Below are 233004 nucleotides of genomic sequence, written 5' to 3' on the forward strand. Positions count from 1 at the left end.
TATATGAACTGAGTTTCACAGATTTATCAAACTTCAACTATGTATATTTTGGAAACGACAAGAGCTTGTCGAAAAAAAAGTTCAACAGAGTTTGAATGAGATTATCACACACAACAAACGTACTGAATATGCATGAGGCAAATTGACTAGGTGTCCGTAATACTTTAACAGTGATGAAAATACAAAGGGACTATAAAAAAGAACCCTGGGATAATCTTGCATTCATCTTCTCAATAAAACAATAGACGGTAGTTTAAGAGTCCCCTGTCTACAAATGCGAGTAATTCTAGCCGAACGATGTCATATCCCCCTCATCAAACTGTCTGATCTTAAGTATAGTTATAGTTTACAGGGAAGTACATTTCTTTTTCTTCTTATACGTCTGGGGCCTGGCGCCACCATTTTCCATGTATACATATTTTTTAATTCTTTTTGTCAACGTTGTTATCATATGAACTTTGTAAGCATATTTGTACTCTACATACCTCACACGAGTGAGGTGCACAGAGATTGAATAAACTTGTAAACTTGTAAAACTCGTTTTTGACATGTTTATGAGCATTATGAAGAAACGGTAACAAACATATCACGTGCTGCCAAATTGCCCCTCGGCTGTTCCGCAATTTATTATGTCAACTGATTTAAAGCGAAACAATATTATCTCAAAATTTAAGTTATATAAAAAGAAGAAGGAACATTTCATCTCCGAGGAAATTTTTGTCAGTCAAGTCTTTGCTTCGATTTTCAGAGCTTTGTTCCCAAACGAAGTCATCTTTATGTAACGGCAGTGGCGTAGCTACGGGGGGGGGGGGGGCGTGGGGGCGACAGCCCCCATGAAAGCTTGTCGCCCCAGTCGCTCCCCCCCCCCCCACTGGGATTTTGGGTGTCGAACAAAAAAAAAATTACATGGGCGAAAAATATATCATTGGTCTGAATGGTCTCGAATCTCCATGATGACCACTCATGAACGACCCTTCGACCGCGGACCGGCAGTAGGCTATAGTTGCTGAAAAACCAGATGTGACATAGCGCATAGGCCGAGAAGTCTACAGTTGTCGCACTGTACTGAAAACGCATGTTAACGACCGTCGAATAATATAATTCCTGCTCTACAAGACTACAACACACATAATTTTTACTACTGAATCTGTGTGTTCGACTGTTCGGGCAAACTTTGCCTTTGTCACTCTTTTTTAAAATATCCATAATCCCTAACATACAAATAAATACTAATACAAACAGCCAATCAGTATCTTGTAACCAGTGCGCATTAACTGAACAAACAAGCTAGTGAGCAATACTATACCCTAATAGAAAGATGGTTTCCAAGTACTTGAATGCCAAAGAAGATGCTAAAAGGTAAAAAATGCTAACATCATACACATGTTTCTCACATCATTGCTCGCGTCATTGCCTCGATACCCTGTTACATTTTCAATCGGGTTTTCACTTCTGGGACGTACCCTGTTTCAATCGGGTTTTCACTTCTGGGACGTACCCTGATGCTCTTAAAACCGCTAAAAATACAAATATTCAAGAAAGGAGACAACACTATCGCTGAGTACTACCGGCCAACAGTGGCGGAGCGTCCAAACAGTCAGGGTATCGGATGCCCCCCCCCCACCCCTGACGGACTCAAATGGACTGCTGGTGCCCTTTTCAGCTTTTTACTTATTCGCGATTATTGACTTTTTTTATTGCACTCTCATCTACCTATCGACATTTGTCACATTTTGTTGGTGTAGTTTACTGACAAAATGCTCTAACGTACAGCGGTATTTAATTTATCGGCACTTAATTCTGTTGTACGAAACTCTTTCCAAGAACTGTACGGGGTTTTCGATCTATTTTTTCGAAAACATGAGCACTCACAAAGATACCACAGGGATTGTGATGAAGCGCATGTACTATCAACACCCATATAAATTCCGACTTGTCACACATATTTATTCTTCGTTTATCTGCAAATTAGCAAGGCCCGGTGTCACGAACGACTTTATTCATTGTACGTGTATTCAGTATATGTTGGTCAGGGTGATAAGTAGGTCACTCGTCGTGACTGACAACTTGTGCGTTTTTTTCTGGAAGCTACGAGAAATGATGGCGCTATTCGGTATTAGCGAGTGCAAATTTCCAGAACATACGGGAAGTAATTTTTAGCAGGTGACCGGATATCGTCGACCAATGAACGATGCACTATCAGTCGTATCTTCGAGACATGGATGATTCTCGATGTTTTTCCGTCAGGATTCCTGGAAAAGAACTTTCGGGAGATTAAACCCGGCTATATATAAGAAGAGATATTTTCGGTGAGGAGGAGTTTAGTTCAGAGTTTTCCGATCTATTGTATAAAGAAATTCATCTGAGATAAAAGATTAATCGAGGGGACGGACGGAGGAACCGGTGGACTGTTTGTTTATTAGATTGGTGCGTCGTTTAACCGGGACAGGCGTGACTTCGGCAGAGTTTTTCGGAGTTCACCCAGGAGGAAGCCATCCTTGGGATACAAACGTTGAGTCGAATTGGACCAGCGGGGAACGGTTTTGCTCCTGACCAAGTCACGGGATACCAGCCTACGAGGGAGCCTAATCCCGACATCGTTGTTGGTGACGCAAGGAGGTCAGAACAGCTACGAAAGGAACCGAGAGCCGGCACGCACCGCGTAAGATAAGTTAAGTAATCTTTTAAAAATTTAACGGCCGTATAATATTGTAAAATCTGTCTGTAATATTCCAAATTTCTAGTACCAATAATCCTTGTACAAATCAGTAGAGATCGTATCATTGTAAATATATCGTTTTGTTAACTTTCAGAAACATCTCAGTAGTCTTTTGGTCCTTTGAGTTTACTTCCCTGAATCTATCTAAAATTTTATTTTTATCGGCTTTGAAGGCCAAAGGAAAAAACCCGGGGTCGCAACAGAGGGGCGCTAGAGGGTGCCATTTTGTATTATCCCACGGAAGTTGTGACAATTAATGGGGGCTTATCCGGGAATTGTTTAAAAGAGAGAAACAAAACGGGAAATTGTTTAAAAGATAGAAACAAACCGGGGAATTGTTAAAAAAAAAATAGAAACAAAACGGGAAAAGTGTAAAACACCAGAAAGGAGTATATCCCGAAGTGACTTACAAACTGAGAAGTTTCTGAACCCATATATATTTGATATATTGTTATTGGTACATGTGTTTGCCTGATTGAATGATGGATATTAGAGAATTAACTGAGTTGGGGGCTAAAATGGGTCTTACGGGTGGCGAACTCTTAAACTTCGTCAAAGAACAGCAGCAGATCGCTCGTGACGAAAGGCAACAAGAAAGGGCTGAGGCGGAAAAGCAAAGGGCTGAGGCGGAAAAGCAAAGGGCTGAGGCGGAAAAACAAAGAATGTTTGAATTGGCTAAGCTTGAAAAGCAAGCTGAGTTGCAGCAAAATAGCAATGGCAATGCCGATTTGAATTCCTCCCGTAGCTCCACTTCAAGCCGTGAGCCAAGTAGAATCCCCACGCCCAAAATGCCTCACTTTGATGAGAAGGAAGACCTCGACGCATACTTGCTGCGCTTCGAGCGATTCGCAACAGCGCAAGAGTGGCCAGAGGAACAATGGGCATTAAATTTGAGTCTGTGTCTAAAGGGAGAAAGTCTCCGTGTTTACTCTAGGCTATCACCCGATGACTCACAAGATTATCAGAAGCTAAAGAAAGCCCTGTTGAAACGATTTCAATTCACAGAGGAAGGCTTCCGTCAGAAATTCAGACGAGAAAGGCCCAAAAAAGGAGAAACATCAATTCAATACATGGCAAGGTTGGAAAATTATATGGCCAGATGGTTGGAAATGGGCGGAATTAACAAAACGTTCGAGGAATTTTCAGATCTCATGTTGCGGGAGCAGTTCCTAAATGTATGCAGCAAGGAATTGGCATTATTCCTGAGAGAACATGACTGCAAGACCTCTAAAGCGCTGTCAGAGCTGGCTGACAAATACTTAGAAGCGCATCACAGGGATCTTGAAAAATGTGTGAAATCTTTCCAAACAAATCAGGGAAATGGGAAAAAACCTGACGGTAACCCCAACAGTCAGGAATACAAAACCAAAATTGTGGACGCTGGTGAAAACAGAAGCACGCGTTCAGCCATAAAATGCTTTGTTTGCGGGAAATTGGGGCATAAGGCAAACGATTGCAGGCAGAGGTTTAAAGCGCAATCGGCGGTTGCGACTGAAAATACCAAACCCGACAAACTAGGATCGAGCGATGGGTCGCAAAAAGATCATCGTAGCGGACAAACCGCGAATCTGTGTTTGATGAAACAAATCAAGGAAAGTGACAGCTATTCAATTAATTTAGCGTGTGGTCACGAGATCCCAATAGTCAGTGCGGCGTGTGAGGAGCCTACCGACATTACTGAGAAAATTTTGTCAGATGTTAAGGAGCGCATGCCGGTGGTTGAGGGCTATCTTAAAGGGAGGAAGGTGTCAGTGTTACGCGATAGCGGGTGTTCTGGTGTCATCGTTAGGAGAGATTTGATCTCCAATGATCAGTTGACCGGTGTAGATCAACTGTGTGTACTGATTGACGGTAGAGTGAGGAAGATTCCAGAAGCTATCGTGGCGGTGGACACGCCCTTTTTCACAGGATCCCTCAAGGCTCTCTGTATGAAGAGGCCAGTGTATGACTTAATAATTGGGAATGTTCCTGGTGTTCGAGGTCCTGAGAATCCCGACCCAGATTGGAGTGTAAAAGAAGTTCCAAGTGAGCAGTGTGAACCTCACAATGTGGAAGAAACAGCTAGTGTTGAAATAGAAACCAGTGTTGAGTCACGTGATGAACCGGAAATCGCTGCGGATCGAATGATTCCAAGTGATGACGTAGGCGATGACTCAGATATTGGAGGTGCCGTAGAGACACGTGCACAAAAGCAAAAACGAAATGAAAATCTGAAACCCCTAAAAACGGCTAATGTTCCTATGGATGACGTAACACCTGAGCAATTGAGACAAGCTCAGAAGGAGGATTCAACCCTCAAAAATTGCTTCAAGCATGTTGGGAATCCCAGACCACTGAAAGGTAAAGAGGGGATCTCCGAATTCATTTTAAGGAATGATATTCTATATCGCAAAGTTTCGGGGAATGACAAGCCTAGTGACCAATTGGTTGTACCCGAAAAGTTCAGAAATCAAGTGATGAAACTGGCTCATGACAGTATTATGGCGGGTCACCTAGGGATAGCCAAGACAACTGAGAAAGTTCAGTCTCAATTCTACTGGCCAGGTGTAGGATCCGACGTAATGCGTTATTGCAAGTCATGCGATATTTGCCAGAGAACATGTGATAAGGGTAGGGTCACTAAGGTCCCATTGGGTCACATGCCCTTGATTGACACACCATTCAAGAGGGTGGCGGTAGACATTGTCGGACCGATCAGTCCTACTTCCAAGCATGGGAATCGGTATATCCTAACACTTGTCGATTATGCAACGAGGTTTCCTGAGGCAGTTCCATTGCGTAACATATACTGAGAGAGTGGCAGAAGCTTTGGTGGACATATTTTCAAGAGTGGGAGTCCCATCTGAGATCCTGACTGACAGGGGGTCACAGTTTACCTGAGATGTGATGAAGGAGGTGAGTCGATTACTGTCACTGCGACAACTCACCACTACCCCCTACCACCCGATCTGCAACGGTCTAGTTGAGAAATTCAATGGTACCTTGAAGAGGATGCTAAAGCGCATGTGTGAGGAGAGACCGTCAGACTGGGACCGCTATATAGGACCACTACTATTTGCGTATAGGGAGGCTCCGCAAGCCAGCACAGGTTTCGCACCGTTCGAGTTACTCTATGGTAGGACAGTGAGAGGTCCTATGGCCATTTTGAAAGAGATGTGGACATCTGAAGTGACTAACCCTGAAACTAGGTCAACATATCAGTATGTCCTAGATTTAAGAGAACGGCTAGAGGAGACTTGCGCTCTGGCTAGATCAGAGTTACAGGAATCGTCAGAGAGGTACAAGAAGTACTATAACCGGAAGGCTAAAAGTCGCAAGTTCAAACCAGGTGATTTGGTGTTGATACTCTTGCCTACTGATCAAAACAAGCTGTTGATGCAGTGGAAGGGGCCATTCACCGTATTGAGTGAAATTGGCGAATCGAGCTATTCAATCGATGTCAATGGGAAGTCGAAAAGTTTTCATGCAAACCTGCTGAAAGAGTACATAAGTAGGGACAAGTCAAATGTGGTTGGGACTACAGTCATTTCAATGTCTGAGGATGAGGAGCAGGAAAGTTGTTTCGAACTGCCTGCGCTGCAGACTAATCAGAGTGAATCGGCATCGGATGTTGTCGTAAATGACGAATTAGGTGTAGGCCAATCACACGAGGTTAAACGAGTGTTATCCAAGTTCACTGATGTCCTGACTGATGTACCTGGCAAAACTGATGTTCTTAAATGTGACATCAAGTTAACTACTGATAAGCCAATCAAAGCAAAGCCTTACCCAGTACCACTCTCGATGCGAGATTCGTTACAAGAGGAAGTTAGGAAAATGATTGACATGGGAGTCATTGAACCTTCAAACTCACCTTATAGTTCACCTGTGGTGTTGGTACCTAAACCTGATGGTACAAAGAGATTCTGCGTGGATTATAGGAAGCTCAATAAAGTAACCACGTATGAAGCTGAACCTATGCAAACCATGACAGAGATATTCTCGGAATTGTCGAATGACAAGTACTTCAGTCGAATCGATCTAACGAAGGGATATTGGCAGGTTGAAATGACACAGTCAGCGAAAGAGAAGACTGCCTTTGTGACTCCAGATGGGTTATGGCAATTTAAAACGATGCCCTTTGGATTGGTTGGGGCACCGGCAGTTTTCACTAGGTTAATGAGAACCATTTTGAGGGATGTGCCAAATGTTGTCAATTATCTGGATGATATTTTGATTCATACCGAGACATGGGATGAGCATGTAGAGTGTTTGGAGTTGTTGTTTCAGACGTTGAGAGAGAGCGGACTGACAGCTCGTCCGAGTAAGTGTGAAATAGGGTTCACTAAATTAGAGTTCTTGGGCCACACAGTTGGAAACGGGAAGTTGGGCCCGAAGCAGAGTACCCTTGATAAAATCAAAAACGCTCCAAAACCCGAGACGAAAACCCAAGTCAGGTCGTTTCTTGGTCTCACGGGGTATTACAGAGACTATATACCAAACTACTCTGCACTAGTTGCCCCACTGTCGGACCTGACGAGGAAGGGTTCACCCAATAGAGTGATTTGGGGAAGCGCCCAGGACAAGGCGTTCAATGATCTGAAGCAAGCGCTTATTAGTCCACCCCTTCTCAGGCTTCCTGATGTAAATAAGCAATTTGTTCTGAGGACCGATGCATCCGATGTAGGGATTGGTGCAGTCCTACTACAGGAACATGAAGGAGAATTATTTCCTGTAGCGTATGCTAGTAGAAAGTTATTGGAGAGGGAAAGAAATTATTCAGTGATTGAGAGAGAATGCCTAGGATTAGTTTGGGCAGTACAGAAATTCCATGTATATCTGTACGGAAGTGAGTTCGTCTTACAGACTGATCACGAACCACTCACTTATTTAAATAGAGCGAAGTTGCTGAACTCAAGAATTTTGAGATGGGCATTAGTACTACAAGAGTATAGATTCAGACTGGAATCAATCAAAGGAAAGTACAATGTTGGTGCAGATTATATGAGCCGAATGTAAGCGGGTTATTCATTCATTTAATCAGATGTAGATGTGTTGATTGTAACACTATTGATTGTTGTTATGCTATCATACATTTATCATTGACATAGTTTTGTCGGATTATAGAATTGTTTATAGTTTATAGAATTTGACATTTATGGAATTGTTAGTTTGAGTATTTTGAGATGGTTATCAATATTCATTAGTTATGTTTAATTTAAAGTTGCATACACGTCCATTTATAGATGAAATATTTAAAATATTTATCTTAAAGGGGGAGTAATTGTCACGAACGACTTTATTCATTGTACGTGTATTCAGTATATGCTGGTCAGGGTGATAAGTAGGTCACTCGTCGTGACTGACAACTTGTGCGTTTTTTTCTGGAAGCTACGAGAAATGATGGCGCTATTCGGTATTAGCGAGTGCAAATTTCCAGAACATACGGGAAGTAATTTTTAGCAGGTGACCGGATATCGTCGACCAATGAACGATGCACTATCAGTCGTATCTTCGAGACATGGATGATTCTCGATGTTTTTCCGTCAGGATTCCTGGAAAAGAACTTTCGGGAGATTAAACCCGGCTATATATAAGAAGAGATATTTTCGGTGAGGAGGAGTTTAGTTCAGAGTTTTCCGATCTATTGTATAAAGAAATTCATCTGAGATAAAAGATTAATCGAGGGGACGGACGGAGGAACCGGTGGACTGTTTGTTTATTAGATTGGTGCGTCGTTTAACCGGGACAGGCGTGACTTCGGCAGAGTTTTTCGGAGTTCACCCAGGAGGAAGCCATCCTTGGGATACAAACGTTGAGTCGAATTGGACCAGCGGGGAACGGTTTTGCTCCTGACCAAGTCACGGGATACCAGCCTACGAGGGAGCCTAATCCCGACATCGTTGTTGGTGACGCAAGGAGGTCAGAACAGCTACGAAAGGAACCGAGAGCCGGCACGCACCGCGTAAGATAAGTTAAGTAATCTTTTAAAAATTTAACGGCCGTATAATATTGTAAAATCTGTCTGTAATATTCCAAATTTCTAGTACCAATAATCCTTGTACAAATCAGTAGAGATCGTATCATTGTAAATATATCGTTTTGTTAACTTTCAGAAACATCTCAGTAGTCTTTTGGTCCTTTGAGTTTACTTCCCTGAATCTATCTAAAATTTTATTTTTATCGGCTTTGAAGGCCAAAGGAAAAAACCCGGGGTCGCAACAGAGGGGCGCTAGAGGGTGCCATTTTGTATTATCCCACGGAAGTTGTGACACCCGGAATTCCCGGAAAGGGTCATTTCCGGCGATCTAGGGAATATCTTTACTCAAAAAAAATTCTGTACGCTCCGCGCCAACCTGTGGTGGCGCTCCGCTTAGATAGTGTCGAAAGCGCCCCTACAGGCCATTCTCACCCCCTGACCAATACCCCTAGCTCCGCCACTGCCGGGCAATCAGTCTATCACCCTAATAATATTTCAGACGCAATCTTTGATGTCAGTTTGACATATAGTTCGGTCATTTCAGTATGTTACTTGGCTGAAAGCCCAGTCAATCTTTCTATACTTTCCACGCGCAATCTGCAGATTTGTCGAAAAATGTCAATGCCGGTGTCAAACTCACAAAAGATATGTCATGATATTTCAAAGTAACTTACCAGATTGTTTTATTTTTTTTTATTTCACTAAACTATTTGATGACCATATTAAAACATGGGATCTCAAAATAAAGGATGCTGAGAAAACTTTAGAGCAGCTTAGAAGGCCTGGGAAGTGTCATTTCCAACGATCTAGGAGGCCTATTTAGCTAAAAATTTCCGGTACGCTGCGCGCCAACTCATGGTGGCGCTCCGCTTAGATAGTAACAAGAAAATGGTCAAGCCCCCCAGGAAATGTTCAAGCCTCCCCAGCGCCCCCCCCCACTGAAAAAATCCTGGCTACGCCACCGTGTAACGGCATACACTGGTAATTTATTACAGAAAGCTCTCCTAATCTCCTTCATCTTGAACTTAAATGGTATCACAGTTATATAATAAATTACTCAAGATCAACACACCAGAAAAAAAATCCATTTCACGACCGGTTTCGTCCTTTTGAGACTCATCAGGCGAAGGTATAGGAATCGAACCCCGGACCTTCGTGTCACAGACCCAAGTCCTTATAACCACTAAGTCACAGTGATTCTAAACTCGTGTGTTGCGCATTAACATTTGATATTGTCACGTTTATAGTCAAACAAACAAGTGTGGTTTTCATAGATGTACATTCAAGAAACCTGTTTTATGTTTTTTCTTCAATTTCAATTGTCTACTCTTTCCCAATTGAGATGTAATTGTAACTTCACATCTCGAACGTAAAGTTGGAATTCACTTCCAATCCAATGTCAAAACAATCAAATAAAACATAGCCTTACTCGATAACATTCACATCTAGATGTTATGGTTTGAATCACGTGCATATCTTTTAAGATATTAACATGATATAACTTAAAAAAACATTAGTTCATTGTACTCCTTCATCTATAGTTCTTTCAATATTATAAGAAAGACAATGCCATCTTCAATTGTGTGAATGAATTTTAATTTTTCAAAGGATTTTAAGATGAAATTTGCAAAATTCATGAAAGTTCTATTTTTTTATTAAAATTAATCGAGTGTATCCAGTAATTAGCGAGCGTCCTTTTATCATCAAAGAGATTGTCTTGCATAATTGTTGTTCCACTTGGCAGTGGGAAAGACAAAACAAAAGAATTACAGAACACATTCCATCATGTAAATTAATTTGCTGCTAAAATCGCAGCAACGCCTTCATTATTAGCACAAACTTGACATTATTTGTAAAGTCAAGATGAAATAAAGAGAGTAAAGCACAAAGACACTGAAGTGAAAACTTGTGTATTTCTTTTCCTTTTTGAGGTCAGCAAAATGTCTCTGAGGTATAAGAAAACATGTTCAACACATCGTTATCTGTTCATGGCTGAAACACTTTTATCATCCATTACGAGTACTAATAAAGTATTATTTGCAAGTAAAAAGAGAAAACAATTTCTGTATCTATTCATATGTTCTGTACAAAACAGATCCAGTACAGTAGATTGATCGCTGGTTGTGGGTTGCAGCTTTCTTTCGCTTGTCATTATTTTATTGCGTTAATTTATCGTAATAGATTTGAGCAAACAGTTCAAAACACATGGATACTGTGCTTAGACCTACCACACTGACATAGCAAAGGTAGCTGGCCTCAGGGGCGTAGCGAGCGGGGGGGTGTGGGGGGGTGTCACACCCCCCCAATAATTTGGTCGCTGTCGGCAAATTTTGGGTCTGTCGGCAAAAGGAGAAAAGGTGAAGAGAGCGGAAGGGGAAGAAAGAAGGAAAGCTGAATAGAGAAAGGAGAACGGGAGCTTCTTCTGTGCCAAATTTGACTTAAAATATGCACCAGATTGCATCTAAGGACGTTTCAAAACTAAAAATTTTCAAAAGGGGAGGGGTAGACCCCCTACCCTTAGACCACTCCCCCATTTCAGTCACCACTTCCAGATCCGTCGGCAAATCAAATTTCACTTAAAATATGCACCAGATTGCATCTAAGGACGTTTCAAAACTAAAAATTTTCCAAAGGGGAGGGGGACACCCCCTCCCCTTAGACCCCTCCCCCATTTCAGTCACCACTTCCAGATCCGTCGGCAAATCAAATTCTCCACACCCCCCCAACAAAAACCCCTTCGCTACGCCCCTGGCTGGCCTAGCCTATCTTGCATAATATTTAGGGTTGAAATTGTATTATTATGAACTGTATAGGATTACTCCCCAACCGACGGTGTCAATTCTCATGCAAGCTAAACCTTCATTGATCTTGTAGAATAATGAAACTTGGCATTAATCTAGCGGGAAGTAGAAAACATTGGTGAACTGTAAACTTCGGAGTCCAGTATTCATTAAAAAATAACGACTCAAATGTCTAATTAAATCATGCCTGTATGGAGTTTGTTTCAAACCAAGGGGAAATGTCCTTTCTCGCCTACAATCGTGAGAAGAATGACAAAGAATTCTTGGCATGTCAACATGCCAACTATTCACAAAAGTATACATAGATTTCTCTCGAAACATTTTAAAACTTCAATTTTTATGGAAGACTTTTGCAAACACACCACTGGGCCAAAATGTTGTGCCTTCAAGACGATGTTTGCTTTACTCTTCCGAGTGAAACTGATGTTAGCATATACAAGTCCTGGCTGGTTGCATTCAGAAGGTCACCTGCCTCTTCTCTCCATAGTTATACAAAAGTTATTACATCTGACTCCCTCCCTGACTTTCCTTTTCTTAAAATCCTGTTTCCCTTTGGCTTCCTCCTTTTGGTACATCTTGAAGCTGAGCTTACGACTGTTGTGACCTTTGACCTTCTTGAACCCAAGACTCGCCATGATTTCATCCAGTAAGTCATCGGTCATGTACCTGGAATTATCAAGGCACGCCAACGGCAGGACAATCTGGAATTAATAAAACCGAAATATATATATATACAATTTGGGTGATTGTGTTTGCAATGTCTAAAGTGATCTACAAAGCATAAGGGAGACAACAGACACACTGTAAAGTCAAGCATCCAAATTTGACAATATACAATATATAAAAATACACAATTACACATTAAAATCCACTAGATAGGGCTCCAAGTCACAATCCTGCTCTAATGAAGGGTTAAGGTTAACAACGTTCCACAGCTCTCTCAAATTTTTGCAAGTTTAAAATGTATCCATGATTCCTGTAGGTAATGACCTCATCTGCTCCCTGATTATATGTAGATATTGACAGTGGGGATGAAAAAGAATAACAGTTTCAGTATGCAAGCAAAGAGGAGATACATATATATTGGTCATTGGTTATTAACTGTATACATTACAGGCATTAACAGCAATATATTATGCACAAAGCAGCAAACTCTTTAAAGAGTGATATTCCCAGGGGTAGACAATGTAACACTTATCCTTACAGAGAAGATAATACACACTGTAAGTTGAAACCCCCAAAACACAAAAGATCATAACATGTCTGGTGGATATCCAATGTACAGATTTCGCTTGCTTAGGGATATTTCACAATCTGGAAGACCACAGATTGTGGAAACCACCACCTTTGACACCATATCACTGGTTTTAAGAGTTAATGTTACCAGTACGGCAGCACTTACAAAGACATATCCGTTCTCTTACAAAGGCGACTTGCCCCTTTTTGAAACCATACCACTGCTTTTAAAGAGTTAATGTTGCCAGCACGGCAGCACTTACAAAGACATATCCGTTCTCTTTACAAAGGCGACTGCTACACTGCAACATTCTTCCCCTCTTCTCTGGTGTTCCGGCAAAGTTGAGGACCAAACTGAGGACAATGACATCAAATATCTCTGACTGTTTCATCTAAAACACAGAAGAGGAGATAAGAAGAAGGTGCATTATGTAATAACAATTAAGCAGGGCATAATTTATCCAGCAGGATATCGCAAAATGCTATACAAAAATTATCAAGTGTGCTATACAAGTTTAAAGATCTATAACAGTTTACAACCCAGGAACTATTTAGTATTCATTAATTTCATTTCAATGAAAGAAACCAATCAGAAGCTTAAAAAAGCTACACCAAATTTGAACGCAAAATTATTTCCTGTAAATGACGCATTACGACATCAGAGTTAGGTGAATAGTAAAGACCATTTTATATTTATATGAGAGGAGTAGATCCCTCTCAGTTACTTTTACAGTGTCAAGCAATGACATTTGTTTTAAAGAGCAGGGGCAGAACTAGGATGTTAAAAAGGAGGGGGTACACAATTCAACTGTTAGATGCGAAAGATGCATTCTGAAGCATATATAATAGGCCTGTGAGTGTTAGCTCAGTGGTTAACGCCGGTGCCTTCCAATCACAAGGTACCCGGTTCGAGTCACTCCAAGATTAATGTATGTCGCTCAGTTACAGAGTTGTTGACAATTGACAATTCATAATCATGGACGTTAAATATGAATCTAAGAGACTGACTTTGACAAGCCAATGAGGCTTCTTCGTGACTTCCTGCTTGCAGGAGGATCTAAAATACATACAATAAACATGCATACATACATAATAAAGACTTTTAATAAATTGTGTGGGGTTTAAAAGGAGAAGCGGGTGGATGATTTACTAGTGTTCAACCGATTATGCATAACAGAAAATACCGATTACCGATTATTTTTTTCATAATCGTACCGATTCCGATTCCGATTATTTGAAAATGAGAAAATATCCCGTTTATACGAAATCGGCAATAAAGTTTGACAGAAACAATTATTGTTGTGATTTTCCCCAGTTTCCTTTTGCTTCCTTGTTATACAAGGCTCTAAGGTATCATTTTGTATGTACCAAAAAAAATCTGGAGTTTCTCGGAAAGAAAAAAGAAAGTTTTTTTTTTTTTTTTTTTAATTTCCAAAATACGGAAATATGACATCCTACCTAGTCAGCACTGTGCTAAGCGAATGGCCTAACCACCTCGACGTGAATGTCACCTGTTAATGGCTTGAAATGGGCTGAGAATAGTTACTCAAAATATCCATCTCAAAAAGTATCTCAGACAAACCATCCATCTTCAATCTTTACCAAAGTGTAAATTTTAATGACATATTGCCTTCATTCCGACATTATTTTGTACTTATTTTCAGTATTATACCGTTTATGAACAAATAGAAATGTTACGAACTTGTAGTTAAACATACCTATTCGTTACATATATAACTCCATTCAGGTTCAATTAGAATGTGTTAGCTTAGGCCAATCAAACTGAAAAGCAAATTGTACCATCGTAACTTGTTTAAAATTACTCTAAAATGTAATACCAGATTGATGTAAAGAAATAATAACAACTAGAAACTACTCCAATATAAAATATAACATTCCCTCTATAAGACATATCACTTTCATTACCTTCCAAACAAATGCCGATTTCCAGCAAATTGAAAGTTGTAAACTAAGCTACGCATTTTTTTTTTTTTTTGCAAACCGATGGTTAGGCTACATTTCCCATTGACTTAGTGTGGTTGTTAGGCTAACATGTGGTCGAAGATTGCAGTTTCCGTGGATATTTTTAGTTTTTATTTGCGACACAACTAGAGCGAATAAACAGATGGCAAGTTTAGATTTCCATGCAGTTGATTTAGTGTGAAGTATGGCTACTATGTGGTCGGAGATTTGTGAGGATTTTAGGTTATTTTCGCTGGTACTGCAGGCCGTAATTTACCACGGGAAGTTCACGGTGATTGTGCGCGACCCTCTCGCACTGCTTCAAATTTGATGCGGGGATGTGAAAACTGTTTACGCGATTCGCGCTGCAACTGCAATTCCTAGCTAAAGCAAACGCATGTCACAATTAATTTTACACAGACACCTGATATAACGAGGGCGATTTTCTTATATTTCATTTTTCTTTTTCGCACTCGTAAATGTGCTTTAGGAGGGCCTTTTAGCACTTGCGAGGGCGAATCGCCCGTCGCCCCCGCTTATTTCCTACCCTGTCCAGCACATTCGTGAATTTGCGAAATTGCTATTGCTGCTATGCTTACTGTGCCAAGAAATATGAAGTCAATAACCTCGAGGGAAGCAAAATCGGCGACCCTGGCAGCCTAATTTGATGAAAGTATACACTGTGAAAGACGTATAGGGGTTGCCTTTTTTAATATTTCGTAGTAAAAGAACAAACCTAATACATCAGTTGATATTTTCAACTTCCATATGTTTTTGAATAATGATATTTTCACCTTCCATATGTTTTTGAATAATCGGTATGACATAACTGGTATTCCACGTAATTTTTACCGATTCCGATTATGTACCGATTATGCAATATTCGTACCGATTCCGATTAGGTTAATCGGTTGAACACTATGATTTACACCCCCAGGCCTTGAAATTCGGCTATTTAAATGGCTGAATACCAGTGGACTCTATCGTTTGCCGGTAGAAAAAAAGAACATTGCGTTTTTCTGCCAGTGAAAAACTAATGCTACTCTTGTATAAATTCAATGAAATTACAGTGGAAATTTGATTAAATTCAGAAGCTTTTGATGCACTGACATTTATTAACAAGTGGCTAGAAGTTGTTAAATTCACGGCAAGATCCATCCATCCATCCCCTCCCCCCCCCTCCTCTTCCCTGATCAATGCCTGGTTATTGGTAGTAAATGAATTCCAAGTACATACACATCCTCTCAAGGGCGGCGGAACCGGGGGGGCACAGGGGGCACGTGCCGCCCCACTTTTCCTCAGGTTAAAAATGTGCCCTTTTTTTACATAAAAATTGAGGTGTCTCAAGTTAGCAAGAGGCAAGGAAACCAGAATGAACACTCGGGAAGGGCCGTTTCCGTCCATCTGAGGGGTTTGTAAAACCAAAAATTTTCTTGTACGCTCCGCGCCAACCGATGGTGGCGCTCCGCTCAGATAGTCGTGCATACAACTTTGCAAATCCTGGCTACGCCCCTGACTTTTAGTGAATTTCTGTGGGTCAATCTCAAAGCTATTTCGAATGGAAGATTTGTTAAGATATTAACAAGAAATAAACTCTAATTCGGAAGGTTCCTACATTAGCAACTAGCATGATTTCACCTAAAACTTAATTGTTCCTTGTTTCCCAATTTGCAAATTGGATATTGCAGTGCTAGTATGCATATTTTCCTAGAAGGGGGGGGGGAGGGGTGCAAATAAGATAATACATGAGAGTAATAAAGGATACTAAAAATAAGGCTGCATCAGTCCAATCGAATTTCTGCAAAGTGCCCTTTGATGTCGGTGCCCCCCAGATTAAAAGTGTTTCCGCCGCCCTTGCATCCTGTCAAAATGGTCCAAAGAGCAATGACTTTTGAACAATTTTCAATAAGTTGGTCAGTTGATACTGCAATGTTTGCAATGCTGCTAGCTTCTAGAGACTGCAGTATGAAAGCAATGTAAAGGTAGTCATCCTCAGGTGGCAACATGGCAATACACAAAGCACAAACTTGCAGCTACCCAACACCCCATCAGCTTGCGATTGGAAAATATTTTGCCACGGTCATTCACATTTTTCGTTTTGACTGCAGTTGGTCATCATAAAATACATCTTCCATGTTTGGTTTGGATGACAACTGGGTTAGTCTCAATTTGGTGCTACTTCTAAGATTTCTGAAATATTTCACCAATTACCGTCAACATAAAAGAACTACAATTAGATTTTCAAATCATCTTACCTGAAACTTGATCAGGTCACACTCCAAAATATCAGCTTGTTGTGGATGTAGATCAATAGCAGTGCATGAAATCCATTTCTTCTGTTTTTCATAATTCAAGCTGACTGCACCAACGTCTAATAACTCCAACTGTGGTCTCTAAAAGAAATACGGAATGATATATATACATGCAGAAAGTTTCTTGATCAAACTAAGTAAGCATATATATGCTTCTCATTTACAAAAAAATTAACAATGTAACACTCACTGTTTTAAGCCTAATTAAATGCATTCAATCTCCCTGGTCTACATTTAAGCTTTCTTTGATACTATTGTGCAGTATTTACAATCACACAATCATCACAATGTTCTTTTCTTTGCCAGAATAATTATTACTTCAATAGTGCCAAAAAGAGGGTTAGGGTTACGATGGAATGGAATGCCTAATGATGCTTTCACTTCATACAGGGCAGGTTATAGCTGAAATAAGTTTAATCCTGTGATGGCAACACCAACTACCAACTGTACCAATTGCTTCAATACTGCATCAATATTGCATTCATATCAGAGTGGAGTGTTAGCTCAGTGGTTAACTCCGGTGCCTTCCAATCATAAGGTCCCCGGTTCGAGTCACTCCCAGATTAATGTATGTCGTCCAGTTACAGAGCTGTTGACAATTCATGATCATGGACTTTAATTATGAATGTAAGAGACTGACTTCGGTCAGCTTGCGGCTTTGATAAGCCAATGAGGCTTCTTTGCGAGTTCCTGCTTGCAGGAAGATCTAAAATACATACATACATTTAATATGCATGTACATATTTAAGGCCCTATTTTATGTAAACTGCAATGACACTACTGTAAGTCTATGCTATTTCTTTTATTATTTAGTGATGCAATTTTGCAATTCATATACATGTGCATTTATCAGAAATATATCCCACCGGACAAGACCTGTCGTTACCACTCCAACTGAGCTACCCAGACATCATCTCTTTTACAGTAACATTTTCTGATTCATATATACATTCTATAATCATTGAAATGTTGTAGTTTCAAAATTTCCCAAACTATTTACCTCTTGCCCTGCAGGAAAAACCTCTTGCAATGCTTTTATCACCCACTGGGCAGTGTTGAAGTTGCCATGGTGATGTTCTCCTTTCTTAGAGGCAGTCTGATAAGCTGTTAGGCCACCAAGCTGAGGAGGAAGAGTAGATCATAAAGTCAGTCAGTCAGACAGAAAAGTTTCAATGTATGTAGTTAATAGCGATTACCGTGGCACACTTATCAGGGAATAATTTATATGGTATCGCATTGCAAAATCTTCCAATCATAAGGTCCCCAGTTCGAGTCACTCCAAGATTAATGTATGTCGTCCAATTACAGAGTTGTTGACAATTGACAATTCATAATCATGGACGTTAAATATGAATCTAAGAGACTGACTTCGGTCAGCTTGCGGCTTTGATAAGCCAATGAGGCTTCTTTTGCGAGTTCCAGCTCACAGGAGGTTCTAAAATACATACATACATACACAAAATACTACACAAAATAGACAGACTACTACACCAGTGTATTAGCTGTATAGCAGTTTTTGTACACAGAAAACAGTTTATTTCATAAGAGACATAATTCAGAGCCTTCAAAACTTTCTGCTACACAAAATTGGAACGTCCACTAACGTATTCCCGGTTATGAAAGTGAACCGTCACTTAGTCTAGAGTGCTGTACATATTTTAATACTGTTAAAAAGAAGAAATTTATATAAAAATGTTCAGATATAAAAAGCATTTTATTTAAGCCAATGTCACTATACATTGGATATGATTACTGTAACTACACTGTACATAATGCATTTTTTTCATCTCACACCATCAGAAAAGTTGTTGAAATTTGAAACAATTGTGATTTGGACTTGCGTACATGTAGTTAATATGTCAGAAAAGGAAACAGGAACAAAATCCAAATATATTTGCAGTCAATTTTTTAAGAAAAGAATAAACAAATGAATGGCTTGATTAGTTCTTGTCTGACCCGCTATACTTCAGAGGTTAATTTATCTAGTAACATATCAGAAAATTGCAATGCAAAATGGGCAAAATTGCTTTGCAAACTGTGTAAAGTTGTGTATCAGCTTCTGTACACAGAAACCATCATATTTTATTAGGGTGGACAAATTTCAGAACTTTCAAAACTGTTCCACAAAATTTTGATACTAAATTATTCCCTGTAAATACTTTAAAATACTGGCATGATTGCAGACCAAACTGGATAGTAAATAGGCCTAATGTAAATGTGTGGCAGACAGGCGAGAGATGATTTAGCATTCTGAGAAACAGTTTTTGAGTTTCATTTCCCTCATTTACTGTTTTTTAATAACTACCGTTGCTATCTTCTCCTGTAGGTTCTCCTTCTTTGTTTCTTGCTCCTGAGTTGTCAGATCTGGATCAGCAGTGATCCTGTCTAACTCTTGATTCAGATGATGAATTTCCCATATAAGAGATTTACTTCTCTTAGACCGATTCCTGTAAAATAATTATATAATAGATCTGTATTGCTGCATGGTAGTAGTCACAGTGCTTACTGGCAATATTAAAGCAACAATGCAGTTGTTAATTGACTCTCAAATGCTTGTTTACAATCTATTGATGAACATCCAGGAAAAAGTTGTAAGGAATCAAAAGGTGCTTTCATTTAGTGATTATGACAAAAGTATGTTTACATATTACACAGTCATTAAAATAGTCTTTACTGTAGCCAAAGATTTGGCTCATTGAGTGACTTGTCTGTCTGGCTGACTCAGATTAGCGCCATGGTTACAAAGGCAAGTTAGGAGATGCTTTAGTTAACGTAAGCTACTGTACAGTACTATTAGAACTTTCTACTAGTACTATTAGGCATAGGCCTAGTCATGATTGTTTTTTTGATAAAACAGCAAAAAGAATCGGCAAGAAAGATATCTTCTTACCCAGTGGCGTAGGAAGTTACTTTTGAGTGGGGGGGGGGGGCTGAAGACTGATGGCCGGCCTGGGGGAGGGGTCTAAGGGGAGGGGGTGTCCCCCTCCCCTTTGGATTTTTTTTGCATTTCCAGGTGGCCTCAGATGCAATTTGGTGCAATATAGAACACTTCAACACCCACTCCATTTTGTAAACTTAATTTTGTATTTTCACCTGGCCTTAGATGCAATTTGGTGCTCCAAATGAGATTTTTTTCCTCATTTGGAAATGAAAAAGGGGTTTTTTGACTTGCGAAGTGGGGGGGCGGAATGATACTTCCGCCCCTCCACATTTTTCACTGGGGGGGCTGGCGCCCCCCAGCCCCCCCGGTTCCTACGCCCTTGTTCTTACCAATGAAACTGATGCCATAAAACAATAAATATAAATTTTGTGAATTGTTAGGCAAAGTACAAGACAAAATAGCAGTTTTTGCCATACTTTTAATTCCTTTAAAAATTAACTTTACCTATTAGGCCTACCTTAATGCATTTTTTACTGTGTCCGATTTTGATTGAAAATTCAGGAACTACTTTCAAATTAAAGGGCTATGCATATTTTTTATTGAAAATGAAAAGGATATGATCAATAACTACTCCTTATTGGATAGGCCAAGGTAGATTCCATCTGGCATCGCCTATGCACTGTAGCCTAAGTTAGTGTAGACTGTTGGCTCAGGCTAGGTGTAATGATTTCTGACTTTGTCCAATTCACAAACAGCATACATAGGGCCTGAATATGCCTAACTTGTGCCTAAGCAGTATATGACCTAGCGTTAAAACTTTGGGCCAAACTTAGCCTCATGATTAAGTTAGACTCTACTTGTATTTGTAATAAATATGTAGATTATTGAGTAAAGTTAGGCCCTTTAGCCTAGGCCTATACTAAGTACCAGTGCTGTTAATACTAGTATTGGGTAACGGGTGAATACGAATTAATTTAATACCCTTGTTCTTGTTCGGTGACAGGCTTTCTCCTCTTTCTTTTCCTTGTTTTCTTAGAACTTGGTGTCATCGTGCAGGACTTAGGTTTCGGTTAATGCCTGCAAATCTTCCAGCGCACAAATCGAATTTTTTGGCAACTCAGCCCAAGCTAAGAACTTTGGTTAATCTTTTACGTACAGTAGCCTAAGCTAGGGTCGAATATGTTACTTAGCTCACACATGTGGCGCAGTAAACATTGCGGAGATTAAATATAACTCTAGCGGACAATACGAACAGACGCCGATCAATCGCTTGAAGTTAGCGGACACAATATAGCATGTGCATCCGTTATGATCTTTGAATTCTGGCTGAAATACGGGAAATAAAGTTCGAAGGGCATAGAAGTGAGATACAATTGAGAGGGCGGGGGCACGGGGAGTAGAGGGAAGGTGAGAACATTTCAACCACCCACAAGTGTGCCAGAAATAAAGTTATTCGAGCTAAGAGAATCAAAACATAGAAAACTATACTCTCCGACTTAAATTTCTCAACAACAGATCACAAATTATACTGTATAAGACACTAATTATAATAATTAGTCGTCTCTGCACCGACTCTTAGCACATTAAAACACAGACTTGACGATCACTGACCCCATTTGACCCCAACTACATTGCCTACAGTCCCAAGCAAGGCTAACTGTACAAATTCTTTTAGGCCTTAATTGGTCTGGATGTTAGAAATATTTCTATGAGCTTATGAAAGAAGACTCAAGATTTATGCCTTAATTTGGCGAATATAAAACCGATTCGGATTACAGCTTTATGCAGTTTACTTTATGGTAAGTGAATAAAGTGCCATGTGTAGTAGTAATATGCCCGCCTATCGCTGTGCTATATGAGCTACATCCTACAGTACTAACAGAAACCTGTCAAAACGAACAAGCATCTATATATTCCTACACCTGAATCGTCCATTACCTCGTAATTCTATCAGTAAACTATCTCTCCCCCTAAATTACTTTTCGCGTAGTTCAGCACAGCCAGAGATTGTAATGCAGTGGGATTAAGTACAAGACATTCTCACCACGTGCACATGACCAGTTCGTTATTGACGTCAATTTTGATGACGGACGTTTTGCGCCCGCATCAAAAGTAACGCATGCATGAGCATACATAAAAGTCGTGGAATCAACACAACCAAGTAAACTGTATACAAACTTAGATGCAAAATCGTTGCTACACAAACGCATAGACCTATATAAGATACGCTCACATGAGGCAAAGTTCTCAGTTTTCTTTATTTCGGCGCACGTGAAACCATCAGTTGAGTTAATACGTAATGTTAGCGCTAGCACGTACTGTATAATCACTGAGTTCCCGAGTGTCGTCAATTTTGGTGACGGACTTTGTGCGCTACAAAGATGAAAAAGCGCGCACGCGGTATATGTAAACACGAACGCGTGACATGACGGTACGGGTTCAAAGCAGCGATAGGTTACAGCGCCTCAGCGATCTCTACTAGTAACCCGTGACAGCATAAGCAACGCATGGGTACACGCAATATAATTAATCTGCGTCGAAACAACCGGATTAAATTCATTGTGTATACCAAACCATATACAACATCTTTGCAATACAAACGCATATACTACTATGATACGCGCAATCACGCAAAGTTCTCAGTTCTCTTTATTTCGTCACACTTAAAACCTTTAGTTTTGTGTACAAATAAACTTACTGTACAAATCACTACATATTGATACATACAGCGATCTAGTTGTGTTTTATCTCGAAGAGTTTTAACCATGATACTGCTTATTGAACTATTAGCGATACTTCTTATCTTGTTTCTTGCTCTCGTTGAGGCATTTATCATCAGCATCCGAGAAAAATGGCGAGATGGAGTCGGTGAGTGGAATGATTTTCTTCTTATTTTAACGTGAGATTATAGGTAAAGTGGTTCAACCTTTGCCAGTGTTTTAAGTTAACCTCAGAGAATGTCCTCGTCGCGATGGTAGCTCTTGTTGTAATATTAAGAATGGGACATCGATATTGCACCAGAGTTACATGAATTGAAATATAATAAACACGAATTAAAGTAGACTAGGACAACAATCACTAAACACACATGGTGCACTCAAGAGTGGATGGCGGCTAGAGTAGGGGTGGTGGGAGTGGGGTGGTGGGAGTGGGGGTGGGTGGAGATGGAGGGAGAGGTGACATTGATGCTTCTAGACCATCTTGTAGGCAAACTTATACATACACCATCGAGAACTGAATGGTATAAATAAAGTATACCCTTTCCCTGCACAAATATTTTTTCCCCCAAATTTGTTATAGGCCTAGGTGATACTTAACTTTGATAAATGTAGTGCTCTCAGATTTTCATGAATCGTGCATACCTAAATTAATCGTAAAAATTCAAAATATAACAATGTGAGCCTGTTATCGAAGCATAAACACCTCTATTTTTTAATAATAGAAGGCAACGACTTCGTGAAGACTAAGAAGAGGTGTGCGAAGAGACTGATCAGAGAGATCCGAGGAAGTAAGTTTATATTGAATTATTTCATTCTCGTTTTATATATATTGTTTTATAAAAGTAATTGAAGATGTAGATTTTATAGTTGCCATTATATACTAGTACTATACTGGTGAAATAATTAAAGCAACCAAAGATAAATATCATGTCAGTAATTGACGGACACGTCTTAGTTTTGTATTATTACAATAGGTGAACGAGGGAGGCCAAAGCCCCTTCCAATTCTCACATTCTAACGTATTAATTATGTAAAATATAGTAGCAATTACTGATGTTATTTGCACATTATTTACAAGCTGAATATTTATCTTTCTGTTAAAAGTGGAGACTCATGCCCGACAAAGAAAACATATTCTTCGTTATCTGAAGAAGATCAGAATCAACAAGATGAACAGAACAACATCTCAAGTAGAAGATCTTCCTGAAATCTTGGTAAATTACAAAGGTCTTTAGTCCCGGTATATATATAGCAAACTAACACTAACAATTAACCAAGGAATGAAATAAATTAATGCTAGCGCCAGGCGCGGCGGAACGGAAAAATTATTGGGGGGGCTAATGTGTGGAGACTATCTAAGCGGAGCGCCACCATCGGTTGGCGCGGAGCGTACAAGAAAATTTTGGGTTATTTCAAACCCCCAGATGGCCGGAAACGGCACTTCCCGAGTGTTTTATGCTGCGAATACCTAGCCCTAAAATATGGGTCTCAAGTCTGCAATTTCTCAGATTGCACGCAAAAAGTCTGTAAAAACATTGTAATTTGTATATTCGATGGTGTTTTAAGAGAGTAGCTATTATACTCGTAGTGTACTCGCAAAGACGTTTTTGAGTGTAGTAAGGGCAGTGGCGGAGCTAGGGGTATTGGTCGGGGGGCAAGAATGGTCTGTAGGGGCGCTTTCGACACTATCTAAGCGGAGCGCCACCACAGGTTGGCGCGGAGCGTACAGAAAAATTTTGAGTAAAGATACTCCCTAGATTGCAGGAAATCACCCTTTCCGGGCCTTGCTAATTTGCAGATAAACGGAGAATAAATAGGTGTCGTCGCCATTTTGTCGGAAAATTACACCAACAGAATATGACAAATGTCAATAGGTATATGAGAGCGCAATAAAATAGTCAATAATAGCGAATAAGTAAAAAGTATAGTGAAAAGCTGAAAAGGGCGCCAGCAGTCCATTTGAGTCTGTCGGGGGGGGGGGGGCATCCGCCCCCTGACTGTATATATGGACGCTCCGCCACTAAGTAAGGGGATGTTGGAGAACTGGCTGAAATGAGGCAAGTCATTGGCCTAAGACGAAGTTGTGTTACGCTTACTGGTACTCACACTCACTGCTTCCACCTTTTACGGGGCGTGAAGACGCGGTTGGGGTGACAATGTGGTCTATAGCCAGGGGACGGGCCGAGGGTCCCCCAGCAATTACTAAAATTATTACACCTATATAGTATACGTGTGCATCGGACAGATCGACAAGTATGCATTGAAAAATGGGCAGATGCACGTTTCGGAGCCTTGGTAAATATTGGGGGGGGGGGGCTTATCATGCATTTGCCCCCTCAACTTTTTCATTGGGGGGGCTGAGCCCCCCCAAGCCCCCCCGGTTCCGCCGCCACTGGCTAGCGCCCTCACTTTGCAATCGATATGATCATTAACTTATCAATTCATCATTGGATTATAAATTAGATATATTGATTGGATTTTCTATGTATTCCACAGGACCAGTTTGCCGCAAGGAAAGTCCTCACCTGTATCTTTCCTCTCCCACCCATTGACCTTGGATTGACCTTGACCACGTGAGTTCCTTTCTAATTTTCAGTCTCTTTATTTCTGAAACTCACACTCTAGAACATTCATTTTGGAAAAATATATTGCTTGAAGGAAATGTAGTTAATCACATGCTTTTGTTTATATCTAGTGATATACTGACAACCGGAAAGGAACTCGTTTTTTACAGACCACCGGTCGGTTTACCACACCGTCGAGTTGATGTTACTGGTGAGTCTTTATACATATAAGTAATATTGTTCAACGAAACGTGCCTTCAATTAAGCTTTTGACAAGTTTTAAAGTTTATTTCAAATAATGAACATAAAATGTTTAAAATATCCCATAAGCTTTGTATAACCTATTAATACACTAAAAACACGACAGATTGATTCATTAATTAAAAAATTATCGACAGAAACTTTAACATCCAGATGTGGTTAATGACGTCACCATTTCTCTTCACAGCTGCTCTTGACCTTGCTCGGTTCTTGGATACCATCATGGCTGCCAGTAAAGTACTTCAAGATCTGAAGGAACCCAAGGCTATCCATCTTGATACAAGAGAAAACCTTCTCTTTAAGGTGAGGGCGGTGGCTGAGTTTACCTGCAGTTTACAATGGATATGATGTTGTGATGCCGAATAGTATACCTGAAACTAAAATATTGACGTAAAATGACAAATTATAATTTTTCCTGCTTTTACAGGTTGTCGCTGATGAAACAATTTTTGTGGACAGCGAAGAACAACTGGTAGAGAGAAGGGATGCAGCTGCTAACAGGTAAGAAGAAAATATTGTAATCAGCACTAAATGGTAAGGAGAAAATATTGTAATCAACAATCATATGTTAACATCCTAGTTCTAATGTGATGAAACTATTGAAACTTTGTCTAATACAGCGTTTAGATTATTTCTTTCTATAATTGCTGAATTTGTAAAAATTCCGTTCCTTTTCCAGGAATGAAATTACGTCAGTGATGCTATACCGCCCTCATTCCCTATTTGGCTTGACTCTTGACGTCTCAGGTGAGCTACTTAACCTAGACCAGTGTACTCTTTACAAGTAGATGAAATATCACCAAAACCTAGTCTATATTTAGGCCAGGAAAGCAGAGGCATATTAGGCCTGATTTATTGTGTTGAAGTTGGTCTTGTAATTAACAGATTAACTGCTGAAGCTATTTATTAGCAAAGAGTGGACACTGCCGACTTCATATCCGTATTAATTAATGCGTGCGAAACAATGCACGCCTCTTATGATATATCAGTAGAACGTATGTAGAACGTGCAGTTATGTATTTTTAGTTATGAAATACAACCATCAGCTGCATGCTAATGTTAATCACATTAATTATAATAAAGGATAGTTTTGAATAAATTAGGAGTAAACATTACGAAATTTGTGATGATTAATTGAATGCCATTAATGCAGAGAAGATTACATGAATTGTAGGAGTGTTTATATAATATGAGCAAGCGTACGTCACTTCACCATTATCCAGCCATGACGTCTTGCCTTTTCTTTTCAACAGCTGCTTGTGACGTTGCCCGGGCATTCGATATCATGATTGCTGCCCTCTATTGGTGTCTTCAATACCAGACACCCTCGGACCAGACCATCCCCCTAGTTCACTTTGAATACTTTGGTGATCTTAAACAGGTAAACCTTTTCTTCGATCTTAAACTATCGTTAAAAGATCTTGTTTGACGAAGATATTAACGACAGTTGTTCTCAATTTCATATCTTGTTATGTTGGACTATCAATTTTCATCCGTTTTAAAGTACTTAAATTTATGTCTGCTTCTTTTTAGGTTCTCGTTGACGAAACAATTTTTGTGGACAACGAAAAAGGACTTGTGGAGACTCCTATTCCATCCACAGCTAGGTAAGTACACGGATGGGCATAGAATTGAAACAACACTACTCATTAAATTGGAAAATATTCAAGTATTTTACTAATATTTCACTTGCACTTAATGCTTAATTTCGTGAACAGGAGTAATCGCTGGTAATGTTAAATTATAGGATCAAAAATTATCATAAAAAGATATGGAGAAAACTTTATTAATCATTGCATTATTATCTTAGTACTTTCTTTGCTGCTTCACTTTTTGGGAGTAATTTTTGTTTTAATCACAGGGATTGTTCTACAACAGGAAAAGAAGTTGTGCTTTATCGACCTCGATACTTCCATGGGTTGACCCTTGACCTCACAGGTGAGATAATGGGCAGTCTCGCAGTTTATCATATCAATACTTTCGTTCGCATCTCTCTTATTATTTTGTCATCATCAACGTTTAATAGAAGTGTAAGAAATGGAAGAAAGCAGACGGATTAGAATTTTACTTTTAATAAACATGTCAAATATTTTGGTAGTATTATTTAGTATTAATTTTAGTGTCACTTCTTCTCAACAGTTGCTTGTGACGTTGCCCGGATGTGCCAAGCCATCTCTGCTGCCCCGATTTACATCAGCAGAATTACTGAACTAAACATCCCTATTGGTGATCAAACACAGGTTAGGATGAAATAGCATTTTAAGAGATAAAAGTCGAATTTAATAGCTAACATTAATTTCTTAGTTATATACGATTTTTACATGTTGCAGTTGTAAGGTTACGTATAAAAAAATCGTGTGAGTTTAACTTTCACAATACATTTAAAGAATGTTTAAAGAAAATCGTTATTTTTAAATATTTTCTCTTTAACGACAGATTGTCGCTGATGAAACAGTTATTGTGGACAGCGAAGAACAATCTAGTGTAAACAACACCGCAGTCAGTGAGAGGTAAGTAAAATGAGTAATACAAACTAGAATGTGTAGGTAATGGTTCAGAGGTAGTATCGAAAACAGTTCAAGGAAGATAAACGAGGGATTCACCCCCCCGCCAGCCCCCACCCCACCGCCAACCCCACCCAACCCCACCCCTCTCTCCCTATTATCAAATATTTCATTGAAGGTTTATCGACACACGAATAATTTTGCCAGCGTACTAAATGGAACCCAATTTAATATTACTGCGTGACGTCAGTGACTGAATTATTTATGGCATATATAATTAAGTAAAAGGATGGGCATAGAATTGAAACAAACCCACTCATTAAATTGGAAAATATTCAAGTATTCTTTAAATATGACACTTTCTTAATTTCGTGAACAGGAATAATTGCTGATAATGTTAAATTATAGGATCAAATATTACCATAAAAATTATTTAGAAAGAAAAAACTTGTTTAATCATTGCATTATCATTGCATTTTCTTTGTTGCTTTAATTTTGTTATAATTTTTGTTTCAAACGCAGGGATTGGTTTACAACAGGAAAAGAAGTTGTGCTTTATCGACCTCGATTCTTCCATGGGTTGACCCTTGACCTCACAGGTGAGATAATATGAAGTCTCGCAGTTAATCATATCAATTATTTTGCTTCGCATCTCACTTAATGTTGAAATCATCAACGTTTAATAAAAGTATACAAAATCGAAGAAAGCAGACGGATTAGTTAAGAGATATTTTACTTTTAATTAACATGTCAAATATTTTGGGATTATTATTTAGCATTAATTTTGGTGTCACTTCTTTTCAACAGTTGCTTGTGACGTTGCCCGGATGTGCCAAACCATCTCTGCTGCCCCGATTTACATTGATTACCGCAGGATTACTGAACTAAGCATCCCTGTAGAGTTGTTTAAAGTTATTGGTGCTCAAACACAGGTTAGGATATAATAGTATTTTAAGAGATAAAAGTCAAATTTAATAGCTAACATGAAGCAAAACTTTTTTGTTATTTATATACGATTTTACACGTTGCAGTGGTCATGTTACTTAACTGTTTCTGTTAAATTTCACAATAAATCTAAAGTATGTTTTAAGCAAATCTTTTATTTTTAAATATTTTCTCATTTGATGACAGATTGTCGCTGATGAAACAGTTATTGTGGACAGCGAAGAACAATCTTGTTTAAACACCACCGCAGTCAGTGAGTGGTAAGTAAAATGATTAATGCAAAATACATTGTGTAGGCAGTGGTTCAAAGGTAGTAGCGTTAACAGTCAAAGGAAGATAAGCAAGGAATTCACCCCCAACCCCACCCATGCCCACCCCTCTCTCCCTATTATCAAATTTTTCATTAAAGGGTTATCGACACACGAATATTTTTTGCCAGCGTACTCAATGAGGACCCAATTATATATTATGCGTAACGTCAGTGGCTGGATTATTTATGGATTATATTATAATCATTTACAGCTGTAAACAACAACAGAATGACGTCATAAGTCTGAGCACATCCCAAGTAAACGATGATAAGAAAGGAGAAACTGAACATTCTCACGGTAAGGTGAAATATCTTTGCTTGGCTGGACTAAGATTGGTATTGTGTGTGGTATGGTATTATATGGTATGGTGTAATATTGTTCGGTATGGTAAGATATGATATGATATGATGTGGTATGGTATGGTGTAATATGGTACTATGTGTTGTGGTTTACTGTGGTGTGGTATGGTGTGGTATGGTTTAATGTGGTATGGTATGGTGTGGTATGGTATGATTTGGTGTGGGGTAATGCGTGGGTTGATGGGTGGGAGTCATGAGGTTTCCTTGTAAAACAAGTAAATTGCATGTAACTATCAGATTTACAGAATAAGTCATTAAACTTATTTTACTTTCTTACGATAGAAGTAAAACATGTTAAGAGTTTAATTTTCAAACATTTTCAAAGTTTAAGAGCCTCTCACTATATTAACAATTGACCTATTAACAAGTTACTAGGTGACATTAACAACTCATTATTTCATTATAATGGTGAGAGAAGGGTAGTTGGGGTAAATTTGCCCCAAATTTTCTAGTGTCACAGCATGCCGGGTATATGATGACGTCACATTCGAGTTCAGGGCCTCGAACATTTAACTGACTGACAGACCAAGATTTCCTTCCTTCTTTGAATGTTAACGATATGTTAATTTTTCACAACAGCTTTTCTCTTCGACGACGATTTTGTGGAACTGCAACTCCCCGTTCCAATCAGACCAAGAGAACTGGTCAAGTGGGTGGGGCCTAGTGACGTAACCGACAATGGCCTGGATTTAGATGAGGTACATAACATACAAATAACAAGTATAATTGTTTTGATTATGTTTCCATTATGTTAATATGTTGACCATGATATTTCCAATTCTACCAATTCATTTAGCATTACATAACATACTTGAGAATGTTATCAATGCAACAAACCGCTAGGAATACAACGTTTTTCATTATCATTTATAATATTCACAGGTTGAAAGCTGGGAAGTCAGCGATATGTTTGCTACTAACGAGGCTAACTTCGGCTACAAATCAACCTTTGACGAGACCATGTCTGAGTACACGTGAGTTATTCTAATCCTCTCATAAAACCATCAACGGGAGAACCACTTTGTAACGTTCGAATAGGAGAACAGGCCTTTGCCAAAGTATTTGCTACATTTGGCTACATGCCACGTTTAGTGCATTCAAAATAATATGATTATATTTTCAAATTCCTTAAACTGATTAATTTTAAAAAATGGTAAAAACAAAGATCAAATAGCGTGGAACAATCATATACCTCATCTACGATATGTGCATGCCATTCATGTTCTGTGTCCATATTATATTTTAATGTTTTGTGCCTTGTCTCTCTCAGGACATTACTGGTGGTAGAAGATACAACAGATTATGTACTCAGAAGGGAAAGAGCCTCTCGCCTAGCTGATGAAATCGAAGCTAAAAAGAGAGCTGATCAAGCCATCCAGGCAAAACAACCCAAAAAGCGCAAGAAGAAGACCCGACGTCGATCAAGAAAATCAGAATGTCCATATTAATAACAAAAAGAAAGAAATGAAAAAACTTAAAACAAAATAAACAAATATAGAAAACACTTTTACAAGGCTCCAGAAATGTTTTAAAACTTTGTCAGTTGTTTGTTTCCAAAATCAATTAAAATTATAAGTGTATTTCAGTTGTTCGTGTTTTTATTATATTTTATTGTTGTCTGTTTCATCAACCCCTGCAGGAAGGAAAGTCGTTCCAGCTAGTCATTGTTTGCCGTTGATTCATAATCGATTCACAATGCTTCAAGGCATTATTAGAAATGGGTGGGGGGGGGGTAGTTGTGAGGGTCGCGGAGGGGCCTGCTTCATGACCGGAGGGGGGATGGTAGCCCGGTAGAGAAGAAAGTCGACCAGTTCCATAGTTTGTGCTGATTTATACACACTTGTAACAATTTTCATGTAGTTCTTTCTATAGTAAACTAAGGCAACTTACATACTGTGTCATGATGTTTCCTTTTTACTTTAAATTACAATTTTATCATACTTTGCATTAACGATATGCTACTTATCATACTGTAATGATCAGTTTCTTCTATTGATTTAGGGCTGACAATATATTGAAAAGAAATCATATTTCTGAACATAACTGAGGGAGGGTGGTGGCATTTTGAAGTTTATTGTTTGTTTGGTGACTTCGAATTTCAGTAATATTGACGAAACGGTATACGCTGCTGATTAATTAGGTTGATTTCAAATTTGATCAAGCTGATTATATTTTAATCCATTTGCTTGCTTTAATGACTTCACTGGACTCTCTAACGGAAACTTTTAGTTTATAGGGGAGGAGCGATGGGGTGTAACACCTCCTTTACAACCCACACCAGAATTAAAAAACAAAGTTATTGCAGAACAATGCGTGTAGATCTAACTACAGGCCTAATTCATAGCCAAACTATGCCCCAGAATGAACCATTCCCCTATGATTTTATTCAGGCTGGGGAAGGACACCCATGTGTACCCATACATGTCGGCTTATATGACCCCACGGGCGCGACCCTTCCGTCCCAACTACAATTCTAAGTCAGGCTAAATGTGCAACGTGAAATTCTTGAGTATTTCTTTTAGGTTTCTTTGTCTGGTATTTACAACTTTTCTGTGATCTTGTGGATAAACATTCCATCTCCGCCAAATAAAGGAAGGTTCACGTTTGTCGCTTATTTTGGCTAATAATAAGTCGCTTCGGATAGAAGAGGTTTATCCACTTTTCGTTAAGGCCCTCTTGTGGAAAAAAAGGGGGAGGGGGTCTTAGTTTTAGTACCTTTGTAATAGGCCAATTAGCAGTGCCGTATGAGCTATAGACTACAGTACTTACACGAAACCTGTTGAAGCGACAAAATATATTCCTACACCTGGAGCACCTTTCATTCTCAGCCTTTCTCGATACGTCAATACCAACACCTCTTGATTATATCATTAAAATATCTCGATCGTCGTCAAAATTACATTCTAACAGCCGCATGCTTTTATAACCAACTGACACCGGACTTTCATAGAGAGATCACAAAAGGCTGGAATCATTTAGAAAACTGCAAAATATTCTCATTACGTGCAAATGACCAGTGTCGTTCCTGAATGACGTCAAGTTTGGTAAAGGACATTGTGCGCTACAAAGTTGAGAACGCGCGCACGCGGTATATGTAAACACGAATGCGTTAATGACATTACTGGTTCAAGGCAGCGATAGGCATGTTACAGCGCCTCAGCGATATCTACTAGTAACCCGTGACAGCAAAAGCAACGCATGGGCACACGCAATAATTAATCTGCGTAGAATCAACGCAACCAGTTTAAACTACATGTGTATACTAAACCAGATACAAAATCTTTGCAATACGAACGCATACTATGATACGCGCATATCACGCAAAGTTCTAAGTACTCTATTTCGTCACACATAAAACCTTTAGTTTTGTGTACAAATAAACTTACCACGTACTATACAATCAATTCATATTGATACATACAGCGATCTAGTTGTGTTTTATCTCGAAGAGTTTTAGCCATGATACTGCTTATTGAACTATTAGCTTTAGTTCTTATCTTGCTTCTTGCTCTCGTTGAGGCATTTGTGATCAGCATCCGAGAAAAATGGCGAGATGGAGTCGGTGAGTGGAATGATTTTCTTCTTATTTTAACGTGAGATTATAGGTAAAGTGGTTCAACCTTTGTCAGTGTTTTAAGTTAACTCCAGAGAATGTCCTCGTTGCGATGGTAGGTCTTATTGAAATATTAAGAATGGGACATCAATATTGCACCAGAGTTACATGAATTGAAATATAATAAACATGAATGAAGCTAGACTAGGACAACAATCACTAAAAAAACATGGTGCACTCAAGAGTGGATGGCGACTAGAGAAGAGGGTGGTGGGAGTGGGGATTGTGGGAGTGGGGGTGGGTGGAGATGGAGGGAGCGGTGGCATCGATGCTCCTAGACCATCTTGTAAGCAACCTTATACATGCACCATCGAGAACTGAATGGAATATACAAAGTACCCTTCCCCTGCACACATATTTTTTATATAGGCCTAGGTGATACTTTATTTGGATAAATTTATTGCTCTCAGATTTTCATGAATCGTGCATACCTAAATTAATCGTAAACAAATTCAAAATATAACTACATGAGCGTGTTATCGAAGCATAAATACCTCTATCTTTCATTAATAAAAGGCAACGACTTCGGGAAGACTAAAAAGAGGTGTGCGAAGAGACTGATCAGAGAGATCCGAGGAAGTAAGTTTATATTGAATTATTTCGTTCTCTTTTCATATATATTGTTTTACAAAAGTATATTGAAGATGTATAGGTTTTATGTATGGTGTTGGCATTATATACTAGTACTATACTGGCGATATAATTGCAGCAGCCAAAAATAAATATTATGTCAGTACTTGACGGACACGTCATAGTGTGTATTATTACAATAAGTGAATGAGGGATGTCAAACCCCTTCCAATTCTCACAATCTAACATATTAATTATGTAAAATATAGTACCAAACTGATGTTATTACACACTATTTACAAGCTCAATATTTATCTTTCTGTTAAAAGTGGAGACTCATGCCCGACAAAGAAAACATATTCTTCGTTATCTGAAGAAGATCAGAATCAACAAGATGAATAGCACAACATCTCAAGTAGAAGATCTTCCTGAAATCCTGGTAAATTATAAAAGTCTTTAGTCCCGGTGTATATAGCAAACTAACACTAACAATTAACCTAAGAATTAAATAAATTAATGCTAGCGCCCTCACTTTTCGATATGATCAATAACTTATCAATGATCACTGGATTAGTCGATTTTTAAAATTTTTTAATATGGATTTACTATGTATTCCACAGGACCAGTTTGCCGCAAGGAAAGTCCTCATCGGTCTCTTTCATCTCCCACCCATTGACCTTGGATTGACCTTGACCACGTGAGTTTCTTTCTAATTTTCAGTCTCTTTATTTCTAAAACTCACACTCTAGAACATTCATGTTGTAAAATAAATTGCTTATAGGATATGTTTAGTAAATCACATGTTTTATTTACATCTAGCGATATACTGCCAACCGGAAAGGAACTCGTTCTTTGCAGACCACCGGTCGGTTTACCACACCGTCGAGTTGATGTTACTGGTGAGTCTTTATACATATAAGTAATATTGTTCAACGAAACGTGCCTTCAATTAAGCTTTTGACAAGTTTTAAAGTTTATTTCAAATAATGAACATAAAATGTTTAAAATATCCCATAAGCTTTGTATAACCTATTAATACACTAAAAACACGACAGATTGATTCATTAATTAAAAAATTATCGACAGAAACTTTGACATCCAGATGTGGTTAATGACGTCACCATTTATCTTCACAGCTGCTCTTGACCTTGCTCGGTTCTTGGATACCATCATGGCTGCCAGTAAAGTACTTCAAGATCTGAAGGAACCCAAGGCTATCCATCTTGATACAAGAGAAAACCTTCTCTTTAAGGTGAGGGCGGTGGCTGAGTTTACCTGCAGTTTACAATGGATATGATGTTGTGATGCCGAATAGTTTACCTGAAACTAAAATATTGACGTAAAATGACAAATAATATATTTTTATCTGCTTTTGCAGGTTGTCGCTGATGAAACAATTTTTGTGGACAGCGAAGAACAACTGGTAGAGAGAAGGGATGCAGCTGGTAACAGGTAAGAAGAAAATATTGTAATCAGCACTAACAGGTAAGGAGAAAATATTGTCATCAACAATCATATGTTAACATCCTAGCTCAAATGTGATGAAACTATTGAAACTTTGTCTAATACAGCGTTTAGATTATTTCTTTCTATAATTGCTGAATTTGTTAAAATTCCGTTCCTTTTCCAGGAATGAAATTACGTCAGTGATGCTATACCGCCCTCATTCCCTATTTGGCTTGACTCTTGACGTCTCAGGTGAGCTACTTAACCTAGACCAGTGTACCCTTTACTAGTAGATGAAATATCATCATCACCTAGTCTATATTTAGGCCAGGAAAGCAGAGGCATATTAGGCCTGAATTATTGTGTTGAAGTTGATCTTGTAATTAACAGATTAACTGCTGAAGCTTTTTATTAGCAAAGAGTGGACAACCGACTTCATATCCGTATTAATTAATGCGTGCGAAACAATGCACGCCTCTTATGTAGAACTTATGTAGAACTAGAAGTTATGTATTTTTAGATATGAAATGCAGCCATCAGCTGCATGCTAATGTTAATCACATTACTTATAATAAAGAATAGTTTGAATAGATTAGGAGTAAAGAAAAGTGCAGAAAAGATTACATGAATTGTAGGAGTGTTTATATTATCTGAGCATGCGTACGTCACTTCACCATTATCCAGTCATGACGTCTTGCCTTCTCTTTTCAACAGCTGCTTGTGACGTTGCCCGGGCATTCGATATCATGATTGCTGCCCTCTATCGGTGTCTTCAATACCAGACACCCTCGGACCAGACCATCCCCCTAGTTCACCTTGGATACTTTGGTGATCTTAAACAGGTAAACCTTTTTTTTATCTTAAATAATCGTTAACAGATTTTGTTGGACGAAGATAATAACGTCAGTTGTGCACAATTTCATATATTGTTATGTTGGAATATCAATTTTCATCCGTTTTAAAGTACTTAAATTTATGTCTGCTTCTTAGGTTCTCGTTGATGAAACAATTTTTGTGGACAACGAAAAAGGACTTGTAGAGACTCCTATTACATCTACAGCAAGGTAAGTACACGGGTGGGCATAGAATTGAAACAACACCACTCATTTAATTGGAAAATATTCAAGAATTCTATAAATATTTTACTTGCACGTAATGCTTAATTTCGTGAATAGGAGTAATTGCTGGTAATGTTAAATTATAGGATCAAAAATTATTATAACGAGATTTGGAGAAAACTTCATTAATCATTGCATTATTATCTTCGTACTTTCTTTGCTGCTTAACGTTTTTGGTATAATTTTTGTTTTAAACACAGGGATTGTTCTACAACAGGAAAAGAAGTTGTGCCTTATCGACCTCGATTCTTCCATGGGTTGACCCTTGACCTCACAGGTGAGAAAATGGGCAGTCTCGCAGTTTATATATACTTTCTTTCGCATCTTTCTTATTATGTTGACATCATCAACGTTTAATAAAAGTGTAAGAAATCGAAGAAAGCAGACGGATTAGAATTTTACTTTCAATTAACATGTCAAATATTTTGGGAGTATTATTAAGTAATAATTTTGGTGTCACTTCTTTTCAACAGTTGCTTGTGACGTTGCCCGGATGTGCCAAGCCATCTCTGCTGCCCCGATTTACATGGATTATCGCAGGATTATTGAACTAAGCATCCCTGCAGAGTTGTTTAAAGTTATTGGTGCTCAAACACAGGTTAGGATGTAATAGCATTTTAAGAGATAAAAGTCAAATTTATCAGCTAGCATGAAGCAAAATTTAATTTGTTATTTATTTACGATTTTTACACGTTGCAGTTGTAATGTTACGTATGAAAAATCGTTACTTAACAGTTTGAGTTTAACTTTCAAATAATAAAGTATGTTTTAAGCAAATCGTTATTTTTAAATATTTTCTCAATTGATGACAGATTGTCGCTGATGAAACAGTTATTGTGGACAGCGAAGAACAATCTAGTTTAAACACCACCGCAGTCAGTGAGAGGTAAGTAAGATGATTAATACAAAATACATTGTAGTGGTTCAAAGGTAGTATCGAAAACAGTTAAAGGAAGATAAACGAGGGATTCACTCCCCCGCCACCCCCACCGCCAACCCCACCCAACCCCACCCCTTTCTCCCTATTATCATATATTTCATTAAAGGTTCATCGACACACGAATAATTTTGCCAGCGTACTAAATGGAACCCAATTTAATATTACTGCGTGACGTCAGTGACTGAATTATTTATGGCATATATAATTTAGTAAACGGATGGGCATAGAATTGAAACAAAACCACTCATTAAATTGAAAATTTTCAAGAATTCCATAAATATGACATTTGCTTAATTTCGTGAACAGGAGTAATTCCTGGTAATGTTAAATTATAAGATCAAAAATTATCACAAAAAGATTTGGAAAAAAACTTATTAATCATTGCATTATTATCTAAGTACTTTCTTTGCTGCTTCACTCTTTGGGTATAATTTTTGTTTTAATCACAGGGATTGTTCTACAAAAGGAAAAGAAGTTGTGCTTTATCGACCTCGATTCTTTAATGGGTTGACCCTTGACCTCACAGGTGAGATAATAGGCAGTCTCGCAGTTTATATATACTTTCTTTCGCATCTTTCTTATAATTTTGACATCATCAACGTTTAATAAAAGTGTAAGAAATCGAAGAAAGCAGACGGATTGGAATTTTACTTTTAATTAACATGTCAAATATTTTGGGAGTATTATTTTGGTGTCACTTCTTTTCAACAGTTGCTTGTGACGTTGCCCGGATGTGCCAAACCATCTCTGCCGCCCCGATTTACATGGATTACCGAAGGATTACTGAACTAAGCATCCCTATTGGTGATCAAACACAGGTTAGGATGAAATAGCATTTTAAGAGATAAAAGTCGAATTTAATAGCTAACATTAATTTCTTACTTATTTACGATTTTTACATGTTGCAGTTGTAAGGTTACGTATGTAAAAATCGTGTGAGTTTAACTTTCACAATACATCTAAAGAATGTTTAAAGAAAATCGTTATTTTAAATATTTTCTCATTTAACGACAGATTGTCGCTGATGAAACAGTTATTGTGGACAGCGAAGAACAATCTAGTTTAAACACCACCGCAGTCAGTGAGAGGTAAGTAAATGAGTAATACAAACTAGATTGTGTAGGTAGTGGTTCAAAGGTAGTATCGAAAACAGTTCAAGGAAGATAAACGAGGGATTTACTCCCCCGCCAGCCCCCACCCCACCGCCAACCCCACCCAACCCCACCCCTCTCTCCCTATTATCAAATATTTCATTAAAGGTTTATCGACTCACGAATAATTTTGCCAGCGTACTAAATGGAACCCAATTTAATATTACTGCGTGACGCCAGTGGCTGAATTATTTATGGCATATATAATTTAGTAAACGGATGGGCATAGAATTGAAACAAAACCACTCATTAAATTGGAAAATATTCAAGTATTCTTTAAATATGACACTTGCTTAATTTCGTGAACAGGAATAATTGCTGATAATGTTAACTTATAGGATCAAATATTACCATAAAAATTATTTAGAAAGAAAAAAACTTGTTTAATCATTGCATTATCATTGCATTTTCTTTGTTGCTTTAATTTTGTTATAATTTTTGTTTCAAACACAGGGATTGTTTTACAACAGGAAAAGAAGTTGTGCTTTATCGACCTCGATTCTTCCATGGGTTGACCCTTGACCTCACAGGTGAGATACTATGAAGTCTCGCAGTTTATCATATCAATTATTTTGCTTCGCATCTCACTTAACGTTGAAATCATCAACGTTTAATAAAAGTATACAAAATCGAAGAAAGCAGACGGATTAGTTAAGAGATATTTTACTTTTAATTAACATGTCAAATATTTTGGGATTATTATTTAGCATTAATTTTGGTGTCACTTCTTTTCAACAGTTGCTTGTGACGTTGCCCGGATGTGCCAAACCATCTCTGCTGCCCCGATTTACATGGATTACCGCAGGATTACTGAACTAAGCATCCCTGCAGAGTTCTTTAAAGTTATTGGTGCTCAAACACAGGTTAGGATATAATAGCATTTTAAGAGATAAAAGTCAAATTTAATAGCTAACATGAAGCAAAAGTTTTTTGTTATTTATATACGATTTTTACACGTTGCAGTGGTCATGTTACTTAACTGTTTCTGTTAAATTTCACAATAAATCTAAAGTATGTTTTAAGCAAATCGTTTATTTTTAAATATTTTCTCATTTGATGACAGATTGTCGCTGATGAAACAGTTATTGTGGACAGCGAAGAACAATCTAGTTTAAACACCACCGCAGTCAGTGAGAGGTAAGTAAGATGATTAATGCAAAATACATTGTGTAGGCAGTGGTTCAAAGGTAGTAGCGTTATCAGTCAAAGGAAGGTAAGCGAGGAATTCACCCCCCCACCCATGCCCACCCCCCTCTCCCTATTATCAAATTTGTTATTAAAGGGTTATCGACACACGAATATTTTTTGCCAGCGTACTCAATGAGGACCCAATTATATATTATGCGTAACGTCAGTGACTGGATTATTTATGGATTATATTATAATCATTTACAGCTGTAAACAACAACAGAATGACGTCATAAGTCTGAGCACATCCCAAGTAAACGATGATGAGAAAGGAGAAACTGAACATTCTCACGGTAAGATGAAAATATCTTTGTTTGGCTAGATTAAGATTGGTATTGTGTGTGGTATGGTATTATATGGTATGGTGTAATATTGTACGGTATGGTAAGATATGATATGATATGATGTGGTATGGTACGGTGTAATATGATACGATGTGGTGTGGTTTAGTGTAGTATGGTATTATATGGTATGGTATGTATCTATAGGCGGTACGGTATGGTAAGATATAATATGATATGATGTGGTATTGTATGGTGTGGTATGGTATGATGTGGTGTGGTTTAGTGTAGTATGGTATTATATGGTATGGTATGTATAGGCGGTACGGTACGGTATGGTAAGATATGATATGATATGATGTGGTATTGTATGGTGTGGTATGGTATGATGTGGTGTGGTTTAGTGTAGTATGGTATTATATGGTATGGTATGTATAGGCGGTACGGTATGGTAAGATATGGTATGATATGATGTGGTATGGAATGGTGTGGTATGGTATGATGTGGTGTGGTTTAGTGTAGTATGGTATTATATGGTATGGTATGTATAGGCGGTACGGTATGGTAAGATATGGTATGATTTGATGTGCTATGGTATGGTGTGGTATGGTGTGATTTGGTGTGGGGTAATGCGTCGGTTGATGGGTGGGAGTCATGAGGTTTCCTTGTAAAGCTAGCAAATTGCATGTAGATATCAGATTTACAGAATAGGTCATTAAACTTATTTTAATTTCTTAGGATAGAAGTAAAACGTAGTAAGAGTTTTATTTTCACACATTCTGAAAGTTTAAAAGCCCTTACTATACCTATTAACAAGTTACTATAGGCAAGCGCGGCGGAAGCACTTTTAATCTGGGGGGGGGGGGGGGCACCGACATCAAAGGGCACTTTGCAGAAATTCGATTGGAATGATACAGCCTTATATTTAGTACCCTTTATAACTCTTATTGTATTATCTTATTTGCGTATACACATCACTCCATCAACGCCCCCCCCCCCACCCTCAAGGAAAATATGCATACTAGCACTGCAATATCCAATGTGCAAATTTGGGAACAAGGAACAAGTTTTCTTTTGAGACAAAATGAGGTGAAATCATGCCTGGGGCGTAGCCAGGATTTGCAAAGTTGTATGCACGACTATCTGAGCGGAGCGCCACCATTGGTTGGCGCGGAGCGTACAAGAAAATTTTTGGTTTACAAACCCCTCAGATGGCCAGAAACGGCCCTTCCCGAGTGTTCATTCTGGTTCCCTGGCCTCTTGCTAACTTGAGACACCTCAATTTTTTATGTAGTAAAAGGGCACATTTTTAACCTGAGGAAAAGTGGGGGGGGGGGCACGTGCCCCCTGTGCCCCCCCGGTTCCGCCGCCCTTGACTATAGGTGACATTAATATCTCATCATTTCATTCTAATGGTGAGAGAAGGGGATTTGGGTTAAATTTAGCCCAAGCTTTCTAGTGACAGAGCATGCGGGGTATATGATGACGTCACATTCGAGTTCCGGGCCTCGAACATTTAACTGACCGACAGGCCAAGATTTTCTTGCTTCTTTGAATGTTAACAATATGTTAAATTTTCACAACAGCTTTTCTCTACGACGACGATTTTGTGGAACTGCAACCCCCTGTTCCAACCAGACCAAGAGAACTGGTCAAGTGGGTGGTGCCTAGTGACGTAACCGACAATGGCCTGGATTTAGATGAGGTACATAACATACAAATAACAAGTACAATTGTTTTGATTATGTTTTCCATTATGTTAATATGTTGACCATGATATTTCCAATTCTACCAATTCATTTAGCATTTCATAACATACTTGAGAATGTTATCAATACAACAAACCGCTGTGAATATATATACAACGTTTTTCATTATCATTTATAATATTCACAGGTTGAAAGCTGGGAAGTCAGCGATATGTTTGCTACTAACGAGGCTAACTTCGGCTTCAAATCAACCTTTGACGAGACTATGTCTGAGTACACGTGAGTTATTCTAATTCTTTCATAAAACCATCAACGGGAGAACCATTTTGTTACGTTCGAATAGGAAAACAGGCCTTTGCCAAAGTATTTGTTACATTTGGCTGCATGCCACGTTTAGTGCATTCAAAATAATATGATTATATTTTCAAATTCCTTAAACTGATTAATTTTATAAAATGGTAAAAACAAAGATCAAATAGCGTGGAACAATCATATACCTCATCTACGATATGTGCATTCCATTCATGTTCTGTGTCTATATCAGTGGCGTAGGAAGGTACTTTTGAGTGGGGGGGGGGGGGGGCTAAAGACTGAGGGCCGGCCTGGGGGAGGGGTCTAAGGGGAGGGGGTTCCCCCTCCCCTTTGGAATTTTTTGGCATTTCCAGGTGGCCTCAGATGCAATTTGGTGCAATATAGCACACTTCAACTCCCACTCCATTTTGTAAAGAATTTTGCATTTTCACCTGGCCTTAAATGCAATTTGGTGCTCCAAATGAGATTTTTTTCTCATTTGGAAATGAAAAAAAGGTTTTCTGACTTGCGGAGCGGGGGGGCGGAATGATACTTCCGCCCCCCATATTTTTCATTGGGGGGGCTGGCGCCCCCAGCCCCCCGGTTCCTACGCCCTTGGTCCATATTATATGTTAATGTTTTGTGCCTTGTCTCTCTCAGGACATTACTGGTGGTAGAAGATACAACAGATTATGTACTCAGAAGGGAAAGAGCCTGTCGTCTAGCTGATGAAATCGAAGCTAAAAAGAGAGCTGATCAAGCCATCCAGGCAAAACAACCCAAAAAGCGTAAGAAGAAGGCCCGACGTCGATCAAGAAAATCAGAATGTCCATATTAATAACAAAAAGAAAGAAATGAAAAAAATTAAAACAAAAATAAACAAATATAGAAAACACTTTTACAAGGCTCCAGAAATGTTTTGAAACTTTGTCAGTTATATGTGTCCAAAATAAATTAAAATTATAAGTGTATTTCAGTTGTTCGTGTTTTTATTATATTTTATTGTTGTCTGTTTCATCAACCACTACAGGAAGAAAAGTCGTTCCAGCTATTTATTGCTTGCCGTTGATCCTTAGTCAATTCACAATGCTTCAATGCATTATTAGGAGGGGGGGATAGTTGAGAGGGTCGCGGAGGGGCCTGCCTCATGGCCGGAGGGAGATGGCAACCCGGTGGAGAAGAAAGTCGACCAGTTCCATAGTTTTTGCTGATTTATACACACTTGTAACAACTTTCATGTAGTTCTTTCTATAGTAAACTAAGGCAACTTACATATTGTTTCATGATGTTTCCTTTTTACTTTAAATTACAATTTGATCATACTTTGCATTAACGATATTCTACTTATCATATTGTAATGATCAGTTTATTCTATTGATTTAGGGCTCACAATATATTGAAAATAAATCATATTTCTGAACATAACTGAGGGAGGGTGGTGGCATTTTGAAGTTTATTGTTTGTTTGGTGACTTCGAATTTCAGTAATATTAACGAAACGGTATACGCTGCTGATTAATTAGGTTGATTTCAAATTTGATCAATATTTTAATCCATTTGCTTGCTTTAATGACATCCCTGGACTCGCTGTTACTTTTAGTTTATAGGAGCGATGGGGTGTAACACATCCTTTACAACCCACACCAGAATTAAAAAAAAACAAAGTTATTAGCAGAACAGTGCGTGTAGACCTAACTACAGGCCTAATTTATAGCCAAACTATGCCTCAGAATTAACCATTCCCTTTCTGATTTTATTCAGGCTGGGGAAGGACACTCATGTGTACCCCATACATGTCGGCTTAAATGACCCCATGGGCGCGACCCTTTCTTTTAATAATTCTGGTCTCCGCCCCAGTTCCGGGTTAAGCCGAAAACACGCTCTTTTATGAAATTCATAACGAAAACTGATCCACATGATACAAATACTACTCTTGCTTATTTGAACTAATGCCATTTGAAGATAGCTTCATTCTATTGCCCACAAATCTGTATAGAGCTTCCAGAGACTTTTCCCACTGGTCCGCCCCCGGGGAGTTGCCCCTGGACCCAAACATGGGCCCTAAGGCTGTCCCCTGGGCCCCACGTCCTGAGAGAGCCCTTCGCCCATCCACTGCCATTTGAAAATGTTGAATGCTTCATTCTAATGCCCATAACTTTCCCATGGACCCCACCTTAAGGCGGGGCTGGGCCCCACGCCTTCAGAGGGAGCGCTTCGTCGATGTTGGGTCATTAGATCCTGAAGCACCCCCACCCCCTCCGAAGAATATACTGTCTAGCTACGCCCCTGGAATGTTACAACCCACAAATCGAATTCTGGCAACCTAGCCTAAGCCTAGTAGTACAGTGCAGCCTATCGTATAGCTTAGGCTAGTTTCGAACATGTTAGCTCCCATCTAGAAGAGATTGATTATAACCTAGCGGACAATACTAACAGACTCCAATCAGACTGAACCATCGAGGTTAGCCGAAACAAGATATCGACCGTTCCGATGCATCCGTAATGTTCTTTAAATTGTGGCTGAAATAACAAAGAAGGGTATAGAAGGGAGATGCAATTGAGAGGCAGGGGGAACGTGGAGATGAGGGATAGTGAGATTATTTCAACCATCCAAAATTATGCCAGAAATCAAAGTTATTCGTTCTAAGAAAGTAAAAATGTAGTAAATTATAGCGCCACTCAAGTTTCTCAATAATATAGATAACTAACTGAGCAGGTTTTAACGTCCCAACTACAAATCTAAGTCAAGCTAAATGTGCAACGTGAAATTCGTGAGTAATTTCTTTTAGGTTTATTTGTCTGGTATTTACAACTATTCTCTGATCTTATGGATAAACATTCCATCTCTGCCAAATAAAAGAAGGTACACGTTTGTTGCTTTATTTAATAAGTCACTTCGGATAGATGAGCTTCATCCACTTTTCGTTTAGGCCCTCTTTTGGAAAAAGGAGGGCCTTATTTTAAGTACCTTGTAATAGGCCAATTAGCAGTGCTGTGTGAGCTATAGACTACAGTACTTACACGAAACCTGTTGAAGCGACAAAACATATTCCTGCACCTGGAACGCTTGTCAGCCTTCTCAGCCTTTCTCGATACGTCAATACCAACACATCTTGATTATAACATAACAATATCTCGATCGTCGTCAAAATTACATTCTAACAGTCGCATGCTTTAATAACCAACTGACACCGGATTTTCATACAGAGATCACAATAGACTGGAACATGTAGAAAGCTGCAAAATATTCTCATCACGTGCAAATGACCAGTGTCGTTCCTGAATGACGTCAAGTTTGGTGACGGACATTGTGCGCTACAAATTTGAGAACGCGCGCACGCGGTATGTGTAAACACGAATGCGTGAATGACAGTACTGGTTCAAAGCAGCGATATGTTACAGCGCCTCAGCGATCACTACTAGTAACCCGTGACAGCACAAGCAACGCATTGGCACACGCAATATAATTAATCTGCGTCGAATCAACGCAACCAGTTTAGACTACATGACATTGTGTATACTAAACCAGATACAACATCTTTGCAATACGAACGCATACTGTGATACGCGCACATCACGCAAAGTTCTCAGTACTCTATTTCGTCACACATAAAACCTTTAGTTTTGTGTACAAATAAACTTACCACGTACTATACAATCAATTCATATTGATACATACAGCGATCTAGTTGTGTTTTATCTCGAAGAGTTTTAACCATGATACTGCTTATTGAACTATTAGCTTTAGTTCTTATCTTGCTTCTTGCTCTCGTTGAGGCATTTGTGATCAGCATCCGAGAAAAATGGCGAGATGGAGTCGGTGAGTGGAATGATTTTCTTCTTATTTTAACGTGAGATTATAGGTAACGTGGTTCAACCTTTGTCAGTGTTTTAAGTGTTTTAACTCCAGAGAATGTCCTCGTTGCGATGGTAGGTCTTATTGAAATATTAAGAATGGGACATCAATATTGCACCAGAGTTACATGAATTGAAATATAATAAACATGAATGAAGCTAGACTAGGACAACAATCACTAAACAAATATGAAGCACTCAAGAGTGGATGGCGGCTAGAGAAGAGGGTGGTGGGAGTGGGGGTGGTGGGAGTGGGGATGGGGTGGAGATGGAGGGAGCGGTGGCATTGATGCTCCTAGACCATCTTGTAAGCAACCTTATACATGCACCATCTAGCTGAATGGTATAAATAAAGTACCCTTCCCCTGCACACACATTATTTATATAGGTCTAGGTGATACTTAATTTGGATAAATTTATTGCTCTCAGATTTTCATGAATCGTGCATACCTAAATTAATCGTAAGCAAATTCAAAATATAACTACATGAGCGTGTTATCGAAGCATAAATACCTCTATCTTTCATTAATAAAAGGCAACGACTTCGGGAAGACTAAGAAGAGGTGTGCGAAGAGACTGATCAGAGAGATCCGAGGAAGTCAGTTTATATTGAATTATTTCGTTCTCTTTTCATATATATTGTTTTACAAAAGTATATTGACGATGTATAGGTTTTATGTATGGTGTTGGCATTATATACTAGTACTATATACTGTGGAAATAATTGCAGCAGCCAAAAATAAATATTATGTCAGTACTTGACGGACACGTCATAGTGTGTATTATTACAATAAGTGAATGAGGGATGTCAAACCCCCTTCCAATTCTCACAATCTAACATATTAATTATGTAAATTATAGTACCAAACTGATGTTATTGCACACTATTTACAAGCTCAATATTTATCTTTCTGTTAAAAGTGGAGACTCATGCCCGACAAAGAAAACATATTCTTCGTTATCTGAAGAAGATCAGAATCAACAAGATGAATAGCACAACATCTCAAGTAGAAGATCTTCCTGAAATCCTGGTAAATTATAAAAGTCTTTAGTCCCGATATATATATAGCAAACTAACACTAACAGTTAACCTAAGAATGAAATAAATTAATGCTAGCGCCCTCACTTTTCGATATGATCAATAACTTATCAATGATCATTGGATTATAAAGTCGATTTTTTACATTTTTTAATATGGATTTTCTATGTATTTTACAGGACCAGTTTGCCGCAAGGAAAGTCCTCATCGGTCTCTTTCATCTCCCACCCATTGACCTTGGATTGACCTTGACCACGTGAGTTCCTTTCTAATTTTCAGTCTCTTTATTTCTAAAACTCACACTCTAGAACATTCATGTTGTAAAATAAATTGCTTATAGGATATGTATGGTTAATCACATGTTTTATTTATATCTAGCGATATACTGACAACCGGAAAGGAACTCGTTCTTAACAGACCACCGGTCGGTTTACCACACCGTCGAGTTGATGTTACTGGTGAGTCTTTATACACATAAGTAATATTGTTCAACGAAACGTGCCTTCATTTAAGCTTTTGACAAGTATTAAAGTTTATTTCAAATAATGAACATAAAATGTTTAAAATATCACATAAGCTTTGTATAACCTATTAATACACTAAAAACACGACAGATTGATTCATTAATTAAAAAATTATCGACAGAAACTTTGACATCCAGATGTGGTTAATGACGTCACCATTTCTCTTCACAGCTGCTCTTGACCTTGCTCGGTTCTTGGATACTATGATGGCTGCCAGGAAAGTACTTCAAGATCTGAAAGAACCCAAGGCTATCCATCTTGACACAAGAGAAAACCTTCTCTTTAAGGTGAGGGCGGTGGCTGAGTTTACCTGCAGTTTACAATGGATATGATGTTGTGATGCCGAATATTATACCTGAAACTAAAATATTGACGTAAAATGACAAATTATAATTTTTTCTGCTTTTGCAGGTCGCTGATGAAACAATTTTTGTGGACAGCGAAGAACAACTGGTAGAGAGAAGGGATGCAGCTGCTAACAGGTAAGAAGAAAATATTGTAATCAGCACTAACAGGTAAGGAGAAAATATTGTAATCAACAATCATATGTTAACATCCTAGCTCAAATGTGATGAACTTATTGAAACTTTGTCTAATACAGCGTTTAGATTATTTCTTTCTATAATTGCTGAATTTGTTAAAATTCCGTTCCTTTTCCAGGAATGAAATTACGTCAGTGATGCTATACCGCCCTCATTCCCTATTTGGCTTGACTCTTGACGTCTCAGGTGAGCTACTTAACCTAGAACAGTGTACTCTTTACAAGTAGATGAAATATCACCATAACCTAGTCTATATTTAGGCCAGGAAAGCAGAGGCATATTAGCCCTGAATTATTGTGTTGAAGTTGGTCTTGTAATTAACAGATTAACTGCTGAAGCTATTTATTAGCAAAGAGTGGACAACCGACTTCATATCCGTATTAAATGCACGCCTCTTATGATATATCACTAGAACTTATGTAGAACTAGAAGTTATGTACTTTTAGTTATGAAATGCAGCCATCGGCTGAATGCTAATGTTAATCACATTAATTATAATAAAGAATAGTTTTGAATAAATTAGGAGTAAACATTACGAAATTTGTGATGATTAATTGGATGCCATTAATGCAAAGAAGATTACATGAATTGTAGGAGTGTTTATATAATAAGAGCATGCGTACGTCACTTCACCATTATCCAGTCATGACGTCTTGCCTTCTCTTTTCAACAGCTGCTTGTGACGTTGCCCGGGCATTCGATATCATGATTGCTGCCCTCTATTTCTGTCTTCAATACCAGACACCCTCGGACCAGACCATCCCCCTAGTTCACTTTGGATACTTTGGTGATCTTAAACAGGTAAACCTTTTCTTCGATCTTAAATTATCGTTAAAAGATTTTGTTTGACGAAGATAATAACGTCAGTTGTGCTCAATGTCATATCTTGTTACGTTGGACTTCAATTTTCATACGTTTTAAAGTACTTAAATTTATGTCTGCTTCTTAGGTTCTCGTTGATGAAACAATTTTTGTGGACAACGAAAAAGGACTTGTAGAGACTCCTATTCCATCTACAGCAAGGTAAGTACACGGATGGGCATAGAATTGAAACAACACCACTCATTAAATTGGAAAATATTCAAGTATTCTATTAATTTTTCACTTGCACGTAATGCTTAAGTTCGTGAACAGGAGTAATTGATGGTAATGTTAAAATTATAGGATCAAAATGATCATGATTTGGAGAAAACTTTAATCATTGCATTATTATCTAAGTACTTTCTTTGTCGCTTCACTCCTTGGGTATACTTTTTGCTTTAAACACAGGGATTGTTCTACATCAGGAAAAGAAGTTGTGCTTTATCGACCTCGATTCTTCGATGGGTTGACCCTTGACCTCACAGGTGAGATAATGGGCAGTCTCGCAGTTTATCATATACTTTCCTACGCATCTTTCTTATAATTTTGACATCATCAACGTTTAATAAAAGTGTAAGAAATCGAAGAAAGCAGACGGATTAGAATTTTACTTTTAATTAACAGGTCAAATATTTTGGGAGTATTATTTAGTTTATTAAATTATTTAATTTTGGCGTCACTTCTTTTTCAACAGTTGCTTGTGACGTTGCCCGGATTTGCCAAACCATCTCTGCTGTCCCGATTTACATGGATTACCGCAGGATTACTGAACTAAGCATCCCTGCAGAGTTCTTTAAAGTTATTGGTGCTCAAACACAGGTAGGGATGTCCAGGCGCGTAGGCAAGGGGGGGGGGGGGGCGAAGGGGGCAGCCGCCCCCCCCTTGAGCATATTTTTAATTTAAAAAAATTTTTTTTTATATGATATCGCTAGTATTTTCAAAAGAGAAAATGCTAAGATACAACTGACAAGGCCTGGAAAGTGCCATTTCCAGCGATCTGGGAGGCATTTACAGCCAAAATTTTCTTGTACGCTTCGCGCCAATCACGGTGGCGCTACGCTTAGATAGTTTGCAATGCCGAATCTACCGTTTCACCCCTCCCTTGGCAAATTCCTGGCTACGCGCCTGGGGATGTCATAGCATTTTAAGGGATAAAAGTCAAATTTAAAAGCTAACATTAATTTCTTATTTATTTACGATTTTTACATGTTGCAGTGGTAATGTTACGTATGAAAAAATCGTTATTTAACTGTTTGAGTTTAACTTTCACAATACATCTAAAGTAAGTTTTAAGCAAATCGTTATTTTTAAATATTTTCTCATTTGATGACAGATTGTCGCTGATGAAACAGTTATCGTGGACAGCGAAGAACAATCTAGTTTAAACACCACCGCAGTCAGTGAGAGGTAAGTAAAATGAGTAATACAAACTAACTTGTGTAGGTAGAGGTTCAAAGGTAGTATCGAAAACAGTTAAAGGAAGATAAACGAGGGATTCACTCCCAGCCCCCCCCCCACTCAACCCAACCCAACCCCACCACTCTCTTCCTATTATCATATATTTCATTAAAGGTTTATCGACACACGAATAATTTTGCCAGCGTACTAAATAGAACCCAATTTAATATTACTGCGTGACGTCAGTGACTGAATTATTTATGGCATTTATAAGTAAGTAAACGGATGGGCATAGAATGAAACAAAACCACTCATTAAATTGGAAAATATTCAAGTATTCTATATATATATATGACACTTGCTTAATTTCGTGAACAGGAGTAATTGCTGGTAATGTTAAATTATAAGATCAAAAATTATCACAAAAAGATTTGGAAAAAAAAACTTATTAATCATTGCATTATTATCTAAGTACTTTCTTTGCTGCTTCACTCTTTGGGTATAATTTTTGTTTTAATCACAGGGATTGTTCTACAAAAGGAAAAGAAGTTGTGCTTTATCGACCTCGATTCTTTAATGAGTTGACCCTTGACCTCACAGGTGAGATAATAGGCAGTCTCGCAGATTATATATACTTTCCTTCGCATCTTTCGTATAATTTTGACATCATCAACGTTTAATAAAAGTGTAAGAAATGGAAGAAAGCAGACGGATTAGAATTTTACTTTTAATTAAACATGTCAAATATTTTGGGAGTATTATTTTGATGTCACTTCTTTTCAACAGTTGCTTGTGACGTTGCCCGGATGTGCCAAACCATCTCTGCCGCCCCGATTTACATGGATTACCGAAGGATTACTGAACTAAGCATCCCTATTGGTGCTCAAACACAGGTTAGGATGAAATAGCATTTTAAGAGATAAAAGTCGAATTTAATAGCTAACATTAATTTCTTACTAATTTACGATTTTTACATGTTGCAGTTGTAATGTTACGTATGTAAAAATCGTGTGAGTTTAACTTTCACAATACATCTAAAGAATGTTTAAAGAAAATCGTTATTTTTAAATATTTTCTCATTTAACGACAGATTGTCGCTGATGAAACAGTTATCGTGGACAGCGAAGAACAATCTAGTTTAAACACCACCGCAGTCAGTGAGAGGTAAGTAAAATGAGTAATACAAACTAGATTGTGTAGGTAGTGGTTCAAAGGTAGTATCGAAAACAGTTCAAGGAAGATAAACGAGGGATTCACTCCCCCCGACCCCGCCCCCCACCAAACCACACTCAACCCCACCCCTCTCTCCCTATTATCATATATTTCATTAAAGGTTTATCGACACACGAATAATTTTGCCAGTGTACTAAATGGAACCCAATTTAATATTACTGCGTGACGTCATGAGTGACTGAATTATTTATGGCATATATATATAAGTAAGTAAACGGATGGGCATAGAATTGAAACAAAACCACTCATTAAATTGGAAAATATTCAAGTATTCTTTAAATATGACACTTTTTTAATTTCGTGAACAGGAATAATTGCTGATATAATTGCTGATAATGTTAAATTATAGGATCAAATATTACCATAAACATTATTTAGAAAGAAAAAACTTGTTTAATCATTGCATTATCATTGCATTTTCTTTGTTGCTTTAATTTTGTTATAATTTTTGTTTCAAACACAGGGATTGTTTTACAACAGGAAAAGAAGTTGTGCTTTATCGACCTCGATTCTTCCATGGGTTGACCCTTGACTTCACAGGTGAGATACTATGAAGTCTCGCAGTTTATCATATCAATTATTTTGCTTCGCATCTCACTTAATGTTGAAATCATCAACGTTTAATAAAAGTATACAAATCGAAGAAAGCAGACGGATTAGTTAAGAGATGTTTACTTTTAATTAACATGTCAAATATTTTGGGAGTATTATTTAGCATTAATTTTGGTGTCACTTCTTTTCAACAGTTGCTTGTGACGTTGCCCGGATGTGCCAAGCCATCTCTGCTGCCCCGATTTACATGGATTACCGCAGGATTACTGAACTAAGCATCCCTGCAGAGTTGTTTAAAGTTATTGGTGCTCAAACACAGGTTAGGATATAATAGCATTTTAAGAGATGAAAGTCAAATTTAATAGCTAACATGAAGCAAAAGTTTTTTTGTTATTTATATACGATTTTTACACGTTGCAGTGGTCATGTTACTTAACTGTTTCAGTTAAATTTCACAATAAATCTAAAGTATATTTTAAGCAAATCGTTTATTTTTAAATATTTTCTCATTTGATGACAGATTGTCGCTGATGAAACAGTTATTGTGGACAGCGAAGAACAATCTAGTTTAAACACCACCGCAGTCAGTGAGGGGTAAGTAAAATGATTAATTCAAAATACATTGTGTAGGCAGTGGTTCAAAGGTAGTAGCGTTAACAGTCAAAGGAAGATAAGCGAGGAATTCACCCCCAACCCCACCCATGCCCACCCCTCTCTCCCTATTATTAAATTTTTCATTAAAGGGTTATCGACACACGAATATTTTTTGCCAGCGTACTCAATGAGGACCCAATTATATATTATGCGTAACGTCAGTGACTGGATTATTTATGGATTATATTATAATCATTTACAGCTGTAAACAACAACAGAATGACGTCATAAGTCTGAGCACATCCCAAGTAAACGATGATGAGAAAGGAGAAACTGAACATTCTCACGGTAAGATGAAATATCTATGTTTGGCTAGATTAAGATTGGTATTGTGTGTGGTATGGTATTATATGGTATGGTGTAATATTGTACGGTATGGTAAGATATGATATGATATGAGGTGGTATGGTATGGTGTAATATGGTACTATGTGTTGTGGTTTACTGTGGTGTGGTATGGTATTATGTGGTATGGTATGTATAGATGGTACGGTTTGGTAAGATATGATATGATGTGATATGGTATGGTGTATTTTGGTATGGTGTCGTGTGGTTTAGTGTGGTGTAATTTAGTGTGGTGTGGTTTAGTGTGGTATATGGTATGGTATTATGTGGTATATGGTATGGCATGTTTAGATGGTACGGTATGGTAAGATATGATATGATATGATGTGGTATGGTATGGTATGGTGTAATATGGTACTATGTGTTGTGGTTTACTATGGTGTGGTATGGTGTGGTATGGTATGTATTAATGGTACGGTTTGGTAAGATATGATATGATATGATGTGGTATGGTACAGTGTAATATGATACGATGTGGTGTGGTATGGTGTGGTATGGTATTATGTGGTATGGTATGTATAGATGGTACGGTTTGGTAAGATATGATATGATGTGATATGGTATGGTAAGGTGTAATTTGGTATGGTGTGGTGTGGTTTAGTGTGGTGTAGTTTAGTGTGGTGTGGTTTAGTGTGGTATGGTATGGTATTATGTGGTATGGTATGGCATGTTTAGATGGTACGGTATGGTAAGATATGATATGATGTGGTATGGTACGGTGTAATATGATACGATGTGGTGTGGTTTAGTGTAGTATGGTATTATATGGTATGGTATGTATAGGCGGTACGGTATGGTAAGATATGGTATGATATGATGTGGTATGGTATGGTGTGGTGTAATTTGGTATGGTGTGGTGTGGTTTAGTGTGGTGTAGTTTAGTGTGGTGTGGTTTAGTGTGGTATGGTATGGTATTATGTGGTATGGTATGGCATGTTTAGATGATACGGTATGGTAAGATATGATATGAAGTGGTATGGTACGGTGTAATATGATACGATGTGGTGTGGTTTAGTGTAGTATGGTATTATATGGTATTGTATGTATAGGCGGTACGGTATGGTAAGATATGGTATGATATGATGTGATATGGTATGGTATGGTGTAATTTGGTATGGTGTGGTGTGGTTTAGTGTGGTGTAGTTTAGTGTGGTGTGGTTTAGTGTGGTATGGTATGGTATTATGGGGTATGGTTTGGCATGTTTAGATGGTACGGTATGGTAAGATATGATATGATGTGGTATGGTACGGTGTAATATGATACGATGTGGTGTGGTTTAGTGTAGTATGGTATTATATGGTATGGTATGTATAGGCGGTACGGTATGGTAAGATATGGTATGATATGATGTGGTATGGTATGGTGTGGTATGGTATGATTTGGTGTGGAGTGATGCGTGGGTTGATGGGTGGGAGTCATGAGGTTTCCTTGTAAAGCTAGCAAATTGCATGTAGATATCAGATTTACAGAATAGGTCATTAAAATTATTTTAATTTCTTAGGATAGAAGTAAAACATAGTTAGAGTTTTATTTTCACACATTCTGAAAGTTTAAAAGCCTCTTACAATACCTATTAACAAGTTACTATAGGTGACATTAATATCTTATCATTTCATTCTAATGGTGAGAGAAGGGGATTTGGGTCAAATTTAGCCCAAGCTTTCTAGTGACAGAGCATGCGGGGTATATGATGACATCACATTCGAGTTCAGGGCCTCGAACATTTAACTGACCGACAGGCCAAGATTTTCTTGCTTCTTTGAATGTTAACAATATGTTAAATTTTCACAACAGCTTTTCTCTACGACGACGATTTTGTGGAACTGCAACCCCCTGTTCCAACCAGACCAAGAGAACTGGTCAAGTGGGTGGTGCCAAGTGACGTAACCGACAATGGGCTGGATTTAGATGAGGTACAAAACATGCAAATAGCAAGTACAATTGTTTTGATGTTTTCCATTATGTTAATTTGTTGACCATGATATTTCTATTGCCAATTCCAAGCATGGGCGTCAACAGGTGGGGGACGGGGAGGACATGTCCCCCCCCACTTTCAAAAGTGGAGGGGATATCATATCATATGTCCCACCCACTTTTCAGAGCAGTTATTAAAAAAAATCACATGCATATGCGCGATTTTCTATCACAATTGCTGAGCTGATTCAAGTAGAATCTAACTTAAGAATCATTATCAATAAATTGCACTGGAAATTAGAACAGTGCTTGGCCCTTTATCCCCTTCCTCCGATATTCACACTCCCCGCTTCGTCCGAGACCTCTGATAAAAGTTTGTGCGATGTTTGAACGATGTTTTAGAGTGTTTTGTGGAAGCACCCCTTCTCGCCAGAAATGGAATTCCCCTTGCCCTACACTGTGAATCAGAGAAAACAACGACGCATTTCAACTTGAAAACAAGGCGAAGACCCCACCAGGAAGGTAATATCATATATTTTAGGCCCTACAGACAGTATTCTGCCTGTATGCAGGATATTATATGATACCAAACTACCGAAAATATTTCGTTTGAGATGGACGCTGTGTATTTCGTCTCCCTTGGTGTCAGAACGGCATCTTTCTACCAGTACTTTCTGTCGGAATTTAGTTTTGTGAGACAAAATTTCTCCTCACAGATCTGGTTCTGATGTAACTAAAAACGACTCGGGAAGGCCGTCTCCTGCGATCTAGGGGGTCTTATGTACCCACAATTTTCTGGTACGCTACGCGCCAACCAATGGTGGCGCTCCGCTTAGATAGTATAGTGTCCCCCTCACTTTCTGAAACCTGCTGACGCCCATGATTCCAAGTATAGCATAACATAACATACTTGAGAATGTTATCAATGCAACAAACCTCTGTGTTGTTTATGTTCACAGGTTGAAAGCTGGGAAGTCAGCGATATGTTTGCTACTAACGAGGCTAACTTCGGCTACAAATCAACCTTTGACGAGACCATGTCTGAGTACACGTGAGTTGTTCTAAAACTTTCATAAAACCATCAACGGGAGAACCATTTTGTTACGTTCGCAAAGGAAAACAGCCCTTTGCCAAAGTATTAGCTAAATTTGGCTGCCTGCTTCGTTTCATTGCATTCAAAATAATATGCAAATCATGATTTTATCAAATTCCTTAAAATGATGTTAAAAGTTAAAAACAAGATCAAATAGCGTGGAACAATCATATAGCTCATCTACGATATGTGTATTCCTCTCATGTTCTGTCTCCATATTATATTTTAATGTTTTGTGCCTTGTCTCTCTCAGGACATTACTGGTGGTAGAAGATACAACAGATTATGTACTCAGAAGGGAAAGAGCATGTCGTCTAGCTGATGAAATCGAAGCTAAAAAGAGGGCTGATCAAGCCATCCAGGCAAAACAACCCAAAAAGCGCAAAAAGAAGGCCCGACGTCGTTCAAGAAAATCAGAATGTCCATATTAAAAAAAAATATAAAATAAAAAATTAAAATAAAAAATTAAAATACAAAACAAAAACAAAATTATTTCAATGCTCCAGATATGTTTAAAAACTTTGTTAGTTTTGTCTTGTATTGTATTTGAGTTTTTTTCCAAAATAAATTAAAATTATATGTGTATTTCAGTTGTACGTGTTTTTTGGTGTTGTCTGCTTCATCAACCCCTGCAGCAAGAAAAGTCGTTGGTATACCTGCTATTAATTACATGCCGTTGATTCATAGTTGATTGACAATTATTTAGGCATTATTTGAAGGGGGGGGGGGATAGTTTAGACCCCATATATGTCGGCTTCAATGACCCATGGCCTTGTTCCTTCCTTTTAAACATTCTGGCCTCCGCTCCTGCTCCGGGTTAAGCCGAAACACTACCTTTAATGGAAGCCACAACGAAAACTGATTCGTATTATACAAACACTAAAATTTTCGCTTATTTGAACTAACAGATGTATATATGTCGAAAGGATTATTTGAAGCGAAATATCTTGAAACAAATAAACTGGAGTACAACGGATTTAAACATTACACAGCAACAATAATTGACCATAATATGCTAGAAAGTCTATGATAATGGTCACCGTACTCAAACATCAACAACAGTTTCCTCCACACTTGAAACCTTCTTCCATCACTTTTATTTTTATTTATTGTCAATTTAACACCATCCAAAGTCCCTTCATAGTTCGAGGAACAAAAACCATCAATGAAGTAGCTCACGAGCATGATTGTACGATATGCCTCACCTCAATACCCTGCAAGTTATTGGAACACATTATTTATCACCATATAATGAACAATATAAGGATGTCCATCAGCTCTTGGCCAATGTGCAACATGGTTTTAGGAAACATCATTCCTGTGAAACACAGCTGGCAATAACCATTAATGATCTAGCTAGAAACCTAATCTGTAAGGCTCAGACTGACGTGGTGATTACAGATATCAGTGAAGCTTTCGACAAGGTCTCACACAGACGCGACTAGCGTATAAGCTTCAACACTATATGGAATCTCCAGAAAGAATTCTCAATTGGATAAATGTTTTTTTGAGCACTCAGCCTGTTTTTATTGATGGTGCAAAATTCTCGCTTGGCACTGTCTCTTCAGGGGTTCCCAAGGGGTACAGTGCTCGGACCATGGCTCTTCTCCATATGTAAATGATCTGCCGATGATTACGCAATCCAATATAAGAATGTTTGCAGATGACTGTATTTTGTATCATACCATCAGTTCCATTGACGACAGTCCCATGCTCCAGCAAGACCTGGATAAGTTTTCATTATGGAGTAAGACTTGGCAGATGAATCTAAATGCAACTAAATGGTTGTTACAAATAAAAAGAAACTTGTACAGTTCCAGTATGTAATCGATGATACTCCCCTCAAAGCGGTAAAACAACACTCATATCTAGCTATAGTCACTTTAACTAGTAATCTTGCTTGGACTACTCAAATATATAACATAGCTTCTAAGGACTTCAAGATTCTTGGCCTGATTCGTAGACATCTTTATGATTGTGATACCAAAACTTAAATTACTGCTTATAACACCTTAGTTCGTCCTTATCTGGAATATGCCTCCTCTGTTTGGGATCAACACAAAACAGGTTACATTAAAAAACTAGAATTGGTCCAGCGTAAAGCTGCTAGATTTGTGTGCAAGGACTATCGTCGTACAACTAGTGTGACAACCCTTCTTCAACAACTTACAGAAGAGACGGCTTAATTCATGATTAAAGTTGTTTGAAAAGCAGTGGCGGAGCTAGGGGTATTGGTCAAGGGGGGGGGGGATGGTCTGTAGGGCGCTTTCGACACTATCTAAGCGGAGCGCCACACAGGTTGGCGCGGAGCGTACAGAACTTTTTTGAATAAAGATACTCCCTAGATCGCCGGAAATGACCCTTTACGGGCCTTGCTAATTTGCAGATAAACGAAGAATAAATAGGTGTCATCGCCATTTGTGACAACTCGGAAGTTTATATGGGTGTTAAAAGTACTGTACATGCCCTTCATCACAATCCCTGCGGTATCTTTGTGAGTACTCATGTTTTCGTAGCCCTGGTACAATGCCTGTTGTGCCTATTAGGTATTCTGGACCTGTAAATGCCAGCATTACAACATCTGGGGGACAACATTTTGCCAACACCTATATTGGCAGAAATAAATATAAATTAAAAACCGCCATTAGAGCATTTTGTCGGAAAATTACACCAACAAAATGTGCCGACAAATGTCAATAGGTAGATGAGAGCGCAATAAAAAAGTCAATAATCGCGAATAAGTAAAATGTGGTAAAAAGCTGAAAAGGGCGCCAGCAGTCCATTTGAGTCCGTCGGAGGGGGGGGGGGGATCCGCCCGACTGTATGGACGCTCCGCCACTGTTCATAAGGCTATTAACAACTAATTAGTGGCTCTACCAGTTCCTGATTTTGTTGACATTACCAACTATAGTTCGCACCAGATCGTCATTTGCTAACGGTTTTAGTTACAGACAAGTTAGTGTTAATGTAGATGCTTTTAAATGTTTTTTTTTTGGCCAAGAACAACTCAAGATTGGAATACTTTCTTCTGTCTGAAAACTGATCATCAGAGTGGACCCGAGGTGTTTTCTCTCTGTTAGGCTTATGCATGTTGCGTGCCTGTCCCATGTGCAGTAATAACCATCTAGTTGGTGTTTGCATAGAACAAGACAAGACATTTATGACCAGCAGTTTTCATCATCACACCGTACACAGAACGCCCAGATCTGTACACAACATTGATATCGCTCTAAACCTAGTTGTATCCCCAAAATGGAACAACGTTGTATCGTCATTTAGAGAGCAGACCGTTCTACAATGTCGACCAGACATTCGTGTTATGTCCGGCAGCATCTGCTTAGTATGTATGCGCTCCACTGCCCCCCCCCCCAACATACACATTCAAGAAGTATCAGTTTCATAACTGTTGTTGTTCATATAGTGGTACTATGACCAACACACGTAGGCCTACGGCAGGGTTGTCCAACCTTTTGCAGAGAAGGGCCACATGGAATGATTATGATGAAGGAGGGAGCCGCATGAACCCTACGCTCGATTTTCGATTTTTTGCGCGAAGCCTAAGGCAACAAAATGTGAGCACTGCGCGCGGAGCGCACTGATTTATTTTCCTTCCTGATAAAACAGATGAATAAAGTCCAACCGCCCCTCCCCTTCCCCTCCGCTGAGAGAGTGTCACACAAACTGACCTGTATGCAGTTTTTTGGACCCAGAAGGTTCGAATGATTGATTATAAAGCTTCAAATTGTTATCAATAAATCTGCTCACTAAATTTCACACCGTAGAGCATCTCTGGTGGGCCGGACGCAACCCTGCGGCGGGCCGGACTGTGGCCCGCAGGCGAATTTCTTTTTCCTGAACCTTTCGGGCAGTGTACGTGGAGTTTAACCAATCAGAGCGAGGCTGTGTTGATGACGTTCTACGTGCTTACCAAATGTTGAAGTGGGGAAATCACATTCGATAAGTCAACATCATTGTTGTACTACAACAGAAAGTATTAAGGTATGTAGGCCTTGCACTAATAACATTATACTGAATCATTGTGCACAACTTACGTGACGTTTGCATCGGTTTTTTTGTTGAAAAACGGCGATGTATGATCGCTGTGAATTTCAAGTTGTTGCTATAGTGCTAAGATTATTAAATTTTGACTCACTCGTCAAGTTGCTGTTTGCAAGTAAAAAAGTAATTTTAGTTGGCCGTTTAATCATATATTTTTTAAAAAGTCTTTGTCTGATCCTGTATTTAATTGTAATTTTGATTTTCTGCGCCTGGAACTGTGTTTAGGAATCGACTAACATCAGTTAGATAAAATATATTTGACTTTCTTTACTTGTAAATTATCATTGGTTTATTTATTAAAAATCCTGCTCTATGTGTTAATAATTGGAGACCTAACGGAGGTCCGATTGCAATGAAATAACTTTTCCTACAGCAACTCCTTGAGAGAGACGAGGTCCAGTAATTAACGGTTCATTGTGGAAACTGCCAAATATTTGTTGTAAACTGATGAGCGATTTATGTAAAAAAGAGTGCAAGCACTGCCCTTGTTTTATTATGCAATAAATCCTCTCTTTTAAATTGTTCCAGAATGAATATCTGTTTCCCTTGTCTATTATTCTAGCCAGTCATCTGCCTTTAAATTAGGATAAACTTTCCTAAAACGGATGTACCACATTTTGGGACTGAGACCGATTTCCCTCTAATAAGATCTAGAAGGAAAATAAACAAATGAAACTATATATATTTTCGCCACACTATCTTCGGAGTTTCATATATAAGATGACCATGCACTAAAACCATGACATAACTTATAATATCGATTTTCAATTCATGATATAATACTTGGACATAACTACTTGGACATGAGAAAAATGGGGGAAAAATCCACACGGGGGCCTGAACTCGCGGACTTTCGTTTTCCACCTTATGTTATTGAAGCAACGCATTTACCCGACTGACCATCTTTACTGAGTAGTACGTCATCAACGCAGCCTCGCTCTGATTGGCTAAACTCCTCGTACACTGCCCGAAAGGTTCAGGAAAAAAAAATTCGCGGCCCGCAGGCCGTAGGTTGGACAACCCTGGCCTACGGGAAGCAGATTAGTGAGTAGTCTTCATGACCTTTACTTTCCCTTCAGTAGGCAACTTTTGTATTCACCACATAATGAAGAATATAACCACTGATGGAAAGTTAAGAACAGTGAAGATAAACATTGCCGTAGTTATATAACGCACATATATTATCCTCTCTTTGTCCCCCACTGTTTATCTCCTACCTCTCCTCTTCCCCTGCTCCTTTCTTCTCACCATCCCTTGTCTACTTATAATCTCCTTTCATCTATCTCATTGTGTTCACCGTGCTCATTAACCTGTCTGTATTCTGTGCGTGTTTTTGTCCCCTCTGTTACTGTAACTTGTCATTTAGCCTCTGAAGAAGATCCTGCTAGGATCGAAACGTCAGGCCAACTTACTTTTACACATTCTATTACACAGGCTCTCTAGTGGATAAGCAGTTTGTTAACAGTTTTATTTTATTTTGATGCCCATATATTAGATTAGACAAAATAGAAAAGAAACTTATAAATAAGTCCCAAAAGGCGCGCCATACCGGTAAAGGCAGTCAATGCGCGTTGTTCAGAACCCAGTTGTTTGCTTGCTTCATTACTATGATAGTATGTTCGTTATCATCGACCAATATTGCACTCTAACTTCAAGGTGACCCAAACTGGAACTGAACTGACGAGAGGGCTAAGTTTCCTAGCCAAAATTTCGATTCCGATCCCGCTTCGAAAGCAGTCTCATCATGCCGCGTATACAGATAAAGGGAGGGGTGTGGCGAAATACTGAGGTAAAGTTTATCTACGTATCTGTTAATTTTAAGTTATGAAGCTCAAAGAGGCTGTCTGCGTCTCGGGCCAAGGACCAAAATGTTACCAATCCTAGCGTTTTAAGAATTAACGTTAGGCTACAGTGTAGTACAGTTCCAATTTGGGCTAGCCTAACTTACTGTATGGCATGTTGGCGACAGCCATACGAATTTCACGAATCGAAAATAATCATCGACAAAATAAAGAAGCAAAATTTGTTGCTAATCACTCCAATAAAGCTCGCGAGATCCAACCAATCCCAGGTCTCGAAATTCAGCCATATGAAGGCCAAATGGCAAAATGCAATTGGATTTCACATGGCAAAAGGGGACAGTTTTCTATAGATCTGTAGACCTACAGTAACTTGGACATATATCTGTATTAAAAATCTCCTTATGCGTTCAATCTCCATAGTCAATATAATCTTTTTTTGATACCATTGTGTAGTATTGGTAGCCTAAGTAAATACACAATCATGACAATGTACTTTCTGGCGAGAATTTTGGCCCATTCGCAGAGTGCGAGCGATGAAAAATTCAGACAGTAAGATGGCCATTGTTTATCCAAAAAGTTAAAGTTGGAATATGCACAGGTATAACTGTTCGTTATACTGCATGCTGGATCACACTACTGTATGCCTACTATTACCGATGGCATGTAATGTTGCACTCGCCTCTCTTGCAAGTAACAATGCTGTAGCAATTCAAGCAGTTCCAAGGACACATTTAACAATCATTAGTAATTTCTTTGCTGTGCAGAGTTCCGCTTTAAGTAGGCTAGCGTTCATTGCTTTTTTACAGTACAGTGACCAATTTTGAATTTTGCTGAATATGTTTTGATAAACAGGCTTTGCTACTGTTTGAAAAAGATCAATGAATACTTGTTTAACCTTACATGTGACTCTTTATACATTTAAAATTTTTTTTATGAACAGGATGAAATTCTCAAGGCAGCTGTTATGAAATATGGCAAGAACCAGTGGTCACGTATTGCCTCTTTACTGCATCGAAAATCAGCAAAACAGTGCAAAGCCAGATGGTAAGTGAAGTTACTTTAACAGCTCAGGGAAACTTGTTATTTACTAAGACTTTTAACATGGCAGAATTTTAGTGTAGTCATTTAGCCACTTTTGCAGAGCTTCTTATCACACTGAGTGACATGTTGATAAGAAAAATGTGATATCATTGGTTTGTTTCTAATACTCACCTATTACAGAAAATGCTTTGTGTTCACATCTGGCCTAGAAATTTTGAGATTTCTGATGTAAGTTTCATAAAGTTTGACAAAGACTGTACATGCCGTAGCAGCAAGTCTTTGTAATTTGTATGGCAATTTAGTCTTTTTGAGTACTATTTTCTGGAAGCAAATCCAGATAAATTACAACCTGCATTTCTAGACTCTTTGTTACCCTTCACTGATTTCAACTTGTTTATTGCACCTTCTATCACAATAAGGTTTGAGTGGTTGGATCCCAGCATCAAGAAGACAGAGTGGGGCAGAGAGGAAGATGAGAAACTCCTCCATCTGGCCAAACTGATGCCCACCCAGTGGAGGACCATCGCTCCCATCGTCGGAAGGACCGCTGCTCAGTGCTTGGAGAGATACGAGATCTTACTGTGAGTACCGTAAGAAGTGCAATGATCGACTCTGGGTTACAAAACCTTGGGAACCATCCAAGCATAAGTTTGTGGGAAATTGATGGGCCCCAGTACAAAAAAGAAATAAGGATAGGAAATAGAAACGCCATTTTTTTTTTTTTCATAATAACCAAGAGGTTAAAAAGAAATGTGAAAATAGAAAACAGCACTGTCTGACTTTTTGTTGTAAAATAACCTTACGTATCGGGATACTCGATTGATTGCTTTGCAAACTACAGTACTCAATTGATTGCTTTGCAAACTATTCGATTGATTGAGTTGCAAACAACAGCAGAAGATCGAACTTTACCTAAAAGTTCTTGGAGAGAAATTGAAGAGAAATCAAAGGAGAATCATTTGTTGGAACCTGGAGCAACAGGTGAAAAAAAGATTGATTTGGGAGTGAATAATTATTAAATATGCCACACTGATGGAAATTGTCCTTAAACTACCTAGAATTGAAATTTTAGCAGCCTTAAAGTGTATCTATTCTACCACAGAGGTACATGTTAGCAGAGAAATATGACAAGCTTTTGTGTGATGGTTTAAATGTGTTTGACCTTCAGTCACAGCACACTGTAAGCAAAAGTAGACTAACATTGTCCATTTGGGAATGACCATTGTATCATTGCTGTTTTAAACAGGGATTGCTTCATATATATATGTAGATCATATAGTTAGTCCTCAAAAATCCAATGGTGTAGTGACCTAACAGATTTGGGGGAACCTCTACTTAACGACTCTTAAGTGCTTTAATCAATTATTATCGGAACAAAATTAGGTTGTGTGGATCCAAATTTAATGGTTTATTATATATATACAAAGAAGAGACTACAATGCAATTTCAGATCAAACCATTCAGATCCAAGTTATAGCTATTGTACCATACATTTTTACACTGACTGTACCTGCCATTATTCTGGTGGGAGTGATACTGATCCCCCTGTGTTAAATGTTATTCTTTTTTGAAATAACCTTTTTGATGCCTTTCTTTTCTCTATCAGGGATCAAGCCCAAAAGAAAGAGGATGATCCCGATACTACGGATGATCCAAGGAAGCTGAAGCCAGGAGAGATCGATCCCAATCCAGAGAACAAACCGGCCAGACCGGATCCGATCGACATGGATGAAGATGGTAAGTGACTCTTGCAGGGGATAATCTGCCTTGGTATTGACAGGAATGATAAAAGAGAGGGTATACAGTTATAGCATTGATTTTACACAGAAGCTACTTAACCATTTTGAATATTGGACTAATTAAGTCAAACATGAAAAAAAAAACATTTATCTGTAAATTGTAGACACTTAGTTGGTTCTTGTTAATAACCAAGCTTAAGAGATTAATGAGACTATATTGCAACATTTTAATACTTTCGAAGTGTATGATGTACAGTACAGTTTTATCTGTTCCTCCATCAGTCAAAGACAATTTCTGTGAAAACGTCTTCTGTATATGATAGTTCTCTGCAGTTTAACAGTCAGTCCCTGCTGTTATTGATACTTTGATCAATTTTCTTTCATTGCTGCTATTGATACTTTGATCAAGTTTCTTTCATTTTTCAAACCTATTTCAACATTTCCCAGATTGTCTGTTGTTACATTAGCTGTAATGGTATGAACACATTCTCTCTGTCAAATGCTGACCTTTTACACTATCGTTCTGTGTATTGTGTTCTCTTTTTCACCTGGTACGCCGGTAACAACTCTCTCCATGCTGACATGGGCTTCATACAATTTACTGTAGTCTTACCCTACCAGATCTAGAACCATCAACTTGTACCACTGACTAGGAATGCACAGGCATTAAGAATTTCAAATCTGGTGCATCCCCACTGCTGTGTTAAGTCCTGAAATGGTAACAGACATGTTGCTGTCGGCAACTTAGTCTTGCTTTTCTTACACATCCCCAATTCTCTCCACACGTAGAACTGGAAATGTTGTCCGAGGCGAGGGCCCGCTTAGCCAACACGCAGGGAAAGAAAGCCAAGCGTAAAGCCAGAGAGAAACAGCTGGAAGAAGCAAGACGTCTGGCCGCCCTCCAGAAGAGGCGAGAGCTCCGAGCAGCCGGAATCGAGGTACGAAAGAGACGAAGGAAGAGACGAGGCGTCGACTACAACGAGGAGATTCCATTCGAAAAGAAACCAGCCCCGGGATTCTATGACACTTCGAACGAAGAATTGGATAAGGAAGAGTTGAACTTTAAGAGGTTACGGATGCAGGACCTGGACAGTACCAGACGAGATGAGCAAGAAGAGGTAAACTCTATGACATTTGTCGCTCAGGATACTTTAAAAACAATCTCAACTCTGTTACAATTGTGACGTCAAAGAGTGACAATTATATTTAGATACTTGTGATTTGCTGTGTTATAGTTACAAAAATTCAATTTTAATGTAACAGAAAGAGACCATTGAAATGAATGCTACCTTTTTAAATGTCTGTTGGTTAGGCATGCAACAGAGAATACCACATTGGCTAGGAACCAGTGATTGTAGGAATACAAGTAAGATACTCTAGCATCTGAGCTATTCTTCCCTCCAATGGGGAGGGGGGGGGGGTGTGGAGGGGGATCAAATCCATTTCCACCTTTTCTTTGCTAGAGGGTTTTTATCAGCAGCCATAATGAAATCATCCTTTTCAGGTCTGAATATATAACTGACTAACTCAACAATCCAATTATTTGTTCTTCTCAGAGAGAAAAGAAAAAGGACAGACAGAGGCAGAAGAAACGAAAGGAAAACGACATGCCAGGAGCAATCGCTGCGGTTAACAAGTAAGCAGATGAATGGGTAGTAAATCCTGAGAGGGCGTAAAACTTTGATAAGCGTGTAGGATAATGTGTACAAAGGCTGTTTGAAATGACTTTACCATTAATTTTATTTGGTGACCGAAGTTTGTGTTTGGGAGTGATTTGTCGTCCATAATCTGTTGGGATGTTGAACTCCAAACTTTAGAATGGATATTTTTTGGCTAATAGTGATATATGAGACATGATAATATTCAGCTTTTTTGTTATGTCCTGATTTATGTATCTATAGCTTTGAAATAAGGTACGATTTATGTGATTTGGCTCTCAGGCAACTCGAAGGGAGCTATTTTTTGGTCTTATAACAGGGTGGGGGAGGAGGGGGGAAGATGGTGCTATGTTCCTTTTCTGGTAAATTGTCAAGTTAAACTGTAAGTAGTGTACTAGGTAAGAATCCTCAATAATTATCTACCTTTCATTTCCTTGCTTTCTACAGATTATCAGAGCCACTTAAGAAGAGAAGCAAGTTGGTGCTCCCAGCACCACAGATATCAGATGCAGAGGTAGAAGAGGTAAGTCCTTCCTCCATCCACAGCTCTCAGTCTTTGATTATTCTAATTACAAATCCTGTGGCAGAGAGTTGAAAGACGCTGAGTAAAACAGGCTTGCCTTTTGTTTTGGTGACTCCATCATAATCTGTTTCATCGCTGATCCAGATACCTATTTCTTTGTACTCTTTGGTTCTGTTTCAAGTTATTCAAAATGCAGTGACTTTCTCTGCAATTATCCATATATCACCTGTGTAGTCATGGAAGTCAACAATTATGTGCAATTGGCACAAATTATGAACTAAGTGATAGTGAATTCTTACAGAGAGCATTGTACCAATAAAAAAGAGATATAAAGATAACAATGTTCAGAAAAAGGGTAATTGGTGAAGTGGGAGGCAAAACTGTTGGTGATTTTAGATTTTTTATGTCTATGGACAGAAGTAGAAGTAGAGTAAGCAAATGGACAAAAAATTGGTCTCAAATGATGTGTGTATTTTCAACATTCTTTATTTACTCATGTATTGTTTTGAAAGAATTTTAATTCTGAATTTAGATAATAAAAAGAAAAAAGATGAAGACCAATTTGTTACTATACTATCCCACTTTCGAATGCAAGGAATATATCTTTTTAATTGCAGGTGGTAAAAATGGGTCAAGCTAGTGAGAATGCAAGACAGATCGCTACAGAAGCCAGTGGTGAGGACAGCGCCTCCCAGGCTCTACTGAGTGACTATTCAGCGACACCTGGCCCTGCAGGCCTCAGGACTGCTCGAACACCAGCTACGCAGGACAATGTCCTTCAGGTAGATAAATTATGCATTACATTATCTAATTACTTACTCTTCTGAGCTCGGAGTCTTGAAAAGGCCTATTGAAGTGTATTCATTTTACTGGTTTGTTCTTTTGGGTTGTAAGCTTCGGTCAAATAGATTACAAGTTAACAAAGTCATTTTGCGCTTCAAGCCAGTTAGGTAAGTTGAGAATGTTCGCTTGGGATAGAACCTTAAATGTCATTTTAAAGCCTCAGAAATGTTCAAAGTTTGAATGACATACAGCTTAAATTTTTTATTGTTGTCTTTTCATCAGGAAGCTCAGAATATCATTGCTCTCCAGAATGTAGACACCCCTTTGAAAGGAGGTCTGAACACCCCCATCGCTGAGAGTGACTTTGATGGCATAACACCAAAACGTCAGGCTCTGGCCACCCCAAACACTGCATTTAGCACACCGTTTAGGACACCAAGTCATGGAGCTGATGGTATGTTTCCAAAGAAGAAGTACATAGAAGCACATATGTTGGACAGATTTTTAAGGATTGCTCTGGTTTTTCTCTTGGACAATCACATCTTACTGTTCGGTTGTCCGAACAGCAAATTTGGTTGTCTGAAAAAGTGAAGCAAAATAACAAAGAATAACCAATATGTATACTGTAGGAGAGGCATTATATGTGGATCATAGGCCTAAGGGTTTTGTTGTTTTTTGTTTCAATCTCTCCAAGTGATGCAGGTAGATACCAAATTGATCATTTTAGTTATTTTCAGGGTATTTAGTTATGATCCAATCTGAATTTCATGAAAACAACTAGTTGTCTGCCGGACGACCACCAAAGCTGATCTTTGTTTTCCGAACAGAAATTTGGTATTCTGGGACCATACAACCACCAATAAACTTTGCCACGATTTGCCTAAAGTGGTAGAAGAATATTTATCAGTACTGAAATGTTTAACGCAAGTCAGATTTTACTTCACAGTAGAATGCATATCCAGGCCTCGTCAGAGACAGTAAATGTTGGTAGATGAGAAGCCCTGTTCTCATAAAATAATGTTATCAAAAAGGTATTTAATTTGCCGCTCAAAACTTAAGGACTTTACAGTCTCATGGGACTTTCTGCTTGACAAACTCTGCTTTTATGATAAATGAATGTGAAACTATCATTTGTTTCCCTCTCAACTTTGTAGTACTACATTGGCTTTCATTTACTGTGTTTTTTTGTTTTTTGTCTTGAATAAATTCATTGTTTGTTTTGGTTTTTTCAATTGACAGGTATGACACCCAGATCGGGTATGACACCGAGAGGGACACCTCGTCCAGGGACCATGGGCTCAGCGACCCCTGGATCAACTCCTCTCAGAGATAATCTAAATATCAACACAGAGGATGCTCTAATGGAGTACGACAGCCAGAGAGAGGCTAAGAGGCAAATGGTAAGTTAGGTTTACTCCTTAGTATGATAAAGTAATGTTTATATGTCCCAAGCCTACTGCTTGCAGGGTATAATTTATCCAGTATCGAATCGCAAAATGCTGTACACATCGGTCAGCTTGTTGCTATACAAGTGTAAAGATGTTTAGCAGTTTTCAACACAGGAACTATGGTATTCATTGAGAGAAAAGAATTCAGAACCTTTGAAAATGTTACAGAAAATTTGAACACTAAATTATTCCTTGGTTTGGCCTGTAAGATTTCCAAAATGGTTTGGCTCACACATTGTCTAATTAGCATTAAACACTCTAGGTGAACTTTGAAAAGTTTTATGTATGTATGTATGTATTTTAGATCCTCCTGCAAGCAGGAACTCGCGAAGAAGCCTCATTGGCTTATCAAAGCTGCAAGCTGACCAAAGTCAGTCTCTTACATTCATATTTAATGTCCATTATTATAAATTGTCAATTGTCAACAACTCTGTAACCGGACAACATACATTAATCTGTGAGTGACTCGAACCGGGGACCTTATGGAAGGCACCGGCGTTTACCACTGAGCTAACACTCCATAAAGGGTTTTAGGGTTAATATTGCCACTGATTGCAGCATTGTGAGAGAGAAGGAATCCCTCATTGTATTTCATGAAACATTGGATTAAATTACAGGAGAGAGACTCACATATTTGGTGCTATTTCTGGTATCGTTGCTATTTGATTTGCTATTGGTGGCTATTTGATACTGCTGGTGGTGATTGTTGGCTATTTTGTGCTATGAGTGGTGACTGATGCTATTGATGGGAAATTCAATTGGCATCTATGATATAAGGGCAAAAAATAAACTGTAAAGCTGTTTGAAGAAAGAAGAGAAGTGTCCCCTCGGTTTAATGAATCGGTGGATTTGGCTTTAATAGACATTGCTGAATGGTGTTTCACACAGGTCTAACAACTGAAGGTAAGATAGTCCATTTCAATAAACTCCCCATGTGAAACCTCAAATTCATTCCCCCCCACCCGGCCCAGTGTTGCAGATTAACAGGGGCACATAAATTCTGCTAGATCCACAAGTTATTTAAAGGTCTTTGCTGATGATAAATATCAACAATTTTTTAGCAACAGCGAAAAATCCATTCATTTAATTCATTCTCATCCCCAGAGAGAACAAAAGATGGAGCTGAAGAAAAGTTTGGCCGGACTACCAGTGCCGCGGAACGATTTTGAAATAGTGATCCCAGAGAATGAGGATGGGTTACAAGAAGAGGTAGAAATCGACCCCCATTATGTGGAGGATGCGGCTGATATAGAGCTCAGGAGACTCCAGATCATAGAAGAGAAAAGTAAATCTTTTAAACCTATTTCTCTGTGATCATCCAGTTCACATTTTTCATTCATTTCTTTATTCCAATATAAATTTACAGAGAAATTTATAAATAGGATAAAAATATAACCGTATACAGAACATCAAAAATACAGGTTAAGTCATATAAAAGTTTATGAGATTAAGATAATAATGAACGATAACAAAAAGCGTTACAAAAGTTATCAAAATTATCAAAAAGCTACAACAAAGGATCTAAGAAGCTGTCTTTACCAGTTTGCATTAATATACCATATTTGTATATTTAATAATTGTGTAATAATACGAAACAATCAACTTTTCTTAAATTAATGTTGTTATATATTATTTCTACATTGTAATCTTAACTATCCTCTGTGTAAACAACATGTTTGGGTGAAGCAAGTTCCAAAATATGGTTACATTGCTACGGTTACATTGCTAAGAATTCTTGAATTTTGGACGATTTTTCGTCTAACTTTTGTCTCTTAGAAGGATGTATACCTCTTGCAAGGTTTGGTCTTCCTTTTAAGCTTTCACTTCTGTTTCAACTGTTTCTTTTTAGGGGTAGAGGAAATGAGAAGGAGATCTCAGGTGATGCAGAGAGCGTTGCCAAGGCCGACGGAAATCAACATGGCCATCTTGAGGCCCAAGGATCTGGACACTACCATGACTGATCAACAGAAGGTAGATAATGAATATTCATAAGCAGTTATTCAGAGTTATGCTGTCGGCAGTGGCTGAGCTAGGGATATTGGTCAGAGGGGGCGAGAATGGTCTGTAGGGGCTCTTTGGACACTATCTAAGCGGAGCGCCACCACAGGTTGGCACAGAGCGTACAGAAATTTTTTGAGTAAAGATACTCCCTAGATGGCTGGAAATGACCCTTTGCGGCCTTGCTAATTTGCAGATAAACAAAGAATAGGTGTCATCGCCAACAAAATGTGACAAATGTCAATAGGTAGATGAGAGCGCAATCAAAATGTGAATAATCGCAAATAAGTAAAAAATGATAAAAAGGTGAATAGGGCGCCAGCAGTCCATTTGAGTCCGTGAGGGGGGGCATCCGCCCCCCTGACTGTATGGCCGCTCCGCCACTGGCTGTCGGCCATGTATTCGAGGTGTTCTCTTGTTCAAGGCTTGTCTTATTAACTTGATGTCGACTATGTTCATAAGGTCATACGTGTAAATATTGCTTGGTAGAATTATGGTGTAATTCTGATGCAAACTTTGAAGTTTTGCAAACGAACACAAAGATGCATTGCATTTGAACGTTTGGGACACAAAATATATTATCTTACCGGATGAAACGGCTAGCAGTTACACCAGTGTAGTTAGTTCCAGTGTTTGTTTTTGAGGAGGCCCATAGTTTTGTGTATCCAGTGTATTGCTCGACTAGTTGTCGGCTGAAGCCTCGGTGTCTGTGAAAAGATCTGCTAATATGTGAACATGTGTTTGTATTTCGAGCTCCATGATCCATTCGGCGTGTTTTTTAACTTTTGCAATGTTGTTTTGTCTGGTCTGCCTCAATCCTTACAGGCAGAAGAGATCATAAAGGAGGAGATGATCACGATGCTCCACTTCGACGGCTTCAAGAACCCGGTCACGGATCAGAGCATCAACAAGAAGATGGAGAAGAGCGTGCAGGCAACGTACGCAGCTTACCTAGAGCAGCACCCTTACAAGGAAGTGACAGAGGAGGAAATCACAGAGGTGAGAGGATGGAGAGTAGGCTAGTTTGAAAGACTTTCCTGGGGATCATTTATAAAATGAAATACTTGTAACAAGTCTCTTGAGAAATCTCTAGAATGAGCCGATTAACCTCTTTCCTGGGGATCATTTATGAAGTGAAATACTTGTAACCAGTCTCTTGAGAAATCTCTGGAATGAGCCAGATGAACCTCTTGTGTTTGTTTTGTTTATAACTGTTTGTGCCTCAGTATTTTTAATTGTTCTGTTCAGAAGATAGAGGGTTTAGGATGCTTTCACCATGATCTTTTTTTAACTCACTATTCTTGATTCTTTGTGGATGAATATGGATAAGGCATGTATCAAGCCTGTTCATCACGAACAAAAGTTTTCACAATTCTGAGGCAATTCGTGAAGGAAGGGATGGCATTGATACCAGTGGGATCAATTTTATTTTTTTATGATTTCTCTCGAAAAGGCCAGGGAACTGCTCCAGCAGAAAATGGAATTAGTGAAGGAAGGGATGGGTCATTAGTAAACCAGAGGGATCAATTTTAATCCATGTTTTTCTTTGTTTCATTAAGGCCAGGTAACTGCTCCAGAAAATGGAATTGGAAGGGATGGGTCATTAGTAAACCAGAGGGATCAATTTTAATCCATGTTTTTCTTTTGTTTTATCAAGGCCAGGGAATTGCTGAGACAGGAGATGGAGGTGGTGAAGGAAGGCATGGGTCATGGTGACCTCTCGTTGGATGCATACTCTCAGGTCTGGGATGAATGTCAGAGTCAGGTGCTTTACCTTCCATCTCAGAAGCGTTACACCAGAGCTAACATGGTCAGTAAAAAGGAGAGGATAGAGTCTGCTGAAAAGAAACTGGAGGTGAGTTTTAAACCCTTTTATGGGCCTCTGGAAAGATTGAAAAGATATGGGGAAAAAAGCAGGAGAATTCCTTGTGTTTATATTTAATTAACACTTATTCAGCTTGGTTAATTTCCATGCTTTTGCAAAGGGTAATAGGATCCATTGTTACTCTTAAGTTATCATTGAGATACTTAAAGTGAACAAATGTATGTGATTTCTGCCAGTTTCAAGAATGGTGTTTTTGTATTGATTTCCTTTCTGGTGGGGGGGGGGGGTGGGGGAGTTGTGTGTGGAGAGCTGGCATTGCCAGATGGCAGAGAATGAATAGGTGTAGGTGAAGAGATGTCTCCATACGACTCGTGTGAAAAGGAAAAAAGAAAGGGAATTTGACCATTTGGTATTGGTAAAAGAGTCCAAGCATGATCTTGGTGATATGTTGTGATGTATGGTCTTTCACTGTCTGTATCAACTTATGTATAATAGCTTCAATAAAGTTCAGCTGATAGGAACAATTAATAGAGATTGTCTGTTACATCTGAGATAGAGAGAGACAGCAGTACCAGAAGGTATGGAATGAAACTAAGATGAAGAAAGGATTGGTTGACTGGTGTGTAAAGACTGGTGTGTAAAGACTGGTGTGTAAAGGACAAATGGAAGGACATGTGGCCATTGGGAAGCGTGTTAGGTCCAATCCATCAATCACCCTGCCAGATTCTGGCTTGCTAATTTCTCTGCATCGTATTACCTATGCAAGGAGCAATTTATCCAGTATTGCTTTGCAAAATGCTATATAGCTTGGGCAAATTGCTGTACAAATGCAAAGATATATAGCAGGTTTGTACACAGTGCTGATAGTACTTTATAAGAGACAAACATTTCAGAAACTTGAAACTGGTACACAAACTTTAAACACTAATGTATTCCCTGTCATGCATAGTCTTCTTGCTTCAGTGGACATGTAGGTCCTTGCTGCTCAGTTAATGAGCCTGCAAAGCAGTGGTCACATCACGATGCACACAATAGTACCCGCTAGCAACCAATTTCTGCATTGAAAGAAGATCCTGCTAGGAGCAAATAAAACACACCCTCAGAAATTCATTTGTATATATAGCAACTGAACTTGATTGACATTTGAAATGAATTTCGGAGAGGGATTGACTCAGTGGTATGAATGGGCCCGGAAAACAGACTAGCAAATCTCATTGTGATCAGCTGCAGTCTTACCATCTCAAAGGAACATTAGATATTTCATTTATCAAGTTTGATTTCCCAATGAATCCTTGTTGTTATTACAGTTTACTTACATGGTCCCTGAAGAGGCCAAGCATCACAGTGAAGTGTAGTGATTGCGGTTACCTTGTGACTTACAGTTCCTCTATCTGTATCAACAGATATATACAAAAAGGAATCATTGTAGTTAAACTTCTAATCGTTGTTTATTCATGTCATTTTGAGCCTCGTCCGTCACTCTGTCTGTCCCTCGTTACCGGGATTATGATTGTTTTTCATCCTTTGATATGTAGATGAACAGAGGCGTGATGACAAGAGAAGCCAAGAAAGCGGCCAAGATGGAGAAGAAGCTGAAGATTTTTCTGGGAGGCTATCAGTCCAGGGCCATGGGGCTGATCAAACAGTTGGAGGATAACTGTGAACAAGTGGAGCAGTCATTCGTAGAACTCGAGACATTCCAAAGCTTGAGAGATAACGAGCAGACAGCGATACCGAAACGACTTGAGGTATGGGATGTGTTATTAGTGTAGAGTATAATAGTGTTTATGTATACCAGGTGTAACTCAAAATGACACTTGAGGTACGTGATGGGTAAATAATGTGTAGAGTATAATAGTGTTTATGTATACCAGGTGTAACTCAAAATGACACTTGAGGTACGTGATGGGTAAATTATGTCTGGAGTATAATAGTGTTTATGTATACCAGGTGTTACTCAAAATTACGACTTGAGGTATGGGATGGGTAATTAGTGTGTAGAGTATAATAGTGTTTATGTATACCAGGTGTTACTCAAAATTACGACTTGAGGTATGAGATGGGTAAATAGTGTGTAGAGTATAATAGTGTTATGTATACCAGGTGTAACTCAAAATAACACTTGAGGTATGTGATGGGTAAATTATGTCTGGAGTATAATAGTGTTTATGTATACCAGGTGTAACTCAAAATGACACTTGAGGTATGTGATGGGTAAATAGTGTGTAGAGTATAATAGTGTTATGTACTACAGGTGTAACTCAAAATGACACTTGAGGTATGGGATGTGTTAATAGTGTAGAGTATAAAAGTGTTTATGTATGACAGGTGTAACTCAAAATGAAACTTGAGGTATGTGATGGGTAAATAGTGTGTAGAGTATAATAGTGTTTATGTATGACAGGTGTAAATCAAAATGACACTTGAGGTAGGTGATGGGTAAATAGTGTGTAGAGTATAATAGTGTTATGTACTACAGGTGTAACTCAAAATGACTCTTGAGGTATGGGATGTGTTATTAGTGTAGAGTATAATAGTGTTTATGTATGACAGGTGTAACTCAAAATGACACTTGAGGTATATGATGGGTAAATAGTGTGTAGAGTATAATAGTGTTATGTACTACAGGTGTAACTCAAAATGACACTTGAGGTATGTGATGGGTAAATAGTGTGTAGAGTATTATAGTGTTATGTATGACAGGTGTAACTCAAAATGACTCTTGAGGTATATGATGGGTAAAAAGTGTGTAGAGTATAATAGTGTTTATGTATACCAGTTGTAACTCAAAATGACACTTGAGGTATGTGATGGGTAAATAGTGTGTAGAGTATAATAGTGTTATGTATGACAGGTGAAACTCAAAATGACACTTGAGGTATATGATGGGTAAATAGTGTGTAGAGTATTATAGTGTTATGTATGACAGGTGAAACTCAAAATGACACTTGATGTATGTGATGGGTAAATAATGTGTAGAGTATAATAGTGTTATGTATGACAGGTGTAAGTCAAAATGACACTTGAGGTATGTGATGGGTAAAAAGTGTGTAGAGTATAATAGTGTTATGTATGACAGGTGAAACTCAAAATGACACTTGATGTATGTGATGGGTAAATAGTGTGTAGAGTATAATAGTGTTTATGTATGACAGGTGAAACTCAAAATGACACTTGAGGTACGTGATGGGTAAATAGTGTGTAGAGTATAATAGTGTTATGTATGACAGGTGAAACTCAAAATGACACTTGAGGTATATGATGGGTAAATAGTGTGTAGAGTATAATAGTGTTATGTATGACAGGTGAAACTCAAAATGACACTTGAGGTATATGATGGGTAAATAGTGAGTAGAGTATAATAGTGTTATGTATGACAGGTGAAACTCAAAATGACACTTGAGGTATGTGATGGGTAAAAAGTGTGTAGAGTACGACAGTGTTATGTATGACAGGTGAAACTCAAAATGACACTTGAGGTATATGATGGGTAAATAGTGTGTAGAGTATAATAGTGTTATGTATGACAGGTGAAACTCAAAATGACACTTGAGGTATATGATGGGTTAATAGTGTGTAGAGTATAATAGTGTTATGTATGACAGGTGAAACTCAAAATGACACTTGAGGTATGTGATGGGTAAATAGTGTGTAGAGTGTAATAGTGTTTATGTACACTAGGTGTAACTGAAAATAACACTTGAGGTATGTGATGGGTAAGTAGTGTGTAGAGTTTATTAGTGTTTGTATGACAGTTGTAACTCAAATAACACTTGAGGTATGGGATGGGTAAATAGTTTTTAGAGTGTAATAGTGTTTATGTATACCAGGTGTAACTCAAATAACACTTGAGGTATGGGATGGGTAAATAGTATTTAGAGTGTAATAGTGTTTATGTATACCAGGTGTAACTCAATTAACACTTGAGGTAAGGGATGGGTAAATCGTGTGTAGAGTATAATAGTGTTTATGTATACCAGGTGTAACTCAATATGACACTTGAGGTTTAAGGTAATTGATTACTTAACCACTGTCAGCATAGACTCTGTTGGTTCGCAAACATGCATTAACTCTGAGGTCACAATTCATCGACACGTAACTGAGTTACCTTTATTTACAATTGATATGGACCAGTGCTGGTATGTCACATGCAGGCAATGAAATGTGGTGTCAGGAAGATTGCGATTGTAAAGCCCGAAGTGAAGTGTGTATGTTATTCAGGAAATATTCCATGGTGCTTCCCAAATAATATAAATGTTGTGTTTTACATCAGTAACAGATTAGCCTGAAGTATTGATTGAACTGTTAGCTATCATCGAGCCAAGTTCTTTGCCCACCCCTGCAAAGAACTGCCTTTTGAGATATTATTATATATATTATTATATGAGCTATATTAGTGGGCTGAAATATTGCATGTCAATGCATTTTATGTTTAACCCATTACACCTTCTTAATGCGACGTCTAATACACTTGGAAATATGTGTATAGTTCATATTCTGGGAAGTAAAGTTCACTTGAGCTTTCCTTATCGATGTTAATGTTGTATGTCATCCCCTTTATTCAGTCTACTGGAAGTATCACCATTTACTGTCTCTTTATGTTGCAGACTCTACGGGAAGACGTCAATCGCCAAACCGAACGTGAGAAATTGCTACAGAAGAAATACTCTGATCTGATGTACGAGAGGGACATCCTTGCTAGCCAGATACAAAGTGCCGAGGCAGAAAGAAGGAAATAGAATCACTTTGGGAAGCTACAAGAGAACACATGATAAATGGAGCTTAAAGAGGAGTATTTGGGGAAACTGTCTTTACAAGATTAGGACGTCTAACTCACTGCTCACCCAGTCAGTATGCCGTCTGCTCTCGGACAGCAAGAACAGAAACCGTCAATTTTAAGGCATTGAAGACTCGCCCCAAACCGTGTGCGGCCATCTGCAAAAGTTAACTTTCTGTTGCTTGCAAGTGACGTTTTGTGTCGTTACAAAATGCAGACAGTAATGAAACGTGATACCTTGTTATCTTTAGCTGGACCTGAGATGTCCATCACTGTATCGTTTGTATACTGTGCTGTGGATATTGACCGCAGCTGTATGTACTGACTAGGGTTGGGCGATATTTGCTTTTTAATGTCACGATTAATAGTTCAAAAATTATCGCGATATTTCGATAATTACGATAATTTTTTCTTGTTGTTTTTAGTGTGTTCGCGAACACACTAAAAACAACTGCCGATTTCCACCGGTGTTTTCACGCAGCAAACACACCGAGCATAATGGCGTGGGGTTCAGGGCCCGCTTTAGAGCCCCGTTGGGGTCAAGGGGTGGAACCCCTTTTGGGGTCCAGGGGCGAAGTCCCCCGGAAAAGTTAAGTATTTTTGCGTGTCTGGCGATAAAATATTCGCAATTGAGGACTCAAAATACTGACTAACTTTATGAATTTAAATTGTCACAAAACTGATGAAAGTTTTAAAATGACAAGTTAGAGTAGCTATATTATGTGATAAAATGAAAAGAGAATTAATCTGTCTTACAATCTTTATAAAGTTTTACTTACAAAACTGTCGATATTATGAAGCAAACTACGTTCGGCAAAGCCCCGTTTCTAGACTGCCTAACAATCAGTTTACAACTGCAGTGTTAACCGTACTTAAATATCACGGTAGGCTAATGTGCTTCAAATTTTCGCAGGTACCTTGCAAAACAACCCCCCTGTCTAACACCTGTTTGTTAACATTTTTGGCACGGTTCCAAAAAACTTTTCATGGAGTAAACTTTTTTGGCTCCACCCTAGAATTAATTAGGTCAGTCAGTAAAGGATCCGTAAAGTTATGCGAAATATTATCTTGGACGTTCAAGGAAAGTAGGTAAATATCCCCGTAACATTAAGGTAAGTAAAACACACCTCAAGCCAACTGACTCCTCCGCCTGAACAAAACAAACTATTCCCCATGATACACGAGGCACAGTCTATACCATACAGACATACTGTAGCACGATATCAAGGCCCCAATAGCTACAGTATGGCCATCTTTATGAAAGTAAACCTTGTAATTCCATGTTTTAGGCCACCTTAACTTAATGCTACATATTGTTTCCATGTCCTTGTAGAAATCGTCAACTTCGCAAAATACAATTAGTTGTGTTTTTGTTGTTACGTGAGATCCGTAACCGACGAAGTGGTTAGGCTACTTACTATACACTTAACTATGGTAGGATATTATTATTATTTTTTGTTGGAAATTCTAGAAAATACTTTCTTTCCCCCGCTTTACACCATATGTGGTCTTCTGGTTTATTCATAAATGGGTGTACTAGAGCCTTGTTTACATGACACTTGTTGCATTTAGCACGATATGCCAGTTTCGCGTGAATTTTTCGAAAGTATTTTGCTCGATCTTTCGTAAAATTAGAAAGGTGTACCAACTTACTTTTCGTACACAATTGGTAATTTCTCTACTGATTTTCAGAGTTTTGTTCTCTTTACAGTCAATGTTGTAAAGAACGGGTTTTCACGAAGTTCAAAAGTCAGTAAATGAAGTTGATAAAATATTTCTTTTCAACTTTCTTAACCATGGAATGCTAGAATAACATTTGTACACATAAAACGGAGATTTTTTTTCTACATCTATTTCAAATTTCTTTCACAAGAAATTATCGTCATTTGTTCAATCCTCAAAAAATATCGTCTTGAAAAAAAATTATCGCGATAATAATATTTTTTGATATATCGCCCAACCCTAGTACTGACTGTACACTAGTGTCTAATTACCGACAGTAGCAAGCTGTGTATGTATATATGTTCTGAGATCGATGGTGGTGTTTAACACTTCTGTTACACCTCATTCGAAAGTTGGTCAAATTACCGGCATAAGACGTTTCTTTTTGCGCGAGTCTTCACACCCTTTAAAATGCCTATGCGATGACACAGAAACTGCTACATATGCTCATGTGAATGTTTGCCAAAAATGATCAAAGTTTACGTTCCCTCATTTCATTTACATGTTAGGAATGTTTTGTGTGTTATTCATAATTCAGCGAGTCTTTGTGATTACATAAAAACACTGAGCAATGCTTGTTTTTGCTTCACTTTTCCTGGTCCCCTTTCAATGTGATAATATATTATCATTAACAGAATTAGCCAGCCCTGCTTGATAAAGACATTGTAAGTGTTTGGGTCTGTGGGACCCGGTTAAAGTAGGATGGTGACTTCGAAGTTTGGCCACTTAAGACTTAAAACACCCCAAAACTAAATCTTCTGGTAATAAATCATTTGAAAATATACTTGATATGGTGGGAGAATTTTGTTATAGTACGATACACGGCCAAACTTTCTTTCCTGCAAACTGTTTTCACGTTGTTTTCCAAGAAGATTCTTCGTGATTGTGGAACTGGTATTTCTTGCTAGAGTATTGTGAAGTTCGGACACGCAACCCACAGTGTGGCGCTGGTAAAAATTGGTGGCGCTGTTGCTCTTTCAGTAATTATAACAGACTTCATAGATCTTCGTCATTTTATTGACAAATATGTAAGTAATTTCTTGCACACGGGTCATTTTGGAGAGAAAATAACTGTAGCTTCGTACTTTTTGGTGAAATTTGGCTCTTCCTGTAGGTTTTCATGGTGAAAATCGTGTATTTCTTAGGGTGCCCGAACTTCGCAGTATGGCGAACTTCGCAATACTGACTATACTTGTAGAAAGTTATGAGATCTTTCGTTCGTACTATTTGTGTACATACTTAATCTGACCATCCAGTTTTTTGATGATTTTCATCCTTCTCACTTCTAATACAATTTGATACCTGTTGACAGAATTCAGACTGTTTGCATCGTTAACCATTTTCTTAAAATCATCCAGATGAGAATGAAAAGCGTTAAAATGAATTGGACCAACAATAAAGTTATTGACAAACATGATACTGGCACATATTGTATTTAATTAAATATAACATGAGGATAATCACATTGTAAATCTTGATGCCAGATATTAAACCATGTTGTTTTTACGTAGGTGATGCTTTTAATAATCTTGAATTATGCGTCATTCAAATCACTGTTTCATCACTAAATTAAAATGCATCCACATTAGCGCAAGTTGTATTTAACAGAAGTGCTTTGTAAACACTGCTACAGCAGTTGATGTTGTGTTCTTGGTATGAATTGTCAATTATGCTGATCATAAATAATAGAAAACAAACATGAATTGTTGTTATTTTCATTTATTGTCATCTTTTAATATTAATGCTGTTATACTGTAACAGAATCTATCAGTGTTTCAGGATGAAATGATATAGTCTGTTATTTTCACCAGGAGGAGGAAAACCAAAAAAAGTGATACAGAAACAGAAGATTAATGGCAGTTCCAACAAACAGAAACCTAATATTTTATGATTAACAAATGTCAAAGATTCAAAACTTGCTTTTTAAGATGTAAACACTAAAATATTCCATGGAGACGCTGTATGTTGGTACTCCTACAAGCAATAGTCATTCCACCTTACTTTTGTACTGTTAGAATGGCTAACCTTATCGTTGTTCTCAACATAAGGTGTTTATGGGACAGACTTACTATGCATGTACATGTATACATGTCATCATGGGAGGGAAAATGATTCTGTGTGTATGAAATAACTCTCCCCAACATACCATTGCTGAATTAACTTTAAATCTTAAATTAGAATATCAGAAATTCCCATATAAGCTTTAGTACAGCACTTGATATGAATGTGTTAAAATTAAAAATTGTAGTAAAATTCAACACAACTGTTGAAATGAATCTTTGCTTTTACTTTTTCTTTCGCTAGGAATGTTCAACGCTAGCAAAAACTACAAAATGTTATTCACATTGCACCAAGATCTGTGAAACTTTGCAATACACCAGCTAGTTATATGAACAAAAGTTGATAGTTATAAGAAAACGCTACTGATGTTTATAGGTGTCTTTGTAATGCAACAGATACTTTAAAAAAAAAAGTCACCCAGGAAAGAACCTGGGCACGAAAACCAAACTACCTAACGACTGATCCGCTTCCAACCCCAGTCCCCTTGCATCGGGACTGTGACTGTGATCATCGTCAGTTGTGCATCACCATTCCCCTCGAAAGGGAACAGATACTACACATGATCTTAGCCAAAATGCAACAGATATATACTACTACCACCCAGTGGGGCATATGCACTGTATGGAACTATTTGCAATAGTCTCTTTAAGTGGCACTGAAGCAGATGATCTTACCTAATGAGCAGATCATTTAAAGTATCATTTAGGGTTGGATATGATGTACGACAATTAATTTTACATTGGCATCACTATGTAATTATTTAAAGCGAGGTTGCAATAAATGCTGCATGAGATATCAAAAGGTTTAAAATGGAAAGGTTAAATGTTGCTTCAAAGTATCTATTATACAAGCATTCCACTCACAAAAATGTTGTTTCATCACTGTCACGTATCTTTGACATGTTTTTCTCTTGGAAGTCATGGTTCGATTTTTAAACCTGGTTCCCTCTTCAACACTCTTTGAAGCAATGTCTCTCTATTTGACCCTGGTTCTCTATACAAAATCTTTGAAGAAAGTTCACACAATGTGATGGTATAACCCCCATTAAACAGTTTTCCTTAAGAACTTTATTCAAAGCAGGTGTGTTGAAAATATCACCATTTGGCTTCAAGTGTCTGTGATGTACCACTGTGATGGATTTTCCTCAAAACACATCCTATCGTCAATGTCGTCCGCTTCATTAAGTGCTACACTGAAAGAAAGAAGTTTTGCTGAAATGTTCAGCAGTCTTCAAAGTACCGACCTAGAAGACGTTCTTCTACTCAAGCTGTTCTTTTGATCTCTATGGACGATACTCTGGAGAAACTCTCCACCATGTTGCTGATATGTATGTTTCATTCTTGTTGCTCTTCAGTAAATACCCTTGCAGTTCTTTCATGAAAGGTTAGTTTAAAGTTAACTATTAAAACCTCGGCTTCAAATAATCTACTATACAGCAGTTCCTCTCTCTAAGTTTTGCTTGATCTCTGTGGTGTATTTTCCATAGAACCTCTCAATCTTCTTGTTGAAGCGCATGTTTCTTTCGTTGATGTAATCGATGTCGTCCTCTTCGTTGAACGCCCTTCTTCTGCTGTATTTGGACCTCTTCTCGATCCTGTGAAGCAAAATGGCGGGTACAGGTGAAGCAAACAAAATAAAATAAATTGTCAATATTGTAAGGCCTACCCCTCTGTGATATTGCTGCAAAGAATATACATACATATAAACATGTTTCATCACCCGAAATAAAGCAATGATGTTAGTCAACGACTGCCCAGAACAACCTAGAAACTTTGCACAATGCCACCGACATGTTTAAACTATTGTGTCTCTATTGTGTTTTTAGTGCACTGTCACTGCTAAACACCAAATTAACATCGAATTGTAAAAGAGAACTTGAAATGTTCTCATCTCCTTTCAGTCCCTCTGGTGATAGGCATGAAAAACACACTTTAAGTGTCACACTGACACACTTTAAAATGAACTCCAGCTCCCCCCCCCCCCCCCCCAGTTCATTCCTCTAAGCAAAAACAAACGGTTCATGAACCATCCAATTCCCCACACATGAAAGACATGGTAAAGTCAATATTAAAATCATTGGCAAATGATGGATGGTAAAAGAAAAGAACAAAAAAGTCTATGAATTTAATGTAAAATGTTCTGAATGAGGGATTTCTTGAACACAACCAAACTAAAAGACTCCTCAGTTCTTTGATGGCTTATGCACATAACTTCAAACCGCCGTAAAAATAAGAAGCATAAAAGAAGCAATGGTACGACTTACTGTTTTTCTAAATCTGCGACCATTCTGTTTATACCTTCCTCTGAGTCCTTGTGAGTACCTTGCATCAGGGAGTCTACGCTGGGGTACATATCCGTCCCCCTGAAATAACAGAAACCAGATGATAGATAAGGAAATACATTAATAAGAACTGACATTACAAGCAGCAGTTTTGTGTATCAGTTTCAAAGTCTCTGAACTTGGTCTCATATCAAATGCTATTAGCCTCCATGCAGGAACTGTATACATCTTTGCACTTGCGCAGCAATTTTGCCCATTTTGCATACAATCATGGTGATGCAATAGAAGATAAATTATTCCCAGATAAAAATATTTCTTTATGTAATATTAATGCAGCTGTTTGTTGTTCTTTCTGCTGAATGGCTATTCAAAGTTTAACTGTAAATTGATGGCACAAAAAAAGATATATTTGGATGTAAAATGAAAATGAACTTCAGGCTTCCAAGCAATTTCTGCCGCAGTTGAAATTGACACAATTATTGTATCAGGGGATGTTTGCAGAAATCCTTGCCCATTGTGATGCCTCAACTCAGCATAATTTAAAAATGAGAAATCATGATTAATAACATCAAAATTTCATGAAAAAAAACATATGCATTACTCCACTATCCTAAATGATTGTAATTGTTAATCCTTGTATGACTTTGATCAAGTAACCATCCATAAATTATCCTGGACACCATTTATGTCATCTCACTTTGAACCATCCCACGGTTACATGACCACAATATAAAGTTGAACGCCAGTTCAATTGCTAGGGGCTGTGTTGACAGTGCTTCAAAACAATTTCAAAATGTGTACATTTCTGCTACCTTAATATGTTTTCTCATCTGTTTTTTGTTTCTGCTTACATTTTATCTTTCTTGTGACCATATTCTGCCATGTCCGGTTTCATCTGCTTCGTCAGTCTCTGGTATTGTCTATAGGAGGCTTGTTCATAGTCAGAGAATCCTTGGTCTGGATTCTTCCTCTTCTTCTTCCTCTCCCACCTGTCGGCATCCTCTGCAGTGACATCCATGACCTTCACTCTGTCATAATCTTCACCCTTGGCCTCTGCAGCCTATTACAAATGAGTGCAAATGTTGGATGTATGTTAAACACACTCGAAAAAAACTGGAGAAAACATTACACATCTCGTATGCTGAAGTACATTCCTGGCTATATCACAATATGATTATTATTATTACATTCCATTATTATCCACACAATTGTAAGATACCTTTTGAATTTTATTCCTTATGTGCTCCAGGAATTAATTTAAGGAATGACCAGGAATTAATTTATTGAGTATTGGAAGACTTGAGGCTAGGGGAGGGAGGAAGGGGGAGTGGGAGAGGGAGGGAGGGTGATGCTACTGTAAGGATTTCCTTATCATATATATCCTTGCTTTGAACTAAATGAACAACTTGACAAATTCAGAGCTTAGACTAACTTATTTATCAATAATTTATTACTATCAATATTTTATATTTTACCTTTCTCTTTTCTTCTTCTTGTAAAATCCACTCTCCTTTCCTCTTCCTGGCCTCGTAATTCGACGGGAGCTTGTTCCGTCTGTCTTCTTCAACAACCTCTGCGTGGTTCAACTTCCTTGCTTCATTCTATAAAGGAGATGGAAGAGATATTTAGAGGAATAAAATAATATGCCTACTCATAAATATAAAAATTATTATTTTGTCCGGTTTTAATGATAACAAAAATGTTAAAGGGTATATAATTGTAGCATTAGATAAAACACAATTCCTCTTACAATCCATCAGTCTATTTGTGTCATTTCTTTGTTTGCATATTGAATATTATTCAATTTTTCAGTCTTCAATGTACGAGAGACACAGAAGAAAAAAGTCAATGTAAATAAAGCACTTGTCTCACTATTCATGAACATGAAAACAATAGTTTTTTGTTTTGTTTTCACTGATAGCCATTACCAACCAACAATGTCTTCCTGTTATATGATAATAGCATGTCGTACCACTAATTATAGGTCTACGATAATCTGTAACCTAATGTTTCAATAATTTCCTGTAAAGGATACCATGTAAATTCATTAATGCACTGAGCACGGTGGGTCCAATTTAATATTAATGATGATCTGGAGACATTGACCCGGCAAAATTATAACTCATTGTTGAATCATTTTTCTCAATCTGACTTTTGCAATGTGATAACAACATGTACATCTACATTTTACGTATATGGAGAAAACAATTTGACGAAACTCTGGACAATTTCCCTTAACTGACTACTGAAGCTCAATATCTTTGCCAATAAATGAAGCTGTACCTGTACTGTATCTAATATCATGGTGCTGTCTGCATTTAAAATGAGTGGAATGAGAATGAAACTCACTTGGATGACCTTATGTAAATGAGATAAGAAAAACACTATCATTTGTTCTAATGCAACTATGTGAAGCAAAATTTAACACAGTTCTAGAACGAATACTTTGGGGATATACTTTCCAATTCTGTTTACATTGAACACAAACAAATAATAAAACCAGTCTAGCTGATATCAGTAAGTTAACTCAAAAGAGGTTACTCGATAAATGTGATGACTTTGGACATAGCTGTGCCAATTGTTATCATCCTTGGACACACTGAGGTGACTGATAGTACGCTTGTAACACTTTTGGTTACATTCCGTTGCTATGGTAATGTGTGTCATAATCAGTACCGCATCAGAGTCTGTCCCTATGAATATGCAACACCAGGAATTTACAATACGTTTACATTACAGTATATGATAAGACATATGTGCAGAGTGTATTGTAGGAAGATCGAAAGAATGGAGAATATTTTTATTATTTGAAAGCAGTTCTTAGAGTGGTACATTTCAATCCTTATCTATGCTTATATTTTCACTTTCATAACCTTGAACTACCAAAATAATCATATCAAGTCACCACGTACTAGATCAAACATTTTGAAAACCACAGAGTGCCAAATTTTAATGTTTGAATGATATAAACTGTTTGTATTAAGTACATTGACTCAAATGCTCAAACTATATATTTCGCTCGCAGGGACTGTTGGAAGTACAAAATGTAGTTCTCTTACTCTCTTTAACTGAAGTTCTCTGAGTTTTATCATCCTTCCAAATTTCTTCTGAGCAGCTGTTTTGGTAGATGAACCAGATGACGAAGCTCCTGATGATTTGCTTTTCACTCCAACATGTTTCACTGTCGATGTGCTTGTGCCCGGAGCATTCATTGTGTCTATACTTGCCATGATTAACTGGGAAAAGAAAAAAGAGTCATGAATCTTTAAAGGATGTTAAGACTTGTGCAAAAAGAAACATCTAATGCCGGTAATCTGAACTACAGTAGTTTGGAATGAGGTGTAACAGAAGTGTTAGACACCACCATCAATCCCAGAAAATACACACACAGCTTGCTACCGTCAGTAATTAGACACTAGTGTACAGTCAGTACGTACATACAGCTGCGATCAATACCCACAGCACAGTGTACAACGATACAGCGATGGACATCTCAGGTCCAGCTAAAAATAACAAGGTATCACATTTCATTACTGTCTGCATTTTGTAGCGACAAGAGAAAAACTTCACTTGCAAACAACGGAAAATTAACTTGTTAAAGATGGCGGCACGCTGTTTGGGGCGAGCCTTCAATGCCTTTAACTATTAGACTAACTCCCCTATTTTACCTATCTAGAGCTACTGTATTTGTCAATACAGTATACACCAGGATTATTTTGACATATCATGGCCATAGGTTGTCTGGATAAGAAAGAAATCCTGATAACCAAGTTTCTAATACCTTAGTACTGCTTGCCATTTTATTGTTCGCTTTTTTGTTGGAAACTACTGCGCTTTGCTTTCATGATGACACAATATGTTGTATTTGTAAATGGAATTTGAAGTGGACTGTAATGACAGTGTTCTCAGCTGCCACACTGATATGTAATACATTGGTTTATTCACCAGGCAGCTAGACAAATTTAGGCAAATCTCTCCTTCCAAGTTGAGTCAAAACTTTGAGTTAGTTGTTACATGGTTCCCATTCTTGAAGTTCCAGAATTCTTCAAGACCATGACATATATCATGCAGTTTTCTATGAAGCCTAGATACTAATGGGGCATTGTGGTCAAGTGGTTAAGGCAGTGGACTTGTGATCTAAGGATTACAGGTTCGAGCTCTGGCCAGATCATTGCATTGTGTCCTTGGGCACTTGCTCCATTGCCTCTCTCTATACCCAGTTGTATAAATGGAGACTTGCGAGGTCACTTGTAAATATAGTTGCCTGCGCCAGTTTGTGGCTGCACCCTATGGGAAGTCCCCTTGGGGACACATGGTTGTGGTGCACTGTGGTGCCCCAGGAGAGATTGATTGAATTGTGCACACTTTGGTGTGTACGTAGGTGTGACAAGTTACCAATGACCAGGGCTAAGTTGCACACGCTATGGTACACACTTTGGGGTGTGAATAGTGTTTTTAAAGGCTGGTAAATCATAATAATCATAATAATAGTGATCATCTAAAATCTGTAACTCCTGCAAAATGTATACTAACCTCTTTCATACATTCTGGAGAGCCTGTGTCATTCAAAGAGCCATGAATCCCAAACATGATATGCTGTAACTCAATAACTTTTATTCACAACTTTGAGTTGAATGTGATTAACTTTATCTCACAAAGTTTTAGAACCAAAAGGTTGTATCATATGAGAATGATTCATATAAGGATTTTTCCTTCCTTTTGTAGATTTAACTTTAAGGGCTTTCAAAACCTACAAAAGTGATGTGTTTCCTTGCCCTTGCCTTATCCATATTTTTCCAATTTCCTGACAGTGTGGGAACCAAGGTGTAACAAAGCACATTTTGGTGGAATCTGATCGGGGCATAAATGAAGTAACATAGGCCTAGTTGAATGATAAAACTAAACTACAGGCAAAACAGCGAGATAATTACAGCAGTGCTTTATGCCACGTCAAGAGACCATTTCTTGTGCTCTTTACTCTCTCTTACTCTTAGCATCACAAAATGCTTCTTATTTTCATGGAAGTTGCTTTTCAGTTTTATGTGGCAGTTCTAATTTAGTACCAATTAGTACAGATTCTAAATTGGCCGTGGCTATTCTTACAACTAGTCGTAACAGTTATTTATAAACTATTCTTACGACATCGGCGAATTCAAGCGCAGTTAAGTAAATAAAGCAACTTCGCATGTAGTAGGGTAACCCTAACACTAAACACTAGCCCTAACCGGAAATTATTGATACTCCTAGTCGTAAAAATAGTACTCCTAGTCGTAAAAATAGCCACGTTAAAGCAACTGCGCATGCGTATTTATAAATTGGCCGTGGCTATTCTTACGACTAGTCTTAACAATTATTTATAAACTATTCTTACGACATCGGCGAATTCAAGCGCAGTAAAGTAAATAAAGCAACTGCGCATATAGTAGGGGTAACCCTTACCCTAAACCTAACCCTAAACACTAACCTAACCCTAACCGGAAATTATTGTTACTCCTAGTTGTAAAAATAGTACTCCTAGTCGTAAAAATAGCCATGTTAAAGCAACTGCGCATGCGTATTTATAAATTATTCTTACGACTAGTCGTAAGAATAGCCACTTTGTTATAAATTATTCTTACGACTAGTTGTAAGAAGGGACAAACTAAAACGAATGACAGCGAATGACCGAATGACAATTGACTTTGTACAGGGTAAATTATCATTTGCGAATGACAGCGAATGACAACGAAGGACAGTGTTGAGTGGAGATAGAATGATTAACGGAGTGGAGTAAATGCGGTTATTGGTTTTCTGTGCAAAAATGATTTGAGGAAAATCGCATGTTACGTGGTTGTAGGGTTTTGGTGTAATTTACGGATAGAAACCACAGGGAAAGATTTTGTGTGAAAATGAGCTTGAGTGCTGTGCTTTTTACCTCTGTAGATTTATATAGAAAGATAACTGAAGCCGTTTCAAGATTATAGTATTGTTAGTTTCTAACAATTAATATCGGAAAAATGACGTTAAATTTACTTTTTAAAATCAGACTTACAATTTCGCTTACTATAAGGTGCATTTTTATCTTGTCCGTACTTTACTAGATCTAGATACCCACGAAGTCTGAACTGTGATATCCGGTTGAAGCAAATGTCTGTGCTGTCATTATTGTCATTCGTTTTAATCAACTGAATTTTTTAGTGTGTACAACATATTGTCCATCGTTATGTGTAACGCAATTGTCATTCGTTTTAGTAACACTCCGTAAGAATAGCCAATTTGTTCTAAATTAGTACCAATATGTCACTGTCACAATACCTTTTAAGTAGGAAACAAGTTCAGGAATAATATTGAATTTTAGTGTTCATGTCCCTGATTGCATGGAATCGCCCAAAGACAGTGGACAGGATATGTGATAAGACTTTTATTTCGCGTAATCGATTCCCATCAAATTGTATACTGTAGTGTAATGGAAACAGTACTAACACTGAGTGTGCCAAGCCTAGGCCTAGCTGGTAATCTACGCTACGTTATTCTCTCTGCTATTACACAATTACAGAAAATCTGAAACTCTTCATTCATGTAAACTTACGGTTTTCGGCTGTTCAAACAAATTTCACCTACGTGGAATGTCTTCAATCTCCGATGTTTACAATAAGATCATTGACGCTCTCTGATATTAACTCAACCACTACGCTGTCTGCGTTATGTCGTCGATACAGCGTTTGTGTTACAGCCCATGGAATTCATACACAACTTTGCTTCCTCTGATCTGAACGTCAGAGCAAGAAATCAGTTGACCTTGCACCTTTTGTTTTATTCATGAGGAAGAAATTTAGTATTACCCGTGTAATTTTGATAAGTTTGGAAAAATTAAACACAAATATCAATGGTTACTTGGCAAAACGTTCTCAAGTCAAACAATAGTAATAAATCTGTTGTATTTGTTATACTACTCTTTCCCATTATCGTAGAAAAGGCCGATACTGGATGTTTCGCGATGCATTGTGGGGGATAATTCTAATTAGATTTCAATCAATCATGTTAATTTGATGCGGTGATTCCGAATGATCGGGATACTGATCAGACACAAAAGTTTCTGAATTTTGACCATTGGAGCCATCGAAATTTAGAAAATTGCTGCCGATCTCGCCATGAATCAAATGCAGAACAACTTCAACCCACTTATGACGAAAATTATAAGGGTAAGTAAGATAACAGGACTTGATTTTAGTTGATTTGAGACTGACATGTCTTATATTTGTATAGATCACACAGTAAACTTGTGTCACTGAGCAGACTGTAGCAATACTGCCATAGGCCCATATGTGATTTTAACAATAGGGTATGGTATACATGTCACGAATAAGTGTGACTAACACAGGAGGTACAATAATTAGAGACAATAATATCAGACTAGTGACAAGGGTTGTGGGTGGTGGTGGGGGAGGGGGTTGCTAGCCTGCATGCTTGAGCTACTCCTAAAGGTTTTAAAACAAAATTTATGAAAAGGATTAGAGGCAATAAAGTAAGAGTAAAGGAAACAAGCAAATCATTTTTCAGATTGGAATCGTGAAAAAGAAGAAAAAGAATATAGCCAGCCAGAGCTAGGAAGGGGACAGCTAGCTTCACTGGGGGATTGATATCAGAACAACAATAATTTCACTTTTATTTCAATATCAAGGTGCCAATGCGACACACCTTCACTGTGGAACAAAAGATGACACTCTTAAGATACTTTGAAAATGGTATGCTGGGACAAAGTATGGCCTACCACGATAAAATCATCCAGTGTGCCCAGGAATCTGGACTTGACTTTGAAGTAGTGAAGGTAAAGTGAAGTTTAAATTATTGATCATTCCACACCAACTTTTTCTGGTTGAATTATTGAGAGCAATTTTGAAATGTTTACATATATGTAGGCCTATACTGTTGCTGTTATTGATCAAATCAGAGTGAAGACTGAAGCCATCCACATCATGGATCAATGTCGTGCCCATCAACTGATGGTCCTCGGGCTATGGGATGCTGGGAGCTGATGGCTCCTGAAAATTTTGCAGTGGGTTGCAGGCCGGAGTTTTCCAGATGAAATTTGTTGTTGTTTGAAGTTTGCCAAAGGTAGCTTTTGTGCATTCTGAGCAGTGAATCTGAGGGGTGGGGTGTGGTGGGTAATGCGGCCTAATCCACATGCAAGATCCTGGGGTGTGGGCCGGCCCTGATGTTCGTGAACCGCTGCATGCTTTACAGTTTACACTATAGTGACTTTGCTTGCTTGTACACATAATGTTTCTACACCCTCAGGTCTCTGGATAGATGGGTTCCAGCATACATGTACATGATGGTGAACACCTAAAATGAATTTTACCAATTATATTCACCCATTATGGGAAGGTGCATGGTGGGGGCAAGGGGTGGGGGAATTTCTTCCCATGCAAAGTTCTACGGTCCATGTGAGGACTATATAATTCTCAAGTTTATGTCAACTATGAACTTTTGTTGGGTAGGATTTTTTTTTTGGGGGGGGGAGGGGGACTTTGGAAATGGAAGAGTGCTCTCAAATGGTCCAATTGGCAGAAAGGAGCCAGAAGCATGTCAAAGTGAACGAAACATGTCCTACTGTAGGAGACTGGGATTTTAGTGTCTCCAATGCCAGTTAAGGAGGTTGGGGTATGGAGGCGACCCATTTTATTTACTGGCTAAGGTACCGCCTCCAATTAGACACCACTGAATGTTGGTCTGGTTCCTATAGTCCCCACCCACTCCCATCCCAAATTCTAGTAAAGCCTGTGTCAGCCTAGCTAGGGTCCTTGGTTAGAGCTGTAGATTCAGCACTAGAAACTATCTAAGCATAGCTCCACCATGAGTTGGCACGAAGCGTACAAGAAAATGTTGGCCAAAAATGCCTCCCAGATCCCTTGAAATGGCAATTCCCAGGTCTTGTAAGTTACATCTAAGCATTTCATATTTTGAAATTACTAGCAATATCATAAAAAAATACAGAAAAATTTGCTCAAGGGGGGTGCGGTTGCCCCCCCACCCCACCTGCCCCCACCCCATTCGCTATGCACCTGATTCAGCTATACATATGGATCTGGCAATTGCATAAGGTTTCTGTCCGTAACAACTGTAAGCTTGAAGAATTTCAGTACAGAATATATTTTGCTATCACATGGGCCAACATGTTAGTTAGTGTGCCTTATAAATCTTTCCTGTAGAGCATTTGACATGGACTGACTTTGAAAAGTTCAATTTTTTTCTATTTTACACCAAGAGTAATATTACAACATTTGTTTATGATCTTTTTCAGAACTGGGTTGGCAATCAGAGAAGGAAACGCCGCATGGAAGAGATGCAGTCAGTTTGTGGAAATCAGGAGCCAATGATGGGTCCAATGTCTCCACAGTCATCCATTAGGCCTCGGATGGTTTCTAGCCCAGCAGGTACAGTAATTCTACTATGGCACATCCAATCGGTGATCATTCAAACCATCATGATGTTGTGTTGAAATTTTCTATGCTCAGACTTTTTACGGTAGTACCATGCTAAAGGAACTTTTGCCATTGTACTCCAGACTATCTATAGCTCTATCGGTCTGTCTAATTGCTGGAAGAAGTCATTAACAGAACTTATTAAAATCGATGTACATAGTTCAAAGTCAAACATTGATGACACTTGCTATTAAATCTAGGTATTTCAAACAGCCCTTATGTATCAGAGTTAGTGCTTGGATGTCCACTCCCCAAACTGGAGCAGCTGCTGGAAATCTGCAATTACTGTTTGCGTGTAACTCAGCAGATTTTCAAACCTGGCCTGAACATTAGTAAAACATAAAATTGTGAATATGCTGCTTGTCAAAAAAAGGAAGGATCATGTAAGATCAGATGATAAGAGGTCATATTGTGCTAACACAAGTTAAAAATTTCACATGTTTGTCACCGGATGCTGGTTTCAGTGACCTGGCTCTCTATGCCACTGGAACAGCCACATTACATGACGCTCTTAAGGTAAAAACTTGTTTAGCCTGATCTGACTAAGAAAACCAAGAAATATGCCCTCTCATCAATAATAGTATGGGTGTAATGTGTTCAAGGGAGTGCTATATGAAATCTTAAAAAAGAAAGAATATGTTTGCATTTTAACTTGTTTTTTTTTTTTTTTGCCGTTATTTTTGCCCCTGTCAGGTTTACCCAGACAAAGTCAGGTTCTGTATTTTCCAAGATCGTCTGACGCACCTGTGAATTTACAGGGTAAACCTGTGAACACATCAGCCCCGTGTCAGGGTCCGACACAACACGTCCACGTTCGAGAAGTTGAGAACAGGCACGTACAGTATTCGCAGCAGTTTACACCCACACCGTCAGTAGAATCAGTGCACAGGGGGAGCCTGGATCATCATCATCATCCCCACAGTTCTGGAATGGCCGCCCACCACAATGAGGCAGATCGTCTTCAAGTCTCAGTGTCACCGCCGACGAGTCAACATAACCAAAGGGATTTTCACATTACCAGGTCGATCCCATCGAGTTCGAACATTCCTTCTGTACACAGCCCTCACGTGATCATGAACAACAAGTGTCGATTCGTGGTGCAACAGTCACCACCAGGTGTGACCTCTGCACCATTGAACAGTAACAACAGTTTACAGCAGTCCTCTTCCACGGGTGCACATTCTCAAGAACCCATGGAACTGCCTAGTACCAGTCACCATCAACAATCGGGGAGTCACCATCACGTTCCTCTGTCATATACTGCCGGGCCAAGTTCAGGAGGCTTCACGACACCCCAGGTAGGCCAGGTCAGTCAGGACGGCCGGTATTACTTCTCGGAAGCACCGTCACGGAGACCTCCCCGATACCAACCAGTACCGAACATGGATGGAATGAACATTGAAATGATGGAGGAGGAATGTGAAACAGAGTGGAGAGAGGTTCAGATTCAGAAAGTAATGGAAAGAATACAAGTCTATGTGAGTATATTTATTCAGTAGTTGAAATGACAGTTAGTATTGTTGAGTATGATTTAGTATTGCATCAATAACGTGAGTATGGCTTAATTCTTTCTTATCATTTAAAGTTGGTTACTATGGTTAGTGTATTTGGTATAGGTGAGGATACCTTAATATTAGTATGGTTAGTTTAGAGCTGGAAAACCTTTTGAACCATTTTGCAGGGAAAGTCTTGATCAATATACTGTAGGATCTGCACTGTGTATCATTAAAGAAGATTATTAACTAAAAACTAGAAAAAGGATGCAATAAAAATATGATAAGATAGCCCACAGAAGTTACAAAATCATAAACATAAAAGAATAACAATAACAGATGTAAGCATAATTACTTTTAGTTTATGCAAGAAACAAATTATTATTACACAACATTTTACTGATACACACAAACTTAGAACACTAAAGCTGTGCTACTGTATGTTGAATCCTAATATATTCTTTGACCAAGAGTACAGTACTGTATCCTTGCATGTTAATTTAGAAAATGTTGGTACAAGTTTTTATCTTATTAGACAATGTTAATAATTTAAGTAATATGCAGTACCCATAGAATTAACATAAAAACATTGGTCTTAGGTTTTATGAGAACAAGTTTCTGGTGGCAGAAGGTGATTTTAATGTGACGAGAAATATATTTTCACAGCTTCTGTATGTGAATTGGGTCATGTAAACATCTTACCCCAGGCTGTGTGAGGCTTACTGTAATTTTGTCAGATATTAACCAAAGTCTATTACAGGTGAATGCAGTCAGTCATTCGTTTGTGATGTCATCTGGGCTTTGTGAAAGTTACATTTTGTTTCTAGCTTCGTTAACTTGTAACCCAAGACCACTTGACTGAATTTCTAAAAATAAAGGAATACGTTTATACAGAATAAAGTGGTTGCAGCCCATCTGCATGACATCACTCACATTGCCCATTGTTAGTAAGATGACATGAAAGTAAAGTAAACAAAAGCAAACAAAGAAAAACAAAGCAAAGTGAAAAACAATAACCAAGGAAAAGAACCAACAATCAAACAAACAGGTCTTTTCAACAATAACTACAGTAGTTACTATCATGATGTGGTTTTCAAAAACTGATGCAGAAGTTTTTTTTGCTGTTAATTTCAGACATTATTAAGCATTAACATTATGAAAGGATGAACATTGTGAACAAAAGCATGAAGCTGCAATACTTTATATTTTACCACTTTTGTTCGGTGGCCCCATGTATTTAAACGTTTTAAATTCCTACAAACTAAATAACAGAGATCCTGATGAAGAGGGCTGTGTGTTATGAACAGTTACTTGAGTTCAGGTTGAACTCATATCCTCTACAGCTGGGGTGGGCAACCTGCGGCCCCCGGGCCACATGTGGCCCGCCAGTGATTTTTTTGCGGCCTGTGAGATGTCTCAAGAAAAAGAAAAAAAATCAATCTATTTTACATCATCACAAAAAACTTAGAATTTATAGGCACTAATGATGCTATCAGGTAGGCCTATTATCCCCATAAATTATCAACTGTACTGAATTGACATTATGTTTTTTGTGAATACAGATCAAGTACACACACATAGGTCTATTGCTTGAAAGACCTCGGAGTCAAAGGTTTGAAGTCAACAGCAGGTCGTAAGTTAGGTGGCGCCCAGTCAATATTTCACTCCTTATATCTGGCCCATTCATTCAAAAGGTTGCCCACCCCTGCTCTACAGCAAGACTTTTACAATATCAGCTCTTAAAATTTGCAAAGTCCAGCAAGTATCAAGGCATTTTGTGTGTCTTGCTAATACGGTAGATAATACAAAGTGGCACGCTAACTGTGCTATATATCTCAAAATCTTTGATTTCCCTAAAGAAATGGATGCATTGTGGCATTGTGTGGATATGAGTAATTGGGCTCCTTCACAATTGGACAATCCTTAACTCTTTGTACCACTTTAGTTTTAAGGGAGGTTTCTATATGAATCATATTTATCTTTCTGCAGGTAGATCAGCTAAGTAAATTGGGGTGCGAAGCTTTCCTCACGTGCGTCTCAAAGGATAACTTTGCTACCTACCTCTGCGGTACTCCAGTCGGGAATACCTACTTCACCAAGGTCAATAAGGACCTTCCTATATCAGAGTTTGTAGAGAAGCGGCTAAGACTTGGAGAGAACGCAGACGAACAGGTAGAAGATGGTGAGGAAGTGAATACAAACACAGAGGAGGAGGAGAAAGTCACAGTAGAGGAAGAAGTCTCCAGGGAGGAGAAAGAAGAGGACGCGGAGACAAAGGTGAATGATGGAGTTGACGACAAGGAGTCGCAGAACGTCATCAAAGAAGGTAAAAGTTCACTAAAGCCTTGGGCTCCAATTATGGTGTGCAGGTGCTATACCATAATTAATTGCTCCATTGACTGGTACACACTACCTTTGTCATTTTGCCAAGGCTACCAGAGCATAGATAGAAATTTTCAACTGACATGTCCTACCCACCATATGATAGCTGATGGCTTGGGCACACAGCACACAGCACAATTCAATTTGAGCTACCATGACAGTTATTTTGATCTAGATTTTGAGGTAGAAGAGGTAACAGTTTAGCATAGTACTCCCCAACCCATCTGGCAGCTCTCATTTCAGAATCTGTGATAAATAATAATCGTGTCAAAGGAAGTGGGCCTGAAGTTTCGATCCTAGCAGGATCTGCTTCAGAGGGTGTATGCTGAATAAATAATAATCATAAAGATCAAGTGATCAAGATTGCAGGCCACAGTATAATAATGTCCACCAGTCGCCAACACTTTAAGATAATAGGGCACTTCATTTCGGATCACCCTCTTGCTTTGCCGTGTATCGGTGGCCTCATAGATAACAAGTAAAGAAATATCGCCTGTGAGAAATCATATGTAAATATATGATTATCATTTCTCATACGTATCATGGAGGCACTCCAGCAGATGCAGTTCTTTAAGAGTATGCTCTAAGAGTTGATGAGCCACATGAATAGGGTTTTGAAAACTTTTTGGGATGCTGACTTATTACTGACATGTTTCATCTACCAAAAATATACCAAATTCTGTCATAACATTACAGTTTACTACCAATAAGTCTGGTGGATAAAGTTTGCTGCTTCAGCTAAAATGATATAAGAGTGTAAAAAGACAATGACAGGTTTTATCATTTGGGCAGAGTTACCTGTACAAGCCACAGAATTAAACTACAGTACTAGTGTAGACAACCAGTGAGCAGTTTTGATGTAGAGGAATTATCTGACATGAGACATTTTCTGTAATTTTGTTTTAGTAAAAGGAAGAAAGGATCTTTTTTTATAGAATTTGTGAAAGATAACCTCATAAATAATTTATTTTGAGAAGCTACCACCTGACAGGAGTCAGGGTTGGTTTTGAAATGAGAAAAGTGAGAAAAGGTGTTTAAGATTCACCAATGACTTTGTTAAGAAAAGGACATGTAAATTGAGAGGAAGCCGATGCTGAACTGATTACATGTTGTCGATACCTTTGAAGCAAATAAAGACACTAGAAAGATGCTTTTAATAGCTAAATAAATTCACAGCCATGTTTTTTCTTCTTTTGCTCTAAGTGACGTAATCATAAGTAGTAGAAAGTGTATCATTTTCCTTAACCTTCTCTGTACCATTTCATTATTTTAGGGTTGCTAAAATTATTTGTATATATGTAAAGAATTCTAACAGAGTACAATGTGAATGTCATCCTTACGCCATTTGTGAAGGCAGGCCTCGTCTCAAAATTTTAAAGTGACGGAAAACGAATATTTAAAAAAAAAGAAGATTTGTTGACAAGAGAAAATCTAATTTTGTTTTTAGTGGTAGATTACCTTCTTGTTTGGAGTCATTTGTTCATCTGCTGTTTTGATGCTTTTTTGCCTTTTCAAATGTTTCTAACTTCTTTCGTTTTTATGCTCTTATTTGCAGGGGAAGAGGTCTACATAGTTAATAAAGAGCATTTTATCATCGGCAGAGGTACGATACTGTCAGCTCCGTTTGAGAGGGTGACTCCCAAAACAGCTCAGAAAGAAGACAATGCTGGTGAAGATGGGTTCATCGAGGACAAATTCTCCTGATTGGTCATGTTTTGTTGTCATTGTTTTGTCTGGTGCTCCTTTGCTATAGGTGATATGCTGCTTAATGCTGCTTAAGTACGTTAGCAACGGTTCCCCTGAATATTGTTCGTCAGCAGGTCAAGAGATTTTGCCGACGAAAACATTAGAGAACATGTGAAAATTAGAGACATTTTATATCACCGAACATCGAAGTGTTTTTTCAAGAGACAGGATTTTATGATAAACAGTCAAATAAAGTGGTGGAAATAAGTGGGAACAGTGCTCCAAATGGCTCTATTATTTATAAACTTGCTGAACCGCCTCCTTAGAACCATCACAAATATGTAGATAGTCAGTTTCTTAACATGAAGTGGTGCTCAGCCATTCAACCACTCTCAGAAACAACCAAAAATCCCAACTGTAAGTCATAAGTGCAGTGTTCTTTTCTATATAATAGTTCCATGCATCAACATGTGTAAAAAAGAGCCAAGTTGCCCTGGGGTGCACCAAAAATTCAGTGGAAACCATCACACCGACAATTAACTGGAGTTTGCTGAAATTAAATGCAGTTTTACTCATTTAATACCGTTGAAGATCTTGTTTTTTTTGCCACGTACTAGAAACTCATCACAGATTACTTCATTAGCTTGAAAGTTCAAAAGTCATTACGAGCAATGAACTTACGATGGAATTGTTGACAGGTTTTGTAAAGTTCCTTTTTTGAGATTTACGGGATATTAATGTGAACATTTTTTGTTAGATAGAAATGGATCCATTAAGTACTAACTATTAACTAAAGTTCACGTGGTATACAATTAAAAGAACTCTAGAAAAATGTCTTACTTTGATTATCTGCTTCTTCATTTTGAGCAACACTTGCTTAGGTTTGATCAATTGTCGGGAACTTGCGTTCAAAAGCTTCAAGCTACTGTAGACAATTTTGATGTTATTGGCTGGAATTAAAATTATGTACTAAATGAAAGTGAATATTGAAGTAACAGGAAAGAAAGGTTTGAACAAAAATGGTTTTGTTGTGGTGATTGTGTCACATATGTAAAAGTGATGCGAAACATTAAGATATCTCATTAATTTCTTGCCTGAAATGACAAAAGAAACCCAGCTTTTGTGTGAGTGGATCAGTGGAGACATTCTGTGTGCAGGGTACAGGTAAATTAAAGCTGTTTTCACAGGAGGTTTACAGGTATCATCTATAATTTGGTTTGATATTGTGGAGGTACTTTCCTTTGATATTTTGCTCACAGTTAATTGTAACAGAGGGTGCCAAATACTTCTGTGGCTGGGTGGCTTAAATATTTCAGAGTCAGAGTTTATAACTTCCTGTTTGTGAAGATGGGGTTAGCTTCAATGGGTAACATTATTTTTGTAATTAATTTCATTTTTTTGTAAAAATAAAGGTGCAGTTAGTCTAAGACCTGCATAATGTAGTGCAATGAGCATGCCATGTGAGGTATCAACACTCTTGTCATGATAGGCACAGCTGTTGATTGAGGAATGCATAGGCCTGTTTCTTAGAAATTGGTATTGAATTGTAACCTGCATCCAAGAAGTTATAACATTCAGATACAAAACTATTAAATTTGGTTTAATTAAAGATGGAGAAGGCTTATTAATTGAATTTTGATTCAAAGAGAGAGAGAGAGAGAGGGTGAGAGAGAAAGTTGTTCACAGGCAGTTTTATATACAGTAGTTTAGGTGGGAATTAATCCTGTGACTAATGTTTACTGCCTTTGATAATGGTTATGCTAAATGTTACACTTTTACTGCAATTATATTTCTCTTGAAAGAATCCAGGTTTGTGTAGAATTAGCTGATTGTGGGCTTAGCTGATTGTGGACTGGGCTGATTATTGACTTGAGAGTATTGTGAGTGTTGCACATTGTGAGATTAGAAATAGGGGAAAAACCGTGTATGGGTATACTTCAAGGGGGTGGGGGGCGGCTCAATACCCCTTCCCCCACCGGTAGACAGAATATTACAAACAGTGCACATTACGTAAATGTATAACATATATATGCAGTACATCCTAAACAGTGGCCAATTCTTCAACATCATTTTGCAAAGTTTGCAAGTTGCAAAATATAGCACCATTTTGCACCCGAAATTTCTCATTTTCGCTTCAACACTTCCCCTCGTTATAACATCTTAAGCCCCCCACCCAACCCCCCTAAGCACAGATATGTGGTTGTGCCCAACATAAAGGTATCACAGCATGAGAATTTCTGTTACTTTCCTTGAATGGAATAGTTGACAATAGTGTATTTAATGTGCTTGGTGAAAATAATCCAAATACATGCATTGGGTCTGAAGAACTGTATATAAGCTGTTGACAATGTGATGTACATCAGTGATAATTCATAAAAACAAAGCTGACGGTCAAAGCTGGGCAACATTATCATTCCCTCGTAATATCCATTACTTTTTGTGTATTCTGCAAGATTCTTCAAACGGTTATGAGGTATGTGAAACTTAAAATGTGATATTTTTTTGCCCGCTGAATGATCATGGGAGGAGAGGAGGGATGGGTGGGTGGGGTGTAAATATCCTTTCCCCAGTGCTTAACAAATTGAGGTGGTGCAGGGGTGGGGGAGGGAAACAGATAAGAAGTGTGTTATAAGAGATAGATACATTCCCGTTACAGTGGCATGGTTTGCCAAATTGTTTTTGCTTCATTAGTAATACGTTTACGTGCAATATAAAAGCTGATCAATACGCAAGTTGTCTATGTTCATTTGACATATTTATTTTGTTCTTCATTTTTAGATCTGCAATATGTATACAATGAAAAGCAAAGTTGTTCAAATGTTTAATAAATTCTTTCATAATACAATACTGTACTTATGGAGTCCATTTATTTTGCTGTTACATTTTTCTTTGTATATTGATAAACAGCACCGATGCGTTGCGCTCATCCTCATCCTAAATAACATAGTTACACATTATCTAAGTCTTTGCCGCTGTTACTTTTTACTATCGTACCCCTCAAATCCCTCCCTCCCCACCCCCACCCCACCCCTGCTACTAAAAATAAAATATATATAACCGGGTGTGGAATATGGCGATCAATAAAGCATTTGACCTGTAGGACTCAACAACCACTTTCTTACATTAAAACGTTTTAGAGTAGCAGAGGTCAACAACTCAACATCGTTTACCCCGAGAAAAGATTGCAAAAGCCATATCCCTAGGGAAATGGCTTTTCTTTCCGGGTTCAAGCTCTTTGAGCAGTCTGGGGCTTACGGTGGACTAACGTGATTTCAATCACTCTTTTTACACCTGACGAAGGACCAGGGTGTCCGAAAATTTGTGTAGCGTGTAGTTATATCTATTCTATTCTAAATATTATATTGGATTTAAAGGCATTACATGTTGTCCTTATCTTTCCTACTATCATTTCTATCCGACACGTGGAACATTTCATCATGATTATATATATATTTATATATTGAGGAGACGGTCTAATCATTTCATTCGAACTTAAATGACCAGGCGCGTATCCAGGATTTTCTAACCCGGGGGGCGCGAATTACTATCTAAGCGGAGCGCCACCATCGGTTGGCGCGGAGCGTACAATAAAATTTCTGGTTTTGATACCCCCCAGATCACCGGAAATGGCACTTCTCGGGCTTGAAAATGAGCAACCAGATGTACACTTTTGCCTAAGAACCAAGTATTTCCCAAAATTTTTTTCCATCCATAACCTTTTTGAAGATTGTCACCAGTCACACATTATGTTCGACCTCATTGCATGTCCTATGGATCATTGCTTTTGTAGGTTATTCTACGTCACGGCCCACAATATCCGAAAGCCCCACTTTTCAAGGTTTTAAGCCCATTACTTGTTGAGAATTTGAAAATTCACTTTTCTCGTGAATAAAATCACTTCAAAATATACCCATAATGTTGCACAAAATTCAATCTATAGACAACCAATATAGAAAAACCTCCTTGAACCCCTAACAGACAGGTCAAAATTGAACGAGTACAGGAAAGTATGATGACGAATGTTGGTCAGGAAATTTTCGAAAATTCCGACACAGTTCATTTATTGGTGTAGAAATATTAAAACCTCTTATAATGGCTTTTACAAAACTTCGTTGAAGGAACAGAAAAATAGCAGATATTTCCGATATCAGGTATATCGAAACCGAACACTTCACTCATAGGCGTAGGTCCCGTAGGAGGCGGGGGCTGCAGGCCCCCCAATTGTTTTCCCTTTTTTCGGGCACCTACTGAAAGAAAAATAAATAGCAATGAATAGCTTGAAATTATCTCCTTGGTAATTTAAATAAAGGTCTAAGCTTGGCCGACATTACTACTGTAAAAGAGAGTTTTGACATAAATGGATCTGTATGCTTTATCTCCATCTACATAAGACATTTCGTTGTTTACATTAGCATCCGGCGGTATACTGTGCAACTTTCACGGACCGTGCGGTACACGATGCCATACAATGTAATGACCGATCTTGCCTATATGATACTGGCATCGACGTGTTGAATGCGCGCCTTGCGCACGAAAAATTTTGGCTTTTTTTCGGGCAAGTCATTACAGCCCCCAAATCCAATCTGGCTCCTACGCCAATTTGACTACACACATTGACAGTTTTTGAGGCTGTTCATCCTGGAACATGCATTTCAATGCTCACTGATATGATGTTATATCTGCTGTTTGCTTTTTGTTTAAGATAATCTCAATTCTGTTAGTATATTTTAGTTATATATACATGAAATACATGATATGAAACACAATACACACAACCAGCTTAAATTATTGCTGCGTGGAATCTTCCGAGCTTAACTCTACTCGAGTATAGGTTAACAATGGCTTTGTATTAGACAATGCACGTATTCAGACTGGCGGTCTATTAATTTTTTCGTCATCAAAAATAGACTTCAACATAAGGTACTTTAACTTTGCTTGTGATTCTTTCTATACTATTATCAATTACGTTGCTTTTTGATTGTCGCAATTCAACTCTGGCGGGCATTATTGTTACGATGACTCACGAATCCTTTGTCCATGGCATTCCAAAAGATGATGCAAGCCTGAGCAAAATCTTCGAGGGGAATTTCTGCCATTTGGGACAGTTTGCCAATGAAAACTATTCTATATTGTCACCTCATATCATGCTTGGAGGCACTCGTATCGGCAATATGAACGGTTCCTTACCTTCATATGATAAAACACGATAATTCTGCTCAAACTGTCAGCACTTGCGTTTCAAGCGTCACAGTACCTCATTGTAAACAAACGTCCCAACTTGGCAGAGAATAATGTAGTGGGGTGTTATTAACATGTTCGTTGAATAAAGCACATCATTTCAAGTACTATTAATTAGCAAAACACTCCAAACAGCTAATCATATTTTAAGACAAGATATTTTCAAAGCAAGCAATGTATAATTGTTATAAAAAATCTACTTTAATTAATATTAACGACAATAGTATTGATTATTTTGGCAGCATAGTTGTTAGATGGTGGTTCACCTTGGATGTTTGAAGTATATGGTGTTGGCTGACCATTGGTTGTGGTCACTGCAGGGTACGGGGCCTGGAAATTGGTTGCTTGGAATGGTAGCTGGGTGGGTTGGTTTACAATCTAGAAATTTAGAATTGCTGAATATCAGATGTCAGACGGAGTAAACTTAAACATTATCATCTTATTATATCATTAATCATATCATATTACTACATTACTATTTTATAAAATCCTGTAATAAAAACATTTCGCGTACTTGTGAAGGAATTCTAACATCAAGTCATATTGCATATTGATAATTAAATTATTTAAATATATTTGGAATTTCGTTGTTTAAGTGCAAATAGTCTATAAACTGGACGTTTCCGTTACATAGTGACATATTAATTGCAACCTTGAAAACATGATAGCAATTGCTATCCAAGGTATGTGGTGTTCAGTTTGAAACTTAAGCCGGTACCGGATATCCATTGCATGGGTTAATTAGTAGTCGCAAAATAACGAATATATCCCAGAATGATAAACAAAGGAATCACTTCCTTTTTTTAACTTTCTCAATTGACATCTTATAGATGAAATACCGATTAAAAAATTAGTTTCTTGCAAATAACAGATATATTTGATCACTAAATTTGCGTGAGTATATCGACTGTATTTCAAAAAGGTGGGTAGTTTTAAACTACGTTAACTGGATTACATAATTAAACAATAGCTTTTCCAGCCACTTGTGTTATCGTCGTCAAGTTTGCATGGTACAAGACAACTTGCATTTTCCACGTTCTTTAAAGAAGGCAGTTTGTTCACATTCGGTGAATAAGTGTTTCTATTTAAACTATGCTTTATCACTCTGCACTTTGCACAAGATGGATAGTTTTCCCGGACAGGCCCCAATTGATTGTCACCTACAAGAGCCAGGGTACAATTTGGTGTGTGTGAATAGAGACTATCCGACCAATATAAAGACACATTACAAGAAATTTAACAAGACGTTCAAGTATAAGCTTGGTAATAAATTTAATTATTCAAAGTTACACAAAGTTTCGTCTTCCTTTAATTAAAAATTGGTTAAAATGCTAAATTATCAATATTAACCAGGTAAAAGCATGTAGTTCAGGTACTACGCAACGTTGAAACCATTTGCACGAGATTAACAAATGTTGGGTGTTTCTACATAGATTTTATTTTACACTGTAACGCTTACTCAATACCCCAGCGGTTCGTTTACCCTACACTCTAAAAAAACAACCTGGTGAAAATTTCCTGGTCAACAATTTGCTAACATTATCCTGGATATTGTCTACGTTTAGTTAATATAGTCCTGCTAACGCCTGGTTTATCCAGTGCGGTAAACCTGATCTTAACATTACTCTGGTGAATTAATTAAAATAGATTACTAGCATATTGCAATTCTCGCCTCTGATTGGTTTGTAGGTCGCGACTCAAGACGTTTGAACTGGCGGCTTCCTACGTACGACAATCGCAAACAGGCGAAACTGTCAAATACAACTATAAGACATTTGCAAATAACCATCTAATTATGGCAGATGACGAAGTCTAATTCATGCTAGATCAATGTGGTAGGAGTTACCCTAAATAAGTGTTTGTTTAAAGGTAAAGGTGAAATACCGGGACTGTGATACAGTCAGTACGCGCGATATTGTAAGGATAACCAAACGTTAGCCCTTACGTTGTCAGGCTAGGTTAGGCCAGATCCTTTTCCTGATGTGGTATTTATATTAGTCAGGTGGCTTAGCAAATTTAACGTTACCGGCCGGACAAAAGTACCAAATTTGGTATAGAGTTTCTTTTTGACCTATCTATCGATTTTATCCGTGGAACCCACTTTATCGGTTCCGATTTTTCAAGATGGCGGCCAAAATCCAAGATGGCCGACAGAAAAAGGGAAAAAATGGCTGTAAAAATCAGAAATGAACAAATGAGGGGTCAATTCAGATGTTTCCGCCACCCATTACCAAGATGGCGGCCAGAATCCAAGATGGCCGCCTGTAAAAAAGGAAATTTCATATAAATTCATTCTCCAGACCCCCTGTGCCCTTTACTGATCGGGACCATCAAACCTTCCGTCCTCAATCGTGTAAATGAAACCGGACTAGCAGCCTGACTATATGTTATGGCTGGTATTCTAATTGTGTCACTTTGGCTCAGGAAGCCACTTAGGACATATTGGGGAACTTTGAGGTGTGATCGACCGTGGATAGACACTGTCGCAAAGCCCTTTATTATATGGGAGTTACGAGTGTCATGTAAGACTGATTACATTGAGTCAACTATATAATAGGGTAACTTGAGGGAAAACCGACCAGATGTGAATACCGACTCATTGGGAGATTTTGTACTATTGTGTACCCTTCATAAACACAACGTCAATTGTGCGGATAACACCCGCTAAGTCAGGTCACTAGTCATTTAAGGTATTTAGGTCGTTCCTTTCGAACCTGTACTCCAGGGCTGCTGTTAGCGAGGATCTTCAGGAAGACTCGTTGTCTGGTATAGACAACCCCCCCCCCCCCCTCTCTCAGAGTAAAAACGATAGCTTTGGTTCGAATCTCTCCGTTGGTGAGCTCTGGACAGTGGTAGTAGCGTTGAAGAAGGGAAAGTCCCCGGTCCGGATGGCCTCCCTGCTGAGTTCTATAGGACCTTCTGGGAGGTTCTCGGTGGGGACTTGAGAGACGTGTTCGCTACCGCTTTCCAGTTGAATTACATGAGCCAAACACAGAGGGCTGGAAATATTGTTTATTGATTATTACAAACAGATATATGACATTTCCCATTTTTCTGTCGGCCATCTTGGATTTTGGCCGCCATCTTGGAAAATCGGAACCGATCAAGTGGGTTCCACGGATAAAATCAATAGATAGGTCGAAAAGAAACTCCATGCCAAATTTGGTACTTTTGTCCAGCCGGTAACGTTAATCCTGAAAATTGTCGCTAAGCCACCTGACTATATACAGACTGACTATATGAGATATAGAATAGCCTAGCTAAATTAAGTATCTTCAGGACTAGACCTAAGAACGTGTTTGCCTTCTGTGTGTCATACTCATACTTAGCAAGACCTAGACCTTTGCTAAATCACGGGCGCTTCTACTGAATGCGAGTAATTGTGGTGTACGGTAACTTCTGAGGGCACGCCTAACAAAATCCACACATTTATACACAGCAATTTTTATGCTTGGGTCAGTGCACTTTAGACCCCGTAGCTTGCCTTCGCTTTAATGAAGTGCATGGATATTATAAGACCACTAGTGGTCTACAAGTTCAGGAAAGTGGCTATACTAGTGATTGCCGACAGTGAAAGAAGAAAATATGGTTTTTACCTGTTTCTGTTAGGTAGGCTACGGTACTTGTTAAAAATCCCTCTCGTGTCTCACAACGAGGATGTTGGTACGCAGCGCAGTAGTGCTAGTAACAATGCGTGGGCAATCTGGTTTAAACAACTCACTAGAGTAGGGCTCTAAATTGACAACTCATTAATTGACAATTCATAACCATGGACGTTAAATATGAATGTAAGAGACTGACTTCGGTCAGCTTGTGGCTTTGATAAGCCAATGAGGCTTCTTTGCGAGTTCCTGCTTGCAGCCTCGGATGATCTAAAATACATACTTACATACAAATGTGACGCATTTATTGTAGTGGCCTAGGCTAACCTAGTGTAAAACTTACATAGGCTAGGCTATATAGCAATTAAGCTATATTAGGTTATATGTATTGATAATGTGAAATTTATTGAGAAAAATGATAACTTATTACTATTCATTTATAAAAACCATGAAACTCGTGTATGGTTAAACTTAATCTAGACTAAACTTCAATCTAAATTGGTCAACAATCAGTGCTTTGGGGTAGGGGAGGGGGTACTGGTGTGTCAAATTCTAACAGGTTTTGGCTGAAATGTAACCTCACTAGGCTAAACCTATCCATGTAATGAAATAGGTATAGTCTAGCCCTATAGTCGCATGTAAGTTTTATCCATATGAGAAATATAAATATGAAACACCACATAACTATGTCACAGCTTTGCACTCCTTACACTCCTTGCAATATCAAAGAGACATGTATATGAATTGTTGGATATTACATCTCATGCTGTTCTTATATTATGATTATACTCCCAAAAGTAGGTTTTGGAGAACTGTAAGTTAGGCAGATTATATTTCCATTTTAGGGACAGCAGATCATGAAATTGGTGTTAATCTTTATGAACTGAACTGCCCATAGCAGGGGCTCCTTAAGGCATTGATTTTCTGAACATTCAAAAAGGGACAGATTTACATGTTTCATTGGAGATGTCACTGCCCTATCATACATCTCTTCAAAGAAGAATGTTTACAAGAGTATATAGATATAAACTGGTAAGCATTTAAACATGGTTCAAAACTCAAATAAAGAACTTTGGAATTACTTTTGTTTTACTTTTAACATATTTTCTTACTATGTGACCAGCTTCTATTAGGAGGTGCAGAAATAAATAACTCTTTTCTGCTGTTATGTGTCATTTTGTTTTGGCAGCAATGGAAGATTTGTCCCAAGAGGAATTAACAGCCATGACAGAGTAGAGTATGCATGAAACACAACCTTGAGCCTTCTAATGCCATAAAATACATGACAAAAACTGCTGGCTGCAGTTCACTTAGTCCTGGGATGGTAAGCACTGTTCAATGTAATGCAACTGAATACTGCCAAGTAGAAATAAAATATCCCCATACCAAAATACTGCTATGCTTAACTACAGAAGATTTGCCATTCAAATTTATATACCATTTTCATATAAAAATGGCAACAAGTGAACATGGTCGTTTATGTTGCTGCAATGTTAATGTTGTATACCCTGGGCTGACCCTCCGTTTCTGGAAAGGATCGGAAACGATGACAGAAATCATTTTTTTTTATATCAGAGAATTCTCGCTACCCAACATGATCAATCATGACCAGTGTGATACACATAAAATGTCTATAACTCTTCACTCATTGTTTTTACCAAGATGTAAAAGTAAACACGTCTTGAGAATGTTTGCTTCCGCTCAGAAAAACTAACATCCCTACAGATTTCCATGAAAAACATGCACTTTAAAGCACCTCTACATGAACGCACAATACTTAGTTATAATCACCCCTGCCAATCATTGGCTGGTGCACAAAAAAAGTCAAATGATGAAAGCTGTAACTAGTATACATCAACAAAATTATTGTCAATTTCTGAACCGTGAAGTTTGCCGTAGACTAGTTACCATATAATTACAAGTAGTTGTATTTAAACAACACCCTTTGTGTTCATTAATCACTTTAGATGCAAGAATGCTTGCAAACAATGACATGGGCTATTAGCCAAGCAAATAACAAGAAATTTAGAAACCACCATTGACTAGTTTTAGCATAAAAATCCCTGTAATAGAATTGTTGTTAACAAAGTACTTGCGTTGATTGTTATGATATATTTGTTTTCAAACAAATTCAATCATCTATGCAAAGGATTGGAATTTTGGTTCTTTCAAGAAGAAGTTGTGGTTTTGAAAGAAAGATATTCATTCAAAAACTTGTTATGTGTTTCATAGGCCTAGCTGTGAGTGTGTGTACTTGGGGTTTACCCCAAAATGTATGTGGAAGCAATTTGAAGGTTTTGCGTTCCTGGCTAAGTAAGACTACTCACTAAGCCGATAGACCTGGCCTGCGTAGCCTAACGTTACGGTACTCACCTACAAGGCTAAATTGATATAATAGTATTACTTACGTACGGCTCTCGCGCAAGGCGCTCCATTTTTAAACTCCCAAGTGTTTGAAAATCGCAGGACGTACGTTACTATAACATATATAACAGTCCCCGGGCATATATTCAGTAACTTAAGTATACACGATGTGTGCGAAGTACCACGTCAGGCAACTCCAGTATTATTTTTTTGGTGCTTTCATAACATTGTTCAACTAAACACTCCTTCGGGCAACCAAAATATGACCAAAAGGTTGTCCAAATGACAACCTTAAAATTTTCTTAAAAATGAGCCCTGGATATGAGAGATCCTACAGCTCCGCACAAGTTGAGCAACGAAAACAAATTTGGGTACAACAAAGACATGCTTCATTTTCCTTATATTAAACTACAACTCATGCCATGCAGTTAAAAATTCCACACAAAATTAGTTGCAGGGCTATTGATACCATGTACAAGTTATGCATGTAGAGTTCAGCTAAGGTCACTGAAACCATTGCTGTAACCATATTGTCTTACTCTCCATACACCTCCTCATTTCAAAGTGTTGATATGTATTGATTTATCTTAGCAAAAGATTTGTCACTTACTCTCCGTCAAGTGCGGAAGCATAACTTGAAGCCACTGCTGAAGTCTTCAACTTTATATAAGAGGAATTTTATTAGCTGTTGTGCCAAAGCATCCCTTTTTGATAAAGAGAGCTCTCACACCTTTGTTGCTAATAATCAAAGTCTTACTCTATAAGTTCAACATCGAAGGGTAAATAACACTGCATACACTATTGCAACATCCTTGCAATCATTCATAGATGTAAATCAAGTAATTTTAATTGTTTAGCTCAATGTTTAATTCACATGGAATTGCATTAGCTGATAGCCCACTGATTATTGGATAGATGTTAGGAAATTAAACAATTAATTTACTGGGGTGTCAGCCAGAAGTGACAGGACTTTGCAAAGCAAAAAACAAACTTGTCTAAAATGAAGAGAAATCGCTTTGATAGAGATCTTTCAGTGCTTTGAAGTACAAGTGCAACTTTGAAGTGTGGACATCAATTGACTGTTTTGTCATCATGCACAGATAAAAATGATCGTGTAATGCCGGTAAAAGTAGGTAAGGTAGGCAACCATTGAGTTCACAAACAAAGAACATGTGAAGTTAAGACATGTATATTAATATATGGTACTGTAAGACAAGTTCTAGTCGCAACTTTAGGATTAGACATACCATATTTTGTAGGAACTGTCTCAGCTCTAGGTATGGATGATCCAGTATACGAATTGATACTGAGTAATGTACCAGGGGTTAAAGAACCAACAGAGTCAGACGAAAATTGGGGTAAGTCTGTATTCATTAGTGATGTACTTGTATCAGTGTTGGGAAAAAAAGAACAGTAAACATGAAGGGACAAATGAACGTCATTAAATACTTATAGGATCAGCAGTACAGACAAGAAGCCAACGTAGAGAGGAAGATAAATCCCTCAAAAAGTTAAGAGTAACCTCCCCTATTACAGAGGAAATCACTGCTGATATGTTAGCAAAACAACAGCATAAAAATCCATCTTTAGAGAAGATGAGAGGACTAGCAAAGACATGTGAACAGAAGTTAAGTATGAATGGTAGTACTTACAAGTATATTGTGTCTAAGAGTATATTGTACAGGGAATTTCAATCTCCTCATGCAGAATTTGAAGCTACCCTGAGACAAGTAGTAGTACCTTCAGAGTATAGACAGCATGTTCCAAAGATAGTTAATAAGTCTGTTCTGGTGGCCACGTAGGCTTTAACACAACAAAGGACAAGATCATGACGAACTTTATTTGGCCAGGTATACAAGCTGATATCACAAGATATTGTCAATTCTGCGATGTGTGCCAAAGGACAAATCCCAAAGGTAGGGTTACCAAGGTACCCCTAGGAAGTGTTCCACTCATAGGAGAACCATTCCAGCGGGTGGCAGTAGATTTAGTTGGACCTATCAAGCCAAGTACAGAAAGAGGTCATAGGTATATTTTAGTATTGGTAGATTATGAGACTTGTTACCTGGAGGCAGTTTCTTTGAAGACAATTAAGACAGAAGCAGTGGCTGGGGCACTCTTGAGCATATATTCAAGACTGGGTTTCCCAAAAGAAGTCTAAACAGACCAAGACTCGCAATTTGTATCAGGGGTTATGAGAGAGGTGAGTAGATTGCTTTCAATCCGGAGATTGACTACTATATACTCCGTATCATGCCATGCCAAATGGATTACTAGAGAAATTCAATGCATGCTTGCAGTACATGATCAAGAAGATGTGTGGAGAGCGTCCTAGAGATTGGGACAGGTACATAGGTCCACTTTTATGCGCGTACCGTAGAATACAGTATTGGATGTACCCATATAAATTACTGCATGGACTCGCTGTGGACCAATTACTATTCTCAAGGAGATATGTTGTTTTATGTTTGATTTGTTCTGCTTTTTCGTATATGGTTATAAAATCCTGAACATAATGTTGATGTTAACATTCTACTCAACTTGTGACATTGCTTCAGTATTGACCAATCAGTAAGAACTGCATTTGTCAACCCTATTTTGTGTTTTATAGTAATTGTCACATGTACTAATTATTTCAAGATATGCTATATTCCATACTAAATGTCATAAGTTTCCCAATATGCCATTATTTTATAGCATTATATCTTACCAATCACTTAACGATACTGTAACCTGTTTGAATAAACTTCTGGGAACAGAAGCATGAGCATCTGTTTAAATTATGCAATCCGATTGGCTAACAGAAAATCCAGCACAATCCCCAGTGACACTTGACATGTGCGTTTTTATTGGTATACATGTCTTGCTTTGTTATATGAATAATCATAATTACCTTTTGAGAGATCCGCACATTGCCGCTAAATTCGTGTCTGTGAATTAGCTCAATGGGTGTGTGGGGAGGGGTGGTGGAGGAGGGGGGTGGGTAGAGGAAGGAGGGTGCATTGTGAGAAACGATACAGGTTTATGCTAGACTGCAAATAGGCCTATTGTAAGTCATTTGAAAAAGTGTCTGCATAGGAAGTGGGAATTCCCTATATAATTGAAATCTTTTAAGGTTTTGTTATTTTTATTTTTATTGTAAACTTTCGTAATTGAGTTAAAAATATACACCTTTCCTCGAGAGGAAATCGCAAAGTGACTCAGTATACCCCTCCTTCAAAACACATCTTAACCACGACCCCATTTATTCCCATTTTCATCACCCCTGTTTAAAACTTTGAAAGATTTGTTCCGTCTCTGTGAAAAAAAATCGTGGAGGTACGAGGATACAATTCTTAATATATAAAGTGTATTGAACCGTATTTACAGTACAATACATGTTTTTTCAGTATGTATGTATATATGTAGAGTATGTTTGTACATTCATAAATTGTACGTATGTACAGTACGTAGTCTCCCAAATAAACGATTCTGACAACTTTGTCTCCTACAGTTACCTACCGTCGTAAAAAAGAACGTTAAGGAATTTTTTCTTTTCAACTTAGGAGAGCTATATATGTAAATCCTTACGATTAGCCCAAAACTTTTGTCTGGCCTTAGCCTTGGCGATAGAGTTAGGTGTTAATAAATTCGAGCTTGGGTATACATTCATTTTATTACTTTTTCTTTTGACATTTGTGATTCCGTATATATATTGATATGTATGTATATATATATATATATATATATATATATATATATATATTATATATTATATATATATATATATATATATATATATATATATATATTTATTTATATGTATTTATGGGACTGAGGTTGCTTGGGAAGAGGTGCTCGTGGATAACGTCATTTCTGAATCAGTTTGCGGTGTTAATCATAATGCTAAATTTTCAATGAACATTTATTAGATTATTACTGCTTAAAATAAAGGCTGCAACCCTTGCTTGGATTTCTAACCATAGCAGTTTTGTTGATCTTTCAGTGTGTTTATTTATGTACATAACCGTATATATCTATTCTCACCTTTTATCGTTATAGCACGTCATGCACGAATGAAGAAAATAAACTGCTATTATATTACAAACTAGCAATCAATCTTTCACGGCATATACAAGACCATTGATCGATTCCACCGTGCAATAAGAACTGTAGGTTCAAATTCTATAGAATAATACAATATTCTCTAGTCGCACCTTTAATTGTTGACGAAAGCAGCCTTTTTAACACTTCACACGCAAAGGGGAAGCGAACTATACACCATACGTATATTCATAACTAAACAGAGAACCAGCCTAGGACACATACTCGTGTCACGTTAAGGCATAAGATTAGTACGTCATCATGGATATCATGAGAAGTGTATCGTTCATTTTATGTGGAATACTTATATTGAGTGGTGATGTCGTATCTGGATAAGGTAACAAATACTTCCTTAATTTTTGAAATGATTATTCTTTGCATTCTAGCTTAAAGAGAGTGCTTGAAAAAGTTTCACCACATTAAATATATAAAAAGTAATAGCCCTAAGGGAAATCACAGCCTTGTATAATCATATATCACTTCCCACCTGTTTCTCGACCAATACTTTCTGTTTACTAAGTGTATAATGTAGCCTGTTCTCAAAGGCAGGTAGAATATCAAAGAGCTTAGGTTAATCTAGTGTAGTAATAGTGTTATAATAGTGTAGTAAATGGAATCCTCGTTTTCCGGCCGTTAAGGCTTGGAACATATTCTGGTGTGTCTCAGTGTTAAACGACCAAAGACTCAATACCAAGGGCGTAGGAACCGGGGGGGGGGGGCTGGGGGGCACCAGCCCCCCCGTGAAAAATGTGGAGGGGCGGAAGAATCATTCCGCCCCCCGCTTCGCAAGTCAGAAAACCCCTTTTTCATTTCCAAATGAGAAAAAAATCTCATTTGGAGCACCAAATTGCATCTAAGGCCTGGTGAAAATACAAAATTAAGTTTACAAAATGGAGTGGGTGTTTAAGTGTGCTATATTGCACCAAATTGCATCTGAGGCTACCTGGAAATGCAAAAAATTCCAAAGGGGAGGGGGACAACCCCTCCCTTTAGACCCCTCACCCAGGCCGGCCATCAGTCTTCAGCCCCCCCCCACTCAAAAGTACCTTCCTACGCCACTGCTCAATACTGCATATACATTGTTGTCTTCAGTAAGAAACATGTCATGTTCATAATGCATCTGATCCTCCAGTTATCTTTATGAAATGAGAGGTGCTTTCTTCTCATTTTCGTTCATTATGCGTTCATTTCACTCACACTTTAAGGCACCGACATTACAAAACGATTGTCTGCGTGTTCAGTTTGGCTATAAACGACACCAAATAGCCACATTACAGTTAATTTAGTTAATAATGTTTTTCTTTATGTTTCAACGTACGGAGGTTGTTGTTCGTGAATGAAATGTTTCATTGAATGACTGAAAATGATAGTAATAGTTGTTCGAACTAACAAAAAAGGCGTAAAAAAACGGTTCGCATTATCGTTGCAAGATGTGAGGTTAGTAATGAATATGCAACACGAAACAGCGACGGCGTCACCGGTGTATCACATGCAAAATATTTATGTTTTAGTGTCATATTCCACATTTGACTTAATATGTTAACTTGATAGCCACCCGACATGATGTAATCCATAAGCCATTGTCGGCTTCTCCCACATTCATGGTCCTAATATAACTGCCTCGTGTTGTTATTTATTATCTCCGTTAGCAATATTCCGCATGCACTTTATACTGCATACTGCATATTGTTAGATAATAGGAGGCTGTGTTTTCTCCTCGACTTAACTTTCCTCTGTGTTAGATTTAATCTCCGGACAACCTTTTTTTTATTCATATGACTTTGGAAGCGAAATTATTGCTGAAGTGAATATACAATAAAGATAAGTCATTTCTTCTTCGATCAGTTTCATCGACCGTCCGTAAGAACTTGATCTAACTGTCACTGTTAGTAGGCGTACAAGGACTAGAGGTAGACGCCTAGGTCTTATAGTGAAATATAAGTAGCCTAGTCAGAGACATAGTTCCAATAGGGGAGCTTCGTAGTTTCTAACTATGTATTACAATGCATTACCACATTCGCTTGTTTAAACCACTAGGCATGGCCTAACAGAATAAGGAAATGTAATTTGTCTTCAGCGGATACATTTATTGATACTTCTGATCACTACTGTCTGAATTAATGAAACTGTTTTGGCAAACTTAGCTTGGTGATTTTTCATGCTCCTTCAGTTATGCAGCTTAAATAAGTACCATTTATTTTAAATGAACAGTTTATGCATATTCTTTTTGTAAACGCACAGAATCAATTTAAGACCATACATGCAAATACTATTCTGAGAGAGAAATGTATTGATCAGTCAATCCAACAATGCGATCGTATCGTCCACAAGGGTATTGTAGGAGAATAACAACGTAAATATATATCACCTGTTAGTTGTCTCCATGAAGATGGAGGATTGGCGTTTGTGCTGATGTATCCTATTCAGGAAACTATAACGAGAAAAAGAGATTTCAACACGCACACACAAGCACGCACGCACGCGCAAGGGCACGCGCACACGCTTTATATGCAGACACCCTAACCACTAAGCTATACAAATATATATATATATATATATATATTATAAATATATATATATATATATATATATATATATATATATATATATATATATATATTGTTACGAGGGCCCATTGTAGCCTAACGCTAGTCACTGCTAGTGAGAAACCTAATGTTATAATGTGGAGAGTAATTGAAATTGCCTACGTGCTAAATCAGTATTTGAGAAATTAGGTCGGTTTACCGTGTCACAATGTTATAATACACGATTGTTCTGGTATATTCCTTATGATGACGCGCTGGTCTCGGGTTAACGTCGGTTTACGTGAGATCGCGTGTAAGCTGTACACATTTTCGTGGATTCTCTGGAACGTTCGCGAGACATGCGAAGGACTTCCAAGAATAGAGAAACCGGGTCGCGTTGTTACTCAGGTGTATCGAGAGAGATCTAGATGATTCTTGACATGGCGAATCGTATATAAACCCGCCCAGATCAGAGAGTTTCTCAGTTTCTGAACGAATACAAGCGACGACACTTATTTTACCTTTCTACTATATATCGTCAGTGCTCAACTACCAGTAGTTTCTGAAGGTTTGAGAAATCGATTACAAGACTGATTCTACACTTCCATTCAGAAGTTTGAAGAGGACTTTGCTGTGAAAGTACAGTTTTCCAGTCTTTATTTCGGAGAAGGTGAAGAATTTCTGTCTCCGTTGAGGAAGTTCGTTACGCCAGGAGTTGGTGGCTATAAAGCTGATTTTGGACTAACTCTGGTAATATTTAGTCGGCGAGAAGTTCGACTTGTGCTTCACTCTATTGTGGCTGGAAGTCCGTCTTCTATTTTGGAGCATCGCCGGAAAGAAGGTGACTGCTGTTTCTGGGATCGCGAGAAACTTCGTGGAGGACCAGTAAAGTTCGCGGTACAACGGACCGAGAATCGTCGTCATCAAGGTCGTGGCCGCTGAGGGATATCGCCGTTGGAAGAGACCAGCGTGTTTTAAAGTGTATCCTATCTTGTTAAATTTGTGAGTAGTTTTCTATATATTTGTAATTACCACTTGTTGTTGTTGGTTCGAAATCCATTGTTCAATATAGTTTACGTTCTCATTTAAAATCTCTAGACTCGTCAATTTGCCTGTGTTCCTTACGGAAACGAACCCAGGCTTGTGTCTCGTTAAAATTAGTTATCGAGACCTCTCGCATTCCAACGTAACAAAATTGGGGGCCTATCCGGGAAAGGTTTACAAATTTGTGACCTATCCATTTGAGAGGAATTCATTTTTGAAAATTATTGTTTTGCAAATTGTCTGGAGAGAAAACGAGAGAGAACATGGAGTTCGAGCCAGAGGAATTTCTCAAAGATGTAACTTGGGAAAAATTTGATGGCCTAAAGAAGCCAGATTTGATGGCATTAGCTAAATATTATAGCTTAGGCGTAAACCAAGCAACGAGGAAACAAGTTGTAAAGAATGGGTTGATCGATGTTTTAGTTGACGAAGAAATTCTCGATGAGTCATGCTTGATAAAAAAGGTTGACATTCTGACAGAAATTGGCGGAGACGCCGTTCAGCTTAAACAGTTAGAAATCGAAATGGAAAAAATCAGATTAGAACAGCGAAGGCAAGAGCAAGAGCAAGAAATCAGATTAGAACAGCAAAAGCTAGAACTAAAACGGCTCGAATCTGAAACACACCTGAAGGAATTAGAAATTCAGGCAAAGTATAAATCAGAATCTGGCTCATCATCCTCCTCGTCAGCTCCTCGATCACAACCATATTTTGATGCATCAAGATACATAAAATTGGTGCCAAAATTTACCGAAATAGAGGTAGATAAATATTTTCAACATTTTGAGAAAGTGGCTGCGAATATGAAGAGGCCGAAAGAGGTGTGGACGCTGCCTTTACCGAGTAGTTTTGTTGGGAAAGCACGGGAAGTGTATTCGGCTCTCCCTATGGAAAAGAGTGAAAACTACGATGAAGTGAAGCAGGCGATCCTCAGAGCCTATGAGCTGGTGCCAGAGGCATACCGACAGAAATTTAGGGGGGCTAGAAAAAATGATAATCAGACACATGTAGAATTTGCCAGAATAAAGGAGCAAATGTTTGATAGGTGGCTCCACTCTAAGGATGTAGGGGAGAATTTTGTCAAATTACGACAATTGTTCCTGATTGAGGAATTTAAAAGATGTATCCACCCCGACATCAAAACTCATATTGATGAGAGAATGATTGACACCTTGTATGCTGCGGCAACGAAAGCAGATGACTATGCCCTGACCCACAAACTGAGCCCAAACAAGTTTTACCAGGCTAGGAGCCAGAAACCCAAAATAAACACAGAGGTAAAAGGGACACCCGATTCAAAGGGAAACAGCGGCAAATGGAATTCTGGGGGCACGAAACCACCAAGTGGGAGTGGATTCAAAAAGCAAGTTACTTGCTATAATTGTAACAAACCTGGTCATCTCATGTCACAATGTTATCTGCTGCAAAATCAAAATTCTCAAAGAAAACAGGAGGGATTCTCAAAATCACCCCCTAATACAGTTGGATATGTTGCCTCACAGAAGAATTCGAATCGAATTGACAAAGAAATCCAAAAGAAGGAATTTGCTAAAAATCAAGTGAATAAGGTATTCGAACCATTCATTATGGAGGGTAGCATATCAATAAGTGATGATTTTTCGCCCCAACAAATTAAGATTTTTAGGGACACAGGTTGTTCACAGTCGCTCATTTTAGAAGAAACGTTGCCCTTTGGTGAACAGAGTTCGACTGGAACGTGTGCATTAATCCATGGGATAAAGATGGAGATTATCAGTGTTCCCTTACACAGAGTAAACCTAGAGTGTGGTTTGGTGTCCGGCCAAGTGCTGGTTGGTGTTATGTCGGAATTGCCGATAAAAGGTGTTTCCATGATGCTTGGAAATGACCTGGCAGGGGATAAGGTTCTCCCGAATCCCATTGTTACAAATACGCCCTCTAATGTTAGTAGCCACGAGGAAGATGAAATATATCCTGCGTGTGTACTGACTAGGGCAATGAGTAAAAAGGCAGTCTCGGAAGTGGAGGAGTCTGAGAGCTGTCAGGGTGATGTCTTCAATTTGGAAGACACATTTTTTAAGGTGTTGAATGACACAGAAAGTAGTTCGGGAGATAACCAAAAGGTAGAAAATGAAGATCCTTTGAGCCGCAACAAATTGATTTTAGAACAAAGTCGAGACCCTGAACTAATAGATTTAGTTAAAGGGGCAGTGACCCCACAAGAAGCGGATGATAACCCTGTCTGCTTCTACAAACAAAATGGCGTGGTGATGAGAAAATGGCGACCACTAGATGCGCCTGCAGATGAGGAATGGCAAGTGGTGCACCAAATTGTTGTACCCAAGGTGTACCACAGTGACGTCATGAGCATGGCCCATGATAGTCCAATGGCAGGACATTTAGGCGTCAGGAAAACCTGTGATAGGATTCTAAAACATATTTGGTGGCCCAAAATCAGGAGTGATGTGGCTGATTACTGTAGGTCGTGCCATACATGTCAGGTGGTTGGGAAGCCCAACCAGAAAATACCGCCTGCACCTTTGAAACCAATCCCTGCTTTTGATGAGCCTTCTAGTAAAGTCATTATTGATTGCTTAGATCCTATCCCTAAAACGAAATCAGGCAGACAAAATTTGGAGCAAGGTCAAGCCAAAATGAAACAATGGTACGACAAAAATGCAAAGAACAAAGTGTTCAAACCAGGAATTATTTAACTATTGAAAAGGAATGTCTTGCACTCTTGTTATCACTGCAACATTTCGATGTATATTTGCATACTACTGTCTACCCTGTGCTTGTGTTCACTGATCATAATCCTCTCACCTTCATACATAGAATGAAGAATAAGAATCAAAGATTAATGAGATGGAGTTTAACTTTATAAGAGTACAATCTTGATGTGAGGCACATAAAAGGAAAAGACAATGTGATGGCAGATGCTTTGTCCAGATTCACATGAATTTATTGTATATATGACAAGACAAAGATAATGTCACTATACATTTGTATAAAGAACACTCAGAATTATTTATTATGCATAACTTAAAAGTTGTTTGATAAATGTTTAACGAAAATTTGTTCAAGTGTAACAAAGTACATATTTTACGATAGAATATTTGTTTGTTGATAAGATATGATGGAATGTAAGAAATTAGAAAGTTTTCATTGCATTCAAACTTTCCTTTAAGGGGGAGGGTGTTACGATGGCCCATTGTAGCCTAACGCTAGTCACTGCTAGTGAGAAACCTAATGTTATAATGTGGAGAGTAATTGAAATTGCCTACGTGATAAATCAGTATTTGAGAAATTAGGTCGGTTTACCGTGTCACAATGTTATAATACACGATTGTTCTGGTATATTCCTTATGATGACGCGCTGGTCTCGGGTTAACGTCGGTTTACGTGAGATCGCGTGTAAGCTGTACACATTTTCGTGAATTCTCTTGAACGTTCGCGAGACATGCGAAGGACTTCCAAGAATAGAGAAACCGGGTCGCGTTGTTACTCAGGTGTATCGAGAGAGATCTAGATGATTCTTGACATGGCGAATCGTATATAAACCCGCCCAGATCGGAGAGTTTCTCAGTTTCTGAACGAATACAAGCGACGACACTTATTATACCATAATCTACTATATATCGTCAGTGCTCAACTACCAGTAGTTTCTGAAGGTTTGAGATATCGATTACAAGATTGATTCTACACTTCCATTCAGAAGTTTGAAGAGGACTTTGCTGTAAAAGTACAGTTTTCCAGTCTTTATTTTTCTGTCTCCGTTGAGGAAGTTCGTTACGCCAGGAGTTGGTGGCTATAAAGCTGATTTTGGACTAACTCTGGTAATATTTAGTCGGCGAGAAGTTCGACTTGTGCTTCATTCTATTGTGGCTGGAAGTCCGTCTTCTATTTTGGAGCATCGCCGGAAAGAAGGTGACTGCTGTTTCTGGGATCGCGAGAAACTTCGTGGAGGACCAGTAAAGTTCGCGGTACAACGGACCGAGAATCGTCGTCATCAAGGTCGTGGCCGCTGAGGGATATCGCCGTTGGAAGAGACCAGCGTGTTTTAAAGTGTATCCTATCTTGTTAAATTTGTGAGTAGTTTTCTATATATTTGTAATTACCACTTGTTGTTGTTGGTTCGAAATCCATTGTTCAATATAGTTTACGTTCTCATTTAAAATCTCTAGACTCGTCAATTTGCCTGTGTTCCTTACGGAAACGAACCCAGGCTTGTGTCTCGTTAAAATTAGTTATCGAAACCTCTCGCATTCCAACGTAACAAAATATATATATATATATTATAATTAAAATCGGGATTCGAACCCGGGCCTCCCGCTCTTTACGCGGACACCCTATAACACACTTATGTAAAATCGTGTACACTGTCGAAATAAGTTGAACCGCACAAATGAAGGTAATACGAAGGAATTGATTTCACCACCTTCACAATCTATACCCACTCGCCGAAACAAAATGTTCTCAAAGGGATAGCCCCTCAAACCCCTCTCCAGAACGGACCTGTTTCAGCGTAGCATTCGAAATCAAATGGTGTCATCAAAAGTAATATTAATTGCAGCGTTAATCAAACTTGTATCATCTGTATCTAAAAACAAAAATTAGTCATCAATGCTACTTCGGTAGAACCTCGCTTGTTTGTGCTGGTATCACGTCTCTCCCGAGACTTATTTCACGACAAAAATGAATAAAATGTCAGGCTGTCCGACAACATAGTCAGTCATACAATAATTCATATGAAAAGAGGAGGGTATATGAACAACAGTCGCATCAGTTCGACAATTATACAAGATAGGTAGTAACATGATGGCACTAGTATAGAAATAGATGTATAGACAAAGACAATTGGTATTATATATATATATATATATATATATATATATTTATATATATATATTTATATATACATATATATATAATCCTATTGTATCAGAATCTAAAGGGATCACAGGCGTTATTCCACTACAGTTGTTATGAGTCTTAATTCATGGGTCTAGAAGGACAGTGAAAAATTGTATTAAGAATGCGATCTCTTATATACACTCCTAGATATGAGTAAGATTCGAAATACTGAACAGAATAAAACATGGTAATATCAGCAAGTCATTTCACCAATAGTATGAAGCGTTCTATGCAACATATAATTACAATTGTTATTTTGAGTAACCAAGAATAGGTGTATTCTCATACGTATCTCAGATGATGGACACGTTCGCCTTCGTGATGGTGGTTACCACTACGGGAGAGTGGAAATCTACTATAATGGACAATGGGGAACAGTATGTGACGACAGTTGGGAAATAAAGGACGCCAAAGTTGTTTGTCGTCATTTAGGCTTTCCATCAGCCGTTGCTGCTCTTACCGACGCATACTACGGACGGGGAACAGGACACATTTTGCTCGATGAAGTTGAATGCGTAGGTTACGAGACACGACTGGAGTACTGCACCAATGAAGGATGGTATATTCAAAATTGTGATCACTCGGAGGATGCTGGTGTAGAATGTTTAAACGGTAAACTATTAATACATATAAAATGCTGATTTACTGTTAAGGTTTACCGACAAAATGATATTAGACAGTTTGCCTATTAGGAGAGTATGCGGTATAGCAAAGAGTGTAACGTCACCATTTAATACCAAATATAACAGAAAAGTTGGTTGATGCGGTATTTTGTGGGTGTTTGGTGCGTTTCCTGCATGGCAAAGTAAGACCAATTACAGGAAAGCAAGTCAAATAACCTAAGTAGCGTAGTTTCCTTTATTTTATTGGAAGGGTGGGGTGGGATTAACACTCGTCCAAGAAAAAGGAACATTCTTATCTAAATCATGAAGCTGTTTCACGGTTTCAGTAGGACATGTCAGTTGTAGGTTAAATGTTTCTACATAAACGCATTGCCAAATTTTCTTATTCACTTACTGCTTTCTGTGACTAGCTACTACCCGACATGTAATACAGTGGGGATAAGATAATGTATGCTGTCGATAATTTGTGCAAGAGTTGTTCTAAACTTGCATCCCACCTCACAAACCTTGTGGCACTAAACTAAACTGTGGGGTCAACTGAAGGGTGGGGTGGGTTTAACTCTCATTCCAGAATAAAGGAACATTCTTACCTAATTCATGACGCTGTTTCGCGGTTTCAGTAGGACTTGTCGGTTGTATGTGTATTGTTCTACATAAAAGTCGATAATTCGTGCAAGAATTGTTCTAAACTTGCGGCCCACCTCACAAACCTTGTGGCACTGAACTGAACTTGGTGGATTAGTGAGCATGAGTGGGCACAATGAGGTAATACATTTAAATAGGGTGTATACATGGTGTATGGATTGTATGCTGTCAGTCTCTGAAAATTTATACCATATTAATTAATGTTACATACACAATGTCGGGTGAAAACGTCTCCTAAACTGTCAGCCTGATAGTTGTGAAATTTAGAATATACGTACCTTACTTCTGCCTTACTCCCTATCCATAATTATGATGTTTTCAGGAAGTCCCTTAGTTAGTTATATAAGTGTTTATTTGTAAACAACACTTGACACATGCAGGCACGGCGTTGCCGGCTGTACAATATGTTTAAGTATTTGAAGTATTTGAAACAAGTATTTAGAAACAAACTATTCAAATTATATATTTCAGTTTTTAAGTATGAAATATTAAATGCACCCTCCCCTCCCAGTGTTAATCGGGGAAGTGGAGGGGGCAGAATATCTGACACTTCATCGTGGGCTTTTGCAATGAGAATTTCTAACTTCACTGATCTTCGTTTTCATTGATGCTTTTTACTTTTCCCTAGGCAGATATTTACATGACATCTCCATTTCCCCGGGAGATCAACGGTGATGTCAGACTGACGGGAGGATCAAAACAAAATGAGGGAAGTGTGGAGATATATTATTATGGAACATGGTACACAGTCTGCGATGATAACTGGGATAGCGCGGACGCCATGGTAGTTTGTCGACAACTTGGATACTTAGACACTGCCCAGGCAGTTGATCATGCTTACTTTGGTTCTGGGTATCTTGATATTCTTCTCGATGACGTGCTATGGATGGGAATCGACATTATTAGACTGTTCTAATGCAGGTTTGTTTCAACACGACTGTGGGCATTCAGAAGTTGCTGGAGTAATTTGTGGAAATGAAGGCAAGTGAATATTGTAAAATAACTATATGTAAACTGTGATGAGATGATGTACGTAATTTCATAATAAATTTCAAACCGAGAACATGACGTGTGAACGGAATGCTATCTTTTAGTTTTACATTCATACATCATTGTATTACTACACTTGACACGGTAACACACTATAACTTGAACATTAGATTTGTTAGGAACTGAACAAGCTAGACCGAAATGGTTTGGTTTTCATTTAAGTGAAAGTTAACACAAATTGTTAGAAGAATAACTTTCTAGTTCATAAATGATACTGTCAGGAAGATTGATCTTTATAAAGTAATATTTATGTTTACATTTTACATTTTGATCAATGTTGTGATAATAACCCATCATGTATCAATAGGTATTGAAGGGGATGTCCGCCTGAGAAATGGTGATTCTATTAATTCTGGAATAGTGGAACTTTATCACCTAGGAGAATGGGGAACCATTTGCGATGACTATTGGTCCTATGAAGATGCCGCCGTCATATGTCACCAGCTGGGATATAGTGGTGTCGATACCTATTACGATGGTGCATGGTTTGGTCAAGGATCTGGGCCAATACTGGGTGATATTAGTTGCGACGGAACAGAATGGTACTGGAAAGATTGTTATTTCAGTAACTGGGCAACTTCCAGCTGTAGCCACAATGAGGATGCTGCACTCACGTGCACTACTTTTGGTATGTTAACGTAAACTCTACTAATGTAAAGGATAATTGACTTGTATATTTCTTTTCTAGAAAACCCTTTAGTCTTTCCTTTCATTTTTGCCGGTCGCTTCCCTGTATCACTGACTATAAGACGAACAATACACATACACCCAATACATCAGTTTCCAGTAGTGTAGTGAGTTATTCAAGTAACGTTTATGTAAATCATCCAATCCAAATTGATGAAACGGCCTGCAATAATGCAAACAAGTATGTCTATAGCATAAGGCAGCTATTTATTCTCAAGAAATTGTAAAATCATCTGTGATATAAAGACACATAAAAAGGTTTTTGGGACCCGATAAAGCATGGGATGAATATATATTTTCTACACTTCAGGAAGGGTGAATAGTCCAAAAAGAAATAATTCTCCGGTTACGTAATTTTCCATGGAGCCCACTTTGGTCAACGCCTTCGTTTATGCGACCAATAAATATTAACATATTCATTAACAGCTTGGATATTGACATATTTAATGATAGATTAAAACAAGTTTATAAGTCGTATTATGTTAAGTTAGGTGTTGCACATATGTTTCATAGGACTACATCGAACCCGACACGTAGTCTCAGGTTTTATTCAGATGTCATTAAATAAAGATTGAGACATCGTTTTCTCTGAACCTATTATCGTGTAAGTTTGGTAAATCGTTATATTAATAACTGCTCTCAACATAAAGATATTGTAATTGTAGTTTGTGCCTACATGTTTACACGAACAAAATGATTGATTTACTACTCAATGCATGAAACGTTGAGTAACAAATTTCGCTTTTTTCTTCTTCTTAGAAACGTCATTACAAACCGGTACCATTGCTGGGATAGTGATAGCCTGTGCAATTGTAGCAGTCTTGATCGGCATAGGCCTTGTAGTCACCTATCGGTTATTTAAGAAGAACAGAGGAAGAGTTCGTACTCAACCAAACATTGCTGTAATAAGCGGAGTTGATACTCCTGCTGGACCACCCGCACCCCAGCACAATTGGACTAACGTTGCAGCACAGCCCAGTTATAATGACGTGGTTAATAACCATGCTTATTACCCACAGCATGTAGGTGTGGTCCCAACAATACCAGGATTGTACCCTCCTCAATCAAACCCAGGAACGTTCAACACACAACAAACTCCGACGGTTCATCTACCTCCGAACCCTGGCTTTCTCATCCCATACCCAGTCGAAACCTCTTCTGTAACAACACAACCAGCCAACCATTTCCAAGTTCAGGCAGGCCAATTTCCATCCGACAATGTTCCGTTAATATTGTCCTCACAAAACCAGCCAGCAACTTAGAATAGCGGAGTGATACAGTCTGATGATCCTCTCTACCACACCATTTAGTCAACTACTCCTCAAAAGGAATTGACGTTTACCATTAGAATCTTTCTGCAAGGTTAAGCACAATTTTTATTCCATCAAAATACTTGCTGGCTTATTGAAATAATTTTAAGAAATCCGCGACAAGAAAGGTTTTCATGATCAATCGCCTTAACTTCTTTTGATAACAAGGAAAGGAAGGAGAAATACTCTAAACACATTAAAAGCGAGCTGCAGTACCACAATACTGCAAAACTGCAAACTGCAGAACGTGAAGAATTAAGATCATCAGGGATGATCACATGCAACAGTTGTTGATATTGAAACTATAGTTAAACGTCAACATATAATGTTGTTTTCAAACACGATAATAAACAATAAAAACATGAAGAAAATATCCCCAATTTCTCATTACTTTTTTTTACAGCAATATATTCTTTTATGAGCGATGTTGAAATTTAACATAAAGTGAACTTTGTGTATGGTGATGGTGATTAAATTTAACAGTAAATGATATGAAAGTTAAAAATACACACATTTTCCAGTGAATTTAAGTGACTTGTATACAATTAGGGGTTAATCAATGATCTACCGTCAGTTTATAGCAGGACAATGCATGAACAGGTGTATAGCTCAAACGAAACATTCGGCCTTCGGCATCGTGCATCCATGCGATAAGGGTTGTGCCCTCGTACGTAAGTGTAGACCGTAGAATTTTCACTTCAGAATGTTAATATTTTTAATGAAAACTTTAAAAGAAAAATATCCGACAGTTCTCTCGAAATGATACTCTGACGTTCTTTACTTTTAGTATAATTAAAAGTCTCAAAGCAATGAAATGCGCATATAAAATAACACAAATGATGATAACTTTGCTATACATTGAACAACACTTGTACGTTGTACAAGTATAACGATAGGACGCAAGGGCATACTGTGTTCAGTTGGCTCAGCAACACGAAACGATGTGTTCATGCCAAGACCTACAGCGATACAGTGAATTGGATAACGATCATTGACTTGTACTACTGCGTCTGTATTAATATATACTTTGCTAAGCTATATAGTTACTGTCGTGAACACATGTGAAGAATTCCATCAAGAAAGGACACTTAACGCAATCTTAATAGTATCAACACCAGTGTTTGTTATTGTGAGGTTATTGTTGTTGCTCGCAACCATAATTTTGTCAAAGGGTGTTTTTCACCGACGGGCTTGTTGTCATTCACACTTGATCTGATTTGTTTGTGTTGAATTAGTTTAGGTAGCTAGCTGGGATATTACTTAAGCTTGTCGTGATTGTTCTATTTTTGCACCTAGTCATCCGTCGATGAGTTTACCGCGCATAAATCCATAGGTTAATGCACGTAATGATTGATTAGTTGTCATTTCACTGAATTCACGGCTACATTGATCGATGTGTGTTTGTAAATATATGATCATCCTCTTAACCCATAAAGTACATGTATGATGTTTCGGAGAATCTTAAGTTTCATAGTGGTGCATGTTTTGTTTTTATCATATTATTATACATTGACTGAGATTTACTAGTTTGGTTTGGCAGTTTTATCTCTTTTCAATCGCACGATATTGTGCTGGCCTATTAATGGCTGTACTTTGCTTGTCACGACTTAATAATATATCCCAGGAAGAGCGAAAATGGTTTCCATCATATTTTCTTTATATAATATGCCCGAATTTGGCCGAAATCGCTTACCTAGTAGTCATACATGTGTTAAATTAATATGTAAGGAGTTATGTACAAATTACTTATATAATTAAGTGAATATATGACGTTGAATATATGACTTAAATGATTATTAAAATACAATGCTAGGGGTAGTTACGGTAGTCGGTCAAGAAAACTCGTCGGTCGAAATCGATATACCCCCTGAAAAATGTTGTTGTACACCTTCGAAGAAAAGTTTGTGTTGTCGTTTAGGGCGTTAAAATGCATTACGCTATATTTGAGATCACTTCAACATTGCATCGGTGAACTGGGAATCTAGAAACGACTGCGAAAATATAACAGTTTTAGCAACTGAAGATAGAAGATGTATTTTTGCACCTTGTATCATTCGCACCTCTTTGCAGTAACAATTAATAATCGATCCGAGGCTTTAAATCACTTACCTAACCAACGGAGGACTGAAGCCGTCCATTTCTATCGATATTTGGAAAATGTTCAGCCCGAAATCTCCAATTGACACTAAGATTTATATAACGCCCTGGTAAGAGTTGTTTACATCTAGCATGAGATGGCTATTCGTGGCATCCGACGGATTTCCATTCAACTTGGCGTTTACTAATATCAGACGTTAGTGTAACAATGGATAATAACAGTGGATAAATGGTTTCTTTATTATAAATGAATACAACGATGTCATCACTAATGCGGGCGTTGTCACTAGATTGCATGCAGAAACTTCCGCACAACTTCATTACAAACTGAAACTAAATAAGTCATATGAATAATCCTTTCAACCCATGACGCCAACTTAATATGGAGAGAATGAGTACTGCAAATAACATTGCAATATTTCGTTCAGGGAATTTGCTGCAAATTTAAATATGGTACGGTACTAACAATATCTGTTTACCAGAACACAAATGTAACAAAAATTACCGTTGAACATTTTTTTCCCCAAGAGAACCGAGAAAAACCTTTATGGTGCCTATACATTATTCAGTTCGTAAACATTTCAAAATAGCTTTCTGGTCATATATATGTAATTATATTTTCATTTGTCTACATGTGATTCGATCTTATTGGCATATAAATATATATATATATCTATAAATATATCTATCTATCTATATATATATATATCTATATATATATATATATATATATATATATATATATATATATATATATATATATATATATATAGCACTGGATTGGTATGTGCGTTTACTTCTCAAAGTTGGTGTTTATGTTTACCTGGGGTGAATGATTGGTTCAACTTGAAATGTAAATGGTTTTCGTGCCCAGGTTCTTTCCTGGATGACATTTTCTTAAAGAGTACCGTTAACGCGAAAACGTCTCACCAGTAACTTCAGGTAAGGTCCTTGAGATTAGTCATTAGAGTTGCTGATATTGTTAAAACCATTACTTGAGCCTGTTCAGGCAACGTTGTTACATACAGCTTCACGTAATTTGTTCATTCCCATATTCCAATACTAGTAATACTGTACTATAGACTAGCTAAGCATGGAACTTGCTAGGACTACGTTCGGCTAGGGTCATAGGCTAAGGCCTAACACTATTTTAACATTGTGTCTAGGGTAAACTTGTCTGTAGTTAGAGCTACAAATTAATACCAACTGCCCAAGAAATTAGATTTCACAAGTAGGTCAGCTTAACTTTTTAGCCTACTGTACATGTATCATATATGGGCTTTGATTTTCCTGGACAATAAGGATACAGAAGCTATGCCTAGAATTAGAGACTGTGAAGTCACCATGCAAATGTAACTTACAAGTAGCCCGTATTGAATTAGCCATGCTATAATTGCTAGAACTTTTGAAAAAGTTCCTGGAAGTCTTTACTCTCCAAATTGTTCTCAGACATTCTAAACAACACTATACTGTAGGATGTATGAATATACTAGTAAGGGTATCAATAAACAGTTAAAGGATATAATATTTGGAAATCCAGCATAAAATTTGGGCCAATACAGAATACCTTCAATCTAAGTCTCTCAAATGATGCATTGTCTTTCTTTTGTATCTTATTTATAACTTTCCAAAAGTTGTACAAAAATAACAGTGCCGTGCACCCAAAAGGTTATTGAGTCAGTACAGTTCCATAATTTAACTGTTACAAAAGCAGAGTGCACCTAATTAAAAGTTAACGTCCTCCAAAATTCTATATAACACAAACATTTGATAAGCCTTCTATCCCCTCCCCTGCATATAGGCCATTGTTTTGAGTCTATTTAGATCCATAAGTAATACCAAGTTGACTTATGTTGCAATATGCAGTGTTAAAAATCTGAGCTCTGTATTGGCCCAAAATATATTGGAGAGAAGTGTACATATCCGATAAAAATTGAAATAATGCACATCTACGCTCCGACCATTTTGTATTTATTTGATTGGCACTGTAAATGGGTTTTTTCAGACGATCAACGTTTTCAACATGAATGACAACAGCCCACTATTCAAGGGAATAACACTGTACGATGTTGGAACGGTAGCAATCATAGCTAGAGCACAGATGCCGCCTGGGACAGACCGATGTGGTGACCTACTGCATTATCGACAGCAAACACCATATTGTCAGTTTAGGTCCACTTATAACTTTACATGTATATTTAAATTCGGAAATAGTTACAATTGGTAAAGCTTTAATGACTTGCAACTTTAAAAAGCATTTCTATGGTATTAGCAATGAACACATGGCTGCATAAATAAATGTTGTACACAAGAATAAAGAATTAATGGGCCCAACATGGGATGGGTAAACGAATTGAAATTGACAGTGAAAATAGTATATATATGAAAGGTTGTGAGATGATTAAAATAGTGGCTGATTTACAGTAGATTTAGTTTTGTAAAGCAGTCCATTGTTTTCTTCATTTGTAGAGTGTGAGGTCATTCTATGGCCGTGGTAGGTCTATTCCATAATCGCAAAACTTTCCAAGCTATAGCGTGCTGTAATTGGGACCAAATCAGCATATCTTTAAGAGAAAGCTTTTTTTTTTGTACCAATAGATGGATAGATCTACAGGCTGATACGGCAAAGGATATGTTTAAATTAGAAGTGCCAGGCAAGATTATCACTTATTTTACAGTGGGGTGAATACAATCACCAACCAAGCTTTTCATCATGCTGTAGTGGTATACTCCTTGTTGGGCTTATCAATAAAAGCTTGCATAGAAGCCGATGCCAAGCAAAAGCCATAGTATAAAGTTAAAGGTTTACAGTCTTGTATGAGGCTAATGCCTCCTCACATGACTTTACAACTTAACCCCTGGTCATTGGTAACTTGTCACACCCACACACCAAAGTGTGCACAATTCAATCAATCTCTCCTGGGGCACCACAGTGCACCACAACCACGTGTCCCCCAGGGGACTTCCCATAGGGTGCAGCCACAAACCGGTGCACGCCACTATATTTACAAGTTACCTTGCAGGTCCCCATTTATACACCTGGGTGAAGAGAGGCAATGGAGATAAAGCGCCTTGCCCAAGGACACAACGCAATGATCTGGCCAGGGCTCGAACCTGTAATCCTTAGATCACAAGTCCACTGCCTTAACCACTTGACCACAACGCCCTCAAGTATGTCCTGTAAATTGCGAAGTAGATTCAAACGTCTTGTGTATATCCGGTGGGACACAGCACATCTTACAATGGAGTTAGGAAGTTGCTGGGAAAGGTTGTTGGATTGGTAAAGTGTTACAGTATTTGCTTTACATAAATGCAGAGCAGTTACATAAAGTTCCAGGATATGTTACACGGTTACACCATAGAAAAGAAAGAGGAAATTACTATAAGCTTCAAGCAGACAGAACCAAGAGATGCAGACCAGTCTTCATGGGAAGTCTTCTACATATATAACTGTATAAATGGACCCATCCTTTTGTAATGTCCTTCTTACAATGTTTAGATTGGTCATATTGTGGCACCACATGTTTTGTTAGTATAAGGGAATTTGCAGCTGTTTGTCAAGAACATGGAACTTGTTATAAAAATGAAGTGGTCCTGATGCTAAAGTGGCCAAAGTGTTGAAGATACTGGAATGGGATGTAAGTGCAGCCAAAAAAAAAAAAAAACGGAAAACTATTCGGAGACCCCGGGTGAATGCCGTCCTAACACATCCTACTCCTAGCTCTGACTAATTACACACTATCGTTATGTTAGGCTAGCTCAGAAGTATTAGCGCTAACACATCTTACCCCTAGTTCTTACTACTTACACACTATCGTTATGTTAGGCTAGCTCAAAGTTACGAATACGTCGCAGCGAACTACGGAATAAAAAACAGTCTCACATTCGAATGCGATCACAAATATCGACTTTCATATGCGTATCCCGTAGATTTCCGCCGCTCACAAATATCACAAGCGTTAATTCCGAAAGTTATGTCGAGCACTAGCAGTTACGAAGATATTAATTAGCAGTCCAATCAACGTGAATTAGGCAAGGTTTTTCAACGACAGAAATGAGCTATGGCGATTTGAAGTTCGCACGTACGCAACGATATTCACATGGCACAATGTTCTACAGTGCAATGCGATGATGCGAAACAGGAATGGTATTTTGATTGATCGATGAGTGAAAGTTGAAGTTAGCTTGCTGCAACGGGCCAGGCATTTTTGCCGCGTTGTGTCTTTGATATTCGAACAATTTCGTGGAACTTTATTGGAATTAAAAAAAACGGATTTCCGTAAAAATACGGAAGACTTACATCCCTGAAAAAAAACCAGATTTCCGTAAAAATACGGAAGACTTACATCCCTGCTGGATATCTTGCTGCCTTACCTTTAACTGTTTTCAAATACATTTCTCATGTCTTAAGGTGTTTTAATTTTGTATTCCAAGCACGATCAGCAAGCCATAGTACAGTTATTTTCAACAACCACCACACAGATACTTGTGCAGGACTGGGGGCATTTGTTAAGCAGATTACTATTATAAAAATCTTTCAAACTGTTATCCCTCAAAATCTCCAGGGGGATGCTGCATTGTTTCTGAACCGCAGTTTCACAAATCTAAAAGTGGGGTTCAGGGGCTATGCTAAGGGAAAAGTTTACAATATTACGCCTGACTTAATTACTGGAAGCTGGCGGTCTTTTATTACACCAAGAACCAGTTTACTCTTTAAACAAAATTACATTATTTTCCCTCAAAATTGAGGGGAGTGAATACAGCAAAGGCACATGCAACTAGCACCAATGTCATGGAAACCTAGTGCACCCCAATTAAACATACTATAAAACCACAAAATTTGCAATTATAGGTTTGAAATTGTGCAATCCATTGGTAATTGGTATAATTTTGTCCCTCCAAGCATGAAAACTGGAAACTCTATGATATTGTGATAATTTGCATTGGTTATGATATTAGATCCAGCCTATACTGGTAAGATAAATACTTGAGATGTATTCTCAGAATGTTTCTCATGTATGAGAGAGGTCAGTAAATTGAGGTCAGTGCAAATATCCTGGTTTATGTGAAATAAATCTTGTGGAAAATATAAACTGGGATTGAAAATGCAATCAACTGCTTGAATATGATTGTGCAATTTTTATTGTGTCTCGTCTTTTAATATCATGCTAAGCTCTACTACTGTATGTGTTTGGTAATAAGCCAAATTTCAGGGTAGAAGTTTAAAAAAACAAATCATCAAAAATTTGAGATGAATTTTAAGCAATCACATTCACTGCCTATATCTCTGTTTATGTTTTGGGTCAGCGATACAGTATATTGTACAGTAGGGTACAGAAAGGGACACTTTCTGTTGTATTCCTGATCATCTCCAAATTTCTCCTTTAAAAAAGAAAAATTGTTTGTAGCAGTATTCCTCTGAGCAGTGAAAAAAGTAAACATACAGAGAACAGTTGCTCCTGCACATGCTTTAATACATTACTAAAATAATGTTCTGGTGCAATTCATGTAATATTCACTGTAAATTTTAGTTTAAAATTGCCAGTATACCATTAGTTCCTGAGCCATATTATTTTTGCTTTAAAAGTCTGGCTTTGAGTGTATAGTATTTTTTTCAAAAACATAAAAGAGGAGGGGCTGCTTATCATCATTCCCTGAACAGACTATACCCAATATGTTAACTGTAACGGTTACATATCAAATGTCTGGGGGACTTACCGCAGTGCTGACAATGTTCAAATATTTCCATGGTTCCACCAGGGATGTTAGAGATGGACAAACAACGTTTGAGCTTTCTTTAAAGTTTGGTTCGTGCCGACATTTATACCGTTTTTGGTCCAATACTAATACCTAAATAGCACTCCAAACGGATTATGGTACCAGACGGTATCTGTACGTTGTCTGCTAGATTTATAAGATGTCAAAACGCTAGAACATTCACTGTTATACTGTTATCAGCCGTCAGTAGGTATATGCCACACTAATCTCATATCAGTCTTTGTTTCTAATGTCATAACAGGAGTGACTTTCCATATGTTATTGATAGGACATTGCAGGAATTATTAGAATCTTTAATGAAAACTATGCGTAGGTAGTCTTGTTTGCGTGGAGATTGAGTTGTGTAAGTGGTACACAAAAATGAAGATATGCTTTCTTTATTCTTGTGGAAAGCCGCTTTCACTTTGATATCAGATAAATCTGTGGTACATGGTGCCCATCTTTCAATTGTTTCAAGCGACTATGTGACCGAAAAGAAGTACTCAAGTTGAAGTTGCAAATCTGACAGGACCAGTAATTTAACTAGGAAACCTGTCAATCACACCTTTGAAGTAAGATAGGATTACACAGTATTTGAATTCTTCATCGATTGGCTTAAAGTCTTAGATTTTTTCGTTGTAAATCCATCTCTAGATAACACATCCCTGGTTCTACAAGGCTCTGTATTAAATTAGCTAAATTAGCTGAAACTATATAGACCAGCCTTGCAAGATTAAAAGAAATGGCTCCTTACATAGTTGGCATGATGCAAATTCATCCAGTGCCAATAATGGTCGAGAACTTGCTAGAACATGCAGTAGGTATATTCAAATTTACACTTTTGGCAATGAGGTGCCACATTAATCTCATATCAGACAACAGGGAGATGGGTTAAACAAATTTCCAAAACCTGTGCATCTATATGTTGCCCTAACCTATAGTAGGTTATCATCCTGCCCCTTTCATTTAGGGAGTTCTTAGAACGTTTGATGTTAGCACAGGTCAAAGTTTGCAACCCTTATGAAGAAGAAAAAAGTATAGCATTGTTTAATTTAATATATTCCCCATGGTGCTTGCAGGAACCATACTGCCATTTCCAAATTAAAAGTTCTTTTTGGTCTCATTCATGAAATAGTGTAAGCTAAAGTTTAGTATAATGAATAAAATTCATACTTCAACCAAAGCTAGTCATGTTTGTCAACAATAGCGATAACTGGAATTTGCATCAAAGGAAAACCCTATTTCTCACCAAGCAAGTCATAACAGTAAGCTGTCTGAATTAGCATCTTCAGATCGAATATGGGTTTGCTGAGTTAAGGGGCAATATGTTCGATGTACAAGGACCAACCAATGAACACAATTTTAACATAAGAGGCAGAGAAGACACTATAGCAGATATCATAATGTCTTCTCTCTGTTTATTATCAATAAATGCAAATATTTTCATAACAAAATTAAAGATGAAATTTCATGTAACTTTCAAACACATATAAACAAAGCAACCTCTGCAACTTCAGCTCCTTAACATTCATGCTATCACCTAGAAAATTTACCATGAATCACATGTTCTAAGCATTGATGTAAATACCACTGAATATTACTGACATAACCTGTGCTAATCAAACGGATAAAGGGCTTGGTCAAATCATGAATAAGGCCCTGCAACATATATTGCACATGTACGAAAAGGGTTACTGCTGTACATGAAATACTTTTTTGATGGGGGAGGGGGGGGGGGAGATGTGGTAAAATGTTGAAAAGACCACTTTTTTTAATTTGTCATGTTCTTTTGAACATATGCAATTGCTAGAAATAAAAGCACTTCGAAATTTCTTAAAGTGATAGGCAGTTGTTGCCCTTGCACTGCTTTGAAGTCTGCACCACTGTAAATATTGTTGAAGGAGTTGAGTTCTGCAAATCTCTTGATAGTCAAGTAATAAATGTTTCTTTTGCTGTTTATTAAACAGCTCTTAGCAGTGATATGTGTTTACACGACACTGTATCTGAGGTTCCTTATGTAACCGGTGTTTTCTACATACAGTCAATCTCAAAACCAATGTAAAACTTGTTCACCTGCAATGGTCTAAATTCAGAAAGTACATCAATATCATATCTCTTTTGCATTTTTATAACGGAACTGAATTTGAAGTGGACTATATTTAGTAATGAATATAGCAATGTTTTGGGTAAAAGCATTTAAAGCATCAATTTGAATTTCATGTTTTCCTTCCATTGTTTGAAACGTCCTCCTATCTAGATTCGAAAGAGAAATATAGATAAATGCTCCATACCTCAATAACATTATTTAACCTTATTTGCCACAAAAATGTTTTGTCACAGTTTCTGTAAACTACTCAGGGATAAATGGAGGGGGGGGGGGGGGTGGACAGGTGGGGAAACTGAATATTTGACAGATGGTATATTTGACAGTAAAATTCACCTTCCCAAGAAAGTAATAAAGTTCTTTAGCTGGCCTTTAAGAAGGACCTATGTAACCATAGCAGAATTGGTTAATGCCTCCTGCTGAAACGTCCAATAAAGACTCGCAGTATTGTAATGTTCATCAGATTCCCCATTTGTATAGAAACATCAGTGTTTATTGAAACTTTCCTAGGATGTTGTCAACAAGATGCAGTTGAAGTCTACTGTACCTTGTTGTCAAATGTGGAGCTCACAAAAAGTCCTAACAACTAGTCTTATTCAAGCAGTGGCAACATATGGGAATAAAGAAAAGCAAAATATGGTACAATTTTGTTTATGTTATTTTGAACTATTTATCCCAACACCCTATCCTCCTTTTAAGACTTTTGCAAGCTTGTAAATCAGTTACAGCTCTCATGCAACCTGATATGACAAAGGTTCATATGCCAGAACATGATACTAGCAACTTGGAGTAAATTTGATAAAAGAATGATGAAGTAAATACACTGCAATATTGAATGGGCTCAAAAGAGCTTCAGGAGTCTTTTGAGGTACATTACTTGTTTTGGTAAATATATTAATTGCCCTAAGATTCAGCTTGTAAACCAGCTACTAGTCAGATAGTATGGGATCATGAACGAGTACAAGCCTATCTTTCAAGGTTCTCAAATTTTAACCTATATTTGCCTCAAATAACCTTTGACTTAGCTAAAAGCATTAGCGTGAACTCAGTACATGATACACCTGCATACAAACTTCCATTCATCATTCCAATATTGAATTATCATGTTAACAGGGCTTTCAGTTTCAGATATCTAGTTACCTCACGTGGGCTTCTGCTATACTGAACAAATATATAGAATAGTACTCAATGTCAGAAACCTATATGCACAACATATGACTACCAACTTTTCCTTGTTGAGTTAGATGCTCTATGTTACTCTACTGGCCTTGAGTAGCCTTTGACCCTCAATGAAACCAACACCTACAGAAAATTCCAGTATAAATATAAAATTTATAAAATGATTCATAAAATACTTTAACAGGAAGAAGAATTATTATAAACACTTCTGTTCATACCGACCTCAGCGTAAACAATTTAGAAACCAAGAACATATGGTATAATAGCTAACATTTCTTCCTTCTACTCTGCAAATTTTGTGAGAGCAATAAGCAAAATTGATACTGACAAATGTAACATGGCAACAATAACAATAATTCACAAATGATGATGACATTAGAAAAAGTAGTAACCATGACAATGATGATGATTTGAAAATATGAATGAGCAATCCTAAATGTAACTAGAATATCACTTTTACTAGAGCAGGGTTCTCGCGAGCCCGTTTTAACCTGGCCGTGGGCGCGGTTTGAATATAATTTTGCCTCTCCCTGCATGGTTTGAAAGTTGAGCGCCCGTTCTGAACATTTATGAACCAGGAAGAGCTTGCTGCAACTTATCTGTTCCGAAAATATTATAGCATGAGGTAAATTTCCTCCTGGGTGCATAATTATAATAACAGTTCAAGAATTTTTACCAAAGGTGATCATAGTTGAATATCTGGAGTCGGCTCGGACTTGAGGGGTCTTGGATTTGGATCAGACCAAGTGGACTCGGACTTGGCTCGGACTCTGGCTAATTGGACTCGACTACAGCTCTGCCATAATTATAAAAACGATAATGGATTGTTAATAATTTACTATATGATGTTGTAAAGGTAGAGACTTAGATAGTACTCCTAAATGTAATGGATAGCATGAAACTCTTCGTTTCACTAACAAAGGGATTCTCAAATACAGTAGGCCCCTACTAGCAACATTACAATTGGAATAATGGATCACCAATACGATGCAGTGAAGTAAGGGAGTTTAATAAAGAGCATCCCTCAATGTAATGACTAGGATGAAACTCTTAGTTTCACTAACAAAAGGATACCAAATGCAGTACCAACAAGAGGATGCCCATTAGATTGAGGGTCCACTAGACTTAAGGTTTACTAGACCCAAAATCCCCTTTGTGGGTAGCATTATTGAGCGTCTAGTCAGCAGTTATTGGATAACTGAAGTATTGAAGGACCTTGGTCTCCCCTCCCAGCAGCATTACAACTGGAATAATGGATTAGTGAAACAATGTATTATTTGATACAGTGAAGTAAGGGAGTTACATGAATAATAGTTAATGCAATGAGTAGGATTAAACTATTTGTTTCACTAACGAAAATTATTCTCCAATATAGCAATATAAGAATTTGTTAAAATGGATTTTTAATAATGTATTTTATGATGCTGTGAAGGAAGAAAATTCATTAACACATTTTAATTTGTACGCATGTCATATACCTGTCCAGAAACTAAAAAGAAAAATTCAAACTCATAGAATGCCCCGTATCTGGCTCCAAGCAATAACATATAAATCTAGTTCTCATTGTATCTACAGAAGTTGTTTGTCCAATTTTAATCGAAAGCCTTTCCTTTCATTGAAAATTTTGATCTTTAGTAAAAACATTCTTCTGTCTGCAGATTTTATTGATGACAGTACTTCCTTCTCTTGTGGAGAAATTCCATTAGCTCTTGTTAATCTACGAAAATCCAAAACAACATTTCAATCATATGTCAAAGTTTCACTGAAGTACATTCCAGGTGAATATTTTTTAAAAGCATCACATTTCGATATTGACATAGTTGCAAGTGTCTTGCAAAAGGTACAAATAAACACATCATAATCAAGGTTAAAATGTGATGGTGTGTTAACACCTCAAGACTTTGCTTAACAATCCTATCTACGATTCATTCCAGCCTGCCAGATTTACAGTACATTTGGTTTTCAAAGACTACACATAAAGTCATTTCAATTTTGATAACATTCTATGATGGTGGAAGTAGCAAAGTAAAACAAACGGTTTGGCAGTGGACTTGGCGGGGAGTGGAAAGTCTTTCTTACTTTACTTTGTTAGCCGTTCCCTGAGATCGTTTACATTTCTTGAAAATAAACAGCAAATTTTCATCATCTTTGTTCGTGTTGAAACTTACAGTAAATCCATTTAATGTATAGTGTGTGGTGATCAGACTTAGGGGATATTACAAGGAAGACTTTAGAAAACTAACTTCAGGTCAAAGGGATTTAAAATATATCTCACAGTCTATATTTACTGTATATTAAGGACAACTGGGATGTTTGCAATATATGCTTGTGGGAGCTCCTTATTTCCATATAGGCCATTTCTCGCTGCATCCCATGGTCAGCATGAACCAGCAGCTCAAAGTTATTATGATATCCTGTGTCGACCTTGAAGTTGCAGCCCTGTACTTATTGCAATAAAGTGGAGCATCTCTGCTGTGGTGTTCTCATTCTGCATTCCTCAAATCGTGCCAAATTTAAGCCATTTTTCTGACAAGAGAATGAACATAAATAGGTCCAGATAATTGTTTCATAAATTGCAAGTGGAAGTTTTGACAGTGCAGTTCCCTATTTGATGTCAATACTTAGTGTACATGTTGTCAAATATTCATGTCAGTTTAGTTAATTTAGCTATCACTTGTTTCATGGAAACCGCATATGCAACAATTGAGATAAATGCCACACTACTAAGTTTGAATATTGATCTATTATTTGGTATGTAAGTTGTACCCAGGAATTTAGCATGCAATCACTTCAAAAGAACGTATCATTTGGGGTTTAAGCTCAGGAATACTGGTGTACACAGACTTTGGCATTATGACTGAGTTCATTTTTAATGTTTGGTTTCAATGATGTTGAAACGTTGCACTCATGATGGCATATGTGTGCGTGTGCGTTGGTGGGAGTACTGTGTTTGTGATCCTAGCTTGTAAACACAGTTTCTCATGACAGTATGCTTTATTGGACAGATTCCATAGTTGGTATGTACATAGATGCATCACAAGTACAAGAAGCCTATTGTTTTTGGTGAAGGTCAAAGGTAATTTAGGTAAAAATGGTCAAATTGTGAAAACTCAAATCAAAGCATGGATAGATCTATTATTTGGTATGTCTAGGCCCGTGGTTGGGTCAACAGGGCAAACTTGTGAAAACCTTATTTAACCATACATCTCAAGCCAGGGTAGCTTGCAGAGATATATAATGTTTAGTGTCATGTTATACAGCTACAGAAGGCTTTCAGTGGTCTTTTTAGATCCCCAACTGTCACTTTGAAAATGTTGTTTGTTACAGTTCTCAATAGTTTTTTGCTGTATTATTAAGATAAAATAAGTTGTACATGTATGCAGCCTACACATATACAGTAGCCTATATGTCAGATTGACAAATTAAATAAAAAAATAAAACTTATTACATAATGGAAACCATGTGTAGTGCATTTTGCATAATGGTTATCTATTTATACACCCAACTAGCTAGTATTGGATCATAGCAACATGTTACCACATGTACGCATTAAAGTATTTTGCCACACAGTACAGTGCTTACATCATACAAGGAAGTTGTTATTGTTCCATAACAACTCTGATCATACTAGCCTGTTTGTGCAGGGAGTTGTTATGGAACAACTCCCTGGTTTGTGCTATGGACATGAGAACTATCTAGTGCCTGTTGAACATTAGTCTTGTGCATTTTCATGTTACTTACTAACACCAAATTACTGCAAACAGATGGTCATTTTTAAAATTATGAAAACTGAATACAATCAAGAGCTTTTACTTGGACATGATACCCAATAAATGAAATGAAAAATGAAACTAGTTTTGTTGCACATATGTATGCTGGTTTTTATCATAAATTATTTTTATAGGAGCCATAAATTTGTTTTTTATGAAATAGGTCTGGATTCCCTTGACATTAAAACCTGATTGAAAGTTAACTTCTGTGATTGCACTAATATGTGAGACCATTGATTAACCTAATTAATAGCTTTTAAAGATAAAGAAACTGATAACATTAGAACAATTTCATAACTCATTAGTGTGAGCAAGTGTGATGATGCAAGGTTTAATGAGGTACTGTTTAGTTCCTTAAAATGCGTAGCTGGTGGTTTTTTCAACATCCTTTAATCCGTTCAAATAATGTTACATTGAATCTTTACACTTGTACCTTTCCATTGATATATCACAGACTGTGTTTTTTGTTATGGGAATCGGTAAAACTGGCTCAAACCTAGCAATTTTTGACACGGAATTTGCTCTTTTCGCAAAAACTCCTAGGTGTTCAAGTGACTGTAGGTCACCATGTGACGGCATTGTGGGACTTTGAGGAAAACTTTCGATCAAGCTATTACTTCAGCACTATTAACACTACCCCCATCATAATGTTAATATCAAAATGCCTAAATTAATGAGCCATGATTGCCTTGTTATTCTAATATGCATACGGTACTCAATTGTTTACCTTCAGCCGTGATTCACCCCATAGGTGCAGGAAAATTGTTGTACACAACTACACTGAGGCCCTGTGTGACTTAGTTCTCTGAGGCAGAACCGATGATACACCACTACTACGCACAGGGCTAAGTGATACACACTAACACGTACAGAGGATATATATTGTGGGCATTAATATTGTACCGAGACGGCAAATCTTTTCACATTTTTTAACTTTTGTAACTCGTTTATGGAATATGGAATCTATCAGGCCCTTTCTTTTACTGTAGTGGTCCGTTTGCTTGTGTATCTGTTTTTGTAGAGTTGTGACTTTCTGAAGGCCTTATTTTATGGCAGAGAGATTGAGACATAACCAAAGCTTTATATTTCGTGAAATGGTTTAAAATTGCATCGCACGAATGCAAGTTCTTTCATACCCCTAAATTGACACATCTGTCGATAAGCTTACTGTATTGAAGGCCTATGTAAACATCCATTATCTTTGGATGCTGTTTGCTATGCTCTGAGCCTCTAACCTCAGAAAGGTCAGCGGTATTATATTGAGGTAAGTTTTGTTATCTTTAGGAAGTAAGATTTCCAAATGCCCAAAAACATGCAAAAACACAATTTAATCAGCGTATACCTGAATGGATTCAAACTCATGAAATATGTAACCTTTAATTTAAAAGATCTGGAAGATCACCAGGTTGCAAAATTTGTAGATTGGCCAGTCTGTTACAAGTATATACTTTAATTGATTTATCACATTTTATTTAACTAGTATCAACACAAGCAGTAGCAGGTAGCTGTGATTTACCAAAGCCTGTAATACTAATAGGCATACTTTAGGACTATCGTTAGGCCTAGTCTACTCTAACTTAACTTAAGTCTAACCATGATCTAACTTTATTTATGTTCAGCATGAAGGTATTTACTCTAAATGTTATTAATATATCCGGAACTGTTTTAAGGAATTTACTTACAATGCGAATACTCCACCTAATTTCCAAACGCCAACTTCAAATGGGCAACGTTGATGGTAACCCGCTGCACTTTCCTTTGTAGAATACCTGGCTAGGCCCACATGCATTAGTAACGTTAAATGTAGGCTATTGTGATAGTAACGATACCATCCGATCGAGTGTCCTGTCACCTAACACAGAAAGAACCGCTTACGTATGGGGGCGTTATTTCGTTACGTTTAAATTTGCCAGTTAAAGTAGAAACTCCTATTTTCTTAAATAATCTTAATTAATGGAAGGAATAGTAAAAACGTGAAGATTTCAGTGTAATTAGAGGACCTTAAAGTTTCGGAACTATATATAGCCGCATTTGGTCAAAATCGAAGTGTAAAGTTGGGATCAACATAATTATATACCACGTATATCTACTACGTAATTCTGTTATATACCCTTCGGAATTATCTCCACTTTTGAGGGGAAATTCTACCCTTTTAATGAACGATTTTTTTTCTAGTAACTTCGGAATTGAACAGTTAATGATGTTTTCTCTTAACTCGGAATGATCATTCCTCAAAGGAAGTGAAGTTTATTGAACAAGAAGACCCTAGACTTAGATTACCTTGTGTCAGGTAGACCTATCACCGAGGTAAACCTAAGTCCCAGCTATCATTCGCTGAAGTTAACCCAAATACCAATGGGTATATATATATATATATATATATATATATATATATATATATATATATATATATATATATATATATATATATATATATATATATATATGCGTATATATTTTTATATGTATATATGGGATTGAGGTTGCTTGGGAAGAGGTGCTCGTGGATAACGTCATTTCTGAATCAGTTTGCGGTGTTAATCATAATGCTAAATTTTCATCTAACATTTATTAGATTATTAATGCTTACAATTGAAGCCGCAACACTTGCTTGGATCACACATTTCTTACCATAGCAGTTTTGTTGGTCTTTCAATAGGTTTATTTATGTATACAACCGTATATATCTATTCTCACCTTTTATCATTCTTCCACGTCATGCACGAATGAAGAAAATAAACTGCTATTATAGTACAAACTATAAATCTTTTCACGGCATATACAAGACAATTGATCGATTCCGCCGTGCAATAGGGAATGCAGGTTCAAAGTTTATAGAATAATACAATATTCTCTAGTCGCACCTTAATTGTTGACGAAAGCAGCCTTTTTAACACTTCACACGCAAAGGGGAAGCGAACTTTACACCATACGTATATTCATAACTAAACAGAGAACCAGCCTAGGACACATACTCGTGTCACGTTAAGGCATAATATTTAGTACGCCAACATGGATATCATGAGAAGTGTATCGTTTATATTATGTGGAATACTTATATTGAGTGGTGATGTCGTATCCGGACAAGGTGACAAATACTTCCTTAATTTTTAAATGATTATTCTTTGCATTCTAGCGTGCTTGGAAAAGTTTCACCACATTAATATGAAAAGTAATAGCTATAAGGGAAATCGCAGCCTTGTATAATCATATATCACTTCCCACCTGTTTCTCGATCAATACCTTCTGCTTACTAAGTGTATGATGTAGCCTGTTCTCAAAAGCAGGTAGAATATCAAAGAGCTTAGGTTAATCTAGTGCTTTCGTTATAATAGTGGAATCCTCCTTGTCTGGCCGTTAAGGCTTGGAACATATTCTGGTGTGTCTCAGTGTTGCACGATCCAAAGACTCGATACTGTGTATAATTTGTTGGCTTCAGTAAGAAACCTGTTATGCTCACAATGTATCTGATCTTCCAGTTATCTTTATGAAGTGAGAGGTGCTTGGGTACATCGATATATATTATATCAGCAAGTCATTTCACCAATAGTATGAAGCGTTCTATGCAACATATAATTACAATTGTTTTTTTTGAGTAACCAAGAATAGGTGTATTCTCATACGTATCTCAGATGTTGGACAAGTTCGCCTTCGTGATGGTGGTTACTACTACGGGAGAGTGGAAATCTACTATAATGGACAATGGGGAACAGTCTGTGACAACAGTTGGGAATTAAATGACGCCAAAGTTGTTTGTCGTCAACTAGGCTTTCCATCAGCCGTCGCTGCTCGTACCTCAGCTTACTATGGACAGGGAACAGGACCCATTTTGCTCGATGAAGTTGAATGCGTAGGTTACGAGACACGACTGGAGTACTGCACCAATGAAGGATGGTATATTCAAGATTGTGGGCATTGGGAGGATGCTGGTGTAGAATGTTTAACCGGTAAACTATTTATACATATAAAATGCTGATGTACTGTTAAGGTTTACCGACAAAATGATATTAGACAGTTTGCCTATTAGGAGAGTATGCGGTATAGCAAAGAGTGTAACGTCACCATTTAATACCAAATATAACAGAAAAGTTGGTTGATGCGGTATTTTGTGGGAGTTTGGTGCGTTTCCTGCATGGCAAAGTAAGCCCAGTTATAACAGAAATGCAAGTCAAATAACTTAAATAGCGTAGTTTATTTTATTTTATTTGGAATGGTTGGGTGGGGTTCACCCTCGTCCAAGAAAAAGGAACATTCTTATCTAAATCATGACGCTGTTTCACGGTTTCAGTAGGACATGTCAGTTGTATGTTAAATGTTTCTACATAAACGCATAGCCAAATTTTCTTATTCACTTACTGCTTTCTGTGACTAGCTAATAACCGACATGTAATACAGTGGGGATAAGATAATGTATGCTGTCGATAATTTGTGCAAGAGTTGTTCTAAACTTGCATCCCACCTCACAAACCTTGTGGCACTGAACTGAACTGTGGGGTGAACTGAAGGGTGGGGTGGGGTTAACTCTCATCCCAGAATAAAGGAACATTCTTACCTAATTCATGACGCTGTTTCGCGGTTTCAGTAGGACATGTCGGTTGTATGTGTAATGTTCTACATAAAAGTCGATAATTTGTGCAAGAATTGTTCTAAACTTGCGGCCCACCTCACAGACCTTGTGGCACTGACCTGGACTGAACTTGGTGGATTAGTGAGCATAAATGGGCACAATGAGGTAACACATTTAAATAGGGTGTATACATGGTGTATGGATTGTATGATGTCAGTCTCTGAAAAGTTATACCTTATTAATAAATGTTACATACACAATGTCGGGTGAAAACGTCTCCTAAACTGTCAGCCTGATAGTTGTGAAATTTAGTATATACGTACCTTACTACTGCCTTACTCCCTATCAATAATTATGATGTATTCAGGAAGTCCCTTAGTTAGTTATATAAGTGTTTATTTGTAAACAACACTTGACACATGCAGGCACCGCTTTGCCGGCTGTACAATATGTTAGTATTTGAAACAAACTATTCAAATTATATATTTCAGTTTTTAAGTATGAAGTATTAAATGCACCCTCCCCTCCCAGTGTTAATCGGGGAAGTGTAGGGGGCAGAATATCTGACACTTCATCGTAGGCTTTTGCAATGAGAATTTCTAACTTCACTGATCTTCGTTTTCATAGATGCTTTTTACTTTTCCCTCGGCAGATATTTACATGACATCTCCATTTCCCCGGGGGATCAACGGTGATGTCAGACTGACGGGAGGATCAAAACCAAATGAGGGACGTGTGGAGATATATTATTATGGAACATGGTACACAGTCTGCGATGATAACTGGGATAGCGCGGACGCCACGGTAGTTTGTCGACAACTTGGATACTTAGACACTGCCCAGGCAGTTGATCATGCTTACTTTGGTTCTGGGTATCTTGATATTCTTCTCGATGACGTAGAGTGCTATGGATGGGAATCGACATTATTATACTGTTCTAATGCAGGTTTGTTTCAACACGACTGTGGGTATTCAGAAGTTGCTGGAGTAATTTGTGGAAATGAAGGCAAGTGAATATTGTAAAATAGCTATATGTAAACTGTGATGAAATGATGTACGTAATTTCATAATAAATTTCAAACCACAGAACATGACGTGTGAACGGAATGCTATCTTTCAGCTTGCATTATACTTACGTATGGACAACTGGAATTGGTACGTGTAATGAACTTCATTACAACATATAACCAGACTGGAACAGTAATTAGAGGTTGACAGCATGTTTTCAAGCCCACGCATTCACACCGTTACAATCGGTTACCAACGTCAAATACTTCTATGTTTTGTCCTTGACAACATACAGCAGAGCAGTATAGCATCGCTTAGTAATTGGCAAACTTGAAGCCTCCAGATGCAATATCAAGTAAAATCTATCTGGAAACTGTACGCTACCTAAATAATACAATCGTGAAAGTTAAACACAGGAAGATAGACAATACATAACCACGAATAGTCTATGAAAGAAGTAACCGTTTGAATTGCACCATGATTGCCCAAGCCTCTCACCCTACGTGTACACCCTCTTAGTTTTACATTCATACATCATTGTATTACTACACTTGACACGGTAACACAATATAACGTGAACATTAGATTTGTTAGAAACTGAACAAACTAGACTGAAATGGTTTGGTTTTCATTTAAGTGAAAGTTAACACAAATTGTTAGAAGAATAACTTTCTAGTTCATAAATGATACTGTCAGGAAGATCGATCTTTATAAAGTATTAGTTATGTTTACATTTACATTTTGATCAATGTTGTGATAATAACCCATCATGTATCAATAGGTATTGAAGGGGATGTCCGCCTGAGAGATGGTGATTCTATTAATTCTGGAAGAGTGGAAGTTTATCACCTAGGAGAATGGGGAACAATTTGTGATGAATATTGGTCCAATGAAGATGCCGCCGTCATATGTCGCCAGCTGGGATATAGTGGTGGAGATACCTTTTACAGCGGAGCACTGTTTGGTCAAGGATCTGGGCCAATACTGGGTGATATTAGTTGCGACGGAACAGAATGGTACTGGGAAGATTGTTATTTCAGTAACTGGGCAACTTCCAGCTGTAGCCACAGTGAGGATGCTGCACTCACGTGCACTCCTTTTGGTATGTTAACGTAAACTCTACTAATGTAAAGGATAATTCTTTTATATTTTATTTTTATAAAACCCTTTAGTCTTGCCTTTCATTTTTGCTTCCCTGTATCACTGACTATAAGACGAACAATACACATACACCCAATACATCAGTGTCCAGTAGTGTAGTGAGTTATTCAAGTAACGTTTATGTAAATCATCCAATCCAAATTGATGAAACGGCCTACAATAATGAAAACAAGTATGTCTAGAGCATAAGGCAGCTTTTTAGTCTCAAGAAATTGTATGTCAAAGAATCATCTGTGAGATAAAGACACATAAAAAGTTTTTGGGACCCGATAAAGCATGGGATGAATATATATTTTCATATTTTCTACACTTCAGGAAGGGTGAATAGTCCCAAAAATTATAATATTCCGGTTACGTAATTTTCTTTGGAACCCACTTTGGTCAACGCCTTCGTTTATGCGACCAATAAATATTAACATATTCATTAACAGCTTGGATATTTACATATTTAATGATAGTTTAAAACAAGTTTATAAGTCGTAGTATTTTAAGTTAGGTGTTGCACATATGTTTCATAGGAATACATCGATCCCGACACGTAGTTTCAAGGTTTTAGTCAGATGTCATAAAGTAAAGATTGAGACATCGTTTTCTCTTTATCAGAAGAATCTCCTGTCGAAGGCAGCTTGAAACTTGTAGATGGTTATTCGGTATATTCTGGACGTATTGAAATCTATCACAATGGAGAATGGGGTACAATCTGTGATGATGATTGGGACGAGGACGACGCCCACGTTGCATGCAGACAACTTGGGTACCCTACTGTTGACAGCTATGGTGGTAGCGCCTACTATGGTGACAGATATGGCGGTAGCGCCAGCTATGGTGAAAGCTATGGCGAGGGTTCTGGTCCTATTATGTTGGACGACGTTAGATGTGATGGGTCGGAATATATGCTAACTCAATGCGGTCACAATGGTTGGTATCAGCATAATTGCGGTCATGGAGAAGACGCATGGGTGACATGTCAAATTCCAGGTTATGAGTCTTTTCAATCTGTATATGGTTTTAAAACTATGGAAGTGTGTTGATCGTTGATTTTTCTTGGCTGTCTATGTTCGTCCAGCGTTACGACTAAGCCTATCACACATAGCCTTTGTTTGATTCTTGTACAAAATTAAGATGTATTAGGTTTAATGATGGGTTTGGTAACAATATTCAGGTTTAAATTTCATTCGTTCGTTATCTGTATTTTGTATACAGTGCGACTTCATTGTGTATAGAATTTTCTTCATGTTTGTTTTTCTCATAGTTACATATTACCCCCGTCTGGTAGCTGGCAATAATTGGTACGAAGGTAGGGTAGAAGTCTGGGATGGATCTCGGTGGGAGAGATTATGCACAGAAAACTTTAACGTGAATGAGGCGTCAACAGTTTGTAAACAGATTGGATATTACGATTATGAAGAAATCTACTATGGAGATCAGTTTGGAATTAGCAACTCTCCACCATCCGACGTAAGCTTCTCCTGTGGGTCTAATGACTACAAGCTCGGAAACTGTTTAATCTTTGACGTTACAGATAGAAGCTATTGTGCAAGTGCGGCTATTCGATGTAAAATTAGCAGTAAGTTATATTATTTGTCACGTAAATATGAAACAAACTAGTATTTTTTTACTTTATGAACATAGGAGTTAACCGAGCTCAGTATGCTAAACATTGCTAATGGTGTAAATTGGCATTTTCCGAAATTGTAGCACTCTATAAGTGATGTGGCCAGGAATGAGGATAGAGTTGGCTGGGGTTAGGTGTTTGTGCTAACGGTTTGCACTCACTTTTAGCTTCTCTTAGCCTATAGGAGCTTGGTGTATAAAATTAAACAATGAACAAAAAAAGATGAAATACATATTCATTGTTGTATGAAAGTGCCGTTTGTTTTCGTAGTACGGCGAGAGAAGAATGATGAAGTATTCATATGATGTGTTTTCTTAAGTATGAATATTCATATTTCCTGGCTTCACTCTGATCACGACTTGTGAAAGTACGTTATCAGGGATAACGTTACTAAGGCTACAACATGTCATAGCAGCAGTCGTAGTGAAAGAGTTACAGTCGCGTGAAGTGTATAGTTCACTTTCACTCTAAATATATATATTCCAGCCTTTCTTTCACTCGGAACAGTCGAATTTGTGATGGTTATCAATCAAAGTCTATTGAAGTTACTGTCATTATCACTGTGTTTCCGGTTTGGATAAAGCTGGGAAAGAGAAGGACGGGGAAGGTAAGGCAAAGAAGGGGAATGGGAAGGAGAGGACATAACGAGGAAATCGAAAGGGATCAGGGAGTAGGGCAGAAATCGAGATGGGAATGATTTCAGACACATCAAAAGTGAAGTTTTGCCAAAAGCTCTGTGTAGGAATCGAGATTGGGGACGTTTTGCATAAAGTTCTGAAGGCAGTACTGAGAGTAGTAGAGGTGGCCAGTTTATTGATCCACAGGCAGTGAGGGAGTCACCATATTAACATTATATCATCTTCAGGAAGAAAAGGAATTTTAAACAAATTTATGAGACTCCCATTCCCATTGATATGATTGTCTGGTGTATGGAATTGTATACCAGCCTTCGTGATTTTAACATCTATTGTGAGACAGATGGTTTCTTTAGACAGAGAGATATTCTTAAGGAATATCATAGCACACATAAATATGAGTCAATGAGTTCATGTCTTTCTTTCCCAGAATTTTCTACATATACGTTGATGTCTGTATATACATACTAGTGTATGCCAATCAGTAACCAGAGCAGGCACATAGTCACTGGGATATTCCGGTTCTGCGAATAAACGCTGCAATATAGATGATTAATTCATATCTTCTCTCTCTATACTACGACCCGCAAATGAATATGTAAATTGTTCAATATTCAATTGCTAAGATTTCATTTCCATCAAATACTTTTAGTAAATAACATCCTGTACTTTAAGTCCATCACAGATCAAGTAAACCTATTATCGCTTAAGTTTGGTAAATCGTTATATTAATAACTGCTCTCAACATAAAGATAATGTAGTTGTAGTTTGTGCCTACATGTTTACACGAACAAAATGATTGATTTACTACTCAATGCATGAAACGTTGAATAACAAATTTCGCTTTCTTTCTTCTTCTTAGAAACGTCATTGCAAACCGGTACCATTGCTGGGATAGTGATAGCCTGTGCAATTGTAGCAGTCTTGATCGGCATAGGCCTTGTAGTCACCTATCGGTTATTTAAGAAGAACAGAGGAAGAGTTCGTACTCAACCAAACATTGCTGTAATAAGCGGAGTTGATACTCCTGCTGGACCACCCGCACCCCGGCACAATTGGACTAACGTTGCAGCACCGCCCAGTTATAATGACGTGGTTAATAACCATGCTTATTACCCACAGCATGTAGATGTGGTCCCAACAATACCAGGATTGTACCCTCCTCAATCAAACCCAGAAACGGTCAACACACAACAAGCTCCGACGGTTCATCCACCTCCGAACCCTGACTTTCTCATCCCATACCCAGTCGAAACCTCTTCTGTAACAACACAACCAGCCAACCCTTTCCAAGTGCAGGCAGGCCAATTTCCATCCGACAATGTTCCGTTAATGCTGTCCTCACAAAACCAGCCAGCAACCTAGAATAGCGGAGTGATGAAGTCTGATGATCCTCTCTACCACACCATTAAGTCAACTCCTCCTCAAAAGGAATTGACGTTCACCATTAGAATATTACGATATCCTTTTCCCATATATTTCTTCTGCAAGGATAAGCACTATTTTTATTCCATCAAAACACTTGCTGGCTCTTTTGAAATAATTTGAAGAAATCCGCGACAAGAAAGGTTTTCATGATCAATCATCTTAACTTCTCTTGATAACAAGTAAAGGAAGGAGAAATACTCTAAACACATTAAAAGTGAGCTGCAATACCACAATACTGGAAAACTGCAAACTGCAAAACGTGAAGAATTAAGATCATCAGGGATGATCGCATGCAAAAGTTGTTGATATTGAAACTATAGTTAAAAGTCAACATATAATGGTGTTTTCAAACACGATAATAAACAATAAAAAATTAAGAAAATATCCCCAATATGATAAATGAATTACTTTAAAATATTGCCTACTTATCATTTGTCAATTTTTACCTTTTGTAATTAAGTATAGAATTGTTAAACCTTTTATCTCAATGAATTTCTCATTTATTTTTTTTCAGCATTATATTCTTTTATAAGCGATGCTGAAATTTAACATAAAGTGAATTTTGTGTATGGTGATGGTGATTAAATTTAACAGTAAATGATACGAAAGTTCAAAATACACACATTTTCCAGTGAATTTAAGTGACTTGTATACAATTAGGGGTTAATCAATGATCTTCCGTCAGTTTATTGCAGGACAATGCATGTATAGCTCAAACAAAACATTCGGCCTTCGGCATCGTGCATCCAGCAATAAGGGTTGTGCCCTCGTACGTAAGTGTAGACCGTAGAATTTTCACTTCAGAATGTTAATATTTTTAATAAAAAGTTTAAAAGAAAAATATCCGACAATTCTCTCGAAAGGATGCTCTGTGGTTCTTTACTTTTAGTATAATTAAAAGTCTCAAAGCAATAAATGCGCATATAACATAACAAAAATTACGTTAACTATGCTATACGTTGTACGTTGTACAGCATAACGATCTGACGCAAGGGCATACTGCGTTCAGTTGTTGATGTGTTCAGATGTGTTCATGCCAAGACGTACAGCGATAAAGTGAATTGAATAACGATCATTGACTTGTACTACTGCTTCTGTATTAACATATACTTTGCTAAGCTATATAGTTAATGTCGTGAACACATGTGAAGAATTCCATCAAGATAGGCAACTTAACGCAATCATAATAATATTAACACCAGTGTTGTCAAGTGAGGTTATAGTTGTTACTCGCACCCATAACTTTGTCAAATGGTGTTTTTCACCGACGGGCTTGTTGTCATCCCACACTGATCTGATTTGTTTGTGTTGAATTAGTTTAGGTAGCTAGCTGGGATAGTGATTAAGCTTGCCGTGATTGTTTTATTTTTGCACCTAGTCATCCGTCGATGAGTTTACCGTGCATAAATCCATAGGTTAATGCACGTGATGATTGATTAGTTGTCATTTCACTGTATTCACGGCTACATTGATCGATGTGTGTTTGTAAATATATGATCTTCCTCTTAACCCATAAAGTATATGATGTTTCAGAGAAGCTTAACTTTCGTAGTGGTGCATGTTTTGTTTTTATCATATTATTATACCATAACCAAGATTTACTAGTTTAGTATGGCAGTTATATCTCTTTTCAATCGCACGATATTATTGGCTGTACTTTTTTTTGTCACGACTTAATAATATATCACAGGTAGTCCGGAAATGGGGTCTAGAATTGTTATATTTTACAATATGTCCGAATTTGTCTTCATCGCAAAACTAAGTTAGCTGGTTATTGAAATCTTGTCGAAAACTGGTCTGTCACTAAGCTTTAGCTTTACTTACAAAACAAAAATCCAGTTGTTGACTTCAAGTCGACTTTGCAGTCCATATCAGTCTTTATAATTCATTGAACATTCGCCTAAGGTAACCTCATATAAATAGTAGTCCTTACATCGAAGGCCCAAATAGATCATCAGTAAAGTAAAATCTTTCTTCCCACGCAGTTTGAGCTAAACAAAACCATTATGTTCTCTTAACTTCGTTACTATAACGTAGGTACCATTTGCGCGAGACTATGTTTTGCAAAGCGTAACTCTTGATAGCTGAGTAGCTTCTATGTGATGTGTTTCTGAGTGATAGTTTCCTATATATATATATATATACCAACATGTACTTACTAGATTAGTATCACACTTACCTCCTCGCTCTCTTAGAGAGGATGAGATATTGTAGTTCCTTGCTATTTGAGCCATATAAGACTATGTCAGTTGGCATAGCAGCATTTGCGATGGTAAAGATTACTTCTTCTGGATAGCTACTCTCGGTGGGTCACCCATGGTGTAGTACCCCAGGGTCACCGGAAGTCCATGACTAAGGGAAGGGTCAAAACGTGTCCGTGTTTGTGTGGGCGCGTGCGCGAGTGAGTGTGTCATAGTGTCATGCTGTGTGTGTCTGCCCGATTTTCGTGTTAAAAATCTGCCTAAACGGCTGTACCGATTTTCGTCAAACTTGGTGGGAAGGTCAGAGGTCAGCGGTAACAGGTCAAATGTTGTTAAACCTTATTTATTTATTTTTATAAATTTTTATCATTAGCCTATTTGTTTTACTATGAATTCAAGGGGAAACATGGAATCTCCATGGAACCTTCGCAGCTACAACGAAATGTCAAATAATATCAAAATATGTTGTTGCCATAGGATAAGAGGTCAAAGCTCACGTTGTTATAGGTCTAATGTAATTTTTAGCGCAATTTTGTGTCAAAACTCCACCTAAACGGCTAGACCGATTTTCTTCAATCTTAGCGGGAATGTTCCACAGGTAGAAAGGTCAAATTCAGGTTTGCTATTACTCCATGGGGAAACATGTGATGACATGAAACCTTCACAGGCATAATGAAAATGTCAGATACTGTCGAAATAAATGGTTGCATGGGAACTGAGGTCAAGGTCAAATGAATATTTTTAGAACAATTTTGTGTCGCAAATTCCTCCTGAACGGCTGGACCGATTCTCTTTAAACGTGGTGGGAAGGTATCACAGGGTAAACCCTTGTGTCTCATAGGCCCTTGAACCAAATGTCAGAGACGAAAATGTCAACGATAGTGCAGATCGAGGTTTGCTATAACTCAAAGGGAAAACACTGAAGTGACATAGAACCTTCACAGGTATCATTGCAACGTCAAATACTATCAAAATATGTTGTTGCTATTTGTACCGAGGTCAACGTTCTCGTTTTTAAATGTCAAATGTATATTTCATACCGGTGCCCAGTCCTTAGTTACGTGCCTAGCGGAAATGAGGAGCATAAACCTAGCCTGTAGTAAATCTAGATCGAGCTTAAGCTGCACTAGTCTGAACCTTACTGTTATGGTAGGCCTGGGCAAAAGATTAATTCAACTAGACTACACAGTACAATATTGTGCCGGACCTTGTCCATGAAAACTTGGCAAATTTGATGGGTTTTGGAATTTCCAAGAACATATACGTGCCACACAGGGTTAGAACGGCGTTCACCAGAGACGGGATGATAGCGCGTGCGCCCCTACAGACCATTCTCCCCCCCCCCCCCCCTGACCAATACCCCTAGCTCCGCCGCTGACGTTGAGTGTTGAGGTTTGAGCCCTTGGTACCATCTATGCGGTTCATAACCAGTGGTAATGGCAAAGTCGCAGTAACGTCATTCACCTTTGCCTCCGGATCTAGCCTTTAACTAGTAAACGCGTGAGTTAGTACGCGCCGCGTATATATACAGCGTGTATAGGCGCGTAGAATAGGTATATTCCCGGTGTCGAAGTGCGCAAGAGGACAAGTCGGCCAAGTCGGCCAAGTCCATGTATAATTACCTTATAGTCAGGTTCACTATGTTCAGAATTATAGTTTCGTTGGAATTTTTAGGAGATTTGCAAATCTATACATTTTTGGAAACTGTATAGTGTAAGCAATCAGAAAACCAATGTTTACCATATACCGGACGCATATATGGCGGCCATCTTGGATTTTCAAAATGGCCGCTTTAAAAATGGGTGTTTCTCAATATCTCAACATCTAGGGGACCCAGAGTCCTGATTTTAACGGCTAAACCTACATTTGTAGGGGCAAGGAATCTAGTGGTACCAAGTAATATAAGGTCAGCGTAACCATAAGGCGGTCATCTTGGATTTTCAAAATGGCCGCCTTAAGAATGGGCGTTTCTCAGTATCTCAACTTCTAGGTGACATAGAGTCCTGGTTTTTACGGCTAAACAAGCTCCGAGCTATCAACTTGCCCTAGCCACTTGTTTTGAAGCCATTTAAATCATGTAGGTGCATCATCACAACGATGTTGTTTGAATTGTACACAAAGGCCCAGTTTCGCGAAAATCCGTTACGTGATTGGAAGCAACTAAATCTGTAGCAACTTTCGGTTCGTAAGCTTTCCTATCCTAATAAAACTAGGCTTAAGTTACATTGATTGTCCAGGGTAAGCATTAAATAGTATTTTATTGAGAAATATCTTCTTAAGGAATTATTAAAAGTAGGATTGCATCAAATTCAGCGATCGCTTGGAACCGCCGTAATTATAATTCATTCGCAAGCCTAATGTTACATTTTAGCGTTGGCGCTGTATATGTGGACTGAGTCGCATGGCTATGTCGGGGGATAATTTCCGTCATAAATTGCTGTTTTAGAGGTTAACCCTAACCCTGCTGACCTCGCGCTCCATCTCGAAGCTGGAGAGGCACTGCGCAAGATGTTCTTTGCTAAGGACCGAATCAAGTACAAGCGACTCTGGCCCGATACATCGCAGACATGTATGACCTGAGAAACAACCACCCAACACCTGGAAGGAACTGGAAGCTGGCAACATATCGGTCACCAAGAACAAGATCCCATTCGTTTCTGTTGGAGCAGACCACGCATGCGAACATCTGATGAAGCAGATGAAGGTTCGTGCTGGACTCATTGGCATCTCCAACAACGCCAACGCCAGACAGAGGTTCTTTATGGCTGCACCAGAACTGTCGTGCCTGTCAAAGGAGTTCAAAAGTCAGTTTGATGCGGAAGTTGGCAAGGCCACAGAGCACCGTGACCTTGGACCAAGTGCAGTCAAGATGGAGCATGACGCAATTGACAAAATCAAGGCTGCAATCCTGAGTCATGGCAATCCATTTGCCACTGAAGGTGACCAGCTTCACAATCTGATCACTCATGCCTACATTCCAGACGAGTACGTGCCACAGATCCTGAACATTGACGCCACTGGGCAGACGTTGTATGAAGCGTACGTGTCAGAGCGGATCAATGGGGACGTCAGCCTGTGGGCACCAGTGAAGAAACAGAACAAAAAGATGTACATGTCTGGCAACAAGGAAGCCAGTGTGAAACTCCGGGACAAGACTGTAGACCTGAAGGAGACCAAGGATCTCTACGGAAGGCTGATGGTCCTTGCCAGGTCTAACCGAGACATTGACCTGAAACAAGCCATCGGGAACTACGAGTTCACGTTGACACAGAGGGCACTGTTCGCGCCAAACGGAGCAATGCTGCCATGCACTGACAAGTCAAAGTTGATCCACCTTCTTGAGAAGTTGGGAACAGCAGAACCACCCGATGACGATCAGCAGCAGTTGCAAGATGCAAGTGGTCGTGCAGCGCGACGCAGTGGATTCTGAAACCATGGACTTCACACACACTGAGGGTGACACAAATCGCAAGATTGCACTGGTGGACGGTATGGTGGTCGTGCAGAAGCTGACAAAGAAACCAGCCACGGTAGTGACAGTCAAGGATCTAAGTGGATGCTTCAATGCCAGACTGATGTCTCTGACAAGAGACTGTGATGAGATCATTCTAGTGTTTGATACTTACAAGACTGACTCCTTGAAGAGTACCACAAGAGAGAAACGGAGACAAGGGAAGGATCCGGTCCAATATCAGATCAGAGATGACACCAGCATCAAACACATCCCGATGACCCGGTTCCTTTCCCATGACAAGACGAAGGCAGATCTGACTGAGTATCTGGCAGCAAAAACCCTGGAGTACAACAAAGACTCGTCCAAGTTGGTCATCACATCGGCCTCAGGACATACCAGAAGCAACAACGAACTGCTCTTTGAGGACAACAACCATGAAGAGGCGGACACACTGCTGATCCATCAGGCAGTGCTGGCATCACAGCGCAACCCACCTGATGCAGAATTAGTTGTCTTCTCCCCAGACACAGATGTCCTGGTGCTTGTCATAGCCAAATATGACCTGCTGCTGGGGAAAACATCCATGTCGATGGCCTCCGGAGTGATCCAGGTGCAGCCAGTATGGACAGCTCTAGGTCCAAAGAGAGCAAAGGCTTTGCCAGCCTTCCACGCATTTTCGGGGGCAGACACGGGGAGGTTCTCTCGTATAGGCAAAGCAACCTGGCTGCAAATCTACCTAAAAGCAGACAGAGAAGTCGTCAAGGCTTTGCAGATGCTTTCGGATGCCACTGAAGTCACCGACGACCTGCTTTCTATGTTGGCTACATTCGTCTCTGCTGCATACCCACCAAAGGGCATCCGGATTGCGAGCATCCCCGAGCTGCGATGGCATCTGTTCTGCAAGCATATGGCTGAAAGTGACAAGCTGCCTCCCACCCCCGGTGCTCTCAAGCAGCACATCCTCCGAGTCCAGATCAAGGCCACAGTATGGGGTCAGGCAAGCGTTGCTCAGCAGCAGTTCCTGGATCCTCTGAAGCACGGCTTCTGCAAGGACACAACTGGTCAGGTCAAGCCAGTTACTACTGAGGTGCTCCCAGCCCCCATGGCCATCATCGAGATGGCGAGATGCCAGTGCAGAGCCGACTGTTCTACAGCTCGATGTTCTTGCAGGTCCAATAACCTATCGTGTACAGACCTCTGCCAGTGCAGCACTCAGCGTCAGAATGATGAGGACTCTAGGAATGATATATTGTTGGCCAGTGACAGTGATGATGATGAGTGAGAGTACTAGCTGATGATCATGATGATGGTCCTTGCCCTTGAAGTTTAATATTAAACAATTATCATCGTCTGAAGTGAAATCTATGGCTCAGTCTATCGGATCATCTTCTATCATCTACATCTGTTGTTATGTTTAGCCTGTTGTACTTGGTGTCACTGGATTCCTCACCCCTAAAAATATAGGATTAGCCGTTAAAATTATGACTCTAGGTCACCTAGATGCCGAGATATTGGGAAACATTCATATTTACGTTGGCCATTTTGAAAATCCAAGATGACCGCCTTGTAGTTACGTTTAGCTTAGAGTACATGGTACCACTAGATTCCTTGCCCCTACAAATGTAGGTTTAGCCGTTAAAATCAGGACTCCGGGTCCCCTAGATGTTGAGATATTGAGAAACACCCATTTTTTAAGCGGCCATTTTGAAAATCCAAGATGGCAGCCATATATGCGTCCGGCAAATGGTAAACATTGGTTTTCTGATTGCTTACACTATACAGTTTCCAAAAATGTATAGATTTGCAAATCTCCCAAAAATTCCAACGAAATTACATAATGAGCCTGACTATTAACGCGACATTAGAATTTCACTGATTGACAATGGGTGGCAATCTTCCTTGTGTTAAAAGTTAGTTTAAATGGACCCCACAAAAAAGAGGGGAATTTCACAATAATTTTAACAGTATTAAAAGTATGATTTTATTTGATTTAAACATAAAACGACGCTATCTTTCCATTTATTGTCTACCTGCATGGTACGTAACATTAGTTGCATATTTTTGATGTTGCCATTCCGTAGTATAATAGCAAATCAAGTTCCTACTTTTACTTACAGGTATATACCGACTTTATAATACGATATCAACCATTAATATTTATGAAAATTGAGTAATGTTCAATAAATATCCATAACAGGGGGAGAATGTGGAATATCAAGTAAAATATTTTAATAACTTAATGTACATAGACTGAACATATTTGCTTGAAGCAGAACGTTCTAATGACTCACAGTGTACTCTATACAAATACATTGATTTGATTTAACGAAAATGAACACAACAGCAATACAAGGATGTAGGTTAAATTAATGTATACAAATATAGGGACGGGCATTCATTGTGCTGTTGACGTCACGGTCAAATCGGCAATGTTCGTTGCGTTTCGACGGTCATTGTTCCATAGTCGTTATAGAGCAAATTAATATACTACATAACGGTTTGTGTTCAGTATAGTGTACTCAGAGAAATATCTCTGTCAATCTCCAGGTTTATTTTCCTGACTTCATAGGTAATTATCATGTCGCTTTCGACTTTCTACCTACGTTTAACTATCATAAGATTCTAACAAATTTACGTGTGTTTAAAGGTGTGATGGTAAATGATTGAGTGATTTCAACTGCCATAATTGTTGCAAATACAGGTTTTCATCGGAGTTGCTCTTTGGGGTTGCGTGTGTGTGCGTGTATATTCTTGTGCAGGGCTGCTTACGATATCATTATTGTTAAGACTTATATCTTGCACAAGAAAGCATATAGAACGTTGTGTGCCATTCATCGCACTAAACTTTCGCGCAATGTGTAGGCCTATACCCGGAAATCGGCAAATGTTTTAGTAGAATTGTTCTGAAGCTAACAAAATATATGTCTTACACCGTTTGCTAAAAGCGACTGCATTCGCTTTGACCAATTTGGAGCGTTGTGCCTAGAAGAAGCACATGAAATTTCGTGGATTTGAGGTTATTCTCTATTGACAAATGACACTGTTTTCACTCCGATTACAAAACTAATTAAAATTAGTGTATATTGTGTTGTTGGAGAGATCAAGGTTTACGTTTACAGAAACTTGGCGAACAAAAAAAATCGCAGCAATTTCAGGGGATGAGAGACTCTGAACGTGAACAAATAAAAACACATAAACATGTTAGGAGGGAGCGTCTATACTACTAGGATATCTATATTTCTTGTATATTCAATATTGTAGTATTTTGAGAGATACAATTCCATGTATAGATATCTGCATTGACACATGATCACTCACTGGTAAAGCTTCCACTGTTTATGTTATATGCAGAATCCATGCTTCCTTGAATTTCATGCTCCACCAAGAATTACCGTGAATCATCCATATAAAAGTTTATATGAACTACTAGTACTAAGGTATACATAATTGGCATTGTAGCGAGTGATTATGAAGAGTTCAGTAGTTAATACCAAAGAAAGGTTCTGTGTTATAGTATCCACAAATTGATTGTAAATCACATGGCTTATGACATATGTTTCCCAGCGCAAAGAAATAATTAATTTCATAATTGATATGAACATTTGAAAGAGAACACGATATAATGTAAGGTGATATAATATAATTGTTGTCATGATTAAATTTAATAGATATAAACTTTACCAATAAATACGCCGAGCACAAACCTTTACTCGAGATGGCTCAACCTCAACCACAATATCAGCAAAATTCACCATCGGACCAGAATCAACAGCAGTATAATAACTCATCACTGAAAGGATCGGAAGTACGAGTCATTACCGGATGTGCCATCATTGTGCTGGGGGTTTCCGAAATACTCTGTGCCATTGTTCTCTTAGTGGCACCACTGGATACCAACTACAACTATTGTATTGCCGAGTATATTGGTTGGGGAATCTGGGGTGGCGTGGTAAGTCTTTCTGGGAATTATGTGATGCTTTTCTGATTAATTAGTGGTTTATCATCATAATTGGGATTCACGACAACAAAAGGGTCTGTCCTTTAAAAGTAAGTAAATATATTGTTCAAAGCATTATTACCGTAACATATATTGAAAACCTGGAAAAAGTCTGCACCTGAGTATCATTGCGTCTTCACATGTAAACGGAAACACCTAGCATACATACTTTACCTATAGCATAATAAAATGGTATTACCTCGTTTTAACAACTACGATTATACTTGACTACAAATAACCAGAAAGCCATGACTGTTAAATATCCATACGGATTAAACAGGTATTTTTATTTATTTTATAGTTTGCCATTGTTACAGGAAGTTTTGGAATAGCAAGCCGGCGACAAAAGTGCATGGTAAGAACCCGTCAGCCATTATGATTATGATGATGACGACGATGATGACGATGACGACATCCATGACTATAGCCGTGACCATGTCCGTGACAATGTCCGTGACGATGACAATAACGATGTTGATGACGATGACGACGACGAAACGATGAGGACGACGACGATGACGATGAAGATGACGATTTTTTAAATATTTTTTCTAATTTTAATTTTAATTCTTATTCTAATTATAATTCTTATCTAATTCTAATTCTAATGCTAATTCTAATTCTAATTCCATTTCGAATTCTAATTCGAATATTAATTCGAATTTGAATTAGAAACCTTCCCTGTAGACCTAGTTACATTCATATTTATACATGTGTATCACAAGATACAAGTTTACATCTTAAAATTCCAGTCTCCAGTCGTAAGAAATGGGAATTGGCTTCAACGGCCTCATGTCTACCCCATTTAAGAAAAATCTCTCTTGCGAATGTTTCTTATTATTACAGGTCATTGTTTACATGATTCTGGCCATCATTGCGTCAGTCATTGCTGTTGGCGGCCTCATTAGTTCAGCAGTTGCGGCATTTTGTGTTAATTCATCAAAGATCTACGACGTGAGTATTGCCATCGTTTAGATGTAGTGTGAACAAAATATATGAAACAAAATTCGTATCCCATATCGTTGAGCAATAATTTGTTGCAACTGCTGCTAACACCTGTCATTAACAGCAAAACCACATTTTCTCCACGTGATCTCATTTATTATTAACGGAATACTACGGTTGTCATTGTTAACTGTTTGCAAAAAGGTCGTTTTAGTTAAAGAACAGACGTTAGGTCACCGCTAAATTAATTTTTTCAAATTTGACTGTTGAAAGAAATCCACATGATAAAAAATATTCTCTTCTTCTTTATTCTTGCTTGTATAAAAATCATTAACCCACAGAAGTACGTTGATAGAAACAAACCTTCCATTCAGAGTACATCGGAGGCTAAGAAAACATTCCAAACGTACCATTGTTCTAGGGCAAAGAAAGATCTTACATTGTAGTAAAAGAAATGTAAAGTTCATGTGTTGTGATGTCATCATGACGTATTTGTTTTAACAGTTCAACTACCGTGATGTGTACGTACGCCTACACCAGTCGAACACTCATGTGGCGCTTTACATCTTATTGGCTGTAACCTTTGCCATCCAATCACTGGCTGCCATCATCGGAGCAAGCTTCACCTGTGTTGCAGTTTGTCCTGAAAGTAACAATTGGCATCAGCAAGTGGTAAGTATGGTCACTGTTCATCCAGGTCATTTTTAATATCTGTCACAACGGTACATTGCGAAGAACATTATCGTCATAATTTGACAAACCTTTATATGCCTCATATCTTGAGAAATAGCAATGACTTTTACCAAAAGTACAATAACTTTGTTAATTGCAGACATCTTAGTAAGCCGTCTGCCAGGGACGTAGCCAGGGGGGAGCAATGGAAGAGAAGTTTTTTTTTAAACTTAAAGCAAGAAATACATTATAGCCATTTTTTCAGGTTGAAGTAAGTTATGCAACCCTTCTCAATCTTTCCCCTGAAAGTTCGTGTGCTACGTCATAATATTATTTATTTCCTGCAACGTGGGAGGCATTTGTGGCAGACATTTTCTTTGTAAACCATGGCGCTACGTTATGTGTAACAATGCTCCCTTTTGTGAGAAGTGCCCCTCTTCAAATTCTATTCCCCCCTTTCAAATATCTGGCTACGTCCCTTCTTCTTAACACAGTGAATGTCTTCAATATTAACATAACTTTTTTTGTTAAGCTTCAAATATACAGTGCTGTTATTATTGATAGTGATATAACAAATTGTCAATATTGTGTAACGTCTGACAGATCTACATGATTGCAACACTTATTCACCGAATGTGAACAAACTACCTTCTTTAAGTAACGTGGAAAATGGACATTGTCTTGTACCAAACTTGACGACGATAACACAAGTGGCTGAAAAAGCTATTGTTTTATGTAATAAAGTTAACGTAGCTTAAAACTACCCTCCTTTTCGAAATAAAAGTCGATATACTCACGTAAATATAGTGGTCAAATATATCTCTTATTTGTAACAAACTAATTTTTTAGTCTGTATTTCATCTATAAGATGTCAATTAAGATAGTTCAATAAAGGAAGTCATTCCCTTGTTAATCATTCTGGGATAATTTCGTTATTTCGCGACTACCAATTAACCCATGCAATGGATGGATACGCGGTAGCGGCTTAAGTTTCAAACTGAACACCACATATATTGGATATCAATTGCTATCATGTTTTCAAGGTTGCAATTAATATGTCATTATGTAACGGAAAAGCTCAGTTTATAGACTATTTGCACTAAAACAACGAAATAAATAAATATATTTATGTAATTGAATTATCAATATGCAATGTGACATGATATTAGAATTCCTTCACAAGTACGCAAAATGTCTCTATTACAGGATTTCATAAGATAGTAATATAGTGATATGATATAAGTAATGATATGAAATAATGTTCATGTATAAGTTTACTCCGTCTGACATCTGATATTCATCAATTCTCAATTTCTAGATTGTATACCAACCCACCAAGCTACCAAATCAACCAATCAATACCCAGGCCCCGTACCCTGCAGTGATCACAACCAAAAGTCAGCCAACACCATATACTTCAAACATCTAAGGTGTACCACCATATTACAACTATGTTGCAAATAATCAATACTAGTGTCGTTAATATGAATTAAGATAACATATTTGGCTCCTTTTGCTTATACTCTGCGATAATTCCTAATGCGAAAGTTTCAGTTATAGAATTTTATCCATTTATTCTGTCTACCGTCTTGGTTACCGATTGCTAACATTTGTTTTCGTCATCAACGTTGCGCAACAAAGTTCCATGACTTTCAGCAACTGGTTTGATTCATTCTTTGCAAAGATCATTCATGATCATGGTAAAACAAAACATAATTAGTTTGACAGAAGGAACTTTGTTAGATCAACGTTTCTCTGGTTCGTGGTATCGATTATTACTTTTTAAAGTAGATTTTTTATAACATTTATACATTGCTTGCTTGGAAAATATCTTGTCTTAAAATGTGATTAGCTGTTTGGATTGATTTGCTAATTAAAAGCACTTGAAATTATGTGCTTTATTCAAGGAAAATGTTAATAACATCTCACTACATTATTCTCTGCCAAGTTGGGACGTGTTTTTTACAATGAGGTACTGTCACGCTTGAAGTGCTGACAGTTTGAGCAGAATTATCGTGTTTTATCATATGAAGGTAAGGAACCGTTCATATTGCCGATACGAGTGCCTCGAAGCATGATATGAGGTGACAATAAAGAATAGTTTTCATTGGCAAACTGCCCCAAATGGCAGTAATCCCCCGAAGCTTTTACTCAGACCTGGATCATCTTTTGGCTTGCCATGGGCAAAGGATTCGTGAGTCATCGTAATAATAATGCCCGCCAGAGTTGAAATGCGACAATCAAAAAGGCAGCGTCATCCATAATAGTATAGAAAGAATCACAAAAAAGTTTATATACCTTATGTGAAAATTTATTTTTGCTGACGAAATAAATAACCGCCGGTCTGAATACGTGCACTTTCTAATACAAATACACTCGAGAAGTGTTATGCTCGAAAGATTCCACGCAGCAAAAATTTCAGCTCGATGTGTGTATTGTGTTTCATATCATGTATTTGTATATAACTTACATATACTAACAGAATTGAGATTATCTTAAACAACACACGTACGATGTTCATTTATCTTTTGAACATGCTATATCTTGACTGCAAGAGATTGCTTATACAATCAACATTCACGCGTCATTGATGGATGAATGAAATGGTCATTTAAGTTCGAATGAAATGATTAGACCGTCTCCTATTGTTAATTCATTGGTTTGTAAAGTGAGATCTAGTCATTCCTTAAAGGGATCCTCTTGGGTGACATGTACATTGAATTAATAAAATTAACATCGTTAAAAGAACAAAGTTTTTTTGGTAAGTTGTATGAAGAAAATTCAAAGATATGTCCGGTTACAAGATAAAACATTATAGCAACTGCTGCCAATACAGCATTGTCGTGGTATGCGATATAGCCTTACTAAATACAGTTCATTGAATTTCGTGATGATTGATTAGTTGTCATTTCACTGAATTCACGGCTACATTGGTCGATGTGTGTTTGAAATAAGATCTTCCTCTTAACCCATAAAGTACATGTATGATGTTTCGGAGAAGCTTAAGTTTCATAGTGGTGCATGTTTTGTTTTTACCATATTATTATATATTGACTGAGATTTACTAGCTTGGTATGGCAGTTATATCTCTTTTCAATCGCACGATATTGTGTTGTCCTATTAATGGCTGTACTTTTCTTGTCACGACTTAATAAATATATCCCAGGAAGAACGAAAATGGTTTCTAGAATATTTTCTTTATATAATATGCCCAAATTTGCCTGAAATCGCGTACCTAGTAGTCATACATGTGTTAAATTGTGACTTAATATGTAAGGAAATTGTGTAAAAATAACTTTTATAATTAAGTGAATAAATGACGTTGAATATATGACTTAATTGATTATTAAAATACAATGCTATGGGTAGTCACCGTAAGTTGGTCAAGAAAACTCGTCGGTCGAAATCGATATACCCCCTGAAAAATGTTGTTTGTACACCTTTGAAGAAAAGTTTGTGTTGTCGTTTAGGGAGTGAAAATACATTACGCTTTATTTGAGATCACTTCAACATTGCATCGGTGAACGCGGAATCCAGAAACGACTGCGAAAAAATAACACTTTTAGCAAGATAGTAGATGTATTTTTGCACCTTGTATCATTCGCACCTCTCTGCAGTAACAATTACTACTCGATACGAGGCTTTAAATCACTTACCTAACCAACTGAAGACGTCCATTTCTATCGATGTTCGGAAAATGTTCATCCCGAAATCTCCAATTGACACTAAGATTTATATAATGCCCTGGTAAGAGTTGTTTACATCTAGCATGAGATGGCTATTTGTGGCATCCAACGAATTTCCATTTAACTTGGGCATTTACTAATATCAGACGTTAGTGTAACAATTTGAAACGTAGACGTCTTCATATCAGAGACATATTTAACAGGCATGGCACGGCAGGTGTGGCATGCTATGTGGCTTTCAAGTGTCGCCGCATTGGTAACGTTGGCCATTTGAATAACGATCGACTGTATGTGAGGGTAACCTGACAGGATTACACAATTATTGTCACCATATCAACATATCAAAATGCTCTCATTCGTTCATCTTCAGCAATAGTTTATAGAACTGCTAACTTTTTGAAAAGCTTCATTTTGGGCCAGTTGGGTACATTTTTTCATCACTACGTAACGTTTAAATGGTATTTTGTACACGATCGTAATGAAAAGAAATAGTTCAATAAATTAGACCCCATGTAGACTGCTCCCTCTTACCCCATTCAGTATGTTTTGTTATCTTTGATGTTGTTTTATTGCTTGACTACGGATTTTTTTCGCTTCAAAACTGCGTGAACTATGCAATGTACGCCCTTCACGTGTCTCCAGGGTCTCCACTGGGTAGAGGACTTTTAATTAGAATAATGATGGTGCGATTGCAAAAGCTAAACTTTTGGAGTTTTTCATTTTGAAAGTACAATCGAACTTGTCTTCCTGAGTGGATAAATGTTTTCTTTATTATAAATGAATACAACGATGTCAGCACTAATGCAGGTGTTGTCACTAGATTGTATGCAGATTGCATGCAGAAATTTCCGCACAACTTCATTACAAACTGAAACTAAATAAGTCATATGAATAATCCTTTGACCCATGACGCCAACTTAATATACAGAGAATGAGTACTGCAAATGATATTGCAATATTTCGTTCAGGGAATTTGCTGCAAATTGAAATATGGTACGGTACCACCTATCTGTTAACCACAACACAAATGTCACAAAAATTACAGTTGAACATTTTTTCTACAACAGAACTGGGAAAAAAATATTTTATGGTGCCTAAACATCATTCAGTTCGTAAACGTTTCAAAATAGCTTTCTGGTCATATACATGTTATTATATGTTCATTTGTCTACATGTGATTCGATCTCATTGGCATATAAATATATATATACATATAATCCTTCCACCGGGATTCGAACCACGGGCCTTCCGCTGCGTGATACTCTGAGTAACAACTACTAGTGTTCCACTAGTCTCAACACACACACACACACACACATATATATATATATATATATGTATATATATATATATAAAGATATATATATATATATGTATATATATATATATATATATATATATATATATATATATATATATATATATATATATATATATATATATATATATATATATATATATATATATATATATATATATTGAGGGGAGTGAATACTGCAAAGGCACATGCAACTAGCACCAATGTCATGGAAACCTAGTGCAGCCCAATTAAACATACTATAAAACCACAAAATTTGCAATTATAGGTTTGAAATTGTGCAATCCAGTGGTAATTGGTATAATTTTGTCCCTCCAAGCATGAAAACTGGAAACTCTATGATATTGTGATAATTTGCATTGGTTATGATATTAGATTCAGCCTATACTGGTAAGATAAATACTTGAGATGTATTCTCAGAATGTTTCTCATGTATGAGAGAGGTCAGTAAATTGAGGTCATGAAAAAGTGCAAGTTTCCTGGTTTATGTGAAATAAATCTTGTGTACAATATAAACTGGGATTGAAAATGCAATCAACTGCTTGAATATGATTGTGAAATTTTTATTGTGTCTCGTCTTTTAATATCAGGCTAAGCTCTACTTCTGAATGTGTTTGGTAATAAGCCAAATTTCAGGGTAGAAGTTTAAAAAAACAAATCATCAAAACTTTGAGATGAATTTTAAGCAATCACATTCTCTGACTATATCTCTGTTTATGTTTTGGGTCAGCGATACAGTATACTGTACAGTAGGGTACAGAAAGGGACATTTTCTGTTGTATTCCTGATCATCTCCAAATTTCTCCTTTAAAAAAAGAAAAAAAATGTTTGTAGCAGTATTTCTCTGAGCAGTGAAAAAGTAAACATACAGTGAACAGTTGCTCCTGCACATGCTTTAATACATTACTAAAATTATGTTCTGGTGCAATTCATGTAATATTTACTGTAAATTTTTTTTTTTCAAAAACATAAAATAGGAGGGGCTGCTTATCATCATTTCCTGAACAGACTATACCCAATATGTTAACTGTAACGGTTTCATATCAACATGTCTGGGGGACTTACCGCAGTGCTGACAATGTTCAAATATTTCCATGGCTCCACCAGGGATGTTAGAGATGGACAAACAACGTTTGAGCTTTCTTTAAAGTTTGGTTCGTGCCGACATTTATACCGTTTTTGGTCCAATACTAATACCTAAATAGCACTCCAAACGGATTATGGTACCAGACGGTATCTGTTCGTTGTGTGCTAGATTTATAAGATGTCAAAACGCTAGAACATTCACTGTGTTATACTGTTATCAGTCGTCAGTAGTTATATGCCACACTAATCTCATATCAGTCTTTGTTTCTAATGTTATAACAGGAGTGACTTTCCATATGTTATTGATAGGACATTGCAGTAATTATTAGAATCTTTAATGAAAACTTTGCGTAGGTAGTCTTGTTTGCGTGGAGATTGAGTTGTGTAAGTGGTACACAAAAATGAAGATATGCTTTCTTTATTCTTGTGGAAAGCCGCTTTCACTTTGATATCAGATAAACCTGTGGTACATGGTGCCGAAGCACATATCTTCAAAGCACTGTCTCCAACTTTCAATTGTTTCAAGCGACTATGTGACCGAAAAGAAGTACTCAAGTTGAAGTTGCAAATCTGACAGGACCAGTAATATAACTAAGAAACCTGTCAATCACACCGTTGAAGTAGGATAGGATTACACAGTATTTGAATTCTTCATCGATTGGCTTAAAGTCTTAAATTTTTTCGTTGTATATCCATCTCTAGATAACACATCCCTGGTTCTACAAGGCTCTGTATTAAATTAGCTATATTAACTGAAACTATATAGACCAGCCTTGCAAGATTAAAAGAAATGGCTCCTTACATAGTTGGCATGATGCGAATTCATCCAGTGCCAATAATGGTCGAGAACTTGCTGGAACATGCAGTAGGTATATTCAAATTTACACTTTTGGCAATGAGGTGCCACATTAATCTCGTATCAGACAACAGGGAGATGGGTTAAACAAATTTCCAAAACCTGTGCATCTATGTTGCCTTAACCTATAGTAGGTTATCATCCTACCCCTATTATTTAGGGAGTTCCTAGAACGTTTGATGTTAGCACAGGTCAAAGTTTGCAACCCTTATGAAGAAGAAAAAAGTATAGCATTATTTAATTTAATATATTCCCCATGGTGCTTGCACGAACCATACTGCCATTTCCAAATTAAAAGTTCTTTTTGGTCTCATACATGAAATAGTGTAAGCTAAAGTTTAGTATAATGAATAAAATTCATACTTCAACCAAAGCTAGTAATGTTTGTCAACAATAGCGATAACTGGAATTTGCATCAAAGGAAAACCCTATTTCTCACCAAGCAAGTCATAACAGTTAGCTGTCTGAATTAGCATCTTCAGATCGAATATGGGTTTGCTGAGTTAAGGGGCAATATGTTCGAAGTACAAGGACCAACCAATGAACACAATTTTAACATAAGAGGCAGAGAAGACACTATAGCAGATATCATAATGTCTTCTCTCTCTTTATTTTCAATAAATGCAAATATTTTCATAACAAAATTAAAGATGAAATTTCATGTAACTTTCAAACACATATAAACAAAGCAACTTCAGCTCCTTAACATTCATGCTATCACCTAGAAAATTTACCATGAATCACATGTTCTAAGCATTGATGTAAATACCACTGAATATTACTGACATAACCTGTGCTAATCAAACGGATAAAGGGCTTGGTCAAATCATGAATAAGGCTCTGCAACATATATTGCACATGTACGAAAAGGGTTACTGCTGTACATGAAATACTTTTTTGATGGGGGAGGGGGGGGGGGGAGATGTGGTAAAATGTTGAAAGGACCACATCTTTTAATTTGTCATGTTCTTTTGAACATATGCAATTGCTAGAAATAAAAGCACTTCTAAATTTCTTAAAGTGATAGGCAGTTGTTGCCCTTGCACTGCTTTGAAGTCTGCACCACTGTAAATATTGTTGAAGGAGTTGAGTTCTGCAAATCTCTTGATAGTCAAGTAATAAATGTTTCTTTTGCTGTTTATTAAACAGCTCTTAGCAGTGATATGTGTTTACACGACACTGTATCTGAGGTTCCTTATGTAACCGGTGTTTTCTACATACAGTCAATCTCAAAACCAATGTAAAACTTGTTCACCTGCAATGGTCAAAATTCAGAAAGTACATCAATATCATATCTCTTTTGCATTTTTATAAAGGTACTGAATTTGAAGTGGACTATATTTATTAATGAATATAACAATGTTTTGGGTAAAAGCATTTAAAGCATCCATTTGAATTTCATGTTTTCCTTCCATTGTTTGCTACGTCCTCCTATCTAGATTCGAAAGAGAAATATAGATAAATGCTCCATACCTCAATAACATTATTTAACCTTATTTGCCACAAAAAATGTTTTGTCACAGTTTCTGTAAACTACTCAGGGATAAATGGAGGGGGGGGTGGACAGGTGGGGAAACTGAATATTTGACAGATGGTATATTTGACAGTAAAATTCACCTTCCCAAGAAAGTAATAAAGTTCGTTAGCTGGCCTTTAAGAAGGACCTATGTAACGATAGCAGAATTGGTTAATGCCTCCTGCTGAAACGTCCAATAAAGACTCGCAGTATTGTAATGTTCATCAGATTCCCCATTTGTATAGAAACATCAGTGTTTATTGAAACTTTCCTAGGATGTTGTCAACAAGATGCAGTTGAAGTCTACTGTACCTTGTTGTCAAATGTGGAGCTCACAAAAAGTCCTAACAACTAGTCTTATTCAAGCAGTGGCAACATATGGGAATAAAGAAAAGCAAAATATGGTACAATTTTGTTTATGTTATTTTGAACTATTTATCCCAACACCCTATCCTCCTTTTAAGACTTTTGCAAGCTTGTAAATCAGTTACAGCTCTCATGCAACATGATATGACAAAGGTTCATATGCCAGAACATGATACTAGCAACTTGGAGTAAATTTGATAAAAGAATGATGAAGTAAATACACTGCAATATTGAATGGGCTCAAAAGAGCTTCAGGAGTCTTTTGAGGTACATTACTTGTTTTGGTAAATATATTAATTGCCCTAAGATTTAGCTTGTAAACCAGCTACTAGTCAGATAGTATGGGATCATGAACGAGTACAAGACTATCTTTCAAGGTTCTCAAATTTTAACCTATATTTGCCTCAAATAACCTTTGACTTAGCTAAAAGCATTAGCGTGAACTCAGTACATGATACACTTGCATACAAACTTCCATTCATCATTCCAATATTGAATTATCATGTTAACAGGGCTTTCAGTTTCAGATATCTAGTTACCTCACGTGGGCTTCTGCCATACTGAACAAATATATAGAATAGTACTCAATGTCAGAAACCTATATGCACTACATATGACTACCAACTTTTCCTTGTTGAGTTAGATGTTCTATGTTACTCTACTGGCCTTGAGTAGCCTTTGACCCTCAATGAAACCAACACCTACAGAAAATTCCAGTATAAATATAAAATTTATGAAATGATTCATAAAATACTTTAACAGGAAGAAGAATTATTATAAACACTTTTGTTCATACCGACCTCAGCGTAAACAATTTAGAAACCAAGAACATATGGTATAATAGCTAACATTTCTTCCTTCTACTCTGCAAATTTTGTGAGAACAATAAGCAAAATTGATACTGACAAATGTAACATGGCAACAATAACAATAATTCACAAATGATGATGACATCAGAAAAAGTAGTAACCATGACAATGATGATGATTTGAAAATATGAATGAGCAATCCTAAATGTAACTAGAATATCACTTTTACTAGAGCAGGGTTCTCGCAAGCCCGTTTTAACCTGGCGGTGGGCGCGGTTTGAATATAATTTTGCCTCTCCCTGCATGGTTTGAAAGTTGAGCGCCCGTTCTGAACATTTATGAACCAGGAAGAGCTTGCTGCAACTTATCTGTTCCGAAAATATTATAGCATTTTACCAAAGGTGATCATAGTTGAATATCTGGAGTCGGCTCGGACTTGATGGGTCTTGGATTTGGCTCAGACCAAGTGGACTCGGACTTGGCTCGGACTCTGGCTAATTGGACTCGACTACAGCTCTGCCATGATTATAAAAACGATAATGGATTGTTAATAATTTACTATATGATGTTGTAATGGTAGAGACTTAGAGAGTACTCCTAAATGTAATGGATAGCATGAAACTCTTCGTTTCACTAACAAAAGGATTCTCAAATACAGTAGGCCCCTACTAGCAACATTACAATTGGAATAATGGATTACCAATACGATGCAGTGAAGTAAGGGAGTTTAATAAAGAGCATCCCTCGATGTAATGACTAGGATGAAACTCTTAGTTTCACTAACAAAAGGATACCAAATGAAGTACCAACAAGAGGATGCCCATTAGATTGAGGGTCCACTAGACTTAAGGTTTACTAGACCCAAAATCCCCTTTGTGGGTAGCATTATTGAGCGTCTAGTCAGCAGTTATTGGATAACTGAAGTATTGAAGGACCTTGGTCTCCCCTCCCAGCAGCATTACAACTGGAACAATGGATTAGTGAAACAGTGTATTATTTGATACAATGAAGTAAGGGAGTTACATGAATAATAGTTAACGCAATGAGTAGTTTGTTACACTAACGAAAATTATTCTCCAATACAGCAATATAAGAATTTGTTAAAATGAATTTTTAATAATGTATTTTATGATGCTGTGAAGGAAGAAAATTCATTAACACATTTTAATTTGTACGCACGTCATGTACCTGTCCAGAAACTAAAAAGAAAAATTCAAACTCATAGAATGCCCCGTATCTGGCTCCAAGCAATGACATATAAATCTAGTTCTCATTGTATCTACAGAAGTTGTTTGTCCAATTTTAAATTTTGAAAATTTTGATCTTTAGTAAAAATATTCTTCTGTCTGCAGATTTTATTGATGACAGTACTTCCTTCTCTTGTGGAGAAATTCCATTTGCTCTTGTTAATCTACGACAATTCAAAACAACATTTCAATCATATGTCAAAGTTTCACTGAAGTACATTCCTTGTGAATATTTTTTAAAAGCATCACATTTCGATATTGACATAGTTGCAAGTGTCTTGCAAAAGGTACAAATAAACACATCATAATCAAGGTTAAAATGTGATGGTGTGTTAACACCTCAAGACTTTGCTTAACAAACCTACCTACGATTCATTCCAGCCTGCCAGATTTACAGTATATTTGGTTTTCAAAGACTACACATAAAGTCATTTCAATTTTGATAACATTCTATGATGGTAGAAGTAGCAAAGTAAAACAAACGGTTTTGCAGTAGACTTGGTGGGGGGGGGGGTGGGTGGGTGGAAAGTCTTTCTTACTTTACTTTGTTAGCCGTTCCCTGAGATCGTTTACATTTCTTGAAAATAAACAGCAAATTTTCATCATCTTTGTTCGTGTTGAAACTTTCAGTAAATCCATATAATGTATAGTGTGTGGTGATCAGACTTAGGGGATATTACAAGGAAGACTTTAGAAAACTAACTCCAGGTCATAGGGATTTAAAATATATCTCACAGTCAATACTTACTGAATATTAAGGACAACTGGGATGTTTGCAATATATGCTTGTGGGAGCTCCTTATTTCCATATAAGACTTTACTCGCTGCATCCCATGGTCAGCATGAACCAGCAGCTCAAAGTAATTATGATATCCTGTGTCGACCTTGAAGTTTCAGCCTGTACTTATTGCAATAAAGTGAAGCATTTCTGCTGTTGTGTTCTCATCCTGCATTCCTCAAATCGTGCCAAATTTAAGCCATCTTTTCTGACAAGAGAATGAACATAAATAAGTCCAGATAACTGTTTCATAAAATTGCAAGTGGAAGTTTTGACAGTGCAGTTCCCTATTTGATGTCAATACTTAGTGTGCATGTTGTCCAATATTCATGTCAGTTTAGCTATCACTTTTTTCATGGAAACCTCATATGCAACAATTGAGAAAAATGTCACACTACTAAGTTTGAATATTGATCTTTTATTTGGTATATAAGTGCAATCACTTCAAAAGATTGACTGAGTATTCCTGCCTGGTTCAATGCCTCATCCCGCATGCAGTTCATTTACTTCAAAATTGCATGCACCCTAGACTATGTATACCAACATTTAGTCCCTGAACGTATCATTTGGGGTTTAAGCTCAGGACTACTGGTGTACACAGACTTTGGAATTATGACTGAGTTCATTTTTAATGTTTGGTTTCAATGATGTTGAAACTTTGCACTCATGATGGCATATGTGTGCGTGCGTTGGTGGGAGTACTGTGTTGTGATCCTAGCTTGTAAACACAGTTTCTCATGACAGTAAGCTTCATTGGACAGATCTCATAGTTGGTATGTATATAGATGCATCACAAGTATAAGAAGCCTATTGTTTTTGGTGAAGGTCAAAGGTAATTTAGGTAAAACTGGTCAAATTGTGAAAATTCAAATCAAAGCATGGATAGATCTATTATTTGGTATGTCTAGGCCAGTGGTTGGGTCAACAGGGCAAACTTGTGGAAACCTTATTTAAACCATACATCTCAAGCCAGGGTAGCTTGCAGAGATATATAATGTTTAGTATCATGTTATACAGCTACAGAAGGCTTTCAGTAGTCTTTTTAGATCCCCAACTGTCACTTTGAAAATGTTGTTTGTCACAGTTCTCAATAGTTTTTTGCCCTATTATTAAGATAAAATAAGTTGTACGTGTATGCAGCCTACATCCCTACACATATACAGTAGTCTATATGTCAGATTGACAAATTCATAAAATAAAACTTATTACATAATGGAAACCATGTGCAGTGCAATTTGCATAATGGTTATCTATTTATACACCCAACTAGCTAGTATTGGATCATAGCATCATGTTACCACATGTACGCATTAAAGTATTTTGTCACACAGTACAGTGCTTACATCATACAAGGAAGTTGCTATTGTTCCATAACAACTCTGATCATACTAGCCTGTTTGTGCAGGGAGTTGTTATGGAACAACTCCCTGGTTTGTGCTATGGACATGAGAACTATCTAGTGCCTGTTGAACATTAGTCTTTTGCATTTTCATGTTACTGACTAACGCCAAATTACTGTAAACAGATGGTCATTTTTAAAATTATCAAGAGCTTTTACTTGGACATGATACCCAATAAATGAAATGAAAAATGAAACTAGTCTTGTTGCACATATGTATGCTGGTTTTTATCATAAATTTGTTTTTGATGGAATAGGTCTGGATTCCCTTGACATTAAAACCTGATTGAAAGTTAACTTCTGTGATTGCACTAATATGTGAGACCATTGATTAACCTAATTAATAGCTTTTAAAGATAAAGAAACTGATAACATTAGAACAGTTTCATAACTCATTAATGTGAGCAAGTGTGTTGCCAACGCAAGGTTTATTGAGGTACTGTTTAGTTCCTTAAAATGCGTAGCTGGCGGTTTTTCAACATCCTCTTATCCGTTCAAATAATGTTACATTGAATCTTTTCACTTGTACCTTTCCATTGATATATCACAGACTGTGTTTTTTTGTTATGGGAATCGGTAAAACTGGATCAAACCTAGCAATTTTTGACACGGAATTTGCTCTTTTCGCAAAAACTCCTAGGTGTTCAAGTGAATGTAGGTCACCCTGTGACGGCATTGTGGGACTTTGAGGAAAACTTTCGATCAAGCTATTACTTCAGCACAATTAACACTACCCCCATCATAATGTTAATATCAAAATGCCTAAATTAATTAGCCATGATAGCCTTGTTATTCTAATATACATACGGTACTCAATTGTTTACCTTCAGCCGTGATTCACCCCATAGGTGCAGGAAAATTGTTGTACACAGCTACACTGAGGCCCTGTGTGACTTAGTTCTCTGAGGCAGAACCAATGATACACCACTACTACGCACAGGGCTAAGTGATACACACTAACACGTAAAGAGGATATATATTGTGGGCATTAATATTGTACCGAGACGGCAAATCTTTTCACATTTTTTAACTTTTGTAACTCGTTTATGGAATATGGAATCTATCAGACCCTTTCTTTTACTGTAGTGTTCCGTTTGCTTGTGTACCTGTTTTTGTAGAGTTGTGACTTTCTGAAGGCCTTATTTTATGGCAGAGAGATTGAGACATACCCAAAGCTTTATATTTCGTGAAATGGTTTAAAATTGCATCGCACGAATGCAAGTTCTTTCATACCCCTAAATTGACACATCTGTCGATAAGCTTACTGTATTGAAGGCCTAAGTAAACATCCATTATCTTTGGATGCTGTTTGCTATGCTCTGAGCCTCTAACCTCAGAAAGGTCAGAGGTATTATATTGAGGTAAGTTTGGTTATCTTTAGGGAGTAAGATTTCCAAATGCCCCAAAACATGCAAAAACACTATTTAATCAGCATATACCTGAAATGGATTCAAACTCATGAAATATGCTATATCTGCTTGACTGCAAAAAAAGTTATGGTTGCCTGCTGTATCGTTGCTAGTAGTAATATTTGGAGGTGAGTCAAATATTAAACCTTTAATTTAAAAGATCTGGAAGATCACCAGGTTGCAAAATTTGTAGATTGGCCAGTCTGTTACAAGTATATACTTTAATTGATTTATCAGATTTTATATAGTATCAGCACAAGCAGTAGCAGGTAGCTGTGATTTACCAAAGCCTGTAATACTAATAGGCATACTTTAAGACTATCGTTAGGCCTAGTCTACTCTAACTTAACTTAAGTCTAACCATGGTCTAACTATATTTGTGTTCAGCATGAAGGTATTTACTCTAAACGTTATTAATATATCCGGAACTCTTTTAAGGAATTTACTTACAATGCGAATGCTCCACCTAATTTCCAAACGCCAACTTCAAATGAGCAACGTTGACGGTAACCCGCTGCACTTTCCTTTGTAGAATACCTGGCTAGGCCCACATGCATTAGTAACGTTAAATGTAGGCTATTGTGATAGTAACGATACCATCCGATCGATTGTCCTGTCACCTAACACAGAAAGAACCGCTTACGTATGGGGGCGCTGTTTCGTTACGTTTAAATTTGCCAGTTAAAGTAGAAACTCCTATTTTCTTAAATAATCTTAATTAATGGAAGGAATAGTAAAAACGTGAAGATTTCAGTGTAATTAGAGGAACCTTTAAGTTTCGGAACTATATATAGCCGCATTTGGTCAAAATCGAAGTGTAAAGTTGGGATCAACATAATTATATACCACGTATATCTACTACGTAATTCTGTTATATACCCTTCGGAATTACCTCCACTTTTGAGGGGAAATTCTACCCTTTTAATGAACGATTTTTTTTCTAGTAACTTCGGAATTGAACAGTCAATGATGTTTTCTCTTAACTCGAAATGATCATTCCTCAAAGGAAGTGAAATTTATTGAACAAGAAGACCCTAGACTTAGATTACCTTGTGTCAGGTAAACCTATCACCGAGGTAAAGTCCCAGCTATCATTCGCTGAAGTTAACCCAAATACCAATGGGTATATAAATATATATATATATATATATATATATACATATATATATTTATATATATATATATATATATATATATATATATGTATGCGTATATATTTTTATATGTATATATGGGATTGAGGTTGCTTGGGAAGAGGTGCTCGTGGATAACGTCATTTCTGAATCAGTTTGGGGTGTTAATCATAATGCTAAATTTCATCTAACATTTATTAGATTATTAATGCTTACAATTGAAGCCGCAACACTTGCTTGGATCACACATTTCTTACCATAGCAGTTTTGTTGGTCTTTCAATAGGTTTATTTATGTATATAACCGTATATATCTATTCTCACCTTTTATCGTTCTTCCACGTCATGCACGAATGAAGAAAATAAACTGCTATTATAATACAAACTATAAATCTTTTCAGGGCATATACAAGACCATTGATCGATTCCGCCGTGCAATAGGGAATGCAGGTTCAAAGTTTATAGAATAATACAATATTCTCTAGTAGCACCTTAATTGTTGACGAAAGCAGCCTTTTTAACACTTCACACGCAAAGGGGAAGCGAACTTTACACCATACGTATATTCATAACTAAACAGAGAACCAGCCTAGGACACATACTCGTGTCACGTTAAGGCATAATATTTAGTACGCCAACATGGATATCATGAGAAGTGTATCGTTTATATTATGTGGAATACTTATATTGAGTGGTGATGTCGTATCCGGACAAGGTGACAAATACTTCCTTCATTTTTAAATGATTATTCTTTGCATTCTAGCGTGCTTGGAAAAGTTTCACCACATTAATATGAAAAGTAATAGCCCTAAGGGAAATCGCAGCCTTGTATAATCATATATCACTTCCCACCTGTTTCTCGATCAATACCTTCTGCTTACTAAGTGTATGATGTAGCCTGTTCTCAAAAGCAGGTAGAATATCAAAGAGCTTAGGTAATCTAGTGCTTTCGTTATAATAGTGGAATCCTCCTTGTCTGGCCGTTAGGGCTTGGAACATATTCTGGTGTGTCTCAGTGTTGCACGATCCGAAGACTCGATACTGTATATAATTTGTTGGCTTCAGTAAGAAACCTGTTATGCTCACAATGTATCTGATCTTCCAGTTATCTTTATGAAGTGAGAGGTGCTTGGGTACATCGATAGGACGGTATTTAGTGTTTTGTTTTTGCTCATTTATGTTCATTATGCGTATTCATTTCACTCACACTTTAAGGCACTAACATTACAAAACGATTGTCTGCGTGTTCAGTTTGGCTATAAACGACACCAAATAGCCACATTACAGTTAATTTAGTTAATAATGTTTTTCTTTATGTTTCAACGTACGAAGGTTGTTGTTCGTGAATGAAATGTTTCCTTAATGACTGAAAATGACAGTGATAGTTGTTAAAACTAACGAAAAAGGCGTAAAAACGGTTCGCATAATAATAGCAAGATGTGAGGTTAGTAATGAATATGCAACACGAAACAGCGACGTTGTCACCGGTCTATCACATGCAAAATATTCATATTTTAGTTTAATATTCCACATTTGACTTAATATGTTAACATGATAGCCACCCGACATGATGTAATCCATAAGCCCTTGTCGGCTTCGCCCACATCCATGGTCCTAAAACAAACTGCCTCGTGTTTTCATTAATTATCTCCGTCAGCAATAGTCCGTACTGCATACTGCACATATAGTACGCTAATCCTGTTAGATAGTAGGAGGCTGTTGTTTTCTCATCGACTTAACTTTCCTCTGCGTTAGGTTTAATCACCGGACAACCTTTTTTTTTTATTCATATGACTTTGGAAGCGAGATTATTGCTGAAGTGAATATACAATAAAGATAAGTCATTGCTCCTTCGATCAGTTTCATCGACCGTCCGTAAGAACTTGATCTAACTGTCACTGTTAATAGGCGTATAAGGACTAGAGGTAGAAGCCTAGGTTTTATAGTGTAATATAAGTAGCCTAGTCAGAGACATAGTTCCGACAGGGGAGCTTCGTAGGTTATAACTATGCATTACAATGCGTTTCCCCATTCGCTTGTTTAAACCACTAGGCATGGCCTAACAGAATAAGGAAATGGAATTTGTCTTCAGCGGATACATTTATTGATACTTCTGATCACTACTGTCTTAATTAATGAAACTTTTTTGGCAAACTTAGCTTGGTGATTTTTCACGCTCCTTCAGTTATGCAGCTTAAATAAGTTCCATTTATTTTAAATGAACAGTTTATGCATATTCTATTTGTAAACGCACAGAATCAATTTAAGACCATACATGCAAATTCTATTCTGAGAGAGAAATGTATTGACCATTCAATCCAAAAATGCGATCGTATCGTCCACAAGGGTATTGTAGGAGAATAACAACGTAAATATATATCACCTGTTAGTTGTCTCCATGAAGATGGAGGATTGGCGTTTGTGCTGATGTATCCTATTCAGGAAACTATAACGAGAAAAAGTGATTTCAACACGCACACACAAGCACGCACGCACGCGCAAAGGCACGCGCACACACACACGCTTTATATGCAGACACCCTAACCACTAGGCTATATATATATATATATATATCATCATTAAAATCGGGATTCGAACCCGGGCCTCCCGCTCTTTACGCGGACACCCTAACCACTAAGCTACGGACGCTGATTGTTTGTCCAGAGGTTCGAAACTGGTAAGGATACCTTTCCAAATGACATATCTTAACACACTTATGTAAATTCGTGTACACTGTCAAAATAAGTTGAACCGCACAAATGAAGGTAATACGAAGGAATTGATTTCACCACCTTCACAATCTATGTCCACTCGCCGAAACAAAATGTTTTCAAAGGGATAGCCCCTCAAACCTCTCTCCAGAACGGACCTGTTTCAGCGTAGCATTCGAAATCAAATGGTGTCATCAAAAGTTATAATAATTGCAGCGTTAATCAAACTTTTATCATCTGTATCTAAAAACAAAAATTAGTCATCAATGCATCAGTGCAGTACTTCGGTAGAACCTCGCTTGTTTGTGCTGGTATCACGTCTCTCCCGAGACTTATTTCACGACAAACATGAATGAAATGTCAGGCTGTCCGACAACATAGTCAGTCATACAATAATTCATATGAGAAGAGGAAGGGTATAAGAACAGTCGCATCAGTTCGACAATTATACAAGATAGGTAGTAACATGATGGCACTAGTATAGAAATAGATGTATAGACAAAGACAATTGGTATTATATTGTATTATATATTATATATATATATATATATATATATATATATATATATATATATATATATATTATTATTATTATATTACTGCTTCCAATAGTATAATCCTATTGTATCAGAATCTAAAGGGATCACAGGCGTTATTCCACTACAGTTGTTATGAGTCTTAATTCATGGGTCTGGAAGGATAGTGAGAAATGGATTAAGAATGCGATCTTTTATATACACTCCTAGATATGACTAAGATACGAAATGAATAAAACATGGTAATATCAGCAAGTCATTTCACCAATAGTATGAAGCGTTCTTTGCAACATATAATTACAATTGTTTTTTTGAGTAACCAAGAATAGGTGTCTTCTCATACGTATCTCAGATGATGGACAAGTTCGCCTTCGTGATGGTGGTTACTACTACGGGAGAGTGGAAATCTATTATAATGGACAATGGGGAACAGTATGTGACGACAGTTGGGAATTAAATGACGCCAACGTTGTTTGTCGTCAATTAGGCTTTCCATCAGCCGTCGCTGCTCTTACCGACGCATACTACGGACGGGGAACAGGACCCATTTTGCTCGATGAAGTTGAATGCGTAGGTTACGAGACACGACTGGAGTACTGCACCAATGAAGGATGGTATATTCAAGATTGTGAACACTGGGAGGATGCTGGTGTAGAATGTTTAACCGGTAAACTATTTATACATATACAATGTTGATTTACTGTTAAGGTTTACCGACAAAATGATATTAGACAGTTTGCCTATTAGGAGAGTATGCAGTATAGCAAAGAGTGTAACGTCACCATTTAATACCAAATATAACAGAAAAGTTGGTTGATGCGGTATTTTGTGGGTGTTTGGTGCGTTTCCTGCATGGCAAAGTAAGACCAGTTACAGGAAAGCAAGTCAAATAACCTAAGAAGCGTAGTTTCTTTTATTTTATTGGAAGTGTGGGGTGAAAATGAAGGCAAGTGAAGATTCTAAAATAGCTATATGTAAACTGTGATGAAACACAGCAAGATAGACAATACAGAACCACGAATAGTCTATGAAAGAAGTAACCGTTTGAATTGCACCATGATTGCCCAAGCCTCTCACCCTACGTGTACACCCTGTTAGTTTTACATTCATACATCATTGTATTACTACACTTGACACGGTAACACACTATAACGTGAACATTAGATTTGTTAGGAACTGAACAAACTAGACTGAAATGGTTTGGTTTTCATTTAAGTGAAAGTTAACACAAATTGTTAGAAGAATAACTTTCTAGTTCATAAATGATACTGTCAAGAAGATCGATCTTTATAAAGTATTAGTTATGTTTACATTTACATTTTGATCAATGTTGTGATAATAACCCATCATGTATCAATAGGTTTTGAAGGGGATGTCCGCCTGAGAAATGGTTATTCTATTAATTCTGGAAGAGTGGAAGTTTATCACCTAGGAGAATGGGGAACAATTTGTGATGAATATTGGTCCAATGAAGATGCCGCCGTCATATGTCGCCAGCTGGGATATAGTGGTGGCGATACCTTTTACAGCGGAGCACTGTTTGGTCAAGGATCTGGGCCAATACTGGGTGATATTAGTTGCGACGGAACAGAGTGGTACTGGAAAGATTGTTATTTCAGTAACTGGGCAACTTCCAGCTGTAGCCACAGTGAGGATGCTGCACTCACGTGCACTCCTTTTGGTATGTTAACGTTAACTCTACTAATGTAAAGGATAATTCTTTTATATTTCATTTCTATAAAACCCTTTAGTCTTGCCTTTCATTTTTGCTTCCCTGTATCACTGACTATATGACGAACAATACACATACACCCAATACATCAGTGTCCAGTAGTGTAGTGAGTTATTCAAGTAACGTTTATGTAAATCATCCAATCCAAATTGATGAAACGGCCTACAATAATGAAAACAAGTATGTCTAGAGCATAAGGCAGCTTTTTAGTCTCAAGAAATTGTATGTCAAAGAATCATCTGTGAGATAAAGACACAAAAAGTTTTTGGGACCCGATAAAGCATGGGATGAATATATATTTTCATATTTTCTACACTTCAGGAAGGGTGAATAGTCCCAAAAATTATAATATTCCGGTTACGTAATTTTCTTTGGAGCCCACTTTGGTCAACGCCTTCGTTTATGCGACCAATAAATATTAACATATTCATTACCAGCTTGGATATTTACATATTTAATGATAGTTTAAAACAAGTTTATAAGTCGTAGTATTTTAAGTTAGGTGTTGCACATATGTTTCATAGGACTACATCGAACCCGACACGTAGTCTCAGGTTTTAGTCAGATGTCATAAAGTAAAGATTGAGACATCGTTTTCTCTTTATCAGAAGAATCTCCTGTCGAAGGCAGCTTGAAACTTGTAGATGGTTATTCGGTATATTCTGGACGTATTGAAATCTATCACAATGGAGAATGGGGTACAGTCTGTGATGATGATTGGGAAGAGGACGACGCCCAGGTTGCATGCAGACAACTTGGGTACCCTACTGTTGACAGCTATGGTGGTAGCGCCAACTATGGTGACAGATATGACAGTAGCGCCTACTATGGTGAAAGTTATGGCGGTAGCGCCCAATATGGTCCTATTATGTTGGACGACGTTAGATGTGATGGGTCGGAATATATGCTAACTCAATGCGGTCACAATGGTTGGTATCAGCATAATTGCGGTCATGGAGAAGACGCATGGGTGACATGTCAAATTCCAGGTTAGATAAGTCTTTTCAATCTGTATATGGTTTTAAAACTATGGAAGTGTGTTGATCGTTGATTTTTCTTGGCTGTCTATGTTCGTCCAGCGTTACCACTAAGCCTATCACACATAGCCTTTGTTTGATTCTTGTACAAAATTAAGATGTATTAGGTTTAATGATGGGTTTGGTAACAATATTCAGGTTTAAATTTCATTCGTTCGTTATCTGTATTTTGTATACAGTGCGACTTCATTGTGTATAGAATTTTCTTCATGTTTGTTTTTCTCATAGTTACATATTACCCCCGTCTGGTAGCTGGCAATAACTGGTACGAAGGTAGGGTAGAAGTCTGGGATGGATCTCGGTGGGAGAGATTATGCACAGAAAACTTTAACGTGAATGAGGCGTCAACAGTTTGTAAACAGATTGGATATTCCGATTATGAAGAAATCTACTATGGAGATCAGTTTGGAATTGGCAACTCTCCACCATCTGACGTAAGCTTCTCCTGTGGGTCTAATGACTACAAGCTCGGAAACTGTTTTTTCTTTGACGTTACAGATAGAAGCTATTGTGCAAGTGCGGCTATTCGATGTAAAATTAGCAGTAAGTTATATTATTTGTCACGTTAATATGAAACAAACTAGTATTTTCTTTACTTTATTAACATAGGAGTTAACCGAGCTCAACATGCTAAACATTGCTAATGGTGTAAATTGGCATTTTCCGAAATTGTAGCACTCTATAAGTGATGTGGCCAGGAATGAGGATAGAGTTGGCTGGGGTTAGGGGTTTGTGCTAACGGTTTGCACTCACTTTTAGCTTCTCTTAGCCTATAGGAGCTTGGTGTATAAAATTAAACAATGAACAAAAAAAGATGAAATGCATATTCATTGTTGTATGAAAGTGCCGTTTGTTTTCGTAGTACGGCGAGAGAAGAATGATGAAGTATTCATATGATGTGTTTTCTTAAGTATGAATATTCATATTTCCTTGTTTCACTCTGATCACGACCAATGAAAGTACGTTATCAGGGATAACGTAACTAAGGCTACAACATGTCATAGCAGCAGTCGTAGTGAAAGAGTTACAGTCGCGTAAAGTGTATAGTTCACTTTCACTCTAAATATATATATTCCAGCCTTTCTCTCACTCGGAACAGTCGAATTTGTGATGGTTATCAATCAAAGTCTATTGAAGTTACTGTCATTATCACTCTGTTTCCGGTTTGGATAAAGCTGGGAAAGAGAAGGACGGGGAAGGTAAGGCAAAGAAGTGGAATGGGAAGGAGAGGACATAACGAGGAAATCGAAAGGGATCAGGGAGTAGGGCAGAAATCGAGATGGGAATGATTTCAGACACATCAAAAGTGAAGTTTTGCCACAAACTCTGTGTAGGAATCGAGATTGGGGACGTTTTGCATAAAGTTCTGAAGGCAGTACTGAGAGTAGCAGAGGTGGCCAATTTTTGATCCACAGGCATAAGGGAGTCACCATATTAACATTATATCATCATCAGGAAGAAAAGGAATTTTTAAACAAATTTATGAGACTCCCATTCCCATTGATATCATTTTCTGGTGTATGGAATTGTATACCAGCGTACGTGATTTCAACATCTATTAATAGGCAAATGGTTTCTTTAGACAGACAGATATTCTTCAAGGAATGTAAAAAGCACACATAACTTTGAGTCAATGAGTTCATGTCTTTCTTTCCCAGAACGTTCTACATATACGTTGATGTCTGTATCTACATACTAGTGTATGCCAATTAGTAACCAGAGCAAGCATATAGTCACTGGGATATTCCGGTTCTGCGAATAAACGCTGCAATATAGATGATTAAGCCATATCTTCCCTCTCTATACCACGATGCGCGAATAAATATGTAAATTGTTCAATATTCAATTGCTAAGATTTCATTTCCATAAAATCCTTTTAGTAAAAAGCATCCTGTACTTTGAGTCCATCACAGATCAAGTAAACCTATTATCGTGTAAGTTTGGTAAATCGTTAATAACTGCTCTCAATATAAAGATATTGTAATTGTAGTTTATGCCTACATGTTTACACGAACAAAATGATTGATTTACTACTCAATGCATGAAAGGTTGAATAACAAATTTCGCTTTTTTTCTTCTTCTTAGAAACGTCATTACAAACCGGTACCATCGCTGGGATTGTGATAGCCTGTGCAATTGTAGCAGTCTTGATCGGCATAGGCCTTGTAGTCACCTATCGGTTATTTAAGAAGAACAGAGGAAGAGTTCGTACTCAACCAAACATTGCTGTAATAAGCGGAGTTGATACTCCTGCTGGACCACCCGCACCCCGGCACAATTGGACTAACGTTGCAGCACAGCCCAGTTATAATGACGTGGTTAATAACCATGCTTATTACCCACAGCATGTAGGAGTGGTCCCAACAATACCAGGATTGTATCCTCCTCAATCAAACCCAGAAACGTTTAACACACAACAAGCTCCGACGGTTCATCCACCTCCGAACCCTAACTTTCTCATCCCATACCCAGTCGAAACCTCTTCTGTAACAACACAACCAGCCAACCCTTTCCAAGTGCAGGCAGGCCAATTCCCATCCGACAATGTTCCGTTAATGCTGTCCTCACAAAACCAGCCAGCAACTTAGAATAGCCGAGTGATGCAGTCTGATGATCCTCTCTACCACACTATTAAGTCAACTCCTTCTCAAAAGGGATTGACGTTAACCATTAGAATTTCGAACGATTTCCTTTTTCCAGATATTCTTCTGTAAGGATAAACACTATTTTTATACCAACAAAATACTTGCTGGCTTTTTTGGAAAAATTTGAAGAAATCCACGGCAAGAAAGGTTTTCATGATTAATTGCCTTAACTTTTTATGATAACAAGGAAAGGAAGGAGAAATACTCTAAACACATTTTAAGTGAACTGCAATACCACAATACTGCAAAACTGCAGAACTGCAGAACGTGAAGAATTTAGATCATGAGGGATGATCACATGCAACAGTTGTTGATATTGAAACTATCGTTAAAAGTCAACAGATAATGGCGTATTCAAACACGATAATAAACAATAAAAAATGAAGAAAATATCCCAAAAATGATAAATGAATTACTTTAACATATTGCCTTCTTATCATTTGTCAGTTTATATCTTTTGTAATTAAGTATAGAATCGATAAACTTGATCTCAATGAATTTCTCATTAATTTTTTTTACAGCATTATATTCTTTTATAAGCGATGTTGAAATTTAACATAAAGTGAACTTTGTGTATGGTGATGGTGATTAAATCTAACAGTAAATGATATGAAAGTTAAAAATACACAAATTTTCCAGTGAATTCAAGTGACTTGTATACAATTAGGGGTTAATCAATGATCTACCGTCAGTTTATAGCAGGACAATGCATGAACAGGTGTATAGCTCAAACAAAACATTCGGTCTTCGGCATCGTGCATCCAGCAATAAGGGTTGTGTCCTCGTACGTAAGTGTAGACCGTAGAATTTTCACTTCAGAATGTTAATATTTTTAATAAAAAGTTTAAAAGAAAAATATTCGACAATTCTCTCGAAAGGATGCTCTGTCGTTCTTTACTTTTAGTATAATTAAAAGTCTCAAAGCAATAAAATGCGCATATAAAATAACAAAAATTACGTTAACTATGCTATACATTGTACGTTGTACAGCATTACGATCTGACGCAAGGGCATACTGCGTTCAGTCAGTGTTGATGTGTTCAGATGTGTTCATGCCAAGACGTACAGCGATACAGTGAATTGAATAACGATCATTGACTTGTACTAATGCGTCTGTATTAACATATACTTTGCTAAGCTATATAGTTAATGTCGTGAACACATGTGAAGAATTCCATCAAGAAAGGCAACTTAACGCAATTATAATAATATTAACTCCAGTGTTGTCAAGTGAGGTTATAGTTGTTGCTCGCACCCATAACTTTGTCAAATGGTGTTTTTCACCGACGGGCTTGTTGTCATCCCACACTGATCTGATTTGTTGTGTTGAATTAGTTTAGGTAGCTAGCTGGGATAGTGATTAAGCTTGCCGTGATTGTTTAATTTTTGCACCTAGTCATCCGTCGATGAGTTTACCGTGCATAAATCCATAGGTTAATGCACGTGATGATTGATTAGTTGTTATTTCACTGAATTCACTGCTACATTGATCGATGTGTGTTTGTAAATATATGATCTTCCTCTTAACCCATAAAGTACATGTATGATGTTTCGGAGAAGCTTAAGTTTCGTAGTGGTGCATGTTTTGTTTTTTTTATCATATTATTATACCATAAGCAAGATTTACTAGTTTAGTATGGCAGTTATATCTCTTTTCAATCGCACGATATTAATGGCTGTACTTTTTTTTGTCACGACTTAATAATATATCACAGGTAGTCCGGAAATGGGGTCTAGAATTTTTATAGTTTACAATATGTCCGAATTTGTCTTCATCGCAGAACTAATCTAGCTGGTTATTGAAATCAACTATGCTGTAAGTAATATGCTTTTATAATGAGACTTGAACTTTAGCACTGTGTAACTTAAGTATGTAAAACAAAATTAACCGTTTTCGAAAGCATATATACTGTAGCGAAAATTTATATTCACTATGTTCGTTTATTATTTCTATGTTTTTATCTTTATCTTATACCGGAATAAGCCGGTGAACTTCTTAGGCAAAGTTTACTGACCTCCATATTTGCATATAGTCGTGCGAGAGGCTTCTAGCCAATCACTGAACAGCTGATTGCATCACCCGTTGCTTCCTGTGTATTGTTATAACGTTGGAAATTCCATGGAAAATTACCGTACATACCTGTATTGATTTTACACATGTGTTAGGAAGTCGAACGAAAGAACGCAAGCGGTTTAGACGTATACATGTAAGTTGTCGGAATTGTGGGTAAATTGGGCCTTATATAAGTTTAATTACTTGAACGGGGACACGTTTAGCTGTAAAATTAATGACCTATTGCTTATAAATTGTTGCAATGATCCGTAAATTAGTTTAGGACAAGAAACGGTTGTTTATTCAGAGTAAACTTAGTTGGAGAATTTAACGAAGGGCTAGGTTCGATAGGCTGGTTAATATACTGCAACGTTAGGTACTGTGTTCGAGGCAGCGCTTTGTCGTAACGTAGCGAGCTAAGAAATGTGTTATTAGTAATTATTTCTGTATCAAGTAATTTGGGTCAGAATATATGTAGGGACCAAAGTGTTAATTAAGAAAATAAGGAACGATATGTTGACCCGTTATTGTGTTATAGGCCACTGAGAGTCACGTAGCCATTGAACGCAAGTGGGGTATATAGTAAACAAGTTCATGATGATACATGTTGGTTGTCAATTTTAAAACGATCGTTAGCCATGATTTGGTAGTTATTTGTCTGTTAGATTTTGGGAAAGACTGTTAATTTACGATCTAGCGAACTTGGAATACTTTTAATCAAATTCCTTACATTATATACCACGTGAACGGACGTCTCTCTGGCGATTGATTTACTCGCCAAATACCTTCTCAATAGTTAGCCAGCCATATACTCAAATATATTTTCTCATCGTTTACCTACTCATGAGAAATCTACTCACTGGTCATCTACTCGTGAGATAACTACTCAATTATATTTTCTCATCGTTTACCTACTCATGAGAAATCTACTCACGAGACATCTACTCGTGGGATAACTACTCAAATATATTTTCTCATCGTTTACCTACTCATGAGAAATCTACTCGCTGGTCCTCTACTCAAATTAGTGAGAGAACTGCTCAAATTATATTTTCTCACTGATGAGAAATCTACTCCTGAGACGTTTGCTCAGTTGTCTTCTCAATGTTTAGCTGCATACTAGAGACCTGCTCATAGGATACTTTCTCAAGAGCAACTGTGGTATATGAACTGGGGAGAATACTGCTTATTGTTATCTAGTATACTCTGCTTACTCGCGAGTAGCTGTGCTGGTGAGAAACTTTCTCAGATACCAGTGAGTGTATTTACTCAGGTATACGTTATTATTACATGCTCATCAGAGGTCATTGCTAGTTTCCAGGCTCGGTGTTACTCTTGAGCAATTACTCAAGGTTGAAACCATTTTATACACTGAGACACTGTAAATCCGTCTTGCTGTTCTTCGACTCACCAATTAAGAATAATCATCTGTACAAATTTGAGAAATAAAGTGATTTTCAAGAAACAACACAGAAAGTTCTATTCATCATTTTGGTTGACTGTGCTTGTATACAGTGGACCGAGGTCAACGTTACAATACAAATACGACCCATTTTTTACAGCACTTTCGTTTAAGCAAAACAAGGGAGTCCATAACAACTCCCTAGGATAACTAAACCCTTCAACTTCTTGTCGAAAACTATAATAAATCGTCAGTTATCGAATCTTCTCTTCTCTCTCTCACTTATCGTGTCTTTTCCTTCAGAATCCCAGTGTGTGTAAATTATCATTCTCTTGACTATGTAGATTACTTTAATTCATGGGAATGACTCGAATAATATCACATATCCAAGGGCGTAGGAACCGGGGGGGGGGCTGGGATGGCGCCAGCCCCCCCCAGTGAAAAATGTGGAGGGGCGCAAGTATCATTCCGCCCCCCCCCCGCTTCGCAAGTCAGAAAACCCCTTTTTCATTTCCAAATGAGAAAAAAAATCTCATTTGGAGCACCAAATTGCATCTAAGGCCTGGTGAAAATACAAAATTAAGTTTACAAAATGGAGTGGGTGTTGAAGTGTGCTATATTGTACCAAATTGCATCTGAGGCTACCTGGAAATGCAAAAAATTCCAAAGGGGAGGAGGACACCCCCTCCCCTTAGACCCCTCCCCAGGCCGGCCATCAGTCTTCAGCCCCCCACCCCTCCACTCAAAAGTACCTTCCTACGCCACTGCACATATCTACCACCATCTTCACTAACTAGGTATCTGCTGCTGGTTGTATATTACAAGAGGGTTATATTATGGAGATGAAATATTATATCAACCATCCTAGGTAACTCAATAGCCATACATATATCGACACATTTATATCACAAGGTCCCCAGTGCAAGAGTCACTCCAAAGTTAATGTGTATCGTTCAGTTACAGAGTTGATGACAATTGACAATTCATAATCATGGACGTTAAATATGAATCTAAGAGACTGACTTCGGTTATCTTGCGGCTTTGAGAAGCCAATGAGGCTTCTTCGCGAGGAGAATCTAAAATACATACAAACATACACCCATACACGCACACACACACGCACACTTACACACACTCTCCGCCTGCTTTCATGCATAGTTTACGATTATCATCGAAACCAAAAACATACCACAGGTAGAGATAGCAAACCCTTTAAATGAAATACATAATTATTTCACGTTGCATTAAATACGGGGAATCTACTAATAATTTACAAATAACCATCAATCAAAATCGTTAGATAAACTCCATTTCTCTGCAATTAATAGGACATCGCACCAAATTGGCAATCCCGAAAGCAATGCATTGTTTTGGTTTTTTAATTGATGATTGTGTTTGATATTTATTAAATACTAATGAAACTTCACACATCTTCAATACTTTGGTATTGATAACTTGGATAAAGAGCCTTGATCGGTGAACGTAGTAAAATAAACTTATAACCCCTTTTTTGTGGTTTGTTTAAATGTTTTACGGGTTGAGATAAGCAGGGTTGATTCTGAAATATTTCAACAACAAGGAATTTTTTTTCGTGTTACACTTATAAAAGACAAGCATCCTTATTAATGAAATTGGTGGAGAGGCAAATATATTTAGGGGCAAAAGTCTATCTAATAAGAATTAGGAAGATGTTTGTGTAAATAAAATATTTTCTCATTAGTTTACAGGCATATGAACTTTCCACCTGCTTTTCTCTCCATTGTTGTTCATCATATAAAAACCCCGATTGATATTACACGAGAAAGCCGCTGATATCTACACTGACCGGTTAACTGTATCGTTCTGAGTGAAGAAGAGACCTTAATAACCAACGACTGGGGACCAGAGTCCATAATAGTGACGCATATACTATTATGTCATATCAGTGGCCTTTCTGGATACATCTCAACTGCTTACAACTTCGAAACGCTCCAGTAATAATATACAATTTTTGTCGCCACAGATTTCATTGTGTAGATTTGCAAAATAAATGGAACATTCACGTCAACATATTTCCTTATAATTTATAAGCTTTTCGTAAAATAAACACCCCGTTGAAATTTCCTGCAGTTTTTAAACCTGCAACTCTTCTTGTTGGTTATCTTTCACCACATGTTGTCGTCTACGATCTGAATATTCAGTGTTTTACTGTACGGAAACAGCTCCCTCACACCAGTATTAAACTACCCTGTAACATTCACTTGTATTGTTATATCAATGCCTTTTCAAGTGTGATGTGAATTTAGTCACTAATGCGTCGTAGACTATATGCTATCGCGAGCTGAAGAAATTAGTTTCTTGTTCGCCAATTTAGACATACCTTTCCTGATTGATTGCTCTAACACGTTACCAACCATTTCTGTAAGTAAAATTTGCGTATGACGCTGTGATAAGTTCAGCCCTTGACGTTGGCCAGAATACTAGCAGTTATTGTGTACTTGTAACATTATGCTTTACATGTGACTTCTCCTTCAACACAACTATTAAAAGATCAAGATGGATAGGAAAGATCTCCTTATGATATCTAATCGTGCAAAGAATTCCTCAAAAAGAATTTTCGATTTAAACATTATCTTCCTCATTTCATCATGAAATCCAAAAAGAGCTGGCCCACTATTCAGTTTGTAATAATAACACAATTATTGCAGTAATGTTTGTTGCCTCATAGTATAACAATAATTAAATTCGCACAATATGCACACTATTGGGTTTCACATTTTACATCTTTAGCACTGTCCACCCCTACCCCCCCCCCCCCTCCCCCACACACACACACCGCCCACACTCACAACAGAAAGCTAGAAAGGAATAGCAATACACAATTCTCAATGGTCTACATAACAATTAAAGACGGAACGAGTAGAGTACAACGTATTGCTCTAACCAGGGGACCGAAACTTTATATAATGTCACCTCATCTGCTACCTCCAAATAAATAGTTTATTAAAAAGGGAATCAATATGTGATATCAGGGTGATTTAGTTCATTTAACCGTCCTCTCACCTCACTGTTAGTTGTTTAGTTATCTCACTTATAGCTACTATTTTATATTATGACAAACGTTATGTTTGTGGAACCGAATGTGGCCAGTTCGGTTGGGAAGGGGGGGGGGGGTGCTGTGGGATGGGACATAATTCTCTGTAAAATGCCCTCATGTTCGACACTTATGACCATATTAAACGATAATTGCATTTTATTTTCAAAATTATAAATAAAACAAGGATGTTTTGTTTGTGGGACTATGATATCGAACAACTCAGTGATGCCGTCAGAATTAAATATTTATTTCGTAAACGATGCAAGATTTTCCCTGTGTTCTATCTTACTTCCAAGGGGTAGGGTGAGGCGCACGTCCCCTACGTAATCCTCGATCTTTCACTGGCTACCCTGTGTATATAATAGCTATCAGCACTGTTATTATAACTGTTCCTCTTTCTCTTCCCGAGGTCTTGACGGTTATCTTTTACTCCCTCTTTTTCTCCTTTTCTCTCTTTCTTCTTTTTCTTTTCCCTTCCTTCCTTTCCTCCTTTTCTTTTTCCCCCCTCTTTTTCCCTTTTTTCTTCTCTTTTTTTTCTCTCCTCTTTTCCTTACCCGGGGGGGCGCGCCCCAACGCCCCCCTGGATACGCGCCTGTATATATTTGGAGAATATACCAAAGCTGTATATGATAAACTACTCGAAATATAAACGTTAACCGCACAGCGTTAGGTTCACGTAACCGCATATATTATGTAGCATTTATAACAGTCCTACTGACACACCTCATCTGGTAGGTATAACTTTCGTATACAGCAGTTGCTATATCATCGTGGTGACGAATTACGTTGGTTCACGTGGGTATGCAAAAGAAATGTGATCCTTGTGGAGAGGAAGGGGTTACTTGGGGAACGACTATATGGTTACTACATGTGTACTACGTCCTTGCACAACCCAACCACATGCAATGTTGGGAGCTTACTCAAGTCAACTGAAGTGAGCCAGAGGTACTGGAGAAATAAATACATGGGGGGGGGGGGGGGTAACACATTTATAGAGTAAAGATTTTGTTCAACCCCACCTTCACACCAAACCAACCATCCCTCCTTCTTCTGTGTAGGCTTAAACATTATTTTTAAGAAAGTGGCAAACTAGTGAAATAGTATTTTAAAACCAGTTGAACGCTAAACAGGGCCAAAGAATAATAAATCACGACCAGCTCCTTCCAGGACACCGAGAGCCAGGTTGGGGCCTGGAGATAACTGCTATATGTCACGAAGACTCATTTTTAATAATTTTCTCAAGTATAGTATGTAAATCATAATACATTATTTCTTATCCCATACTTTTTCGGACCTCCAAACCGATCCGGGCCGGGGCATGAAGCGCCTAGACCCCTTCCCGTCCGGCCTGGCTACTTCAAACTCAGACAATGGTTTTGGATTAAAATCAGGTTCTGATTGTACATTTTAAGAGGCATACATGATCAATATGTGCTCAATCCACTATCTATCTATCTATCTATCTATCTATCTATCTATCTATCTATCTATCTATCTATCTATCTATCTATCTATCTATCTATCTATCTATCTATCTATCTATCTATCTATCTATCTATCTATCTATCTATCTATCTATCTATCTATCTATCTATCTATCTATCTATCTATCTATCTATCTATCTATCTATCTATCTATCTATCTATCTATCTATCTATCTATCTATCTATCTATCTATCTATCTATCTATCTATCTATCTATCTATCTATCTATCTATCTATCTATCTATCTATCTATCTATCTATCTATCTATCTATCTATCTATCTATCTATCTATCTATCTATCTATCTATCTATCTATCTATCTATCTATCTATCTATCTATCTATCTATCTATCTATCTATCTATCTATCTATCTATCTATCTATCTATCTATCTATCTATCTATCTATCTATCTATCTATCTATCTATCTATCTATCTATCTATCTATCTATCTATCTATCTATCTATCTATCTATCTATCTATCTATCTATCTATCTATCTATCTATCTATCTATCTATCTATCTATCTATCTATCTATCTATCTATCTATCTATCTATCTATCTATCTATCTATCTATCTATCTATCTATCTATCTATCTATCTATCTATCTATCTATCTATCTATCTATCTATCTATCTATCTATCTATCTATCTATCTATCTATCTATCTATCTATCTATCTATCTATCTATCTATCTATCTATCTATCTATCTATCTATCTATCTATCTATCTATCTATCTATCTATCTATCTATCTATCTATCTATCTATCTATCTATCTATCTATCTATCTATCTATCTATCTATCTATCTATCTATCTATCTATCTATCTATATCTATCTATCTATCTATCTATCTATCTATCTATCTATCTATCTATCTATCTATCTATCTATCTATCTATCTATCTATCTATCTATCTATCTATCTATCTATCTATCTATCTATCTATCTATCTATCTATCTATCTATCTATCTATCTATCTATCTATCTATCTATCTATCTATCTATCTATCTATCTATCTATCTATCTATCTATCTATCTATCTATCTATCTATCTATCTATCTATCTATCTATCTATCTATCTATCTATCTATCTATCTATCTATCTATCTATCTATCTATCTATCTATCTATCTATCTATCTATCTATCTATCTATCTATCTATCTATCTATCTATCTATCTATCTATCTATCTATCTATCTATCTATCTATCTATCTATCTATCTATCTATCTATCTATCTATCTATCTATCTATCTATCTATCTATCTATCTATCTATAAAGGTAAGACAAACGGTAGTGGCAGGAACTTAATGGGGACTGATGAATTGAGTCCATTTGTTGGATTAGAATAATATTTGACAACTGATATTTAACCTTGATGATCCCACAATGTTCATGGTCTTTTATGATGCATACACACACACACACACAAAAAGAGAGACGTTAGCATACACATTTGACTCTCATGATAAGTACACATGTTTTATCGCGGTATGTCATATGATCTCACCCACCACTGCACACTAACCGACCAAGTTTGACAGACACTTTGTGTATTTATTTCAAATATTTTTTTTATATATTTTTTTATGGCAATGCAATTACAAATTAGGTTTTATTTCCAAATCACGCATAATCGTATGATTGGGCTATTTGCCAATCTAATTTGACGTGCTAACTTTGCTTAGCTGACGACACAGGTTATAAATAGATTTGGTAATCGTAGATATATATTAAAGAACAAGCATACGTTACAGAACGAACAAGCATACGTTACAGAACTTACAAAACCTTACTGCGTAATACTCTTGGAATTAAGCAAATTGTGACTTTCCTTCACCTAGAAATTACAGCTCCTTATATTTGAGGTAAGTTTAAAAATTTAAATAAAGATTAAATAAAATGAGGGAACAAAGGTGATTTTTAAATAGTTTGAGGAGTTGATGAATCAATATTTTCATTCCATATAGTAGGAAAAGGGGAAATGATACTGCTTAAATTGTAAGAACTGAACAAGAATTTGAAGAAGTAAATAGGCAGAATAACAAAACACACAAATTATGCACTTATTTATCGATATAAATATTTTCGATGGCCAATATAACGACTCACTTTTTTATACCAACTTCAAACGTTTGCCTTCATGTACTTGCTAAATATCACTTTTATAATATCAAGATACCAGTAATATTATTTCACTGTAAAAACGCCACTATTTTCGTTAGCACAATTGTTCTGAGTAAATAACACAGACGAAAAGCACCTCTTCTGTGTTGTCTTTTTATGATTATAGATTTAACTGACATTTCAGATCGAAGAGATGGCTTTAACATGACACTGTAATATTCTCGCTGAATTGGCTAACATAGTTATTATTATTAAACTTTCAAATACTTACAGTACCAACATCAACAAAAGAATAATAAGATTTTGACATTTTGAGTTCAATCTTGAAACACGCTATTTTTCAATAATACGAAAATATTTCCAATCGTCTAAATCGTAGGCTATTAATAGGAAGGATGCATTAAACCGACATTTTAACAATCATCAAAGTTATAATTATTCAATCTTATGAATTCTAAATAGTAGGCTATAGTAATAAGAATGATGCATGAAACCGACATATTTACAATCATTAAAGTTATAATTAGTGAATCTTATGAATTCTAAATAGTTGGCAATATAGTAATAAGAAAAATGCATTAAACCGATATAAAAACAATCATCAAGGTTATAATTACTGAATCTTATAAATTCTAAATAGTTGGCTACAGTAATAGGAATGATGCATGAAACCGACATATTAACAATTATTAAAGTTTTAATTAGTGAATGTTATGAATTCTAAATAGTAGGCTATAGTAATAAGAATAATGTATTAAATCATTTTTAAATTATTTTTTAATTTAATTTTTAATCGGAGAGAGACATAGAGAGTGTAGGCTATAGTAATAATAATGATGCATGAAACCAATATATTAACAATCATCAAAGTTGTAATTATTCAATCTTATGAATTCGAAATAGTTGGTTATAGTAATAGGAATGATGCATGAAACCGATATATTAACAATCATCAAAGTTGTAATTATTCAATTTTATGAATTCTAAATAGTAGGCCATAGTAATAATAATGATGCATGAAACCGACATATTAACAATCATCAAAGTTATAATTTTTCAATAATTTAAAAAAATTATTTTGAATTTAAGTTTTAATCAGAGAGAGACATAGAGAGTGGAGAGAGGGTGGGGGGGGGGGGTGGGTGGTAACGTAGAGGTGATGAGAGAAACATTACATTCCACTATATGAACAGCAACAACCATCCATGGTAATGATTACTCATTAAACCTAAATTTGTGTAGTATTTGTTAGGCAAACAGGTGGTATAAGATTCACTGATCAGTGATTAACAATTTACACGAGGTTCTCCAATTGCAGTGTGATTTTAGGTGCTCTCAAATTTCCCACAACACATATACTACAAACAATTTAACATATATTACCAAACGTCATATTTATTATTATTTCTAGTGAATTCAATGAAATAGCACCCGAATATCTCTTCTTCCTACCTTTCGGAAAATCATTTACTTGGCGGATTAAAATCATCGTAGAATATACTAAAATTAAAACACTGTGTCAAGTGTGCCCTCCTATCGATGTTTTGCCCATGAAAGATCATCATCTATGTCCCCACTAAATTTGAATGATGTGACTACATCAACCTACCACCACCACCAGCTCACGTCCTTGCCACACACATACAAACGACCCCCCCCCCCCCCAATTCACATATACACACCAAAACGTTTTTTTCTATTGGATTAGCTATACAAGCGATGTCATTTACCTTTCTTCTACAACTCTCTATCTATACAACCCATGGCTATTGGTCGCTGTTATTTGGTAATTGGTGACAGGAATTTCATTTGTCCCATATCGCCACTTGTAAGGTTTAGACATGGACACACACAGAGCCCCCCCCCCTTCCCTCATGCACACACACATACACGCAGATTCACCGTTCCTTATCTGTCTTTAGAAACACTTGTTGCATACTAGTAATATCTTCTTTGCTTTTATGTAAAATTGTGTGGTTTTCTACTTACAAATTAATATGCCTGATATATGTTTGTTTCAATATGACGTGGATAATGTTTTTCTTATATATTGCTTGATCTGCATTGATAAATCAGTAGAATAATTTATTAATTATAATTAAATTTTAGACATTTCTCCTTCCAATTTCTTGGTACCGACTCTTTATCCATTTTTCGAATTCCACTTTTGATATATTATTGGTCTACAGGTCGACATACTATTCGTCAAAACCAATCATGAAACTGTACGCGTTCTTATGGATCACACTGACTGGCTGCTATGCGAGTGAATGCTTAAGTAAGTATTCACTTATTCATCTCTATTAATCTCAATAATAATAATAATAATAATAATAATAATAATAATAATAATAATAATAATAATAATAATAATAATAATAATAATAATAATAATAATAATAATAATAATAATAATAATAATAATAATAATAATAATAATAATCAGTAGTTATTTTTACGACGCTTAAGCGACCACAACTGTAGGAGAAACCCGCAAGGGTTTATGGATTACAATTTGCACATCGTATGTATTTAATGGTTACATAAATACCGTCTTTGGTCACGTATGGTTGTTTAGTTTGATTTTTGTTGTCAAGTTACAAGTCAGTGAAACGTCAATACTTAAAAGTTAAAAAGGTAAACGCTCCTTTGATATAATATTATATGGTGGTCATCCACTATACACTATATACTATACACACAAGTTTGTCGAAATCAGGATACGAAAATCATATGTTAAAATATTGTGAGAAAGGAAGCGTGCTAAGACATAAACAAGGTGGAGAGAGAGAGAGAGCGAGAGGGTGAGAGGTGGAGAGAGGCGGAGACAGGCGGAACATGGAGGGATGGAAGTGAAGATGGAGGTGTGGGGCAGGGTGGGGTTGGGAATGGTGGATGACCTTGTTCACGTTCACTAGGGTATGCCTTGCTAACATTCTCATCCTTTTAAAAGGTTGTAAGAAGTAGGTAATCCATGAAGTTGCACGCCACAGTTGGGTATATGACAACTTCAATCTGGGGACACATCGATCGTCATGCACTCAACAATCAAGGTTGAGGTTTAAGAATGAGGAGTAGTTCGCCACATTCTTTCGTACACCCTTGCTCACATCAAATGTGAAGTCCATCGATATTATTGTTTATCATTAGATCTAAATTTCGTCTCACTGAGCTCAAATTGACGTTTGACCTAATTTGATCATGTGACATTTGGTTGACCTGATATCCTTCATGTGTTTTGGCCGTTTGTCATATTTATATGCGTAAGGGGGGGGGGGTGGCGTAAGGGGGGAGAAGTGTCGTTTCGCGAACTACTCCTTCACCATCGGTTAACTTCAAACACTTAGTATGTGCCGGTCATTGGATCTAGTGCCTACATAGGTTCAAAGGTCAGGGGTCATATTGATCATTACGAGCATACCAACGTGGGAAAATGGCTTCTATAGAAACCCATTGATAGCAGATCATGCAGTTGTTTTAAGTTGATATTAAAACTTTTGTATAACTTAATATAGTTTGGTGTATTCAGAATATTAAAATAATAACATGCATGATAGCATGAAAGTAGAGAATGAACTATTTGAAATGTGAACTGTTACAATTATTCTGTATCACTCTTTTGTCTTGATCCTAACAGAGTTCCCATTAAGCTGCCTAAGAAGTGCGTATATTATCTTCAATGTTTTCATTCATGACATGAGTTTGGTAATTCACCGCACCCCACCAAAGCCATCTTTAAAAAGAGAAGGGACAAAAAAGGCTCCTGCAAATAAATGAGAAGTGCCGTTCTTGTCAATAAATGGTTCACTCTTTCATTTTCTTTCCTTGCTAAATCCGTTTGTTGAGAAATAAATCATGACAGTTAAAAGTGCCATTTTCTTGAACAGTAGAAAAATGTATTGAAAAAGTGCTGCTCTGGCCGTTTTTATGAAAAATATTCAAAAGTAAATTTGTTTTAGAGGTGCTTGAAAAATGTGCAATGCTCTCACACGCAGTGTATATGTAGATACCCACTTTAATTGTTAATTGTGTCCGCCGTATACTGGTAAAGTAATAACCTCGGTAACCGTTATATTCGTTACATATATCATCTAAATCTACCCACACCACAGCTATTTTTCCTTATTTGTATTCTCTAACCGTATGAATTCACAATATCAGCTTATCATTTCTTTACGTCATTGTAATTCTACAAGTATTTTTTACATTGTGTGAAAATTAATGTCGTATATTTTATAACGAACAGTAGGTTTTCTTGAATTATATTAGCAATGTGATTGTATAGTTGTATAGTCTTACAACAGTATTACGGTGACTTCAAAAATTCCCTTTTCCCTGTTTTTTCAACTGTCTACAGACCGTCATGATGAATGCAGTATGTTAATATCAATTGATTGTATTTGTAGTCGCTTTCTTTGTTTCTAAGAATGACTTTAGGCAGATAGTACAATCGTTAAAACGCTACACTCTCACTCCATGTTGTATTTCTGTTAAAGTGACTGGTCTACTAAGTCTAACAGATCATCAGGTCAGTTCCTCAGATGTAACACAAAGCTCAAACAGAAAACATAAGGCTTTCATCAACTCAAATAACATGCCACAATGCACGTAAAACTTGTCACGAACTATTTATGTTGGATGTCACTAGAGGGAATTTTATGTATAAGGTTAAAAGAACAGGCTTTCGTTGGGCTATTAGAGTTTGTAAAACAATGGCTTCACTTTTAAATTCCAGACATGCTCTTCCCGACGTCATCATCAATCTAGCCTTAAGGGACCTTCGGAGAATGATAATTTATGATACTAAATATTGTGAAATCTGCAATAGCTTGCGCCAAAAAATATTATCTCTTAACTTTTTCTTTTCTTTTCTTTCTATAACGTATGAAGATTTTAATTTTGCCTAAAGTAATCATACGTTAAGCGTGACTAAACCTATATGACATTATCGCGTTGGAAAATATCGTGCCTGCATACTGTAATCTGTTACACTACACTGTAAACATTAGTTAGTCACGAATGGCAAAAATCTAGTCACAGTGACTAGAGTTAGCTAGTCATTACCAATTCGTTAGTAGCAGACCAACTTACATGGTCGTTCGACTAACATAAATTAGTCACATAAATTTGTATGAAATTTTTTGACACTCACTAAGCATGTCATGTATGTAAGCGTGACGAGAATGTTCTAGTCTTCTGTCTGTTTACTTTCTATAACCTTCAGCTTTGACCAATGACGTCATTATTTTTATCCAATCATCGTACCGTAGAATACCGTGTGCTCAGCTGATCAGAGATTAAAAATTCAGACGACGGCCGGTGTGACAGTACAGAGTGTCCCCCTGTACAAAGTGTCTCCGCGGACACTTTGTACCAGCATATTTAGTCCGGTCGGACATTATCTGCTGAAAATTGTGTCCCACCCTCACAGCAAATATAGTCCCACCGGACGAAATGTCCTGGTACAGAATGTCCGCAAATACTTCATAGCATCTTTTGTCCCGCATAAAATTTAAGCATTTCGACATTCAAAAGGCAATTGAGTTCATTATATCAATAATTAGAGCAGATGCATACATCAGAGTTAAATGTTACAGGAAATAAATGAGACGTTGTGCGTTGCTGCAAAACAAAAAATAGAAGGGGAAAAAAAGAAGAAGAAAAAGAAACAAGTCTTCCATCTGTAGAAGATGTTAATCATGTTTTTGTAGTGATTGCTGCTATTTCATCCTCCGTATATGTTGCATGTTCATAGTCATTTTTACAGAGGGAGGGGTAGTATAAACCTAACTCCCCCCCCTCCCAACGGAGGGCGGGTACGGGATAGGGAATGCAACAGCTACAAAAAAAAAAATGATAATTGCAGAGGTAAAATATTACGAACTTTAGGAGTCCAAACTTCATTGTTGCCGTATTTCCCTAACACACAGTGGGTAAGTTTTGGCAAGTATGGTAACTGTACTTCATGGGTCTACGAGAGTTGCCTAGGCAATATGAAATTTCATCCGTGCGTAAAGCTCATTATAGGACGGGAACCGAGGGTGTTTTCAAGTTACGTATAAGGGGGGGGGAGTTGGGATGGTAAGTTATCGAATTTGTGTCCTGGGGAGGGGTCTTCTTAAGTCTGTGACCTATCTGTGATGAGTTCCAAAATATTTTTGTTTGCTAATAACAACCATGAAGTAGCTGGACTAGATACTTCTCTGACCTTGAACATGTCAACACTGCCCCAACCCTCTCCGTATGGACTTGACACCTATTTATTGACTTTCATTACTACTTTATTGTTTACTTTTTTACCCTTCCTTATTTTTGTCACTCAATCGTCAAGGTTTTCTCCCTCTCAACAAGGTGGAGGGCCATTCCCAAACCCCATGCCCCCTAAGCCCCGTTGTGATGGCCATGCGTGAAGCAAATTTTCATTTGTATAGACAAATGGCATTCCAGGCAATTCCAGTGATAAAGGTTCGTTGTTTCTTATTATGAATGTTTCTTATTGGACAAAAGTGGTTCAAGTTAGAAAAGATATATTAGAACGATACCCTCTTCAAAAGAGCTGCAAACATACAGGAAACAAAACAAAGCCAAACAAGGGAAAGAATAAAGCAAATAGGACAGAGCAGGATGCAATATGCTAGATTTTTTGTCTCATCATGTTTCTCACACTTTAAATATGTCATTCTTGTAGAGAAAAGTTTGTTAAAAGAAAGTTAATATAGTAACAATCAAAACATGAAATTGGATGATAGTCATGCACAAACACAATATTCTGAATCTATATCAGACTGGGCAAAGAGTGAAAAATGATTATACATGGGATCTGGGAGGTAGGAGCCTGGGGGGGGGGGCACTGTCTGTACATGCTATTTTTAAATGGCATCCCATATCTTTTTATAGCACGTTTAACAATTAACAATCTCAATAAATAGTATTGATAACATACTAACACATCATACATCATATTTAAGTGATATGGCCGGTGTGTATCGGTTTATAGCATATCGAGTGGTGGTTGTGGAATGAGAAAATGTCCCTCTGATGTTGTGTGCCCACCCTCACTTCCTACCCCCTGCATGGGGAAATTTAACTGGAATGATGACTCTCCCTTTGTAGCTCTGATGCAACTAAAGATATTCCATGCTTTCTAGAGCATCCTTCAAGCAGGGAGGTATTGCTTGATTAGAATGATATACTACTGTCACTCTTCTTCAAACAATATGTACTTGAAACTCTCATAATCCACATGAAGAACATCCTCTTTAGAGTTTGGTAAAGACCTCAATAAAACCATGCAGAAGTTTCCCTATTAGAATTCCCCCCTTGAACTGCTTTCCACAAACAGTAGGATTACCTATATAATGCTTTAATGTGCAACTTGATACGGTCAAAAATTTAATCTTGATTGTTAATTACAAATAAAATAGCTGATTCTCATATATCCAATGGGTTTTTCGTTAAGACTTACACAGAAATCCATAACAGCAAAAGTTACAACAGGAAGAAGAATATGGTCGGTTATATGTTTTACTATGAGAACTTATCTTGAACACAACTTCCAGAACCAAGAAACACGCCTTCTTATTTGTTATTTAATGAAGTAATGAGGTGATAAAGAATTTCGAGCGTCACATCCCTTCGACTACGACTGGCAGTGAAAAGTCAATGGCCTGTCTTTGCTTAAACGTATAGCAGCCGACGCAATTTTCTCTCATGATATGTTAGAGTGAAAGACAAGATTATTGTCGGTAACAAGTTAACTGCTAAGAAAATCGTCTAGACATGTCTTCTGTTAACCTCATACATACTCCCTCCATTGGTGGTCAGGGATGAGATATCAGTACAACCAAATCTGTGCAAAATAAAAGTTGAAAGCAATATTATGAGTAGTGAATACCACACTGTAAGTCATATATAAAATAAATTATCATCTTGGAAAGTTATGTGTAAGCTCCACTACAAAGATAATTAACATTCACCATGTTGGTTAAGTGTAGACTGTATAGTGTACAACTGAACTATGCTTAGGCATTGAGTTAATTGGATGATCTTTTATTGTGACACATACATGTTTATGGGATTACTGGCTCCATTTTATTAATTGGAGATTGCATGTCATAATTTTGGCGCTATATTGTACAGTTCACTACCAAACCTGAAAAGTTTTAACCACATGAGCCAATACAACTTTGGGGCATATTAATTAAATTTAATATCAGAAATTTATCAAATTAGAGTAAGCTAGGATACAACAGAAATTTGATGCCTTTTGGAGCTCTATTGATGTATGTGTGCATGGTATGACTGTTTAATGCCGATCAAACATAAATTGTCCTGAATCAGGATCCATGGGGGGTTCAAAACACCCTCTGTATGACCCAAATGCAAAAACAAATAATGCTAGCTTACCATTATTATAGTAAAATGTACTATTATACATCATTTTGCATCAGGAGACCTAAACATTGCCTTATTTTGCCAAAGAAAAAGGGGTCCCTCTCCCAGGTTTCAGGAAATATCCCCCACCACACACACAAACACATTTAGCAATTTTCCACAACGGACCTAACAGAGAAATGGTACCAAAACTCAGTTGATACATTATCTCTCTTATCTTGTCGAAATTCCTGTCAAAACAGCCAAGTGGTAATAAGTTCACACTTTCTAAACAGAAAAGTTCCCTGTGGTTACAATATCAAACTGTCCAACACCTTTTTGAAAAACAACACACAATAGGTGGTGTCTAGCTGTGGAATGTGGTCTTAATTATTTACTCATCATTTGTTTGAACAAATAAACTGTGTCTGCTGCAGTGAAACATGTCCAGCCAAAATCACTTTTTGGGGATGTAAATCAAATGACGACAATTGTCAGGCTATATGCTACTTAAGAACCAGAGGTGGAAACTTTGCAAGTAAATATAGGAACAAAAACTACTTACATATAAACTTGTTAATGGGGACTTAACCTGCAAAGATTTACAGTACACTTTCTCTGTTCTCACCTACCTTTGTGATCTTTCTGTATGCTTAATACCTATTTGGAAATAATTTATACTCAAACACAGCATTCTGCCATGCACTACAAGTTATTTGCATGGTACAAATAACAGATATGATGCCATTCATATTGGAACTAACTACAGAAAATTATTCACTTTTTAAGACATGCTTACCTCATCATCACATCAGTAATGCAATAAGAAGTTGATGCTGCAGTCTTTTCAGGCACTGCCTTAGTCTCAGGCCACTTTGAATAGAAGTCAGACAGTGTTATGATGTACAGTCGCTTGGCAGCTGTCACTGGTAGAGGACCAATAAGATCTACACCAACCTGTTAAGAAAGAAGACAGCATTTAGGTGCTAATTTCAAAAACAATTACAAGTTGCATGCTTTGCCTTGACTGTTGTTCTATTCCATTGCTTCATTCTGTACAGAGATCTAGATAAAAACAGTGGGATATCTGATCGAAACAGGGTGTTGGTGGATTTATGCCAATTATTTTTACCTTGCAAACATGAAAATGTAACTTACACCATACTGTACCATATATTTATAATCTCTTCAACCACTAAACCAGAAAAATGATATGCCACTTTTTGCAACTTACAATTATATTCCTATATTGATGGTTGCTCTGCAGTTAGGCCAGAGTGTGGCTTAAAGGTATGCTGTATAGGCCTTAAATATGCCAAATTTTCACTATGGACAAAATTCTTGAAGTATGTTTATTTCCCTGGAGGAAATTTACCTCACTGGGACATTCAATATCTCGTGTCATCATTTAGAATTTCTGAGCACAATTTAAAGGGTTATTACCCCTTGGAAAGTACTTTTTGAAAACTTTTAGCAATTAAAGTGGCCAAAATTTAGGGCCAATACAGACTACCTTTAAACTTGTAAATGTTGAATTTGTCCAGAAAGAGTGACATTAACTATACTAAACCTTCACTGCATACTGCGGACATCTTGTGCAATTAAAACAGATTGAGAATTTACCTGTTTCCATAATCCAGTTACAGGAATGCTATGGAGACTTGTTCGTAGGTCTACAGGACAATGACGCTTAGACATCCTGTTGAACATAACTTGTTACATCAACGTTGATAGTATTCCAATAGAATCTAGACATAGTCTGTTGTCTGGTTTATCTATGCAAAGATGAACACCTTCAAAGAGATAAGAAAATTCATGATCAAGGAGATATCATGTTTTTTTGCCCCCCCCCCAAAAAAAAACAAACAAACAAACACACACAAATATATGGGCTGCAGGATTGGTAGTTCTAGCTGAAGTGCCTTAAAATTGAATTACAACTCTATATCGGTGTTTGAAATGGAATATTCGCATTATTGTACATATTGCATGGCCACTATTTGGGTCTGTAGATATTTAAGGAGTTTTCTTCTGCAGTGAGGTTTGGCATGTAGAGAATATGCCACACCTAAAAAAGTACTATCAGGCCTTCAATATCTGTTCTTACCAACCAAAATTAATGAACGTGAATTTGTTATGTACAGTATTAGTGCCACTTTCCTCTAGAAGTAGGCTAGGCTATATGCTATTGTCCAATAATAGCATTTTATAGTGTCCCATGCATGCAAACCAGACTAGCTCTGTAAGCGTTAGTGATCTGTTGTTATCTTTTATGATAGGCAGGGCGATAAAAGGTAGAAATTTATAATAATTTTCACAAAAATTTGTTAAGACAATTGGGTAAACAAAACGAAAAGAAATAGGCCCTAACAACTTTGTTCAACAACTTTGCTCAAGCATACAACTGATTATAATGTTGCATAAGCAATTGCTTGACTTTTGCGAATGAGTTTTTACAACTAACCAAACGTGGTAAAAGAATATCATGATTTGTGCACCAATCAGTCCTAGAGGCCTGGTTATAGTTTAACTGTGGAATGGCCGTTCGCCATTTAACAACCAATACCATATTGTGTATCCTATACTGTAAGTTACAGACATTACCTTATAGATGTCACTAGTCAGTATGAGCTGCCTCGATTTGGGCGAGTTGAGAAGCCCTAGATAGCAAAACTTTCCTTTATTTTCGGTATGCAAGAGTTCCATTTTCAGCCAGTCTGAAAGACTGACTTTGTCTCCGTAAGATCCTTCTCTGTTTTATTCTTGTAAACCCACTTGAATAGCTCTCATCTCTTAGAATATCTGCAATTTGTCTCACGTTTTCTGTTAGCTTTTCCATTTTTAGTTGTCGCTCGACTTTACTGCTAAATATACGGAAGCCGAAATACGACAGTTTGCTAATAATACGGATACTGCCAGAGTCCATTACTAATTAAATTTTTGCTACTCGAACGTACATGCTAATGCGGACGTAGTGTTCAGGGGGACACAATTTACAACCAAATATGCGACCAACAAATAATGTCCCCCCCCTCGTTTCATCATAGCATAAACTGTCCTGGGAGACAGTCTGTACCATCTGGCCTTGTACAAAAGGTCCGGGAGACTAAATGTACTGGTAAATTCAGTATATACTGTCCCAGTGGGACTGGGACAGTTTATACTGAATATGGAATATTTGCGACAGTTTGTACTGCTACACCGGCGATTACATATATACTGTATGCACGTACGTGGTACGTCGTACGTCGTACTCGCGGCCATTGCCTAACTGCAGATAGAACAGGGCTATCAACAAAATGAGAAGATTCTTAATCATTTAGCAAACTGTCAGAAGCAGTTTCAAAATGTCGTCAGTTACGTAAGTTCAATCACAACTGAAATTCTGATAAATAATAATTGACACAATTGACATAATGTTCAAGGAAGGTTTGAATATCCGCGATATGTTTGGCTGGAAAGTATGGGTAAAATTATAACGTTATGCCTTAGTAAGCAAAACTGTTGCTAACGCTAGGACGAAGCTAGGCTAGGAGTTTAGTCTACCTGGTGTAGCCCACCTGCGCTCGTAGATGTATAGGCCTAGTACTATAGTAGCAGTAATACACACTTATATGACAAATTTTATATAAATGTGTATTATTAGCTAGTATACTAGGCCTATATTCTTAGTATAATGTTAAGAGCGCCTGTGGTGTAGGCTAGCATACGTCAAGTTTCTAGACACTTCGTCGACCACCAACCCGTCTGCATTTCGTGCACTATGAACTGAAGATCTTCGGAGTGGGACTTACCTTCTGCTCTTGTACGCTAAAGTACATGGTACTCATATTTTACGATATTTTTGCTCAAGTTGGAAGAACCTGGTGTTTAACTTTAGGACAATAACTCAGTTTCAATGCATGAAATACCCATAATGTTGTTAGCTTAGGCCTAGGCCTCAGGTTCATAGTGGCGCTATGTTAGTATCCTACTTCCTACTCCTAGACCAAGTCTACACCAGCTGTAGCAATGTTGTAGGGTTCTGTATCCTAAGTGGAGTGGCTGCTGAGTGCTAATACCCTGGACAGAGAATGTTTTGAGTCTTATTTAGCAAAAATTCCACAAAGGTATGCATTTTCTGCTCCTGTATATGTGCATCAAGGGGTTTTGAGCCTACTCAGCCTATCATTAATTTTATGTTGTTTGTCTATTTGCAGAGAAAGTTGATGTGCCAAGTCCTCAGCATTCACAGCTATATACTTTGAATGGCTGTGGTATCAATGGACTCAACTGGTTAGATGAGGTAACAACAAATTCCAAACAACTCTGACAGCAGAAATAGATATCCTGATACTTCCATGGGAGATCTACTGTAGTAACTATAGGAACCAGTGCTTGCCACCCGTGGAGATTAAGGTAATTTGACGAGCAACAAATTTGAATGTTTTATCACAAATTATGCCCCCTACCTATCTCTTGTCCCCTATACCTGTCTTTAATACACTGTAACAACCTATGCATAAACCTTTAAATGGACTGGATATGTTATCGAGGTGAACTGTGTACCTAGATAGCATTTCAGTCAGCTTTCCTTTAGACTAAGTACATACTGTTATAGTTAGGCTGTGGTTTACAAATCCCAATGATCCAGTTTTGGCAAAGAACACCTTCAATTCTATTCTCTTATTCTGAGTAACTTAACAGTTGCACTGGAGTGACAGGCATTATCAGTTTAACATGTTCCAAACAGATCAGGAATACATTGGGGTATGTCCTGTAGGTCAGTTTGGGAGGAATCAGCTTAGCTAAACAAAAGTAGTTTTCATCACATTTCAGAGCCAGAGACGAAAAAGCCCTCCCCGCTGACCCTTCTCTGGATGATGTTTCTGCAGTATGGCAAGCCAGACCAAGTGGACTGTGATCCGGATACCAATAAAACCTGCAAGAATCATAAATGCACCAAACTTGGTCAAGCTTATCAAAATTGGTGACTAGAAATGTTGCTGCAGACGTAGACCTGGTTAATGCTTACACAGTATTGCTCATATGTGTATTTACACACTGCACAGTGCATACTGAAATCTCCGAAATCTCCGAAAAGACATCTTTATGGACAAAAAATGATAATTGCAGAGAATTCTGTTGTGGTTTATGTTGTAACGACTATGAAAAGTATCATTGTGGTATGGAAAAAAATTAATCTCTCAATTAAGGTGGCATACTCCTATTAGAGTCTATATCCATTCCCTTGATTGTTCTCCTTCAGGAAAAGTGCCAAAAAGCAGCGGGAGAACATCTTTTTTGACCTGTTATTAATCATAATTTATTTTTTGTGGCTTGCATGTTGAAGAGCATATATGGAAGTACATGTGGTGGGTACATTGGGTCAATTGAGGCAGTTTTAGACCCCTTTAGGCTTCACAGGAGCAGCGTAGGAAAATTGTTAACCACTGAGTGAAGAGGTTTGTTTACAAGTGACGAAAACTTCCGGGTCGAATAACAAAATATCTACATGGTCATGATACAGAAAATTGTAAGGGCCTTGAAAGGCCAACTTGTCAGCTATCCGGTGATAGGTAGCATTCAGCTAGTGTAAACTTCTATCTAGACTTAGAGACCACATTACTTTTGTGATTTAGTGTGTAAGTCAATGGGGCTTGTAATAGGCGTATGCTACCTTAAATATAAGGAACAATCTGTGATATACAGTGCGCATTATGCAATCAGTGAAATAACCACAGTACGTAAAGACATAGAGAAGTTGTGGCGGAATGGTTAGGGCACTGAACACGTGATTCCATGATCGTGGGTTCATGTACCAACCTGGTCCATAAGTAAGTATCTGTAATGAAGACACTTAATCTCAATTGCCTCTGTTTACCCAGGTGTATAGGGTACCCTGGGAGGTATAACATTTGCACCGCTTTATGGCTGCAATGATATGGGATGTCCCCTGGGGAACATGTAGATGTATCTCAGCATAGTGAGCATAATGTCTGATATGTGTTACCAAGGACCATAGATAGTGTTCCGTAAATACTGTGCTAATGTTGCAATATAAATGGCTAATTTACATAACATTTACAGAGTGCGGCTAGCACAAATGTTACATACTTAACCAAATGTCTTTAGGCCTTTGTTACCTTGTCACAACTGTATGTCAACAGTGAAAAAGGAAGGATATTTTTTTGTGTAATGCAAAGAGATAGTTCACTTGAGTATTCATCATTGATTTATAGAAAAACTATGGTGAGTCATAAACCAAACTTATGACAAATAATTTCTCAGCAGAAATTGTAACATATACATACACATAATACTGCACACCGGTTATATTAAATAATGTACACCGGTCATACTACTAGTATGCTATATATATTGCATGCCTAAGCCCCACATAAGTGTAGTGTATAAGATCATTGTTTGTGTACTTGCGCACACCTTGGGGATCAAGCAAAGTTCAGATTATCAGCAAATGATCTTCGATATATCGGGCAAGTCTTTAACATGGACTTCAGTGTACTTGGCAAAAATTACAATCATTACATTAAATGAGGTTAGTGTGATTGAATGTGGGGACCTCATTTAAAATGTACCCCAAAAATTGACCTAAAAGGTAAGTTTCTACCATTCAAGACATAGCTTATAGTTTGCATTAATATTGTACCATCACATCCATGGTCAGAAACTCATAATAATATCTCTCCCAACTTCCTAATTCGAGATGATGATTATAAGGATATTTTCGGGCCCTTTTTAACAGTTAAGGTCATAAAGAGCTACTCAAGGCCTTTTTATACCATTTGATTTGACATGGGGTATTATTTTTATAAATAAATTTATAAATATGATATATTATTTTGTGTATATTAAATATATGTTATGTATATTTATATTTAAATATTAAATAAGATAATTTATTTAGCTAAACTTCTATTTTTGTATTTGAGCTGTGTACTTGCAATTTTTCCCATTTTCTGTCTTTCCACATCTCTTCCATGCTGCTATTTTGATGAAACTGATGGAGCCCATAATGATGCATGGTCAGTGGACAATGAGGGTCTTTAAGAAATTGTATAGGTATAGGTCATCAGGGGTTCTAATTGTTTGAAAACTGTTGAACACTTCCAACTTAATGGCTTAGGAGCATTTCAAAGTAATACCATAAGTATTCTCAAGATGTTTTATCAGAAAAGATTTTGACAATTTTGTAAAAATAAGTTTTCCCAATTTTCCCATAAACATTTATTTTAGTTTTAACTGTTCTTTAACCTTTAGTGTTTGTTATTGTTCTTTATGAAATGACTGTTAAATGAAATGCTTATTTGTCACATTTTGCATTAATACTGAATGTTAATAAAAATTACCATGAAACTTACAATGTGTGTCACTATCTCATTTCTTAACTAAAAAGTACTTAATCTTAAACTGGTCTTGTGACTTAAATAAGTAGTCACAGTTGCAATGACTAATATTTTTGGTCACTGGACTAAGCTTTGGTCGATAGAGGCATCGTAGAAGGACTAATTTTAATTAGTCAGAAAACTCGATTTAATTAGTCACAAAACTAAGGTTATATAGTCAAATGACTAGAAGAAACTGGTCGATAGAGACATCGTTGTGACTATTTTTTTTTAGTCATATTGACTATCTATTGTTTACAGTGTTATAGTATACCAATACCCACCAGTTTATTAAATATGAATTTAAAAGGTTTGCGAACCAATCAGAAGCTTTGCACTAAATTTTAAACACAAGGTCGCTATTAATTAGAAGTAGCCAAAGAGTAATAACCAAATTGATTAATTCAGTCAGTCTGCTATTGGGAAATTCTGCAGAATGGAGCCGGGGTTGATGTGCAGTTCACATTTTTATACTAAATAATACCTTGTGCTCTGTGTGTGTGGCGGGTTGTGGTGCAGGAGAAGCTATGGATATCGAATTCGAATGTTGCCTTTCATATAAATCTCGCAAACTTAAACGTTGGAGGCTTCAATCAAATGGTTTACTTCCTTACCCCCCCCCCTCTCCCGATCCACACCACCCTCCAAAAATCTAATCTAATTTAGAAATGTTCAAACGAATACTATTTGTTATGGTTTTATGGTTAATTTGTTTTCCTCTTGATTCTGACAGGCATCTACGAACTCTGTGACTTGAGTGCGTAAAGTCTTTTTAATAATTTTATTATTAGTAAAGCCATTAAAGTTGATCATTTGAAAGTAGACGGTTTGATGATTCGAAAACAAAATAATATAAATAACGTTGCGAAATATTTTATTAAATTTCACGTCCTGCATATAAATATTATCTTCCTCAATAATATATTTAGAAAGTGAATTTCCTTCCTGGATAAAATGCTAACACATCTTCAAAGGTGGTGTAAAATAAATATATTGAATCCTTGACAAATGTAATATTTGTATAGATATTCTGAACGAGCGATAAACCAAATATTGATAAGTATTTAAATAAGTGTCCTTAAAAGAATTGTATGGTAGCCCTTAGAAGTTACCTTAAAATACGATAAATTATAGATCAAACATGTTTTCAAAATATGAGAAAGCTAATGTTGCGTTTGACAGAGAAACGATTTTTTAATCGTGTAGGATGGATATTTCAAGTATACTTTGAACAGTACAGAACGTGACGTCATATTCGCAAATGCAGATTGCGACATAACCCACACTGTATACAGTTCCCATAGTGATCACAACATAAACTGCGTTTGAATACAGATTAATTTCTTCCTTAATTTTCGGTGAAATTTCTTATAAATTATATATGTTTTAAAAAATCGTTAAGCCGTCAAATATGTAGTACATCTGGGATTTCGTGATTTTTGTGTAAAACCGGATAAGTTTGAACAGCAGACTCTACGTTGTTTATACATCGGGCTGTCCAGCTCCAACGCAAAGAATGTTCGCATGTAGGCTACTCTAACGTTTACAATTGGACAGTTCTGCGAAGCCTAAGCTTCTCGGTACTACATTCTGCTCTGCTATCGATTCCGCCAAGGCCAAGGGCGGCGGAAGCACTTTTAATCTGGGGGGGCACCGACATCAAAGGGCACTTTGCAGAAATTCGATTGGACTGATACAGCCTTATATTTAGTACCCTTTATAACTCTTATTGTATTATCTTATTTGCGTTTACTCATCACTCCATCAACGCCCCCCCCCCCCTTCAAGGAAAATATGCATACTAGCACTGCACTATCCAATGTGCAAATTGGGAAACGAGGAACAAGTTTTCTTTTGAGACAAAATGAGGTGAAATCATGCTAGTTGCTAGTGTAGGAATCTTCCGAATTAGAGATTATTTCTTGTTAATATCTTAACCATTTTTTTCCATTCGAAATAGCTGTGAGTTTGACCCACAGAAATTCATTAAAAGTCAGGGGCGTAGCCAGGATTTGCAAAGTTGTATGCACGACTATCTGAGCGGAGCGCCACCATCGGTTGGCGCGGAGCGTACAAGAAAATTTTTGGTTTTACAAACCCCTCAGATGGCCGGAAACGGCCCTTCCCGAGTGTTCATTCTAGTTCCCTGGCCTCTAATTGCCAACTTGAGACACCTCAATTTTTATGTAGAAAAAGGGCACATTTTTAACCTGAGGAAAAGTGGGGGGGCACGTGCCCCCTGTGCCCCCCCGGTTCCGCCGCCCTTGGCCAAGGCTCATATGTCGGTGACTTTAATACTTTTTAAGTTTCCTTTACTGTAAAGTTGATCCATGAATTTTATTTCAGCGATTTTGAAGGACAGTTTATGAACTGTGGTTTTAGTTTGAGAGTGTATTATGTGCAACGCTACGTACGTAAACCAACTGGACATGGTAGGCTCTTTATGTTCGCGATGTGTACGAAATATATGCTAGGCAATCACTTGTGCGTGTACACGAGAAATGTATTTGCTGAGGAAATGGGAGTGCTAACTTCAAGTCGCTCGTTTTGCCTATTTGCCTGCACTACGTCATTAACCAAATTGATGCGTGCGAACAAACGGTGCTTCTGGTGAAAAAAACTGGTGAATTTGAAAAACAAATTTCTAAAAGAAGAAAATTTCGAATGGGGACAATTTCCACATGGTTAGAAATAGAAAAATAAGAACATGAGGACAATGTATAAAAATCTTCCACCAGACAATACCCTTAAGTTAAATTGGTATATCGTAATATTGCTTTTTTTTATCTCTTTCGGTGATTCTCGCAGATCCCCGTTTGTGTAAAGGTAAATGATGACGAAGATGACGATGATGATGAGGATGATGATGAGTATGATGATAAGGATGGTGATGATGTGGATGATGATGATGGTGGTGATGATGATGATGTTTAGGATGATGATGATGATGATGATGATGATGATGATGATGATGAGTATGATGATAAGGATGATGATGATGTCGATTATGATGATGACGATGACGATGACGATGATGGTGATGATGTAACACCTCTGTAATTTGGTCCTTACAGAGTTGAGTGAACATTGCCGAACATGCTCAGGTAATCATAATTTTTCTTAAAATTGAATATTAAACACCTCATCACACGAATTGAGTCGCAAATACCCTTCTTGAACAATTGTAAAATTCACGTGCACCCTACATTCATGAACCCTGCACTGAACAAAACAACATTTGTCAATGTAACCCTTGAACTTAACATAGCCGTCATTGCCTTTTTTATTTCATTTTTTATTATACTTAAGTTGTGAAGTCCCTACCACGGGGCACCCTCTTACTCTGGTACCATGTTAACCACATATTTTTCTTAAAGTGAATTAAATGTTTCCACTCTGAATTTTAGAGTAATGTTGCTTACTAGCTCTAACAATAACAATAAAACTGTAACGATTTTGTTCTTTTTCATTGCGGCCTTCGTTACACGCCCAGGTTGTGGTATGTTACTCATGATTATGTCTTTTCTTTTTTCTATCCAATGGTGCTTTCATCAATTCCTACGATTGTACGACGACACTACATCTACAAGTGCACTTAAAAAGTTACATGGATTGTAATGGAAATTGTCTTTGTGACATTACCAAACTACATTTTATTAAATCAAAAACCTTACCACCTCCTACTCATAACAAAGAATGAGTTCAAAATGTCAATTTAATTTTTTTCATTTCCTCTATGAACTTAGCGTTATTGTCGCTTTTAGAAATTTCAAATAATAACAAACGAGAGGGGAATCCATGGAGTTGCAGATATCACCCTTCCAAGACGGATGTGATTGTTGGGTTTCTTCTGAATGCATCTGGTTGCTATCATCAGGCAAAATTGACCATTCACCTCAACTGACCTTTGTTCTCGAACCTAAACACTTAAATTTGTTACATTTGGGCTAAAAACCAATTTTTAGGTGTCTTGACCTTGACCTCTGGGACAGTGACCTATGACGTCATCAATCACAAAAGCACGATTTTACATGGTCAGATACCTACCCACCAAGTTTGTACCTGATTTGATTTACGGTCTAGGAGGAGTTCGCAACACTTGTTTACTCACTCACACAAACGCGCGCACTAACCACCCACACACACTTCCACGCATTAATGTTGTGGGCTTAAGTACAATATCTTTCTCCCTATACATTACACGTAGGGAGATGAAATAATAAGCAAATATTTTATTTCGTCTTGCGGCATATCTTATTCATACCACATTCCATATAATTTAACATTTTGACAATGTCACTGTTGAGATTCCAAGCAATGATGCTAATAATGTCGATCGAACTTTTCATTCAAAGGATCCTTTATGTTGAAGAATTTCTGGATCTTTCACGCGGCTTGATGGTATTTCACTTTGCTGGCTCTGTTTTTGATGTCACGTCTCAGCTGCGCAAAACACTGAAATACAATTCTATGATCCTATTTATTTTCAAAAGTTCATTATGTTGAGCAAGAAACAGAAAATGGTCTAAACGGCGTAATAACACAATGGAATATTTGGAAAGTAAATTGGAATGATTATTTTTTTTTGCCATTCTTATATTTTCTTTGCTCCAATTAGATTTCAGTCAACTCTGCAAAATATGTGCGTATTTTTAGTTAATAAAACAAGATAATATTAAATTGCGTGGGAATTCGAATATTTAATGTTGGATACTTAATGATATAATGCATTGAACTGTGTTTGGAAAGTTTACATAATGCTTTAAGGCACCCAGAAATGTCTTTTATCTTTGTATTGAATACGTTTCATATTAATTGTTTTAAATTATATTTCCGTCACTGGTCTTATAACAATACACTGTGACGTCATAATGAAAGTTATAACGATGTCACTCTTCTTTTCGGCTTATCTACAGTTCCGGAATCTTGCAGTAAGTTAACAAAGGTCATATGTTGACTTTTATTTGACGTCATTTTGCCGCTAACTTAAGATTGTGTTCATAGCATCGCACAGGAATGTGAAGCATTTGGTTCATGGCTTTGTACAGGATTGTGTTAATGGCATTGCGCAGGATTATCTTCATAGCATTGCACAGGACTGCGCATGATGGTGAAGCACTGTTCTCATGGCATTGTCCAGGATTGTGTTATGACATCGTGTAGGGATGTGCAGTGCTGTGCAAGGTTGTGCAGGGTTGTGCAGGCTTGTGCATAATTGTGTTAATGGTAATGAAAATACCTTAAAACACGGACAAAAGCAAAGTTAATGTAGATTTTCTCACCATATATTCAAAGACCAATTATGTATAAACCTCAACGTTAAGGTTCGGTTGTTAATGCTTTGTAATGACGGAATGGCTATGTCACGAACGACTGTATTCATTGTACGTGTATTCAGTATATGCTGGTCTGGGTGAAAAGTAGGTCACTCGTCGTGACTGATAACCGTGTTTAATTTTTCTGGAAACGACGAGAAATAATTGCGCTATTCGGTATTAGCGATTACAAATTTCCAGAACAAACGAGAGGTAATTTTTAGCAGGTGACCGGATATCGTCGACCAATGAACGTTGAACGATCAGTCGTATCTTCGAGACATGGATGATTCTCGATGCTATTCCGTCAGTATTCCTGGAAAAGAACTTTCGGGAGATTAAACCCCGGCTATAAAAGAAGAGATATTTTCGGTGATTTTGGGTTTTTATCGATCTAATTATCCAGTCGAGTTCGAATTAGCATGTTTTCTCAATAAACCTAGGAGTTTTCCGATCTATTGTGAGAAGAAATTCATCTGAGATAAAAGATTAATTATCGAGGGGACGGACGGAGGAACCGGTGGACTGTTTGTTTATTAGATTGGTGCGTCGTTTAACCGGGACAGGCGTGACTTCGGAAGAGTTTTTCGGAGTTCACCAGGATGAAGCCATCCTTGGGATACAAACGTTGAGTCGAATTGGACCAGCGGGGAACGGTTTTGCTCCTGACCAAGTCACGGGATACCAGCCTACGAGGGATACTCCCGACATCGTTAGTGGTGACGCAAGGAGGTCAGCACAGCTACGAAAGGAACCGAGAGCCGGCACGCGCCGCGTTAGATAAGTTAAGTAATCTTTTAAAAATTTAACGGCCGTATAATATTGTAAAATCTGTCTGTAATATTCCAAAATTCTAGTACCAATAATTCCTGTACAAATCAGTAGAGATCGTATCATTGTAAATATATCGTTTTTGTTAACTTCAGAAACCTCTCAGTTGTCTTTTGGTCCTTTGAGTACTTCCCTGAAATCTATCTAGAATTGTATTTTATTGGCTTTGAAGGCCAAGGAAATCCCGGGGTCGCAACAGAGGGGCGCTAGAGGGTGCCATTTTGTAGTATCCCACGGAAGTTGTGACAATTAATGGGGGCCTATCCGGGAATTGTTTAAAAGATAGAAACAAAACCGGGGAAGTGTTTAAAAGATAGAAACAAAACGGGAAAAGTGTAAAACACAAGTTAGGAGTATATCCCGAAGTGACTTACAAAACTGAGAAGTTTCTGAAACCATATATATTTGATATATTGTTATTGGTACATGTGTTTGCCTGACTGAATGATGGATATTAGAGAATTGACTGAGTTGGGGGCTAAAATGGGTCTTACGGGTGGCGAACTCTTAAACTTCGTCAAAGAGCAGCAGCAGATCGCTCGTGACGAAAGGCAACAAGAAAGGGCTGAGGCAGAAAAGCAAAGGGCTGAGGCGGAAAAGCAAAGGGCTGAGGCGGAGAGACAAAGGGCTGAGGCGGAAAAACAAAGAATGTTTGAATTGGCTAAGCTTGAAAAGCAAGCTGAGTTGCAACAAAATAGCAATGGCGATGCCGATTTGAATTCCTCCCGTAGCTCCACTTCAAGCCACGAGCCAAATAGAATCCCAACGCCCAAAATGCCTCACTTTGATGAGAAGGAAAACCTCGACGCCTACTTGCTGCGCTTCGAGCGATTCGCAACAGTGCAAGAGTGGCCAGAGGAACAATGGGCACTAAATTTGAGTCTGTGTCTAAAGGGAGAAAGTCTCCGTGTTTACTCTAGGCTGCCACCCGATGACTCACAAGATTATCGAAAGCTAAAGAAAGCCCTGTTGAAACGATATCAATTTACAGAGGAAGGCTTCCGTCAGAAATTCAGACGAGAAAGGCCCAAAAAGGGAGAAACATCAATTCAATACATGGCAAGGTTGGACAATTATATGGCCAGATGGTTGGAAATGGGCGGAATTCACAAAACGGTCGAGGAATTTTCAGATCTCATGTTGCGGGAGCAGTTCCTAAATGTATGCAGCTAGGAATTGGCATTATTCCTGAGAGAACATGATTGCAAGACTTCTAAAGCGCTGTCAGAGTTGGCTGACAAATACTTAGAAGCGCATCACAGGGATCTTGAAAAATGTGTGAAATCCTTCCAACCAAATCAGGGAAATGGGAAAAAACCTAACGGTAACCCCAACAGTCAGGAGTACAAACCCAAAATTGTGGACGCTGGTGAAAAAAGAAACACGCGTTCAGCCATAAAATGCTTTGTTTGCGGGAAATTGGGGCATAAGGCAAACGATTGCAGGCAGAGGTTTAAAGCGCAATCGGCGGTTGCGACTGAAAATGCCAAACCCGACAAACTAGGATCGAGCGATGGGTCGCAAAAAGATCATCGTAGCGGACAAACCGCGAATCTGTGTTTGATGAAACAAATCAAGGAGAGTGACAGCTATTCAATTAATTTAGCGTGTGGTCACGAGATCCCAATAGTCAGTGCGTCGTGTGAGGAGCCTACCGACATTACTGAGAAAATTTTGTCAGATGTTAAGGAGCGCATGCCGGTGGTTGAGGGCTACGTTAAATGGAGGAAGGTGTCAGTGTTACGCGATAGCGGGTGTTCTGGTGTCATCGTTAGGAGAGATTTCATCTCCAACGATCTTGGCCGGTGTAGATCAACTGTGTGTACTGATTGACGGTACAGTGAGGAAGATTCCAGAAGCTATCGTGGCGGTGGACACGCCCTTTTTCACAGGATCCCTCAAAGCTCTCTGTATGAAGAGGCCAGTGTATGACTTAATAATTGGGAATGTTCCTGGTGTTCGAGGTCCTGAGAATCCCGACCCAGCTTGGAGTGTAAAAGAAGTTCCAAGTGAGCAGTGTGAACCTCACAATGTAGAAGAAACAGCTAGTGTTGAACTAGGAACCAGTAATGAGTCACGTGATGAACCGAAAGTCGCTGCGGATCAAATGATTCCAAGTGATGACGTAGGCGATGACTCAGATATTGGAGGTGCCGTAGAGACACGTGCACAAAAGCAAAAACGAAATGAAAATCTGAAACCCCTGAAAACGGCTAATGTTCCTATGGATGACGTAACACCTGAGCAATTGAGACAAGCTCAGAAGGAGGATTCAACCCTCAAAATTTGCTTCAAGCATATTGGGAATCCCAGACCACTGAAAGGTAAAGAGAGGATCTCCGAATTCATTTTAAGGAATGATATTCTATATCGCAAAGTTTCGGGGAATGACAAGCCTAGTGACCAATTGGTTGTACCCGAAAAGTTCAGAAATCAAGTGATGAAACTGGCTCATGACAGTATTATGGCGGGTCACCTAGGAATAGCCAAGACAACTGACAAAGTTCAGTCTCAGTTCTACTGGCCAGGTGTAGGATCCGACGTAATGCGTTATTGCAAGTCATGCGATATTTGCCAGAGAACATGTGATAAGGGTAGGGTCACCAAGGTCCCATTGGGTCACATGCCCTTGATTGACACACCATTCAAGAGGGTGGCGGTAGACATTGTCGGACCGATCAGTCGTACTTCCAAGCATGGGAATCGGTATATCCTAACACTTGTCGATTATGCAACGAGGTTCCCTGAGGCAGTTCCATTGCGTAACATAGATACTGAGAGAGTGGCAGAAGCTTTGGTGGACATATTTTCAAGAGTGGGAGTCCCATCTGAGATCCTGACTGACAGGAGGTCACAGTTTACCTCAGATGTGATGAAGGGGGTGAGTCGATTACTGTCACTGCGACAACTCACGACTACCCCCTACCACCCGATCTTCAACGGACTAGTTGAGAAATTCAATGGTACCTTGAAGAGGATGCTAAAGCGCATGTGTGAGGAGAGACCGTCAGACTGGGACCGCTATATAGGACCACTGCTATTTGCGTATAGGGAGGCTCCGCAAGCCAACACGGGGTTCGCACCGTTCGAGTTGCTCTATGGTAGGACAGTGAGAGGTCCTATGGCCATTTTGAAGGAGATGTGGACATCTGAAGTGGACAACCCTGAAACTAGGTCAACATATCAGTATGTCCTAGATTTGAGGGAACGGCTAGAGGAGACTTGCGCTCTGGCTAGATCAGAGTTACAGGAATCGCCGGAGAGGTACAAGAAGTACTATAACCGGAAGGCTAAAAGTCGCAAGTTCAATTCAGGTGATTTGGTGTTGATACTCTTGCCTACTGATCAAAACAAGCTGTTGATGCATTGGAAGGGGCTATTCACCGTATTGAGTGAAATTGGCGAAGCGAGCTATTCAATCGATGTCAATGGGAAGTCGAAAAGTTTTCATGCAAACCTGCTGAAAGAGTACATAAGTAGGGACAAGTCAAATGTAGTTGGGACTACAGTTATTTCAATGTCTGAGGATGAGGAGCAGGAAAGTTGTTTCGAACTGCCTGCACTGCAGACTAATCAGAGTGAATCGGCATCGGATGTTGTCATAAATGACGAACTAGGTGTAGGCCAATCACACGAGGTTAAACAAGTGTTATCCAAGTTCACTGATGTCCTGACTGATGTACCTGACAAAACTGATGTTCTTAAATGTGGCATCAAGTTAACTACTGATAAGCCAATTAAAGTAAAGCCTTATCCAGTACCACTCTCGATGCGAGATTCGTTACAAGAGGAAGTTAGGAAAATGATTGACATGGGAGTGATTGAATCTTCAAACTCACCTGATAGTTCACCTGTGGTGTTGGTACCTAAACCTGATGGTACGAAGAGATTCTGCGTGGATTATAGGAAGCTCAATAAAGTAACCACGTATGAAGCTGAACCTATGCAAACCATGACAGAGATATTCTCGGAATTGTCAAATGACAAGTACTTCAGTCGAATCGATCTAACGAAGGGATATTGGCAGGTTGAAATGACACAGTCAGCAAAAGAGAAGACTGCCTTTGTGACACCAGATGGGTTATGGCAATTTAAAACAATGCCCTTTGGATTGGTTGGGGCACCGGCAGTTTTCACTAGGTTGATGAGAACCATTTTGAGGGATGTGCCAAATGTTGTCAATTATCTGGATGATATTTTGATTCATACCGAGACATGGCATGAGCATATAGAGTGTTTGGAGTTGTTGTTTCAGACGTTGAGAGAAAGCGGACTGACAGCTCGTCCGAGTAAGTGTGAAATAGGGTTCACTAAATTGGAGTTCTTGGGCCACACAGTTGGAAACGGGAAGTTGGGCCCGAAGTAGAGTACCCTTGATAAAATCAAAAACGCTCCAAAACCCGAGACGAAAACCCAAGTCAGGTCGTTTCTTGGTCTCACGGGGTATTACAGAGACTACATAGTTGCCCCACTGTCGGACCTGACGAGGAAGGGTTCACCCAATAGAGTGATTTGGGGAAGCGCCCAGGACAAGGCGTTCAATGATCTGAAGCAAGCGCTCATTAGTCCACCCCTTCTCAGGCTTCCTGATGTAAATAAGCAATTTGTTCTGAGGACCGATGCTTTGGTCCAGAGGAATTGGAGCAGTCCTACTACAGGAACATGAAGGAGAATTATTTCCTGTGGCGTATGCTAGTAGAAAGTTATTGGAGAGGGAAAGAAATTATTCAGTGATTGAGAGAGAATGCCTGGGATTAGTTTGGGCAGTACAGAAATTTCATGTATATCTGTACGGAAGTGAGTTCGTCTTACAGACTGATCACGAACCACTCCCTTATTTAAATATAGCGAAGTTGCTGAACTTAAGAATTATGAGATGGGCATTAGTACTACAAGAGTATAGATTCAGACTAGAATCAATCAAAGGAAAGTACAATGTTGTTGCAGATTATATGAGCCGAATGTAAGCGGGTGATTCATTCCTTAAATCAGACGTAGATGTGTTGATTGTAACACTATTGATTGTTGTTATGCTTATGATTGACATTTAGTTTTGTCAGTTTATAGAATTGTTTATAGTTTATAGAATTTGACATTTATGGAATTGTTAGTTTGAGTATTTTGAGATGGTTATCAATATTCATTAGTTATGTTTAATTTAAAGTTGCATACACGTCCTTCGTCAGGTGTAAAAAGAGTGATTGAAATCACGTTAGTCCACCGTAAGCCCCAGACTGCTCAAAGTGCTTGAACCCGGAAAGAAAAGCCATATCCCTAGGGAAGGACCAGGGTGTCCGAAAATTTGTGTAGCGTCAGCGTGTAGTTATATCTATTCTAAATATTATATTGGATTTAAAGGCATTACATGTTGTCCTTATCTTTCCTACTATCATTTCTATCCGACTCGTGGAACATTTCATCATGATTATATATATATATATATATATATATATATATATATATATATATATATATATATATATATATATATATATATATATTAATATATTGAGGAGACGGTCTAATCATTTCATTCGAACTTAAATGACCATTTCATTCATCCATCAATGACGAGTGAATGTTGATTGTATAAGCAACCTCTTACAGTCAAGATATAGCGTGTTCAAAAGATAAATAACCATCGTACGTGTTTTGTTTAAGATAATCTCAATTCTGTTAGTATATGTTAGCTATATACATGAAATACATGATATGAAACACAGTGCACACAACCAGCTTAAATTATTGCTGCGTGGAATCTTCCGAGCTTAACACTACTCGAGTACAGGTTAACAATGGCTTTGTATTAGACAATGCACGTATTCAGACTGGCAGTCTATTTATTTTTTTTCGTCAGCAAAAATAAACTTAAACATAAGGTACTTAAATTTGTTTGTGTTACTTTCTATACTATTATGAATGACGTTCCTTTTTGATTGTCGCATTTCAACTCTGGCGGGCATTATTGTTACGATGACTCACGAATCCTTTGTCTATGGCATTCCAAAAGATGATGAAAGCCTGAGCAAAAGCTTCGGGGGGAATTTCTGGCATTTGGGACAGTTTGCCAATGAAAACTATTCTATATTGTCACCTCATATCATGCTTCGAGGCACTCGTATCGGCAATATATGAACGGTTCCTTACCTTCATATGATAAAACACGATAATTCTGCTCAAACTGTCAGCACTTGCGTTTCAAGCGTCACAGTACCTCATTGTAAACAAACGTCCCAACTTGACAGAGAATAATGTAGTGGGGTGTTATTAACATGTTCGTTGAATAAAGCACATCATTTCAAGTACTATTAATTAGCAAAACACTCCAAACAGCTAATCATATTTTAAGACAAGATATTTTCCAAGCAAGCAATGTATAATTGTTATAAAAAATCTACTTTAATTAATATTAACGACACTAGTATTGATTATTTTGGCAGCATAGTTGTTAGATGGTGGTTCACCTTGGATGTTTGAAGTATATGGTGTTGGCTGACCATTGGTTGTGGTCACTGCAGGGTACGGGCCTGGAAATTGGTTGCTTGGAATGGTAGCTGGGTGGGTTGGTTAATAATATAAACATTATCATCTTATTATATCATTAATCATATCATATTACTACATTATTCTGTAATAAAACATTTCGCGTACTTGTGAAGGAATTCTAACATCAAGTCATATTGCATATTGATAATTAAATTATTCAAATATATTTGGAATTTCGTTGTTTAAGTGCAAATAGTCTATAAACTGGACGTTTCCGTTACATAGTGACATATTAATTGCAACCTTGAAAACATGATAGCAATTGCTATCCAAGGTATGTGGTGTTCAGTTTGAAACTTAAGCCGGTACCGGATATCCATTGCATGGGTTAATTAGTAGTCGCGAAATAACGAATATATCCAAGAATGATAAACAAAGGAATGACTTCCTTTTTTTAACTTTCTGAATTAACATCTTATAGATGAAATACCGATTAAAAAATTAGTTTCTTGCAAATAACAGATATATTTGATCAATAAATTTGCGTGAGTATATCGCCTGTATTTCAAAAAGGTGGGTAGTTTTAAACTACGTTAACTGGATTTCATAATTAAACAATAGCTTTTCCAGCCACTTGTGTTATCGACGTCAAGTTTGCATGGTACAAGACAACTTGCATTTTCCACGTTCTTTAAAGAAGGCAGTTTGTTCACATTCGGTGAATAAGTGTTTCTATTTAAACTATGCTTTATCACTCTGCACTTTGCACAAGATGGATAGTTTTCCCGGACAGGCCCCAATTGATTGTCACCTACAAGAGCCAGGGTACAATTTGGCGTGTTTGAATAAAGACTATCCGACCAATATAAAGACACAGTACAAGAAATTTAACAAGACGTTCAAGTATAAGCTTGGTAATAAATTTAATTATTCAAAGTTACACAAAGTTTCGTCTTCCTTTAATTAAAAATTTGTTTAAAATGCTAAATTATCAATATTAACCAGGTAAAAGCATGTAGTTCAGGTACTACGCAACGTGGAAACCATTTGCACGAGATTGTGTTTCTACATAGATTTTATTTTACACTGTAACGCTTACTCAATACCCCAGCAGTTCGTTTACCCTACACTCTAAAAAACAACCTGGTGAAAATTTCCTGGTCAACAATTTGCTAACATTATCCTGGATATTGTCTACGTTTAGTTAATATAGTCCTGCTAACGCCTGGTTTATCCAGTGCGGTAAACCTGATCTTAACATTACTCTGGTGAATTAATTAAAATAGATTACTAGCATATTGCAATTCTCGCCTCTGATTGGTTTGTAGGTCGCGACTCAAGACGTTTGAACTGGCGGCTTCCTACGTACGACAATCGCAAACAGGCGAAACTGTCAAATACAACTATAAGACATTTGCAAATATCCATCTAATTATGGCAGATGTCGAAGTCTAATTCATGCTAGATCAATGTGGTAGGAGTTACCCTAAATAAGTGTTTGTTTAAAGGTAAAGGTGAAATACCGGGACTGTGATACAATCAGTACGCGCGATATTGTAAGGATAACCTAACGTTAGCCCTTACGTTGTCAGGCTAGGTTAGGCCAGATCCTTTTCCTGATGTGGTATTTATATTAGTCAGGGGGCTTAGCAAATTTAACGTTACCGGCCGGACAAAAGTACCAAATTTGGTATGGAGTTTCTTTTCGACCTATCTATCGATTTTATCCGTGGAACCCACTTTATCGGTTCCGATTTTTCAAGATGGCGGCCAAAATCCAAGATGGCCGACAGAAAAAGGGAAATGTCATATATCTGGCTGTAAAAATCAGAAATGAACAAATGAGGGGTCAGTTCAGATGTTTCCGGGGTCACTGAAACAGATGATGGTCATGGCATGTTGCTTGGGCCACCCTTTACCAAGATGGCGGCCAGAATCCAAGATGGCCGCCTGTAAAAAAAGGAAATTTCATATCAATTCATTCCCCAGATCCCCTGTGCCCTTTACTGATCGGGACCATCAAACCTTCCGTCCTCAATCGTGTAAATGAAACCGGACTAGCAGCCTGACTATATGTTATGGCTGGTATACTAATTGTGTCACTTTGGCTCAGGAAGCCACTTAGGACTTATTGGGGAACTTTGAGGTGTGATCGACCGTGGAGAGACACTGTCGCAAAGCCCTTTATTATATGGGAGTTACGAGTGTTATGTAAGACTGATTACATTGAGTCAACTATATAATAGGGTAACTTGAGGGAAAACCGACCAGATGTGAATACCGACTCATTGGGAGATTTTGTACTATTGTGCACCCTTCATAAACACAACGTCAATTGTGCGGACAACACCCGCTAAGTCAGGTCACTAGTCATTTAAGGTATTTAGGTCGTTCCTATCGAACCTGTACTCCAGGGCTGCTGTTAGCGAGGATCTCCAGGAAGACTCGTTGTCTTGTATAGACAACCCCCCCCCCCCCCTCTCTCAGAGTAAAAACGATAGCTTTGGTTCGAATCTCTCCGTTGGTGAGCTCTGGACAGCGGTAGTAGCGTTGAAGAAGGGAAAGTCCCCAGTCGGGATGGCCTCCCTGCTGAGTTCTATAGGACCTTCTGGGAGGTTCTCGGTGGGGACTTGAGAGACGTGTTCGCTACCGCTTTCCAGTTGAATTACATGAGCCAAACACAGAGGGCTGGAAATATTGTTTATTGATTATTACAAAACAGATATATGACAATTCCCATTTTTCTGTCGGCCATCTTGGATTTTGGCCGCCATCTTGGAAAATCGGAACCGATCAAGTGGGTTCCACGGATAAAATCAATAGATAGGTCGAAAAGAAACTCCATGCCAAATTTGGTACTTTTGTCCGGCCGGTAACGTTAATCCTGAAAATTGCCGCTAAGCCACCTGACTATATACAGTACTGACTATATGAGATATAGAATAGCCTAGCTAAATTAAGTATCTTCAGGACTAGACCTAAGAACGTGTTTGCCTTCTGTGTGTCATACTCATACTTAGCAAGACCTAGACCTTTGCTAAATCACAGGCGCTTCTACTGAATGCGAGTAATTGTGGTGTACGGTAACTTCTGAGGGCACACCTAACAAAATCCACACATTTATACACAGCAATTTTTATGCTTGGGTCAGTGCACTTTAGACCCCGTAGCTTGCCTTCGCTTTAATGAAGTGCATGGATATTATAAGACCACTAGTGGTCTACAAGTTCAGGAAAGTGGCTATACTAGTGATTGCCGACAGTGAAAGAAGAAAATATGGTTTTTGCCTGTTTCTGTTAGGTAGGCTACGGTACTTGTTAAAAATCCCTCTTGTGTATCACAACGAGGATGTTGGTACGCAGCGCAGTAGTGCTAGTAACAATGCGTGGGCAATCTTGTTTAAACAACTCACTAGAGTAGGGCTCTAAATTGACAACTCATTAATTGACAATTCATAACCATGGACGTTAAATATGAATGTAAGAGACTGACTTCGGTCAGCTTGTGGCTTTGATAAGCCAATGAGGCTTCTTTGCGAGTTCCTGCTTGCAGCCCCGGATGATCTAAAATACATACTTACATACAAATGTGACGCATTTATTGTAGTGGCCTAGGCTAACCTAGTGTAAAACTTACATAGGCTAGGCTATATAGCAATTAAGCTATATTAGGTTATATGTATTGATTATGTGAAATTTATTGAGAAAAATGATAACTTATTACTATTCATTTATAAAAACCATGAAACTCGTGTATGGTTAAACTTAATCTAGACTAAACTTCAATCTAAATTGGTCAACAATCAGTGCTTTGGGGTAGGGGAGGGGGGTACTGGTGTGCCAAACTCTAACAGGTTTTGGCTGAAATGTAACTTAACTAGGCTAAACCTATCCATGTAATGAAATTAGTTTAGTCCTAGTCGCATGTAAGTTCGACATGAGAAATATAAATATGAAACACCACATAACTATGTCACAGCTTTGCACTCCTTACACTCCTTGCAATATCAAAGAGACATGTATATGAATTGTTGGATATTACACCTCATGCTGTTCTCATATTATGATTATACTCCCAAAAGTAGGTTTTGGAGAACTGTAAGTTAGGCAGATTATATTTCCATTTTAGGGACAGCAGATCATGAAATTGGTGTTAATCTTTATGAACTGAACTGCCCATAGCAGGGGCTCCTTATGGCATTGATTTTCTGAACATTCAAAAAGGGACAGATTTACATGTTTCATTGGAGATGTCACTGCCCTATCATACATCTCTTCAAAGAAGAATGTTTACAAGGGTATATATATATAAACTGGTAAGCATTTAAGCATGGTTCAAACCTCAAATAAAGAACTTTGGAATTACTTTTGTTTTACTTTTAAAATATTTTCTTACTAATGTGACCAGCTTCTATTAGGAGATGCAGAAATAAATAACTCTTTTCTGCTGTTATGTGTCATTTTGCTTTGGCAGCAATGGAAGATTTGTCCCAAGAGGAATTAACAGCCATGACAGAGTACAGTACATGAAACACAACCTTGAGCCTTCTAATACCAAAATATACATGACAAAAACTGCTGGCTGCAGTTCACTTAGTCCTGGGATGGTAAGCACTGTTCAATGTAATGCAGCTGAATACTGCCAAGTAGAAATAAAATATCCCCATACCAAAATACTGATATGCTTAACTACAGAAGATTTGCCATTCAAATTTATTTACCATTTTCATATAAAAATGGCAACAAGTGAACATGGTCGTTTATGTTGCTGCAATGTTAATGCTGTATACCCTGGGCTGACCCTCCGTTTCTGGAAAGGATCGGAAACGATGACAGAAATAAAAAATTTTTATATCAGAGAATTCTCGCTACCCAACATGATCAATCATGACCAGTGTGATACACATAAAATGTCTATAACTCTTCACTCATTTTTTTTACCAAGATTTAAAGTAATGCACTATTGCAACCTCCTTGCAATCATTCATAGATGTAAATCAAGTAATTTTAATTGTTTAGCTCAATGTTTAATTCACATGGAATTGCATTAGCTGATAGCCCACTGATTATTGGTAACCAGCTTGGATAGATGTTAGGAAATTAAACAATTAATTTACTGGGGTGTCAGCCAGAAGTGACAGGACTTTGCAAAGCAAAAAACAAACTTGTCTAAAATGAAGAGAAATCGCTTTGATAGAGATCTTTCAGTGCTTTGAAGTACAAGTGCAACTTTGAAGTGTGGACTTAAATTGACTGTTTTGTCATCAGTATCATGCACAGATGTGATGAATGATCGTGTAATGCCGGTAAAAGTAGGTAAGGTAGGCAACCATAGAGTTCACAAACAAAGAACAGGTGAAGTTAAGACATGTATATTAATATATGGTACTGTAAGACAAGTTCCAGTCGCAACTTTAGGATTAGACATACCATATTTTGTAGGAACTGTCTCAGCTCTAGGTATGGATGACCCAGTATACGAATTGATACTGGGTAATGTACTAGGGGTTAAAGAACCAACATAGCCAGACGAAAATTGGGGTAAGTCTGTAGTCATTAGTGATGTACTTGTATCAGTGTTGGAAAAAAAGAACAGTAAACATGAAGGGACAAATGAACGTCATTAAATACTTATAGGATCAGCAGTACAGACAAGAAGCCAACTTAGAGAGGAAGACAAATCCCTCAAAAAGTTAAGAGTAACCTCCCCTATTACAGAGGAAATCACTGCCGATATGTTAGCAAAACAACAGCATAAAAATCCATCTTTAGAGAAGATGAGAGGACTAGCAAAGACAGGTGAACAGAAGTTAAGTAAGAATGGTAGTACTTACAAGTATATTGTGTCTAAGAGTATATTGTACAGGGAATTTCAATCTCCTTATGCAGAATTTGGAGCTACCCTGAGACAAGTAGTAGTACCTTCAGAGTATAGACAGCATGTTCCAAAGATAGTTAATAAGTCTGTTCTGGTGGCCACGTAGGCTTTAACACAACAAAGGACAAGATCATGACGAACTTTATTTGACCAGGTATACAAGCTGATATCACAAGATATTGTCAATCCTGCGATGTGTGCCAAAGGACAAACCCCGAAGGTAGGGTTACCAAGGTACCCCTAGGAAGTGTTCCACTCATAGGAGAATCATTCCAGCGGGTGGCAGTAGATTAAGTTGGACCTATCAAGCCAAGTACAGAAAGAGGTCATAGGTATATTTTAGTATTGGTAGATTATGAGACTTGTTACCTGGAGGCAGTTTCTTTGAAGACAATTAAGACAGAAGCAGTGGCTGGGGCACTCTTGAGCATATATTCAAGCGATTAGTGGGAGGAGATCTCCTCAGCCAGGCATTGGTATCAAGGATAAGAATGGAGAGATGCTTTATGAAGCCGATAAGATCAAAGACCGATGGTTAGAATATGGCACACAACTCTTTAGCTCAGACCTACCAGGGCACACCCCTGATGAACATCCACCAGAAGCACTGGAACCAGAAGTTATGCCAAGTGAAATTAGAGCAGCCACAAAGAAACTGAAGGTTGGCAAAGCGGCTGGTCTGGATGGGACTTCTGGAGAAATGATAAAGGCAGGAGGAGAGACCGTAGTACAAGCCATGAAAACAATAAGTGATAACATCTGGAGGACTGGTGTTTGGCCAAGTGACTGGACACAATCTGAAATTATAACCCTACCAAAGGTACCAGGGAAACAGGACTGCTCCAAGCATAGAACCATCAGTCTGTTGTGCCACGCTTCTAAAGTGCTGCTGGAAGTTATTCGTAACAGGTTAGCACACTTTGTAATGCCGCAGATCGCTGAGGAGCAGTTTGGTTTTGCTGCCGGCAAAGGGACAACTGATGCTATCCTCACCATACGTAACATCATCGAGAAAACAGTGAAAAGACAAGATCAACAACTGTGGCTGATGTTTGTTGATTACAGC

At 37.7% G+C, this 233004-nt stretch overlaps 12 protein-coding genes and 5 long non-coding RNA genes across 34 annotated transcripts; 12 read left to right on the forward strand and 5 right to left on the reverse strand.

Annotated features, from left to right (window-relative positions):
* Positions 1-1993: 1993 nt before the first annotated feature.
* On the forward strand, positions 1994-5553 carry LOC139963173 (uncharacterized). Its single transcript, XM_071963723.1, has one exon. The coding sequence runs from the start codon at positions 3199-3201 to the stop codon at positions 5509-5511; it is 2313 nt and encodes a 770-aa protein (XP_071819824.1). The 5' UTR covers positions 1994-3198; the 3' UTR covers positions 5512-5553.
* A 5019-nt stretch (positions 5554-10572) lies between these two features.
* Positions 10573-21061, reverse strand: LOC139963177 (uncharacterized). Its single transcript, XM_071963734.1, has 7 exons — positions 20852-21061; positions 19295-19436; positions 17990-18109; positions 16933-17070; positions 12979-13107; positions 11436-12180; positions 10573-10933 (listed from the first exon to the last, which is right to left on the reverse strand). Exons 1-6 carry the CDS (start codon positions 20917-20919, stop codon positions 11944-11946), a joined length of 834 nt encoding a protein of 277 aa, XP_071819835.1. The 5' UTR covers positions 20920-21061; the 3' UTR covers positions 10573-10933; positions 11436-11943.
* Positions 21062-21228: 167 nt separating this feature from the next.
* On the forward strand, positions 21229-31114 carry LOC139963174 (uncharacterized). 4 transcript variants are annotated; one of them, XM_071963729.1, is made up of 21 exons: positions 21229-21669; positions 22696-22738; positions 23313-23378; positions 23695-23804; positions 25087-25163; positions 25286-25365; positions 25603-25718; positions 25843-25916; positions 26095-26162; positions 26669-26796; positions 26949-27022; positions 27277-27353; positions 27555-27655; positions 27852-27925; positions 28442-28518; positions 28727-28851; positions 29051-29124; positions 29387-29472; positions 30114-30232; positions 30417-30508; positions 30805-31114. In XM_071963729.1, the coding sequence occupies exons 1-21, from the start codon at positions 21667-21669 to the stop codon at positions 30980-30982; spliced, it is 1842 nt and encodes a 613-aa protein (XP_071819830.1). In that variant the 5' UTR covers positions 21229-21666; the 3' UTR covers positions 30983-31114. The 4 variants fall into 4 exon arrangements, with proteins under 4 accessions (XP_071819830.1, XP_071819825.1, XP_071819827.1 ...); XM_071963724.1 differs by lacking the exon at positions 21229-21669 and having other exon boundaries at positions 21691-22738; XM_071963726.1 differs by lacking the exon at positions 21229-21669 and having other exon boundaries at positions 21691-22738; positions 25325-25365.
* A 1799-nt stretch (positions 31115-32913) lies between these two features.
* On the forward strand, positions 32914-42771 carry LOC139963159 (uncharacterized). The gene is made up of 23 exons (XM_071963704.1): positions 32914-33096; positions 33664-33726; positions 34047-34156; positions 34338-34414; positions 34537-34616; positions 34854-34969; positions 35096-35169; positions 35348-35415; positions 35878-36005; positions 36154-36227; positions 36482-36558; positions 36755-36879; positions 37094-37167; positions 37671-37747; positions 37933-38039; positions 38236-38309; positions 38826-38902; positions 39111-39235; positions 39436-39509; positions 39768-39853; positions 41428-41546; positions 41738-41829; positions 42502-42771. The coding sequence occupies exons 1-23, from the start codon at positions 32994-32996 to the stop codon at positions 42677-42679; spliced, it is 2178 nt and encodes a 725-aa protein (XP_071819805.1). The 5' UTR covers positions 32914-32993; the 3' UTR covers positions 42680-42771.
* Positions 42772-45516: 2745 nt separating this feature from the next.
* On the forward strand, positions 45517-56339 carry LOC139963185 (uncharacterized). Of its 6 annotated transcripts, XM_071963749.1 has the most exons (23): positions 45517-45660; positions 46231-46293; positions 46617-46726; positions 46914-46990; positions 47113-47192; positions 47430-47545; positions 47670-47740; positions 47919-47986; positions 48474-48601; positions 48750-48823; positions 49070-49146; positions 49356-49480; positions 49995-50068; positions 50583-50659; positions 50846-50952; positions 51150-51223; positions 51756-51832; positions 52039-52163; positions 52365-52438; positions 52701-52786; positions 54638-54756; positions 55717-55808; positions 56104-56339. In XM_071963749.1, exons 1-23 carry the CDS (start codon positions 45558-45560, stop codon positions 56279-56281), a joined length of 2175 nt encoding a protein of 724 aa, XP_071819850.1. In that variant the 5' UTR covers positions 45517-45557; the 3' UTR covers positions 56282-56339. The 6 variants fall into 6 exon arrangements, with proteins under 6 accessions (XP_071819850.1, XP_071819853.1, XP_071819854.1 ...); XM_071963752.1 differs by lacking the exons at positions 51756-51832; positions 52039-52163; positions 52365-52438; XM_071963753.1 differs by lacking the exons at positions 51150-51223; positions 51756-51832; positions 52039-52163.
* Positions 56340-61539: 5200 nt separating this feature from the next.
* On the forward strand, positions 61540-80922 carry LOC139962487 (cell division cycle 5-like protein). The gene is made up of 16 exons (XM_071962488.1): positions 61540-61698; positions 62652-62755; positions 63172-63333; positions 64359-64489; positions 65281-65609; positions 66048-66127; positions 66597-66672; positions 67290-67454; positions 67738-67909; positions 68695-68855; positions 70008-70188; positions 70753-70874; positions 71727-71900; positions 72559-72756; positions 74262-74474; positions 77334-80922. Exons 1-16 carry the CDS (start codon positions 61654-61656, stop codon positions 77463-77465), a joined length of 2445 nt encoding a protein of 814 aa, XP_071818589.1. The 5' UTR covers positions 61540-61653; the 3' UTR covers positions 77466-80922.
* Positions 80923-80928: 6 nt separating this feature from the next.
* On the reverse strand, positions 80929-90308 carry LOC139962489 (pre-mRNA-splicing factor syf2-like). 3 transcript variants are annotated; one of them, XM_071962492.1, is made up of 6 exons: positions 90168-90308; positions 86627-86803; positions 85043-85168; positions 84419-84627; positions 83550-83648; positions 80929-82880 (listed from the first exon to the last, which is right to left on the reverse strand). In XM_071962492.1, exons 2-6 carry the CDS (start codon positions 86795-86797, stop codon positions 82715-82717), a joined length of 771 nt encoding a protein of 256 aa, XP_071818593.1. In that variant the 5' UTR covers positions 86798-86803; positions 90168-90308; the 3' UTR covers positions 80929-82714. The 3 variants fall into 3 exon arrangements, with proteins under 3 accessions (XP_071818593.1, XP_071818592.1, XP_071818591.1); XM_071962491.1 differs by having other exon boundaries at positions 90136-90289; XM_071962490.1 differs by lacking the exon at positions 90168-90308 and adding an exon at positions 88101-88172.
* A 259-nt stretch (positions 90309-90567) lies between these two features.
* LOC139962488 (uncharacterized) lies at positions 90568-101508 on the forward strand. The gene is made up of 6 exons (XM_071962489.1): positions 90568-90748; positions 91228-91374; positions 92851-92983; positions 93725-94509; positions 96514-96850; positions 98462-101508. The coding sequence occupies exons 1-6, from the start codon at positions 90698-90700 to the stop codon at positions 98608-98610; spliced, it is 1602 nt and encodes a 533-aa protein (XP_071818590.1). The 5' UTR covers positions 90568-90697; the 3' UTR covers positions 98611-101508.
* A 66-nt stretch (positions 101509-101574) lies between these two features.
* On the reverse strand, positions 101575-110340 carry LOC139962491 (uncharacterized). Its single transcript, XR_011791251.1, has 3 exons — positions 109841-110340; positions 104097-104208; positions 101575-102839 (listed from the first exon to the last, which is right to left on the reverse strand). It is a non-coding gene; the product is annotated as an uncharacterized lncRNA (long non-coding RNA).
* A 3522-nt stretch (positions 110341-113862) lies between these two features.
* LOC139963182 (scavenger receptor cysteine-rich domain-containing group B protein-like) lies at positions 113863-152532 on the forward strand. Of its 7 annotated transcripts, none has more exons than XM_071963741.1 (8): positions 113915-114216; positions 130759-130921; positions 145196-145510; positions 146783-147136; positions 147920-148240; positions 148906-149277; positions 149552-149866; positions 151412-152532. In XM_071963741.1, the coding sequence occupies exons 1-8, from the start codon at positions 114199-114201 to the stop codon at positions 151912-151914; spliced, it is 2361 nt and encodes a 786-aa protein (XP_071819842.1). In that variant the 5' UTR covers positions 113915-114198; the 3' UTR covers positions 151915-152532. The 7 variants fall into 7 exon arrangements, 4 of the variants coding, with proteins under 4 accessions (XP_071819844.1, XP_071819842.1, XP_071819841.1 ...); XM_071963740.1 differs by having other exon boundaries at positions 113916-114216; positions 148903-149277; XM_071963743.1 differs by lacking the exon at positions 146783-147136 and having other exon boundaries at positions 113913-114216; positions 148903-149277.
* Positions 152533-153763: 1231 nt separating this feature from the next.
* Positions 153764-167485, forward strand: LOC139963190 (uncharacterized). The gene is made up of 6 exons (XM_071963759.1): positions 153764-160201; positions 161301-161581; positions 161931-161984; positions 162476-162583; positions 163079-163246; positions 164565-167485. Exon 1 carries the CDS (start codon positions 157547-157549, stop codon positions 158912-158914), a length of 1368 nt encoding a protein of 455 aa, XP_071819860.1. The 5' UTR covers positions 153764-157546; the 3' UTR covers positions 158915-160201; positions 161301-161581; positions 161931-161984; positions 162476-162583; positions 163079-163246; positions 164565-167485.
* Positions 167486-169546: 2061 nt separating this feature from the next.
* Positions 169547-178360, reverse strand: LOC139963201 (uncharacterized). Its single transcript, XR_011791523.1, has 3 exons — positions 178167-178360; positions 174879-175116; positions 169547-173399 (listed from the first exon to the last, which is right to left on the reverse strand). It is a non-coding gene; the product is annotated as an uncharacterized lncRNA (long non-coding RNA).
* Positions 178361-179330: 970 nt separating this feature from the next.
* On the forward strand, positions 179331-189434 carry LOC139963186 (scavenger receptor cysteine-rich domain-containing group B protein-like). 2 transcript variants are annotated; one of them, XM_071963756.1, is made up of 6 exons: positions 179331-179563; positions 182448-182762; positions 183456-183776; positions 184439-184816; positions 185093-185407; positions 186950-189434. In XM_071963756.1, exons 1-6 carry the CDS (start codon positions 179488-179490, stop codon positions 187450-187452), a joined length of 1908 nt encoding a protein of 635 aa, XP_071819857.1. In that variant the 5' UTR covers positions 179331-179487; the 3' UTR covers positions 187453-189434. The 2 variants fall into 2 exon arrangements, with proteins under 2 accessions (XP_071819857.1, XP_071819856.1); XM_071963755.1 differs by having other exon boundaries at positions 179332-179563; positions 184436-184816.
* A 7877-nt stretch (positions 189435-197311) lies between these two features.
* LOC139963202 (uncharacterized) lies at positions 197312-201332 on the forward strand. The gene is made up of 3 exons (XR_011791524.1): positions 197312-197412; positions 199861-199949; positions 201309-201332. It is a non-coding gene; the product is annotated as an uncharacterized lncRNA (long non-coding RNA).
* A 2974-nt stretch (positions 201333-204306) lies between these two features.
* Positions 204307-209058, reverse strand: LOC139963198 (uncharacterized). Its single transcript, XR_011791519.1, has 4 exons — positions 208649-209058; positions 207668-207837; positions 206844-207001; positions 204307-205520 (listed from the first exon to the last, which is right to left on the reverse strand). It is a non-coding gene; the product is annotated as an uncharacterized lncRNA (long non-coding RNA).
* A 193-nt stretch (positions 209059-209251) lies between these two features.
* LOC139963200 (uncharacterized) lies at positions 209252-211110 on the forward strand. The gene is made up of 3 exons (XR_011791522.1): positions 209252-209405; positions 210244-210442; positions 210863-211110. It is a non-coding gene; the product is annotated as an uncharacterized lncRNA (long non-coding RNA).
* Positions 211111-221256: 10146 nt separating this feature from the next.
* Positions 221257-223941, forward strand: LOC139963160 (uncharacterized). Its single transcript, XM_071963705.1, has one exon. The coding sequence runs from the start codon at positions 221257-221259 to the stop codon at positions 223939-223941; it is 2685 nt and encodes an 894-aa protein (XP_071819806.1).
* Positions 223942-233004: the final 9063 nt, after the last annotated feature.

The sequence above is a fragment of the Apostichopus japonicus genome, chromosome 21 (assembly GCF_037975245.1).
Source record: "Apostichopus japonicus isolate 1M-3 chromosome 21, ASM3797524v1, whole genome shotgun sequence".
NCBI lineage: Eukaryota > Metazoa > Echinodermata > Holothuroidea > Aspidochirotida > Stichopodidae > Apostichopus > Apostichopus japonicus.

What these genes read in the sequence shown, in the direction of transcription:
- LOC139963173 (XM_071963723.1), top strand. Translation starts at nt 3,199, where the DNA reads ATGATGGATATTAGAGAATTAACTGAGTTGGGGGCTAAAATGGGTCTT.
- LOC139963177 (XM_071963734.1), bottom strand. Translation starts at nt 20,919, where the DNA reads ATGACACCAAGTTCTAAGAAAACAAGGAAAAGAAAGAGGAGAAAGCCT. An exon ending in GTCACCGAACAAGAACAAGG is followed by an intron (nt 19,437 to 20,851) that starts GTATTAAATTAA and finishes ATTATTTTACAG; the next exon opens with GAATCGGTCTAAGAGAAGTA. An exon ending in TACAGGAGAAGATAGCAACG is followed by an intron (nt 18,110 to 19,294) that starts GTAGTTATTAAA and finishes CTTCCTCCTCAG; the next exon opens with CTTGGTGGCCTAACAGCTTA.
- LOC139963174 (XM_071963724.1), top strand. Translation starts at nt 22,636, where the DNA reads ATGATACTGCTTATTGAACTATTAGCGATACTTCTTATCTTGTTTCTT. An exon ending in AAAATGGCGAGATGGAGTCG is followed by an intron (nt 22,739 to 23,312) that starts GTGAGTGGAATG and finishes TTTTAATAATAG; the next exon opens with AAGGCAACGACTTCGTGAAG. An exon ending in GAGACCATGTCTGAGTACAC is followed by an intron (nt 30,509 to 30,804) that starts GTGAGTTATTCT and finishes TGTCTCTCTCAG; the next exon opens with GACATTACTGGTGGTAGAAG.
- LOC139963159 (XM_071963704.1), top strand. Translation starts at nt 32,994, where the DNA reads ATGATACTGCTTATTGAACTATTAGCTTTAGTTCTTATCTTGCTTCTT. An exon ending in AAGATCTTCCTGAAATCCTG is followed by an intron (nt 34,157 to 34,337) that starts GTAAATTATAAA and finishes TGTATTCCACAG; the next exon opens with GACCAGTTTGCCGCAAGGAA. An exon ending in AGGGATGCAGCTGGTAACAG is followed by an intron (nt 35,170 to 35,347) that starts GTAAGAAGAAAA and finishes TTCCTTTTCCAG; the next exon opens with GAATGAAATTACGTCAGTGA.
- LOC139963185 (XM_071963749.1), top strand. Translation starts at nt 45,558, where the DNA reads ATGATACTGCTTATTGAACTATTAGCTTTAGTTCTTATCTTGCTTCTT. An exon ending in TTATTGGTGCTCAAACACAG is followed by an intron (nt 49,481 to 49,994) that starts GTAGGGATGTCC and finishes ATTTGATGACAG; the next exon opens with ATTGTCGCTGATGAAACAGT. An exon ending in GAGACCATGTCTGAGTACAC is followed by an intron (nt 55,809 to 56,103) that starts GTGAGTTGTTCT and finishes TGTCTCTCTCAG; the next exon opens with GACATTACTGGTGGTAGAAG.
- LOC139962487 (XM_071962488.1), top strand. Translation starts at nt 61,654, where the DNA reads ATGCCGCGTATACAGATAAAGGGAGGGGTGTGGCGAAATACTGAG. An exon ending in GGGTGTGGCGAAATACTGAG is followed by an intron (nt 61,699 to 62,651) that starts GTAAAGTTTATC and finishes TTTTATGAACAG; the next exon opens with GATGAAATTCTCAAGGCAGC. An exon ending in GAGAGGCTAAGAGGCAAATG is followed by an intron (nt 68,856 to 70,007) that starts GTAAGTTAGGTT and finishes TCTCATCCCCAG; the next exon opens with AGAGAACAAAAGATGGAGCT.
- LOC139962489 (XM_071962490.1), bottom strand. Translation starts at nt 88,157, where the DNA reads ATGTTTGGGATTCATGGCTCTTTGAATGACACAGGCTCTCCAGAATGT. An exon ending in GAGAACTTCAGTTAAAGAGA is followed by an intron (nt 85,169 to 86,626) that starts GTAAGAGAACTA and finishes TCTCCTTTATAG; the next exon opens with AATGAAGCAAGGAAGTTGAA. An exon ending in GGTCACAAGAAAGATAAAAT is followed by an intron (nt 83,649 to 84,418) that starts GTAAGCAGAAAC and finishes CTGTTATTTCAG; the next exon opens with GGGGACGGATATGTACCCCA.
- LOC139962488 (XM_071962489.1), top strand. Translation starts at nt 90,698, where the DNA reads ATGAATCAAATGCAGAACAACTTCAACCCACTTATGACGAAAATTATA. An exon ending in TTGACTTTGAAGTAGTGAAG is followed by an intron (nt 91,375 to 92,850) that starts GTAAAGTGAAGT and finishes GATCTTTTTCAG; the next exon opens with AACTGGGTTGGCAATCAGAG. An exon ending in GCAGAACGTCATCAAAGAAG is followed by an intron (nt 96,851 to 98,461) that starts GTAAAAGTTCAC and finishes TCTTATTTGCAG; the next exon opens with GGGAAGAGGTCTACATAGTT.
- LOC139963182 (XM_071963740.1), top strand. An exon ending in GCAAACACCATATTGTCAGT is followed by an intron (nt 130,922 to 145,195) that starts TTAGGTCCACTT and finishes TACGTATCTCAG; the next exon opens with ATGTTGGACAAGTTCGCCTT. An exon ending in TATTCGATGTAAAATTAGCA is followed by an intron (nt 149,867 to 151,411) that starts GTAAGTTATATT and finishes TCTTCTTCTTAG; the next exon opens with AAACGTCATTGCAAACCGGT.
- LOC139963190 (XM_071963759.1), top strand. Translation starts at nt 157,547, where the DNA reads ATGACGATCAGCAGCAGTTGCAAGATGCAAGTGGTCGTGCAGCGCGAC.
- LOC139963186 (XM_071963755.1), top strand. Translation starts at nt 179,488, where the DNA reads ATGGATATCATGAGAAGTGTATCGTTTATATTATGTGGAATACTTATA. An exon ending in TGATGTCGTATCCGGACAAG is followed by an intron (nt 179,564 to 182,447) that starts GTGACAAATACT and finishes TACGTATCTCAG; the next exon opens with ATGATGGACAAGTTCGCCTT. An exon ending in GGTGACATGTCAAATTCCAG is followed by an intron (nt 184,817 to 185,092) that starts GTTAGATAAGTC and finishes TTTTTCTCATAG; the next exon opens with TTACATATTACCCCCGTCTG.
- LOC139963160 (XM_071963705.1), top strand. Translation starts at nt 221,257, where the DNA reads ATGTTAAGGAGCGCATGCCGGTGGTTGAGGGCTACGTTAAATGGAGGA.